The 288,358-nt window shown below is 32.4% G+C and overlaps 8 protein-coding genes across 10 annotated transcripts; 6 read left to right on the top strand and 2 right to left on the bottom strand.

Annotated features, from left to right (window-relative positions):
- The first annotated feature begins 2,495 nt into the window (after positions 1-2,495).
- LOC137931642 (uncharacterized) lies at positions 2,496-18,705 on the top strand. The gene is made up of 2 exons (XM_068775110.1): positions 2,496-2,650; positions 17,012-18,705. The coding sequence occupies exon 2, from the start codon at positions 17,012-17,014 to the stop codon at positions 17,903-17,905; it is 894 nt and encodes a 297-aa protein (XP_068631211.1). The 5' UTR covers positions 2,496-2,650; the 3' UTR covers positions 17,906-18,705.
- Positions 18,706-23,589: 4,884 nt separating this feature from the next.
- Positions 23,590-27,196, top strand: LOC137931711 (uncharacterized). The gene is made up of 3 exons (XM_068775203.1): positions 23,590-23,778; positions 24,965-25,771; positions 26,790-27,196. The coding sequence occupies exons 1-3, from the start codon at positions 23,698-23,700 to the stop codon at positions 27,003-27,005; spliced, it is 1,104 nt and encodes a 367-aa protein (XP_068631304.1). The 5' UTR covers positions 23,590-23,697; the 3' UTR covers positions 27,006-27,196.
- Positions 27,197-40,469: 13,273 nt separating this feature from the next.
- LOC137931731 (uncharacterized) lies at positions 40,470-43,750 on the top strand. Its single transcript, XM_068775225.1, has 3 exons — positions 40,470-40,665; positions 41,565-42,128; positions 43,040-43,750. The coding sequence occupies exon 2, from the start codon at positions 41,565-41,567 to the stop codon at positions 42,120-42,122; it is 558 nt and encodes a 185-aa protein (XP_068631326.1). The 5' UTR covers positions 40,470-40,665; the 3' UTR covers positions 42,123-42,128; positions 43,040-43,750.
- Positions 43,751-128,805: 85,055 nt separating this feature from the next.
- foxo (forkhead box, sub-group O) lies at positions 128,806-244,019 on the top strand. Of its 2 annotated transcripts, none has more exons than XM_068774859.1 (9): positions 128,806-129,715; positions 134,779-134,990; positions 217,183-217,365; positions 217,454-217,554; positions 218,843-219,118; positions 220,007-220,209; positions 220,941-221,125; positions 221,923-222,490; positions 241,154-244,019. In XM_068774859.1, the coding sequence occupies exons 1-8, from the start codon at positions 129,484-129,486 to the stop codon at positions 222,103-222,105; spliced, it is 1,575 nt and encodes a 524-aa protein (XP_068630960.1). In that variant the 5' UTR covers positions 128,806-129,483; the 3' UTR covers positions 222,106-222,490; positions 241,154-244,019. The 2 variants fall into 2 exon arrangements, with proteins under 2 accessions (XP_068630960.1, XP_068630959.1); XM_068774858.1 differs by having other exon boundaries at positions 218,840-219,118.
- A 5,924-nt stretch (positions 244,020-249,943) lies between these two features.
- On the top strand, positions 249,944-251,695 carry LOC137931865 (uncharacterized). The gene is made up of 3 exons (XM_068775375.1): positions 249,944-250,019; positions 251,156-251,270; positions 251,578-251,695. The coding sequence occupies exons 1-3, from the start codon at positions 249,944-249,946 to the stop codon at positions 251,693-251,695; spliced, it is 309 nt and encodes a 102-aa protein (XP_068631476.1).
- Positions 251,696-252,696: 1,001 nt separating this feature from the next.
- LOC137931543 (dnaJ homolog subfamily C member 8) lies at positions 252,697-259,988 on the bottom strand. The gene is made up of 6 exons (XM_068774968.1): positions 259,810-259,988; positions 258,962-259,153; positions 257,462-257,590; positions 256,717-256,824; positions 255,594-255,728; positions 252,697-253,717 (listed from the first exon to the last, which is right to left on the bottom strand). Exons 1-6 carry the CDS (start codon positions 259,864-259,866, stop codon positions 253,598-253,600), a joined length of 741 nt encoding a protein of 246 aa, XP_068631069.1. The 5' UTR covers positions 259,867-259,988; the 3' UTR covers positions 252,697-253,597.
- Positions 259,989-260,574: 586 nt separating this feature from the next.
- On the top strand, positions 260,575-262,476 carry LOC137931542 (3-oxoacyl-[acyl-carrier-protein] reductase FabG-like). Of its 2 annotated transcripts, none has more exons than XM_068774967.1 (2): positions 260,575-260,653; positions 261,598-262,476. In XM_068774967.1, exon 2 carries the CDS (start codon positions 261,603-261,605, stop codon positions 262,374-262,376), a length of 774 nt encoding a protein of 257 aa, XP_068631068.1. In that variant the 5' UTR covers positions 260,575-260,653; positions 261,598-261,602; the 3' UTR covers positions 262,377-262,476. The 2 variants fall into 2 exon arrangements, with proteins under 2 accessions (XP_068631068.1, XP_068631067.1); XM_068774966.1 differs by having other exon boundaries at positions 260,575-260,661.
- Positions 262,477-262,542: 66 nt separating this feature from the next.
- Positions 262,543-269,731, bottom strand: LOC137931818 (uncharacterized). Its single transcript, XM_068775330.1, has 8 exons — positions 269,652-269,731; positions 268,685-268,773; positions 267,667-267,886; positions 267,015-267,290; positions 266,252-266,389; positions 263,084-263,404; positions 262,752-263,009; positions 262,543-262,677 (listed from the first exon to the last, which is right to left on the bottom strand). Exons 1-8 carry the CDS (start codon positions 269,688-269,690, stop codon positions 262,543-262,545), a joined length of 1,476 nt encoding a protein of 491 aa, XP_068631431.1. The 5' UTR covers positions 269,691-269,731.
- Between the last annotated feature and the right edge of the window lie 18,627 nt (positions 269,732-288,358).

The following is a 288,358-nucleotide window of genomic DNA, read 5'->3' as shown; positions in this document are numbered from 1 at the left end:
TGGATTACACCTTAACAAAAGGTTGACCAAAACAACTTGGTCTTCAGCTTAGAAAGCTTCGTTGGTTAATTCTGTAGGTGTAGGTTGTTATATTGTTCGCTAATATTTAGTTGGGTTATTACGTTAGTCGAGTAACATTTTAATAAGGAAAAAAAAATAAATTGTTTTAAAGCTAATCCAGTGGACAACCCTGATTTAAACATTTGTTATTCATTACTTTTATACTTAATTGACCTTCAGGTGTAACAGCTATTATGACGCAGACTATGTTAAACGTGATATTAGTATGCTATTAATGTTGTATCCCGTGCGGTGTGACGTTTACTTAGGGATAATAAAATGCGTAAGCAAGTTCCGTTGGAAAACGCGCATCGTTTGTGATAAGCTCACTTCAAAATACCCATTCACGAATCTAGAAACTTTCTTATGAAAGTTCAAGGAAATATTAATGACACGTGAGTGAGAGTTCGTTGTTTTTATTTTGAGACTAATTATCTCCGATGAATTCGATTTTGTTATTGACCAGTCGCAGTTAAATAAAAAAAACTAGACAAGTAAAAAGTTTTTCTTAGTGAGCACTTTATTTATTGAATGTCTTAATAATACACGACGAGAATTTCCAAAAAATATTTTTCGTCGTACTTTTTATTTGTTTACACCCTAATAAGGGGTTAGGTAAACATCCGAACACATATTTTTCTGGTTTTGATTGCTATCAAATTTTTAAAAGTAGGAGATAGGTGATTTTAATATACTTTATGGTTTGTATGGGATAATGAATATATTCTTCTTATACTTTATTTAGTTGATTATGGAAATCTTACGGCTAGTACTTATTTACACATTAATAATAGTAACAGATATCCAATATATAGGTTTTTAAACATTTTTTTTATATTTATTCTACATATGTACCTTCTTTGGTTTAATTTTTCCGAATACATTAACAGAAAATTATCGATAATGCCGAACCGTTACTGAGTTTTCTACTTAATAACACATATTAAAACTAATTTTTAGTAATCTAAGTAAATAAAATACCGCTAAATTTATATATTTTTAAAGGAATAAACGTTGACCCATTATCATCAAAACACTGATACATTATTGATAAAATACTATACAAAAAAACAAACTCAAATTATTGTTCATTTGTACGCGATCACGTAATGTCGTAGTTGTGCATTTATGTAGTAATAGCTTATTAAGTGCGAAAAAATGTAGAGAACAGATAATCAGTATACACCGCTAGCTCTATTTAATTGGACTGAAGAAAACTTGATAAATAAGTGAATTTAATTATTCCTTCATTTACTTGCTTCGACATACATAACGTTCTAACTTCTCACATCCGCTAAGCATAGAACAAAATACCGTCACTGACATAAATGGTTTAGCGTAAAATGTTTAACACCGTTTCGACGCTCTGCTTAATGTTCAAAACAAATAATTTATACACAAGGCTATTGCTGGCTTTAAAAAGATTTTTTTTATTATTTTTAACTATTTAATTATCAGTCACGGATATTTTTTTATAAACACACAGTTTGAAATGAGTAACATTGCGGTTATCGAATCTCGTGGAATTTTTAATCAAGCGATAAAATGTACTTGGTTCCGTTCCCTGCCTCTGTTAACTTCCACGAGTGTTTCTAAGAAGTGCCAATAATCAACAACCCGCCTTTAACGTCATTTATTAAATAATCAGTTCTTGTGATAGAGACTTCAAAATTATAACAACAAACTAGAACTTTTACAACGTACAGTTATAATAATAAAAGCCAAAACGTGTATAGTTTTAATTTACGCTAGATGACCTATAACAGAAGTATAATATTAAATATAAAGCTGATAAACAGGAAGACAGAAGTGCACAAATTACTTTTTTTTCGCAATGTATTAAATATTGAAATATAACATTTATCATTTAATAACATTTGTGTAGAAATAATTTTATTAATTCCGTGCAGTGTGTTTAAATGAAATTTATTTAAATATTTATATAGGTTTCAACAGGCCGAAAATTTATATAAAAGGTTTCTTAAAAAATAACCATTTATTTAACAAAATTGCTCAGTTTGTTCTTTGCTAGAAATTTACATTTTCTTCATTATTATCACGTCAGCCGGTAAATATCCAATGCAAGAAAAAGGTTTTATAAGCCGTTTACACTTTATTTATCTATATTTATAAATACTATAAGCTATTTCATTCACGGAATCCAAAATTTATAGAATTTATTACTTTTAGGACCGCCTAACTAACGTCTCATTAGTACGTTTAACCTTCCTTTTCGCTTACATTGACAATACAGTGACGCACCGACCTTTACGCCATGAACTTCAAAAGAAACATAAGGGTACAACCGGTACTACTACAACGGCTACTTACACCAACTTATCTATGTATGTTTGTGGAGTCAAACATATGCATTAATGGAACACGCCTTCGCCACCGTATAAGCGACTGGATCGCTGTGCCAACGTCAGTACGAATTCTAATCTCACTTGGAACGATTGGCTCTTTGAAACATCACTGATATTGTCCATCGGATGTTTAACAAAGCTTCAAAAATCTTTATCAAATGATTAAAAGTGTTTATTGTTTTAGTGGTTGCGTGATTCAATAATTCGGAAGGTCAAAATAAAAGGTAAGACGAGGATGTACATATCTTCTCTTAAATTATATTCACGTATACGACGCCGTATTTTTGATGAGGAAACGGCATCCACAATTTATAATTGGAGAATTTATAAATACAACTTTATTTATAACTTTTGTATTTTCATTGTATAAAGTGGGTACAAGCGATCTAAGACGATTTTATAACGTATAGTTTTAAAGAAATATTTAATTATTATTGCAGCAATCAATTATTACGATTTCGTTATAAAATTTGAAAAAGAAAAATAGAACAGAAAAAAAACTATTCAGAAATTATCCCGAGTTATTGTTATAAAAATTAAAATAAATTCAATACAGTTATAAAATAATATTTAATGAAATAAAATAACTATATAAAAAAAGAAAAAAGAGACAGTATAATGATGTCCTTCTTAATCATGATATTTTTGTTTTCCTTGGTTTAAATATTATTAAATCTATCAAAAAATATTTCACTGTAGATATATATTAATTTAAATACCTTTATACTTAGAACAATTCCATTTTAAGCAGACCTGTTATTATAATATCATACTTATAACGTTCTTAATTAAATGTTATTATTTAAAAATAGGAACGCTAGTAAATAGCGGTAAATCACTCTTGTACCTGTCAAGTTAGTCGCCATATTGGTTTTTGCTTTCAAAGAGTAGCTCCGGTATAGTTGGTTTTGTAATTCTGATTCCAGGAAGAAAGTCTAGAGTAAGATGAACACCTTTCTTGTCTACTACATTTCTATGTAGACTAGTTTTAAAGACGACGTCAATAAATTGTTTATAAAATAACTAAGTCAGTAAATAACTTCTCATGGCGATGAGCCCAAGTATTCATGTTTAGACATTCGGTAATACGACTCTAGTAATAATAGTGGAATCATCTGAGTAGTCAAAAAATTAAAAACATTTTTAAGTCAACATAAAAATAAAGAAGCTCGCGTTATTGTCAGGCGATAAACAGACACTGTTTGTATTCCAAAAAGTATATTGGCGGTTGTTCGAGTTGTCTCATGTTTGTCCTTTACAATAAATTAAATTTGTTAGCGAATGAGATCACAAACATTTAAGTTTAAAAATAAACAAAACTTATGTAACATTATGCGTTTTATCTCAATCCTTTCATTGTCATTTAAAAATGAGAAATATATAACATAAATTATATTCACATCAATAAATAATAATAAAAATACATTCGAATTTAATATTCTATATTGTAGGCATAAGTGATAAAGACTTCAGAATATTAACGCAATAAATAGAAATGTATTTATTCTCTTATTTATCCTTTTTAATACCGGACGTATTACTTTATAGGTATTTTCTATCGATCAAATCACAACAAAAAAGAAATATGTTTATTGTAAGGTACTTTGCATGTATTCTAGTATTTCTTATGATTTTTTTAATTACACTTCATGGCATTCATCTAAAGATATGATATATATTCTGATCGTTTCTATAAAGCTTACCATTTTAATCTATATATACATAATAATTCTGATAGGTCCAAACTTTTCGGTAACTTGTTTACTTCATCAGTAATTAAAAGTCTACATTTACTTGATAATATTTTTTTTTTTACTTATGACATTTAATAATAAATGAGGCAGATAATGTTTACAGCAAAACAATTTAATTAATTTGATTTAAGCGTATTTTTGTAAAATTATATTTACAAAAATATCGAACAAATGTGTAATAATTTATAGCCGACGAAAATTTGCCATTTTGCGATTGTTTTAAGTTTTTTTTTTACTATTGCAAGTTTAGAACTTTGGTGTAGTTGGATAGACGTAAAAGCCTGCACCCTGCATTAAGACTTATGTCTTTCTGCTAGTTCTATTAGAAATATATTAGAGCGGCCTGTATCCAGCAGTTGATGTCCTATGTATGAAACGATGATTATGATCGTATTATAGTAATCATCATCAAATAAGCGGCATATAGCAAGCCAGTTAAATTAAGATGATAGAAATTACTTACTAAATACATCTTCGTTCTCCTTGAATGGTTCATTATAACAATGATCGATCGAGATTCGTAGAAAGAAAGTAACCGATTTGCAAGTTGTAGTGGCAGCGCACAGGACAAATAAGATGACCTCTGGAGCCTTAAGATTTAGGAGTATAAACTTGGACGGGCACGCGAAGCTTAGGACGTTCACCCACAAAGTAGACAGACGCCCTTGTTAAGGTTAATTTAAACCGGTCCTATTGGAAGTATTTGGGGAAAGCCTATATGCAGTATTCGTTAGTTATGTTATATTCGACGATGAAGCTATAATAGCGGGATCTGATCTTGTATCACTCATTATTACACCTGTAAAGGTCAAATAAAATAGCAATCGTAAAATCTTATAACTCTTTTAATGCACAAACAACTAACAAATCCTTGAATGTTTTAGAAAGGTACAAAAAATATTCCAAGCGGCCGAAATTATCTATTGTTACAGCCAAAAAGATGAGAAGTGTTTAAAAACAATATCGTTGTTTAGTATTACACTGCGCCGACTAATGCCACAAACCTGCTCATATCTACAAAGTAGCTTTAAAGAGTAGTCCGTGACGAATAAGGCCGCACGAATATTTAACGGCTTTTAAAATATTAACATAAGAATAAATAGAATATTGACCTTTTTAGAAATATCTCGGATGTTCGTTACGCCATAAAACACTGCACCGAATTCGATTGCGGAAATATTATTTCAAATAAAGAATAAACAAAAATAAAGATTTCATATTTTAATAAAATTTATTTACGTTGTATTATAACTATGATATCTGAATTATTAGTAATTCGTTATATGTAGTCACACCTTTTTCTAACATCTATCGCTTGAAGATAGACCGCTCTATTTTTCCTTAATAACCAAGTCCATCCAATGATTATCTGGAAGTTATCGTCGTTGCGATATGACGGCTCTTTGTGCTTCATTTTTTGCCTGTTTCATATTTCTTTTTACTTAGAACATGTAGTAAAAAAAATATAAATATTTGTAGATGTAGTTTTTAAATTTAATTTTTTACGTCATTATGGTTGACATGAAAAATTAATTTAATAAAACTAGGAAGCGTAGCCAGCGCTGCTTTTTACAAATGTAATTTTTCACTCGTGGTAATTTTAATACGCCGAAAATATTTTGGACAAGTTTTATATCTATAAGGGCTAGTTTTTTTTTTAAACTCCCCAATTTATGAAAATTCCTTTTTAATTAACTTCTACTCGGCGAATAAAATATTCCTACCTAAATTTCAAACATTATGACAACATACATAGTTTAGACATAGTCAAAGTTGCGGGAAATTGCTGTGGACAGTGCAAGTTTGTGGAGATCTTTGAGGGTTGCCTATGTTTGCCTCCACGATATCGTCTATCGGCTGACATGATAATTAGGGCTTATGATCTATAAGAAAAAACGTAACATAGGTGAAAACTTGTACATGGATAAACCTGTAACCATCAAACTTAAGATATATTAAAAATCTATTCCTATTGTAAAAATTAAATAAGCAGGTAATAAAACACTTTTATTAATATTTAGCTACAGGATCTATAGATTTATTACTAATTTCCTTAAGAAGGTAATAACACATTTTATATAGCAACTAATGTCATTGGCAAATGTTATTTGCCGTTGGAGTTTGGCATTTGGATTTTGATATAGCACTGATGTCGCTTAGCATAGACCTTATTAAATTAAATAATCTACTTCAGAAAATTTGAGAATACATTACCTAAATCACAAATAAAACACTAATAAAGAAATGTATCGAAAGAATTTGATTATCAAAACTTTGATATTGAATAATAAAAATTGTCAGTTTGTACTTCGATCGGATGACATTTCGTTCTATGTTAATTAGATACGAATAAAACCAGGTTTTTGGTATGAGGAAAATAGAACGGTGGTTTCTTTTATGAATTTCCATCTTACGACCGCTGTTGAAACTTTATCGTGATTTATTAGATCTTTGCATCTTTTACATATTCTATAGAACCTGTTATAAGCAGCCTCGTGTGGCGCAGTACAATGATAATGTGATCAGTATGCACGAGTTTTATTTTAAATTCAATATCTTGATTCCATACTAATCAGTGAAGTTTTATTTTGTCTGACCGTTCGCTCTGGACTCTTCAATATTCATTGTACTCTGCTGGTTTTGCACAAAAATAATTTTTCAATTACTTATTTTATGTCCAATTAATTATAAACTAAACGATTTTTTTATTTAAATAATAAAATTTAATATTATTTTATCATAAAGTACGTAATATTATTTTAAAAAGTTCATTTATTAAAATGATTATCGCAGATTTTAATTATTGTAAATAACTTAAAAATTTTCTAATTGTTAGTAACAATTAATAAACGATTTTAATAGAATCCCATACTGGCATACGTTATCCAATCACCAAGTTAGCACAATAATGAAATACGATTGTTTTTAACAGAGAAGTATTTTTTGTTAACGTTTATCAATATACAGGCTAATAAATTATAGTTGTAAAAGCTTTAAAGGGTTGAATATAAAGCTTAAAAACTTTTACACCTATTTTCTATAACGCTGTAAAATTCTTACTCTGAAATAAGATACATTAATTTATTTTTTCTTTTGTAATGGGACAAGTCAATAACTTCTGGCAGTAGAAAGTCTACAGGGACAGACAGTAAACAATAATTAATTTCAATATGTAGTAATCATAATTTTAAAAACGCTTTATCTTACTATATTATTATTTTGTTATTTAATAAATCATTGATTTTTGAATCGGTTCTATACTTTTGGGTGACTATATTTTAATTGCCAGAAAATTAACTATATATTTACTCTTTAAGATCTTTTACATCTGTAATTAATAACTCTGTATTTTATATATGCTATATCATATATATTTATGTAATATATATATCATGTTTAACTAAAATCAAGCCTTTTTATCTTCGATATTGATTACCATACTTTGATATTATATTTAATGGTTGGTTTTTATGTGCAACCATATGTTAATACTATATAAATAAGTAAAATGTTACCATGTGTGGCTCATCTATTTCGGGATGGTGATGCCGATAAGATTGAATAAATATTATCAAGTGGAGTACACGTTGGCAACGGCTACGAGAATTAACATGCCAATTAAAATCATGGCGCCTGACGATCACGCCCGGAAATATTTCAAGGTTTACTCAATAAATCCATCCGAACGATTTCGTCACGCGAGTGCCAATAGTCTAAGGAAATATTTGATAATAAAATACTGGCACGTTCGTTCTTTTTTTTTCCGGTTTCTGTGGTTTTTCATTGAACATTGATGTAAATACACATTAAAGAAATCTTCATGTTTATGTTTTATTACTCTAATATTATTATTTAAATTTAATTTCTCAATAAATTTTATCGCATAATAAAACTTTCACTTACAACTATAACATAATTAACAATTAAATTGAAAGAGTTTTATTAACGGTACATGAATATATTGACGTAACTGTAATAGGCAGTAGAAAGTTTTATGTAAATCTTCACAAAAGGTTCATTCAACCTGTTTTGAAACATTTTTTGTATAACAAAACAGCGGAGTAAGTTGCCCACTAGGTGAACTTACGACAAAGTTAAGGTCGCTGAAATTCTCTAGACACGAGCAGCCCAAGACCGGCCATCATCGCGATCTTTAAGACATAAATGGAAGTCCATCAGCTAATGCGATGATGGTAATTATAACAAAACAGATTTTTTTTTAAATTGTATATAAAAACGCACACTCTTTTTAAGAGATTTCGATACATACGTATAGTATATGTAAATAGTTAATACACAATCATTCCTAAATGTAAAAACCTAATCAAGGATGTCAAATATTTTTTTAACGTTTGACGGCAACGTAGCTAAGAATGGCTTTTAAAGTATGTCTCGGAGCGGATTGATCATAGCGTTCAAATAAACCGGTCACACGGGTTTGTATTCGCGTTGTCTTCTTTGTCAAGATTCCACGCGAATCTTTACATTTTGTAAAAAATCCATTCTGATAACACTTTCATTTGTGTTCACAATTATTTTAAGTTAATTACTCAACCTTAAAAATTAGTACGTATTACATTCCTAAAATTCCGACTTTAACAATCTCTTTATTTTTATCACAAAGAACAATACAAATAGATCTCCCTAATTGAAGCACCTTTGCTAATGTGCTTACCATTGACCAATTTAAATACAACGTAGTAAATGGAACGTTGAACTAAAAGATATTTTATCAGTAGAAGATTTATGTGATGTCTACTTACTAACACTTTATGGCCGTAGACTACTACAATTATATTGTTTTAGTCTTTAGTAACGATTATGAAAGCACTACTATTCTCCATCTTAGGGTCATAGCATTGTCTTTAAGAAATTATTAAAACCTGTCGGAAACCTGCCATTTCCTATCATGAAACGTAGGAGTATAGACCACACTACATAGAAACCTGTAGAAAAGGTAACGACTTTTCAGGATAACACCCAGGTGTCAATTTCGGCTTTTGTTATGGTGATTTGGTACGAGATGCAGTAAACTTTCAGCTGTGAGCTTTAGTTCTGATGTTTAGTAGACCTCAACCTGTTTCTTTCTTCAAAGCTTTTTGCGTAAAATACTCCACGTCACATGACTAACGTTTTCGATGATATAATTGACACTACTGTAGTCTCGGATGAAGTTATTGCTGTTAACCTTGGAGGCTTTTACAGCTTCATCGGAATAGAGTTCACGGAACCGAATAGTCCGTGAACTATTCAAAATTTAAAACAGGCCGTCGTATTTCAGTATAACGTCGATCGTACGAAAGAAGCTCACCTACACGAGTTTATGTGTAATATAATGAATGAGAATGTTCGGTTTGAAGGACAGCAAAGACCATTCGGCAATCTAAGATAGGATACTGATCCTCCCTTGATTGAATTTGAACTAACACTAACCATAAGAGACAAGTAAAAAAACAATTAAAGTCTTTACTGTAATTTGTTCTTGCCGCAGCAACCATAACGTCACACACATATATTTATTAATAGCATCTATAACAGTAAAAACACAGTAAGCTACAGTTTTTGATACCCTGAAGCCTCCGCGTACTCCATATCCTTGACGGAAACTGTCATCTCGAAATCGGAGTTCATTTATTTATATTATTAATTTTCATAATTTACATTGATCGCTTGTTTGCGTCATTAAAAGAATGTCAGAAAAACCCCAATTGATACAATCAAATGTTGTTTCCTTATCAAATTATCCCTAAACTCAAAGCTTTAAATAAACCCTGATCAAAGAAGTGAACAAACAAACTCAAACGGGACTATCATTATTGCATACCTACCGAATCATCTTTCTTAACGCAAAACTGTCAAAGTTTTACGCCGGATGAACTTGAATCAAAGAATATTTGCTCAATAAGACTTTGTCAATAACATTGTAAGCTTTTTGCCTTTTACTAACTTACATCACTGAGCAATTGTTCAAAGTACACTACGAAATTCAAGTCGTGAGAAAGTTCTTAGTATCAACGATAATAGACTATTGCAGTTTTAGCATCAGAAAGAAAAATATTTAAAGCTAATTGTGCTCTTTAGATTCAATCTTTATTACACACTACTTAATGAACCAAAATAAAGCTTTATATTCTATAGGATATTTAACGACATCCGTGCTGTATATTAATTTGATTATAACATTTTACGTAGTTTCAAAATATTTAATAAAAAATATTTTGTTACGCATGAGATATATCATACGTGAAAAGATGTAAAACCATTTTTAAGTAATTTTTTTTTATAAGAATATCAGTTTTCGAATAACCTCCATATATATTTGTCGGAACTATGTGTATATTTAACGGAATCATCATTTATGAAGACATTTACTTTGTCAGACGCAAGTGATGAAACAAGCAGAATGCTATGCAATATCGCGATTGAACTTGTCACCTTTTAACACGAAATAATACAGCCCGTTAATTAAATTGTAATTTGTCTATTTCACTAGTAGACAATCTTATATAAGATAACCCAAAGACCATAAATCAACAAATTTATGGTTTTATTAATCTGGTTTCGAATTATCGCTAGAAAAAATGACCATTTATTCAATTATATTTAATCATGGATATTGCTATAATACTAAATCAAACTTTACATCAGTATACCTAACATTTAAATTTTAATCGATGGTTGACATCTATCGACAAAATTCTGTTAAATTATTAAACGATAATAAAGCAACAGAATTGTGAATTCATCGTCATAAATATCTATTAGTTTTCATCACAATGTTGAATATTCGATTCGCTAACTTTATAATATTTTTATTGCCTAAATATTTATGAAATTTCCTAAAAAGGGTGCAGCGTGTGGAAATTTTTACTACGTATTTATGTTTTGTCGCGTAACCTTACCCGTTACTTGTTTATTGGTCTGTTCTTCAAGTTTTAAGTATACTTTTACAATAATTTTTATATAAATTGGTTTCTCTCGGTTGCTACTCAATAAATAATAATTAATATATTGTTTAAGCGTCAAAATGTAAATATCTATATTTAAAATAGTGATGAACGTGTGATAAATACAACCAATAAAAACTTGTAACGACTAAATTACGTTGTCATAAAGTTAACAAATGGTCATGGGTCTGAGTATACACATATAATGAAGTTTCACAAGATATCCTATACCTAACTTTTCTTGATTTTTAATGTAAATGTATATTGTTTAAGTAGTTTTATTATCGTATTAATGAGTCTTAAATAGGTCGAATTATATGGAGTTATTATAGTAAATAAAACTATATACAACTTGATTACAAAGAGGAACTGTTCTTTATCAAATAGGTCTTCTAAACCGATGTGCATTCCAAGCCAATGATAGCTTACTATTCATAATGTAAAAAAAAAATTGACGATTCAAAAGTACATATACATGCATACTTCAATAAAGATGCTTTAAATTTCAATTTGTATTATAACATGATTTGAGTTTTGTAACATAACTTGTGTCACTACTTTTTATTTTTTACCCAACCTTTTTATGGATTCTCTATCCCAATCATAGCTTTGTGGAAATATAATCTGCGTGGTAACAATTGTCTCATTTTACGTAGTCATCTATATATATCAATTAAACTTTTAGATACATGTGCGAGACTCGGCTTTGTACAAAAATAGCATTTCATTACAACTTTGTCACTACTATACCGGGTAATCGGTTCATTGTTTCGGTTCAGCGAGGGGCCATTGTAAATTCAAGGTCCGAAAGGCGAGCCTAAATGTACGGTCTAACGATTGTCGTAAATTATTTTTAAACACACGCTTAATTGCAATAGTACTTAATTCTAAATATAGGATTCATATTTTATGAGAAACCAATAAATTTCATTCTTTTCACTAGTTGGCTGGCTGCCTGTCTTTTTGTTTTACGGACGCTGACCGTACCATTCCAAACTTATAGTCAAATAAATCAAAATGCATTATGTATTTCATATTTATAATACAGATTAATATAGGTAGTTATTATCTGTGTAATGATCCCATTCCGAGCACCTCCCGGAAGAAGTCGTGTTCCAGCAATAGTTCCTAGCTCTAGAATATTCCAGATATCTCGTAATGTTTATACGTCGTGAATATTTTAAACAATACATAACAATACAAAATCTGCGTATCAAACCCGTGTCGTGCCATTATAATTAACAACACTTAATCATTGGGCTAGCTGCAAATATTTTAAATTGATTTGATAAATTATTAGTCATAGGTTATTTATAATTTTCTCGGTACCAATAATAGAAGTTTAATTTTAACTTGCGTAAAAAGGTTAAAATAATTTTTGAGCTGTGTTAATTGAAATTTTTATTCATAAATATTTTATTACACGTTCCTTTAAATTAATAAGCACAGTGATAATAATTTGGTGCATACATTTTGCCAAATAAAGGGCTTTTAGTTTTTCAAAAAAAAATTAAATGTCGTTAATATCTATTTCTCTTTTAAACTCGTCTCATAAATTATGCATACTGGTCTGTTAATTGACCATTTTACAAGTAACAGTCTTTAAGCTAATAAAGTATTTTTTGTTTCCAATAAACTAGAAAATATTTTCCTCTTAATTAGTTTCTTCCCAATAATTTTATATGTGTATTCAATATAACCTCTGTATACTCAAAATAGTGGTTACTTCACGCTACGTACAAAGGCCTTGCTTATTCAAGAGAATGTGGTTATTTAACCTATAAACCATAACCTATTATTATACTCACGAACATCACATATTTCGTAATTCAAGTTATTTGAATAGTAAGCTTAAATTACATTGATGCCAAGTAACAAATAACTTTTATTGCGTGTATTTTAGAATACGAAAGATTTATCCAAGGTTTTTGATGTATTTAACACATACTTCTATGACATTTAGCAGTAGATTTCGATAAGGTGAATCATTCACAGATGTCCAGCGTTTAGTTTTAAACAAATATATACACATATGAATCTCAAAATGGCACTTCTAAATATTTGTTTTTCTTATGAATTCTTGCATGACAAGACTGAGCATAAGTCTAAGGTATCTAAAAACGAAAATCATGTTAAAAAGAGCGGCCAATGCTTATTATGATACATAACATTGAAAAGTTTTAATCCCAAAAACTAAACTAGCAATTTATGGCATATTTTTGATTCACTATTTTTTAAAATAGTCTTCCCAAAAATTCAAGATTCGTCATATCTTATAAAACCACTGTGAGTACCAATGGATCCAATCTCCTTTTGGAGTCTTTTCAACTGCGTATTCGAGAGCAGCTTCTTCGACATCATGCAACGGTAGTGATTAAAAAATTCCACAACAGCCACAGTCACGTATTTGATTAGCCAAGTGCTACTGATGAAGACGGGCTTTGTTACGTTATCGCTATTCTAGATATTTTTCCGAAACAATAGGCGAAAGAATGCTGGTGTACCGCTTTGTTGTAACTGTTTTCTTATGTTCGAGAACAGTTACATCAAAGTGTGTCAGGTCGAAGAATAACAAAATCATATTTTTTCATACGCTTCTTCGTCTCTTAATTTTAATAGGCAATTCTTTTTAAGTACACACCCCTAGTGAAGGTTGTATCTTTCAGGATCTTAACAATAAATACAAGTTTTATGGCATTTAACGCGATAATATTTTTGAGCTTCGGTCATGAAGTCTCCCTCTGTTACAACGCTTCATAACACGTAAATGATGAAGCAAATATTTTTAATTTGCCTTGTACCAATGCCCAGATTTGTTCCTATTTGCTAGTAAAAAAGTTTCTTGAACAGACTTTATCAGTTGCTGCTAAATTACAATGTTAGTTTTAGTAGTCTTTATTAACGGTCATCTGTCACGCGAATCTTTACTAAGATTAGTATATTCATGGTTGCACTCGTTAAATGTCATTTATAAATAGAAGAAGCAGATGAAACTACCAAAAGCTATTCAGTTCAACTCATTTGTTTATTTGTGAAAACAGTAAAGTTATATTGTCATAAATATTACATTGTCTTATTATTTATAACGCTTTTTCTGCTTTTTGCCTAGAGGCGAACAAAATGTTATGATTGTATAAAATGAATTTTAAAATTTATAAAGCTTCTTAAAAGCTAATCAATTTTATCGGTCAATTCGTTTAACTTAATTCGTCTACTGAATAATAACATTAAAATTTAAGCAATTTTTTAAAGTTCTTTTTGTAATCCGACATAGAGTCAGTACATTTCGTACCTATCGGAATTTCGTTAAATATTTAAGCTCTTATTGCTAACAGGAGCATATGGTGACTTTATTAATATTTATTAAAAAAATATATAATAAAACATAACTTTTAAATTGCCACAAATATTATAGGTTAATGTAAATGTTGTGCCTTATACTCATACCTTAACAACATTATCTTCTTGTCTCATTTACGATAATCACATTTACGAGACTAATACCTTTTCATACCTCCTCACGTTTTTGCAATAATGAAATTTTAAGAACGGTTCTAAATTAAACTTTTTCCAAGCATAATAATTTGTATCGCCTTTAAAGCTTGTTAATTTAAATATGTATACTAATTTATGCCACTGTGTCGAAACTGGCCATGAAGACAATTTTATGACAAGAGACAGACGATTGCGTAGACATGTTTATTAATAAATTACATATTTTTAAAATTTAAAAACGTCAAAAATGCTTTACTTCGAAAACCAAAACCTATCTCATGTTAGCTACTATAGTCATCATTTCACACTGCATAGATTTCAAATATGAGCAGCTGAAATCAGCTCACATCAAGCTACTTTCGACGACCTTAACAAAGTAATAGTCCACCTCATGGGTGCAAATCTGACACTGCGCCTACTGTTCCAATGTCTACTCCGGAACGCACCCAAAGACATCAGCAACCATCTGTTCTAACGCTAAGAGGCCGCATGCTATTTTAATTTTCCATTCCACTGGGCTATAACGGACACTTTTGTTTGTCAACAAACAGAACTGAATTAAATTCGAAGCTTTCCGGAAATCCCGAGCGTTGTTCTTTCTTCCTGTTTCCATTGAACGATTGTGAGCTTGTCAAAGACGCCCGAAATGAGAAACCACGTCTCGGTTCCATAAGTCATATCAGATGTAACCATTTATTATTATAACTAAAATTAAGTTATTGAACAAAAATAGTCTTTTAAGCTATTGCAACTTTAAATTTTGCATCGCGCTAGTGTGATAAATTTGTTTTCAAAATTTTCCTGATTTATCATGTTCATTCATTTTCCTTGGTTTAACCTTTTTAACAAATTTTAAATATATTGGAAAGAATTTATTGGAAAGTTAACATTTAACTATATGATTACTTAATTAGTAATTATTTTCAGGCAAGTGGCATATTTTTATGGGCTGTTTTAATGTTATTGATGTCTTTTCAATTTTTGTGTTACAGAAGAGAGCTGATTGTGCAATTAATATTATGAAACCTATGGAATCTATAAGAAAAAATTTTCCTGAAAAAAAAATATGACATACATGGTTCATTATTTATTCGTTGAATATGTTTTCAAAGTGTATTTAATAATTTGTCTTTTTCATAAGAATAGAAATAAATAGAAGAGAAATAGCGATGTACATCATTCTATCTCTTTGTTTGCGCTCCATTAAATTAGTGTAATAATAATTTGCCGTGTAATATTTCAAAATTAATAATCATGTAATAAATTTTTAGTGTATATTCATAATATGCATAAACTCTCATAACAGAGTTATAATCTTGAGAATAAATTTCTCTAACTTACTGATTTACTGCTATTTCTAAAACGTGGGTTGGCTAGTGGAATATATAAAGCATTAATTTTGCCATAATACTTTAGAAAGTGACCACTAAGAGAACCCGTATGAGTTTAAAGTTAGCTCTCAAAGAACATAGCCCGTTTGGAACCCTTTTTTGTATTGAAGGATACTAGTATAGTAGATCTCAATTTAATTCTAGTCTATAACAAATAATGCTCTTCTGACATTTATGTTGGTGAGCGAAACCAGATTTTTTTTTCTTTTAAGTGTTATTTATCAAAGAGCACATTTAATATCATTATAGAATCATTATGAATTTTAAAAAATGCAAATGCTTGTAAGGGTTTCGGATTGAATTACACATGAAAACAATTAAAAAGTATGTATTAGAACAGAACCATTAATTCATTGCCAGCATAAACATATCATACAATTTTAAGCAGCCAATCTAAATATGTCTAAGTCAATAATTTAGCAATAACGTATATCTAACTCGTCAATCACGAACTGCGAACTTGAGAAACAGATTTAACAATGCCTGATGAACTTAACATTTCACCTTGTGCTACATACATTTCGTACACTATTAGGAAAAGAGTTATTGATTATATTTCTTTTTACATTTATACTGAATATTAATTATTAATTATTAATTAACATTCAAAGCAAAATCCTTGAAGGTTTATTAATACGAATTAAAATTTTGACCTATTCAGATAATATAGATATACTGAAAGATTCAGTCGACCTTCTACATTTCACAAAAATAGTCCGTGTTGTGTAAAAAATTTTGATTGAAAGAATTCTAAACACGATTAGAATGACGCACACTTTGCTCGGAATACTTTTGATTTTATTTTTAACCCAATTCGTAAAGTTTCAAGAATACTTCACCACCATTATAATTCTCTACGTTACTTTATGTTACGATGAAATAGCGTACAAAACTGAAAACCTTAACAAACGTATATAAGACAATTTTATTAATATCAATTTTTAAAATAATTTTGTTTTGTAATATTTTATTGATTGAAACACAAATTAAAATTTCAGATGGCGCGACTGGCTAAAGTTATTTTAGGAGCACTTGCACTACAAATAGTTTATTGCGCTCCAAGCAATCACAAAGAAGAATCATCAATATTGGACCAATCTGAACCAACATTGAATGATAAACTGTACTCGGTACTCGGAAGCGACGAGATAACTGACAGCAATAAAGAAACGCAAAGGCAAAAAAGATGGTATGACAACGCACCTTATTATCCGCCGCCATTCATCAGACGCTACGATACGAGATCCGAGATTGAAAACAGCCTATCGTACATTCAATTACGTTTACAAGAAATCTTGAACATAGCAAAGACGCCGCCACCGCCACCGCCGCCCAGCGTGTATCCGATATATATACCGATTTATATTCCCCAAGTGCAGTGCGGTTGCAATCCTACCAACAACGTAGAACCGTCCACAGAAGCTCCTAAACCGACGACGACCACGAAACCTGTGAATGATACCGTTCCGAAGTTAAACGAAAGATTTCCAGAAATGGAAGATGAACGACAAAATTGGGGACTAGTTGTTAATAACACGTTAACTGAGTACGACGATGATGACGACGGTGCTAGACCAATTTCACTAACTCCAATAATAGCGGGTAGCGAAAATGAAAGACCTGCACCACCTGTTGATCACGGAAGCAGTCAGGCAGATGTTAATAATATAAATACACAAAGTTTGAGTACTGAAAATCCTTTCAAAACTGAAAAGAGTGCTTCACAGCCGAGCGTGTGCGATCGAGCAATCATGGGCTGCTGCTTTGGGACAGACCCTTCATTCCGATGCATTCAATCGAGAGGGTGCCGAGACAGAGCTCTAAGCATCAACCCTTGCAATCAACAGTACCTCCTTGGTGTTATAAACAGGCTCCAAAATTTTTACGGATGATTAACTTTATTATTTAAATTACAAAAAAGTCAATAACTGTTATTTTTCGCAAACATCATTTACTTTCTAAATTATTTTAATGTAGTGATTAATTTAAAGGTTAACATAAATTACATGGATATAAGTACAAGAGTAACTGACAATGCGATTGGGTTTCGATAGCATTTTAATTATTTTGAAAGAGTTGCAAATGCATTTCAGTAAAATACGCAACAATGTGCCTTATCTTTGTTGAGTGCAGTGATGTCACTTGTACAGGTATCCTAATAAAATGTATAATTAAGTTTAGTTTAATGTATTTTTAATTTAAAAAATTGTAATTCTCTACTGCCATAATGACTAGCTTTTGCAGTGACGAAATAAATGTATTAATACTCATAATCTAACTAATTCTATAATTGTAAAATAAAATACAAGTTGCTAACAACTTTCTTGATGTTCTTTATTATTTACAAAATACAATAATTATATAGTTGCTATTATGAATTAAGTTAAATGAGTATTTCACACCGATTAACTTCGATGAAGTTTATAATTTGTTAATTTTAATTTTCTAATGTATGCATATATAAAAACAACGTAGAGAAAATAAATAAATTGACATTATAATATAATTCACAAGACGATTAAATAAAAATTTTATCCGCACATACATGTTCACGAACCCAATATATTATAGACATCGCCCAATTCATAAAAGAGAGTTTGTTAACGCTAATTTGCTTTCGTATTGTATGTGCGATTCTGCTTGAAATAATACAACATAATTTTAAGACAATGGTTTTTTTCTTTTTATTTAACCTGCAATACATAGACACAGGCCTCCCTCATAGATTTCCAATATGACCGGTCGAAAGTAACATAAATCCAGAGTTTTTCTACGACCTAGATCAGGTCATACGTACTATGTACTACGTACTTTGGGGCTTGCACACTGTCACTTTAATTCAAGCTTATAGTCTGTTGTATAAATTAGCTTTGCATTAATTTAACTTATATGTTTTTTTTTTTTTTTAATAAAACTCAAAAAGTGTTTTATAAAGCTAAGCACTTTTTATCAAAATTAAATGAAATAAACCTGGACATAGATTTCTTATTGAGTGATTATTACAAAAGTCAGTACATCTCAAAAAGTTTGATGTACAAAAAATTAAACTAAAACGTTTTTAAACATTTAAAAACTTTTTGCTTTATTTAGAGTCTTTTATTAAGTAACAAAAGAGGTCCCCATTATAACCCCTTATATACCCTTCTAATATACAGCTGTCCCATTTGTAGCACTTGTTGGTTGAAAGTGTGATCACCTGCTAATATAAAACGAAATAAGACTTGAAAAAAATTGTAAAACCAAATAAAAAATAAATAAATTGTAAAACTAAGGAGTTAGGTGACGGAAGAAAGGAATTGGAAAGAGGGAAATGGAATGAAAGGATAAGACAGACGAAATGTGGAAAGTAAGAAAAAGAATAAAATAATTTAAGATGAATGGATGTAGAGTGCGAAAATAAAACAAGGTGTGAAAAAAAATTATTAAACAAAAAGAAATGACCCTGTCCTACCACAAGATAGGGGAACGAGATGACTCTAATAATGGAGGCCATATATAAAATTCACCTGCCATTTCAAATTGTGCAATTATTTAAACTTACAACTTTGAAAAACTTAACTATATTGAAAACAAAGGCAAACAAAGCCAATACACTTCCAAAACTTGCGAATAGGATCTAATAAGCACCCGTCATTTATAAACACCAAGAATATTAATTTAATCAATTGTGTTAAATATGTTATTAAAATAAAATGTATTCTTTACAAATCTGTAACAATTAAATCTTTGGTATTGAATACGATCGAAACGCTCGTATAATGAAGCTGTTTTGTCCGTATGCACTTTTAATACAAGGAACATATATTACTGGATTGACTGGTCCAAAATGCATATAAGTCATTAAGTCCGCCACAACGTAATGTATAAAAATAACAAATAAATAAATATAACATATAGCAATGTAATGATGATGACAATGGCTTTAATCTTAGGTGATTACGATCTTTTAAGGTGATGAAACAACACCGATACGGAAAATATTCATGAAATATATTTTTTCAGATATAAACAGAAGTTTTGCTGTTCAAATGAAGACACCAATATATCAATGTGACTGAACAGTTAAGTTAAGTGAATACAATATTAGAGCTAATATTTACAACATATAAAAATATTTACTTCTTTAATTTGAAGCACAAAAAGCATAGTAAAGTTGATGAAAGAGACATGTTAGTGTTACCATAAAATGCCTAAATATATATATATATATATTAATCCATCACGAAAACACTAAGAAATTAGACCAAAAATTAAAAAAAAACTACCTGGCAACATTGTTCAGTAGACGTTTAGAGCAAATTTTTATACAATAAATACAGAAAATTTTGCATTTATTTTTTAAATCCTTTAAAAACTTGCTATATTTAATTTAAATCAGTAATGAAAAAAGATATCTATGCAATGTCAATATAATGTTGAACATTAAGCCAATAGTGTCAGTCAATTACAGATGTCGATAATGTCTTTGTGAAATATATTTATTAAATAAAACATACACTATAAATATATGGATCCCATCCATCTAAGAAAGATATTAATTATAACATATTGACAATATTTACGTCGAAATAAGTTTATATTAAAACAACAGACTAATAAATTAACCGCCAGTGTCATTTTATTGTTTATCGTATCTTATTAATATTAACACCACAGTTTATAAAATACTAATATCTCATCTATATTGGCATCGAACTCTTAACATCTTTATTTTTATCTCCTTTGGTGTATTACAAAATTTATAACAAAATGTTGATGTACTAAAACGAATAATGAAAAACATATTTGATTATTAAATATTATTTATTACAGGACTGTAAAAAAATTAATTTAATGTCTAATATTTTATTCGAATGATAACGTTAATTTTAACATTTTTTGTTATAATTCTTACTTTTCACAAATGTATGGAAAGCAATGCCATCTATGAAGTATTTGAAAATATTGAACACCAAAAAAAGGGAGATATTCATAATACAAAATTTAGAGTGAAAAGACAAGAAAACAATCCGAATGGTGATTTCAAAATACTAACAAACAATTGTTTTAAACATATACAATCACGATTACGTGAGATATTAATGTTAACGAAATTATCACACAAATTAGTATCTGCAAACCAGTATCCAATATCAATACTTATTCACGTACCAGAAATAATTTTCGATTGCAACACTGAAGAAAGTACGTATTGTATATATTTGTAGTAGGTATAATTTAACTCTTGTTTATAATATACAAAATAATTGGTTATTACCAAAAATTAATTTCAATATGTAGTTATCCGAATTTTTTAAAACGCTTATTCTTAGTAGATCATCATTACAACATTTATTATTTTTGTAACCATTGATTTTTGGATAGAATGTACCATACATTAACGGACAGCAAATGAGCTATATAATAGCCCTTTTAATGCTTTCACACCAATAACAAGTAACCTTGTATGTAAGTAAAGAAGATAGCGCGATCTCATTTGACTAATTTAAATACCTCTACTTTAAGAAAAAAATAGTAAATATATATTATAAAAGAGAAAACAATTTGGGATTGTATGCGCTCTAGGATTTATATATCTCTATCTATATCTAGAATTTACATTTATTTGGTCTATTACAAGTAAAAGTCTTAAAGTCTCTTAACGTTTGGTTTTTGCTTCTATTTTATTAAAATTAAAACGTTGAAGCTAATGCGAAAAAACCTATTGATTTAACACATTTATATAAAAAACAGTAAATGACTTTAAGAGAGCTATTTAATACATAATTAGACATTTAATTTCAATTCAATAAACAAAATACCAGAATACGAAGACGTTCGAAATAAATCGGGTTTTTTTATTAACGTATCTTAAGCTGCTTGTAAGGAAAAAGAGAATGGAATCAAACCTGCGCTATCTACATCGCATTCCTTTATTGAGAGCACGCCGAAAACATCAGAACTGTGTTTTAAAGAGACACTCGATAAGAAAGAATATTCCAATGGTTGCGACGCAGTCATATTAAGTTGCTGTCATGAAAGAGAAATAAAATTGAAATGTTTCGAATGAGCCGGTTGCGATATTTCAATTTCAATACAAACGCCTGCAGTCAAGAAAACATTCTCAACGCTATTAATCGATACCAATTGTAATTCAAAGAAAAAAACTGAGAAAGTCGAATTAAATTAAATTCTTCTTAAAAACAGATATCCAAATCCTTCAATTTTAAATTTAATTATTCCGAACGTCCTGCTCTTCGAAATAAAAGCTACACATTTTTTACATAATATTTATGTATAACTTAAAATAATCATTGTTTGACAAATAGTTTGGCAATTTTATTTTAACTAATCAATCTTTCAAATATAACTTAATATTTAATGTTGTTCTTTTTTAAAATGCAGCATCGGCATTTTTATAATAAAATTTGCTCATTAGTGTATAAGCTATCAATTATCTATTACTGGAGTAAAAAAAAATTCAATCCTCGAAAAGGGTAATACTGGAAGCTATGTTGACACGCCTCGATTTTTTATTTATATTATAAGTAATTATGTCTCACGCTTTAGTCATTGTATTTTTCTTATATGATCTTTATTCGAAACTTTTTATTTAATTCTCTAATAAGGATGTCGTAGTTGTGTGTAAGAATGCCTCAAAATGTAATCAACGTTATCAAAATAAGAAGGCAACGTAATACCGTTTTTACAGTTATTTTATAAGAACATGAAACATGGATGTTTTACTTATTCAATCGAGATTTAAATGACTTATTCTAAAAAAAGATTCAAGTTTGTAATAAGAAAACTAAATTCGAATTTATAATTTATTTTTTTAAATATCTTATATCTCCTCCCTCGAAACACTCGTATCGAATTTGTTTGAAGGCAAATAATCAATGATTCACATACAGGGTTATTGATTATAGGTGTAAAAACTTTTAAAGAGTAAATGGAAAGCTTATTTGCTCTCAATTAATGTATGGCGAACCCTATCTAAAAATCATTGGTTTCAGAAATAATAAATACCGTAATGATAATATATTAAGAAATACTGTTTTCAAAATTTGGATAATTACATTTGAAAATTAATTGTTATTTACTGTCTGTCCCTGCAGACTCTGTATTGCAAGAAGTTACATTAATATAACATTTTTGTGAGTGATCACTTTATACAGGTGATTGTTAAATACAGATATGCTATACATTCATCACTTTAAAGCTTTTACATCCATAGCTAATCAATCTACATATGTATATGAACATCTCCACGACCTACTAGTAGAAAAGTTATTTAAACATAATATTTGATTTTTCATTATTATTTTTTCATATTATATTAGCCGGACTAAGATTGTGTAGAGTTTTTTAAGCTCTAGTGTACGGTTTTATTTATTAAACTTCAATTATTATGACCGAACATTCGTTGTCATTTGATTCGTTCTGTTTTATTTTATTGAAAAATGTATGTGTGTAACTTATCGTAGAAGTCGAAATGATTGTATTTTAAAAAAGAAGTAAAAAAATTAGCTCTATTCTTGTTGACCTTCAGGGATAACCCGATGACGCTTCTGATTTAATAACGCGTTCGAGCACAGCAACACCAGATGTGTTTATGAACGCGGCTGCCTCTGTTCGTGTTAGTAGTCAAACGTCGGGCGTATTATAAATATGAAAACAGAATTTTGTATATAACTATCGAAGTATGTTAACATTAAAAGTTATTTGTGAATCAAAACCTGTTCATACCGCACTACACTTCCATAAAAGCCGTCAAAGAATTAAGGTAAAATTTATTTTAGTATATTTTTGTATTTAAGTTTGTTCTATTATTTATTATCCATATAATGATAGTTCAAAATTATTACTGGAATTACAAGGAATATAATAATTTCGATGTAAATTTTACAGAAATATTTTTTTAATTTATTAAAAAATACTGCTTGATATATCAGAGCTCTGATAGAGTTTATCTTTGCGAGGGGTCTAAGTAAATAGGCTGAAAATTTTCTTTATTTGGCTTGGCTGTACCGTCATAATGTATGTCATCGAATTTAAAGGCCGTCAAGCTCTTCCGAATTCGTGCGCCTTTACTAGTTAGTTTAATATTATCAGACCATAAATAATATAAGTTTAATAAATGATAGTTTAATTATCGTCGTCGGTAGATCCTGGTTGCAGACCGCTTACAATAGGTCCTATCATGGGGCCTTTGATAAGCAGTGGACGTTCCACGGCTTAATTGATGACGATAAAGCACGGTGTTTAAGTTTTAGAACATTTTTTTATATATAACATTTACAAAATATTCTAAACATTATTTCTCCGATACCTTAGCTCTTACTTAAATAAAACTGTGATTTGTTCTATTAAAGTAAAAACAGGATAATCTAAAAATATTACTTTTTGTTTGTGGAAACAGTTTTCCAAAATTTATTTAATAATGCAACAGACAATGTTCAGAGTTATACTTATTTTACAATCCATTGTCGCTTCTATTTTTTGTTAGACATCTATCTAAGAATCTTTACGGTGATCTTCAATTCGCATTTAAATTCCAAAATCCTTATTCAACATAGAATTGGTTACGTCTCTTATTGAAATTCGAATTGAATCTACTGCCGGTTCAAAAATAAATGTCTCCCGCTTGAAAAAACCCGGTGTAACTATTATGAAAAATATTATGAAACAGCCAAAAGGTAAACACATTTTCAACCCTTGCACAAACACTTGCACTTGCAGTTGGAGCTTTTTCAATATTTTCAGGGATCCTAATGTAAAATTTTTCCTGTTCCTTAATCGATGTAAATTGAATCTCACATATAAATTGTTTTTGCTTCTGGTATTTGCAATGTGATATACTTGCACCTATAACTAGATATCCGACTTGAATGCTAAAAAAGGATTAGTTATAAAAATAATACAAGATAGTTGCTCAAATTCGCTGAAATTATTCATACCTTTAATTACAGATGATCACCTATAATGTCTTTGCAAGGACAATTGCAATGTGTATTTGCATTCTTGCCGCTGATGGATTGGATCGATTTCCAAAAGAAGATGTAAATGAAGAACGCATCGATAGATTATCGATTCATTTAGACAATTTGAAAAACTTGATCAACGAGCCCGCGGATCATTACAATAATTTACAACAAAAACTCTTTTGGCAAAGTAGTTTTAACAGAGAATCAGAGAAAAACAGATTTTTAAACCAGTACTACATAGAACCAATACTAAATTCATTAAACGAATTGGTAGAACAATTTAAATTGAATAATAATAATAACCGATCGCCGAATTTACATCGCTGGCCTGAGTATGGTTTTTTACCACAGCAACTTCCTTCTTCGTTTAGTTCACAAGGCGGCGTCAGTGGCTGGGGTTCATCTATTCCTCCAAACACCGATACTTATAGTGGAGATTCAGGAGGCCAATTAAGTTTCAACTCTCCCAGCGGTGGCTACAGCCCTTTTATTAATCGTAACCTACAATCAGACGGGGTCGAAGATAGTAAGAGAGTTTACACACCCGTATCAGGTCAATCTCATGGTTATGATATCAATTACAACTCAGGTATTGCTCAAAATTATAACCCAACCTCAATTAGTGAAGATTCGCAATCAAACGTTGCAAATAGATATCCAGATGATTATGACCAGAACCAGAATTGGGGACTCGTTGTCGAAAAAAAGGACGAAGAAGACAATGCTCAACGCATTTCATCACAACCAACAATTAACAAGCAATCTGATTGTAACTGTGAAGAACAAATCAAAGTGAGTATTTTGCATTTTAATTATTATATTAAGGATAATTATTTAAATAAATGTACTTTTCCTCGTTGATACCAACAATGAAGTTTTATTGTAGTCCGATCAGTAATTTTTCATAAAAAAGGCCTGTTTGCTACTTTTTTTTAAACATTGAAAAGTGACAAAAGTACCGAAAAATTCATTTTTCGAAACTATTGTTGTGCATCGTCATCATTTCAGCCGTAGTACCTTCGCTGTTGGACGATGTCTTCCCTCGTATATTTCCAATAGAAAAGGTTGGTAGCTGCATCCAGCGCCTTCCTTCTTACTATCTTGAAAAAGTGATCTGTACAGCTTGCAGGTGTCCTACGATGCGCTTTCCGTGGTCTCCGCACCAGAACCACAAGGCTCCAGAGACCATCTACATATTAAAAATTAAGTTTTAAAGTAAAAATACGTTTGACCTCTCTTTTGTGAAATATAAAAGATATCGCCCAGAGAAGTTTAGTGAAACATTCGAATTCCAGGCAGTACATAAACAGTTGGCCTGTTTCAAAATAAAATACAAAATCGTGTGATTTTATCACAAACTAACCGAAAACATATATTCATCAATATCATTAAATTCACACTGAATTCAAATTCAAACAAAAATACTGTATACGTAATAACAGCGGAACTAATCAAAGCTGTTTTCAAATTTATAGATTTTATTATACAACCCTCAAGTTAATATTAAATTAGCATAGTTTTTGTGCTATTTACTATTTAAAAATTGTAAATCTTTTATACAACTTTCAATAAGTGAAAAAGATACCTTTTTGCTGACATATGTAACAGTATCGTTTCAATTAAAAATATACAAATTAAAAAGAAGCCCCTCTTGAGTACCTAATTCATAAAACAATATGCTTGCTTTCGTCTCTAAATTAGAATATTTTGATTATTGAATGCATACATTAATTAAAATTATTATATCTATATTACCTAAAAAGTAAATAAAAGAGTATCGCGAAAATATAATTAACTTTTTCTTTTCTAGAAAAATACAACCTTGGCAACAATGCAAAGGAGTTCCGTAGTAACTGCTATTACGTGTAAGGCGGTAGTGCTTACATGCTGTACACCGGGAATAACGGAGATCCAACGAAAAGATTGCTTCACTTCGCAAGGGTGTCTACGCAGCTATGAGACGGGGCTTGCGTGTCTACCTGTTGTTATCAGAGCTATCTTCAAGGAATTGTACCAAAATCTTTAAGCAAATAAATTTAAAAAAATCTTTTCTTATTATAATCGCATGTAATGTTTTTTTTTTATAATCAATATGTAATTAATATATATTTATTTTTTTTCTTTAGCGCTTTTGTTTCATAGATGTTAATAAATATTTTCATTCGAACAAACTTTAAGTAAACTTTTGCTTAACACTGCTTTATTTGTATTAAAAAAATCTTAACTGTTTTAAAATATATAACTAAGAACTCTATAATTTAGTTTTATTTTTATAACTTAAATTTCCTAATGATCTCAAATATAATATAAGCAAATAAATCGCGTAATGATACACAGTATACATATAGTTATTTATATGACAAGGTTTATGACAATAACTGGGTGGATCTAGTGTTAATTACAACTTACTACAATCTACATTGAGCCACAAGAATAAAAAATCAAGTGGAAATATAGCAACTTTTTCCGGAGACTATAAGGTAGTTCATTTGGAAAGTACAATATAAAATTATTTACTTAATAATCGCCATTAGACACCATATATACTATATAACTGCTATCCAGTTCCAATTCCATTAAATAACTTCGCAAAATTACAGGTTGTCAAATATCTCCCTTCCGCTTTTTTGCTCTTTATTCAATGCTTTATAAAAAGTGTTACAGTGATCGGATTTAGTTCAAATATGCGCCGTTTTGTTCGATAATCTGTTTCCATCTAGACGGCAATTTCATAATACCTCCCTCGTAGAAGCCCCCCTCCTTATTTGCGAAGAACTCGGACAGCCACTTTTCACAAACCTTTTTTGAGTTCAACTTTACACCACCAAGGGCGTTCGCCGTGGACAGGAACAGGTGGTAATCACTTGGCGGTATGTCCGGGCTATATGGTGGATGTGATAAAACCTCCCATCCGAGCTCCCGTAGCTTCTGACGAGTCATCAACGAAGTGTGTGGTCTGGCGTTGTCCTGGTGGAACACTACACCCTTCCTGTTGGCCAATTCTGGACGCTTCTGGTCGATCGCCTGCTTCAAGCGGTCCAGTTGTTCGCAGTAGATGATAGAATTAAGCGTCTGGCCATATGGGAGCAGCTCATAGTGGATGATTCCCTTCCAATCCCACCAAACACACAGCAAAACCTTCCTGGCCGTCAATCCCGGCTTGGCCACTGTTTGGGACGATTCACCGGCCTTAGACCACGACCGTTTTCGCTTGATATTGTCGTATGTGATCCATTTTTCGTCGCCAGTCACCATCCGCTTCAAGAATGGGTCGAGTTCGTTCCGTTTCAGCAGCATATCGCAGGCGTTGATTCGGTCCGAAGGTTTTTTTGCGTCAAATCATGCGGCACCCAAACATCAAGCTTTTTTTTGTATCCAGCCTTCTGCAGATGGTTTAAAATGGTTTGGTGACTAACTCCCATCTCCTGGGCGATGTCACGAGATGCCACATGCCGGTCTAACTCGATGTAGTCCATGATTTGAACGGTATTTGTCGTCACAGGTCTACCGCCGGCTGGCTTATCCATGGTGTCGTTTTCGCCGGCTCTGAATCGTCGAAACCATTCCTCCGCGGTTCGAAGTGATAGAGTACCATCCCCCAAAACACCATTAATCTCACGGAACGTTTCTCTAGCGGATTTGCCTTTAACGAAGGAAAACTTTAAAATAGCGCGAATTTCGGCGTTAGTGAACTCCATGTTTACACGTCTATAACTGTTGAAAGCAATATCCAAACTAATCATGCATAGCGTCGTTTTGTAGGTTATGTCAAGACCTTTCAAATTATGTATAGTATTGCCAGATACGAGCTGTGTAGCGCTTTGTACATAGCCGCGAAATTCAAAAGACAAAAAGGCGGAAGGGAGATATTTGACAACCTTATAGTAGATGTCTACCATATCGTGAAGGAATGAAGAAATATGCCCCGACAGAGTATTTATAAAAAAAACTATCTTTATATAAATGACATTGGTGCTTGTTATTGTAAACACACTTACCCATGTACGAAAGCAGCAATAGATTTTCGAGTAGAGATAGATATTTTTTATTCAAGATGGTACTTATATGAGCAGTAGTAGGCCAGCGGTAAGAGCTGAGACTAGCGATCGTAGGTCGCGGATTTGATTCCCGGGATACTATCTAAATTAATTCACACTTTGCATTATATATATAGAAAAGCTACGGCTCACAAACAAGTTACCAGAATATGGACAGCAGCGTATCATAATACGAAACTACAATCACCAACCTGCTTTTTAAGTGTAATGATTATGATATATCCCCTGTAGGTATCTTTGAGGGAGGTTTATTCCTATGGGCGTCTATGGGCTGAAACACCGACGACGATTATTTAATTAGAAGTGCATTTTGGGAGTGACATACAACGGAAAACAACACCAACAAATTACTAAACTATTAAAGATTATAAAGAGGGATAAAAAATAATAATAATTTTAAAAATAAAAGTATATTATTTTCACTTTGTTTTAAACAAAGTTGTCATTATATATTTTTTAAATGCATCGTGTCAGTATCACATGAAGAAATAACGAGTAAAATCTATGCTCACTCTTACAAAATCACAAGAAGGATGATCATTATCGTAGTAGTGCTTGCTTTAACAATCGAAACAGTCTAATCAGTATATAAGCGATCTCCAGATGAAAAAATGGTAAGGTGCACAAGTACATGATAATTTAATCAGTGATTTATTAACCGTGAGTACTAAATATGTACTAATCGACTTACGTTCAGATCTAAAGACGTGAAAAAATTAACCATGACATTTAGAGATCCACCACATTAATTTCAGTTTAATTTTACAGCGAGTAGCTTTTCAGAAAATTGAGTAGCTTAATGATATTAAGTCGCAAATAAGTTCATAAACTAGATGAATATCATTTAAAAGTTATCTTTTTACGCGATTTAATTTCTTTACGCGATTATACGTAGAACGGTATTTATAATCGTAATTTTCCTGTTGCAGAAAATAGATAAACATCGATCAAATTTGTATAACAAATTTGCTTTAACCTTCCCATGTCGACGTGGTTATAAAGAAATAATAATATAACCAAAAACTTGTTTTCTTACAATCTGCTTTTGATTTTTACACTTATCATGTTTTTTGATGATGCAAATTGAAACCATTCTGTTAATTCTTGTATTTAAGATTTAAAATCTTAGAAATTTAATATTTTTATATAATTTATATATATATATATATATATATATTAACTAATTAATTTATGATCATTGTTCATGATTACAGACTAAGAAATTGGATACAGACTCCATAGATTTCCAGGAAAACCGGTCGGAAATATCCTGCATCCGTCGTCTTCCGACTGAAAGAAGCACGTCTTTATGCCTTATAGGCGGATGTCCTACCCTGCATTTTCCGATCCGTGGTATCCCATCTCCAAAACCTTAAAGGCCGCAGCGCAGTTATGAGTTCTGTTTCTTTCGCCTACGAATCTTCTCATGTTTGATTCAATTTCATAAAGTAATCCCGACTATCACCCTCTCTTTGGGTCGCTAAGCGACTGTGAACTTACCAAGGTGGCCCAAAGCAAGAGATCACGTTACAGTGGAGTAAAAATCACTTATGACACGTTTTGGTCGTAGATTGGTCTAAGTTGTCTATAGCAAAGTACAATTTTGGCAAAGTACTAATAAATTTTATGTATTACTGTTTCTAGCGAACTGTTGTTTTTGCCCGGATTATGAAATAGGAATATTATACTATAGTTATAGTAAATAAAGTTTTCACGAAAATATTACGCTTCGTGTCTACTATTACGCTGATAGTGCCACTGAGGATCCGAGGTAGAAGATAAAAATGTAATTTAGTTGCGTGTCTAAAAACTTGCTCATAAATTTATTGTACTAACCACTGTTAAATCTACTTTATTATAGACCGTTTAAGCAGATAACACTGCGGCATCTTAAATCAATCTACATAAGAGATAATAGCAGGACATTAACATGAAAGCACTGGTCTAAATGAATATGTATGAAACGTGTGTGACATGTGTTGTATGACTTTCATTTTGTTACTGGTATAAGAGAAAACTTACATAATATTTAGTATGAAATACTTATAGTATCTATCTGAGCACTATAAAATGTATATTAAAGTAAAATACGTTTATAAAAAATCGCTAAAGCCATCTTTATAGTTTACTTTTTACATACAAAAGATTTAAAAGTTCATAACAATTTTTTAAGTGCTACTTCAGTTGGAACACGTCTCTGCAGAAAATTCAAGCTGTATCCAATAAGCTGTATAGATCGTGGGATGATCTTTGCTTTATCGTCTATAAAATAATACCACCAAGATCAACAAGACTTCATTCTGGAGGGATAAGATAGATAAGGTAGACCTTAGACTTCTCTATTTATAATCAGAAAACACAGAGCCAGATTCCGTGAAAATACAACCGTCGCACACATAAAATTATACAACACATTAATAAACAACAGTTCTTGTACTTTCTCCAAATACCTGAGAAATTAAATTAATTTGAAGGTTTTATTTTCGTTGTTGTTGGTAGGTAATGTCTTTCCCTTCGATTATTCGATTTTTTGTGGGGCAGATTTCGTGAAAAGGGGCTCGGGGCTCTAAAATGTGTTACCGAAAACTGGGGCAGTGAGAGGTGGCAGCGTGATGGTGCCAACCCATATTGCGTGAAGTTAGAATCACGACGAACTGTCCGACAACATCTTAGATATATAGTCATGCTTAGAATATATTCGACTAATCAAGTGACAAATAAATTGGCCCTTGTATTCATTTTAGTTTTATAGCAGGATGATGTTAAATATTACGCATCATATGTGATTACTGTAAGAGTCGGTGTTCTTTTAGATTATTATTTAAGTTTAATTTAAACTAAATTTAATACAATCGGGGTTGCAATAAAATGTAGCGATCGTAAACAATACGTCATGTATAGTGTGTGCTAATTTATAATTAAAATTCACTATAAATGTCATAATTATAGTTTCTTTTACCGGATTCTTTTATGCATATGATTATTTTTAAAGAAAAATAAATGATGAGTATTACAAATATTAAAACAGAGTTGAAACAGAACAACTTTTAGTACAGCGGCCGTTTATAACCTGTTTCTTTTGAGTAAAATAATATGCAGAACTCACGTCTTGCCTATTCGGTCACAAGATCTTTGTTTTTAGTAGTAAGTGAAACATTCAAGTGAACAGACGCAAAGAGGCATTAGTGTAAAAAGTTTAATTAGGGAGGTATTTGGAAGCAGAAGAAACACCAAAACCACATTATACTTATTATTAAAAGTTATCAATCAATTCAGAAACACCAAAGGTATGTAAAATGGTTTGAGGAAAAAAATCATAATTAATTCACAGCGGACTGGCTTAACAAAAACATTGTCGATGATGCCTTGAATCTTTTATACCTACCACTTTATTTAATAATATTTTAGAAACAATGTATTTTATTAATTAATTATTTACTTTTTAATTTAACTATTCTTAATTTAACTTTTATTGTTCGTGCCAATTGTAATAATTTTGCCAAAGATTAATGTTATTATTAATATATTTACGATCTTTACATATTTATTCGATATAATGATTATTAATAAAGTAGATTTTTTAATTAACAAATATAATTTATTAAAATATATTAATTACAGATGAAGAATAGCTTTGTATGTCTGGCTTTGATAATAAATATATTAATGATATGTGAAGCTAACCTCCTGCTTGAAAATAAAAGAGCGAGAAATGTACATTTAAACTTACAAAGAAATCGAAACGTCCAATGGAGATCAAGACGACAAGCACCTGAAGAGCAATATATGCCTGAATTGTTAAATTTGCCTCAAAAGATAAAATTAAATTTACCAGCGCAAAGACATGAGTCAGTTTCGACTTCAATAGATCCAGATAGCAGACCATCTATTTCAGTAACTAGTCGAGCATCAGCTGCGACCAACACTACAGACAAAGTCAATGACGTTGAAAGTTCAACTGTGAGTATGGTATCTTAAGAAAATGTAATAGTAATAACAGCGAATTTCTCAATACATTTTGAATTATACTAATTAAGAGTTAAATAATCTGTGAACTTTTTACACTACCAATTAGATTTTAATTCTAAAAATTATCATTCAAAACAATTGGTATATTTTCGTTAAAAGACAATATGGCCTTTACACACTTTTATGAAGAATGATGATTTGTGGAAACAGTAATTATTCAACTAGTTTAAGCGACTCTTTTTTTCTAACGGCTTCGAATAAATGCATTAGATCAAAAACTAGTTTGTAAAATACATGTTTGAAAATAAACAGGAAAATCTTCACATTTTTCAAATTCGCAAAAATCACTGATTAATCTAACATTGCTTAAATAAGTTGAGGTAACAAAATAAATGCATATATATAGTTTGTAGAATGAAAATATCATCACTAGGACAAAACTGCTTCGTATGTTGGTTTTCAAACTAATTTTATGGTAATTGTAACCTAAACGTTTATCCTACATAACGTCTACTGGAATCTGAAATAAACATAGTTTTTTTCTATGCTATGCATATATTTCTATGTTTGTACATAATAATACAGACAAATTATTATGTAGCAAACAAATACACGACTGAATTGTAATATATATATATATATATATGTGTGTGTGTGTGTGTGTGTGTGTGTATGTGTGTGTATGTGTCTGTGTGTGTGTACGTGTGTGTGTATTTTAATTTGAGCAGATTTTTTATCGATATTAAAATAATTATAGAATATATATATATATATATATATATATATATATATATATATATATATATATATAAATACTCAATACTTAATTAAAAACAAGCAAAAAAGAAATTTTATTGATTGTTTTTAACTGTCGATGTTTTACTTTACAGACACTACCAACTACCATCGATGCAATCGAAACAAAAGAACCTTTAAAATGCGAAGCTGCTATTTTAAACTGCTGCAGATTTACAGAAGACAAATATAGATCGCTGTGCTTCTCTTTATATAACTGCTCTAAAACTTATGCGACGAATTTAGCTTGTAAAAAAAACATTATACAAAATGTTATACAAAAATTCAAAGACTCTATTAAGGCTAAATAGTTATAAAATTAACTGTTATTTTGGATTTGTATCAATTAGAAAAGAGAGGACCCGTTGAAGAAATAGTACGATGTATGAAAGGGCAGTACTTTTAATAGAAGCCTTGCAAATAAAACTCTGGGTTAGTGTTACTCATCGGCTAAATTCACATAGTAGTAGGAATCTTATTTTTTTTTTGTATAAAAATAGAAGAATACCTTAAAAATAAATGCATGATTTTTTTCGATAAAAGATGGGAGGAAATTCGAAGCGAATGTTAAAATGTAAATACCAACACGTCTGTAATGTACGTAGGAGCAAGACGCAATTGGGAATTCCCAAACAATCCCAACCGCCAACTCTTCAGCGGGAAAAAAACACATTGAACGCTGCGTGTTTAACATTATCGTATTTATTAATTATTTGACATACATAACAAATATGTTATAAAACGTGTTTGCTTATAGGTTTTAAAGCTTCAAAAGGGTTGGTATATAGCTCTTTTGTCTGCAAATAACTTACATGCAAACACCTATTTTCAATTATCCTTTATAAAGTGATTACTTTTAAATGTGTTTCAATAATATCATATAATTTATTTGCCATTTTTTTTTAAATTTGTAACAATTTGAATTTTGAAAACGTTTTTTCTTACTAGATTATCATTACATTGTTTATTATGTTAGAAACTAATAATTTTTACATAGGATGTATTATACAAAAATTGACTGCAAATTAGCGATATATTCACCTAGTTTGGTTTTTAATCTATTTCCAATCACCCTGTATAACAAAAAAAATATATAAAATGTTTAAATTGTTGTAAATGCAGTTACTGCGTTTCTATAATTGTTAATGAAATGCTACAAGATGTTTTTAAACAATCTTTGGAATTAAATAGCTAACATATTTAATTGTATCGATATTTTTTATGTAATATTGGAATTAAAAATTAGGGTTACTAAGTAAATATTTAAGACTGTATCCTCACGTATCTTCACATATTCAAATCAGCTCACGGAATACAACAACGGATGTTTTACTTACATTTATTCATTGTTTCTTTATTTTATTTTAAACATTATTCGGTATAATGAGTGCACATCGCCAAAATCTTTTTAACGACTAATTATGTATGAATGAAACTAAGTAGAACTATAAATTATAATATATAGCATTTCTATTGGAATAACAGGAGTGAATTTAGCATTTATCGTAATTGTATTACAAAGTAATACATTTAAATTCAGTGTATTCTACGTAAAAAGCAAAGTTGTTCATGCCAAAAAAATGCCTGTGATCAGGCGGATTGTGGAGGAAAGTGACACGCAGGAAATTTTAACTTATTTTATTTCAAGTTCTCCATTTTTATTCGATAAATATTCAATTCATAAATTCAAATTGGACTAAAAAACCTAATTAGATAAGACAGTTATTGCTTAACATCAAGCGACACATAGGTCAAATTATTTGCTTACAATCAATAAAAAAATGATAGATACACACATGGTCTCGTTATTTTAGAAATTTTATACATATACAACATCAAGATATATTTTATACGTAAGAAAAAAGAAATCGCAACATATATTTGAGAGAGAGGAAATTGGTTTAATACACGGACTTAAACAGTTAACCCTTTTCGTTATATTACGCAAAACTTTTTTTCTTCATTACTTTCGTTTCTTAAGCTTATACTTTCTTATATCGTTTCTTTAATTTCTTTCTTATTTGTGCTTCTCCTTGTTTATTGATATCATCATTTCAGCCACATGTTTACTTTTGGGCATAGGTTTCATCTATAGATTTACAAATTAACCGATGGGAAGCAACATCCAGCTTCTTCTTGCGGACTTAAAAAAAAGGACAAAGTAATCTGTCCGCCTTGTGTGTCGTCAGATTTTTCTACCAACGTTAACGAAGTCTGTCCACTATGTGGGTAACATATGCTGCACTTTACAGTCCATGGTGCCCGCTCCGGAAAGTTAAGGTCACAGCCCCTTCAATGTACTGATCGACTGAGTTATATCGTTAACTCTCATTCCCCTACGGATCACTCCATTTCATCCTATTATTCTTATAAATTTTGTATGTTTCAAGAAACAATTCAAATGCGCAAATGCATTGAAAACCGTAGTAATATTGACAGAAGGTTATTCTATCCATGACTAACATATATACCTTCAAAAGTGGCTAATTCACGGCAGTAATTTGTAAAAAAATATTCAATACTTTAATGTTTTATAAACGAAGGACGTAACAAAGTTTAAAGTAACTACGAACAAGGCATTGGCATTGATTGTCATAACACTTAAGTAACCGATTTTGATTTTGTTTGTTAATTAGTATCTCTAAAGTGTTTTGCTTACAAAGTATTATTTTCTCCTGCGTTTGCCGTGTTTGGCAAAACCGGATTGCCGCTTTTTTAAACGGATCTTATGGGTATTCTTATATGTAAAGGAATTTTAATATATCACTATTACCAAAATTCTGTACAAATGTTTTTTATATTTTCCGCAAGTTGTTGCCCAAGCGCTTCGATCCGTTAAACCAAAATATTCTGCAGTGGTTTCTTTCTTGAGGAACCTGCTAACGTGGTAAATATTTTGGATTCGAGTCGGGATTAGTGTATTATTCGGTGTTGGAAGATATGTGATAGTTTCACTGCTTTCTTAAAGTAAGTAAGTTTCATTAAGCAAAAATTAGACTAATAAAATGCCTGGGTCTATAGATAACCTATGAATTTGATTAGCTACTGTTCCATTCAAGATCGTTTCAATGATATTTAGGCACCTTTGTTTAACGGTAAATTTACGTAGTGGCAACATAAACGGGCTTTTTATCTACCACCAACAAAATTTAAAATTAATTACATTTTTTGTTCTAGAATTAATCAGGGCTACCATTAGCCCAGCGGTAGAGGATTGAGGTTTATCATAGGTCCCGGGTTCGATTCCCGGGGTACAATCTGATAAAATTCACACTTTGTGATTACCACTGCTCACAAATAGGTTTCCAGAGAATGGGCTACAGCGTCCGCCGCGTTCCATAATATCACACTGCGATCGACAACCCGCGACCCAAGCGTAGCAATTATGGTATATCCCCCATAGATATCTTTAAGTAAGGCCTATACCTTGTTGTGGGCTGGTATGTGCTAACACGACGACAAAAATCAGAAAACAGAATATACAGAATTGTGAGATCGTTTACCACCAACCAAATAAGCCACAAGTATATCTTTTTTCCCATTGAATGTAATTAATGATAATCTTGATTCAATATACTCTTAACTTCTAAAGCCACTCCAAACGGCAACGGTAAATCTGATAGAACAAATATAAGTCCGGATGATTTTTTGTGTTATCTACGACTGTGATAAAATTGTAGGACTTATTAATAAAAAAATCGATTTGCAGCACCGGAAAATTATTTTATTAAAGCGTGCGTATCTTTTGCTTGTTTTGTTAATTGAATTAATACATGTACATATTACTGTCAATAAAACTGGGCCAAACAGATTCTTTTTCTTTAGAAAGTATGACAGAGTTGGACTTTCACCTGTACCTTATGTGACGGTGCAACATTAAAAAGGATTTTAAATAATCCTTTAATATTTATTGAACATTACATGTATTTCGTGATAAGTTTGACAGAAATCAATTATTAACGTTTTGCTAGTAGCGATTAGAAAAGTTATTTTTTATAAGAGGAGCGTCATGTGAAACATATAACTATATTTCACGTTAGACTTCTCAATCTCTTACTAGCTTCTCATTATTGAAATACTTTTATTTATTTTTTCCGCATATTTATTAAAAAGAAAGTAGTAGAAGTAGTGACTATTAAAAGTAGAAACAACATTCAGAATATTCTTAAATTAAAATAGAATAAAATATTTGTGATTCACAATAGCAATCAGAATAAAGTAGATAATGCAATATTTAATACAAGATTAATATACAAGATTAAAATTATATCTCTGCTCAACTTTATCGAGCAAATGAGTCAACGCTTCTTTTCGGAACTTCCAAATATTGTACGAATGATGTCAATCCGGGTGACTCTGTGCATTCTACAGGTTACACATTCTAACTTTAGGGAAATTAAAACCTGTTTTAATACAGACAAATTTTACAAGAAAAGTCTTTATGTCTCTGAACAATGCCTCAGGAACTTTCAGATCGATAAGATTTTGGGTATCAATGTATTTGACAACTCCATATAAATTTATTAAGGAACATCAAATTACAAATCATTCGTTTATCACCTGAAGCTGTAAAAATTTATACGCACCTTATAGCTACTAGGACGTGTTATGGCAATGAAATGATAATTATCTTGAGAATCGTTGAACATGAAACTGAAATTCGTAATGAACTTGAAATTCGTTGAACATTTTCTTTACTGTATGTGTACACTGTAGAAAAGGTTCTATATTGTAATAACGTATTCTAGACTACGCACAATTGCAGCATATGTGATAATATTACTTTTAAAGTACTTGAAATATTTTGAGTTGCATTTTATAGATCAAGCAATCGTGCAGACAAGTGATTTAAAAAAAATTACTATTGGTTTAAAAAGAAAAAATGCAGACGCTGATTATAATGACACGAATATTCATTTATACGAATATTTATTTATTATTTTTTGTCTCCGCACGATTCGTCCGTCTAAAATATATGGATACTACTTAAGTATCGTGTATTTATAATTATCCTTTCTGCCTGTACTAATTGACTACAGCCTTCGGATATAAATGTAGTATAATTTTAATGTTCATAGATACAGACCACTTTAGGATAAAGAAAAAATAAAATATTTAAAGTTTTTTTTGTACAAATCTGATTTCTACTATGAAGTACCCCTGATTTAAGAAAGAGAACAATCATTGAATGCAACTCGGCTAGCGAACGTTCGCGAAACTAAGGAACATACTTTCGTCTGTTATCAATCAATTTCTTAAGAAGAGGGCCCACTACCAATCTGTATTATCAGTAATGACTTACGGTACAGTCGCGCATCGAAGCATGGAGAGGATTCTGCGCGGGATTTCTCCACGAGATCAAATCGGGAACGGGTAGATCCACAGACAAACGAGACTAAACGATATAGCCTAAAGAATTGGCAACAGGCATTCAAAACAGCGCTCAGAACAGTTAACGCTTGAAAGTTCTGGAATGGAGACCACATTGCAGCAAGCGCAGCGAACGTCTTTCCGCTAAAAAGATAGACAAACGAACTTTTAGAGGTCGTCTGAAGATTCTGGATGCAGTCCTCTACCTCCTCCTCCTCTACCGAAATGTATGGCGCAGGCCTAAATTCAGCAATGGACATCTTACGTCGTTTAAAGTAACAAGGTGACAAAAGAAAACCCAGTAATTTTTGTTGTCTGATAATTGGCATTTATAGCCTAAGAAAGGTTAGAAGTGGCAGGCAGAGTTTAAAGGTAAACAGACTCTTTACTTGTAATAACTACACTGATGCAACCCCTTTGGAATCTCGAGTCGGGCTGTAGCATTATTAAGTTTACCGAATCAATCGCTCACACGATTACTCATTATTAAGTAGCTTAGGCGGACGATCTTCAGAAGGACTGAGCACAAGGAACCTTGAGAGCAGACTACAACTTGAGCTGACTCAAGTAGCAAACTATTAAATATGGGCCATGCAGCATTTTGTATATCAAAACCAATTACGAGTAATAACACTATACTTGTCCTGTCTCTTTGCGATCAAAAATCTCTTCTGTCATACAAAAATAACTATCTTGCATAAACTAATCGACTATAGTTCTGCAAAAATAACTGCACCGTGCTTTAGTGAAAGGTTGGGGCTAAGAAATAAACAGCATAAGCGCCGGCGCTGCGAACATTGACAGCGGACCAAACAAAGCAGCCGATACTTGCCACTGTCTTGTCGCGCGCATACCTAAGACACGGTAAAGCGTTTTCGGTAGCACTATAGCTAATCTGAATTACTATTCGATATAATGAAAAACATTCTCTCCCTACGAGTCATCACTCAATGATTATTTTGTTATAAGGTTTGAATAATATTACCATTAGGATATGATTAGACGGTGTAATTAGGTTCATATATCGATATTAGTAATTGTATAGGTAGTTTGGAATGCATGTATATATCAGATGTTTGATCTCAGCTTCTGTATTTATTTTCCAAAAATTCTCGTTATGGTTGCGGGGATTTACAGTTCCTACATTTTATAACGCCGTCATTAAGCTTTATTGATATTGGCATTAGGAACGTGATTTTCTATTATTCTTACAAAGTTAAAACTAATAAAACTGGTTTGACGAAGTTGAAGAGAAATCTGTCTGCCAAGGTACGTAATGCTCAGTAGTGTGTCACATACTGCGGACGCAACACGCGTGCAAAGTGTGTTGATCAAAAACAAAATTATTACAGTTTACAATATAATTGTTTACGTAGTTAGTGATAATAGATATTTTGTGATTCTATTCACAGTTTAGCTAATTTCTTCTGTTGTCTTATCATTGAAATAAATATACATTGATTTCAAAAAATATTTCGATTGAAAAACAGAAAGGTAAGAACTTTTATGAACTTATAAATATACAGTTAATTCATAATTGTAAATTAAAATTTATGTATAAGACTAATTATGTAAAATAATAACATGCAAAAAATAATCAGATTTAAAAATTATATTTTTCTTTTGTGTTAACTTTTACATCTTGAGTGCTATAAATTAAAAAAAATTACATTTTTAATTAACGATTTCGTAATAGATTTTTAAAATATTGGAAAGTTTATTGGTATTATCTTTCAAGTGATTTATAGGTATTTAACTTATGTACACTACAGTGGTCGGTTTTTTTATTACAAAAAAAAATAACAAAATAATAGCAATATCTTTAAATTATGTTCACAGTTTTGTGCTTCTTATAATTAATTAATGAAGTCGTTATTACAATAATATATGCTTTAATACTCAAATCGCTTAATTTAATGAATAGAATAATCAATAGTCCATTATTTGACTAGTATCATTCAATTAAGAATTAATAGTTAGAACATTCATTATCCGTGGAACATCCACTGCAGGACATAACCAAACATTTTTATAAAATAAATTTTACAAATATTCCCTATTACATTGTATCAAACTACGGATGTGACAAATTTACTGGCTACTACACTTACGGTTTGTATACAAGATAACGAGTCATCGGTAAAGAACGCAATTGATGTGCCTCTAAGAATTTCATATTTAAGAATATAGACCCATATCATTTACTTTCAACGCTTATTACTGTTAATTTTTATCTGATTTATATGTATTTACTTTTTTTTTATTCTTCTTTAAAAATACATTAAGTTATAATTCATAATATAATAAAATAACTTGCGTATTTATTATTGAGATATTCGTAGTATATTTATTATAACTATTGAGATAATAAAATGATTTTACCTAAATTACAGATGGCGACGATTGTCAAGTTATTCTACTTGACTATGTGTTTTGTAATAGTTATTTGCAAACCAAAAATGAATATTAACAAATCCGTTTCACACGTAGAATTAAAAGTACGCCCATTAGAACTAAAAGAAACCAACACAATACCCCAAGGGTCTGAAAACAGTAGTATTGCTAAAAAACCTTGTTCAATCAAGTGCCAAGAAGGTGATAAAAGTCTAGGATTATTGGGAGCCATGCTTACCTTGTTACAAAATATCGGAAATAGTTTTCCATCATTGACATCAAACTCCCAAATGTACGCAGTATTGAGAATTTTAATATACCCGAAGAACATAAACCAAACAAATTTTAGTACGACAAAACAACCGCCAGAACTACAGTCTAGTACAGAAAAAATATCTACTACAACTCAGTATTATGATCCGGATTGCGATGACGATTCAACGAGACCGATAACATTGCTAGATACGAAATCCGAAAAATTTAACATCGAGAAGAATAACAAAATATTGAGGAAGTTTCCAGAAGTAGAACATGGCAGTGTCCAATCTTCTGCGTAATTATATGTAAGTTTATTTAATTACACCCAAAATAGTGTTAATTATAATTCTATTTACCTACTAGCTAACTTTTGTTTTATTGAACGCACCCTTAAGCCATTTCGCAGGTAGAATTTCGTTAAAACCGTCCTTAGCTGCCCTTTACTCTGCAAAATTAATATTTTCACTTTATTTTAAGTCTACAAGCCTTGTATTTCCATAGATATCGTGATGATTCTATACATAAATGGTAATTTCTATTTATAGGAATTACTTATTAGTATACACTATCCTACGCACAATGGCCGAGAAAACTATAACAGTTTGCCTACAGGATAAAAACGAGCCCTTAATACACCGTGTGCTTTTTAAATAATCTGACCACCTCGCCTTCGTTTGACCGATTAATATGATCCTATAACTTATTTAGTAGGTCTCGTCTACGGATCTTAAGGTTTCTATCACTTTGATAATAACCCCTGGGCACATTAAATTCGCACATACTTACGGACGTGGTGCCGCATTTAAGCAGAACAAGAGTTTTATACTTCTGGCAACTATGTTTGTTTTAAAGCACTAAATATTTATTAATATTTTAAAGTTTTTTTTTTAGTTTTAACGTTAAACATTAATTTTAAAAACCTTTTTTCAGACATTAAAATTTTTGTTAATAACTTTTTTCGTTATATGCTACAAACATGACAAATTAACTGTGCTTATAGGAGGTTCCTTCTAATGACTCATGTACAACTTAGAATTTATATGTCAAAATATAGGTCCGTACCAATCAACACTCATTAGTTTTCATTTCTAGGGTTTATATGTAATTTATTCGAAAACTATTGAAATTTATTAAAAATAGCAAATTACTGCGAATTGTAATTATGTAATTAATTTGATTATATATGCATTAAATATTGAAATAACTTATGTTGCAGATTTTAACGCCGTATAACAAATTAGCGCCATACGACAAATCTCAAGCCGGCTGTCATGTTGTGTTTTATGTAAAAGATTATACATATAAAAGACATAAGTTTATTACAGGTTTGTAAAATAAAAACACACGCACAACCAAAGATCTGAGTTCGGAATTTCTCTTTGTTTTTATTTCTTTCATTATATTTGTAAGTTACTACTTTTTTCTACAATTATTTGTTTTATGGTAAGAAAAATATTAATACCTATTTGGTAGCCAGATAACGTAATCAAAGTTGTGAGATGTTGCTGTATGCTGGCAACGGAAGATCGGTCATCGTGGCGATCTTTGAGGCAATATGCCTTGCAGTGAGCGTCTATCGCCTGACAATGTAATGATGATGATAATTGGTCTTGACTACTCCGACATTTATAACCGTCAAATGTAATATTTAATAATGATCGATTGTGTGACATAAATCAAAAATGGTTTTGTTACTTTAACGTAAATATAAAATAAATTACTAAGATCAAAAAGTATTGTGGAAAATGTTTAACAAAGTTTTTAGAAAAATTATTAGACTTCGGATTATTCGCAATAATAAAATGACGAACTGAATAAATTTATCAATTGGTTGTGGTTCGGGAAGGATGAATAAGGAAAAGCATTAGAAAACACACATTCATAAAATACAGTCACAATGAAAATCGTAGAGGCAATTACTGAGAAGAAATGAAACATTCCATCTAAGTCTTGAGGAAATATCGACGTCCGGTTCGTAAGCGGATATTGATCTGGAGATATAGGATACAGGGAAATAAAGTTCTAAATAAGCTTGAAACGTAGAAATTATTAATCTTTTTTTTTCTTTTTGACAAAAAAAAATTATCTATATGACGCAATCATAAAGTGATACTTATTCTATGCATCATAGTGTATAGTTCACTTGTAAAAGTTCCAAAAATAATAAATAACTTAATGAATAAAAATAGCGAGATATAGAATTTTCTTAATTCCAGTCAGTGCATGTTAAAATGAATAATTGTTTACTAACTGTACCTGTATACTTTCTGCTGCTTAAAGTTATTGGGAATTACTCTGAAATTGGCCATCTATTTCAGAGTCATCACTTTATATAGGGTGATTAGTAAATAGGGTAAAAAAGTTATTTGTGTTAATTATATTTTATCCCATATGCCTTAACAATATACACATTATATCTCTAAGCCGGCCATCATGTCGCGTCAGTGCATGATCATTGGTGTTAGATATAATCATCTTCAGCCATAGGTAGCCCATAGCTGGACATTGGCTCCAACCTTGATTTCAATAAAACTGGTTAACAAGATCGTCTATATCCAACTTGAGGGTGGATGTTCTTCGCTGCGTTCTTTCCCGGACCATAGCCGCCACTCCAAAACCATCTATTCTGCGCGATATGTGACCGTGGTAGATATCAAATTTTTCTTAATATATTTTTAGCACTAATATACCTTCTTCTTTTTCTTTTGAACCACTGGACGCCCACTGCAAGGCATAGGTCTCCACCAAATATCGCAGTCCTGCGCTACCCGTATCAGCAACTTCCCGCGACCTTAACAATGCCGTCGGTCTACCTAGTGGGCGGCGTACCCACGCCACGTCTACCAGCTAGTGGTCGCCTTTCGATAATCTTTCAGCCCTAACTTATACAATACACAAAGTCGTTATTGTAATTTATATAATACGTTACATTGTGTTCCAAAACAAAAGTGTAGCATCTAGGTGTGGGCTTACGACCACGGCATTGCTCTTAAACAGGCCTCGCTAGGCTCTCACGCTTTACCATAGATGACACATATGAAATCTATCTACTAAACCTAACGATGTGCGACTGCAAGGTCCTCGCCTATATTAGGTCACACTACGCTTCTATAATACAAAGCGTTACGTCACGCTACGCTTTTAGCTAACTGTGAATTTTTATAATCAACATCTATAATATAACATGAGTTATTTAAAACCTTGTAGTTACATGACAAAATGATTACCGCTCAACATCGCTATCTTTAAAATTTTTATCCTACTCTCTCTTCTAACATAACGGGTAGTTAAATATAAGAAGTATTACGAAAAGTTGCGATAAATGTTTAGAATGATTAGTTATAGATATAAAGTTTTAAAAGTGTGAATATATAGCTCATTTGTAGTTAATTTATTTATAACATATTTTATCCAAAAATCAATGTTTTCAGTGATTTTAATTAACGCAATGATAATAAAGTAAAAAAGCGTTTTCAAATTCGGACTGCTACTTATTAAATTTGATAATTTCCTGTCCTGTCCCTGCCTGTCGCATTCCAATAGAAAGAAAATAATAACAATATCGTAAAATTAAATAAATATCGAGTGATCGCTTTTTACGAGTTAATCGTAAGTATGTGTAAAAGGTTCAAAAATATTGCTGACAAATGAGGTATACAGTCAACCACTTAAAGGTGTTACATCTATAACTATACAACCTGTATGAAGACGCTTTTATTTCTTTTTATCAATTGTCGCGCATGGGTGTAAAACGCACGTAACTAATATGAACAAAATTTAATAAATCGAGTCTACGTCACGTACTCGCGGCGACAAAAACTTAACCGGTTTTACCAAAAATAATACCTACTGGACGAAGGATGACAAAACTTTTTCATGTGGTGAATAAATAGTTGCTCAACAAAAATATAGATAAGCGCCATCTATGTTTACATTTTTGACCTACGTTACTAAATAAATGATGTATTTAATAAACTTCAGATAATTATTTGATTACTGGTATTACATTATTATAAATAATAACACTACAATTCTGTCGCACTTCGTTAAAAATCATTACATACCATACTAATTTAACAGGACAGTTCATATAAAATCAACCACGCTTTTGACGCCAAAGGGATTAAAAGAAAACCATAGAAACGTAATGTTCCATATGTTATATTTAAAAAAAGCGCTAGTAACAATTTTTTTTAAATCGCTTTTAAAATTTCCGCATAAGGAGTTGAATATTTTTTTTATTTTTAAATTTACACCAGTGTAAAGCTTTCTTACGTTTTTATACTAAGCAATACTCCTAACAATGCAATAAGTTGTATATTTTCTAACATTGCCTCTATCTGGCTCATACGGTATATAACAGATTCCACAACTTATTTGTTATCGGGTAAACTGAGCTCAAAGGATGGATTCATTTCAGATATGGTATTGACACCGAATGTTGAGAATTAACAGACAGCGCGCTGCACTAATTAGTCTATACTCAAAGAGCTATAAATAAAGACTCGACTGTCGATTATTTGCTTGCAAAGAGTCCACAAGTACTTCGACCACATTGCACAGAGGAGATCAGAGAACTAGAAAGGATTATCGATGTCAGCAATGTAGAAATTAGAAGGGAAGAGGACTTGAATTAATGACGCAGTTATAAAATCGTGCAACAACACCATGTAGGACTAACTTTCAAAAATCAGAGAAGCCTGAACAAAAAGGGCAGCGGAGACTGACATTTTTGGCAAGCGTGTGAACTGCAGATTAAATAAATTCAAATGATGGTGGTAATTTAAATATAATTTCACAAAACTAGGTAGAGGTAAATTAAAGCATAACAATAGACTGCCATAACAAAAGACATGTAGGACGCCTAGCGACACAAACTGTCAAATATAAAAAGTATAAAAAACATATACAAATATATAGGTGTTTTAGGCGGCCCAGTCATTCGCTAACAGACATGATTGACCCTCAGTCATGAGGAAAAACTACACACTAAAAAGAAGAAAACTACGAGGTCGTTTATCCCCATTTCTACGTTAAACAGTTTTGAAAATGCTACTCGTAATAATGTAGGAGCACAACATTAAATGAAATGCAAAAGTTAATGATGACCTCTTTGTTTGTAGGGCTGTCAACGGTTAAATGTCCACGGAATATCGAAACTCGTCAATGAATTCGATAAAATCTCTAAATAAAATAATCGGAGACCATTAAATCAATCAATGTAGTTTAAAATTATTTTACTATGGGGCAGTGCCGCTGATATTAATTCTATATTTATTTTACAACAAAGGGTTATTTATTAGTTAATAGAAAGAAATTTCCCGAAATTAGTACTAACTATTGCTTCGCAATACTTTTTTAATTACATATTATTTATGCGCAATAGTTTAAAGTGTTATATGAAAAATAGTCACAAACATGATAAATGCAAGAAAAAAAAAATTAACTTGTAATGCCTTGTACTTGTACTTCTTTAAATTAACAAATCCTTTATGATTCTGAGTGTACGCATACATAAAAAAAGTTCCTTAACACAGCACATACATATTATTTAATAAATCTTATTATACCGTTCCAGAGTTTTTTCTTGATCGAAATTTGTGAAACTTGGTGTGTTGACTTATTTACATCGTGGTATTAAGAATTCATAAATTTGGTGTAAAAAACAAACTATTGAGTTTTTGGTCGGCTCTTCTCAACAGATCAGTGTTCCGAGTAGGTGGTAGCTTACTACTTATAATGTTAAAGTAATTGAAGATTTAAAAGCGCACATTGCCTGCTTTAATAAATATATATAGATTTTTTTTAATTTTAGAAACGTATATGATAAATTTAGCTCGATATAGACTATTGAAATATTTTTCAATTTCTTTTATTGGTGTAATATCTCTGTAACCAACTTTTATTTAATATTAAAAACGTTGCATTTTAAACTAACATAGAACTTTCTTTCAGAGTTGTCAAAATAAAAAAATACTAAGAGATGGAACACAATTACATTCTTTGTTTTTTTAAAGTGTTATGAAACAAGTAAGAAACTTTGTTGACATAAAAAATACTGTTTACATATTGAAGTTCTATAAGATATATCTTAACCTCTATCTTTCGTACAAGAGGTGTAAAGTAAGAAAAAAGAATGGTTCATAATTTGTTAGAAGATATGCATTAGTCTTTTTTTGTGACGCCATAACATGAGAACGACTTGACCGACCTTCTTTAATCTTGTTTTTTTTTCATTTCTTATCGAAATATACTTATAAAATTGAACAGAAAATTAAATTTTTTTGAAAATAAAATGACTATTGAATATTTGCGCACAAATATTTGACAGCTCGCTATAAACTTCGCGCGTTTAACGGTTCGTGTTGCAAATTTATATTGACATTTAATACCTGCTTCGTTCAATATTTATCGAACACAATTAACTTATTTATTTCACATTTATTCAGTGAATTAGGTGATCACTCTCGAACACGTACGTTAATTTGTTTTTCTTAAATGAATTCATCAGGCCAATAACTTCTGGGAATACAAAGTATATCAGGACAACACTTATGATATTAAAATCATTAACCTCATACATTATGATAAATCAGCGTGTTTTTATTTTAAGCAAAAATCATAACAACACTATGACATTATTACATTTTTCTTGCCTGTGTCACTAACCTTATCTTTAATACATTTATTGTCTGGTTGCCATATATCATCTAACACTTGTTTAATGACATAATACTGCGCATTAGGGATTTCCCACTGCCAACCTTTGCCCTACCCTATCGCCTGTTATCACGTTCACCGCGAGCGAGCAGTAGCCAGAGAAAAACATTAACTTTATAGTTCACTTCAGTTTATCACACTTACGTTAAAATATAAAGACTTTAAAAGAAACAGCATTTTATTATTTATCACATTTAGATTTATATATAACACAAAATGAATTACAATCGATAACACTAATTATGACGATAACAAAAAGTCTTATATACTCATTGTCTTCTTTTTTTCTCGTCGTTTCTTTTTTATATAAATCTTGTCCCTAACTCCTTGATAGAATCGATTAGGAACTCTTTACATATCATCCAATCCTATTCTACCTTCAAAACAGGGGTAATGGAGTGTTCAATTATTTATTTAACATTACGAGACAAGCAGGTAGGTAATAAAAACACATGGTTTTTCCCATCTCCACTCCCTGCAATCGTGTTAATCGAAGTTAAATGGTTGTCTGTGGATGATGTTGCGAAAATATATTAGAACATATTGTTAACATATTGTGGACAGCCTGGTCTCAATCTTGAACTAGTCGTGAATGTACGTATTGGTGCTTATTGTATGATTTACTCCGATTCCAATTATTTATATATTATGATAATGTCGACTTATTTACAATATATTAAAAAAGTATTTAATAAGAACAAAAATTGATCATAAAAATAGTCCATGTGAACGTTTTAGGTATAGATATATTATCATTCAATTGTAATATTTAAAATTCTAAATATGTATTAACCTCGACATTAGACATAAATATAAAACTGCCTGAAAAGTTTAATATCTACTTTAAAAGCTCATCGGAATACAATTTCGTTTAAAATATAACTTTCTAAAGTTGAGCAATTATTCTTATACCTTAATAAAGTTTAAATAAAATTTATGTTGCCGATAACAGAGATTAGGTATATAAAACTGCATAATAATTTAGTACAATTGCATATATTGATGCAAAATTTACTTTTTAATCAGTTTCTGCCTACTTTTGTACAAATTCAAAATATCTTTATCAAGCAGACAAATACACGCGCTTTAAAATCTACGATTATTTTAACATTATAAGCAATAAGCTATTACCAGCTCGGAACGCTCATCTGTTGAGAAGAGCCGTCCAGAAACTCAACAATCGCTCTTTCATATTGAACTATTTTTCATTTGCACATTTAATATCAATTATAAAAAATAAATGACTCAACGAACCAACTTACACACATTTTGATCCACTCTATAAGGTTATAATAAGTTTAGTTAACTAAACAACTGATAATTTTTTTTTTAAAAAATCACAAAAGTGAAAAGATAACATTGCTGATGGCCAGTTATAAAGAACCATGTCTAGTGAAATACAAGCAAATTGGTGATAGGTGTAAAAGCTTTAAAGGGTTAAATTTATAGCTTTTTCAGCAAAAAGCTTGAAAAACTTTACACCAATTTTCAATCAACGTGCGTGAAATGGTTACTAAAAATATGTTTTTAATTGGAATACGTGAACAGTAATTATTATTTTTAAAACGCCTCTTCGCACTTAATTATCACCTTATTAAATACTTCTGAAACTATTGATTAAATATTTAAACATTGGATAGGGTGCACCGTTTATTTTTTTATAATAAATATGTTAATTATTTATTCATTGATCTCTTTACAGCTTTTACATCTATAACCAAATTCTGTATAAACCACAACTAACACAAATGTCTTGTTGCGCGGAATTTTAGATTTTAAAAGTAATGGTCGCACCACATTCTTCACTTAATCTTAATTTTTTTTTAAGTAATACTTACTATCTAGCTATATATAGCTCCTCCTACTGGACTCATAAATTAAAATTGGAACATTGACTGATATAAACAAAGTGAGAGTATAGATAAAATATATTTTTATTGAGACGAATGGTCATTGTTGCCCTTTTGGCATTTACAAGGGGTTAGAGAAAGTAAGGCATACGTTGCAAGTAGCTTAATCCACGTTTTAGCAATTAGCAGCCAATTTTTTTGGTCTTTTTCTTGCTTGTTTACTTGTATTAGAACTAAGTTACTTAAGTCTCATCTTAAACTATTCCTTAATTTAAAAATCTTTAACCTCGATTTTGGATGCAATTATCGTGGGCTACAATTATTAATTAATTATTGGATACTATCATTACAAGCAGACTTTGTTATTGGCTAATCGAACAGAAAGAAAAAATTAATGTTACAAATTTCAAAGAGATTACTTTATATAAGGTGATAAGAAATAGGTGCAAAAGCTTTCAAACTTTTTGCTGACAAGTGAGCTATGCCTTAACCCCTTTAAAACTTTCACACCTAATTCTTTATAATAGTTAATTACCGGATTGGAACATGTTTGGAATAGGAAAATGTTTTTGCATTTACTAGGAGCATTTAAAGGTAATTTTAATAACACAAAATTAAAAAAAAAATTAAAATGACGAGAATAACAATTTGTACTTTTGGTCACGGTTAACTTAATTGGTACATGATATTCACATAAACGGAGAGTTAAACCTTAATACAATGCAGCCAATAATACCGAGTTTAGTTTTTTTTACAATCTAAAACGTGCACGTTGTTGTGGATTTGGTGTAACAGGTTTTAAACAATAAGGAAAAAAAGACGAGCTATTATTAACAAAAAAATACAATTATCCAGTGTTGTTAGTTTACAAGAATCTTAGTATTGTACGAAACGTTAGTGGAGACGCACGTGTGAAACTAGAATAAAACTTAGTGTCAATAAATCTAAATAAAGTACGCAATAATATTGATGCCGTATTGCAAGAGGACATTAATAAATCGAATGACATTGATGATAAATTGATTATTCGACTACTTCTAAAATCAATATCGCATTAAGAAAAAAATTACTCGAGGTATGTTTACATGTACTAGTTGTTTTAATAGTTTACGTTATTATATTTAAATGACAACAAGTTTATCATAAAATCGAACTAAGTATTAGATATAAGCGACCATGCGTGCGTACTGTATAATTTTCCCTGTAAAAAGAGCATATTTTGGTAAATAAAACAGTTTTACACATAACAAAACGCTTTTATTAATAAATGCTACCACAAAAAGATATTTAATTATTATTATCGTCGTTATTTTAGTAATAGTATGTCCACGGCTGAACAAAGGCGTCTTAAAGGTTTCCAAGAGGAATGGTTGAAAGCGGCCTGCATCCAACGTCTTCTAACACAGGGTTGTTAAAAGGCCCTGTCATTGGGGACCTCATTTTCCCCTATCTGATTTTAGGACAGGGCATTTACGTTTTTTTTTAAATAGTTTTTTTCACATACTTTTAATTTTTTACTTTTCTTATATTCGTCATATGATCTATCTTTCCTCTTCTTTCATTCTATATTTCTTTAGCATTCCTCTACATACTAATTTCCATTCATGCATCGCCTCTCTTCCTTTACCTCGTTCCTCAAATATCACATGTTTAGGTAATTATCACATTTTCCCCCCTTATCAAGACGTAATCAACGTCATCTGTCCACCTTGAAGACATCCTAACTTGCTCTTGCCGGTCCGTGGTCTCCGTTCCAGAAGCCTAAGGTCTAAGCGGCCAACTATTCTGGGCTATGTGACCTGCCCACTGCTTCTTCAATTTGCCAATCCTTTGGGCTATTTCTCACATATTTAATATTCTACTAAAATTAAATTGTTTGAAATATTTACGTAAAATTAATATTTCCAACTATATTTCTGCTTTTTCAATGTATCCACGTCGCGCATAAAAAAAATGCTATCTAAACTCGATAATAAATCCTACAAGGAGATTAATACTCCGGTCACCCGTGATATTGAATTTGATCCGGACTTTCATATCGGGTAACCTTTCACCTTGCACAAAGTGTAAAATTGATATGTTAAAAATGTACTATTTTCATGTGATTCTTTTTATGAAAATTTTCACTATTTTATTACAATTGATATAAAAGTCATTAAGATTTTAAGAAGTGAATGTGTAGCTCATTTTTAGTCAATTAATGTATGTTACACGTATCGAAAAATCAATGGTTTTAGAAATAATAAATCATGTAATAATAACATAGTATGAAAAATTGATTGAATATCTAATTTACAGTCGTCGTTATTTCAGTCCATAGACGCCTACCGCGGGTCATGCGACTGTCCCAAAGATAACTATGGGCAGATACACCATAATCACGTCGCTTAGCAAAAGGCGCTGCTGCCTATCTTCTGGAATCTTATTTGTGAGCAGTAATAATCTCATATAATCGATGCACAAATTGTAAATTATATAAGATTCTATACCGGGAATCGAACCCGCGAGCTACAATTGCAAGTCTCAGTTCTCTACCACTAGGCTACCACTGCTCGGACCTGTCTAATTCAGATTACTAGATTTTATAAGTAATAATGGTTAATACTATTCATCCCAGCAAACTTTATACTGCTAGTCGTATATCCAATAGAAAAAAAAAACGTTCTAAGTGATCACTTCATAAATTATAATTAGAAATATGTCTAAATGCTTTAAAGCTTTTTACTAACAACTGAATTATATATTCACTTTTTTAAAGCTTTTACACCTATAATTAAACATCCTATATAATATACACTATGATCTTACTTACCTCTGGTTACTGGTTTTCAGATGGCGAAATTAGTGGATTTAATGCTTCTTATTGTTTTGATAGTATCGGTTAATTGCGGTCCCAAAACTAGAGTGACAACGCGATTGGGACAAAATAAAGACATTGTTACAATAACGATATCTCAAGCAGGATATTCAAGATTTGGGCCCACACAACAACATCATAACTTTATGAAAGATGATTTTGAAGAATGGTTTTATAGGTCTTTCAATGAAATGTTTAGACAACTACAGTATAACTTACTTTCAAGGAGTCTTCAAAATATATTTACACCATACGATTATTATCCTTCATCTCCTGCTTTTAAATTTCCAACATTTCCATATTCAAATCCTAATTTTAATAATAATCCCTCTCAAAAATATCCTACGCAATTCTTTACTACAACAAAACGACCGACCGTTTTAACCACTAAAAGACCTTATTTTCTTACGACCAAGTCTCCCGAAACTACCACACAATTGCTACCACAAACTTCGAAATCTCCATCACGAGATCCAAGTACTACACCATCGCAAGACACAACTACATATCCAACGAGAGAACCTAACACTCAGCAATCGCAAGAAACTACCACGGAAGTAAATTCGGAAGACGACGATGAATTCACGAGACCTGTTATTTTACGTGACACGAAAAACAAATTGAACAATGAAATTCCAAAAAAAGGGCCTATAATTTTGCCAGAAGTTGAACATGGTAGTATTCAAGCTGGACTGTGTAAGTAGTTTTTTAAGTATTTTTATCATCATTATTATATCAGCTGTACGACATCGACTGTTGGACAAAGCTCTTCCATACAGATTTCCTATAAGATTATCAAGCTCTTTTCTTCCAGCGTTTTTCGACTAACTTAACAAGTTTTTCTGTACTTCGGTAAAAAACATTTCTTCATCATTTCAGCGTATAGACGCCCACTGCAAGGACCTCTCGCAAAGATATCTATATACGATAATTGCTCGCTAGGTAGGCGGGTTGGCGATCACAGCTTGGTATACTTATTTTAACGCTTTCAGCAGAAAAAGCTTCTACCCATCCTTTGGAAACTTGTGTTTGAGCCGAGGCAATCCTATATAATTAATGCACAAAGAGAGAATTATACCTTAGGCTGTATCTCAGGAATCAAACCCGATAATCGCACGCTAGATAGGCGGGTGGTAGGGGGATTGCAGTGTGGTATTATGGTACGTAGGTAACGCTGCTACTCATCTTTTATAAACTTGTTTGTGAGCAGTGGCAATTCTTTATAATAAGTACACAAAGTATGAATTATATAAGATTGTATCCCGGGAATCGAATCCTCGATCTAGGATCTCAAGTCTCAGTCGTCTACCGCTTAGCTACCACTGCTCACCAAAATGTTTCATAGTACCTAATACAAAGTATGAATAGACAACTGAATAATACACAAAAATTAACACGGGAACCATACACATTTTCTTGGCTTTTTTCTCCAAAATACTAAATATATGAACATATATTTATATTGTGTATGAGACAAATCTTTTCTAATTAAGAAGATTTTTGTATTTAAGTCCTAATATAAAAAGGCCTTACAAATTTTATTATAGATACTTGTGCCTTTGTGAAATAATAGTTCCTTGTGAAAGGCGTTCGAATATCTGAAACTTTATATTTAAGTTTACTTTACATGAGTTATGGGTTTTTAGTGAGAGGATGTAAGTTTGGCGAACTCGAGAAACCAAGCATTCATTGCAAAATTCATTAGTACGCTTCCGATAATGCTTGCGTAACATGATTTGCCAAACTAAGTGGTGAGCTCTTACAGGCACAAAGTTGTTAATTGTGGTGTAATTGCTACAACCCATGTTGTGGTACAATGTGGTTTAATTGCTACAACCCATGTTGTGGTACAATAAAATATGGATTTGGAGATTGACAGAGAGCATAATACATAACAAACATTGATAATCTTTCTGATACGGCCTATGTGTAAGGCCAAAGTACAACGATGTGTTGTTTAAAAATAAGTTTTTTGTCAACAAGTACGCCCATATACATTATACATATTAAATGTAGCATGCGATAAGTTCTGTGGCTGAGAGCTGAGAGAATTTACATAAAAATGTATATCATTGTATATATTTTAATTTAATTTTTTTTATGAAAAAGAAACAACAATAATAAAAGTAATGTGTACACGAAAAAGACTACACGTTCATCTGTTATAAAACAACAAGTGTTACTTATAACAATGTATTATGTAGTTTTGGATTTACAATATTACCTTGAAGCATAACGGTCGAGGTTCCGCTAACCCAATAATTTTCCCACGTACCTAACGTTGCCTGGTGGGGGAACCTAATGATGGTACTAAGTAGTGACATAATACAAATCCCTGTGCATCGACAAACTTAGAGATGTAACAAAATAATCTTTATCACTTTTATATAGGTTTGTGTTAGTAAAAGTGAATTAATAAAAAAAATTAGGATTATCGAGTACATTCCAACTATTTTATATATCTTTTGTGCAGCTCTATTTTTGTGCAAATTTGGAAAGATACATAGAAAAAAACATTTATAGGTTATAACTTAAAGGTTCCTCGAGCGACGATCATGAGTTATGACGGCAAAGTAAAAGTGAAGGGAAGTCGCTGGATAAGAGCAGTGTAAGACCGCCCATCTAAGCGATCTTTAGTAATGATGATGATCATGAAATACGAGTATAAATAAAAGTACGAAAAATGCCTTATTACATTAACACGTTTGAGTTTGCTAACACATCAAACTGTTCATAAGACATGATGACTTAAATGCATCATTCAAATTGGTACACATACTTAAGTACAATAGTTTGACTGCAGTCACTATCATCGTCATGTTAACCGTAACACAGCTATTTTACCGCAGCAATAAACATATTGTGGTACCCGCTCAGAAAGCAGTATTACAAAAAACTATTGTTTTGATTACTTATGTTATAGTAAATGAATGTCTTCTGTTACCTATATGTATTTTGTATATTGTCACTTTTGAAGTATTTTGTTACATAAACGTTAATTCTGTATGTATTTTTTTTCAGAACATTTTAGCTAAAGAACCTTGCAACAAGCTAGCGGAAAATATTCAAGGAGTAGTAAAATTCGAAATTTGTGAAAGGAACAACTCCTTTACTCTCTACCGAACAATTTTTGTGAACAATTGTCGTTGTTTTCGTTCCTTACATTGGAATAAATATTTGTACTTTGGCTTCCATTTCAAATAAAAATTATTAAAAATTTATAAAAATTTATTTTTTTATTGTAAATAACAAGACGAACTAGGTGTTCACTGCAATACAAGTTATATTAATAGGAGCTGCATATGATGCTGTTTAGGATTTTGAAACAGAACTCCTTATGCAACATCACACCTTTATTTGTCACAGTGCACACGGTACGTACTATTACGCCAGTGATAATATCTGTTTAAGTGTTATTGTAAGTACTATTCATTTTATATATAACATATGTGTGTTAGTTATATTCCATAAGGCATATCTTATTATAACTTCACGTTCTAAAGGGGTAGTGACAATCACAGTAAACTAAATGTAGAACGTAATCGAAATCGATAACTGCCATTTTTTTAAACAAAATCATTTCAATTTTATCAAATTTGAAAAATAACATATTTTATACGAAATCTATCCTAAAACAGCTATAATATACACTCTAATGCAAACCTTGTGGTGATTAGAGTATTTATTACATGGCCACTATAATCACCGGTTTCGAGGTGGTTATATTCAGAAATTATTGAATTTCATGCACAATTTAACATTTTACGTACTTCAGAATTCGTACTTCAGAAATTTATCAGGTTTGTCTGATATCTTCAATGTGCAAAATATAACTTAGAGACATTAAAATTATTAAGAAATTCACTCATATTTTTCGCAGAGCATTTCTTTGAGAATCAATAGTTAAATGTTTAGAATGTCATAAAGTCTTGTTAAATGAAATTTTGTTGACTAAACTTGACAAAACATCGGAATCAATAAATGAGCACTTTTCATTGTACTCTAAGGAGTTTCAATCGTATCGCGAGTTTTACAAGATTTGTCAAATCAACAATGTCGTCCAGATTCTTATAGAAATTTAATAATCAAAAATTTTGAAAATAAAATTGTTTTCGATTAAGTATATGTTTAATAACAATGTTGTACAAATTTTTTACTTCTTTATGCTCCGTAAAATTATGTTTAAATACTAAATAAAAATTAAAAATCAGTGTATTATATATATTTTTGTAAAAAAGCAAACTTTAATATTGACCCAATGAATAAATAATATTCTTGAATGTATATTTATATGTAATCTGACAAACATGTTAATGTCGACTACTAACATATCTTGCTTTTTATTTTTGGACTAATTTTAAAATTTGTCCTCAATTTTCTGTCTTTTATGACTGTAGTTGTATTAATATTTATGCTACAATTAAACGTACACACCGAAACCGGAAAAAACAACTTTTTGATTATTTTAACCATATTCAAATTAAATCATCGATGTTATTTGGTTTTTCCAAAGTAACTTTCAGTATTTTATGTTCCAAGTATTATTATACAATCTGAAATTTAGGACAGATTGATTAATTAAATAGTACAAGGTATTTTCATCATTGGTTGATTATTATTTGCCTGAGACATTCGGTAGTATACTAATTGTATTTGCTTTTTTTTACGCTCGGAAAGGCAAACTCGCCTAATTAATACGTTATTAAACAGAGCATGTGTAGCAGAATGTTACAATACAATACCCTTCAAAAATCCACAAAACAATTTGCTTACTAATTACTGTTCGGTGGAGAAACAAAGCACTTTTAAAAATGTTTTTCTACTATGCTATAGGCATGTAATATTTTATTATTAAAAAAGTATCCACTTGTATTGAAAAATCAATATATCATAAAACGTAAAAAAGTATATAGTATATACTTTTAGAGTTTCTTCCGCCAGTAGATCTCAGGTTTTGATGCAAATGGAATAAAGAATTTTTTAATATAAATATGAAAACATTCCAAAAGTTTGACTATATAGAAGACGTCAAAAACTAAAACCATCATATTGTGAGCATCAATGGAGTTTAAAAATCGACCATTATTTATTAACATAAGCTCTTATCAGGAATTTAAAATATGTTATATAAGTTGTGTTTCGAGTACTTATTTGTATTATTAAAAAAATCAAATCGATGGGCGCAACAACAAGATGAGTAATTAATTATTTTTAATGATAAAATCGTCTCAAGTTAACTTAATCAACCGTAATGTTTTAAAATTGTTAAGTATTTACAATCGATACGAAAAAACAAGAAATAGGTTTTATAATGTAATTTGGCTTCGGCAGTGACAGTCGAGCGGTAGAGGACTGAGACTTACGATCTAAGGTCGCGGGTTCGATTCCACACAATCTTATGTAATATACTATGCGCATGATTTATATGAGATTTAAACTATTCACAAATAAATTTCCTGGCGAAGGATAGCAGTTTCCTCTGCATACCATGTTATCACACTACGATCACCGAAGCGCCTGCCAAGCGTGGCAGTTATGGTATATCTCTCTGTTGATGTCTTTGGGGAAAGCCTATGCCTTGCTGTGGGCGTCTATGGGCTGAAACGACGATTTATAAATAAAAATAGAGATTATTTTTAATAACATAAGGAATAGGTATTAAATTATACGTATATAGAAAAATGTACAGGATTTTAAAATAAAGAAGCTTTTAAATAAAAGTCCTCGACTTTTTAATATATAACAAATGGAACAAAAGTGGGTTTTAAATTTCTTAGTGTACAAATTAAAAAGAAAACAGACGAAAGCGTTGCCTCCTGATCAGAAAAAAGATAATTAATATTCATGGATTCCAAAATGTAGTCTTATTATAACATTATGCATATATCTGCTGCGTATACTATAGATATACGCTGCGAATATAACTTCCTCAATCCTTTTTCCATTCACGTCTTGGCGTCTATCATTCCACCAACAAGTATACATGCCTAAATAAAACGATTTACAGAAAAATTTTGATTTTTTTATGTTCTTGTATAGCACATGATAATTTTAATAAAGAATTCCTTATTTTAATTTTATTTTATCATAACCATAACCCTAAAAAAAAAATTTTTTTATTACCTTGTTTAATAGAATTTGCTTTGCATGAAAATACTTTTGCAACTTCCTATATTTATAATGTTTTCCTTATAACGCTATACTGTATGCATCCCTTTGCATGACATCATTGTGAAGATACTAACGTATTAGGAAATCCCAGTCTAAGTTTTATAAGTGCAATACTTAGAATACTTCGTAAAAGTTCAAAATAAATGACCGCATCCTGATCATTAATGCGTTGCTAGAAAATGATGTAATGAACCTCGTCAATGTATAAAATACCTCATTACCTGTATATAGATTATTATATTCTGATATATCATTATGGTAATTAGGTATTTCTATTATAAAATATAGTAAGGTCAGAGATGCATGTAATGAAACTGATGAACAACTGTCGATAATTAAAACTGTCAAAAAACAATGCCCCGAGTTTTTAATATTTAATATAATATCATAATATGTAAATGGACTTCTCTATAATGCTAATTAATACATTTCTTTTTATCGAGACAACTTCGTGCCAAAGAGACTATATACCGTTTCTATACCACAAAAAATATTGAATTTTTTAGGTGTTTGACCCCGCCAGAGCTTCGATTATTAGTTCTCTAGCGCATCTATTGCAGTTTATATAACCGTTTATTAAAACTACACAAAACCGTGTGCTTCGGATATAAATAATGATATTTATAAAAAATTATCACGTCTAGAGTCTGTGATATATAGGATGATTGGTTATAAGTGTACAAACTTTAAAAGGGTGAGTGCATAGCTAATTTGTCAGAAAAACTTTAAAGCTTTCATACCTATTTTCAATCTGTCTATACAATGGGATCACTATGAAATAAATTACACCAAAAACTTCTAAAAAGTACAAAATCAGAATGGACAGATAGTAAACGGTATTTTTTATTTTAATATCTAGTAACTCGAATTAAAAAAAAAAAACAATTTTTCTTTCCATATTATCATAACATTATTTATTATTATTAAAACCATTAATTGGAACCATTAATTTGGATAAGCCATGCCATACATTCGTCGTCGTTTCAGCCCATGGACGACCACCGTGGCATCCCTCACCAGGCTGATTACAGGACTCCCTCAAAGATATCTCTGGGGAACATACCATAATCTCTAATCTCTCATAAGAGCAGCGGCAATCCTCAATAATTTATTCACATAGTGTAAATTATATGTTTGAAACTGTACCCCTGGAATCGAACCCGTGACCTACGGTCGCAGATCCCAACCTACTACGGGGCTACCAGTGTAATAATTATTAGCAAATAAGCAATAATCATCACATGAAAATATACCCACCCCTTTAAAGCTTTTACACTAATGTTTTACTAATCGTTCTATATACTCTAACAAAAAACACCGGTAGCAACTAAATATACGTAAACAACAAGCAAACTTAAAAGCTTTTGTCTGTAAAGTATAAAAAGTTATTTGAGTTTTCTCTGTACAACAAACCGACTGCTCCTCGAAGTGTTTGATGTGCAAATTTATTAAATTTATTCCCTGCCAACGCTTTACTAGCTTTCTGTTTGGTTTATGTATTAACGATATTCGAATTTATTTTGTGTTTATATATGTTCCAACGTACAAAATATCAATAATTAATTTTATTAAATTTTAGATTTACTTAATGTACCATACTTTTACAATAAATGTTACAGCTTTATCAATACTCGATAATAGTTTACAAGTTTAAATACTTATACAACAAATCCTGAGAGAAACACGATGTTGTATATATCGTATTGAAATAAAAATTAATCCGTAACGCCTAAATTTTGTCTTCTAAAAGTTAACAAATCTTTAATGGTGCGTATACGCAAATATAATAAAGTTCCACAATACATTCTAGACCTTCCTTCTCAATTATAAATCTAAAATTAAAAGTGTGCTATGAACCAAATCTAGTTTTGAGTTAATCTAAATGTGTGTATAGTAATGTTAAATATAGTTAAGTTACATAAATGCGTGTAGAGGCCTTCTTAAAGAAACATTAATTAAAAAAGTAATTATGAATTATATTATTTAACACTCTGGTCAGAAAAACAGAGGAAATATGATTTTTTTTAAATATTAGCAAAATGTCATACATAGACTTGCTAAGACTAACATGCAAAAATATTTTTTCAATAACCGGAACATCTGATCAATTTTTTAATACATATAAAAAATGGGAGAAAAAAAATTATATGTTTAATAAATCCGATAGGACTATTCGAATAAATACATATACATACGGATACACCAATCGTAGGTTATAATAGTATATCTAACATACATAATAAACAAACATTAATCTGATCTTCTTAATACCAAGTATTGATGGAATTTCCAAGTTTTTTTTAATAACGATTCTTAAAGAAACTTTTATCGTGAATGATCGTAAAATCACATGATCGTGATTTATTAAAATTAACACATTTTTTGTATTGCTCTGTCTCAAATCAGTGTATAACAGCAATATGGTATTTTTATCGTATTTTTCAGTACACTTAATGCTGACAAAGATGTAAAATAAATTTTATGAATAGGTTTTTTACTTAAAACCTAAAACGTTCTGAGATCTGGCATATTTCTAATGTAAATTTAAAGTAACCTTTTTTTTATAAATATGAACTTATAGTAACCAAAACTCATTAGTATAAATAGGTAAAATAATAACTAATTAAATAATTATATAGTAATTTACAAAGTTTCACATCAAAGGTTTATTGTCAGAAGTTTCCTTAACGGGTTGACGTCTGCAAGCCGTGAAACAACTTAACGTGAGAAACTATGACTCAAAATACAAGAACACGCAGATCAGACGTAAAAAAAACAGAGTATATTTGTAAGGTGTATTCAGTTGACTAAGTAAATCACTACTGGACGGACGTTTGTAAAACAGTTTGTGCTTCACAACTCGATAATTAAGTGAGTCGAAATGCTAACTGAATTACATTTATCTTTAATTGTGCGTTTTGTCCTATTTTTGTAATGTTAAAATTGCAATTTTCTGTTCGTATGGGTTCTAATAGTTTAGTTAGTGATTTATAATGGTGTTGTGGTTTAGATGACTATAGCACAGATATCACAATTGAAGTCTTATGTTATTGTTTGTATGTAAGCAGAATTTAGTCTTATCCCGATTTATTCATTAATGATTCGAAGTTTACATATAACAGCCAATTGTACATATTCTATTGGAAATTCTTGAAGAAAAACTATGTCTAGCTATGGAAGTCCTTTGCCTAAATTGATAACAATGATGATAAATCGCTACATACTATGATACGATCATTAATGATAATTTATGTTTAAAATGTTTTATTTATTGTATTAGTGTTTAATTATGCCCTTCTGACGCCGATAGTTACTTCCTTAACTAAAAATTCTTTCATTGTTTAAATTAAAACTTAAGAGTTTTTGCCCTATTACCATTGGTAAAGTTTGTCCACAAATTTAGTTTATAATTTACGTTTGTTTTATGTCTGCCTCGAACTAAAATTGAAAATGTCAAATCGATTATGGACCGGCTCGACCACTGTCTACAAATCAAAACCGAAAAATATATATTTTTTTGTATTTAAATGTTATTTGAAAATTATGCTAAATTTCTTAGTTAATAAACTAATACACTTTTGAGTGTTATACCTAAAACAATTTATCAAGTTTGTAGTTAATAGACAATCGTCACACGTGATTTATTAGAATCTAAGATTCTAGGTTTGTAGATCCGAGTTTTGTGGCAGTTTTGCAGGATTCTAGTAGCGCTAAAAGTGATCATCGTTTGACGAATATCGTATAACTTTGATAATTCTCGTTTCAGATGGCGGCCCACCTTGTAAAGCATGTTCTAATAGTTGCGATATTGATTCAGATATGTTACTGTCGGGAAATTATTAATAGCAAACAATCTACTAATTTAAAACCACCAGTAAAACTAACCGTTGAAGAATTATCTTATATACTTCAAACACGTAGAGGTGAAGACATAGCTGCACCGAAAAGTATTTCTCCTTGCGCCAGAGCAATTCTTTCGTGTTGCAACGGAAAAGTTATAAATTCGAATTGTTCAGAGACGTTGAAATGTGGCGCATTTTTCTTCGACAGCAATCCATGTGATGATCAATTTATTTTGGACGCTATCAAAGCTGCACGGATATTTTACGAACAGTTAAACAAAGTTAACAAGAGATGATACATGATACATATATTATTTTAAGAGCAATTTTAGTATAAATAAATAATATTTTTATAAAATGAGATTTAAATTTTAAATCTTACTCTCTCACCTATTTAGGTATTTATATATAATACTTATGTATTCTTTATATATCTATATTTATCTATGTCTATAAGGACGAAGGGCGTGACCTACAGCAATGAAGATAAATGACATATATTTTATAATGTTCACCTTGTTGTTTACTTGACACGGACAAAAATAATTGCGGAAAATCAATGAAATATTTCCGTTTTTATCCTTAACAGGGAGAACGTCATCAATACCATATTTTTTTCTACTATAAAAGTATAATGTAAAAAATACAATGCCTGTGTTACCACGTGTAATGTCAAATATCAAAATTATGTAGTATTTGGCCTCGTCACCTTGAAACCTATTTAACTAACATAGATAAAATTTGGAAATAGGATAGATATATATTTGCTTTAGTAAATTTATCCAATTAAGTGATTGTGTCAGCGCTGTAACATGCCTTAATAGAAATTAGTGCACACGCCAGAATTCGATTAGCTACGAAAGGACAGGTCGATCGCTGACCCAAGGTAATACGGTTCAAAGACACATTTCGATACAAGATCATGGCAAATTGAGAATACGAGTAAATTTGTGTTTGAAAATAAATTTTCTTAATCTTCAATATTTAGAGTAATATATAATATATAAATATGTGTGTGTGTATATAAAAAGAGTAATTATTAACTATTAAACGCATTAGCAAAATATTTTAATATTACACATAAATGAACACTATATCCTCCCCTTAGTACATTCTTGTGTTCGTATTGGAATCTTCATTGGGTGGATCGACGACATGCTCACGGTCACGATAAGGCGCTTGATATGGCCAGCGCAATCATTGTGAAGATCTAAAGGGAGAAGCCTATACCTTACAGTAGGAGTCTACCGGCTAACATGGTGATAATGATGATAATTTCTGATATATGATATTAAGGTCTAATATTGATTTGTTTGGTACTTCAGCATGCAAGAAATTAAGAAATGGAATATAAAACCAACTTTTCTATTCATGATTAAATAAAGAGTTTCTACAGTTATGCAATTCATTAGTAGTAAAAGTTAATCTATCGAAAATCAATTTAAATATTGTTATTTTTAATGACAATTACTACAAAAAATTTTATTTTTTATATAATAAATTTGTTTGCAATAATGAACATAAGATACGTGAAAAAATATCTCGTGTTTAAAATTTCTACCTAGCGATTAAAACACATCAAATGGCATCATTACATGCACAGAACAAATCGATAATGAGAAACAATTATAGGTGTAAATTGCCGTTCTGCGACGGCAGTTTGAAACTGTATTGGCTACTTGAATTGCAAATTCGACAAAATAACTTAAAATACTACAATAGCCGTATATATTATTATGGAAAATTAAATTAGAATTTATTATACATTCACATGAACCAACATGCTTAAAAACGCAACTTCTTTTAAAGTGATGGTTTTTAATTTTTATATTTACTTATAAACGTTTTAACATTTTATGACTTATTCTTCAAATATCTATATATATCTAGTTAATTTGTCGTATGCGTACAGAAAAGAATAAAAAAAATATTTATGATTAAATAAATGTTGTTATAGTTAGAGTAGAAAATCGGTGTAAATAGCTACATTTATATAACATATACACACAATATATATACACAATAAGTTATAATTCAACAATATTATAAGATATAATCAAAACACTAGAGGGAAAATAAAATAATAACAACTTAATTGACTGTTGACAAGTTTTAAAATGTAATTGGAAGGAAATGTGAAACCCAACAACGACATAGAAATGGTGAATTTCAATGGGTAAGTCTCACAATAAAATCACTTATATATAGCACCTACTTGAAAAGCTATATAGTCTACTGCTATGATGCTCCACGTTCTGGATTACTCGTATAATTTATGTATGTGTTATTGTATGCTAAATACATATACACTAATAATACTATTTTGTACGTTAAAACTCTGGAAATCAAGTCTACATGTTAATAATTTTATTTTAGTTTTATTAAGGATTGGCAACAAAATTACATTGTGACATATAAATAATTAAAAAGATCAGTGCTAAAGGGCAGTGATAGCCCAGATGAGGAGGACTGAGGCTTGCGATTGCAGATCGCGGGATCGGTTCCCGAGATACAATCTTATATAATTCACACTTTATGCATTAATAATAATGGATAGTTACAGCTCACAAACAAGTTTCCAGAGGATGTACAGCAGCGTCATCTGTGTACTATAATACCACACTGCGATCATCGACCCTCTTGCCAAGCATGGCGATATGTTTAGTGGGAGACCTATGTCTTACAGTGCGCGTCTAGGGGCTGAAAAGTACAATAATAATTGCAATTTGAATAACGGGCAATCACATGCGCTTGGTTAACCAAAAAACAAATTTTTTTGGTAGTAACCATCAGATAAATTTTAAATTAATTTACCTATAAACCTTTAAAACATTAAATAGGGAGTAGACAATTTTTTTCTTTAACTAACTACTTGTTTATTATTCTCAGAGTATTAAGAATCATCAACAGGTTTGAAACATTTCATTCGAATTACATTTACTTTCATAGGCCAGTCCGTCTGCTAATATATGAAAATTCTCATTTAATGTCTCGTCATTTTATATTTAAAAATCTTGTTTAGTAATACTAAACTTGTATTGGTGTACTATTAAAGAAATATATGTCTGGAATAAATTAACATAAGTATAATGCGTGACATCAAAAGAAACTAGTTATCCAGTCATTGAACCAAGGTAAAGGACATTGACGAAAAAAAAAAATTAAGAAGTCCATTCACCTTTGGCTTGTTCGTTCAACATGCGGAATTATATGTGACAGTTTTAAAAAGACACATACATAGTTGTTATTTATTCATTTGCGCGTAAATAATTTGATAGATAATCCATAGTAAATAGGTTCCATTACAGGTATTCATTGCATAATTTTCTGGATAATATGCAACCGAAATCGACACAAATCCGACATGATACGTTAAAATACTCATACTAGTCATAAAATATATTAACGTGTCTATTGACAATGTTTGGCGAAAGCTTAAACGTGGTAGACTTTATAGTATCTATAAAACAATTCTTTTGAACCTCTTTACTAGATAAACTAAACTCGCGGGTTTTTTCTCGCCGCTTAGCCGCCACGTTTTTTTAGATGGATGCATCATAGAGTAGGAGGAATTGGTCCGAGGGAAAGACGTCGGGTTAAGCTGTAACTCGATACATGTTTAGCTTTTCTATTCGTGACTTCCCGAATCACAGCTCGATTGGTTGATATTTTCTCATTATATCAAAAAATTATAAAAGTGTGAAAACTACATTGTTAAAAGCAAAGCTTAAAAATAAATGATCTTTGATTAATTAAATTACAAAAAGAATTACAATTTTAAGTTTTATACGCTTAAAATCCGTACTACGGACTATTAATGCAATAAAACTATTAAGTATAATAAATACCTTCCATATTAAATTAGCAAACATTCTACTTTTCACGAAAGCGATGAATCGTATGTGTGCAATTTAGCAGGGTGACTGTTTGGCTACCATTATTAAATAGATACTTTTTATTAGTAAAATACTATAAAGTACGACTAGATAGAATTCATTGTACTAACCAATGTAGCACACTTATACGTACATGCGCGCACACAGAGGCAAACTATTAATAATAACTATTTTATTATTATATCATAACAATTTAAGTATAATATAATTTCGCATCTCTATTAAGAACGAACGATGTCCCTAAATACAAGGAAAAATATTATGCCTAGAAACGGTTTCTAACCACAATGTACCGAAACTTTACATAAATATTTCTCTTCTTGGTTTTTCATTCAACGAATAGTACAGTAGTTATTTAACCATGATTTAAGTATTCAAAACAGAAACTATAATTGTTAATTAATAAGCAGCAGCATATAAACCATTATACATACGTTATTAATTTATGTTTAACCCAAAATAAATTTCTTTTTATACATAGAACCATTTACCAGTTAATTACAGGGCAAAAATATATACTGACGTAAACGATTTAAACGGACGTGTAAGGCGTGGAAAACGAGGCATATTTACATTCCGTCGTGATCGAAGCTTGAGCCAATTATCCGGCAATGGTTTATAAAATTTATTTTCATTCAAAGGCAATTTCTGTACAAAGTTACACGTTAACGAATAATTCTGTAAAAAGCAATGCATGAAACCTATTTTTATACCGGCTGTTGGTTTTCATAATACATCAAATCTATTTTTGTATTGGCTTTTAACCAACAGCTAAAACAAAACTAGCTCAAACTAAATACTATAGATGTTAATAAATTTCAGATAACCTAAACTGTAATCTAATTATATTTAAATCTATTAACACATTCCTTGCAACGAGGGGTTTATACGACCCCCGCTGAGCTTTCCGTTCAGGCCATTTGCAGTTCTCATTGGAAAACAAAAAAATGTTAAAAAAATGAAATGTAGGGAGGAATATAAATAAATTCACATGCACGTACGTAATGCATATTAAATTAATACCTTGAAAAAGAAAAAGTGTAAAGCATACGTCTTAAACGACTTTTTTTAATTTTTAAAGTGTGGGTCGTATACACCCCACGCGGCCTTAAAGGGAAATCTTTAAAAATTGCTGTGACACGGAAAAAGGCTGTTTGGTTTTAGGTGTGGTGGAATGAATATATAGCTCATTTGTCAGCAAAAATATTCAGAGCTAGGCCTATTTCCATTCATCCTGTACGAAATTTTCATTTTGAAATACGTTATAATAAATATTTTTTTCTATTGGAAGGCCAATTACTTCTAACATTGTGAAATCTGCGCGGACATATAGTAAACAATAATTAATTTTGTAATCCGAATTTCTAAAATGCATTTAATTACTATGTTATCATTACGTCCTTTATTGTTTTTGAAAGGATTTTTGGATAGGTTGTATCATACATTAATTAACAGCAAATGAAATTTAAATTCATCCCTTTGAAGCTTTAACACTTATTATCAATCATGCTGTATATTATATCTCATTAACTGACATAAACAGGAACGATCACCTTTTCTTACAATTCGACGCATGGTATTCCGTGATGGCATCTTCAGGATAATTATTTCCCTACTACTATGGATTATGTTAAAAAGTGTTCTTTTTTGGGATTTCTACGAGACTTTGACTATGAATTAGCATAGTTTTTCCCTTTGACATGCAAATTACTCACTTAGTAACTACAAACACCTACGACCATACATTGATAGTTTTTCAAACAACCATCCCGAACAAGTACCTCCTCTGAAACAAATATAATATAAAATATGTCGATAGCTTTAACGCCAAGTAATAAACTTAGACAATACGGTACACCTGGGATCGTTTTATTGCAACTGTAAAATAAAATACGTACTGTTTATCAACCTTCCCTTTATTTTAATGGCCTCAATAAAAGTGGACTTGATGGAAGCTGTGGGTATATTCCTGAAACGGCCAACAAAATACTTACAGTACTTATTTTCTCCTTATTATATTATAGATCGTTGTTTTAAAATTAACTCCGCCATTTTAATATCTTTATAGCAAATTCTGAATTTAAATAATTGGAATAGAATTAAGCTTTACATTCGAACGCCATAGTTTATTATTAAAAAAAGGATACGAAAGATTTTGCTGTTCAGTTTTTCAATAAGTTTATCCTCTTCATTATTAACTTAACATCTCTAAAAAGACGTTGTGTTAATATAAATTAATTACAATTCGTCTTAAATAATAAATAACATAATTTAATTAATATCCTATGCTATCGTAGGATAACATGTAACATAGATATAACATAAACCGATGATAGTGCACGGCGTTGATGACGCGTAGCCTCAAATTTTAAGGTAGCGAAGCTCGAGGGCTTTCTGTGAAGCCTCCGCTCGAACTACAAATACGAAAATTTGACCGGATTAGAAACAAGTCTCCTTTTACAGAAAGAGAGAGTATGGGACGTAATCTATCACGAGGCCAATGAATACTTTTTCCCTCACGATTGTTTTCCTTTGTCCTTAGTGATTTGTTCATATAATCATCCAATAAGGATCGTTTACAGTGACCATTTGTGTTAGGCATGAGAATAACACAAAATCTCAATTTGATAAAAACTAGATACAGGGTGAGCTTTCCTTAATTGGATGCTTCAATTTAACTCTATGTGGTAGCCAAACGCGCACTGATCTGAGAACTCAAAACTGAGGTTTTTTGCGATCAATGTAACCGGATATGGTGTTTTGTTATTATTACGATCGATATTCCATAGACGTTGTGCCTTTGTTTTACATTCACGTTTATTATTTTCGATTTTTTCGCTCACAATTTTGCATTTTACTGAGTGTTTAAGTAAAAAAGTAAGCCTTAATGTATTTATACTACTTCCTTATGTTCACTCTATATCTTTAGGTTGAACGCCAGTATTTGTGCGGCGCTTGACACAGATACAGATATACAACCTAAGGTTGTATTCGCCGCATCGATGAATCTTGCGATGGCATCTTGGGTCTCGTCCGTGTAATACACGCACGAGTTGGTGAGACGTGATATCGCTAATACCGAATGATGGACACTGTTATATAGAGGGAGCGTGTCTGTTGTTCGAAAAACAACGATCAATATCCAATACAGTAGAGCGATTCTTTTAAAAGTTTTATTATCATTCAAAAAAACCTTCATAATGTAGTAGAAATAGGAAATTTTTGTTTGATATACCTCTTAAATTTATTACAGTATAATTCAGAGGTATTATACAGCAGTCTATTTTAATACCATTCACAATTGCCTTCAAGAGAGTTACAAATTTAGTAAAACCTAAAGAAAAGTTTAACTCACTTTATTTTATTTCTAGTTCTAGTGTTATTCTCGGTTCAAATCAGCGATAGCATAGTTAACCACTATGCTATCGCTGATTTGAACCGAGTATATGTAATCAGATCAACTGCAGTTCTCGTGCTAGCATTGTGTAAGTAAAATACGTACCGTGTATAACCTTAAGTCCATTTAAAAATAGCAATTAATAACATACAGGTTTCATTTTTACGAACGTTAAAGGCTCTGCCCAAATCTAGTTCTTAATTATGATAATACATGCGGATAACGTGTAGAAGCTTATTAAGATTTCAAATAGATTGTGACACAAAATGTAACGACTGTATCTGACTTAATTCAGTTAGAGTTTGGAGTGTTCCGAAAGATCAAACGATTGAAACTGACAAACTTACATAAGCCGGTGATAAGAAACTTTAAGCGTATCACGATACGAAAACTAAACAAGATGTGCTGTGCTGAACATGTTGTATTTTCTAAAATTCCAATGAAATGTACCGTGCTGTATTTGAAATTAAAGTTCTTGAAAAATAATCATAATAAGAACAACAGTTACCATTTTGTCAGTTAAATATAATTAACATCTTTTTAGCGGTAAGAAATTCATTGTTGGTCGATTTCCAATAGGATCAGTTGAAAGCAGCCTGCACCAAGCATCTACCGACGATCTTAACCAGGTCATCTGCTTGCAGCTCTATGGAATCTGCTCCAGAAGCTAAAGCTATCTGGTCTATGCGGCTTGTCTACTGCTACTTCAACTGCAATCTGCCGGGCAATTTTAGCTACTTACGTTCATATACGAATCTCCTCGTTCCTGATTCAATCTCGTAAAGAAATTCCGAACATAGCCCTCTCCGTGACTCGTCGTTAGGCTATAGCATCGTAAATCTAAGCCCAAATATATGTCAAAAGATTCGGCTTTACGATAGCTATTTAAGGTCTAACAGCCTGTTTCAACCAACGCTATAAATTTTTGAATGGCTCCTTTTTTGGGATAATAGATAAAAAGTACTTAAATAGTTTATAATGTGATCTTTTTTTATTTAATATAAAGGAGATATGAAGCTTCTTCAAACTCTTTTTTAATCTAGAAACTACATTGTTAAAGAGAATCTTAAATGAACATACATTTTATCAGCACATCCTTAAAAAGAACTGATAAATTAAAATCTCATATTGTAGAGAAAAGAGATAATAATACGTAAAATAATCAGCAAAAATGTAATTCATAATAAAAAAGGTTAAAATTACTTCAGCGTGGTTTTTATGGTTAATGTTTTAACAAGATATTTTTATAGAACACAGAATAAGCATAGTTAACAGAAAAATCACAATGACTGCGTGAGGCGAATAATATCGTAACTATAGTTATACGATACTACATATGTGTATATGCGCGATTAGCGGCGGAGGTGAGTTACCACCTGACACGGTATGTATCTGTTCCTTCTTGATAGCGACGTCACCAATACACGCAATTAGCTGGTGGAGGTAAGTACGGTATTAATGGCGTAGAAAATGAAAGTCGAGACTAATCGATGTTGTGTATTTACATGTGTACAAAGAATATTTACAATTTTGACCCAAACACAATGGCATAACATCCGAATTCAAAACTGAATTAAATTCATCTGAATTTAAATTGGAACGCGCAAAAATTATTCAATAATAAAAAGTGTTGTCGCCGTAGTGGCCAACAATATGGAACGTGAACGCTACTCACATACATATATAGTGTTGATGTACTTTTTTACTAAAGTACTAAGTACTACTTATTACTAAAGTGCTCTGTTCATTTATTAATTATTTAATATTACGATATGTAATTATAACATATCGTTGGCGGCTGTACTACATATTAACTTTGTTACAGCCTTTAGCGTCCTTCTCTTTAAACATCGAAATAGTTAAATATTACATCCAAATGTACTAAAAACAAAAATATTAATTAATAAAACTGTATTACCCCAATTTCAACACAAACGATAGTAGATGGTTGCCCTCGTGAGTAAATAGTAATTTCGAATCGTTTTTTAGTTAAAAATACATAAAAAGCGATAATTATTATCATCTTGAAAAACAAGCAGGTTATTTTTGGTATAAAAGGATTTTGTATAAATTCTGGAGTTGAATTACTTAATCTTCATTACATATTCTTGTCCTTTAAGACCATCTCCGTTACATAGGTCGTAACGTCTAAAATAAAAAAGTAAAATTATGAATAAAAAATTGACGCAAATAACTCGGTACATTCTATAAGTGTTCCATCAAGGGAACGTTGAGTAAATTAGAAATAAACGTCTTGGTAATATTCCTATTGAATTTTCCTTGCAATTTATTCTAGTTGACTTGAAATGAAAAGGCCAAAACGGTTATAAATCTTTAGCTTATATAACAAGTCACATTACCATATACTTCATTAATATAAAGTATAACTAATATATAATTATGTTTCTGTGTTATGATTATAAATTACACACATGCAGACAAACTCACATCACACATACCCTCTCATTTAGATATACTTTATCCACTTCATTAATTGTTTTCTGCGACGGTTAGCTCCTTGGGTGTTATATTTTTAACTAACTTTTAATATATCTTATTGAACAATGTTAACACATTGATAAATACTCAGGATGAGAGTTATAAACATAGATAGGATGTTACGATAAGATTTTGTGTTACGAAATTTTTCATAGAACCATATTATTACGTATCACTTTCGCTACCCTAAACTCCCTGATCGTATCAGTTCTATATACAATATGCCCATATTCACACATTCAAAAAAAAAGGTTCAAAATACGGTTAAAGTAATATGTGATGTATTTATGACCTGCGTTTATGTTTATTTTTGTATTGTTGTTTTTGTAGAAGCTGTTTCACTTCTTCTTTTTTGATATTTAATATTAGTTTAAAATTTTACACATAAATGTGAAATATTTGATATATAATAATAATTGTGGAATTGACAGCAAATATGGTATACATTTACCTTTTTAAACCTTTCACACCTGTAACCAATAACTGTAAAACGACTTAAATCGTATTTAGTGCCATTTTAACTAACGATTTATTCATGTGATGTCATTTTTGGTATTACCGTTCGAACACCATGTCGAACTTACCTCGTTAACCTATTTTCGTATAATTGCGGTGTCACCTTTGTACACCATCCGCTGTAAACATGACTCGGCGAATTATTGTCATGCAAAAATACTTTGTTCTTATATTCGCGTATCGACAATGATATGAAAAATGGGTGATGGACCATTTTTTAATATAATATCGTTAAAAAAGCAAGAGATAAAATTCGCCAATTTTTGCTCATTTATTATTTACATAGGATCATTTTTGAGCATCTTTTGTACGTAATTCGAAGAATGTCAGAGGTCATGGTATAGATCAGAAAATCAATCCAAAATTGATAAAATCTAGAATTAGTTTGATCTCCCCTACAAGGTTTCTTTAATCTTACAGCTACGAGGGTTCCAAGTATGCCATGATCTGAAAAGAACCCACAACAAACTCAGAATGATTTTCTTTTGGGGTCTACTTTACAATATTCTTAATACTGTAGTTAGAGCAATTAATTCCTAAGCTCTATGATTGGTAATATATTTTCCACTTTAATAAGATTTTTCACATGATTTGTGGTATGAATATTTTAAACCTAAACCCTGAAAAACTGACTGTACCAAAGTTTCAACTACAGAAAGTTTCTAATTAATTTATATTAAACGGTATAAGATTTTTTAATAAAATGCCACAAAACATTTTTGGACTACCGTTAACAACATTCAAAACACATATTAAAATTAAATTGACGGAAAAGGCTTACTATTCAATAAACGAATATTTTAATGATAAGAATCCATGGTATTGATGTCGCCTGATTATTTTATTTCATTTAGGCTATATCTAATAAAGTGTATATATAAATCTGTGTTAAACTATTAAAAGATGTCTTGTTGTAGAGTTTCTTCCTGTTTCTTCTCCACAACTATAATAACTTACGAAGCAGAATATAGTCAATAATAAAATAGATTGGAAAAATAAATAGATAATAAGTTAAAGTTCAATAAGAGTTAAAAGTTTCAATGTTAAGTAAACGAATTTTACCTTTACTTTTATCTTTGAATGTATTAATAAAATTAGAGACATTACGTCAGAGTGTATTTTAATACTGTATAGTCGCCCACAAAAGTGTTTCCAATTTTATGAAGCCTAGAGAAAATATAATAAGCTAGCTTTTCTTTATTTCTAGTGTTAATTCTGTATACAATACTATTTTTATTTTTTTAATATTATTATATACACAGACTCGATTGTTATATATATATATATATATATATATATATATATATATATATATATATACATATATATATATATATATATATATATTGATTATATTATGACACAAATTTGCTTCACTATACTTTTCTCTAAAAGAGTCTAGATTTATATGAAACAAAAACCATATACAACTTTGGTCATGGTCTCGAAGACCATCCCGGGGATCAGGCGCACTTATATTATTCTGTTATCATGACAGGAACAAATTACCGAGCTTGTTTGAACCGAGCTGTAAAATTCAATTTCGCTTTAGGAAATGTCGATAAGTTTCTGTTGCGTATTCTTGTTTGCAAGCCGTTTAATTAAGCTGAAACAATTCGATGGACTTTGAACTACACTTAAGCGTATTCTCATTTTTGATTGGTTAATCATTATCATCACTTGTACATACTTTCATTATATTTTTTATTAATTTAACATAAAAATGACACGATTTTTAAATGCAATTATTTGAATACATATTGTTAAATTGTTTAACAAGAAACTTATCGTGAACAAAGTTTTTATATACGTCGAGATTGTCATCCATCACATTCTTTTTTTTCAGAATGCGTTTAATAATAATACAGATTGTTATTAAAATATTAAACTTTCACCCATAAATGACATAAATTTAAAAGACTAATAAGAGATTATTAAATATGAACGACATTCTATATTGTTGTTTAGGAAAGGTATTTAAATTAACATTTTTAGTATATAAATACGATTTTAGTGAAAAGTTGTAATGAGTAGCATCACTTTCACTTCAGCCGTAGGACTTTTATTTATAAATATATAAATCTAAATTTATATGAGATTTCATGCTACGCTTGACAATATTTTTGGAAAAATAAGGCTGAAAGAGTCAAGTTTTGTAAAAATATTCCTCTCACCGAATAGAGACCACCTAACAACGGAGTTCATGAAGTGATATAAAAAAATGTGGCTATAGGGGACAATACTTAAAATATATACGTATGTACTAATATGTGTATATAAATAAACATATTATGCACACAAATATGTATACATAAATATACATATAATACACATTAATACATCTTTGGGAATTGCTAATTCCATAGGTAAAGATTAATCTATTTCAAATTTCATAATACTCTCAAGCAAATTGAAACTCTTTACTGAAGTCTGAACATATACTTTGGAGACACAAGTAAGTATACTCTTAGATTCCTAGTTGAATTTTGCGTTCCGTATTAAATATCCGTCGAAATGTTTTGTTTTTCAGTAATTGAAATTAGTAGAGTAAATCAAATTTCTAAATTTTAAAAGTACTTTTAAATGCAATTCTTTGTAATTATATTCATTACAAGTTAATAAACCAAAAATTGTACGTCGCATGAAATAAATATCTGTTAGAATATATCATACATGAATCAGATTTAGCATATTACAGTACGTTTGTGTGAGAAAATCTCACGTTAAGCATCTAGTAGCAACGAGAAAATGTAAATTTCGAACAGTCAGTAATTTATCAACGTCTAAGGAAGACATAAGCAAAATCGTTTCGTTGTGTCATATACAAAATACTGGAAGGTGTGATACCAACAGTTATATTTATTTCTATGTAAAGTGTTAGCTCATTTTATTTAACAGAATATTATTAAATCCCGCCAGAGTTTTGGACCCTCTTTCGTTTAATATTTTTCAGGATTCAGGACTGAAAAGTAGTGCTGTTGTTGGTTTTACTTACTATTTCTTTACGGACCAAATTAAGAATTAGCTATTTGGGACACCCTTGTGTCGGAATGATAAAGGGTTATCATCGACAAGTGACAGCAAACGCCAAGGGGCTCATGAGCGTAGCACGAAGCGACCATCGAAGCGATCTATCGACTTGTTTTGATTTTTTTTATTTGATGTTGTGCTGCTAGCCTGTCCAGGCTTTATACAGCAGGATCGTACCTCAGTTACGATGAAGACGTCTACACGCGAAGAACTATAACCGTATAGTGTAATGAGAGGGGTGTTGAGTACGTAGCATGAAGCGAGAACTACTCAGCGGTCGGGAGAGACACGGGCCTCTCCGGACTGCGCTCCACCGGCTTGTGCCCGAATCTACCAAAACTATTTGGGCAGCAGTGAAAGTCCGGTACCATTTACATATATTTACCGATGGTTATTTTCAACTAAAGACCCGTTAGGTAAATCGGCGACCGGGCGTAATTTGCAGAAAGGAGATTAACTATAATATAACTGCGATTATAAGACTATCAGCGGGCTGACAAGCGGTGCACTTTATTGCACGACTATGACTGCATGTGAGGAAGTGCTAAATATTGGTCCTTTTCTTACTTAGGATGGATTTCCGCAAAATAACGCCTGACTCGATTAAATATCAAATTTTATCTTAACTCTTTACTATACGAGCAAAAATTTATAAAGAGAACAAAGTTTTCCCACATTAATTCGACCAAAAACCTTTTCTGTCTTAACCGGCTACCAGATCGAAGAACCTTTATTTGAACTGTTTTAACTGTGAGAGAAATTCACGAGAGTCCACTAAACCTTTAACCATTTCGTTCAAGTACTTTATATCGGCCCAAATAAGTCAATAAAAAACCTTTTTTATAACCTTTCTATTTTTTAGGAACGCGCCGCGTAGTTTGAGGACCATACACATCTATTGTATTCTAGTACACTGCTTACTACGTAATTCCACACGGGTGTCAAAACTTCCGAATCTCTGACAGATTTGATTAATCTTGAAACAAAGTCGCAAAGCTGAATGTGAATTCTGAAACTTAGGCTTCTGTGGAACATGTCGCCCAAATCTAGAACATTTGTCACATCTTTTAAATTGCACCTTTAAAGAAGTACTACTGACTGAATAATATCATCTGGGTAACATCAATCAACTGTGTATAGAAATATTCTTCGACGTCAAAATTTACAGCTAGTCTATGTTCAGGTATACGAACATAATATACAGTTTGACTATTTTTGGTTGTTAATTAAAATTTAACTTGAATAGTCTGTCAGCATTTATTTATGGTACCTATGTTTTATTCCTCTAATCATTCTTTGTCAACTTCCAAAAAAATCCCCTCACGCCTTTATAGGCTGTATTTTAAAATATTATCAAAAATTTCACATCTTCTCCATTGAACCGTAAATGTTTTGCCAAAAGCATACGTTGTTTGATTAGTTTTCAATTACTATAGTTTTGGGCTTATACAAGGAAACTACAAATAACTTACATTGCTTTAATTTAGGAATACGTAGTATAATCGCAACAAAATTATAAAATAATATTAAAGTATGTAATGGACCGTACATTTGAGGTTTTCTAATTTACATAGCACGTAAATATTTCTGTATCAACTCGATACATGAGCATAAATTTTCATACTGTGACGAGAGAACTGCAGTCTCATTAATGCAACGGCATTCACGTCACTTGTGTACGTGACAAGCTTTCATAACTATGTAAATAATAACAAATACATTCCAAAAATATCTTTTTAAAAACCAAATATTTTAATAATATCACTAAAAGAAACGTATTTGTAGATCGATATTTTCTATTGATCTACAGTATGTTCCTGTTCAGGTATAAAAGTGGATTGGTTACAGGTGTAAGAGCTTTAATTATATTACTCATTTGCTGTCAATTAATGTATGGTACACTCTATCCAAAAATTAATGGTTTCAGAATTCATTAATAAGGTTATCATATATCACTATATTAATAGGAAAAAACGTTTTCAAAATTCCGATTTAAAAAGTAATTTTAAAATGTAGTAACTTATTGTTTAATAACTGTTGCGTGTGAAAAGTGATCTACTTTGCATTGGAAGTAATTGAAAAACTTGATAACCTTTTGCTAACAAATGAGCTATACATTCACCTCAATGAAAGCTTTTTGACCTATAAGCAATCAAACTGTAAATATAACTAAATCGTATTATTTAAAGGCTTGTTTTAGGGTATTATCACGTATGTACAGAATTTAATAAATTCAGCAATTTTAATTTAAAACAGCAAAAAGTATTTACAGAATAGTTCTATTTATAAATAAAATATTAAGTCAATTTTAAACCTTCAATAATATATGTTTCACTGCTAGTATGTAATAAAAGCCGTATAACACGATTGATAAAAAGAAGTCTTGAAGAATCAAGATGAATTATAATGATAGAAATATCTAAACTAAACAGAATCATAGAGAGTTATTATAATCACAAATTAACATTCTATAAAATATTATTGTTCGTATGTAATATTGAGTGTGCTTTTCACATGGTTGTTCTCAAATTGTTGAATAAAGTGCCATGTAATACATATTTAACACGTTTTCAATTAATGTGTCATTCTACTATTCAAATTACGAATTAAATCTGGTAATAATTTTGCAAATGCAATTCTCTTTTAAGTTCTTTGGTAGATGTTACAAATAATAAGTGATTCATCTCGATTTTTCCCTCTACAGCTGGTGTAGAATTGTAATGTTATATCAAACGAACTTTTTTTTTTATTTGTACACGAACTAGAAAATAAGAACTACATAACAAACGTAACTAGGTGTACGACCAGAAGTAAACATTAAATGCAATAAAAAGTAAAATGGCAGTTTTATTACTCTATGATTCATACAAAATTAATTATTATGAATATAATTAATTTCGTACTTCTTCCTTCTTAATTGAGGTGTTTTATATTATTAATATATTCATTAAAATCTTGCAATAGAAGTCTTTAACCGCCACTAAGCAGCAAGCACACAGCTCCAATATAGGTGATTAAAGTGCACCACAATTTCAATTAAAATTTAATGCAAACTTTCTAATATAACCGACGTTCAAAAAGTATTATGTATATTTAGATAGCCGAAACAAACTTTGCTTATATCACAAATTTTATTTATATGAGATTTGGGACCCGTGAACCTATATTAGAAAGCTATCTTATTTCGTTTGCCCAAATTTACTTGTCCCAAGGCGATATAACGATTGCGTCCTTAATTATTTCGCCTAAGAAACCGTTTCATTGATTATCTATAGCCTTTGTTAAAATCAAAAGGGCGGTATTTTATTGAAATACATAGACATAATCCTCCTCTATTTTTCCATTATCACCAGTTGCCGGCCTTCATCCAATATCTTCCTCCGAATTAACAAGATCGTCTGTTCATTTTATAGGTAGAGTTACACCTACCGGTCCATAAGCTAAGAGTCCAAAGGCTGAGACGTCAACTTATCAATCTGCTCGGCTATGTTACTTTCGATTTTCTATGAAACTCCTCATTTCTGAATCGAATTTGTAGAGAAATCCCAAGTTTTCTCTCCGTGGCCCGTTGAGCGACTGTGAGCACGCTAATGAGGTCCAGAGAACTCACATTAACGAGAGAACAATTTGTTTAATCGTAATGGGTTACAATATTGGGCCTTTGGTTTGATATTCGATACGGTACACAAACTGTAAAAGGTGTCTTTAATCTCCGATATTGTATTGCAAAAGATGGGATATGCAATCCGGCACAATCCGACGTTCGATATCCGAGTGATGAATGAGATTCCCTAACACTTGTAGGAGCAACATTACATCATCGTCAGCGGCGCATCGAAAAGGTGAATTCAACAGAAATAAAATTGTTCATTTACGATACAAATACGGATGTAGCTCGAATCAATATACACACTTCTATTTCGGACTTCGTGTTGTTACTACATCAAGACCTACCGGCCCTAGGAAGAATCCCACATTGGACCTGTACACTAAGAACATTTTGGAAGAAATTGAAGAATATCTTTGCTACTCCAAAAAAAAAGAATCTCACACTCCTCGTACAATAGCCTTGTTTTTTAAAAGAAAAACCTTTCATGACAATACAATAATTGCTTGATTACTCATATAACTTCTATACGGTTGAATATCCTACGGTTGATACTGCTGATTGCGAATCCTTCATTCATGTTTTCACTATTCACGGATTAAAAGAATGTGATCCAATTTTCATTTTTGTTGCTAAAACTTTCTTTATTTTAGTAAATGCATACATAATAATAAAACGATTGCAATAGGTATCCAACCCAACATCTTTAGTAAATGCCGTAAAATAGAATAATAAAAAAGTTGTGTTAAAATGTTAAATTCACAAGTCATTAAAGAAGAGGCTTCAACAAACACTGGAAACGTGACATTTAATTTGAAAAATCTTAGTGAAGATTTACGAATGGAAAATGGGCTTTGATATTTCTTTATGAACATCGATCCGTGTATGGAAAGAAGTCTTATTTTTAGGAGGCAAATTGCTTATGCGACTGGTGCGTATCATTCTGAATCAAAGGAGCTTTTAAAAACTGCCAAGCAAGAGAAAATCACAAAATTCTTCAAACTACATTTAAGCCATAATATAATTAATGAAAAAATTCAAGGACTTCGAAAAATTTAATTTTCTTTTTGTTTATTTTGTCACCTAGTAAAGTATTCCCTATGATCCCATACAAATTACCATCTTCGATGATTCGACTTCTGTATTCGCGGCTCATTTGTGGAACGAATACGCTGCGAGTAAAGAGCTTTTACCGCATCCTTAAATGAGAATATGATTTTTTGTCGGCAGTGTTTATCAATATGTCGTAACGCTGTTTGACGCGATGTTATTTTGGAAGACGCCGAAATATTGTATAACCGATTGCCCTGCGCTATAGTTTGGTCGCTTGCCGGTATCGAATTCACCAGCCGTAAGTCTGACGTAGTTGTAAAAACCAAAAAGGCTAACGCAGTCTTACAATAATCAATAGTGAAATATAGTGATGGATATATGTATTCAATAAGAATCAATAAAGATTCAAATATATGTAACGATACGTTTACAAAAAATAAAAAGATTATTAAACACAATACAACATAATTAGTAAGCTTAGAAAGCAAATGCATTCCATACAATAACATTTTCATAGCTTATGTTATTTATTTTAGAAATATAAAAATGGGCAAACTATTTTGTATCGAGATAAATGTCGCTGACATAAAAATGATATGGGTAATTTAATTTTTTCCGCCATCTATGTTAACAATATAGAAACTGTGTGTCGCGTAATCTGTTTTGTTCTATCTTGTTTGTTCAGTGGCAATCTATTTCACTAAACCGCTAAGGGATTCTGGAAATAGAATCGAAGTTTGTACGTTTAATCTTAAAACACGAGCCATATATTATTTATTTTTTTTATTTCAGAGTTTAATGCGCTCAATTTACATTACAACATATCCTAGATGTTTTCCCACTTTAAATAAATAAGAGGTTCCCCTTTTAAATACAAAAAGTATATTCTCTAAGAATAAGTAGAGAGACGCAATACTACAAATTAAAGCGTACAGTACATTGAACAATATTAGCTGAAAGTATGTACATACATTACGATATTTATACCAAAGAATCGGCTTTAAAATTTGGAAAACTTATGAGGTACATAACATATTCTTTAGAGATAATGGTTTATTATATAAAACTAGTGCCAGTAGTATTAATTACTAATGCTTTTACACAAGAGTTTAGAAATATGTCGATGACCATTGTCATTAGTTTAGGCCGCGTTTGCCAAAAAAAAGACAGCGACGGATTGTGAGAAGAGCCGTGCAACTACCTTCACGATGAGGATTGGTCAGTCAACAGCATCATTTTCATCATTTCAACCATAGGACGTCTATATTTAATGAAATAGGCGTTACCTTGCGGAAGTCCATCCTAAGTAAGAAAAGGACCAATATTTAGCCACTTCCGCACATGCAGTGGTAGTCGTGCAACAAAGTGCACCGCCCGCCAGCCCGCTGAAAAATGCGTATTATAATCGGTGTAACATAACTCCTGAAGATGCTCTGTGGACCCCTCCATGAAACACGTTTTGAGTAATTTGGCGGTGGCGGTTGTGTGGTTCGCATTGTTTGCCGCATACGTATTTATCAGCGGACTGGCGGGCAGTGCACTTTGTTGCACGATTACCACTGCATGTGCGGAAATGGCTAAATATTGGTCCTTTTCTTACATAGGACGTCTATGGCTTGTCCCATAAATTTCTAATGGGACAGGTTGGAAACTGCCGGCATCCAGCGACTTCTGAAGACCTTAACGAATTCGTTTGTCCACCTTGTGGTTAAACGTTCTACCTTGCCTTGCCGGTTCGTGGTTTTCATTCCAGAACGTCAAAACTCCAAGGGATATCTGTCATATGTCGACTTTGTGGCAAGCCCATAACCACTTTGACTTACTACGAATGTCATCAGGAACGTGTCCCTCGTGAGTAAAATGTGCTCAAACATATGTCGATAGTGATAAATTAATGGAAATGTTTGAACACTGTGTGGTTAAATAAGCGAGCGTTCTTTACGATTATCTTAAGAATGCCGTCTGTCCATCTTACCAAAATCATACAGCTAAAAAAAAAAGGTTAACGATCCTGGAATCTCTTGGTACTGTTATTGTATAAGTACTTACATTTTTGAGAGTCAGTCTTGTGCGGCGACTTCTTGTCGCGAGCGATATTGGCGGGCATGGTAGCGGGTCGGTGTGAGTGCGGAGGTAGAGGCCGGCGCAAGCGCGGCGCACTGCGTTCCTATCCCCCGCGACCTGCGCCACGCAATGTGTTCTCGTGGTTGTACCAAATTCCTGCAATAACATAATTCGTTAATATTTTCAACTTACTTCTTTTTACATTGTTTTGTAGAAAGACTTCTAGGATTTTATCACAACAGGCAAACATTAGTAAGCTGGCTGTCAATACCATCACGTCGGTAGATAGATAACCACTGCAACATACATAGGCCATCCAAAGATAGCCACAATGACCTTTCCTGTATCCAACGACTTCCAACAACCTTGACTATATCGTCCACCTGATTAGGATCCTACCAATGCCGTGTCTACCTACACGTGACATAAATGTATTCCAATTTGAAACACCTGGATTTATACTTACCATTTGTCAAAAAAATGGAGAACCTGTATGTGGTTTAATTATCCAAAACACATAGGTATTTAAAAAAAAAATCTGCAAACTACTAATATCAGTCGTTTCTTTATTTCGTAAATTGATTCCGTTTTCAAATGCCTTGATGAAATTGAAGACAATCTCATTCCATATCATCTAAACTCTTCTTTTCTCAAGACAGTAGTAGTTCTCAGAGTAACACTTAGGATTTTGAAAATTTGATTACCCCAATATCATCGTTTAGTGTTTTTGTGTTAACCTTTGTAGGAGTTTATACGGAGATAAATAATGAATTAGGATTAAGGTGCCTTTTTTACAATATTGCGTTCGAGTTTGCAGGGCCGAAGTAAACTGTCATATTACCGGACAACAGGAGGCAACATTGAAACATGGTGTCACGAAAGATTCTGTCTATTATATATTGAATGTATTTTCTGCCGTCAGATAAAATGCCTGCTTACATTATAATATATATTACATATCATTATAGTTTTAAACTTTGATTTTATATCTGGTATATAACAGCAAACATGAACAGATCTGCTACAATAAAAACTATGTAAAGGTTACACATTTTTATAATTAATAGAATAAGAATAATATGATGCATTTTTAGTTTAATTAATTATATGTGATGATTGGTTATTTATGGAAAATAAAGAGCTCATTAGCTCTTAATTGATGTAGTCAATTACAGTACCTTCCATCAAAAAATCAATGGTTTAAGAATTAAAAGATAACGTAATGATAATATAGTAAAGAATAGCGTTTTTTAACGAATGATTAGAAAGAGGTGTAAAAGTTTAGAGCTGTTTGCTAACAAATGAGCTAAATATTTAACCCCTCTGAGTTTTTAAACCTATAACCAATCTCCTTATAAGTTAATAGAAATTTTTCGTTGACTAAAGTATAAACAGGAATGAAAAATACTTATGCAATAAATTTAATTGATAATGCTTATCAAGACCCGAACGATAAAGGGATAAAGGTAAACCATATTCGCTCCATCACTGAACCATTAGGATTATTGGAGCGAGAAAATTCATTAACCTTCCGGAAAAACGATCAAAGCAATTTAGAACCTATTACGGCGTTGTAGCTACAGTGCAGGGCTGCGGCAGACAGGATCTAGCGACGGGGAACGGGGTCATATAGACCAAACGTAAATTTACATATCCACTTCATACTGTACACCGTACACCGTACGTGTTATTACTATCAATAAATAAAATAATTATAATCGACTATATTTGCAGGTATTGTATTAGTCTACATTCAGCTTCTTCTAAAAAAACAAAATTCGAAGTTTTTCGTAATATAGGAATCGTTTCTATAATTTCGTAATAAAGGAAATGACCATAAAATTAATATGGTCGTTAGAAGATGCCAGATCTCCAGCAATGGCTGAAACAATGGTGATGATGAACTGGGATATGAGGAACTCTTAGAAATAACGCAATAACTTTTTCCAACCATAATTTTGACCACTAAAAGAAATATTTTTAACAATTATTGTCATTTGATTTAAGGTAAATGAGCCAGTTTCTCGATAAAAAGATAAATCGTATAAAATTTTTTTCGTTCGCATCAAGGCTTGCGATTCTTGTAAAAATTATAAAAAATATTATACATTTGACACTAGAAATAAAATTAGCGTTCAAAGAAAATTTTATGATAACAAATTTCACCTGCAAAGCATTATATACACGTATAAAAAAAACTTTCAAAATGAATTTTAAAATATAATTGAATCAAACGGTCGCTATCGTATCGGTTAATCGTAGGCGACGTTTGATAAACGAGCGGATTATCGTTACGAATGTACATTAAAGCGAAAATAAAATTTTAAATTAAAATTTTAAAAAACTATACTGAAATTGATAGATCATGTGATAGTTCATAAAGTGATTTTATACGATCAAAAACATTGTGTAACATACTGAAAGTTACGTAATAGTACTCATAAGTTTTTGATAGTTTCTTTGGAAGTTTTTTCTCATTAAATCCATCTAAAGTTTCATTTGAACCCTTGTAAGTAAAGAAAATTGAACTTTTTCCAAAATAAAGTTTTGGAGAGCCTTAAGCTTTCGCAGACTGTTTTGATACGAAATTACTTATATGGCATGTAATATAAGAGTTTGGTCTGCCATCGCGCCCTGTTTGATATATAAAACATTGTTCAGAATTTACAAACTTCTGATCAGGTATAGAGTTACCGGTTTGGTACATTATGACCAAAACTCGAATAAAGGCTAAATGAAAATGTCCTTTCTAAATCCTTTGCTCGCATGCCAATTTTAAAGCCCCTTCACCCTTCAGACACTTTTATATTGGTCTTATTGCGCCAGAGACTGTCACGCTCTAAAGTACCCTTCAACTTCACAAGAATGCGTCTACATTTCCGCGGAGAAAGATGACTCTGCTTTTGGCAACGTTGTATTTTGTCGATACTAAAGTCCGTGATCCCCAGCCGCTAAGACACTAAGTCCACCTGTACCCCAGTCCTAACATGTACCAATCACCACAAGTATACGACAACATGCAATGAAAATTATCTATAGAGGTAAACGGTACAAAAATTAGTATCATAGTGAACAAGAACACGATGCATTTATATTTCTGATTGCCATATTAACACCTACTCTAAAATTTATAGTCTTTATAAAATTTTGTTTGATAGGCAAAGAATTAATTAATGATATTACTTAATTTTTCATAAGTGGTAAATTACAGACAAAAAACAAGGGTATAATTAATCATTCGTGATACAATCAAAGCAATTAAAGCCTGACGACAGTGACGTCCACGAATAGGCAAAGAGGTGCTATGGGGAAATTAATTGATGTTGTGACACAGACTAAGCAAGTAAAAGACGTGCTTTTTACCATTTCATATTTGAAATATTGGTATTAAGAATTTTTTACACTATTGTAAATTATAAGCTAAATTTATATTTATATCTTTATCCCCGTCCCGGCCGTTATAAAACAAATAGTTTGACGTATTTCAAAATGATAAATCTTTGTTCCATTTTTATTATTCCATCCTTCTATATTTGTTAAAAGTCGAATTAATAAATTAGTTTTGTGATTTATAAATTCTAATTGATGACGCAGCGATAGAACATAGTCATCATCATTTCAGCCGTAAGCCTTTCACCACTGGACATAAGCCTCTCCCGTAGATTTTCAGTAAGATCATTTTTCAATTTTCTGCGTAACTTTCTATTTTCTTGTTTCCATATCATAAAATATTAGAAAAATTATAAAATATATCAATAAAATCAATAAAGTAGTTCACAAATTATGTATAACACTTTCAATGCTTATTTTATTTATATCTTCCATCACATTCCGATCCTCAAGGAACACATAATCTTCATATGACTTAAAGATGATCTCCTTTTGTTATGTGGTTACACCATAACTACACAGTTATGGTTCAGGAGGAAGAGGAACTACACAGTTCAAGTGATGTCTATGTGATCAGAGCTGAGATGACTTACAACACTACACAGTTATTATTGGTAATAAGTATTTTAATTAAGAATAATTATTATTAGTTGATAGCACGAAATAAGATGATTAAAAATTATTTAACATATGAGTACATTTATTCAACCCTAACCAAAGGTATTACAGTGAAACAATTAAGATGTAGGGCAAGACTAAGTGACATAGACGAATACACTATATTCTTAACAGGAATTCATTCATTTCATTTGCATGTGACTAAAATAGCAGTGATAGCCTATTGGCTGTGAACCGTGGTTTAAATTGTAAAGAATCTCGCACTGGCGAATATTTTTTAAAACAATTTATTGCGATCTTCCTGCGAATATCAACGAATGAAAGAAATTTATTTTATTGTATTTTTTTGCACTGAATGAACGGAAACGTATCAAAAAAAATTACCATGCTTGTTTTAAAACTATTAAAAAATACGTTCAATAATACGCACAAGGCTCAAGTTAAGGCCTTATTATGAGATAAAGCTAATTCTTTCTTTACTTAGCTGTCTTCTTATAAAATCCTATCTACACTTTCAATACTTATTAAATACAAATTATAACAACTAACAATTATATAAAATGTCCATATATCAGACGACGGACGCTTGAACGGATCAAGTGGTTTATCTTCCCACGATATTATAAAACGTTCATATTTCATTTTACCGAGAAACAACACCTTTCATAGTTGAACTTTGTTTTAATAAATAACAACGAATGCATTACAGATAAAACGTTCCGTTGTGATAGGAAAGCAACGTATCGATATCAAAGTTATAAAGTAGGTTTATACCCGAGGTACCGTTAAGGCATTTTATGCCAACATTTGCATTTATTAAAAACTATTGCTACAAACTGCAGTGAATATTTATTCATGTTTAATTTTCCGTAAATGAAATTGTACAAATTATGTTATATGTAAATTAAAGTGAATATAAGCGTTCATCGTTTAAGACGAAGGACGTGGGATATAAGTTGCTTCCATAGTTTTCCAATAGGATTCATAAGAAGTGACCTGCACCTAAGTCTTCCAATGACCTATCACAAGATCGTGTGACCACCTCATGCACTCCAGGACATTTATGCCTCAGCGGCTATTTGGCATACTATGTAGTCACATAGTATAATGATTTGCCAATCCGCTTGGCTATGACGACCGCTTTTGTTAGTCTTCGGATCTCTTTATTCTTCACAATTCATTCTTGAAGAAAAATTGCGTCCAAAGCCCTTTCCATCGCTCGTTGAACGACTTTGAACTTTCCTATGAGACCCAAAGTGAGAGACTATATTTCAGTGCCGTAAGCCACCAATGGTAATACTTTGGTCGTCGAGTTTAGTCTTAAAATATAGTGAGATAAAGGACCAGATGATGATTTCGTATTTTCCCTAGAAAGACTGCCCAGTACGATACAATCTTACCAAGTAATTCAAATTTGTCATAATAAATCATCTGGAAATCTTAAAAAACGGTTTCTTAACTGTTCCTGACAGAGTTTTCGTTGTGTGTAAAATAACATATATTATGAGTTCCTTCATATTAATATTAAAGTCGATACAATAACTGTATAACACAATATTCCCAACGGAATGCATAGGAAAATACATACCACATATCAATCGCTACGTAGAAGGAGGGCTATTCAATTTCAATATTCTATACATGTTTGTGAGTTTATATGACGAATATACACAAACATTGAATTGAATATCAAGGATTGTTTCACAAGGGTTTTAGAATAATATGGTACATGTATATGACTACATTTTTTTGTATTGGCCGTCACTTGTTGTTTATAGAATTTTTCTCCATGAAGTAAGAGACAATGGTTGACTAGTAGAAAATGCCGAGCGTGTCCAAAGTCTAATGGTCGATGTCAGAAATCTTCCAAATTTTTAATTAACGACTTGTAATTTCATGGATTTATAACGAGTACACCCAACGTAACTTTTTTTACACGAGAGATTCATAGAAACGCTTGCTTAAAATCAGATAAAAATACATGTGGCGACATGTCGCACAACTTTTAAAAATCATGTAAAATGAAAAAACTATTATTATTTTCCAAAAAAAAACCTGTAGAGAAGTATTAATGAAGTCGTATATATATATATACATTTATAAAAGTAAAACAAATCGTTTTTATAATAAAAGGAAATGAAATTTAATCGGTAAGTACAAAAGATGTAATAAACCAAGTAACTAATTAATCTTGTGGTTATTACCGATTGGAACAAATACGGGAATTACGGAGAGGGAATATTCCCAATTATATTTTGGGGCTGTATATTTAAAAAATATCCAGATAAGTGTCTCTAAGCACTGTCAAAATGGAAAAGAATTTTAAAAATATTATAGATTCGTGCTGAAACAAAAAAATCGTGTAAGGTGTTTTGTTGTTATAAGTGTCCTTCATTATTTCAAAAACGTGTAAAAAGAAACTGAAAAAAAATTGTTACATATACTTCATCGTCATCGAGTATCGGTAATGTTATAATTGTGATTGATAGATAATTGACTACAATCAAACAAGCTATTTTACTGAAGAAAAGACATACCCCATACCGCTTTAAGTGAATGAGCTTAATGAAGAGGAAATATTAAAACGTACAATAAGGGTTCATCGTGATAAAGATGAAGGTAATAAGACAACTCGTGTCACGGGAGAGATGTAGCGAAATGTCGTTATTTTAAGTAAATAGCTAAATTTAATTGTATGAGAAACATAATTATTGTTATAGCATACTTACCTTATTCAAATTACATGCAAATGTAGAGAAACAAGAAGCTAACGTTATCATCATAATTATGCCTTTCTCTTTTGAAGCTGTTCATTAATACAGGGTGATTGGTTATGGTTGTTAACGGTTTAAATGGGTCATCTAGCTCATTTTTCTGTAAATAACATTAAATCTTTTAAACCTTTTCTAAACACCTTGCACAAAATGGTCACTAAAATATGTAACATTAATTTTTTGTATTGGAATGCGACAGAGTAATGACTTGTAGTAGTACAAAGTCTTCTGGGACCAATAGTAAATGATAATTATGTTTTTATAATTTGAACTACTACATAAGTAATCCGAATTCTGGAAAAGCTTATTCTCATTTTCTATTTATTAATATAATCAGTATTAATATTGGATGGGGTGCACCATACATTAATTGACAGCAATTTAACAAAACATTGAACAGTGGTAGCCCAGGGGTAAAGACTTGATCGTAAGTCGCGGGTTCTATTACCGAGATACAATCTTACACAATTTATGGTACACATACTTTATGATATAATTATATTGGATTGCCAAAGCTCAGATACAATTTTCCAGATGAGCAGCAGCGTTCTTAGCGTACGCTAGTATCAAACTGTGGTGATTATGGTATCCATAGATATAAGCAATCACTTTTTATAATGAACCTGTCAAAAATATTCACAAATATTTACGAGGTTTAATCGCACAAAATTTATTTGTACTTAAATAAGAAAGCAAGAGACATGATATAGAGTCTAGATCATTTCCTGCGGGAGCGATATTGTGAGACCGCACAAAGGTTTATAGTTTCACTTTTCAATAAGTTGTGTTCTAATCTTCTTTTACATAATGCGATAAGCTGAAAAAAGGTTCACTTGATAGTTAATGTCATCTTGAACGAGTCGTACTAAAGAAATGCATTGTCAACTTTACAGTATGGTTTTCATTTTACACACATATTGTGTTATAAACAGCGGTATAAACAACGGAGAGGCCTGTGACCAATCGAAACAACGTCCTGTGGCTAAAATGTTGATGATGATGACAAATAATTAAAAGATAATAGTTTCGAAATTAGATGTCGCATATAACAGGCCCGGAGCGCTTTATTTAGGCGTAAATCTGTGGAAAAAAAGTTGAACATCGAGCAACGAATAGAACTAGCACGCTCTTCTCAGTTCTCCTGTATGGCATTAAAGCGTGTATCCTTACAGAATCGATCAGCAAGAAAATCGAAGCCTTCTAAATGTCGGTAAACAGGAGAATTCCAAATATATCCTGCAGAGGTAAAGTTGATAATGGAAGAGTGTTGAGGAGCATGAAGAAAAAATCAAAAAAGCTATATATAATAAAAAACAAGAAAGCTACAATATTTGGGCCGCATGATCGTACAGAATAGGATTCACGGAAAGCGAAAAATGAATATCATGGCTGAAAAACTTACGCCAGAGACCTTTGTAAGAATATCGCATTTTAAGAAGAAGAAACGTCTCTCGTCGTTATTATTAGACAATAGATAGCAAAAAGTTCATGACATTTAAAAAAAATCAGGATCACTTATGTGTTAAATTACTTCGAGAACAACTGAAAACGTTATATTTAAGAATATATTCAGAGAAACGAACAAACATTTTATTAAATTCCCCGCATATGTTTTAAATTTGAATCTAATAAAAGTTAATTTTCGCATCCACGTGAAAATATACAATTTATAATAAAACATATATCTGAGAGCATCTGGCATGGAATCGAAACTGTGAACAAGTACCTTTAGGCTACCGCTAAATTAGGAAATAAAAAATTTAATAAAACCAACCATGACTTTGAAATTAAAAGAGCTTTTTTGTGTCAATGAGTAAGTAAGATCACAGAATCTTAAAAGGATAAGGGTTTTCTTGTGTTTTATTTTACATAAAAACTCTTGTGTGTTTTACGTTTTAATTTGCCTATTACTCCAAAATTTATACTTCGTTATAATTTATAATTTGCTGCTTGTAAATAATTAAGGTGCGGGATTAATTTTTGATATTGCCTTCTTAGCTATGACGTCGATCCACCGTGTGTAGTGGGGTGTCTACCCAAACCGCGTCTACCGGCTATTGGTCGTCACTCGAGAACCTTTCGGCCTCAACAGCCATCGATTGCACGAGTGATGTGCCCCACTCACTGCCATTTCCGACGAGCGATTCTTCGAGCTACGTTTTGATCTTGGTTCTTTTGCGGATCTCCTCATTTCTGATTAACCTCACAGCGAAACTCCAAGCTTAGCCCTCCCTATTGCCTATTAAAAGCTTTGTGAGCATTACCCTTGGAGAAACAATATAAACTTCTTTCTGTGTACAATTTGTATTTATTACTTTTTTATATTTTACAGTTGTATATGTTCAACATTGTTGTATGACCATCATGTCATTTCTTTTCTTTCGGTTGTCACTACTCGTTCCTGACTTAACTAAATGTTGCCACCATAAGTATTAAACAATATTTACTTGAATATGTGGCTATTCGCCACAGCTTGTTCAATTTGCTTACTAAAAAATATTGTTGCCTTGCCATCACTAAAATTAAGAGAATTAAATATGCGTATTTCAACAATCTAATGAGGTTATCTGTACATCGCCTGAATCGAAGTTCAACGCAGCGCTAGTCGGTCCTTGTCTTAAAAGCACTAATGAATATTGGGCGAGAATAGGTTACGTTTACAGATTTACTTTATATCGTTTAATATTCTTCCTTTGTTCTGGACGAATATCGTTTAAAGAATAAAAAATTTAAAAATATTTCTTAAATAACAGCTCGTGACAAGTGGTGCCGATAGGGTGGAAAGAGGAGCTCGAACCGATTTAATTTACGACGTCGCTCGATACCAGGCGTAACTCGATTATTCGTTTAGCTCTAACCAAGTTACGTAAATGTTAGAAAAATAAATTAAGTTATACTCACTACTTTTCATTATTCCTTATATCTAGACGGGAAGTTTTTATTATATTTAAATTTAAAAACCAAATCAGTATGTATTTAATGGAGTCCACAAACTGACAAGCGACAACCCTGTTGGTCGGAAGATGCTGGATGTAGACTGTTTTTAATCAGTCTAAATTGAAATCTATGGAGATCGCCCATGACCAGCTGTGGACATTCTAGAGTTAAAATGATGAAGCATTTAAATTCGAATTATCAATATTTTTGTGATTATGACAATTACGTTAAATTTATTTTTCACAGTTGTAATTTGTTTACCTAAGAAGTGCCCCACGTATATTATTTAAGCGCTCGTTTCTTTAGATGCTAAGATAGCATCTATTGGTAATCGAAGAATATCAACCTAGAGTGCGTTTCCGAACGATAGGCTCTTTCGATCTTAAATGAGTTTTGCTACAGCACTTAGCTGGAAAGCTCTTCGCGTAATAGACCTACGACTAGCAATACAAAACAAAAACTACTTGCTTATTTTAAAATCTATTTTGTGGCAGTCATTGTTCAAGTGACATGTGATTGAATAACAACGTTTCATCTTTTTCAACAACGCAAAACGAAAAAAGTCTTCCTGTTGTTATAAATAAAAAAAATGAATTACACACGAAGAGAGAAAGTAATTAAGGAAGTTGAGTCTGCAAATAGTACTAGTCTAAGTAAAGCTGATGCAAAATTCATAAGCCAGTCTATTCCACCGCAAACTAATTAGAAACTAAATCATGAGTCTCGACACAGTAGCTGACGAAATGTACGAACGAATTAAGTATATCAAACAATTTACATACCTTCTTTCATAATTGTGTTCAAAATTTTTATAAATTAATTACTTATTTAAAAAAAAAAGTGCATGCTTAAATAACAAATGAAGAGTGCCTCAAAGTTGCTAAGAACTAAAATGTTTTGTGTTTGGGGCTTCGTTTTATTTTTTAAACACAGCATGCGCGTTATTTTTATTTATACTCGTATGTAATGTCGTCTCCCATCCTTATAATCCGATCAAAGTGACTAGGTTACAGTTTGGTTAGTCTCATTTAATTTTCATTTATACATGCGTCGTACAAGCGAAATATAAACATCTCATTAAATTTTAATACTTTCATTGTTTATTTTTATAAATTTAATTTGTTTTAATAAAGTTATTTCGAATGTTGTCCTTGATTTTAAATAAGGGTATTCAGCCCTGGAGATATCAATCATCAAACACTCTCGCCTGTAATAGCCATGTTTTTAAGCAGAATCTCAGATTCTGAAACGGTTTACCGCAGGATAGGTTAACGCAGGGTAAGTTTAACGTAGGAAATATTGCTATATTTTATTTGTCATAAAACTAATCTTAACGGATTTTAGGCTTAGAAGACTTTGGATACTGCTCGTCGATTCCGTAAATAGTATACGAGTACAATCTATGTTTGAAATATTGTTATATAGTGGATAATACAATATTTATCTTAATGAAATTTTGATAAACCAGTAATTATGTAATTATTTTCACAAATTTTACAGTGAAATATTTTAACTTAACAGATTTCAAGAGCCTTTTTCAAAGAAAAAACTCTTTAGGTAGACTTTAATTTAACATTAAAAGCCAATAGCAATAGGCCAGTTATCTTCGACATATATCTGGTACGCGTACCTAGGGATTCTTTCGACTTCATTTTCAATCACTACCCCTTCCCCCTCCCAGGTGAACTAATGATATAGTAAAGTTCGCAGGCAGTCGCGACGTTCTTTGGGAAAAGCCGTATGCTAAAATGCTCTAATATATAAGTCAGCGTTTACCAGCCAATACGATGATGATTCCAGTCAAAAAATATAAATATTGGCATGCAATAATGGAAATAAAGAGTAAAGATGAGAGAGTGGTGGCATGAAACGTAACTTTAAAACTGGACATTGTTAGGGCATCGTTAAAATAGATCAAGAGACTTAGTTAACACTCACATACAGAAACATGACCAAAATTTTTTTTTCGAAAATATTTAATGGAAAAAGAAAGACATCGATGCTAAGGTATATAGAATATAAATTCAAAAAAATATAAAAAAAAGTTATTAATATTTAAGGTTCATTGCGAACTTTCATTAATCAAAAAACGTATTAAGTTAAATTTCCCGTGTAAACAAAGTATTACAATTTTATTGTTCATTTTGGTATTAAAAAGCCTTATTGTCACGATAGCGCTGAAATAAACGAGCGCAGTTAACGGGCGGGCTTTTGTGATATTGAAATGAGTAAGTTGCCCATTTACGTAATTTTTGCGAATTTCACTGCAGATGTTGAACAAAGTTTGTCGTTCGCTTTAAGTGAATAAATAGCCACACTTCGTAAAAAGGTTCTTTATTCAGAAGCGAGAATATGACTTTAATACAGAAACTGTTTAATAACATACATTTTTTTCGTATACGCCTGTGACAAAATAAGTTTATTTTAAGGATCAGTAAAAGACCATAGATGCAGAAAAATCTATCATAAATAAGTTTCATTGCGTAATATAATAGTGTGTCTACAAAACATTTGAAATTTTATTTTTAACTGTTAAATATCAAAAGCGAACATATTATTGGGAATGTATAATATATTTTTGTTAAGTTATTGTTACAAATTTAAAGTCAATGTAGGAGCGCATGTTTAACGCATTTAAACTCCACGTTGTTGTAGCAAAAAGTGAGTAGACGTGCGCTGCCCGCCCAATTATAGGCCTGGATAGAATAAATTGTTAAATACTTCTAGATAATCATAATTTTCCAACGTACAATGTAATAACAACGTACGTTGTTGTAATGTAACAACAACAACGTACGTTGCTTAAAGATGGGAAACGTTCTTATGTATAAAAAATATAAAAACTGCGGGGAGAAAATTGCGAATTTTTATATATAAATACGTAATATAGAAAAATAAAATACCTCTCCCTGGTTTGAAGTTTGACAGTATGACAAAGTATGCCAATCAAAATTAAAAAATCGGCGTGTTAGAATGGTTGCAAACGAAATATATCGTTTATTACATTACAATAACGATATAATTACATTATCATTGTAGTCTTTCGGTGTACAATATAGAAAACTTATTTTTATATTTGTTTAAATAATTTAAATAATTGTTTAATCTTCTTCTTTTCAGCCTTTGGACGCCTACTGCAATGTTTAGCCCGCATCCAGCGACTTCTCGCGACCATAACTCCACTATAAGATCGACCATAAGATCCACCGTGCGTAGTGTGGTGCCTACCCACGCCGCGTCTACCGACTATTGGTCGTCACTCGAGAACCTTTCGGCCTCAACAGCCATCGATTGCACGAGTGATATGCCCAACTCACTGCTATTTCCGACGAGCGATTCTTCGAGCTACGTCAGTGACCTTGGTTCTTCTGCAGATCTCCTTATTTCTGATTAATTTTTTTCTTTTATTAATAAATAAAGTGATTGCTATGTTATGAATAAAACTTATTTTTTTCCTTTTTTTCTACTAGACTGCGATAGGCCAATAACTTCTGACAGTTAGATATCTCTTTGGACAGCTAGTACATACATGAACAAAGAATCATCAGCGCCAGCATAATACGATTTGTCTTTACCCCTAGACAATTGCCTATTTTAATGTTTAAGGGGTGTACACAAAGATTGCCAAATTTATTCGAGTGCTCCATAACCTTCATAGCCTTAACCGGTTATAGAATAATCCAATCCAAAAAAAAATATTGGTTTATTTTTTTGTATACATTCCTACTAGTTACAATTAATTAAACATAACGAAGCAATAAATTTTGTGCATAAAACCAATCGCTAAATCGGTACGTTCTATATCATACACACATACACAAGAAAATATTTCCTTATGGTATAAACCGAACTACTATTACAACTCGAAAGCTCATTGAAGCCGTTATTCTAAACATTCGGATAACATGCGAATACTTTTAACACCCCTTACACTATATTGTCAAAAATTTAAAAAAAAATGACTAATTTTGGTGTAATTAGACAGACTTAAGTTTTAATGCAAAAGATAATGTCTTAAACAATCTGAGCAAATTACAAAAGATCATCGACTCGTGTTCCAATTAACGTTGATGGACTTTAAAGAAAACATTCGCAAATTTTACAAGCGTCTCTCGAATTAAAGTAAATGGCATCTTCTGTAGATTACTAATTATAAGAATGATTAGTTATTCATTAAAACAAATCCCATTTTCTTTGGTCACGCTACACTTAACTGATTTCATTCAACCTTTTTTATAACCTTTCTGATACTTTGCACAAGGTTTTTATGTTAAAAATACCCAAAAAAATCAAACATTGTGCCTTCGATAATTAAATCCACTCCAAAAATCAATTGTCTCGGCGGATCACAATTAACGTTATTATATACATACATACATACATAACATAGTAAGAAGAATTATTTTAAAAATTCGGATTACTGAAAATTATAATTAATTATTGTGCACTATCTGTCCATGCAGAGTTTGTACTGACACAAGACAGATGTAAAAGCTTTTTGCTTACTAATTCGCTATAAATTCATCCCTTCAAAGCCTTACCACCTATAATGAATAATTTTTTTCCTTGTATATGAGGATAATAATAAAGATTACTGAACTGAATCTCATCTTAACGTCAGGACACTCACTACATCGAGCCACCATTGGGGGTGGCATAATACAATAACCACGACACTGTCGGCCTCGTCCACCAAGCCGCGTTCAAGCGAGGACGGTCATGAGACGATCGGTTTGTTCCCAACCGCCGAGTAGTCCACGCTTTACACAACTTATACTACACTACAGTCTCAAAACTATACACTTACACGGGTATAATCCCTCTTCGTGAGTACGTCTCCGATGTAACTGGGATGCGATCATTCAGCACAGTTTTCTCTCCGCGGGTTCAATATCCATGAAGCTGCACAAAGCCTAAACCGGCTGGCAGCATAGAGTTCAACACATCTAATGCCACGGAATCTCATGTAAGCGTTTTTTAATATTTTAGGAGGCGTGGTGTTTAAAAAATTTAATTAATGTGGGACTCTATCGTTTAAGAACAGAAGTGGATGTCGTAAGGGGCGTAAAGAAAACGGCTCTGTAAATGGCTGTACTCAATTGCTACACCGACTTGCCCCTCGTTCCGTAAGCATTACCAAAAATTAACTTTCACGGTGTCGTTTGTGAATATTGATAAATACGAATCACTTTTTACACAGAATACCTTAGATTATCGTTTGGTTAGATTTATTCGTATTTTAGGGTAACCGTTTAGGAGCATTACAAAGTTTATGTTTAAGAATATTTTGAATGAAATATTCTTAAAGAATTTAAAATGAGCTTACGAAATATATACAGTTGGGAAAACAGAATATTTGTTGTGTTCGCTCATCGGTGCGGAGGAAAGCTGGCTGTCATGTCGAACTAGACGTGGACAAAAATATTGCAACTCGTCCTTCACTGTTTCCTCTTCCGCTATTTTCAAACAGTCTGGACGAAAATCGCAATGAAAGAGGATTTTCAGGATTTTGTTTTAAAAGCTGCCACATTCTTTTTTTTAAATCCCGTATAAAAATATACATGTTGATGAAATACTATCGGCGACTTTGGGCTGAAACTACGACTCTCTATAAAAGATGAACAAAAGATGGCGATACATTTTGAAGGTGTAAAAGAATTGTTCTTCTACAAGAAAATTACTTAAAACAATACCATCTTATATCTGAGGTAGGAAACTTTATTTACATAGGCGGGTAAAATCCAGGGAACAAATAATGCTCGAATATAAAACAAATATTTGCAGACAAATATTTATTAGGGGAAAACAATATTAGTAAATACAAACTGATAAAATGTTTAAATAGCACAAATAATTTGTGAAAAATATTTTGTTTAACTATCAGCAGCAATAAAACATATAGACTAGAAATGATTTATCTATATTACCAAATTCTTATAAACAATAAATTGTCGATGCATTAAGAGAGAAATAAAGGAATCAAGACGAATCGAATGTTCGGTGCTGCAGTCGTGTCTGTGTAAGACCTTAGTGGTCCAAAAACAATCTGCTAGATTGGATCAACAAAGGATAGACCCTGTTTCCTAACTAGTTGGACCGGCAGCATAATTGAGGTCGCAGGAAGTTGCTGGATGTGGGTGACTCAAAAGCCGGGGAAGACCTATGCCTTGTAGTGGGTATCTATCGACTGAAAAGAAGAAGGTCCTTTTCGAAGACCAAGCCATTAGTGTAGAGAGACGCGTCTCCTTGTGATAGCCCTCCTGGGTATGGACTTGCATAATGTTTAGGTTAAAAGTGTTCAGCTTCCATTAGCTTTAGCGACTCTGAAGCAGATAACAGACCAATCGAGGTCTCACCAACTGTCGAGACAGCAAAGGAATGAGTTTTAGAAAACGCATATCCCTGGATGATGCCATCTATTATCTATTTCGGATAGCACAATACTAGTGGGGCCACGAATATATTTAATAGAATGCCTGTAATCTGGTCCAGCGCAGAGGAACTGCTGATCCTCTTCGGTAGGAGGTTTCTTATTAATGAAATGGTTCAAATAGAATTTTACTAAAATTTCTCACCTAAAAGTTTGAAAGATTTAGAATAACAGAATATGTGAGAATACGATTATTTATCTCAAAAACGGAATACACATCACGACATATCCTCTTTATTAATTTTATTACCGTCAATTTGTAGGATAATCGCCGTATATGATATAACAGTCTATAATAAAAGCTTTTTCTTTGTGTACATTTTACCTGGTGTAGTTACATATAAAATATCGTAATGAACAGTCATCTGACATTCCTTCCGATTATTTAGATCTGTAATTTAGATAGATAATGGAACAAAGCCTTTGTAATAACAGATTAAAAGGGTATTTCGAAATTATACCAATTTAAAAGCTATAGCTATAGAAATATTAAAAAAATGTGTTGATAATTTCGAAGAATGTTTGACCTCGATCAATTTTTAAAAAGTGTTTAGATATTTGGAATGTTCTGTTTAAAAATATGTTTTAACGGGATCTAGCTGTTCTGGACAGTTCTAGGCGTTTATTTTATAAATCCATTTTGTGTTTAAAAATCGAAAAAATGAATATTCCAATATATAGTTGAATTATAAACCTCCGAACCCGAATTCCAAGAGATTCTTCAATCATCCCTGAAAATGAAAATGAAAAAATGAAAAGATTTATTGACAAAAATTATTTACAGTTTAGATTTGGCGATATAGATTAACAGAGTTTACTTATTTCTAAAATTTCTATTTCCTATAACCCTCACACTAGGCTAAGCCTGTGTCGTGAGGATTACGTACAGATGAGTTATCACTTTTTTTTTTTTTTAGTTTAGCCGATTTAAATCCAGGTTATTCTCGAGTTCGCCATAGGACAACGAGGCAAGCCAGTTTGACACGATATTTTTTACCTCGTAGATTTTCTTGTTTTTAATGTTACAATGCATCGCCACTCTGTTATATGTAAACGCCTTGGCAAAGACACCGTGGCGTTGCGCGAAGGCAGTATTCACCATTGGCATATTCACTCTGTAGACCCTTTTATCTCGTAGATATTTGTACTCATCAGGGGCAGATAATATTTTGTATATATTTTAAACATATATTTTGTATATGAGAGCAACAATACCCACATTAGATTTTTACTTTTAAAAATCGTCTACTTCCTGAGTTGGAACATAATAAAAAAAGTCTCTTTAGGAAAGGTTCTTACACACATTAAAACATTTTTATTAATAATTACAAAAATCTTAAGGTCCCTTAAAAATATTTAAAGACGCGGTACATAATTTGTGGCAGCCCCCAAAGGTATTGAGGCAAGATTAAGCTGGTAAGATACGCTGAGAAATTGAATTCTCCTTGAGCTCTACGGGATTTAAAAAAGGAGGTTACATTTTTAAGCAGAAGTTGCAAAAATAAATATTACCTATGTTACATTGACATTTTTTCATTACAAGCAACAAGGTTTTATTACAAAAGTAATCTAACAAACTTGAAAAAATAATTTTATTTTAGCTATATAAATCAATTAGAAAAATAATAGATGCTAGAAATAGATAAAAGTCTTCCGACGCACGAATACTAGGTAATAATAATATAGTTAAAACATCGTAATATAGGATGATTGTATATAGATGCATAAACTCTAAAGAGTTGGACATATTGTTCATTTGCTGTCAACTAATAGTAATATATTATAATAATATATAAAATATGGTATATTAGTTTACAGCAAATGAGCAATATGTTCACACAAACCTATCCAAACATATTGGTTTCAGTAATAAGAAATGACGTTATGGTTATATACAAAGAAAACCGTTTTCTAAGTTCGTATTACTTCGTATAAAATGTTTACTGTTTACTATTTGTCCCTCTAGACTGAATTGCCAGAAAAAATTGACCTGAGGCGTTCTAATAGAGTTTTTGATTAATCATTTTATACAGGTGATCACAAATAGCTGTAGAGGCTTAAAGATTTTTGGTGAAAATTGAGCTCTATTTTGTCCCTTTAAAGATTGTATACTTATAACCAAACGTTCTGTATAAACAATAAAATACATAAAAATAACTAATTACGTCTTACTTAGGTAGAATTAAAGAGTGATATTTTATATTTATTTATGAATTCTGTTATTGTGCTTTTTATTATATTTATTTTCGCTTTGATAAGTCGGAGGGATGTTTGTATTAATTTCGTTGAGTTATATTATCAAAAGGTTACCAAACCGCACTGTTCACATGAGTAAAACTGCGTGTGTACAACATTAATGAATGCAGCTGTAGCAGTCTAAGCACTATAAATAAAGGAGGTCGTTGAAGGTCACTAGTTAATGGACCTCAGGTTAATGAAAGCGACGATGATTCATAAATTTGAATAAGTCTTTAAAGTGTTGATGTATGGATTTTGAATAAATGTGTAAATCAATACAAAAATAAATTTACACACATTCATTTTTAACAATAGTTTTATTAATTATAAATAATGTGTTTATTTATACTTTTTGTTTCTGTTTTATATTTTAATGCTATAAATCAAGAAAATCAAGTATGCAAGAGTGCCTTACATGGTTAACAGAAGTCCTTATCCTAACTAAACCATGCAAAATAGCGGCTGTTTTCATGTTCCGAAACATCCTAACAACGGTAATTATTTCTAAAAAATTTTGCATCAAGAATTATTTCTTTAAAGTTGGTGCATATATCGTCAAATTTGAAACGTAACATCATCACATCTTTCATATAAAAAACGTTGTTTCAATCATATTATCTTTTACTGTTTTTTATTTTAACCTATTCGCAGAAAATGTGACACTTGTTGGGAATCAGAGCCAGGACCTAAAATCGTAATGTACAGTGATTAATTCTCAATTATTATACGTATAATACCCTTCATAGATACATTGTTTCTAAATGTGATAACTAATAAAATATTAATTCGTAGCTTCCTTTTATATTAACAAAATAAAAACGCACGATAAAAGACCCTCGACATCTTCAGAAAAGCTAACGTTGATAAATGTATTTAAACAAGAAATGTGTCACTCAGAGATGGATTTAGCCTCCCACGAACAATGCAGTAAGTCTTAGGCGTTATAATTTAATCACAAAATAAAATGTTTTCCCTAAATACCTTTAATATCTAAGCCAATGAATCATAGCGCAGGGGTAGCACAGTGTCAAGAATGACTTGCAATCGTAGGTCGCGGGTTCGATTCCTAGGATACAATCGTGTATATTTCACCATTTTTACATTAACTAAATAAATTTGCCACTTTACATAAACAAGTTACCAAAGGATGGGCAGCAGTGTTCTATGCGTACCATAGTAACACAGAAGTATGTCGATTATGGTATATATTTAGGTGTTTTTAGGTAGGCCAACGCCTCGCAGTCTCTGGGCTGAAACTACGACGACGATAGTACACTAAAAAGCTGTTCCTACTAATATTACATCTTTACTCCTCTTACTTTTATGATGAAAAAAGCTAAGGATATTAACAGAACTTTGCGTTATCATCTTATTGTGAAATGTCCCTATTCTAAATCAATTATAATATTTAACTCATACATGTATTTCATAATTTTTGTACGCGTTAAAAGCCCGGTAAAAGTAAAATAAGTAACGTTTGTTGTTGCGTGTTTAATAATGTGACATTTTGTTTTACAAAAACAAAGACTTATTAAAAATACAAAAGTCTAATATGGAAAATACCAAAAGAAGCCTTAACCAAACATTGCAATTTAAAGCTAATCAGGTAATTTGTAGTTTGCAGTAGAATCTATAGCGTGCACATCGGACCTGATTATAGGCGTTTAATAGGAAGTTAGCGCTGCTACGAGGGTGGACTACTGTAATTAACTCTCCCTCTGCCCTGTCTGCGGCAGTCACAGCAAACACTGGACTCAATTGCTTTTCACAGTCGTGTTTATGCTAATTACATTGCATAGGATTTCTATTAAGTTTACGCGATAAGTGACTTACCTCATAATAGATATGTCGTATCTGTAATTAGTTTGCACTACAATTTACTTAATATATTTATACATTGGCTAATCATTATTATCATTTCAGTCCCAGGACATTCACAGCGGAATATAAGCCTCTCCCATAGTCCAATAGGATTGGAAGCGACCTGCATCTATCGTCTTATGGCGAACTTAACAAGGTCGTCTGCCCTCCTTGTGAATGAATATCCTACACAGCGCTTACGGGTACGTGATCTTCTCCGGAACCCTAAAGCCCCTGCGATGATCAGTACTGCGCGCAATATGGTTTGACTGCCACTTCAAGTTAAAGCCAATCCGCTAAGCTATGTTATTTTCGTCTTTAGATATTCTCCTATCTGATTCGATCTCGTAGAGCAATCTCGAGAAAAGCTTCTTCTACAGTACATTTAGCTTGCCAAGTAACATTACACATTGAATATTATTGATTATATATATTTATACATAATATTTCTGGAATTGAAAAGAAATATTTTTGAAATTCTTCTGGACTTCTATTTAAGTATTGGTTCCTAGCCGAAATATCCGCCTTGAAAAAGATAGTCTTTTTCTACATCATTGTTAAAATCGGCATTGACACATTTTCGACTATTCACTTAATTGCAAAAAAAAACTATTATTTACCATAATCGCCACGCTTGGCAGGCGGGTTTGCAGGTATAGCATGAAGACGCTGCTGCCCATGTTATATGAACTCGTTTGTAGGCAGTGACTACCTCTAATTCATGCACAAAGAGTAAATTTAACAAACTTTGTTTATAGTAACTACGATCTAAGACATTAAAGTATTCGCATAATATAAACTTTTTTTTTTGAAACAATACATGTTAAAGAAAATGTAAATCGTACTACCTAATAACAATAAATTAAAAAATCTTCGTAATGAAAAACAATTAAGCACAGAACCCGACAATTCCCTCGTTAAGCGATCAATTGTAATTAGCATATTTTATAGCATTTTCACAGGCCAGTAGACGCCGCTATGATGCTTCATGTTTAATTAATATTCAGGGTTTAATTACAGTTGTTAGGCGATAGTTAGCTGCGTTAGTAATATAATAATTCTCTGAAGATTTTTACATGAAGTCAAGATGAAACACAGAATAAATACCAACATGTTTTACTATATTTCTATTATATTGTGACAATCCGTCTTTATTAATCCATCGTTTATAACTACTAAATGCTATAGGTGAGTTGCAATGGATTAAATTTTGAATAATTTGATAAATATTGCATTAGAAAAAATAAATTTAATTACGCATCGTAATCAAGTTTTCATTACGTTTGGCACATTGTAAAGGTCCTTAAAACATCTAAGACCCTTGTTTATCTGAACCGCATTGTCCTTTAGTGATAAATAACTCGCGGTCAAATTCCACTACGCGACATTAATTACTGGCTCCATTTGTACCTTCCCTTCGCGGTTTATACATTTTCCTACTAAAACAATGTAATATAAAAACTTTAGTTTCTATTGTAAATATTAGTTTACAAATATTGGAGTTGTTTTATAGAAACGAATAAACCCTATCATACTGTAGCCATTTACAATTCTTTCATCATTTATTCTGTCATAATTAAGTCTATTAATGTAATAAAAATAGTTACAAAAGCAAGTACCATCATCATCGTATTATGAGCCGTAGCACTTCCATAACTAGCCATAGGTTTTCCTTATAAATTTCCAAAAAGCGATCGATTGACTACAGCATTTTTCAACGAACTTAACATGATCATCTGTTAAGATCTTTGGACAATACTAAATATTTATCTTGTAAATGGACGTCCATCGCTACGTTCGGCGGTGAGTTTTAAATTTACTATAAATTAATACGAATTATATGAACAAGCTAATTAGACATATTTGAAATTATGATTTAAATATAATATTTAAGTTTCTTCTTTTATAATTACACACTAACAAATTTTGTTGAACTTGGGATCTGCAACACGCGACTAGTTTTATGTTATATATATGCTTATGCTGCCCTCCAAGTTTTTCTAAAATTGAATTTATTTTATCGACCTTCTGTCATCAATATATTGTTGAAAATGGCAGTGCATACCGAAGTAATTAATCATAAATAGCCATCGATTAAAACTGAGTGATGCAGAATAAGAAAGCTGCGTACACGTAGCTACCTCATCAATTCCGGCTTATATTAATCATCTTGTTTCAAAAAACAGTGGCAAACTTCTCATTAAGCATTTCCAATTTTTTTGCCTGTTCTTTTCTTGTTTGTTTTTACATTTTGCTATAAAATTTGTACATGAAATCTCCACTACTTAAACTATTTTTTTTTATTCTAATATTATTATAAATAAAGTTTTGTAAATTATTAACAAATGCTACTTTGTATGCATTTCTGGTTTAAACCAAAGTAAGAACTTCCTATATATAATCATAAATCATGTATTAATCACATCAGTTTATTGTGTTATAATTGGGTAGCCCTGTTACTATCTGGATTGATGACCTAATCAAGGTCACAGGAAGTCGTTAAATGCGGGCAGCGCACGATCGGTCATCATGGTGTTCTTGGCGAGGCTTGTGCCTTGCGGTGAGCTTCTATCAGTTGACTTGAATGAATGAATTTTTACAACTTTTATATTTTCTTAATGCCGTATAAATATTTTATTTTATTTCACAAATATATTAAACAAAAACTATATGAACATACAAAACTGTCAAACTGGAAATATTGGTGAAAATGGACGTTCTTATAAACTACTATCATTTAAAACAAGGATACACTACGCTGGGACATGCAGATACATAGTATATGTTCATTTATAGGAGATTACTCGCATTATATTTCCCATTTATCATAACTCATTTGAATAATAATCGTTTAATTATTAAAATAACAGCCTCTTGGGCTGTATAATGCTGAAGTATAAATCAGCAAAGCATTTTAATCTTAGCACAATAGACGACGAACAACTCCCCCGGGCCGTATTTATTGAAGTCGCAGATGTCACCAACGCTGCAAGTCCTACTAAATTACAATTTCAAACTACTTAGTGAAATCATAAATTTATGAATTAGTTGAAAGTTTCCATTTCTATCGAATGTTTAAGTTTAATAATTATACACGTACATTTTTATAAAATATGCAATAAGTTAATAAACACATTTTATTCGTTTACTTACTTTATATTTGTACTAACAAATTAATTGCATTTTTTTAAAGTTCCTCTGAAGTCTAAGATGAAGAAATGGTTAGAATTCTCGATAGTTATTTTAACGATCTTCTATCTTCACCTACACTAAAATGTTTGTGGGATACCGTTTTCAAAGATTAGACGTAAAATATCATTTACGAGCCTAAGCCCTTGTAAACATATTTATAACTCCTCTGGCCTAACTCCTACTGCCACAAGTGCGATATGGTATTTAAGACAAAATACGATCGTCTCGATGTGAGGGCTCATATTAGAAATGATCTTTAATTTATAGGGTCGTCGCCTAGATATGCTGAGAAATATAATAACAATAAGCTTTATTTCATTCCATACAATTTATAGATATAATGACAAGTAAACAATATTAATTGTTTACAATTATAATTTAATGATTTGAATTCTAACTTTAGTCATTATTCAATAAAATTTTTAGTTATTTTGAGTTCTATTCTTAATGATTCATTTAGTGTGTGTGGTTTTGAATTCCGTTCGGGTAAAAGCCTTCCCAGGGCGTTTTTCTGTCCTTTGGTGGTCCTCTAGCTCTGGTACCTTGGTATCTAGGCTCTTATCGTTTTAATAAGCTTAGGGTCCATTTGTCATCCTTATAATAGAACCTGTAAGTGACCTACCACTTCTATTTAGTCATTGAAAAGATTAAGGCTATGCAGATTTTCTTTTCAGATATCAACGTTATTTGCCTTATCTTTTTAATGTTACACCTAGACAACTTCTTTCCATTCTTCTCTGTGTAGTTTGAATTTTGTTCCTGACTTTGTGATCACAGTTGGAAGTTTAGTAATCATATGTAAGGCAAGACAGTATTATTAGATCCATGATTATTTTCTTGGTTGGCAACGGAAATTTAGAAGTGTAGGATGTTAGAATTTTCTTATAGTTCCAGAACTTGTTCCGGGTAATCGCCATTCTTCAGTTTAGTTATTCAATACTTTTGTTTTTACTAAAGAGATTTGTCTGTGTGTATTTTTATACAAAATGTACGTATTTATATATATCTATATTTGTATATATATATATATATCTATTTATATATATATATATATATACATATATATATATCTATATATATATAAATATAGATATATATATATTTAAAAATAAAATACAAGCCGCTCTCAACCGGTTGTGATTAAAATAAATTGAGGAGGCCTATCCGTAGCAATAGACCTCCTACGCTAAAGTTATAATAAAACAAGTAAATAATGCTTTAGATCGTTTTGTTTTTGTTTCCGTTTAATTTATTCAAACATTACAAAAAAATATCTTCTCTGTCCTACACAGTCTGTGGAATATAATTTAGAATGGTAAGCAGCGGGGCTGTATGTTATTTACCACAAGCAGGTCAACCCTTGCGGGGCTAATTTATGAATGTACTAGCCGTCGCATACTCTCTGGCTCTCTATTTTTAACACGTTTACATTGTTTTAATAAAGGTATTATTTAAGAAAATTACATTATTCGATAAAGATAAAGATAGAATTCGTTTATTCAACTTTGCAAATTTTAACAGTACTCTTATTGACTGTATAATTATTGTTTATTTATTTTTAATTAATTTTAATTTTGACTCTACTCTGCTTCACAAGGTGTTGAGAAGTTTTATATAAATAAAGAGAAATATTTGTGAAGATAAAGCAGGAAGAAACTTTACAACAGCACTTATTTTAATAGTCTCGTACAAATTTCTACATGACTTTATCAGATATAGCATAAATAAAATCAAAATAATCAGGCGACATCAATACCAAAGGTTCTTATCTTTTTACTTACTTTTAATATGCGTTTTGAAATTTGTAAATAGTAGACCAATAATATTTTGGGACATTTTATTAAAAAATCTAATTCCGTTCATTACAAACGAATTCGAAAATTTTGCAGTCGAAAATTTGGTAAAGCCAGTTTTTCACAGTGCCTTGTAAATTCACAATAGACATTCCTTATTTTCTAGCATTTATTGTAATTATTGTGAACGCACAAAATATTATCATAAATATATTGTGATGCCACTGTAAGAATATTAACTTCTTTAAACAGATTTCTCTAGGAGATTCGCGGCTCTAAGTCGTAAATAGCTCGGATGGCTTTATTTTGCATAACAAATATGTTTTCAATAGCGGCATCTCTACCCTAAAGTATAAGTCGATAAATACTTTTTATTTTTTCAAACTATATCATAATTTATCGGTGATTTCCATAAAAAATATTTAATTATATTTATATTTCAAAAACAGGTACCGATATTTAATGGAATCAGGCGTTACCTCGCGAAAGTCCATCCTAAGTAAGAAAAGGACCAATATTTAGCCACTTCCGCACATGCAGTGGTAGTCGTGCAACAAAATACCCGCTGATAAATGGACAAAAGCTTTTCCCAAAGATTTTGTCCGACATTGGACATCCTTAGTGTAAAATGATAAAAATGATCAAGAACAGCCACCAATAAAAACAAAAACAGACAGAACAAAATAATACTACAATAAAAACAAAAACTTACAGAATATAAAAGTGTTTCAAATAATGTTATTGATAAAGCAATATAATAATGCACTTAATAATAAAATATAAAAATTAATTTCTGTTTACTGTCTGTCAATGCCCACTTTGTACTGCCAAAAGTTATTGGCCTATAGCACTCCAGAAAAAATGTATTATGAGTAATGTAACATCTGAAAATGGCAGCTTCTGCCTTTTCCGCGAAATGTCTAAAAATAAAAAAAAAATCATCATTTCAATCATAGGACATCTACTGCCAAACATAGCCCCATAGAAGTTTAATCTATTAAAAGTTATTCATGTGGTATATGTTTTCCACGTGCTTTTCAGCGGTCCTAACGGAAAAAAAATAAGTAACAGGACAAAAATCTTTTGAAAATATCGTTTGGCGTTAACATAAAATATAAAACTGCTCTTTGTTATTCATAAAGCTAATTATAAAGTTATGTGAATTTTATAAATAGGTTTATGTCATAGCGGTAAAATTATAACAAAAGACAACAGCCAAGGGAAATTAATAATATTTTTCATTAATGTTAAATTGAGCTTAACATGACAAATAGATATATTTAGTGCTGCGTGAATGAAACAACACTGGATCCGATAATCTTGTCAGTGATTGATACCTACATCGCCTATCGTGACAGAACGCTCACGAATATAAATCCTGCACTTAGTCTGACTGAAACATTTACTGCGACAAAACTACACTGTTAAAGCATAACTCTACAAGGAATAGTTCGTGTGTGATTAAATATAATGCAATTTATTTCAAAACATTACATTTTTATACATTCTAGTGTAAAGCCAGTCATTTTAAAGAGAAAAAAAAACGTTCGGAGTTAAAAGATCGAATAATATTAAAGAATATAAAAAGCATAAGAACAAACAAATAAGATGGACAGGTCACATGAAGAGGGAAGAAGATTTAACGCACAAGAATATTAACAGATTAGTATCCACGACTGCGAAAGAAGTAGAAGTAGACATAATATGGGATGGGATAATAACATTAGGAATAGCAGGTGCAACATCTATGCGCATAGCAAATGAAAAAACGGAAAAGAAAGTAGATAAGCTAAAACGGTTTAACAACCATTTGCCGATATTTTTATTATCTTATTAATAATAAGGCTATTTTTATCAATAGAGATTATTATATCTAATTTTTATTTTCGTTTTATTATAGAGACTGTTCGTCTTATTACTAAAGCTTGTGAATTTCAAATGAACCGTGAATTGTGTCTGCACTAAATCCGATTAAAAGAAGTATATATCTATCTATCTAGTATATTATCATTTGCTACAAAATGTATGCGTATCGTTATATGTAGCAGCCATTCTCTGTCTTCATTGAACACACGAGAGAATATATAAAAATGAGTGTTTTTTATTCAAAACAATACTCAAATGACATTGTCGTGGTCTTCTGATTCCGACATTTCATTTCATCTGACATCACATTTAAACTGACGTAATAAAATATCAACTTATCTTAAGGCTTTTACTAATGAAGGTTAGATCGTCAATTTAGATCAGCATGTCTTACCTTTAGATACTAGGACCGCAAAATAATAAACTATGGCATTACTATCTTTTAATAAATCGAGGATTAAGTTACACGATAATGTAACTTTAAAAATAGGTAATCATAAAGCGCCACAATTTTCATTATGATTTAATATTAATTGTAATCTGTAGTATCAGAGTAAGTCAAGTTTAATGACAATTTCAAGATCACTGAACAACCTAATCCCCTAGGCTAAATGTCCCGCAGCCTTAGACCTAGATTACCTACCCGACTTACCGAGAATCAGTTTGTATTTAAACTTCGCTGTGTTTCTATATTTATTTAAGATCTGATAGCAGCGTACTAAAAGCCAATTGTTTTGTATTAAACTTTTATAGTAGACAATGAGGTAATATAAGTAAATCAGCAGAAAATATAAACTGTCTATATAATTTAAACGTTCTCTAAATATTGACTAAATCATCACTATGTCTAAAGCATGAAGACTTAAAATTTGGTAGAAATATTCCTACCGCTGATTAGAAGTCAGCTCAGAATGGATTATATGAAATTCTACCTAGAAAGCTCTATTAACCAATGGGGTTTGCATTTAAAATGTGTATTTTTAGACTAGATCTCTTATGGGTCTAAAATTTGAAAAAATTTTTTTGTCATATTATAAATTACCAAAAATGGATTATACGAAATAACACCCACCGAAGGCAGCGCGGACCACGTGAAACTGGCGAAAAGCAGCTATTTAATTAAATAGGATTAAGCAAAAAGCGTAGAACTTTTCTTGTCAGACAGCTTTAGTGAGCCATATCAGAGTTTATACACGTCTTATCCAGAATATTTGTTTTTGTCATGTTTAAAATTACGAAGAATAGATTTCACAAAATTACTCCAAGCAATGCGTGGTAAGGCGAAGCGGACAAGGGACAGCTAAAAAGAAATATATATTCACAATAGAGCACTACAGTATTACTATAACGTCTGTAGACAGATGATATTATTAGGGGAGTTTCGTATCACACTATCCAGGCATGAATGGATCACAAAATTAGATTACGAACGAATCTATCGCAATATTCGCAGCAAAAATCTCCTACGGATTGGCGTCGTAAATATTTTATATATTGCATGCGACGGAGCATCTCCTTTTATGTTTTGTTGTTGATCTCGTTTCATCTTAATTCTCTTTATCGTTACATTTTGAAAATGAATGAATGCATTGCTCATTTTTGTAATATCATATTTTTTTCGTTTAAAGACGAAATATATTTAAAAAGTTTTTTTTTTAATTTTTATATTGCTGTACAGATACTCGTACATTGCTGCATACACAAACTATCAGTAAAGTATGAAGTATATATGACACATTGTTATTATGTATGTGGTTATATGATGATGATTATACTTTGACTCGTATCTTCCTGTAAAGTCCGCACTGTCTTTATAAGTATACTTAATTAAGAAAAAGATACTTTTTATCATAAAGATAATTGTTCAGATAGCCTGCCATATTCCGGAAGCACCTAAGTTGACACTGTGTCTAACTCCTCATTCTGGAATAAGCAGAAATCGCATCCGAGAAGAACACTTTAAAAGTCGTAACCATATGAATGGTAAAGGGATGTCAGATGAATTTTTGCTTTAGAAATAATATCAGACATTAATTTTAAGACTACTTTATTAGATAACTTGATCGCTCTCTCATCCATTTGTTCCCTGCGCGGACATGTATACAAATATATTAAAGATATATTTTTTGCCTCTGCTGCTGCGAGATGGAAGTCATGGTGAAAATGTAACTCTATAAATATATTGCTAAAGAAATTTAACTCTGTTTAATCTGCGTACAAATGTAGACTGGAATTAACTTTATTTACACAGTTAGTTGAATAAATACAATAAATTCAGGCAGCTAGTAAACGAACCAAGCGTCCCGTCGGAACCTTTTCCCCTTTTGTAAACGGTCTATAAAACCGCTCAAAAGTAAAAGTGGAAATTGCAATGCACAGTACATTTTTAATTCTCGTTCGCCTGCGGTTGACGTGTTTTTTTCTTCGTTAAACTGCGCGAATTTTCCTTTAAAAATTTTAATTCCGTACCTTACGCTTATATTCCGTCTGTTATTCTGTGACGTAAATCACGTACGAGCTGATGTAATTAAAAACAAATAAATATTGAACTTGTTATTAAAATATTTTTTGTTAATATTTCTAAATTATATACCGAAGATGCAAAAGCATATTGTTCATGGGCAACAAACATAACAGTGTGACACAACCCACTGTTTTAAAAATCAAACTTCAATTCCACTTTTCTAGTTCGAAAGAGCGCAGCCCAATGTGGTCAAAAGTTTACCTAAGTTTAACATTTTACCAATTTATTTCATAGATTTTTAATAGGATATTTGTGGGGCTTCCTATTGATCCTATATTAAATCTATGGAAAGGCTCTGTGTCTTGCAGTGAACGTTCTACGGCTGAAATGATAATGATGATCTTCGGACTACGACAAGCCAATAACACTAGACAATATAAAGTCTGTTGGGGTTAGTTGAAGATAAATTTGAACTTATAAAATACAAACTTCAATAAAAACTATACAATAGCGAAATTGATGATAAAAACAATAAACACCCAGTTTTATTTAAAAACAGATTAATGTGTATTTAATAAATATCATTCTGATCAGAGAAAATAAGGCTTGAATATCGATTGAACCACGATTTTTAATTAAACGACTCCAAAATGTTCCAATGAACTGTTCATACTGGTTTGTCTGCATTCCGACGTAGCTCGCAGACACGCTTCACGTGACTCTACTGTAATATCGACCACACACTGAATTAATTTTATTGTTAATTTTGTTTCAGCTGGTAAAACTAATTTTACTGGAGTTGTATATATTTTATCATGCAGAATACATTATTTTGTAATTAGTTGCACAAATAACGTCAATATATTCGGCGTAGAAAAAAAAAACAAGATAAAAAATTCTTCTTTCACAACTTAAATAGCCATTTATAAACACCATAAATAATAAACCGAACCTATCAAATAAACTTATTAAATAATATTTTGACTACCTGTGTTTCAAACGTATTCATATTTTAAATTACAAAATTATATTCTTGGTATCACGTCACGTATAGGCTACTGCAGTTTTCTATGGGATAGATAGGCAAAAGCCAAGAGGCTGATTGGTAATAGTGCTTTCGTGACCGCTAAGTTTCAGAGCTTGCAGCAACGGCGAAAATTGACAGTTTATCGATGTATTATAGACTACATTTTGGAGAGTTTACGTCCAAAGATGACACACCTTAACTATTATAATACATGTAAGTATATGTATAAAAATCATTCAAGATAAAGTACGGACATAAATATTTTCTACAATTTAGAGAAAGGAATATCAAAACTGAAATATACTTTATTGTGGAGAAGCATAAAAAGGTTTTATAGAACTCAATAACAAAACGTCCGTTGGCTGGAATGTTTTCATGTAACAGTAAAATATTTTCAAAGACGTCTCAAACACGATTTACTCGATAGATCCAATAATCGCATATCAAATACCAAATACGCTTTTAGCTACACGCTTCATTGAACTATAATAAAATGTAATAGCTATTTATACATATGTTAGATATAAAATTGATATTTAGCGGTTTTAATAAGTGTATGAACAACAATTGAAAATTTTGTTTTTTATGCAACGCATTTTCCTTATTCGTACGTACTTATAGCATTTGAATTAAATAAAGGCGTTCCATTTTAGCCTTAATTTATTTTATAACAAACATTAATATTTTAACAATGTTACTAGTTTCTGAGTAAAAGCGTATACGAATACTTGTCCTTGATCATTGATTTTAAATAGCTTACCCACAATTTCTTTTATGCGTTCAAATGACAATCGCATGGAAATAAATCAATGCTTTAAAGTGAATGGTGTTATTCCCAGTTTTCGATGATCAGATAATATCATCTTTTTTCAATAATTATTCAGCTCGATTCAAAAGAATGCAGTTGTAGGTTGCGTATAATAGTCCGCTAAAATTTGCCAAGGTTTCTTACCTTTATCTACTCTACTCTACTATACTCTTGAACACATTGATTCAAGGATATAGCGTTTCGACAGTGGTGATATTTCTACAAAAAATACAACCAATTTTTCTTCAAACATTTAGATTTTTTTTACATGATTTGATCATTTTGTAAAAAAATACGACAAAAGTTCCATACTGTTCTGACGACAGCTCCTGATCGGACACTTGGTATGAACACGATTGAGAAACAATACAGAATCCAAGAGGATAAGGCGATGACGGCTTTTAGACCAAAATTTTTAAAGTTTAAAAAATATTTATAGCACTGACAAAATTTACTGTTCTTCGAAAAACACACCTAAAGACAACAAAACTAAGGTAAACGAGTACAAGGTCTTCTTAGTTTGCTACGCCAGTAACAAACCCCACCCCTTTTGCTACAAAGCAATGTACTCGGCATCCGCTCGGTGAATGCGTGGACTACTGAGAAGTTATGTTTTTTTACAGCTTTTATCAAATTCTTTAGAAGATCCAAACAGAGCAATACATCGATTCCCATAGATAAGGTCACCTTCGATGTTTTTGTCGTACTATGTAGTTCAAGGTCATCTCTGTACCCAGAGAGATGTATTGGATTTTACAACAACAACGATGGTACTATTTACCATTAAATAGCAGCCTTCCGAAACTATGTGCTAATTGCTAAGAAAGACTAGCGTATTTGTACTAGCGCATTTGAAGAACCTGCTCTTCTATGACTGTATTGAATCGATATTCAATACAGTCATAGAAGAGAGTAATTTGTGCTTCGATAAGCACAAATTACAAAGGTCATTGATGTTGATTAAAAAAACTGTAAGATCGTAAAGCTTCACCGAGTGGCACCAAAAAAATACTTCTGCTTCGCTATTCATGTATTGGCCCAGTTTGACTCTTTGTATTCTTTTCTGAAAATAATCAGTGAACGAGCAGGGAGGTGTTCCCATGTTCCAATTTTTTCTAATTGATTTTCTACTTCAGAACCGTCTCGGTTCCAATCCTTCTTAATAAACTAAGTAAATTCTAAATGTACTTAAAAAAAATGATGAAATGAAAATGAAAATGATCACTTAATATCTTCATCAATTCCTCAGCTTCAATTGTTATGATTACTTTCATTTAATTATACTTGAAATATTAAAACATATTTAAACGTAACAGAAGGAAAAATACTATATGAAAATACAGCGAATAAAATACATCCATGTAACGAGTATATATTTAACACGACGAGATAAACGGTTGTCGAAAGTGTGTGAACTTTTTACAACTTCATGAATAGTAAACCAGCTTATTAGCCACGTTTTCGTATAGGACAAATAGGACTACGCTACCTCACACTGTGATAGCTACCATTGTGATTTTATTCAATATCGTTAACTTTTACTTATTGCATGCAGTAGCAGCAGTAGCAATTCAATATAGTTTAATAACGTTGGTAATATTTTTCTGAATATAATAGTAAATTTTAAATTATTGAATTATAATTTTACTAATGGGTGATATATAAAAATATTTTATACGAAAAATGTTTAGTATTTGTACCAAATAAAATACCATTCTAAGCTTCTTGAGGTTTATGTAGATAATTTGACAAAAACCTATTATAAACTGATAGCTTTAGCAGTTGTACAACTATATAAACAATATAAATACAAAAAAACTCTACAAATCTAGATGCTATTTTCAATGTTTTTTTAAATACAAAGTATTTTTCCTAATTTTAACAGTTGTTACAAAGATCAGATTTTCTTAGAAAGATTCATATTAATAATCTATATGCGATAGAGTTTTTAACAAAAAGAAATAATGCGAGGTAAACCCAATAAAATAAAAAAATTTAACTAAAAAATCTTAAATAATCTAGCATTTTTTTAAAACCAGATAACAGATTTACTTTTACCTTAATGCTAAAAAACATGATAAATGTTTACTTTCGCCTTTGTAACCATATTTATCAGCATAGATTTATAGCGAAACATAATGTAAATATGTATATATTATATTAAAAAAGATAAATATTACTAATTAATAAGTTTACTTACCAATCATTTTATCCCGAAAACGACTTCAGGAATCAACACTAACTTTAAAGAGCCAAAGTTTATCTATGACGTACTGTCGACAAAACTATATAAGTTTTACGACAGAAATTTTAAAAATTGAATTATTTTTAAAAGAGTAATTAAACAGATATTACTAAAAATACCGTGGTAAATATAAAATAAGGACCAAGATAAAAAGGATAAGATTAAGTACTTTCCACATTGAAGGTCCCGAAGCGACTGAAACGTTTCCGAGATAGCTTTTCCAGATTTCCCGCAACGTACAAGAGAATTTTACATGGATAGACCTCGAGCTTACGCTATTTTAGCTACATCTATGAACAAATAAAACAACACAAAACGTTATTTCAATATGTATTCTGCGACATCTATCGGTAATCATACATACTACATAAGCATCTTCAACATACTTTCTAGGTGTCAATTTGAGTTTCATAATTAGATTGATAGATGGCGCATCTACTATACGATCGTGATGGAGGTTTTGACGTACAAATAAAATTTTCCAAGATGCATTGATAATAAATATTAATAGTGCATATTTATTCAACTTCAATAATTTCCACTAGCTTCTCACAACGAGTCGAATTGCGACATCTATGGAATATCGTATGAACTATCCAGAAATAAACGCTTTAAAATCTTTCAAAACTTATTGTCATTATTTAAATAGAAAAACTAAAATATAAATGCACATTTTACTAACACATTTATTTTTTCACCTTGGGTAAATTCAGGTTTTAACCCGTTAAAACGTGCACAATCAACAAGTGCCGTATAAATATTCTCAATTTTGCCTCATGCCTTTCAATACTAAATATTCACTGTACACATAATGATATTTTTGAACACGATTATCTTAGTTAGTTTGAAAATTACGTAACATTAAATTTGAACAACTGATTGAAAACTTATTTTTTCGAAAAAAAAAATTTCTTTAACCAGGCAATACAGTTTACCGTTTTTCAGTCTTTAAAAATTAGTTATAGATTCCAAACTTGTTACATTACTAACCTGTCCGTTAGACATAGTGATGACTAAAAAAATAATAAACAGGTCTTCATTCAGAAATGATGTGTCTTGTGAAGTTCAGAAAAAAATCAATTAGTTCTTCCAATTTTACTAAAGACATTTAAAAATTCGTTAATGAATAACATACAATGATTATCAAATAAGAAAAGGACCAATATTTAGCCACTTGCGTACATGCAGTCGTAGTCGTGCAACAAAGTGCACCGCCCGCCAGCCCGCTGAAAATTGCGCCCGATTCAGTTAAATATAAATGATTATCAAACTATGATGTTATTTAAAAATAATATGGATATTTTTTTAATAGATATTAAGGAAAAACCATTTTGGAGTTAGATCTCATAACCCTTAAATTTTCCACTAATTAAATTTAAATTCAAATTAAAAATATCTTTATTAAAGTAAGCATTTACATTCGCTTTTGAATCGTCGATTATTTTAACATCATAAGCAGTAAGCTACCACCGGCTCGGAACGTAGATCTGTTGAGAAGAGCCGACCAGAAATTCAAAAGCAGCTTTTTTAGACTAAATTTAACAATTATCGATGTGTACATTATAATATCAACTATCTAAATCAGAGTTCCCCAAACTTTTTTGTGTCGTAGACCCCTTGCCATGTTTTCCGTGTTGGATAGACCCCCTACTTACCTGATATTGATTTCCTGTAAATTTCTAACTGTAGTGAAGTTTGTGTTAAAAACTTAAAGTAAAAACACATGTTAATTTATACATTTATTAATTGATTTAAATTAAAACTACTCAAAATAAAATTTTGTATCAGTTATGTAAAATATACGTAATATTAAATAAACATAAAATAAACTATAAATAAAATAGCATAAGCAGTAAGTAATCAATATTTTTAGTGAGAAGGATGAACCTGATGGTTTAATAATAAATTATCAACATTTGGCGTCAATTTTGTAAGGGTTAATCTTAAATCTCCTCGGCTTATGATGTCCAGTCTGTTTCTTTTTTTCGTTAGGAGATTGGTAACAGCGCTGAACCCCCTTTCCACTAGGTATGGCAATGGAAAGGAAATTAAAAATTCCCTCGCATTATTCCATAATACATATACATATAATATATATAATATTTTTTTTACTTCATAGGTACTTTTATAAATAATGTAAATGTTTTGATATTATAAGATAGTATGATGTAAGTAAATAGGTACTATCAGTGTATGTGTTAAGATCCACTATCGTGGATCCCCATTTTCATTTCATAGACTCCCAAATTTTTTTCGCTTACGTAGACCCCTAGGGGTCTATGACAACCTGCGGGATATAGACCACTTTGAGAATCACTGATCTAAATGAATTAACAAGCTAATTTCCACTATAACTAAAAACTCTTGAATGCTGCGATGAGACATATTTTATAATTTACCTTTAGCTTTAGATTTTAATGTCATGTTATTTTAATAAAATATGTAAATCGAGACCCATTTGAACAAAAACACTAAAAAAGACATAGACATAGATATTTCCTTCCCTCATTTTTTTTGTCAATATATACAGTAAAAAACCAAAAACATTACAGAAGATAAGAATTGTTGGTGCGAATTATTGATAAAACTAAATAATAATTGTCCGATTTATTTGTTCCACTCCACTATATGTATATTTTTTTAAACATCATACAATCGAATTGACGTCATGATTCGAACATAATTATTAAAATATACCATTACGTTTATCAATATAAATGAAAGGTTTTATATAATTCGCATAATATTTCAAAGTAATAGCATAGACGTGTAGAGTGTAATCATTACATAATTGGTTTATTTTTATAGTCTCTTTATCGAAATTTGCGAAAGTCATTGTGATAACATGTCAATTTCGTTTTATCACAATCGATTTTTTTTTAGATTTTTGTGAAATTGAATATAACATACGATGATCCTAATGACTCGTTACTGAGAGGGACTATTGCGTTTAGTCTTTGCATTCAAACAATTAAAAAGATCTGTAATTATGTCATTATAACATCAAAAGGACTAATTGAGTTACTACTTCGATTTTCCATTAACAAAAACGTGGCTAGATTACAGTTGCAAGATAGATAAAAAATGTTCGACATGCATAAATTAAACGTTTTTACATAGGATTACGAAATATTTCATAATGATAAATAATAAAAATCTAATGTTAAATAATAAAAAAACGAAAGACAAACTTTTCTTCAAATATAAACCCGGGTAGTTTCTCATACAGTCTTTTATCAAAAATTGTAACTCTTATTTATAATGAAAAACAAAAAGGAAAATATTACGCATTTTATATTTCAATGTTCCTGACGCTTCACCTAAACTTTTCAATTTTTAAACATTTTGACGCACGCGTTAGAGTTGGCTTTTAGAATATCTGTGTAATACATTTTTATTAAGACACAAACAGTAATGGTGTAGCTATATATTGAGGCGTAATCATAATGTAATAATTAACCTTACTTGCCGTGTTCATCGACTATTATTGGGCAGGATTTTTAAAGTTTTCAACAATACACTAAAGTAGTCTATGCATGCTTTATCACAACCGAAGCCATCCTAGGCAAAAATAACAGATGTCAAAATGCCGAAATACTTAATTTTCTCGCCTACATGTCATTTTTAATATGTAAAACATAGATCGTGGATTTGATTTCTGAAAGCCTCGAATTCTAACACAAGAACTGCTCATCGAACTTTAAAATACCGGTATATTTAAGCTAGATCTTGTGCTGTGAGTGAGCTATCTTCTCGCACAACATATACAAACTCCAGATTAGACAGAATAGATTCCTTACTATGATAGCCTAGTATATAAAACTAGCAATCAGACACTACTTTGCCGTAATTGTCCGGGCCGTAACCTACAATACAATTATATCATACAATATTTATTGTATATGCTAGAAAATATATACATAATTGCACAATATAATTAAAATTTTCTTTTAAAGTCAGATCACCGTAGTAAACAAACTGCGAAAACTCATCAATACATCTTTCCATCTCACACAACTACTAAGCGGGCACGGGTATTGCAAGCAGTAACTACACCGTTTTAAAATAATCGATAATGAGACTTGCCCATGTGACGACTCCACAGTACAGACTTTTGATCACTTACTCAGACACTGCTCCCGATTCGCATCCAAAAGACGTAACCACGTGACCTTCTGTGAAATCCTTAATATACCTCCGTTCAGCTTACCGGACCTTCTCAAGAAAAAATCTAGAGCAGAATCTTTTGATGAGTTGGCCGGACATTGTCCTAAATCTCAAGGCATTTAACGGTCTGTAGCGCTTGGGCAGTGACTTGAAATAAAATAATGTAGCATCTAATATATTATTCCAAATTGTATTGTTAATATGTATAAATTTTAGCTGTATTTACCCATAAGAGAAAATTGTGTAAGAAAAATTGTAAAAAATTATAAAACGCTGTCGTGCCTCGCGGCTGGGAGAAGATCCGTATCAAATAGCGGCAACCCTCTCCCAACTGTCTGCGTTTACTAGCGATACAAATTAGAATTAATAAAAAAAAACCTACAATACAAACCCTACGGGAACTTCCCAACATCATGTCGTTCTGACACTGAGACTACGATGGCAATAAAACAAGCTCAATATAATGAAGAGATGGACAATTGAGAACTAGCCGCTTTCGCATATGAATTCGGCTCATAAACTAAGTGAGATAACCTAAAATTATTATAGATTAAAGCGCAGTTTTTCTGCCACTTCTTCACCCTTTAGAAATTGGAAATAATGTTAGCCATACAATAGGAACTGACAAAGCAGAAGTTCGGCTTTCCCAGGCGCCCTTGGGTCAGAACATTAAAGGCATTGTAAATAAGAATTCAAGCTACAGACTCAGGGGCCCTTCTAGCAAGTCACTACGCAAAGCATTCGCCAAAGTGATCGAAGAGCTTGGCTCTTAATACTTACGAGTAAATTACAGTTGCATGTAGCGGACCGAGCCGAGCCTCCTGAGAGATCCTTCAAGCTTTGCTACAAGAAAGAGGTTCAGACTAATCTGCGTTCTATCTCATCTAGCCCACGCAAGATGTGAATGCCAATAGGGAAACAGCGAGCATTCGTCATAAGATACCGGCATTACATATGATAAAATTATACACGTCATCCACTTACATCGTCTGAGGAGATTGGTGTCTCTGAAGTGGATAATTACAAAGAATTACAGCACTTTAAACTTGATTTACCAGATTTACTTAAGCCTTTTCTGCCTTGATATATATTTAAATATAACGTTGGAACTCCAAGTAAAAGCATGGTGAAAGTGCGTCAAGAGAGTTTTAAGTTACGTATGTTCAGATGAGCGCGATTGATAAACATTCTTTTTTTAAGTTTAGACTTATTCACTTTTATTTTTTTTTTCTTAAGAATTGCACATTTCTTATATTTATTGTTCAGAACCACAAATAATCATTCAGATTGATCACTTGTGAACGTCATGAGAAGAATGTAAGAAGAGCCCAGTCTGATACAAACTAGAATCAGATTGAACTCTCCTACATTGGCATCATTTAACTTAAATATACCAGAGTTCCAAACGCGTCCTGATCTGGGGAGTGTCACAAGAATCAGAAAGTCAGGCGGGTTTTTGGTAGTCACTTTTACAAAATCCTCAATAAAAAAGTACAGTAATTCATGTTCAAGCTTTAGTATTATTTAAAAATCCTTCATAGTGTGAAGTAAGATTTTTTACAAGTTTCTGTTTAATAAACTGCTTAAATTATTACATGATAATTCAGATACATTACATAGGAATGTTTTGTAATACAGTATACAGCCTACCTTCCATTTTAACTCGGTGCTATAATTATTAATTTTTATTTAGATGTTCGATCGCTTGAATTCGAAAGCTACATTATTATTAAAAAAAAAACGGACGAATACGATGACGACACGTAAATTTGTTTTGATACGAACTACACAATGCAAATAAAAGCTTATACTAAACTTTAATAACGTAAAATGGCTACAATAATAAAAAAGGTTTTTAATAGCAAATAATGTTTTTTATTCAATTTCACCATCATAAATTTTATGGTGCATTCTAAGTAGATATTAAAAATAGCGTCGTAAACATCACCCGTCAAAACATTGCATAAAGGGTCTGTGGGTTAAGAGAGTCACGTGGTCTGTTGATGTCTGCAATAGTACTACGCAGAATGTTTGTAAACAAGCATCTTGAACAACACTGGATCTAAACACATGCGATGCAAGGTTTATATCATAATATATTCTCATCTGATCTGTACCCGCGGTTCATTCATTATTTATAACAAACTTACAAAACAGTAAGTAAAGCGTGTTGGAAAATGTATACTTTTACAATAAAACTTTTGACAATGATGCATCGATTTTGGCAGCCTTTTTTTGGTATACAATAAAGTAACAATTAGTATTACTAATTTTGTTCATACACGACAATAATTAATTTTTCCATGTTTATATATCTAGCCAGTTACACATGCATGGTCCCCTGCATTTGATTTGGCATGTTCGAAACAAGACGAAATTATTTTTGTTTTTATTTACAAACTTTCGAACAAATCACAGTGCGATGCAAAAGCTCTACAAATCAGGACACAGCAGATCTCTAGCGTAAGTCCACTCTACCAATTTGCCAAATTTAATCTTGGGTACTAAATATACATTTGTAAATGACTATGTACCATAAAAATTTAAATCAACAAAATATAATATGGTGTTCAAGAAAGTTTTTGATTAAATGAAACTTTTTTAATTTGCTCATTATGCTCATATGTTCATAATAGCTTTACTACTGAGGTGAAGGATAAAAGCTTATAAAGAGGAGGCAACTAAAAATGCATGAGTATTTAAGATCATGTGAATTATGTTAGAAGACCGAATGAATGATATTAAGAAGATTGAAAGAGGAGTAAAGAAATAAAAAGATGTATGTGAAATAAATAATTAAAAATTGTAAGTTCCCTGTCCCTAAATGAGATAGGAGAGAACGATAGGTCCCCAATAACGGGGCCATAAAAGATAGCTTTACTACAGATGTTGACGGACGGCTACTGCAAGGCATGGGCCTCCCTCAGAAATTGCCACAATGAGCGGTCTTGTGCTACTTGCGCCTGATTATATCGTTGGTCCATCTAGTGTGGAGGTTGCCTACGTCGCGTCTACTGGCTCATGTTCACCACTCTGGTACCTTTTGGACCCTGAAGATTTTACGATAGGTACAGTAATTTAATAAGCTATATGCACGTACTACCCACGTTATAATGCCTAATCATTAATAATACATAATATTTGCTCAGATTAACACTTTAGAAAAAGTCTAAATCTCTTTCGCTTATATAAATAGTTTAGGTTGTAAATTTTACAGGTGATTGATTGAGATTTTTATCGCAATTTTTTTTTAGACTAGACTTTATCAAAATCTGAATCCCTTGTCGCCTTGTATCTTACAGACTGGACAAGTGTTTTTTTATCTCAAATGACGCAGGTGCCCAAACGCATAATGAAGCTCTGAAACCGTAAACAAACGTAAAGAAAACATTGTACAGAAAAAGAAGAAAAAAGTGTTCTTAGCGTCATTTAAATTTAAAATGAATGAATCCCTACGGTCTTTATAACGTCTTTGTGAAAAACACACTTTTTTTTATCAAATACAAAGTAAAGTCCTGTTAATATTATACAATTGATTGTCAGTCAGACACGTTGTGCATCTGACTAAACAAAGGACTTCCCAGTTATTTATTAGTAACACAATAAAACGTTATTTCCTACTGGTATACTTTATAGAGGAAAACGCAGAACAAATTATTGATAACACCGCTCCATATATTTCAGTCCGATTACTTATTACTTTCTTTAAGAAAACAGATATTTGCCTTCAATCAGATCATTTATCACATAGGTGAACAATATCTATATGTGTAGAAATGATATATCATCATATTTCTCTAGCTGATGCTATACCTCGAGAACGATCTTACTGATTTCATTCAACTTTTTTATAACAACTGCTTTTCAAATCAAAATAAAAATAACAAAATTACGTAATACTTGAACATCTTTAGGAAGTAATGTAATAATTATTGAAACTGCGCATTCGACAGTACGTTTTAAATTTGCGCGTAAGATAATTGAAGTGCTACAAGTTTACAGTGTCGTTTAGCAGCTGCGTCGGTCATTATGTATCGATCACAAATTTCATATTTAACTATTAAATAAGGTTATTACGATACAGTGATTTATTTTTACTATCGGAATGCTATAGGCTTCGTAGCTTAAGTATTCAAGTAGTCTTTCGTTCGCTAGTAACGTAATGAAAATACTAGATGTTTTTTCGTAGTTGATTTATATTTAATTTTAATGTGCCTGTGCCATTTGTTTGACGATGACATGACGTCTGGTGTGATAACACTCGAGATATTGATGGACTTCTGATAAAAAACTTCAACACATACTTTCAAAGCAATCTGTAGAATTCAAAAGAGATCAGAACAAACGAAAATCGAAGGTAAAAAAGCTCTTCCTATCGCTTAAGAGTGCTTAAGTTTGTAAGATCGTTACCTTAATGGAAAATTACATCGTTCTTGTTCATCAATTTCAGCTTATATATTTATCTATTGTTCTACTGTAACAGCTGATATGAGCTGTTGACAGTGAAGGGAGATTCGAATTGAAGTACTGTCTGTGGGAATCATAAATGGGTATGGCCGGTGTATGACCTCCTTACGCTTAGAGTTTTTTTTCCCGTTTTTATCAAGAATGGTCAAAATTTTCAAAACAGAACTGCAGATGAGTATACAAATAATTAAGCTTTCTTTAATGACTCCGTATGGCAACATTTATTGGCAACATTTGTTGACCATTTTTAACATGATAAGGCATTTTCAGATGAGTTAAAACTAAATTGTGGTTAACCACCATATCAAAATTACCAGACATAGCACGCTTGAACATTTTTTACCTAATCTAACTGACTACATGGCACATATAAGCCACAAAAAGTTTTTGCGACTTGTCCTGAAATGTTCCACTTATTGTCAGGATATGAAATTTTGTAATAAATGATACGTTGGTAATGAAATTTTATTTGAATTTACTGAACATAGTTCGCAAAGCGATGACAGAAATGGCGAGAAATCATTTTAATTTTTTTATCTGTGTTGTGAATGTCACTCATTTACATATTTAGTGATATCAAAAGCAATCCATTCAAAGTGATTTGAATATATTTTTAATATACAATACAAAAAACATTTTTCCTTAACTCCATAAATTTTAAAAACTATAAAAGTATTACTAAGTTGAGTTAAGCGTCTTCAATCAGGGAATTTTGACGTCTAAAATGCACATCGCTGGTAGCACAGTTACGGGATCATGGACACCATATTTGAAATGGAAATTAAGATTGGCATATCATTAATAATGATGTTACTGAAAATTGATCGCAAAAAAAGTTTTAACCCATTGCGCATTGAACATGCGAAAAGGTCGTGATCAAAGATCGGCCAGGCTTCACAGACTGTGGCTGAACCCGGGGAACTTGAATAATAAATAAAAAATATAGTGACGCTGTGTGTATGGTAAGAATTTAATGATGTTGTTTATTATGAGCTTTAACTGCTATGTAAAATCGTCTATTCAGATCTCTGCTTCACATACCTGTTGAGATTAAAGCAAGAAATTGGAAGAAAACGACAGGAATTTTTCAATAAAAAGGGCTTACACCACACATATTTTGCAACTCAGCAAAAAATAAAAGAGTTTGGCTGGTAGGGTATAAAGCGTCTACCATAAATCCCTGACCTTGCATCTTCAGATTGCCTGTTTGATTGTTGATCATCTGTTTCGGTATATATTAACACTCAGAGCGGACTGTTAAATTTACCAGTCATATTTTTTGATCAGAAGTTCCAAAATTTTTACAGTAACGGTATCACGGCACTGCATGCAAAATGACAAAAAGATCGATGTATATTACACTTATGTAATATTAGTTTATTGTAAATATAGCATGAGAAATAAGTCACGTAATTTTAAAAAATGCGAGTAAAGTTTTTCTCCTACTCCTTATTTTTAGTTGTAAAAATTAAAAAATAATGCCGGGATCCGCAAATCTTAGCAATGGATAGTTTGGGGAAGATTAGATCTTCATAGATTAAAAAAGAGCAATTTCGCAAATTACATCATTATTGTACACCGGCGATTTTGTGAGAATCTATCGAAATCTTAACATAAGGTTTAAGCAAAAATACGTTCTTACTAAAAACGGACCCTAATTTCAATTATAAAATTGTATAATAAATAAAAATATTAAAATTGTTATTTTAAATAATTTTAATACAAATTTAGATAATTTCTTCTTACTTTTGTTATGTTCTATGTTTATGAGTGAAATTTTCAAAATTTTAAATGAAAGCATAATTAATTTATTACCTTTTTGCAAACTCATTGCTATTTTGCGGCAATTAAAGACTCTATAGCACTGTTTTCTAACCTTTTTTGTGCCATGCCCCACTTAACCATTTTTAAAATTCTTACGCCCCCTTGTGTAACATATATAATTTTTATATTAAAGCGGAAGGATTAAAATCCATTTTCGAATTACCGCATTTAACAATCAAATTGTCCCCCTGTGGGGCATGGGCCCCACGTAGGGAAACAATGCTCTATAGCCAACAAACAAGACGTCTTTATAATCACTATAAAGCAGGTGTCAAGAAGGGACTTGTTTCGTCGATTTAATTGTTAAATTATCAAATAATTAAAAAATTGTTTTAATAAAATTTATCCTGAAACCCCTGTGTGTTTTAAATTTACGAGTTCTAATATTTATTTTTTACTAAACATTATACTTATCGATAATATAGATATTATAAATATGCATATTGTTAAGTAACTTTTGACTGTTTTGTAGTTTGATCAAAATACAAAAAAAGGTCTAAGACCTTCAAACTACGCACATGTTTGTGTGTTGCCAGTGATTATATACGGATCAGACACGTGAACGCTGACGACGGGCCTCGGAAGAAAGCTCAAGGTCACCCAGAGAGCTCGGAGTTGCGCTGCGAGATTGAAATGAGGAGATCCGAGAGTAACTCGAAGAATTGCTCGTCTGAAGTGGCTGTGAGCGAAGCACATTGCTACACCAATGGCCGCTGGGGACTAAAGGTTCTCAGGTAGCGACCACGAGCCGGTCAACGCGGCGTGAGTAGGCTCCCTAGTTGGTGAACCGACGACATACTTAAGATCGCGGGAAGCCGCCGGATGAGGGCAACGCAATTTCGGTCGTCGTGGTGATGTGGGGGGGGGGGATACCATTAAGTAGGCGTCTATCGGCTGAAACGAAGAAGAATAAATAAAAACGACATATGTAACTTGCTTACTCGAGTAAAAATTTGTTTTTGGAATTATTTTACAGCTCCTAAAATATGTTGCATAAAATCTAAAATATTGTTTTTCCATAAAGCATAAAAGCTTCTATTGTTGTTCATTTTACACAAAATTTATCATTTTACTTAGAGTTTGGTATAATTGTGTTCACAGTGCACCGATATCTGATACGCATGTGGATGCAGTCCACATTCAAGGTCACGCAATAGGGGCTTAATATTACGTACCGATAAACCGTGAAAAGAATTCCGTACTAAAACGAGCGGCAACGAGTGCGGCCGAGATGGCTACCGAGAGCGGTCATACGACGCCACTTCTCACTTCTCTATCAGCACCCCCCTCCCCTGCTGCCCGCGACCGCCTCCCGCCGGCCAGCGCGGCGCCCGCGGAATTCGCACGCCCGCGGTACCGCGCTTCAGTGTTCGTGTGACTGCTAACGGTTGAGGACGCTGTGCCGTGTCACGCGCACTTCACTTATTACGCAGTTACGAACTACGACGACCGCGTGGACTGTAACGTTTTTAACCGCGTTGTTTCTTTACTTTTATATTCATTACACGTGAACTATACCAGGACCCAGTGATAGCCGGTACTAGTACCGAAAAAGTTAAGTGCAACCCGAACCGGAATTTACGCAGTGATCTCCGGGACTACGTTGGCCATCGTAGGACAGCGATACGCTGTATCGCGAGCCACGTTACAAGGTTATCGCGCTTCTAGCCCGCCAGTGATGAATTGGAAAATCGGCGCGTAGACGCTCACGTGGTGTGTGCCCCGCCCCCGCCTCATTCCGCACTTATATTTAGCGAAAATCGCCTCTCGGGAACGGCCCGACGGCAGATTCGTTCTGCGCACATCTCTGTTTATGAACGTTAGTGAGACGCCACATGTTATTGGCTTCATATAACAGAGGCGATAACGAGGAATTAGATAACCTCCGGACCGCGGCCTGGCTCCGACGACGTTCTGGAAATAGAAAGAAGTCTGACGACAAACTGTCGCGTGAGTGCTGTGATGGTAACGAGTTGTAGTGTACACAAGCGCCGGTGAGCGCGTTCTCCGACACACCTACAAAAAGTTTCCACTACTTTACGATTTAAGATCGAAGACATGTCTATACAAGGTAGCGGTAGCTATCAGAGCCCATGGTCGTCGCAGACAGTACTGTCAGAAATTGAAGGCACCATGGGGGATTTGGAACCCCTTGGAGAGCTCGCTGAGGTCGGTTTTGAGCCTCAAACACGCGCACGTTCCAACACGTGGCCGTTACCCAGGCCAGAAAACTATGTGGACCCGACTGAAGATTCCAGTTCGAAGAAAAACTCTAATCAGAATATATCTGGTAAATATTTTTTTCGTCTTAATAATAACAATGTCATAGGTGCGCGTCGGGTTATTTGGGTCGGCCCACGTAGTCTGAACACATCATTGACTATGTTTAAAAAAAAGAAAACATTGGTATAGTTTTCGTCCAAAGTAATGATTGCAAGCAACAATACGCCATTGGTTGTTGTTTACTTTTTTGATAAGGAGCGAAACCAAAGTGATAATACTCGACCTGTACGTATTTTTAGTAACAGTATAATTGTCCTACATTTTACTCTAAAAATATTATAACATTAAAAATAATATTATTAACTTTATTACATAAAGTTTTACCAAAGTTCAAGACGTAAATAAAACACGTGTAATAGTTTTTCGAATTATGCTATATCTTATTACGTATTTTGTACGTAATTTGAAGTACGTATTTTGAATATACATAAGACATTATAATGGCGAAACATCGGCATAATGCATTTCACTGATGCTATTTGTTTTCCCGCCATTTCTTTTACCATAGGTAAACAATTAAACTTGACATGTTTTTCATTTCGTGTAATTGACTATGTTGATATTCGAGTATCTAATGGTGGCATAAGCATTTATGTCCTTTTTTATTAAATGCCGGGTAAATTGAAAAAAACAAATTATATGGGCAGTAGTAGTCGCATCTACATCCTTATACGTTTATTTTAGACTGGGAAAAATAAACAATTAAATATATATTTTAACAAATTTATATTTTTAACTTTGTTTTAAATTTTATGCGGGTATTAAGCAAAGACATAATTAATATGAAACATATTAAACGTTACTAATGGTAAATTCAAGGATTTTAGTTATAATTTTTTAACAAAATTCCACAAGCGGGGACGTAAGCACAGCACGCCTTTAGTTCTTGTTTTTGTGGCTTACTTTAGGCTTAAAAGGAATCGACGTTTATTACTTTCACTAGCGTACTATACCTCGCAACTGATATACATTTCAGAAAAAATAAACTGGTTAATGAGATCCCGTTTACGGCAAACGTAGGGTATATCAAGTGATAATTTGAAACTTTCTACATGTCGTATGTATGTGTCTTATATTGTTACTTATTTTATTTAGATACAAAGTATATATACAGTACATTCCGTAAGGTTTTTTCGGATGATACCGATAATTTATACTCATATTCGTGTATTTTGTATGTTCTATGGTACAAAACAAATTAAATATCAGTGTTATTTTCCTTTCAATATGCAAAGGAATTGCAGTTATCTACCACGAGAACAAAGTTCGGAATCGTAAAAACATTTATTATTGATCAGTAATCCTGGAATATCACAAATTCCCGTGTGTGTATGTTTTTCTGTATGCAAGCATTAGCATTGTTATATTCGTATGAACCGCTCTTGACAACCCGGCTACTGCTTGAACATTTAAAATAAGAATTTGAAGATAGTGTTTTAATTTAAATTTTGAATAATTGCTATAATAAAAATTTAAATTGTTGACTGGTTTTATTTTAATCTACTCGAAAATAATGATTCATTTTTTAGTCTATTCCACGAATGTTAATACAAATACCGTTTAGAAGAGTGAAGATTGTTCTAAAGGAAACCGATATTTTATATATTATATGTCAGAAATAAATTATCTAAGAACACATTATAATGATTGAAACTCGAACAAGCTCTTCGATTGCCACGATTTCTTTAAAATCAAAGTCCAATTATGAAGCTTATTTTTGTCCGTTAAATGACTTAATTTGTAAGATCCATCATGCGGCGTTATTGTCAATAAAACTTAATTAAAATCAACGAATTAGTTTTAAAATGTGTAGAATCATATTTCATTCATTATTCGGAAAGGTACTTATAGCATCGTCGAGAATAAATCTTAGATTTCACTTTCGCTACTAGGATTATCTCACACTAAAATATCCAAGACGAACTCTTAATTGAGATGTTATGATAAAGTTATAAATGTTGTTTTATTCAGATATTTTTTTAATTTCAGGGAACTAATATTTCTTAGATTTTCCTTATCCCTTTATTGAAAGTAAAAATAAAAAAGCTAAGCATTGGAATTAAAAAAAATAATTTTCGTTTTAAACTTGCAGTGAGTTATAAAATTATGTGCTGCTTTTCGTGTATAAATATAAAAAGTTCGCAGAATCAAAACTATGCTACAAGAATTATGTTACAAATGATAGGTTAAAAATAACATGCAAAAGGATCAGACTATATTTTCCTTTACGCCTGATAAAGATATTTATTACAGTAAGTTAGGTGTATGTATAAATGTGATTGCGGTTACGGTGAACTGAGGACATTGCACTCAAATTATAATGAACTTAAACGTAATATTTTTTTTATAAATTTACATAATAAAATCCAACGGTGTTTAAGTTTTATACGTAATTTTGAAAATATACACGGCTATATAGGAAGTATGTTACATTCGAAATTCAAAAATATATCGATCTTCCGGTACAATAAGTGTATGTGAAGCAATCTTGAAAGATACTTGCGATTTATATTACAAATGGATGCATACCCTATATTAGCATGTCAGTTGTTTTGCAGGAGACATAAAAAAAGTTTTAAATGAGATTAAAATGAGAGTCGAATATTATTTCCATATATTCCAATCCAAGGGCAGAATGTTTATTAAGTCTTGTAGCGTCGTTATTTTGAAGCTTTAGATAGAATGGTTTAAATTTTAAATTGTTTTGTTTTTTATATAATTTTTTTATTTTTAAGTTATAACCTAAGTTGGCAGTTCAAAATGGCCAATATCAAGTTGGAACCCGAGATATCCGTTAAGATTATTTCTCGTATAACTTATATATTTCAACGATAGTGACAAATAGATATTATGAGTTATTTAGAAAAGTCGAAAAAAGGGCATTAATAGTATATAATAAAGCGAATAATGGTTTTAGAGGTTTAATTTAAAAAAATGTAATAAGGTCTTTGGAAAGCAATGGATGCAGTCCGCCCTAATCCATTGGAAATCTTTAGGGAATGCCTATGTCCACTAGTGGACGTTCTTCGACTGAAATGATAATGATAATCAACTTTATTTATAAAAATATAGTGAATATTTCTATCAACATGAAATACTATTTATATATTACAAAAGTGAAAAAAAAAACAAACAAGAATTGTGGCATATAATAAATGGTGTAATACTCCGGTGTCGTTAATTTTTTAAATACCAGGATCAAGATGGTTAAGTCATTGTCACATAAAGTATATTATGTTCTAGTAAAAAAAGTATAAGGTTATAGTATTACTTCTACTTCAATCTTGTCTTAATCGTTTTAATGTTTTTAAATATCACACAGATATTTTAATATTGCTAGGAAAGGTGTGTCAGCCCTAGATTTGTTGTTTTAATGCATCAGTAATATCACTACTAAATTATCAAGGATAAGCGCTGGTGTCAAGAAATTACTTGTTGTTAGTTTAAATTAAAAAAAATGTCTACAAGTATATATGTGTATTATTCTTCATTAATCTTGAACTATACTCCTGTGAAACCCCATATAATCAGCCAGTGTTTTTAAAATTAAGACCTAAAGAATATAAATGTTGACTAAGTATTGAAAAGCTTTAATTTTTAAGATTCATATTTTTAATGCTATTTACTTCTGAGTAAGAGAATTGTAAAAGGGTCTTAAAGTCATCATTATTACGCTATACTAATTTTTTTCAAATTAGATTTTTTTTTGGTATGGTTTTTGGTTGTATTTTTATCGTCTTTTCAAATAAATTTATTTCGTCTAGTTGTAAATATTGCATAAAGAATTACGGTATAAATCGCTATTTCATGTATTTCGTAAGAAAAATAATGACATCGACTTATTTGTACGTTATTTATGTTTGTTGGTTTTAACTTTTGTCTTTAGTCACTGATGGATGGATATAAGATGATATCGGTGATGATTTACTTAACTGAAACGTAGTTTCTCGCTCTGGACGGCAAGATCTCAGCCTCTTAAATAGCAATGGAGAGGGCTATGCACGGGGTTTATTCCGAATTAGGAATCAGGAGACTTGTCGAGCGAAAGTTACCGATAGAGACCTACTGATTGGCAAGTTAAAATGATAATATGCAGGCCATAAAGGTCCTTTGGACGTTCGACGCGCGGAGGACGTCCGTCCACAAAACCAAATTGATAAGGTAGTCGGAAGACGCTGGATGCAATCTGCTTTAAAAGCCGTTGACATTATACATAGAGTAATATAGTTCATTATATTTATAGATGCATGTTTTATTTTGACTTTTTCAAAAGGTATAAAGTCAATTGGCTGAAATTATCATGTCTTTCATGCGTCAATTATCATACAAACATAACTGTTGCCCTTTGTTGTTGATTATTCAATTTTATTCACGATTTTCTTCAACTAATATACATGACTCAGCGAAAGCATGCCGCGTATTTATAATAAACATAAATTGATATCATCAGGTATTCAGTATCAGACTGCGTAAATCGTCTATTCTCTACAGCTGCTTCCATAGTTTCCTCGGACACTACACACGAGAGAACGTTGCCTCCATTACTTCAAATGTATCTCGATATATCTCATATCACATATCACAATGGAGGCGTAGAGAGCAATGAACCTATACAAATAAGACGTATGCTACATTGACATAATTCTCGCATTTTTTAGGGTTCTACTGCTACATTTTTGTTGTATGTCTGTTATATTCATGGTAAAATTAACCATGTATTAATATTAAATTATTTATTAAACATCAGTAATCCTATAATGATATCCTTCAGGTTAAAACCATAAGTGTCCTAAGCGAGCTATGATCTGAGCCCACAACCTCCTCAGACATTTTTTTAACACAATATTCTAATTACAAAACTCGTTGATAGAAATAAACTTTTTTATAAGTTTTTGTTTAGTGAACTTCTTAAATAAATTACAACATATTTTAGAGAATTTACATAGGTGGGTATTGTAATACAGTTGCCCACATGATTATATCTTTAAATTTATTAGATACGTAATTAAAAAAAAAAATCATTCATAAATATTTGTAATATATTTCTAAGTATTGATGTGTCGTTATCAGGTGCGCCACCTTTGCCGTCGGCGGTCAGTACCAAGAAGAACTCGTCTCGTCGCAACGCTTGGGGTAACCTCTCTTACGCTGATCTCATTACACAAGCCATAACGTCCGCTCAAGACAACAGGCTAACGCTATCGCAGATCTACGAGTGGATGGTACAGAACGTGCCATATTTTAAGGATAAGGGAGATAGCAACTCATCAGCTGGTTGGAAGGTAGGTACCACTAGTAGCCACTACTACTATACCGCATACCTAACGAATTTGCCGAGGCAATGAAAGGTGAATTTGAAAATTTAATTCAAGTAGATGAAACGGAATTGTTATTCAAAATACCACCTCACCGTTCGCTAATTCTGAGGAGTCGCATTAACCATTTGTTTATTTATTTTATAATTAGACGTTATCGTGATTTGGAGACGATTAACGACTGACCGTAATTTATTGATATGTTTCTGCCAACTGCGCTTACTATCTTCAATATCTCGAGTGCAAAGATAAATATTTATAGCGAATTTACCTCTTTTAAATTTGGCTAGGATATTACTAAATGTTATTTTCGGGGAATATCTTAAATATTACTTTAACGATTACCGTTGCTATCTGTTATACACTTACATATATTCAATGCTTCGAAGAGTCTTCAATAGTAATGATCGAGTTTCGACGACATATATATATTTATATGTTTTAAAGAAAGCTAACTGATTATTTTGTAACAGGCGTAATATATAATCAAAACGGGTTTAGAGTTTGGTTTTTTTTATTTTAGAACTGAATTCTAAAATGGTACACGTTATAATAATTTTTGGACACTAAACAGTGGCACCATGCCACGTGAATTGGTTAGTTCAATGTATGTTTATAAATAATACTCGGAAATAAATTTGCAACCGTATCGTAATTGAAATGTCATGCTGCTAATTAAAGTATACAGGAAATGATTTTTCATTACATATACTTTTTCAGTTTTGTCATTTCGCAGACTGGGATATGTATGTAATAAGAAAGGCTTATTATGATCAAAGATAAAACCACGACATCTAAGACATTAAAAATATTACATATTTTATTAAAAATGTCATTTTATTTTGTGGTCAAAAGAACAGAAAGAATAAAACATTTTTATTTCTTTTAAAAAACTGGCTATAGGCAGAACGACGCCAGAACTTCATCGTCAAATAAATGTCAGCTTTTAAAAGCAAATTATTAGTAAAGTTACTCGAAGAGTGACATTCCGATATAGTATTATGGTAGGACGATGTACTCTCGCATCGTTTTTTGCATTGCCGTGATTCCCAGAGCATGGAGTAATCCTTCTCTTCATATCTTTGACAGGAAGAAGTTTCATGTCCTACAGATTTGGTTTGACTATCTGATGGATTACGACCTTTTGGTATACCATCAGTAGTTTAAAGTTATTCTAGTTCGTACAGGCTTTGTGGCCCAAAACTCCAAATCTGGGTGCAAACATATAGTAAAAAACCTAATTTTTATTTTGAGATCACGGAGAATGAACTCGTGGGAGTAGTGTGAGGTATTTTCTGTCTATCACCACCACATATCTTAACTGTCCACGCTTCTAACAATATCCTGAATATAGAAAGAATTTAAAAAATGACTTGTGAAGCAATATGAATACTTTAAAATAGTTAGCCTTGTTTTAAAAATTAAGGCTGCCGAGACTACAAATAAAAAAGAGGCATATTACCCTACTGACAGCTTACCACTCTTGATAGTACAGTTTTCTTTATATCTTAATAAATCACAATAAATAAATTGTATTTAAAAAAACATTTTACATTTTCTATAATAAATGAATAACTATAATACAATTAAGATTTGTTTACTAAGGTTATTGTACGTAATTTGAATATCGTTATATGAATTAAATACAGTCCCCAAATACATATATTTCAATTTAATATAATAATAATCTTTCACTGCGATCGCACGACAGTATAATATACTATAAACTTTTTAATAGACATTTTCAATAAATTTAAACAGCATTGTAGAGATTTAAAAAGCAAAAAAATTTATTGCTGATATGCTCACGTCAAATCCAAACTCTAAAGTGATAATACCTTCATGATCCTCTTATCTATCTATATTAAAATAAATTCCTATTTCCTTTGGTCACGCCATAATTTGAAAACGATTTCATTAAATTTTTTATAAGAATCTTGACAATTTTGATTATTGGTACAGAATGCCTATAAGTGATTAAATTCGCCATAGTACAAGCTGTAAAAACGCTAAATAAATAGTTTATTATAGCAGGTAAAAAAAAGGTAAACTTTCGCACAAACTTATTATTTTTAGAATAATAATGAGAATTGAAACAAATTTATATGTTCATTATGCATTAGTATTTTACCCCAATAAAATTTATGCGTTTGTATTACATTTACTTAATAAAAAAGTGGCACAGACTAATAATAATTTCTCGCAGTAAGTCTGTCGGACAGTTCGTAGTATAATATATAATTTAGAAATGCGCGGCTAACATGAGCGGTGTACATAACTGGCTGTTAAAATAATGAACTCCATGTGGACTTTAAAAGTGCTTTTACTCTACGTTGTTTCGTCGATGACAACATTAATAAATTTCAATACGGAAGTGACATACAAGAACCTGTAGAATGAAAATTACAACCGTTACTCGTTATTGCCATTTAAAATTCTGATATAAAACAGGTCCTTTAAGTAAGAGTACGAATTGTAATCCAATAAAGCGACGGGACTGTGTGAATTGATAGATATCACACCGTTCATGTCTAAACATATGATTAGTTGGTTTTCCTTTCATAACTTTTGTCACAATTTAAGATTGTTGGTAATGTTATATTTACAATAAGCAATTGTATTTAAACTTATTACAACCAAATATTTTATGCTACTAAAATTTGTCAATAGGTATTACTTAAAGGCGTATATAATAGTTTACCTGATTCAGCGTTCATACCTACCCCTATTACACTGCGTTTTTACTAATAATCTATTATAATAATTACATCAATAAATTTGTACCAGTTTGTGATTTACGATTCAAGATTTTAATTGTATTTTAATTATAATTTTAATAATTTGTCCATACGTGAATGTTTTTTTTTTAAAGTTGTAAAAGTAACAATCAGAATTATTTTAATATAATTCAAAAATTCGTTACTTCACGATTTATTTCTATTTAATTTCTAGATTTATTGTATTATTAAGAGAATAAAAAAATTGAATCATTGTCTTCTTGCCTTTTACAACATGCATTTTATAATTATTCCACTCGACATGTTAAATGTATAAAACGCCTATTCAGTAATTGCTTAACTTCATTTAATTAAAAGAATTTTACATTTTTTGGTGAAATTGACTGACATTTTGCATTTATCCAAACGCATCTTTAGGTCGTTATACTAACCGATGAGAATAGTTATGCATTTTCTGGTAAAACAGTGTAGTTGCTTACCGTACCAACCACGGTATCTTAGATTTTTTTACTCTATGTATATTTAAATGCACAAAAGTATTGCGGAGAAATATTTTATAAATAATCACACCACTCCTGATGATTAGATAAATGTGTGATACATTTAAATAAAATCAAAGATATCAACAAATACGCAAGTAATAACAAATGATGATTTCCTAAAAAAACTTTACAACTTGAAAAGTTACCTCTTTCCGATTTAACTTTAACGTCTATACACTAAGTGGTTAACGGCATCTGTATAGGCAGTAGCGTAAATTATTAACAGCTTTGTTTATATTCCACAACTATTTTTCAATTGGCGTGTCATTCAACCCAATGGTAATGTGTTTAGTTTCTATTTCTGTGTCGTTCAATGGTAAGTAATGACGTCATAGGAATACCAGCTCCCTTAACAATTTCATCAGGAGTTCCGGGCTTCGTGCTGCCAAGTATTTTATTTAAGATGCATTATAAGATCATATATTGTGTTGATTGAATGGAGTATACACAGAATGATGAGGTGAAGGTATTCCTCACTTGAGCGAAATGCTTTACACCTATTTCAAATTACCGTAGTATAAAGTGGTTTCTCCAAAATATGGTATAATAACTTATTTTTCTATTCTAATTCGAGAGGCTAATAACTTATGGCAATACAAATTCCGCAGGGACAGATAGTAAACAATAACTATTATAATGTTTATTAATGTAAATTTTAAAATCGTTTTTTATTATTATATTATCAATACCATACATTACTTAATTGACATCAAATAAGCTGTATATTTACTAGTTTAAACCTTTACTACGTATTTCCAATCATTCTGTATATTGTATATAGATTTAAATCACTTCATGCTATTTGTTGAAGTGTATTAATTAGTCTTTTATACTATCGGCGGCGACTGCAAAAAATTTATCAAGTGTACGTTAACTGCGGCGTAGTGCTTTGCCATTGGTTCTTTGCGTAGTTAAGTATTTTAGGTGTACTGCGCAGTGTATCTATGTTATCTAATTTCGAGCTCGCGGCACCGATATGATAATAAAAACACTGATCAGGGTGACTAGAATTGATGTTATTTCTTGTACTACATACCAAAAAACTTACCAATTGTATATTATTTTGTAGATAAGCTATTCAGAATAAGTCGCTTGCTGCTGGACATAGGCCTCTCTCAAAGATTTCCAATAGGACCTGTTTGAAAGCGGGCTGCATCTTACTTAACAGTCATTAGGGTTGAATATTGATTTCATAACGTCTAACGTTCTTGGCGTGCACTGATATTATGTAACATTTCTAAAACTTGAGTTTTAAATAAAAATCCTGAAAATGCGAATATTTTTGATACATAAATTCTGTCTTTTCATTTATGCTTGGAAGGTAAAAATATTAGCGTAATCAAAAAAAAAGTGTCGTGTGTAAAAGCCAGTTGCTTTATATAATGTCAAAGCACCTACACACACTCATATTGTGCATACGATGCGTACACGTGTAACTTTGTGAAGTATGTGCGCATAACCGGATGGCGTGTACACAGGTTAATTTCAAGGCCGATTAGTTTTATGTTACATCAGTGCCATATGGTGTTATTTGGTACCTTAAATTAGCTCTTGTAACATCTCCCACATTCGAGACAAGTGACCAAAGACAAATTTGCTTATAAATAAAATCATTTCTAGATAACCTAACGCGCTTAAGTCTTGTGACGTTTGAGAACGCCTCACTGGCATCGACTAAATATTTACGCTTACAATACCCGTTGAGGCGCCATCTTATATTAATAGATTTCATAGTTTATTAATGTGGCATAAAGTCTAATTTTGCACGATCCAATTTTCGCAGTAATGTTAGCATAGTCAATTAACATGTAGTCGTTCGTCACACTTACTCTAGTACGTGTATAAGAAAATGAAAGAGACGGATAGCCACATAACTATTTAATGAATGAATTTTTAAATAACTCGCATGTGTCACACTGATTTGGGTAATTTGGTTTCAGTCACTCGGATTGAGATCTTATACTATAAGCCAAAAACGTGTGATTTGTCAAAGTTTTTGTGTCTTAATTCTTAACAAACAAAAGTTATTCTGAGGTTATCCCAGTAAGAAAATTTTAATACTAAACTGTAACGAACGAAAAAACGAAACGATAAATTTTAAAAATACATGGCTACATTTTTCTTGTACAAAACCTTGCGAGTTTACTGATCTCTTTACGATGGAACTAAATATCTATTATACAGGTTAATTGGTAAAAGGTGTAAAGGCTTTAAAGGGGTGAACGTATAGCTCGTTCGCTGTCACTTAAGATATGATAAAACCTATACAAAAAAATTATGTGTTCACAAATTCTAAATAACGCAATGATGATATAGTATATTTAGAAAGATTTTAACCAAAAATCGGGTTACTACTATAAAAATAATTATTAATTACAATCTGTCCCTGTAGATTATACTGCCATAATTTATTGACCTGTCGTCCTTGAAAAAATATTTTTTCTGAGGGATCACTTTATATCAGTTGATTGGAAATAGATGCAAAAGGTTTAAAGTATTTTACTGACAAATGTTATACATTCACTCATTTAAAGCTTTTACACCACTAACCAATTAATATGTAAATCACTACAATCGATTCGATCGATTTTCACTAGCTATAATTTGTTTTTAACTAGCAATATGAATTTATGTATATTAATTTTTCGTGGTTGAATAACGATATGGTACTCTTAGATAGACATGACGTCTTTAAATTACAACCGTCTTACAATTATTGAAGTATTCAGTACTTTTAATATCTTAAAATTTAGAATAAAAAAACTTAATGTCTATGTCCATACGACATACTGGCCGGATATGGAAATGTAACGTTTTAAACAAAAATTCGTATTCTGCTTATTGACGTTGCGGTTAGTCCAGCTGAATAGCAAATGAACTCAACCGTTACTAAGAACCGTTATAACGCCTACGCGAAATCTCAACGAGAATCCTTACTAAAGGATTAAGGCTTGAGTTCCTTCACAGTGCTTTTTTATATCTTTGATTGCATTGCTTTATTACTTAAGGAGATCTGGTAATCAAAGCTTCGGAGTCGAGTTTCGAAAAGTTTTAAAATTGATTGAATTATTTACTCAGGAAAATAGCGGGAGAAGATCGTCTTAGAAAACTGTAATTTGATAAGCATTGCTATTTTTCCCTCAGTGGTTGATAATTATTTTATAAGCGGTGATTATACCATTGCACACGTGTGTACTCACCATGACAAAAATTCATAAACTGGGCTACGTACTGCTACCCCATTCAGTTTATTTTCCACATTTAGCAACTGCTACTATTTTATTAGATTTTTTTTATGCAAATAGTCAAGGAGTTAACAAATAGTAATCGTACTTAATAAGTGGTACTTATTATACACGATATTTCTATAAAGAAAAAAGTTCGAACTTTGCCAATTCCGAAAATAAAAACTAAATAAGAGATACAACAGGCGATTACATACTGTATCACTATTACTGAATCTGCACTGTTGCCTTATTGGCATATACAGACTCCGCAGGCAGTTCCGAGGAGAACTTGAGATGGTGCGGAAGGTGCTTAGCTTAAACCTCGTTTACTAATTTATTTTTAGAGATTACCTCGGAAACCTCAGATGGGTCCGTTACGTTAGGTATTTATCTCTCTCAAACAGCATCCACCTAAAGTTTCGTAAAAACTAAGAAAATAAAAAAAATAGAATTTACTCACAGATTTTTTTAAAGCTATCTGGTCAGATTATTTAAAAATAGAGATATGTACATGTGAAATATAAAAAAGAACTTTATTCCTTCCATTCAGTGAAGAGGTAACCAAGGCATATATTATATGGTAAGTGATACGGTCGCCCCGTGATTATAGTACAGGGCTTCGAAATACAAAGTTCTGAGTAGCAAAGCATTTGTACTTCCGACTTTTTATGGTACATTTAATTATTTATTTTCATTTGTTAACGCACACATGACGATCTTCATACATACTATTCATTAACTGCATATTTTATTTCATAATTTAACCCCATGGATCACGGTCATCTACTTGCTTAGCTACCTAGCTACCCAAAAAGGTATATCAAAGGTCACAAGAACTTGTTTTGCCCAATGCTGGAGTGGTTTTCTTTTTCTATTTCTTTTTTCCGCCCAGAAATATCTCTCCCAAATTATGAAGACGTTTTCGCATTACGTGCCTCATCATCGTCATTTCAGCCAATGTATGTGAACTGTTGAAGAGAACGGTCTACCCTACCGATTTCCAATAAGTATAGAAGAATCATCAAATCATTTGTCTATCTTGTGGATTGATGTGCTTAAAGTAATCTTGTTAGGTCAGTAAACTAACTAACTATCACCATCATTATGTCAGCCAATAGTCGTCGACTACAAGGCCTCCCCCAATGACCGCCGCGGTAACCGGTCTACCTTGCTGCATCTAGGGATCTCCCACTACCTTGAGTGTGCCGTCGGTCTAACTAGTGGTGGGCCTATCTATGCCGCATCTACCGGCTCGTGGTCGCTCCCTCAAAACCTTTCTGCAATACTGGTTGTCGATGGCGCAATATGCCTCGTCCACTGCCGCTACAAACGAACAATTTTTGAAGCTAGCTGTAATGATAATATATTACATAGCTGTAAATACACACAAGTGCACTAACGATTGTCCATCTGAACACAAAGATGAACTAAATAACCATCCAGAATTAGATGAGGAAGTAAATGAATAATTTTAATTAAAATATAGATCATGATCGCTAAGTAGGGCAAGTAGTCGTGCGATAATACATAATGCACTTGATCCAGTAATCTTTGACACTTGGTAAGCCGAAGTGTTATGCTCTGACATACATACATTAGTGAACTGTGCATTGAATCGTGTAACTTCCATTGAACCTTTAATTAATTAACATACTTTTATAATTTTTTTATTTTGGCAATAATAAAAAAGCTTTTATTACATTCAGTAAGCGACAGAACAAAAAACGACCATATAACTTACATTTACTTCATCGATGCGATGTGATTTATATACTAACACTTCTTATACTTGTAAACTTAATGTAGGAAGGCATTCGCTGATAACCTTTGCAGAGCTAATGTAATCATGGTAAGTGAAACAAATAACAGATATTGAAAGGAAAAAAAATGTAAGTTGTCCTTAAAATAATCTTTGTCTCACAATCACCCTACAATATTATAATTTTAGACGATTTGTTATATTATATGTACAGATAATACATCGAAAAGTCTTATAATTAAAGCTGATAAAGTTGAATTAGTGAAATAAAATCGTAAGTTGGTTTAATTCTTGTCATATGAAACGGTTAATTTAAAAAAATTAATGGAATCGAAAAAAAACATGCAAAGAGTACGGCTCAAACCGGCTTGCAGTTATTATGTATAAAACTTAAGACAAAGAACTTTACCTTGATTAAAGCAAATTGTCCTATTACACACCAATCAAAACACTATTTCGCTCTCTGGCAAATAGTTTCCACCTTGTTTTCTATTCACTGGAAATTTCCAACAGAGACCTTTCTTAATAACTAATTGAGGTTACATTGATTTACATTGTCGCCATCTTGCGGTGATAACGTTGTATTCTGTATTTAAACAAGCTTATGTACCTGATAAGGCATTCGTATTGACTTCCATTCATACGCTTTATCCTTCTTAACTTAGAGAAATGCTATAAAATTACTTATTTCTTTATCTACAATTTTATTTTACGTATTAAATAGATAGGCGGTATTTTTTTTGCATACAGAAACCGTATTCAATTACACATACGATAATTGTGTTAGATTGGAATTTTATTTATATTATTATCAACGGTGATTACAAAAAAACCCTGTTTCTGGTCTACATTTTAATGAGCAGATGTCACACTTTATTGATTTTTATAATATTGTTGTGTATTAAGAAATAAGATATTTTTAAAATTGTAAATCTGATGGAAGAAAAACCAGCGAAGTATCACATAGAATTGCTTGACAGAAGTGACAATGGTCGGGGCTCAACGCTGCAACCGACGGCAAGGCCGAAAAGTCCTTGAGTGGTTCCACAAGCCGGTAGATGCGGCGTGGTTGTTACCACCCACTAGGTGGATCGAACACATAGTCAAGGTTGTGGGAAGTCAAGTCAAGCGACAGCGCAAGGCCGTTCATGCTGGCGATCTATGGAGGCCTGTGCTGAGCAGTGGGTACCTATCGGTTAACAGTATCATGATGAAACGTGATAGAACTCGTCTGATCAATCTTATTTTTCCAAAATTAAAATTGCGAAGAATAGACCGAATATATATAGACCGTTTTGGTAAATATTTTTACCGTTTATATTAAATTGCTAATCTTTGGCACTTCGATGCTGCCGTACGGCGGTATAGATGATTATTTAACGTTGCTCTGTCGTATTGTAAAAACCTCAGATCTAGATTCTGCGAGGACAAGTGTTCAGCTCTTTTGAAAGTCTAAACAATTCGTATTTAAATATTTCAGACAGTTCACGTTTTACATTATATTGTGTTGATGCCTCAAATGCAAAAGATACATTGTTAATTTATACATGACAGGATTACTAAATATTAATGTTTGGATTGCGACAAACTATGTTATACATATATTATCAATTAGGTTATTTATTATTTTTGAAACCATTTAATGATTAGGCGTACCATATATTCATTACCAGTGACCTGTATAAGTAAACGAAGATCTCTGTAATGATAAGCCATAATACACAGAAACACAAACAGTGATTAGCGTGGACATTTATTCTTAAAATTTCGTGGAAAAACTATTACAGTATAATATATATATTTAGTATTCGGAAATAAAAACCAATTCGATTATTTATATTAAGTTAACGTTACTTTGCTAGATTACAAGACAATAATTTGAATACGGAAATTTAATAGCAACTTAAGCGTTAAATTCGAAATAAAACTAAATACATAACGACTGTAATAAATTACACTGTGGTTTAAACTGATGTAAATACTTTTTTCAGACCATGTAACCTAAATAATCAATAGGGCACAAAAATGGTGGTGCATTCAAATTCATTTGCGAAAACTGCGTATGCATGTCGCTTTGATGTGTATCAGATCATTGGACCACCGTACTTGTTTTTCTTTTTATTTTAGCTTATAGACGTCTACTGGAAGACAGGAAATTTCCAAACATAGCCACGATGACTGGTATTCCACTTCTTACAACCAGCGATTTCCCGCGACCTTTACAACAAGCCGCGTTCATCACCAACCTTTCGGCCCCAATAGACATCGATTGCAAGAACGCAGTGCCCCGCCCACCGTCTCTTGAGACGAGCAATTCTTAGAAAAACGTTGGTGACTTTGTATTTTCTGTGAATTTTCTCATTTTTAATTCAGTCTCGTAATAAATCTCTAAACAATCTTTGGGTGACCTCGAGCTTTTGTATGCCATTACTGGCGACCAGTGACTGGTAATAGCTCTTCTTACACGCTTAGGAGAACATAGTTAATATTTAAAATAAGTTTCAAAAATGATAATTAAACTGAAAGTGATTGATTTTGTAGTAGTCATAGAGACCTGTGAAGTCAACTCGTCGAATTCTCGGCCAAGGATTTCTAGGAAGGGCACGACCTGATGAGCGTGCAACGGTTATGATTCGTTGAATGGTTATTATTGATAGTAGTATTAACAATTGTTCCCGTTGACCCACGCCCTATTTGTGCGTATGGTAATGAACAGAGCTAAGAAAAGTAAATTGGACCGAAGAGCGCACACAAATGCGTAAATTATAGATTTTTTAATAATTCAGAGATAGTTATAGTACTCATTCATTATATATAGAGAATCTCTATTAAGAACGATCGTTTCTAATTTTAACGAGACGAATCAAAATGTATGTATATCCTAACTACTTTGTATGTCGCTATTATGTACCTATATTAAAATAAAGCTGTTAGGGGTCGATGCGATAATGAAGACATTGACACAATTTCATGTCATTTATTGTGCGTGTGGTCATTGCGGAAAATAACTTAATATAAAAAATACTGTTTCATGTTTTATTTCCTTAAATTGTAAACTAAGATCATTTGTATGTTTAAACGTAGCATACATAAAAAGTTCTAAATTTTTTTTGTGTACAAATTAATTATTAGTAGTTCTTTTACTTTAATATATTTAACTAGAATATTTTAAATATAGTTATTAAAATTTTTTGTAAAACTGTAAATAAAAAACATCGCTTGCGGATTGCGTACGTTAAAATCTTATAAATCCAGTAACTAACTCTGTGAAACAAAATGGTTAAACGTGAAGGATATTTTTTTAGAGTTTGGCTCTAAAATTATTTAAATATTTATCATAAAAATAAATTATGTATGCAAATTTTTATCGCGGAATTAAGCACGTTCTTTATTTAATTAAAAGAGCATTAAAATGTGTAGTAAGTGGGAGGTATTGCAATTAGAACCAACATTGAAAGTAACCTTTTAATATTAACAAGACAAATTAAATCCAAGTGTTGTCTAGCATTCTATACAGGATGATGGATTATAAGTGGAAAAGTTTTTAAGGGGTGAATGTATCATTATACGTGTTTATTTGTCAGCAAAAAGTTTTGAAGTTTTTACACCTATTTTCAATCAATCTGTGTAAAGTAATAGCTCTGAAATATGTTACATTAATTTGTTTTATTGGAATGCGATTGGCCAATAATTTCTGGCAGTACAATCTGCAGGGACAGATAGTAAACAATAATTAATTTTTATATATAGTTATCCAAATTTTAAAAGTACTTTATCCTTACGTTATTGAATATTTCTGAAACCATTTATTTTTGAATATGGTGTACCATATATTTATTGACAGCAAATGAGCTATACCTTATTTCGTTTAAAACTCTTTACCTATAACCATTCATCCTATATAAATGGAATAGTAATTTAAACGAAGAGAATTATTCACCATAATTTTTGATCGATAGTACAAAGTTTTAATACGAAGATGATAAAGTATCTCCCTACTAAGCCCATTACTTTCTTTTTGGCTCCGATAAGTCTTTATCTATAAAATACTACGTCGGCTGTTACAACTTGTCGTTTTAGGTTCATTGGCTTAAGTAGTTAATGTTGCGGGATGTATTCAGTTTGTGCCTGTAAATTTAGTGTAATTACAAAACTTTATAAAAGAAATAACCAGTGACTCAATACAAATTATGCCGTTAATCAATCAGACTGAAATGGTATATAGTAAGGCGTTAAGGATTTAACCAGTTAATCATAAAACAGGAACTCATTCTTAACGAAACGCTTTGGAGAAATCGGTAACAATCTCTTTCCATACTATTCTATCACCTGCTTTTTACAGGGCAAAAGAAATAAAGAGTCCAGTTATTGACTTGACTTGATTAGACCAGAGGGTAGGTTATAGCCCGGTCTTTTATCGTTTACTTTCTTGTTTGTCAAAGTTATATGGTAGCGTAGAATAACTTAAGACACTTTGGCAGCAAATTGTGTAGGGCCCGGTCAAGGATGCACTTGTAGGTGTGAATTCATTTCTATCTACGTTTTCTTAGTAAACGAACTCAACCTATAAATGACTGATAAGGCCAATTGTGTACGTGACTTCGTCACCTATTCAATCAAAACGATTGTCTCTAATTATATGTTACGTAATTAAAGAAGATGCCTTTAAAATTATGGAAGTCGGTATAATCTTATCAATCTTAGCAACTGCTGACGACGTTACTGACACTTAAATAAAGTCCACTTCGCTTTGTTTTATATCTATTACTCTGTAAATATATACGTATATACATAGTAATCCCAGATAAGGGAACATCGAAAGCAATGTATAACCCGTTAGACTAAATTGAGCGTTTGTTGTATTGTATGAACGATGATAACGGTAGGTGTGACCAAGTTGCCGGGAAACTGGCCTTGATGGTTTATATCGATATTTTTAATGTTTTGACTCTCTCAAGGACTACATTTTATATCTGCATATACAACAACCTTATCATAAAATGTGTCAATGATATAATTTATCTAAAAAGGCTAAAAGATAGCAATCACGGAGTTACGAATAGTTGACAAAATTGAGATAAGACTAAAACACTGCTTCTTTAATACATAATAAGCTGTACTCGTATCTATTTCACTGTTAGGCACAAGCATTCGATTAAATAAACATCACTTACGTATTCTAGATTTACACAGACAGATCATTGAACATGGATAATTAGTGTTGTGATGCTTCCCATACAGTGAGTATGTATGATCATAGGACTAAAACTTAAATTGTATCAGAGGGTTTTAAAAACATATTTTTATTGGTAATACAAAGATTAGGTATTTTATAAATATCATTAATTTGCCTTTAAATAGAATATTTGTCAATCATAATTCGTATAATCAATGCAACTACAAATATGAATTTAGTAGTGGTAGCCCAGCGGCAGAGGACTGAGACTTGCGATCGTAGGTCACGGGTTTGATTCCCGGGATGCATTCTTATATAATTCATAAGTTGCGACTTAATTATAAAGGATTGTCACTGCTAACAAAAAAGTTACCAGAGGATGGGCAGCAGCGTCCTCTGTGTACCACCATAACACACTGCGATAGCTAACTCGCTTGTCAATCGTGACGATTATGATATATCTTTCCATAGATATATTTTAGAGGTCTGCTCTGATCGGCATTGCTGTGGGCGTGGATTGAAACGATGACGACGACAATTACTATGTAATATCGTCTTTCTTCAAATCATTATCACTGTTATTTCACAGAAGGGCGTCTACTGCTCGAGATAAAAACAATAGATTTTTAACACGATCATTACCAAATGATATGTAGGAAAAAAACAAAAAAAGGTTATGGGTATTATTACAAACGTTAAATACTCTCCAACATATCCGTTTTTACATTTTTTTATAATTTTTCTTATCTAAAGTATTTTATGTACTGGCTTAAAATATTATCTATCATGACCATAATCATAATGCATAGTTTTATAACGTTACACACAAAAATATTTTATTCAATAAATAAATAAAAAAACGAAGAAGTTATCTTTCTTTGTTCTATTTCATATTCAGATTTAACAAAGGAGCAAATATAATTCTAATAATCTAATAGTTGAAAATAAACTGAGCCTGTCAAACAATGCGAGGTATTTGCTTAGTAGGAAGCGTCAAATTGCAAGTGTGGTCCGTACAAATATGCGTGAATACAAACCGATCCGATGTCAAGCGAGCCTAATCGTCCGTTACTTGTTTTTCGCTTCTGTCCCGCGCGATAACCTGACGCCTGTGTCGTAAGCATTCACGGGTCTCGAAGATAATCGCTCTCTTTCGTACGACTATTATGTAACTTATGTCTTTTACCAGGTACTTTAAGTAATCAAATATTTCGTTTTAAAATTTCTTTGTTTGACAACGGACACAATACTAAATTAAACATTTAAAATAAATACCGTAAAATTTGTATTTGGAAATAATTTTATGCTAAGATTTATGGTTGCAAAACGGGGCGTTGATCTAATAATATATAATATATTCCGTTGGTCACAGTGTGGCGATGTTCTGGCTTATGGAGTATAAAATCTTGCGATTTTGCGCGCCTTTTACCTTGATATAACAAATCGAAGGCGTTTTAGGCTATACCGAAAAAAACTAATCCGACTGTTTTGAGGACTGGAAAAGAGCAAAAGTGCTTTTTATCGCACGGGGGTTACTTTGAAGGGGATGAAATTGATTTGGAAATATAAATAGAGAATTTACATTTTATAAACAAATTCACCTTATTTTTTGATCACAGTATTATATGAACATCACAGACGTTTCAACAGAACTATTCCACGCGTTACACTACCACCGATTCCATGAATTTATCACGAACTTCATTAAATTCAGCTGTTGAATATTTTGAGGGCAATGTTAAAAACAAAGTCTATATGAGGCTAACCGAATCGATTACAGCTTTAAAAATATCCGTGACTATCAAAATAGACCAGCCATTTTTGAAAAATTAGATTCAAAACATCGACATCTATATACGAGGTCGAGGTTGACATCTGTCCTATAACATATTCTATTTTTCCCATTTTAATAATCTCGTTCTTCCTCCAATGCACTAAAAAGTAAAATAATATTCATATATCTTTTTGGATTTGTACTACGAAACCTTTGTTGAAAAACCCTTTAATTTACTACAAAATAATGCGGTTTTCTTAGGCGATCTTTCAGAAGATACTTACATATTACTTTAAAAAAAAGAGGTAAAAGGTAATGTAAAAATATAAATGATTTATTTGCCACTTATATTGTATTTTTTAAGGATTACTGTAATTATGTTGTCGTGACCAGATGTAAAATTGAGAAATAGTTGAAAAAAATTATTGTAGGAATTTTGTAGATACGGTTTGTACCGATAAAAAGTTATTTTTAGAAGTGGACATAAAATACCCTAATGCACAAATATTATTACCAACAACATGAAGGGAAAGATGAGCTTGCTGATTTCTAAAGTCGTTTCTATAGACATTACATAGCGGAAATAGCTATAAATTAGTCCTTTTCTTACTTAGGATGGACTTCGGCAAAGTAAAGCCTGAATCTATCTAAATTGCTAACATCACACTTAATTATTACTGAGCGTATTTATTTATGAAAATGCAATATTGAACTCATATCATTTATATCGAATACGAAGTTATATCGTAATTTTAATGTAGGTTAGATACGTGTACTGTCTCAAACATATTTCAATGACATTCGACGTGTCTTTCCCCACTGTTTCCTATACGGCAAGAAGCCAAGAAAACGTCCCTGTAATATCTCAACATTTAAGTCCATTACCGAAGTTTACAGCAAAAAGATTTCTGAATAGAATTGAGAAGCGTCTACCGGACGATCATTTGGAAATTGCTTTTACATTACTACTTGATAAGACTTAAGTTTAAATTTAAATTTTAGTATAAAACTAAGCTTTGTCACCTTTGATCGTATCTCAATATCAATAAATATCAATGAACCATTTTTTTTACGAAAAAAAAAAAACATTTTACTATAATTTGTCGATAGTTTTTAAAATATAATAGAAAAATATGTATGCTGAGAACGACATAAAAATATAAATCAAACTTGCAAATAAAATACTTTTCCACCTGAAACTCGTAACGAGTTTAGTTTTTTAACCTTGCCAATAAATTTGCCAATACAAATTTGTTCCACTTTTGATATACGCTGGAAATGTTTGAAGGGGCGATGCAATAGAGGCTGCAAGGCAACGCCACCTTGCCGTGATTGATTTATACGTCTTGTTTGTCACAGGGCGGATTTATTTGAAATCCGGGCAGGCGCGGCCCGTGGATTAATATTGAGCAGACCTCTTCGGCATATACCGACTTTCGGCTATAATTCAATATTTCATCCGTCGGGCGGGGGCCACTGCGAATTAACATACAAACGTCAATCGTTTCATGAATAAAAAATCTATTGGATTTAGCTGAATGAGTCGCGGCCGACGTTTGGCGCGATCCGAATCGAGCGTCGGAAATATGAGTGTTGTGTATTACTGGTTTAGAATATTCGCGTTCATTTCGGGCCATTTTCACGGCTCGTAAAATCGTTGTTACTTAGGCGCCAGCGCTACTTTTTTATTTGGCGCTTGCGTTTCGAATTTGGAGAATCAGTCGTCTAGTGGCAGGATCGGTAGTCGATATAAACGCCCAAATGTGGGAAACTTAAGACATCATAAAATCTTATTTTTATTAGTATCTTTTCCTACAGTTTATTTACTTATATTTTACTAGAGTCTTCTATATAATTTTACGAGGGATTAAACATTAAAGAATGATTTGGACCGTGTGTATTGATATTTTGATTTTATGATTCTGGTAGTTCTGATATTCTGCTATTTTTGACTGTATTGTCGGAAAAATGTCGCAATAATAATATACGCACAAAACTATATACATACATATATAGCTATAGACCGTCGTTTCCTTACAGTAATATATATGTTAAATAAACAGGTAATGAAGTCATTTTTATATTAAAATTAAATCCTTGACTTAAAAGTATTTTTATGATATTATACGGGTACAAGATCTGCGAGAATATTTACATTTGAAAATAATTCTACTTTACTTACCAGCTACAAGTACTTATTAGTTGTAGCTCCTAAAAAGATTAACAAAAGGTATTTATATTAAGTTTATTTATTCATTCATATCAGCCGATACACGCCTGCTGCAAGTCATAGGCCTAATAAATACTTCATTGCATTAAATGTTAAAAAAAATTTTACATCTTTGATATATTTTGGTATACCCACCGAAGATTTTTTAAATAATATCTAAAAGTCGATACAATTTTGTTAGAGTTACATTCATCGCATTATATCAGCCGTAGGAGATCCATTGTTAGACATAGACCTATCCCCCACAGATTGACAATAGGAACTAGATGGAGTGGTCTGCATCCAACTTCTCCTGACTACTTTAGATATGTCGTCTGTCCACCTTAAGGGGGACTTCTTTGCCACGCTTTTCGGTATGTGGTTGAACCTCATGACCCCAATCGCCATCTGTTCCGCGCGCTATGGTCTGCCCACTAACACTTAAACTTTCCAATCCGCTGGGCTCTGTCGATGGTTACTTTCATTCGTTTGCGAATCTCCTCATTCCTGGTTCGACTTTATAGAATTCCCGAGCATAGCTTTCCCCGATACATTCAATACCGGTAATAGATAAGAGATAAAAAATTAATCCACCAGTGTATGTTCCTTACATTTGCTAAGCCGAATACTCATCGCATTCATTTAACATTTGCAATTTTATATTACACTGTATATTGCATTTCCGTACGCACAATAATTAAAACATGTCTTCGGATCTTAGCCGGCCAAGCGAAAAATTCCATTACAAGTCATCGCGTCTAGTAGAACCGGTTTTGAAATTTTTAAACGAACTACGGACGCCACTTCTACATCACATTCAAGGCTGTTCGCTTTGTACTCAAGGGTCTTCTCTTAGACTTTTGACTGTCAATCGACTTTTTGTAATTTTCTGTGTACCTAGACCATATAATTATCTTATTTTACTGTGTTAAGAATAAATGATAATAGCAATTTAAAACCAAAAAAAAATGTAAGTATCAACTAATATTACACATCATCATATAAGCCGATAGAAGCCTACTGCAAGGAATAGCCCTCCCTTAAGCATCACCACCATGACCTGGTTTGCGCTACCCGCATCCAGAAACTTCCCGCATGCAGCCATATTCCTCAACCTTAATTATCGGTACATACGCGCGTTAATTACCAGATCGTGATCGCCACTTGAGAATCTCCTGGCCCCAATGGCCAACGGTTGCACGAGCGATGTGCCTCGCCCTCTTCAGACCAGCAATTTTTCGAGTCGATGACTTTGGTTCTTCTGCCTATCTTATTTCTCATTCGATCTTGCAGCGAAAATCCGAGTACACTCACGTATATATATAAAAAGAAGTTTTTTTCTTTTATGTATTATAGTTCATCAGTTAATATGTATTACTAATGTGTGGTTGCTAAGGTGATTAATGAGTAATAAATAAAATATTTCTTTATCTCCATAATAAAACTCTAGTTATGTCTAAGAGCTGTAAAAAAATATAATCGTTTCAAATTTACATAAATTGTAGCGCAGTGCGGAGGGTGGTTAGAAGATTTATTGCAAAGTTAGGTCACTTTTGCTAGCAAATGCCTAGAATGCTGTACATGATAAACGATCACATTAAATATATGATAGAGTCGAGTTTAGGCTTCTTGGGTATCAACGAATCAAAATGTCAAGGATGTCTGGAGTGCCCTATTTCGTGTCAAAGTTCGGACCCCCTAGTTAAGCCTGCCCGTCTCGCGTCCGTGGACTATCCTCAGATTTTGACGATTTTCGAGTTCAGTAAAATTATTCATGTGACGACCAGAAATTCAGGTCTCCTTGAATCGAGTTTCTGATTATTGAAGAGTTCTTAGTTAAACGGCTTTAGTCTTAGCGTAGGTTGTTTAAAAAAAACTCTGTCAAACATTATTATAGCCGGCCACCGAATGATAGGCGAATGCCTTATTCGTTTGGCGATTTACGGAAATAACAATTCAAGCCCACATATTTCATTATTTTATTACATATGAACATTTTTCATCTTTGTTTTTTTTTTTTCAAAATTTTTATCAATGGTGTTGTAGTTTAAAACTTTCGTGCCATGATGACATATGCAGGTATTTAAAAAAAAAAATATTACGGGTATTGAGTTGTTCATTCAGCTACATCTTTTTACACACAACGAAACACAAAAAAGACGAAGCCAAGTCAGCTGATATCCCTAGTGATTTATTATTTTTTTCATATTATGATCCACATTCGATAATTTACAGTGACGAATCGTATGTGAAAAATGCCAAATAACCCAAATTTGTAGAAACCAGAATCAGATTGAACTCTCCTGAACCGGAAACCACGGTTTGACAAATACATAGCACGTCTACACACAAGGTGGATGGAGGTCTTTGTCAATATTAGGCGTTGGATGCAGGTCGCTTCCTACGGTCATATTTGAAATACGTAGGAGAGGCCTACAGCTGTGGACGTCTTACATGGAAATGTTGATGATGTTATCCTACAGCTTATAGCTACGTGGATTCCAAACCCGATGTGATGTATATTACGTAAATCACATAACAAACTGACGCGGGTTTATTTTTGTGTATTAGCTTTTAATTTTTAGCGAAATGAAATCACATATTCCATAAAAACTTGTTTAACACTTTTTGTGATGTTATATAAAATTTTACAAAACTCATATAAATAAATATAAAAAAACGAATTAGAAAAAAGAAAGATATTAAGCACGTTTCACAGCATCGTAAATAATCTGAACGGTTCCATATGCCATATCATATCTAGAGCCGCGACCTCAATTAGACGGGATCTGTTATAATTGCATTAATCACGGAGCTACGAATATGAAGATCGTCAATTTCCGAGATCGCAATCCTCAGTCTGCCCACTTGGTGACCTTTATGCGCTAAATGTACTGTCGATGTCTTCTTATCAAGAATTACATCTTGAATTACGAAAATTTAATATGAAATTACAATTAATATAGTAACACACATATGCTGATATTTTTTTACACAACAATATTTATGTATGTACTTTTTTCTTCTTGTACTTCTTTTCAGCCAATAGATGAATATTGCAAGGCTTAAGCCTCCTCCAAAAATCGCCACAATGTCCGGTCCTGCGTTACTCACGTCCAGCGACTTTGCGACCTTAACAATGTCGACGGTCTACCTACCCTCGCTGCGTCCTCCGGCTTTAAGATCTCCTTCATAATGTATGCGTGATTTTTTTTTAAAATGTTCTTGCTTTCTTCCTTGGATTTTCGTATTCTCTGGCGTAATATTTAAACGTGATTGAAAATTTATTAACGTAAGGGTAGCATTTATGTAACACCTTTGAAAGTGACTGTATTCTACGATTTGATTAGAATAATTACCATAACCGGCTGCATGAAGCGGCGATTATGCTAATTGCAACTTGCGATTTAAAGAGCACATTATAAGTAAAATGTCTAATTTATTTGTATTGCCTAAGGTCGTATTGTATTGACATTTCTAATAAAATTATCATTATTAATGCACATGGTATGTACAGACACAAACACTTTCTTATCGCACATAATTATATTACTGTAATAATCTATTGACTGGCACGAACGATGAAGATTTTAATTGCCAAAAAAATAACTAATACGTGTTAGGAATAGGAAAATTATGGTTTTAATAGTTACTATGCATGTTTAAAATTATATGTTACTAGTTTAAAAATGCGAAAGTAATGTTATAGTTTCGAAAATTCTAGTAAAATTATCCAACATAAATTCTTATTACGTCTAAATCTACAAATTTTGTTGGTGAGTATCATTTTAATTTCATTGATATAATTATACTTTATGTAACAGTTATCAAACAATCAAAATTAAGCTTTAGTTATTATAAACTACAATGACTATAATAGTAATGTACTGTAAACTCAAACCATGAGAGAAATTTACGATTCTCAAATAATATTCTCTAGTTTATATTTCTTACAAATCTCACTTCGTTGATTCTTCTTCTCCTGTCCTACGTGTTCTGTTTTGGAATATTCATCAGTCAGCAAATCGTTGTACTTTTAAAAAGACAGTTCGAAAACCTATTGTTGGAAGAATCATCGTGATTCTTTCTTCTTTTTTTGCGTCTTATTTTGCGAATTATTTATCTTGTTATTCTTTTTATCTGATCTTTATTATCATTTATTATTTTTTATCATTTATTATACATTATTTTTATTTATACATATTATTTATACATACATAACTTTTTATCATTTATTATATTTATTATTTGATCTTTTTTCGCGAATTATTTATTGTATGTCTGTGTTACGTGCATATTGTATCAATGTATGTTTCTATTAGCAATTAAATAATAATTTTAGTATTAATCATCTATATATCATATGGTTACATATAATTAAATATTTTTTCTATAATATTTACCCATTTCACTGGTTGTTATCTCAACGTGACTCTGGGTTGACTAGTAAAGAATGCCGATAAGGTTTAAGTCGGCCATTAAACAATGTGTAAAAAAGTAAAAAGTATTAATGGATTAACTCTAATTATCTCTATTCTATCAAATCTAGACTAGTAATTCCAACAAGAGGCCCACACCCCCCACAGAAAACAATTTTATTTGTTAAGAGAGGCAATACATAAGTTGAATTTGACGCGTATTTAATCAATTCGCTTTAAAATAAATATAAGGTATGTAACATGGTATAAAAAGGTTGACAACCACTGATCTAGACCCTTTAAAAATTACCACTTGTGCATTAACATAAAAGTAGGCAGCAGAGAAATATTATAGTGATTTCAGCACACTTTCGTAATTCTACGTATTTATTATATTAATAGATATGTATATATATATTAATATTATGTATATTAATAGATAACGTCATGTGATGCTATCGCGGCCGAACGAACACCTGTTATAATTTAGATGAGGCACCGTATAAGTGCTGTATTTTTAATTTAATGGGGGCTTGACACTTCAAGAAAGATCGTATATCTATAAAAGAATTTAAAACGTGTTTCAATATAATTGTCGTGTTGAATAAAGGTGTATGTATAAATGTATAATTATTATTTATATGGTTCCTACAAAAATTCCTAATGTGCAATTACTTCTCTATCGCCTTCATTACGAAGATCAGTCATCATCATCATATAACCAATAGATGCCCACTGCAAGGCATAGGCTTCGCCCTAAGATGACCGATCTTGCTCAGCCCGCATTCAGCGAATTCCCGCGACCTCAACTATATCGTCGATTCATCCATTAGGAGACCTATCTGTGCCGCGTCTACCGGACCGAGGTCGTCACTCGAGAATCTTTCGTCCTCAACGGCTATCAGTCGCACAAGCCATATACCCCGTCAACTGCCACTTTAGACTAATAATCTTTCAAACCACGTAACCATGATTTCCACAGCGAAACACAAAGCATAGTTCTGTGTAATGTTCTCTGGGCTTGGTTGTTGCTCTCCAGTTTTTTTAGATCACATTTATTTATAATCAGTAAATACTGTCTGCTTTAAACGGTTATGTACTTACGCTTCATTTTTCTTATTTTTAATTTATATTTCATGTAATATTATATGAATGAGTGTAGACAAAATAAATAAAATATAACTAAACTCATTTCTAATACGTTTAATTGTTACTTAAAGGTAAAAACACGGTTAATTTCCAGAAAGCCATTAGTTGCTGAATACGTTATTTATTATTATATGATAAGTGATATACAACGTCAGTACAAGATAATTGTAGACACGACATAGATATTGCGTCGCAAAATATCATTGGCGCCTTTTATTTATAATAAATACATTTGTTGACGTTTATATACAGTTTTGGTCGTTATACAGTGTTGATACGTGTAAACGTTTTAATAGGATGAATTTTTTTTTTTACACTCTATTTCACATCAACCTCTACAAAATGTTCATACTGTAATATGTTACATAAATTATTTTTTTTTATTGTAATGCGACGTAAAAATAACTTCTGGCATTACAAACTCTGCAGAGACAAATGTAGACATTAATTAATTTTAATATATAGTAATTAGGATTTTGTAAACGCTTTTTGCGCATTACGTATTTTATTACTTCCAAAATTTTTGATTTTTGATTAGGGTGTACCGTACATTAATTGACTGCAAATGGGCTATACATTCACCCCTTTAAAACCTTTACACATTTAACCAATTGATTTCTTTTACAAACACGTCAAAAATTCCATTAGTTCTTATTAAATATATATATATATATTAAAATTATTAAATTAAATTTTTAATTAGATAGATTTATTGTCATTTAAGGTATATATAGATTGTAGAGATAAATGCCGCCTACAAATTGCACGGCGCTATTAAAATTTACAGTTTCAAACGTTTACTGCAAAACAATTATATACTATCGTGAATTTCCAACGACTTGTTGACATCTAATGTCGCCCGATCGCCTGAAATAGAACTCTTGGCGTTTCACAGACCACATGCCGTTGTATATACATGCATACTTATATATTTACTCGCGACATATCAACGATAATGTTTTCCTTTTTTCAAATGTGTTCGTGGCTTTTTATAATGATCCAGTGACTGTTGTTGTATTCAATAGTTTTATCGATTGTTTTTGTAAAACCTGTATGAATTTTTTGAGTATTGCACTAAAAATCCTTTTTTTATTTCATATCTTAAAATCAGCATGTAAAAATGGAATATAAATTTTGGAATACATTATCATGATCAGAATGTTAACCGATACACGCCTATTTGAAGGCATAGGCCTCCTTTAAGAATCGCCGCGATGATCGTTTTGTAAATTTAAAATGTCCTTATTCAAATAAGCATTTGTACGCGCTTTTGAATTATCGACTTTTCCAACATTATATGTAGTAAGCTATTACCGCTCGGAATGCTGATCTGCTGCGAAGAGCTGGCCAGAAACTCAACAGTCGCTCTTTTCAAATAGAATCCTAGGTTTTACACTACCCGCATTCCACGCAACTATGTTGGTTCAGCTAGTTGGAGACCTACCGTATGTTATAAAAGGAAGAAAATACGGAGTTATAAATGTTTAATATGAGATTAGTCCGGCGTTAGTCTCGTGCAGGCCGGGAAGGCCCGTGCGGGCGTGGGTTAAGGGTATTCAACGGTTAAATCACCATTGACATCAAAACAACGCAACTGTTTACGTTGCGGCGGGCACGGTGTGTTTACAAATAGTATTTGCTACGCGGGCGTCACGACGCGTCACGCAGCGTGCTCCGCCGCGCCCTAGCGCCGTCCAATCCTGTTCTATTGCGTCTTAATATGCAACACATTTGTACGATTGTTTATATCGTAACATGAGTGATGCGAATTAGAATGTCAACAATGCGCTTAGGAAATTGCGCACTTTATAACTTTGCTTAATCAAATGTTTTAACTTAATCCAAAAAAACTGCGAGACAGCATTTACTTCTACACGTACAATTCCATTAATACATATGATCTTGTATTTGGCAAAAGATAGTGAGCAATTTTAAAGTATATTATGCACACTTTGACTATTATTTCTATTTCTATTACACTGCAAATTAATTGAATTTATGGTCGACAATGAACTTTGTAACGTTCGTTTTCTAAATCTTTTGCATTCTCCAAAGAACACTGTGTCACTTTTTTCATTTAAAAAATTGCAAGACTTCATTTAATTCTCGGTATAGTTTCTTTAAGGCTGTAAATTTGTTTTGAATCATAAAAAATAATGGCGTACGAGATGTTCGTTTTCCACTTCCTATGCATGCGTCAAAGAATATAGTTGTCTCTCTATCGTTGTTTTTCTCTCGTTTGAAAATCCTTCTTAGTGTATCCTTTCAGAAAAAGATATAAAAATATTATAAAAAGATTATGCCGGACGCCCATGGGTTTTATTGTCTTTGCTGTGGTGGCAGATGCAGACGTTACCATCTCTGTTCTACAACCTCTTCGTCGAGATCATCACGGCCTAGTCCTGCAACTTGTACATGCTGTGTAGATTACTCTTAGGTGCCCCGTTTGTGACTAGTCCACGGATACTAAGTTCCCAGCTACGAAAATACAGAAATCAGTTCAAAGTATCCGTAGTGATCATGGACTAGTCTAATCAAAGGCTAAAATTGGGACTATAGTTGGGTGTTCATTATCAATAAACTTATCTATTACTTACCGTCCTTAATTGAATTGAATCAAAAAATTAAACCTCTCGTACTAAAAAGAGGACTGGTTATATAATATAGCAAAAACTGAAATAAACTGGTAAACGAAAAAACAAAGGTACTGGACCGGTTGGAAGCTGCTAACATGTCGCACTATGATTTTAATTTGATATTGATCGTTAAAAAACGCTGCACCCTTGAAGCGAATATTATAAAAAACTTATGCTGTTCCACAGAGAGCTCGCGAGGAGCTCGGATCAAGTTCACAACTACGTTCTAAAGTCATTTGTACCGATGACTTAAATACACAATATCTGAATTACATTTGATAAATATTTTACACATTTTGACGAAAATTTCATATAATTGTTATGTATAATTATGACACAAAATCAGTATTTAAATTGCCTATTCTTTTGTGAATAATAGTTTCTATCTTTTCTTAATCGGTTTTCCTACAATCTTTACTTTTCATCGAACAAATATTTTGTATAAAACATACGTACATAAGTGATTGTTTAAAGGTGTAAAATCTTTACAGCTTTCTATTAAGTTTATGCGTTTAGATACTGTAACTCGACATCCGACAGCACAGAGTTTGTAGGGCAGCATAATTTGGAATAATTTTATTACTACATTATTTACTTTTATTTAATACCCTTTATTGTACACGTTAGAAAATATATACAAAGTTACATAATAATAAAAAAAAGTACGCTGGCCGATCTTATCACACGAGGCAATCTCTTCCAGACAACCACATTATGGAGACAAGTATAAATAACGGGTAGTTTTTATTAATTCTGAAAATTTTATATTTTGTACAGTGTGTGATATTATACATTAAAAGACAGCATAAGAGTTATACAGTCACTAAAACAATTACATTTGTGTAATATCATTTTCTAAAAGTAATAGAATAATTAAAAACTTTATACTGAGTGCACTGTATATTGATAAAAAAAAAACTAATAAAACGTCTGTTATGAGTTATGTGGCTAATAATATTAGTGTTTTTATTAACTAACGTAATACCAATTGTAGTATAGATATCGTCACTTATTTCATATTATTAATGACGCCCAAGCGTCATTTGCTGACCGCTTATTGACAAGGTGACCTATGATGTTATGCACCAACTGTTGGCTCGCGTAATTCGCCTACATTAGCCACTCTAAGCATTCAAACCTAAGATTTATTTTCGTATGAATAATTTGAAACTTATGTACGTTGATTGAATTACGCATAATTTTGTTAGACCTGCGTTTTGTTACCATATTTACATTGATGAATATATATTTTATTATGTCATTTGTCTAGTACACTAAAATAGCTACTATACATGAAACGTTATTAAATATTATTTATAATGCAAGTGTTAAATTTCTGGTGGGATCTTCTCAGCAGATCGGTATTCCGAGCTGGTGGTATCTTATTCAAGGCCTGACTACACTGACCTTTATTTGATGTTAAAAATAATTGACGATAAGTGCGTGTAAATGCCTACTTGAATATAGATATGAATTTGAAAATAACTACAATTTTTTTAAAGTCGTGGACACAAATGTGTTTCAATTATCGTAAATTTTACTCTTAGAGTTATTGACATTAATTCAAACTTTGTACTGTAATATGTGCCGATTATTTAGTTTTTTAAGAGTGAACAGTAACACAGCGAGGAATTCCAAGTCTTTTTATTAGAGTTTTATGTTATTTCTTTTTCATGTTAATCACCTCTGTATTACTTTAAATTGTATAATAGTCTGCAATTGATGATACGCTTCCGAAGTACCCACATTTTGTATTTATTTTGTGTGACATATGAAATATAAGTTATGTGCGCATTAATGATAATTCATCTTTATATCAGCCGATAGACGCCCACTGCATGGCATAGATTTTCTCCTAAGGTCGCCATTATAACCGATCTTGCGCTTCCCGTATCCAGCGACCTCTATTATATCGTCGATCCACCAGGCAGGCCTACCCACGTCGCGTCTACCGTATCGCAGTCGCCTCTCGAAAACCTTGTGGCCCCAAGTTCAATTTTACTAAAAATTAAATATAGCAAGTATCTAGTCATATTATCTAAGCGCGTGCATGCATTGATCTTACGTGAAAATCTTTCCTTTTGCAAAAGAGTTTCCGGCTAAAATTAGTATTTACACCCAGAGTAGTTTCACGTTTAAAAGTAATTCAAATATTGTCCCAAAATTTATTAAACTTTCGTATAAAGCTGTCATGATTTTAATTGTATCGTTAGGTCAAAAATCTTTATGGACTCATATGGTCAGTTTATACGATAACTCGCAATGCTATAGTTGTGCAAAAGGTATTAACGACAAAAAGACAAAATATCTGCAATAAAGATTTATTACTTAAGCGAATTATTAAAAATGTTATTACTCATTTCAATTAACGCACTGATTTGTTCCTTATGGACATATATCACTTATAAATAACCAGTTAGTTCTTTAGTTTACTTGAAGGAGGAAAACGGTGACATCGCATTCCGACCTTACAACTATGTTATGTAGGCATGTACTTACTTGCTTATGTGTATAATTTGTTATATTATGTTAATTTAGTCACAAGTCGAAAGGCAGCCGGCCTTGGCTGTCGCTACGTATCCCCGTTGGACTATATATTACTTATTAACCGATTTATGCTTACAAAAATTATTAATATTAAAAATTATGTATTACTATATACTAGATGATTAGTTTTAAGTGTAAAAGCTTCAAACGGGTGAATGCATAGCACATTTGCTCTCAACTACTATACGGTATTTTCAAAATAATCAATAGTTTCTGAAATAATAAATAAGGTGATAATAATATTAAAAAATTTAAAAAAAATCTTTTTCAAAATAAAGCTTACTAAATATTCAAACTAAGCAGTGGGAGCTCCGCGGTTGAGTTTTTAAACTTGTGATGGTGGGTCGCTGGTTTCAGTGCAGTACAATACAGTTATATGTAATTCACCTTTGGGTGTTTATTACTTGGGATAGCCATTGCTCACAACAAGTTTCCAGTGAGACGGCAGCAGCGTCCTCTACGTACCATAATACCACGATCGCTAAACCGTCTGCCGAGCGTGGCGATTATGATAAATCCCTCCATAGATATATTTAGGGGAGATCTGTCTTGTAGTGGGCGTCTATGGGCTGAAACGATGAAGTACTAAAATGAATTATTATAGATTGCTCTGCAGATTTTGTACTTACAGAAGTAATTATCCTAACGCATTCTAATACAAAAATAAATTAATTTAACTAGTACCACCATATATTCAAATTAGTTAATTTTTACTATCTGTCCCGGCAAACTTTGAAAATGTTATTGGCTAATCGCATTTCATTGTAAAATATTAATATTTTCACATAGTGAGCACTATAAACAGGATGATTATCTAGTGATCCTACATATATCTTATTTTTGTATACACATTATGCTATATATTCGTATCTACGTATACCAAATACTCTTTTATAATAATATAGCAGAACTTTGCATTTATGATCAATATGCTATTACCCGAACTTAAACTGATAAACTTAAAACACTATTTTAATAATTATCAAGTTCTTGGCATTAATTACATTGATACAAACTCAAGTTCATATATTTGTGTTCGTACAACTCTCCACAAAAACACTCAATATTTAAATACAATATTGATTAACGTTTTAATAGCAATTTGTATTTGGTACAGAAGGGACGATATGTATCTATAGCACCGGAGCTCACCACGCACTCATAAGGCAATTATGAACAGGTTGACTGACTATCTATCAATAACCCAACATCCGTCTTCAAAGTAATTGACTGATAACGTACTCATGACGTAGATTAACTAACTGTGCACGATGAAATAGACGCTAATGTGATATTATGCAGTGCTTATATTCCATTGAACAGTCTTTAAGAATCAGCTCGTTAGAAACAATGTGGTTTGTCTCGATGCCTATAACTTGCTGCGTTAATAGTCCTGTGTCTGTATCTCATCGTCTTCCCTATAAATTCCCAATAGGTTGAGTTTCCGCATCTGGCACCTTTCGACGTCCTTCGCTGTGCTTCCCGGTACATGGTCTCCTTTACAGAATTTTAAGGCCCCTATGACCACCATCTTTTCTGTGCACTATATGACCTGCCCACTGTAATTTCATTTGCCAATCCGTTGGCCAAATATCGGTTACTATCGTTCGCTTCCATATCTCTTTTTTTTTTGATCTCGTTGAGAAATCCCGAGCTAGCTTTCTCTGTAGCCCGTTGAGTTTATCAAAGAGGCTCAGAATGAGAGACCACGTTTCTTTGCGTGCAATACACGTTGGTCGAAGGCTCGTCTTGGAAGAGATGTTAAATAGTTATTTAGTTGGCTAAATTTCAGTCTTGTTTAATGTATAGGTGAAAAATATAGGGTCGTTTAAATCACTTATGACATATACAAAATATAATTCCTGTTCTTACCTGTATATTTGTAACATTGTAATAAATTGTTTATGTACAGAACACATACAAGAACAACTCAATTTAATCTATTAATCATATACGCAGAAAATTTATAGGTAAAAGATAAAAATATAACGTGTACATAGTTCATCGGACGTATAGTCGGTTACTAAAAAGAAGACTTATGCGCATTCATTACATTAGTTGGATACGGACTTTGCACCTGGCTTTTGTAATGAATGTAATAGAACATCTTTTAATAACAAGTTTTTTGGGATGATAAATTTATCTATATTTGAAAATAACTTCGACTCGTCAATGATGTACTTCACTGTACTTCACACACTTGAAAATACGTACACAGTATTAACGTCCTTGTAAAATAGTATCAAAAGATTTCCACCTATGTATTGACACATCATTACATTTCAGGAACCATAATGCTTATAGAATTAAAATTTAGTAGAGATATTAGTTTCGCCGAGTGGAGGTCAATTAAGAACGGATTTTTCTAAATTCCACTTACAGGGCGGTTTGGATAGCATTCATTAAAAATACGTATTTTCAAATTATAGCTGCTATTGACTTGAACAGAATAATTTTAACATGTTAAAAATTATTAAGAAAATCCTTTATGAAATAACACCTATAAAATGCAGTGCAAGTCACTTGTAACGTGCGGAGTACAGCTAGTTCTTAATGAAATTCTGTGTCAAATTATTATATAGTATATATTAAAATGTATCTATGTATGATATAACTTTCTCTAATAGACGGTTCACTAAAGTAATTATTATGATTTTTTTTTCTCGGAATTGTTCTACAGAATGACGCAATTAGTTAACGTTCAATTGTTACACGTGGAGTTAATTATCTGTCATCAAATATGTAATACGTCGCGTAGCAGTTAACGATGTTCGTTGGACAGGAAAACCACCGCGTTAGACATAAATGAACTAATTTGGAGGAAAATCCTTTTGACTACGTTCGGATATATGTTTACCGAAGTTGATGCGACTATTAAATATACATCTCGTGCTTTACTTATTATTTTAGTATGTATATTGAAAGTTTTTCAACCCGAATCGTTATATTCGTGTATTAAATTGTCGATTCGTAAAAATACTTTTTAGCAGGCTTTTATTTCCGCATTCCCCATAAATTGATAGTGAGGAGAACTGTAGATGAACTAATGTAACCGATATAGCTCAACGGATTGGATAGTTGAAATGGCAGTGGTACACATAGCGCGTAGCCAAGATGGCTTTAAGGTTCTGGTGTGAAGACGTAAGACCTGCAAGCTCAGCTTAGGACGTTCACCCACAAAGTTAGAACACGCTGGATGTAGGCCGCTACCAACCGGTACTTTATTTAAAAAAAAAACTTAATTTTGCTTGTAAATCTTTGCCAAAATATAAACATGTTTAACTTGCCAATTACGCATAGTAGAACGAGACATCTCTTAAGTTTTGTGCAAAATTTTCCAGTCTTTTTGTGCCATACTACACCTTAGCCTTCGTAAAATTCTTTCGCCACTTCCTATGTAACATATAAAATTTTTAAATTAAAGCGAAAGGGTCAAACTCTTCAAGTCAAATTTCTAATTGCCCCCTTAACAGTCAAACTGCCCCTTTGAGTGGCGTGGGCCCTACGTTGGGAAACACTGATGTAGAGCGCAAATTTTTATTTGGACCGGACCTTGCATGCTAGCAATTCAAGTCACCTTTTCGCAAAGTATTAAATACAAATAGGTTTACTATTTATTTACGTAATGTTTATACTCTGCTAGTGACTTGTAAAAATTATTATTACTCTGGTCTAGGTAACAAAATTTTATTTCTAAAAACATACTGCTTTTTTGCAACGTGTTAAAGTTCACATGCAACAAGGAAGCGATAATACGCCTCTCGTTAATAGCATGATATAATTCTCTTTACGTAATATTGCTCTCCGGCCCTCGAATCTTGAGTTGAGAAATATCTTTTAATGATACAGCTTTTTAGCATTTAATAAAATAGGATCATACAACAGTTTAATTTAGTAGTTGACCTTGGGAGCAAAATGTTAAAGTTTTACATTGGTCAAGAACTTTTCGTTTACTTTCGCCTACGAAATTACTGGCGGAAAACGCCTTCCTGATCGATTTACGTTTACTTGGACGAAGCAGGAATTTGGTATGCCCGGTCCAATAAATTGTTAGTTTCAATTTATTTGTAATTCGTCAGCAAATTAAGATTGAGGAAGTTGTTACAGCTGGTTAATTGAAAATCTTCATTTAATACACTTTATAATCAAAACGCGCAATGTGTCAATCGTTACATTATTTCTTTATTACCAATATCTTCATGAAATTATTCAGGGAAAGTCGATTGAAAACATTTTACAAGGTCAGTTAGTTTTCGAATTATTTTAATTTTTTGTCGTCTCAATAATAATCATAAACAATTTTTTTATAAATCCATAAATATTTACAAAATTCTATTGATGTAACAGTAAACTAATTTATGAAAATGGCTAAAGAAAATCGTATCTATACTTGTTTAAATTTAGTTTAAATCAATTTATATTAATTTTATCAAATAAAATTCCGATTCATGTTGCATGTAGAAAAAAAAACTTCTTTATACAAAACGTTCCAGCAAACCAACACAAATGTTCGCCCGTGAACTTTGCGCAAGAGCACTCAAACGTAAACTATGACATTTTACTGATATTGCTACTCTATCGTGCGTCTCGAATTCTTGTTCTACCTTCTACAGAATACGTTAACAGCCAACTGCTCAATAAATTTCTTTTTCACATTTTTCAAATTGTGTAAATTACAACTTATGTAGACACTTCGATGAACATGGGTTGAGAAATTAATAGAATAGTTAAATATTTTTGAATAAGAAATTTGTTTTTTGCGGCATAGAAGAATCATTGTTACTGTTTAAGCTCGTGATCGAATCAGGGATGGGGAGATTCGTAGACAAGCGAAAGTAACCGACAACACTCAGCGGAAGTGAAGTTGAGCAGTGCAGCGGTGAAGTTGAAAGCTACGGTCTTAAGATGCTGGAATGGAAACGACGAACCGGCAAGGACACTATAGGACGTTGACCCACAAGAACTGCGGACCTTGTAAAGATCATCAAAAGACCTTGGATGTAGGTCGCTTGCAAATATCCTTTTCAAAAATTTATAGCGGAGGCTATTGTCCATTAGTGACTGTCCTACGGCTAAAGTGATGATGATAATGGTGAAGCTAATCATCAAGCACAGCTCAAAATGAATAATCATTTAAAAGAATCGATAACTTGAGTTATACTTAAAATATCTTTACCATTGTTAACAATCTTTATGTAATAACTCCTAACCGATTTTAAAATATCTAATTTTATATCTAATTTATCTAAAATACGTCTTATAAATACACATGTTGCAAAAATTCTTAACATGTGAAGATTGATCGACTTAACCTCCACTTAACCCTGCCTTGTCACGTTACCCTTGCGATGTAACACTTATGACCGGTTTACGATCTATTTAAACTTGGTTCGTTCACCGTTACTCACTTAGGTGGGGCGCAGATGCGGTAATCGCGAGTTTTATTTTCTCACTTTAAAAAAGCTACTAGTGTTTGTATAGCCTGTGTTATTGGTTTGAAATTTAATGTTATAATATTTTGTATATATTTAAGAGATTTACACCTATGTACTAATTATCACGGTACCTCTTGAACCTTAAGTCTCTAAGACTTGAAATTTAGTACGAGTATCCCTTTCGCCGAGTAAAAGTCAGCCAAGAACGGGTTTTTTTAAATTACCTCCAATTTTAAACTTTAACTTTTATATGTATAAAAATTGACAAGACTGTTTTTTTTTGGCTTGTTAAAAATTATAAAGAAAGGATTTCATAAAATTACATCCACAAAAAGCAGCGCGGATAAGCTTAACACAGTAATTTTGTTATTAAATTTTTATTAAACTTATATAGAAAGCAATGCCCTGATTCGATTAATTTTAAATCGAACATAATGAAAACACTATAAACTTCAGATGTAAAACATTAAAACAAACGATAGCCGTAATCGTAGTAAGGGGTCATTGAACTGTACATACAAATACAGAGAGAAAAGTGTTGTGGGTGACGGAGACGATTGCAATGTCCAGCTGTCGAGTCAGATCAATTCTTAAGTTTTCTTTATGTATACCATTTACAGACTAAAATACTAATAATATATTAATCTTTAAAAATTCATAAACTAATAAAATTGATCGTAATATTTCATAGAACTATAGTAATTTCTCGAGTGAAATTGATGAAAGACAAATTTCACCTAATTCCATCGAATTGGCCCACCGCTCCGGTGAAACTGTATCATGTAACGGCCCGAGGCGAGGTTCCCCAGGGAGCCCCCATGCGTTGCTACTTTTACAAAGGTTTTAGGCTATGAGCTCGCTGTGGCATGCTCCCTCGAACCTGCGGAATCTGCAAATGCCACTTCGGGAATGAGTGCCCGAAATCAGCCTTCCTTGAAGTTTTAAAATAATGTTTTAATGCAAAAACAACTCGTATAAATCCTCTTCAATGATATAACTTTTATAAAGCATTAAGTTGTTTGAAATTTGTTATGAAAAATATTTCGATACAAAATTCTTATTTGAGATTAGTCGCTCATTATGGAAAAGCGTCATCAACTCAATATTATTAAATCATATTTAATTGTTAATTAAGTAAAAGTTGTTGTAATCGTATCACGTACTATTAAATTGTCTTTAAAGTGAGTCACGTGAATGTCCTACGGCTGTTCCCACACCCGGCCGGGCTCGGCAGACACGTGGACAGCAACAAGTGTGCGTTGTACGCATGCGCCGCAGCGTGGCCCTCCCTCGCCATGCGACAGGAAACCGACTCGCGGAACTTTCCACTACGAATCGACGATTCTAGGTCACCGTCTCGAAAGCTATCTCTTTATATTTCGTAGTTTTTTCGATATTCGTCTCGCATAACATTGGTCTCGCAGTTATATTAACATTTTAAATGATGCTATGGCGGCTTATTGCGATATCGTCTTATGTGTGTCTTAATGATAAAGGTTTTTGTTAAAATATTAATTAATAAAAACCTGTTTTAGCAGCTTTTTTAATGTTGGTGCGTTACCCGTGATGATGAGGCAATAAATTCCCAAGTAACCTTGTGAATCTTTTATGTTCTATAATCGTTTTGTTGTCGTTAGCTTTTATTAATTTCTTACTACCCTGTTACACATGTATTGTACACCCTATCCAAGTATCAAGGTTTTCAGAAATACTACAAATTAAAATTAATTATTGTTTACTATTTGTCCTAGCAGGTTTTGTACTACCAGAAGTTTTTGTCTCAGTGTCGCATTCCAATAGATCTATTTCATATTTAGATTTTGAATGATGTTAAATGATCACTTTGTACATTTTGATTGGAAATATCTTGCTGACAAATGAACTATCTATAACTTATCGTCCATGTTATTGTAGCTTTAAGCCTAAGGACTAACTTTAAACATCGAGATACATTAACCAGTACATTTTGTACTATAATATTTTTGTTATGCTTGTTTATTGCTGGCATATTGTATTATACTCAAACCAATTTAAGGGTAATATCTGTTAGTTCAAGCCATATTGGATCTTGTGATTATAATTGGATTCCAAAGACTGGATGTTAAGTATAACAAGTCTGCACCCTTTTCACAACGATATTTTAATTTCTTTATTCATATTATCGTGCATTTTAGCATAATTCAGATTGTGAATTTATTGTTGGTAAACATACGTTTTGATTACCATTTCTGTTCTTATAACTGACAATATAAGTAGGGCATTCATTAGATGGCGACTACTGCCTCTATCCAATATCGTATTTCGTTAATTCCCTTGAGACAAGAAAAGATTTCGAATTCGACAAATTCTCATTAGTTCAGTTATTTTCTTTCTGACGGCGCTCTCGTGCAAATCTCGTGCGTTTGTATGTACATATTCGGCATTTTGGGGAGGATATCTATAAAAAATTGATTAACTCATTTATATTAATAGGTCGATGTAGTTTTTGTGGTATATAGTGATTATCATTTTTACGGGCGAAATTGTTACACTTACTTTGTTGGTATTTTTACAACATACGATCTTGTGCAGCTTACGTCTTTTAATATCAATTGCCTAGTGAAAGGTTTATCAACGCTGCAGTTTTTAATATCGAATCACCATTCTCTCTTTGAAACCGTTAGTTTGTAAAGATATCGCCGTACCACCTGTTCTACGGACATTATTTCTCATTTTCATTACACTACATTGACAACGCACTGTTCAATGATCACAGTTAGATGACTAGACTGCGAAGTTTTCTGAATGATACTTAACCATATTTTATTTAGCATTTGATCATATTTCAAAATTGGACCCACCTTGAAAGTAGTATTGGTCAACAATTTCGAGTGCCGATCAATCTTCACAAACACTGGGTGGAGCGTAACATGATATTTTTTATACTATAAGTAGACACTTTTCTAGACTTTTTGCGACAAAGACTGTGTCATCAACATACCGTAGGCGGGTTATGTACTCTCTGTTTACGGTAATACCAGGTCGGTTTTGATCCTAAAGCTTTATGCTGGTTTCACTTATATTGCTGCTCATATAAAACATAATAGCTTTTGCTTTGGAAATATTTCACTGCCTTATTGAATCAAAGATTCTAGGTAAACTGTTTATTACACATAATAACTTAACTGGTATATCCGTTAAAAGATTTCAATTTATATTTTTTAGTATTATTCGAAAGTTCAATAAATATATCAGAGAATTCGGTAGCTGGACCTATATTAAAAATGGTCACCTGTCAAAACAAAAATTATTTATCAAACAATTAAATAATAAACAGCATCAAATTGACCTTGGACAGCATTATGTAACAATTGCGTTGGTTACATCAGGTAACGACCTACATTTTTAAGGAATTGCACGCAATGTCATTTTGAATTGTTGATTTTTTGCAGCATTGACGTGAATGTAGTGAGCGTAGAACAAGTCCCATGAACGTCACAAGGTCAAAACACTTACATCGAAGAAAAATGTAAATTATTTTTAATTAAATTTTTAAAATGTACTTGCTGTGCGAAATACGTTTGGCGTATTCCTTTTTAGTTATATAATAAAAAATGTAGTTAACTAAACTATACATTAAATCACCAATGCACTATGTACTTACTACAAACGAAATTAATTTTCGTTTACAAAGTAATCAAACTGAACAGTAAATAAGCACATAATGCACATACAACACACTTTATTATTAAATCTGTGGCGATCGTTTTTTTTAAGCGAATTTTTGCAAAAAAATGTTAACAAAAAAATTTAATTCGCTTCTACTTTTAAATGTCTGTCGCAGGTCTAAACTATTTACTATATATTTATACAAGTATTATTTTGGTATGATTTCTTATTTTTTGTTTGTAACGCTTGTCTTTAGTAAATGGTTTAAAGACTATTTTTCATACTTTCAATTGTTGAAGTGTTTACACGGCCTAAAACTTCTTTGAATCATTTTTATTATTTATTTATTCATGACGATAGATGTCCTAGAATTCGTATTGCTATATGAATATTATAGGCTTAAATTGGTAACTGGTATTATACCATAATTTCAGCAGCAGTACGTCGACTGTTAGACATTTGTTCTACGCGTTATAAAACCTGCTCACTGCTACGTAAATTTCGCTTAGTTATGTCGGTAGCTAGTAACCAAAAGTTATAATTTTATTAGCTGGAAATTATAAAATAACATATAAAGGGTGGGTCATTTTAAAAATATTTAGTCTAAATTAAAATAAAATTACTAAGAGTATACAATCGACCTATCGTTTCTTCGTAAATAGCTTTAGTGCCGCTATTTAAATGGTTTTCATGTTTTGCCTCTTTTGTATCGTAGGGCGGTTGGTAGGTCGCCCACCCCGTCGCCATGACAACGGCAACGCTCTCATTATACTTTCGTTCATTTTGTTTGTAAGAACTGTAGTTTTTTTTCATGCATTGTGTATTTTTGAACTATTACTGTATTCTGTGAAAATATTATATGTTGGTTTCATTATTAAAGAATAAAAAAAAGCCTTTTTGCACTCACAGTTATGTAGAAGGCTTTATTTGAGATTTCTCTGCGAGAACAAATCAGGTATGAGGAGTTAGAACTGAAACGACTTACCCAGTCTTAACAAGTTTAAGTAGCAGGCCTTGTGCCTTTAGGTTTTAAAGTAGAGACAACAGATTAGCAAGCGCAGCGTTGAGCATCCACCCACGTGGTGTACAGTCGACATTATCAAGGTCGTCGGAAAAATCTGGATACAGGCCACATCCAGAAAGTCTTATAGAAAATTTATGATGGGAATTCTATATATAGCAGTGGACGTTCCACGGTTGAAATGCTTTATATTGCATAATTAATATCAACAGTAACAATTTTTAAATAAAATATGTTCGAGGCTTAATACTATTAAGTTCATTATAAATCTTTACGTATTTGAATTGTTTTACCTCTAAATTTTTGATTTGAATATAAAGAAGTATAAAACGTATACAAGCACTTAAATATCAGTAAACTATTTATTTCACAGATCAAATAATATTAAAATATTAAGAGTTTCTCATGATTATTTTACAATGAATGTTTAAGTGTTATCACAGATTATAGTATATAAATTAGTAGAGTATACGAGACAACATTTATTATTACCATTTCATAATGAAACACCATTTACTTTAGAATGCTTATTACAGATAGGGGTGATTCGAGACCCTCCCACTAGACAACCTTCAATTGCGAATAGTTGTTATTAAGGCTTAGCTACGTGGAGTGATGTTGATATCGCGTGTCTGTAGACGATCAACGCCAAATTGTGGCCACATGTCGCACCTCGCTGTCCACTTGGATAACCCTGATTGTTTAGTACTACGTATGCTAGTATCAACTCGATGGCGTAGGGGTTAAAGTGCCGAGCTCTACGTAAAATAATAATATATTAAATGTACAATTGGCACAGAAGAAAAAGGGAAGGGTGGAGCTAAGAAAACCTCAAATCGTTGACTTATTGATTATTGAATTATTTTTAATTTTAATTTTAGTTATTTTACGATTAATTTACATATCGTCATTTTCAAATGATCAAAACTTATGTATTATAGTCTATCCATTATAATGCCCTATAATACTAAATAATATGTGATAATATATGATAATCAATTATATTGTGTGTGTATATATGTATATATATATATTACGTAGACACAAAAGTTTTCGTATAGTTATTTTTGCTAACATTATATTTATGTCTCTATAAGTTGCCTTAAAATTATTAAATAAATACGTTAGTTTCCAAAATAAGGATACGCTGTAAACATATAACAATTATTATCAATGATATGTCGTGTGCGCGAAGTTGTGGATTCGAACGCGATAAAATATGAAATACCATATTTTTATAATTCATATATAAAAACAATTGTAACAACGTTGGGATGGTTATGATACAGATGAATGTTTTACACCTATTTCCATTCACTCTATATAAAGTGATCGATCTGAAATAGGTTACATTATTTTATTTTTATAATGTGGATAGTGCGACATATCAACCTTTGGCAGTACAAAGTCCGCAGTAATCAATATTTGAATATGTAATATTTCTTATGGCGTTAATTTTTGAATATGGTGTCCCATATATTAATTGAATGCAAATGAGTTATACATTCACCTCTTAAAAACTTTTACACTATGTATATATAAGTTTTTTTGAATGATTGAATTGAACACACATAGTTCACCTTGGAATAATATTTGTAGAATCGTTTATATATTGGTCTTACGTCAGAAGACGTCATTGAGACTGGTAAGTAATAAAATTAACAAACATTACTTGTGTTATTTCTGTATCATTGTTATAAGTGACTATATATGTAAAATTTATACTAAATTTTTAAACAGTTAACGTTGTTGTGACCGTGTCGTAGTCATTATGCGATGAAACGGTCAAGGCGTAAAGGTCAATGATAAGGCCCGACTATTACAATTCGGTACGAGACAGAGTTTTGTTACAGAATATCACGTGCAACTCGACATCTCTCATCATTAAGGCGTGCAATGTTTGCTATCATTAGCCTAGTAATTGACAAATTACATACATATTTAATAACATAATATTTATACGCCAAAAATTAAATACTTATGCGTTTAGCGGGTGGAGGCAAATTCCGCCCGAGTACTTCGCTGCATTTTCTTAAGAACGTGATGACGATTAGAGGGCGGAAATAAACTACCCCTCATGGATGTACATGTTCCTCAAAATCAAACCAAATACAAAACTAGCGGTCACATCAGTGAATTCAAATCGGTGTTCGAATTTGAATTCGAACGTGCAACAACGATCTTAAAAGCAAAACAAAAAGTATAGTGGCCGTAGTGAACAGCAATACGAAGCATTCTTGCGTGAACGATACACCTATTTGAAAAATGTGACAGACACATGAGAAACACAAGAAATAAAAACATTCTCCTAACTCCTAAATTTCATGGGTCTGAGGACACACATATATAATAAAGTATCACAAGATATCTCAGAGTTTGCTTTTCCCAGTTTAAATTTTAAATTTATAACTTTATTACTAAATAAATCTTATTATAGTATTTAAGAATTTTTAGTTAATCGAAATGTATTGAACTTGGTTTGTTGACCCATTTGCAGGGATATTATAATATATACATCAAACATTGTTAAATTTTATTTGAAAAGAGCAACTTTTGGGTTTTTTTCCCAGCTCTTCTTAGCTGATCAGCGTTCCGAGCCGGTGGTAGGTTACTACTTATTTTACTTATTAAAATTGAGGATTCAAACGTGTGAATGCCTACCTGAGTAAAGATATTTAGTTTTGAAAATTGTTTTTGTGTTACATGGGGATAATTGCATCGAACATTCCACCTCCTTTGGGATTGTTGTCGTAATAATAGAAAACAAACAATATTTCTCTATCAACAGTATATGGCAGGTCTGCGGAGTTGCCATTACAGAATAGTCTTAAGTTCTTGGGAGAGATGCAGTACGATTCTGCTTATTCATTAAAGGTAATTTTCATTGGGATATGGATGATGATGAACTTTGCGGTAGCCGGAAAACATTGGATGCAGACCGCTTCCAGCCGATCTTATTGTAAACCTAATGTGAAACTCGAAATGTTGATAATGACGGCTACTGATCTCCTACCTAGATATTCTTCAGAAAAAAATTGCTACCGGTAACTGGTAGACTGTAACCATAGCTTAAGTTTACAATTTACGTGATTGTACAAGTCTAATCTGCAAATAAATTGCGAATCGTTCTTTTTTATTATAACTTAAGTCCCAACGTCATTCTGTTTATCAACAAATTAGCCGATATACTAGATGCATATCGTTTATTAATGGTAGTTCGCTTTCTAATTATCTCTAGATAACAGAAGTACAGAAAGCGTCTCTCAATAAAAATTATAATTGTCGTACAGACCAACTTTCAGCCTTTGTTATGTAGCGTTGAAAGTACAGTAATAGCACCCGCAACTATTTAACGAGGAAAATACATACTTTTTATATTAATTACCACTAATCAGAAAAACTAATTACACTAGAAGATAAGTAGAATGACATGACAAGCGCACATTATGTGCAAATTATAAACGGCTTATGAAAATATTGTGTACAAATCAGCGTGTCCTTGGACCGAAAATTCCAAAACGCAGTAAATTAAGCCGTGCGAGTGTGTATAATTACTCTAACAGAATCCTTGTATTCCAACTAGGGTCTTTATTGTCTGTTACCACGGACAAAAGTCATTTAAAAGTACGACGAGTAAAAGGCCAAGCCATCTCTTTGTGGGGGCCCTTGTGCCTATTCACTCCAAAGAGCGATGACTGAACTGATCTGAGTTCGGCGACCTCCTAATCGGGTGTAATAGTAGGTTGCAGCCCGACAAGACTACATTGGGAGCCTTCAAGTTTTGCTACCTTAAAAGAGGTCTTACGCCCGAGACGCCCTTTGTGCCTTATCGTGTCGATGTCGAAGATCTTGCAGAATCTGTGAATGCCACTTAGGAAACGTTTAAAGTCCGGTCCAAAAATACTAAATCCTATTCTGTACGTTGCGGTGGTATACATCTATTTTAACAGGAGTGAAGAAGGCTTTTATATTTCTTATTGTTAATATTAATTTCTTGGGTCGTAGTTCTAGGAATTACAAAGAGTTCAAATGAGCCGCGAAATTATTTCATTTTAGTGAAACACGCAGCATAGACGACGTGAGCGTAAGAACGGCAACAGCGCTATTACGCCGTGCTTTGGCGTGGCGCGAAGTGGGTGGGGGGGAGGAGCGGCTGGCAACAGGCGCCTCGTCCACGTGCTCCGCGGCCTTGCCACTACTGTCGTGAATGCTTCGCGCCTTTTTATTTAGATAATAACCTCTAATCACCCAACTCACGTTATGTAACTAGTTATTTTATATTATTTCTGAATTCTTACATTAAATCGACTTCTATGTTCCTATTAACTATATTAAAGAAATGTTCTAAAGGTTATAATTGAACAGAATTATTAATTTGTTAGATCCATTTCATTATGACCATGATGACTTCATCATTATGATTTCAGTCGTAAGACGCCTTCTATTAGACAAAAGCTTGCTGTAGAGACTTTCTTGACCGGTAACAATAATGTGCATCATCATGCATCATCATTAAATTGATGTTAAATAAGTGAGTATAAATGAGCCTTGCCTTAAATAAAACAATATCGGAACTAGAAGACTGTGGATATTATCATTTGAGTTGCGAAAAAAAAAGTCCCGTTGGGAGCGGCTTACACCTGTCGTCTTTAGACCGTCTTTCCACCTTGTGGGTGGACATCCTATGCTGCACTTACTAAGCCGTGGTCTCCGCTCCATAACAACGATTTAAAAACTACGTATTCAGATAGTTTATTGTTAGGTTTATCTTGTATGTTTATAACTTTGGCCTTCCATATCCAAGCATCCGCTTCCATAACCTAGCCACGGGTCTTTTCGTGTGCAGACTTACGTAAGTACCCACTTCACCAGATAAGATAGTGACAAATGCGCTGATACTTTTGCATAGCAGACAGTGCGTTAGTTCCACAGATCATTCATTAACAACAAATGCTTTGATAAAATAATTGCGATCGGCTGCTCCTGCAATAAAACGTCATTATGATAAAATTAGCTAAATTCGTTTGCGAAGAAATCATTAAAGATAATAATTTACATCGTTGATAAACTGGTTGAGATATAATGCATAAAAGAATTAGTGTACAGTAAGTCCGCAATGAACTGGATCAATAATTTAAAAAAATATGAAATCGTACGTACACATGTATATGCTCGGTTTTATCTATAATACGACTTCCAGGATGATACCTGTGCTATCAACCATTATTAAAATTTTTTTTTCACCTTGTTTATTCCAAATTTAAAATGTCCTAGATATTTCAAAATTTTAAATTTCCTAGATCAGTTGCGTGAGGTAGTCTTGAAATAGGTACGGTCAGTGTTTTATTGGGTGCGCATCGTCACGTCATCGGGGAAATAGGGCGTTAGTAATACAAACCCAGTCCCGGGCGAGCGAAGGCCACAAATCGTTAATGACTTCCGCGTTGAATCCCATCAACATATATTATACACAGTAATTAGTTTGCTAAGCGGACGTTCAAATAGAAGCTTCAAGTTTATCTCAAACCTGACGTAGAAAAATTTTAAAAACTCTTTTGGAATTATTCAATCACCTGTACCTATGCAAATTATCTTGCTGATTATAATCAAACGAAATCATGTACTTTGCTTTTTAATTTTTATGCTCTTTGCACCTTTTAAAATTTAAATAAAAATCTTCGCCGCTTACAAATTTTAGATACGGAAGTTATTGTATATTGTTATGTTGTCTTCTTTAAGGAATCAGTATAATTCCATTAATATTATTTTGCCTACAAATCACATGTTTTTTGGAAACAGTGTATGTTTCCAAAAAATATGTGATTTGTAGATCTTTTTATATGATAAATATGCTGTATTTTTGTATTCCTACATTAAAAAACACTTTAATATCGACTTGAAAATACAGTAACAAAAAGATATATAACTTGCCTTCATCCCCCGGTTTTGCATTGCCCGCATTGTCTTTTGTGAGTGTAAATATGAAATAGATTCGTGATAATTCTAAACATGTCAAAAAAACTCTCTTAAGGTCGCGGAAAGTCGTCGGACGCGGGCATCGCAAGACTGGTCATAATGGGGTACTTTAAGTCAGGGCCTATCGGCTAAAGAAAATTCGTACTAAATATCAAGTCTCTAAGCCGTATGATTCGATAGACATCGTGATTAGTTAGTACATTGATTGAAACCTCTTTTATATAGATAGATAAATAATTTATACCAATACTATTTCAAGTCACAAATGAAAAAATAATCATAAAATTTACACTCCCCACGATGCTGACTCTTTGAAGAGATAATATTTATCGTACGATTATTTTGAATTTGGAATGTGATAAGCGTTGATAAATTTTCACGTCGTGCGACTGTACGGTCTTAAATTTACCAATGACCGATAAAGACGAAATTAAATTATTTGAAAAACCAACTATAAGCATAACACAACACGACCAGATACCGTTGTGAATATAAATATAAACAATAAATTACAAAAAAGTTAATGTAAAAGTTTCTTCCCTCATCTTTTCGTCAAATGGGTTTTAAAACTTTATGCGAAATTGCATACTTGGCATTTTTCCAGCGGCGATTACCGGACCAAACCAGACTGCAGGAAATCTTTGAAAATCGACGATCTTTAATGGAACTATCCACAGATTTATCACATCTTTTTAAAGACTACATTTAATATACGTTACTAAACAATTACACTAACGAGCGTTTCATATTAACGTTATAATTCTCGTTGTGATCAAAATTATTAACGTTATGTTTTAGTTATTCCGGTGGTTGAGAAATGAAAATACGACATCTATTGTGTATTAGTTTTAATACTTTCACAATTCTATAATAAAAATACATTTAAAAATAACGTAAATTCTCATTAAATTTTATTTAAATTACTTGTGCTGATAATTTAATATTTCTTAACCTTATAACTTACATTCTGTAAATTTCTCCAATACGTAAAATATAACTATTATTACATTTTCAAGGAACTTATTGTAGGTGGTTGACTTAATACAATTTTCTACTATCCAAAAGAGTAATATTATTTTGCTTTCCTAAGCACCATGTATGTTTAGTTTTATTGAAGCCTGCAAAAAAGATAGCTATTTACGTATCTTAATTTGTTTATTATTTTAGCAGATCCTACACATTGTAACTGTTGTTGTCTCGATAATACAGGTAATACCAAGTCCAAGGCCAAACGTTGACACAATATTTGCTTCACAACAAATTCTACAGGTTGTTGAACCATTTCCTATGTGATTGTGTGTGACTGATTATAGGTGTAAAAACTTTAAATGGGATAAATGTACTAGCTTATCTGTTGGAAAAAAAGTATTAAAGTTATTTTAATTATTTCCAATCAATGTACGACAATCAAAATACGACAGGCCGATATCTTCTGGTAGGACTAAATCCACAAGGACAGATAGTTGACAATAATATTTTTAATATTTAGTTAATCTAATTTTCAAAACGTTTTTTCTTACTTTACTATTATTACGTTACGTATAAATTCTGAAGCCATTGATTTTTGAACATCCTGTATCCTAAACTAATTAAATGGATGCCATTTCAGTATACCTAAGCTAATTAACTCACTATCGAGTTAATTATTCATTTCTAATTTAAAGATCGTAAAAGCATTTGCTACAATTAATTTATTCTAAATCGATAGCTAACTTTCGCCCTATATCAACTTTTTTAAAGTTGTATTATACTACTTAAGTTCTTCTAACTTTGATAACCTTTATTAATGATGTACTAATCATGCTTACTCTTTATTTCAGGTACGTCCAAGTTCTGTATTATTTCAAAGTGTCCTTTGGTAAGTAACTTAATATTGTTACTTAACCGTTGAAAACTAAAATTTATTCTTTCACTCTTTTTTCAATCTTTAATATTAATCAATAACCAAGTTGTAGTTGATAAAAATCTTATAGTCCACATAACATAAATCTTATTTTTTTTGGAGAAAGATCACTATTGTCTTTACAGATTCGCAGATGTAAAGGCGCTGATATGAGGCGCATAGCCTTAAATTACGTTTTTAGTTACTTAACTCAAGTTATCAGAAACCTCGGCTTAGAATTTTAAACAATCTTATGAAATATTGAATTCAATTGGTAGTTTCTATTTCAAAATAGTATTTTGAGTGATGTTGCAAAATGTATAACTTAGTTCGAAGGTTCTCTAAGTATATTGGGTATATTTTGGTTTGTTTATTGTCATCGTCAAGTCCTGAACACGTGACCCGTTCTCAAGACGGCGTTCGACACCTACAATTGACGGATTTGGAACAGATACACGTTCGTAAATTGAAAATTTTATTTGCTTCTGAAAAAATAACCGAGTCTAAATAATTGTAATATATTCATAACATTGTAATGTAGATCTGACACAAATTAGTTCAAAATGGATTATTAATTTTTTAAGAAAAGATCATGAGATAGACCGGCAAAAAGATGGAGTGATGATATTACGAAATTCGCGTGACATACCTGGTCAAGGTCAGCCAGAGAGAACTCTGGAATAAGACGGAAGAGGCTTATGTCGATTTATGCGACGTTTATATTAATAACAAAACATCAAAGTAAATTTAAATAAATTTAAACTGATCCTACTAAAAACATTAAAATACCAAATTATTGTATTCGTCGTGAAATTGCTTAACTAATAAATTTAGATCGATAAGTACTTTAGCTATTGTTTGAACTAATGTTTTCTATGCACACTAGCTCTGGTATTTATTATTATTTAAAAAAGTACATTATATTGATGATCATGAGATTATGAAGAATATAATTAAAAGTTGTTTAGAATCATGTCAATATTTTCCCGCGTCGTAACTAACTTATGATAATTTAGTAATCTGTTAATTATCTGATAAATAAATTATCTCTATATAATATTTTCAATTATGGTAATCGGGGGATCGATGACTCGATCATTAGTTCTCTTGATGACACATGAATTAAAATCTAAAAGAAAAGAAATTTTTCATATTAATTACTTAAGTATAATTGCTTTATTGTCAGCGAGAAGACTTAATTCACAGCTTTTAATTATATATAATATCTTTATTGTGGCAGTGTGCCGAAGCAGCTAAACCTAAAACTCTTTACAGTAACTAAACTCGAAAACACCTTTCGAAAGCTCGGGTGTGGAGCGTTACATTAGACATCCCATGGAATTAAAAGACCTCAGTGCTTCGGACTTCCACCCATAAAGTGGAATGATGGCGACTCGTCGGAAGATAATAGATGCAGTCAGCTTCCGACATTTGAAATTTATTTTAACTCGAAATAATGATGATGAAAGATTTCATGTTCGGAGGCCTGCATAGAGTAATGACTGATTTTGGATTGGACTGCCATTCAATATGCGTTTGGTATTTTGGTTAGAGAGTCCCCGAGAAGGCCAAACCTCGATCCGAACAGTTGCTATTATCGGAAGATTTCTACAGATAATACTTACGCTATGAGTAGTGTCGGCGTTAGGATAAATGGTGAAAGAAACCAGCGAAACTTCTAACATTAAAGAGTTAAAGCCTGCTTGTTGCGTGGCGGTATTGCGATTATATAGTAGGTCATGGGAGGACGGCAAGTGGCCTAGCTAGAGAAAAAATATTATCATTTTTCTTTTACCTTTTTCTCGTAAACTGACAAAAATTAGTAAAACAATGAGTATTCGACATATCAAACTGGTTGTGCACAATTAATAAATATTCCAGCACGTATGTGTGAATCTTTAACAGTCATGTTTATACATTCATATATAGATGATTAGTAATAGATGTGAAACCTGAATAAGGATAAATGCATCTGCTATCTATTATTGTATAGTGTACACTTGCAAGAAATCTATTGCTTTAAAAAAATAATAAGTCTGATAACGATAATATAGTAAGAAAAAGCATTTGCTAAATTCAAATTAATAAATATTACCTTTTTTTGTTGCTATATGTTCCTGCAGATTTTGTACCACCAAAAGAATTATCCCTTTCAAATTCTAATAGGAAAAAAAATGTAACAAATTCGAAATTGAACACAGGAGAAAATCTTTAAAGCTTTTCGCTGGCGAATGATCTATATGTTTTAAGCTCTTACACTTAACCAAACACCAATATGAAACTTTGTACCTAAAACAAAACAGAAATTTATTACAATCTATTGACAAATAAATACATTCTGAAGGTTCTGAGAAGTATGCATTCGTGGGATCTAACAGGTGTTTAAAACTATTTGTAGTGATGTCTATCTATCTGATATGACGATATTACTAAACCTGATATTAACATTGTTCGGCGCTTTATTATCGCCGCACATAACACCACGTGGAGTTCCACGTGTAAATAGATAAAAATCCTATGGAAGGTTTCAAGCTTAAAATATGATCCTACGTGACTGTGAATACATCTGTTTTAAATCTCATAAAATATTTTATTTCAGACATATCAATTAGGATGTCGTCTATTATATTTTTTAAGTGTAATAAGAATAATATAAGTTGTATCTGCTAGAAATAGTTATTGATATTTATTGAGCCTATTAAATACACGGAGATGGCTATGCACGGGATTTCCCTTCAAGATATTAACAACTTGAAAATTTGTAGAAGAAGAATTTGTAGAACGAAAGTAACCTGAAGTGGCAGCGAGTTGCCCACATACCGCGCTAGACAACAGTGCTTCGTCGGACATTCACTCACATGGTAGACAGATGTATTTGTCGGAAGATACTGAATGCAAGTCACTACTAACTGGTCCTATTAAAAATCTGTGGGGGAGGCCTACGCCCAGCTGTTGACGTATTACATTCCAAATTCTTATGATAATATTGCAAACCGTTCTGCAGGAGACTTTTGCCTCTGAAGTAACTATTAGTATTAAATTCAGTTATTATTTCATTTGAAGAAGATTAAAGCTAAAATTAGCAAAAAGCTATCGCTACGCGGTAATTAAATTATTCATGATGATAACCGCTTCCTCGCCTTGTTTCGTACTTGTTATACGAAAACATATCGTAACAATTAATTAAAATGGTTAGTCATTGCATTAATTTTTTTAATTATCAATTCAATCAGCAGTATGGTCATCGTATTCGAAGTTCATTCACCGCACTATTATGAGCGGGTCGTATCACTTACCATTTGGTAAATACCCTAATCATCTCGACACTTTCTAGCTAAAAAAAACTACACGATACGACAGTTTTGTGGTAGGTATGGTACTGAAAAAATTAAATAATTTAAAAAATAAAGTTATTTCAATTATCGTAAGTCAATTACATGTGCTCATGCAAACGATAGCCCCGGCTATCATTTGCACGGTTGCCAAAGGTTCTCGCGACCACGAGCCGGTAAACGCGGCATACAACCCCCACTAGATAGACAGACGACATAATTAATGTAGCTAGAAGTGGCTGGGTACAGGCATCGCAAGAGCGGTCACTGTGGAGACCTTTGGGGGAGCCCTTCGCCTAGCAGGAGGCGTCTCTCATGCCATGATGTAGACATATATAAATTAAGAGAACATTTTGAAACAAATTGAATTCCAAAAATTTGATAAAGGTTACACAAGTAAAGTCCGTAGTAATTATATTAAAAAATAAAAAATAATAATAAAGGGAAGATGTTTCTAGTAGCGTAAGTGCTCTATAAATTAAGAGTTCGGCGATCTTGGACGCAAATTGCGGGAAAGTGCGGCGCAACGTGCATCGCACTAAACGCATTACCCGAATTAGTCCGCTGAAGCATGGCAAAAAATTCAATTTGCCTTCTACGTTGCGCTCCCGTACAAAAACGAGGATGCTCCGATAAAAATTATAACCGTCTCTCCAGAATAGCCGGCCCCGGATAACGACCGACTGGACGGCTCCCGAAATCCGATTAATTTACAAGCTCCATTGAAAATTATTGAAATCACGTTCGCGATTTTCTTATATGTTAATGAGTTTATAATGCTCTTAACATATATGTACGCATGTTAAATATATTTGTTAATCAATTTTTCTAATGTTGCATTTACATTCGGTAAGAATTTTCTGTTTGGAAAAATGATAAACCAATTTGTCTAAGAAGTAATGTTAATCCGGATCGTTTTTTTTACACCTCATTAATTAATTTTTCTTGATATTTATATCTTACCCTTATCTGATTTTTATTAAAAAAAAATCTTTTTTTTTCTTGTTAATCTAGCGCATGTTGTGACTGACATTGATATTGCAATTAGTCCTCTATTTATTAATTTCTCTGTATTTATACGTAATTTTGTTATATTTGTTAGCAATCCTTAATAAATTAAAATAAAACTCAATTAACAAATAAATTATCGTCGTTTCAAATCATAGACGCCCACTGCAAGGCATATAGGTCTCCCCCAAAGATATGTATCGCACAGTGGTATTTTAGTACGCAGGGACTGCTGGTAGCTATCCTTTGGAAACTTATTTGTAAGCAGTGGCAATCTTATATAATTAAGTGTAATTTTTTATACTATAAAACAGAAGACTTGTTTTTCCAATTAAAGTTACTATTTTCGGTTTGATTTCCCTTATAATTAAGCCCTAATCCGAAAAGCATCGGCGAGATTGTATACTTCAAAATTATCTTCAAAATTGGTCTGTTTATTTAATTTTATATCTGTAAATGATATGACCAATGCGTTCACTTAATTGTAAGTAATACACACCGTCTATGACAATGTGATGCTTTATATTTTCTAAAACAGAATTCTTATAGCATCACCGTCATGGCCATTGTATTCTCTTCTCTGGATTTTATCATTAACTTACCAAATTCCGCGTACGCGGAAATACCTTCAACCTTTTTGAAAAAATCATACAAAATAAGCGGAAGCATTCAGTAACAGACAAAAAGCAACGAAGGTCGCCTACTATCAGCTAGCAAAGGCCCTTGGAACCGGTTGCGCCGGGATAAAATATATCGCTAAAGTTATCTAATGAATGCAAAATAAACGGATTAGAATGAGGAAGACATGTTTTTATGTATTAGCCGTGATTTTATTATTAAAGCTATTGAATTCAAGTTTAAGACAATTATTACTTATCCAGGAATACGAAGTTAAAAATTATTAAATATTTATAGCGATTTATGCAATGCTGTGAATGATTTATACAAATTTTTTAAATAAAAATATAACGTCGTAATCTATATGTACATACGTACATACAATCAACGGGGTGGCATACCAGATTTTTCCAATATGAAACACTCCAAATACTACTTTTTAGAAATAACGATGCTTCGAGTATTCATTGAATTAAATAACGGCTATTTGTGTAAAAGTAAAGACATTGAGAACAGTGCTACAATGATTTTATTTTACGGAGCAACATGTCGAGCAACGAGTCAACAAGCAAGGCAATACACGTATGACTATGATTGTTATTTAACTTATAAATTTTAATAATTTTGACACTTCGCAAAATAAGAATAAAGAATATTTTTCCGTATATATAAAGTTATTTAATAGGTGAATTTTTGTTTTCAAATATGAAACCGCCATTACCCGCGTGCATTATACAATGATAGCTATAAAATCTATCCCGCGGCATTCTGAGGATTTCGTCGATCGCTCTCCGATGCAGAGCGCGCCACTAACCGACTGTTTATCACTTCACCGCGTTTACGTCGCGTTACATCATGACGTTAAATTTATGACGATTTTTCTCCGCCGCTGTATATCTGGAAAATGACGCGTCTGACAATTTCAAATTTCCACTTATCTAATATTTAAACCATATCAAAATATTCTAATATCTTCAAAATTACATAGATATACAAAATTTATACGATGTATGACAGTCGCAAATTTATGAATGTTTACATTCATAACAGTTTTTCCACTTCGATGATTTAATACGGGTAGTAAAATTTATTATTAATTTATTACGACTATGAAAGGAATTTTATTTTAACGCCTTTCGAGCATCAGCTACTATATATTTCAAGACTGTTTTTGCATTAGAATTTTCGTGTCACATATTTGTCAATATGGGATTTTTTTGGTGATTATTAGTTTTCCTTCTGATATAATTGACTAAACATAATTTGTCGAAAATTTTTTATACATAAACAAGAAACAAGCAAAATTCTATCATTTAATCGATAAAAGAATATGAGTTAAATCGGATATGTATTAAAAAAAGTTTTAAGTGATAAAACACGCGTCCAGCTCGCAAGTTAATTTAAATCTAACTTCGTACTTCGAGTTGAAACTTTGAAATCCAACCGTTTAACTCACGATTTAAACTGCGTTTACTTTAAACTTCTTTTACACGACTCGTGTCTTCACGGCTGAAGGTTGCCAATTAGCACAAAAAAGTGATGTATCTTGCTCAAGTTGGTTGCTCTCCAATTCCTAATTTAAACTTTTGACTCAATTTCCACATGTTATATTTATTGTTGAATTAGAAATTGTTATTTATTACCAAAACGAAAACTAGTAACAAATTTGTACAAATATTGGAGATTTATAAAAGATTTAGTCAAATGACACTGGCAATATTATATAAAATTTAATCGCCTTAAAATTATAAGAAAAATGTAATATTTCAATTGACTTTTAGATGTTAACAATCGCGTTTAATATGTTCTATAGACAAGAACTTAAATAAACCTTGAAAGAGTTCATTTATACTCCAAGCTATCTTTACTAAATCATTAATAATATGCACTGTGTATGTAATCCCAAACGCGTAGCACCATCTATATTCACACTATGTCATTAAAATTTGTGCTTGTGTGTAACCAAATATACACTTCGAACGTGTAAGTTTTATCTGTACATGTGTGTGCAATGTATAAACGCCTGCGCAATTGCGTGGTACAATGTCACCCAAGCAACCTTGAAGGCGGCAAATATTGAGGTTGTTGACCACATCTATGAGCAACTGCTCGCATAAATGAACTGACGTTCTTACGAGATTTTAATTGATATCGATTTCGCACATTATTGAAACTGCAATACGGGACACGAATTTATTGTAATAGCTTTGTAAAAATTTTAATGATATTCAATTTTGTTAAATAGAAAAAGAAATAATGTTTTAGTGCGTAATAGTTTTTTTTTATAACGCTATCGGAATGCTATGTTTGCTGCGAAGTCAAGGCCGTTCATTCTAAATCTTATTCAGATAGGGTAACCAACTATAAAGGCAAAAATAAACAGGAAGAAAGTGGCGACAATGAAATTGATAATTTTAAATTAAAAATAATTTCTTTCAATGTTTTAATTCAAGTTAGTCTAAAACGATATTCATTTAGAAATTTAAATAAAAGCTATGCGGTTATAAATTAAATAAGTACTGATTCGGAGAGACATTACTCATATTTTATTCGTGGTTAATACTACGAGTATAACAATAGTCTCGCCTTCTTTAATAATAACTTATATGTATTTCATACAGTAAGGACATCATTTTAGACTTCACCTGCAAACCTTTACATATATGTATATCCTTTGACTCTGGTACCGATTTTCTTATGGTGGTATTTGATCGTCTGAAAGTATCACCGTCGTAAGGACTTCTCCCAGCTCCCCTATGACATACCAGTGATCAAAAATCTAATTTTGTTTAATTTAATAAGTTTTTTATATTACAAACTAATGGGATAAATAAAGAGTTGCTTTGACTGTATAACAGACTTTGTCTGTTCCTTATAATTCGGTGCAACTAAGTTTTGAAATGTAAAATTCCTTCCGGTATTTTACTAAAATAACCTTTAAATTCGTCATATCAATACATTATACGGTGCGAGCTACTTTATCTTCAAACCAGAACACATACTGCTTGGCGGCAGAAAATTATACCACTGTTGTAGTACCTACTAAAAATCTCTTGAAATTGTTCTACTGCCAGAAACTATGTCCTTATCGGTAATCGTTATAATAAATTATTCACCTATTCATCATATTATTCACCTATTTGACGCTAAAAGGCACAATAGACCGACCTATCCAGGAATTTTTGGCACCTACTCGATTAGTACATGTATATATTCACACGAGATTTTCTTACGTAAAAAATTGTCATTTTTTACTTCTCTAATTAAATACATAATAGTTTTGTATTAACCGAATAAGAGTTTAAAATTCGAAATGAAAATATCTGAAATCATTTTTAATAACATCAAACGAAATCGAAGCATCTATAAGTGATAAATATTTTATAAATTAACTGTTAAGGTCGTCAGAAAACGCTGGACGCAGGCCGCTTTCTTATGGTCTTATTGGAAACCTATGGGAGAAGCCTTGTCCATGGACATCATACGGCTAAAATGATGATGATGAAACTCATAGGAATCGTTACGAAAAAATCTGAAGAAGCAATCAATAGATGCTCAATTGTTTCTCACTATTCGCAGACCATTCGTTGTTAATAACGTTTTTAATTTTCTTTACAATTTTTAACGATGCTTCTATTCACGGAGCTAAAGCGTTACGGTAAATATCCCAACACTATTATGCTGAAGGAATTTCCAAAGATTCATTCGTCAGGGGAAGCTACGTGACCGTAATGAGTATTTGATTCACTTTTTAACATAAATTTTCCTAACCATTAAAGGCATTAACCATTGTAATTTAATGGTAAATTTTATATGGACCGCTCAATTGCGTAATCCATTTTTTTTATATAGAAATATAGTTTATTTAAATTTGTTTTCCTCGAAATCTTTAAAGTGTTGAATTGCTTTAACGGTGATTTATCTTTGTACTTAAAGTTATATTACCTTTTTTTAGTAATCAACGACGGCTATTGTTATGCTTCTTTGCATAACATTATGTACTTTTAGTATAAAAATAAAATACCATTTGGAAGGCTGTAGGAAAATGAGTACATTACTATCAAAGCCGGGCACATCTTATAGTTTCGTAATTATGGATCACATTTTATAAAATTACATCGCACTACACTTACTAAAGCCTTAAACTTTTATAATATTTAGATTCTTGTATCCTAACATCGATAATAGAGTGGTGATTAACGGGTGTAAAATTTTAAAGGGTAAATATATAGCTTATTTATCAACAAAGAGATTTAAAGCTTTTGCAATCAACACGATAAAAGTGATCACATTGAAATATTTTACATGAATTTATTTTTTCTATAAGGATACGACGGGCTAACAACTTCTGACAGTATTAAGTCAGCACAGTCAGGTAGTAAACTATAATTAATTTTAATATATTGTAATATTTCGGAAATGCATTTTGTTACCATATTCTGATTACGTTATTTATTATTTCTGAAACCATTGATTTTTTTAATTGGCGGCAAACGAAGTATATATTTTAACACCTCTTTTTCCACCTTTGACCACAAACTCGCCTGATCAAAAGCGATTTTGTGGTCGAGGATAAAGCACACAGACTTAATAGGTACCTATTCTCTCTGATTCTGAAGACACCTGGGTTATAATTCTCGAGGACTAAGGAATTCGTCTAATCGTTCCGTACTAGCTCGGTATACCTCCTTGTTACATTCGGTCACACAAATATATTCGTTCCTTTGAAGCTTTTTCATCTGCAACCAATCACTCTCGTAAGTTAAACGTTTCTTTTGGTATGTTGAACAATAGGAAAAAGTTATTCGTAATCTACATACTTACTTATTTTTAATTAAAATTGTTAAGCGTTACCTTTACCCTAGTTCGTAGTAATTCTCTTGCACGTTTTAAACTGCTGTATCAATAATTCAACGCATGCAAGGCGGAAAGCTCTTTTGTAAATGCGGGTAATTTTCACAATTAACATGAAGACGTGGTTACGAATGCCGCGCTCATGCAACATGCAGGACGCTAGACGAGCTGCCATTTGCATTGTACCTAGATGTTTGTATCCAATCCAAGAATTTGATATGGCATTTTTTAAATCATTTTATACGATCCTTCAAATTTAAATTACGTTCTTTATATCTTAGAATTAAAAAGATTAGAGTATTAGAATTAAAAAGTTTAGCGAATTAGTTATACATTAACCGCAATAAACCTCATTAGGTTTTTATATATACCTATGATCAATCATCCTGTATATTAAATCATTAGTAAACCATATTTTATTAGATCATAATTTTATACCATATCTTTATAAATGGAGTCTTTTAAAAAATAACAAATTTATAGTGTTTAATATATTTAATATAATTTGTTTAATATAATTATTGATTTGTTTAATATAATTATTGATATATATAACAGTGTGAATATAATATTAAAGCTTAAAACAATTTATTTTAAATAATGTTATTTAAATGAGACATCACATCCGCAGATAAGATTTATATTTTTAACTTCACGCAAGAAACCGTCCAAAGGCGATCAATCGTAATGTATGCAAATATCACTACATACTGTATTACGTTACAGACAAGCCGTAATTGAAAAGGATGTAGATAGGTTTCTAAAACTTTTATGTATATTTTATTATACATGGCTTTTTATCGTCTGTTGAGATCAATGTTGAGATAATTATGAAAATTCTCATCCTCTCGATAGTAACAGGATACTGCATTTTATGCCTACAATTATTCAAGTCGCCGAGTAATTGATTTTTATTGGCCTATATAAGAGATCCGGCTTGTTTATATTACTTAATTTTTTTATTAATTTATAAAAAATAACATTTCGGACGTATCACTTCCAAACCATTCTTGTGCAAAATGTATCATCATCATTATGTCGGCCGATAGATGACCGCTGAAAGACAGGCTTCTTTAAAGATCGCCTCGACGACCGATATTGCGCTGCTCGCATTCAGCGACTTGTATATAAAATATTAATATAAACTAGAAATATTTATTCACATAAAACATTTTACACTAATGAGTAAAAATGTTTCTTTGAACCTTTCTTTGCTGTTAAGAGGTTTTTTTTCATCGCCTACAAAGTAATCAATTTCGATAACATTAAATAGTATAAAAACCTTTTCATTCTATTTTCTTAATGAACAGTGCCTTCTATTTTAGTAAAAGCGATACCTAGCAAATTGAGAGTATTGAACTTTATTTCGGTAACTTCGTATTTAAATATCGACGGCTTGTTATTACGACTCGATGGAATTTAATTCAAATTGTAAATTTAAAAAAATGCTATTTAAAGGAACAAGCAACAATCTTTATGTTCAACTCGATACTAACACTCCATGAAGTCGTAATAGATCAGACGATGAAGATTGATCTTCCTCGACACAAGTTTCTTAAAAATATTACGAGCTTGAAAACTTACAAGCGTTACACGAGGTAACTATGCAGATAGCATCAACTCGTTCCATTCTCAACTGTAAACGTAGCAGCGATATCTCGCAAAGTCCAAACTTGTTATGATTCGCAGGTACAAGACGTTTCCCAAACTGGTGCACTCTAACGAATTTAAAAACTTTTCAGTTGCGTATCAAAAAATCCTGTGCAAACTTCTATTCATTAGCGATACTTAAATTTTATTGTTGATGTATAAAGCTTTATAAAATGTTCAATATTTAGATAACTTATAATGCACACTGTGTGCAGGGTGACTGGTTGTCAGTGTAAAAGTTTTAAAAATGTGAAAGTATTATATATCTCATTCGCTGACAGTCAACGTATTGTACACTCTATCAATAATCAGAACAGACCTTTTAATATTTGCTATAACATAATAAATAATATGCACTATTAGTATTATTGTAATGCATGGTGACAACTAGAGAATTTTCGATAATTTTGTTATTAAATAGTATTAAGTACATTAAAAATCATGAAATTCAAAGCGTCAGTATGTTTTGGTCCGTCACCTTCTGATATCCTTTGAAATCCTTGTATCTTTTGTTAAAAGTTGTAGTAAAGTTAAAGTAAAATTGTATAGATTTTACTAAGTGAAATGTGCAATACATGGAAACGGTGGCAACCCAGCGGTAAAGGACTGAGACCCGTATCGTGGGTCGCGGGTGCGAATTCCGGGATGCAATCTTATATAATTTACATTTGCGCATTAATTATATAGGATAGGATTGCTACTACTCACAAACGAGTTTCCAGACGATGAGAAGCAACGTAACATAATACCACACTGCGTTCGCCAACCCGCCTGCCAAACGTGGCGATTATGGATAATATCCCTCCACAGATATCTTTAGAGGAGGCCTAAGCCTTGCAGTGGACGTTTATGGGCTTAAACGACGTATACATCGAAGATGATACCCGTTTCATTGAAAGTTTCGAGTTCTTCCAAGTCCAAATTAAGTGTCCTGTTTCGTGTATAAGGTAAGGTTAAGGTTATAAGTTTAAGAACTAGTTACTGATATTATATTTTAGTTTCTAGTATTGAAAACGCCGAAGAAAAAAATATGTATGTTTTCATCAAAATTTAAATTTCGTCGTCGTCGTTTCAGCCCATAGACGTCCACTGGAAGGCATAGGTCTCCTCTCAAGATATCTATGGGGGATATAACATAATCGCATTGTGGTATTATAATACGCTCAATTGGTATATTATATTAATATGGTACAATTATTGAATCTAAATTTTTCAACATGTTTATCCGCGTCCGCTAACGCTTCCGGTTTTCTTTCTCACCATGCCCTACAAGTCCATAAGTACGAATCGCATTTAATGCTCTCTTTTTAAACTTTACTCAGTTTCTTTTTGTAGTTGAAAAGTTTTGCTTCTGTTACATTTTACCGGCTAACGTTTTCCACGGGCGATCACATCGAGCTAATAAGTTCACGTTCCGATAGCTTCTGCATTTCAAACTTTTTGGATATGAGATAACAAAGTAAGAAATGAGAGGTCGATTTAGCTAAGACCGTTTTAGCATCTCATTTACTTCGTGCTCTGATTTTAAAGAAGTGTTAAATCTTTATGGTTTTATTAAATTTTAAATTCATTTTTTTAATCACTTTTATCTAATTCTTGAATCAATAATATCAAATGGAATTTGTAAAGAAAAAGACATTTTAATGACGTACCGATATAAAAATAATTGTTTTAACACCGAATTGGTACCAGCGTTGTTATCCTTATTTGCAAAGTTTATAACAGAATGAAAAAAATGGGTGTGATCTAATGTATTTAATTTCAATAATCACATACAACAAAAGTTTTTTAAGTTATTGCCTGTAAATTATATCTGACAAGCCGATTATAGACCTTAATTCCTGTCTTAAAAGATACTGATTTTTTTTAAATTCTAAGTAACCTATAAATAATAATAATTAATATTACAAATCTTAAATACATAAAATATTTGTTGAATAAAATTACTTGTGTTATTTTACACAGGGTAAACATTGCAACATAGTATTTTCATATTGAGAGTAGAATTTTACTACGTTATTTCGTTAATCAACCTTTTTTTTTATTGAAAACAAATATTATTTTACGTCGCTCCATAACCTAATTTATTAGTGGTCTTTTAATTTTCATTCCGATTTACAGCGGATGCTTTTTATGTCGCCAATCTTGTTCGAATATACTGTTAATTCATATACAAAACTCTCACACATCTTTTAACACGCATTTATATAAACGCGGAAAAGGTTACGAATACACATAAATTTATTAACGTAAAATTTATTTCGAACTGAGAACTGAGACACAATTTATAAAACTCTGCTCTTTATAATGCTGCAGTAGTTTATTGAGGGTTATAATGATATTTTGTAAATATTTAGAATGTTATTCCGAGGATGTCATATCTGTATCAGTTCTGAAACGATAAGTCCTCAATTTCTCTAACCTAAATATCTCATTAGTGAATTTGTCTGCATAAAAAGAAACAAAAACCATCTATATCCTCAATCAAAGCGTATAGAACCGAAGTAATTAGCAAAAGGCTTAAACGAATGATACGAAAAAAGCGAGAGGAAATTCTTTGTGATTTGTGTAAAAGTTTCCCCGCAAATTGGCTGTCTAACGAACTTAGTATCTCAGGGCCGGCGCCCCCTTCCGTTCCGTTCCTTCATAATTTTTCGGCGCAGCACCTAAATTACCCTCAGACCTAATAGTTTTCACCTATTACCGTAAACGGCACGAATTTATCGCTTTCCACTGTTGATTTATCTGCGAACGGAGCGGATTAAGTACCGCTAACTTGGCGATAGTTAAGACTACTATCTGATGTTTCAGAGAGCTCTTTCCTTTTATCTAAATTGGTGCGCTACCAATAAAGATTCGCCGGCGTCTGTCGTAAAACATTCGCCCCATACGCTTCATTATGGGGCAAAGTTTTAGATATGATAGAACGATTTTATTGTCCACCGATGTTGCGATCGCTATTTGTAATGGAATTCAGTCCATGCTGGCGTCCGGCACTGGTGTCTGAGACATTTATAATTTTGCAAAACTTCGAAACTACTAAGAATTCGCTATATCGGTGAGCATAAATGGTTATCGATTCAATCGTTTAATCTTTTCAAAAATGTTACAAGCTAAGATGTAAATGTAAACTTTTTTCAAATACAAACTTTGTTGTTTGTCTTTCCTGCTTATGACAACATTAACAATGTGATTACTACAATAACTTTGATGAAAGAATCACTTTTGTTTTATAAATTGTTGTTTTGTAAAGTGAAAGCCAGGAGTTACTGGACTTGATTTTCATCAAAAATTTTATTTTAATATGTCATCGTACGGTAGACTTTACCATTTCTATTTTTAGATGTATCCTCCCACCATTGGAACGTAAATCTCGCACTAATTAAATTTATTATAAAAACTGAAAGTTTCCTCGCTCCGAATGCTCCGCGACTACTTTTAATCCATTCTCCTTCGAAGGGAATTTCTAATTTATTGTAAGTGCTAAGTTCGTAGCGACTATTTCTAGATATATAGAACTTTACCCTTGTTTCACCTACGCTGATGTAATCGTTTTATCTGAAATGAAATCGATTGCTTTCTAGGGGAGTAGTAACTTTTAGTTTATAACTTACATATATTTTATTAGATGAGTTAGTTTCTACGATGCCAATTATATCAGTCGTAGATCTTCCGATTTATTTCATTCCGTTTAATTTTTTTGACCTTAAATGGAATTGTAATAAAATTTAGTGTCTTTCGACTATTGTAACAGACATTAGTGTCCTTCTTTTATTAATTCACTTTAGCAATTTTGTACCAAAAATTTTAAATTGTATTGAAAATTTTCTCAAAATGTCTTCCTTTCGTAGTTATCTTCAATTATAAGGTGGCCTCTCACTTGCTTCCACTTTGTTTTCATTTCCAAGCCAATTGTTATTGTTGTTGCCCTAGTTTACATTCTTGATCCATAGCAAAGACCCATAGAAAATGCACTGATGAAATGTTTGAAGGTTGTTGTAGTTTTCTTGTAGTTGATATATTGTTTCGGGTTGAATAATTAAAATTTAACACGCCTTTCTAGAAGTTAGTAAAATCTCTTAGTTTATTATGAAGTTTTGCTATTTCAAATTTCGGACAATTATTACTTCACTGTAAAGCAGATGGTAGAATAAAAATCTATTTTTCGATCGCTTGTTGAAGAGTTCAATCCTCCATATCCGGAGAAAAAGAAATTTCAAGATATACCGCTTTCTCGCTTAAATTAGATAAGAAACTCAATTCCACGTTCAGTTCAATGATTTCCGCAATTGCCGTTATAAAACGGTGAACAAAAAAGAATTAAAAAGGTCTTGTAAAACTAATTACAGGCCCAACCGTACTGCCCGTGGCTAATCGTTCACCCATTAATCGTTGGAGAAAGGTTCGAGAGAGTTCGGTGTCCATCGGGCCGTAACAAAGACTTGATGCCCTAAGCGAAGGTACGGACAGCGACCGTGTACGTATGCTTGTTAGAACTTTTTTCACAATACTCGTATTTGATATTATTCATTATTGACTGGCTTAAAACATTTTAAATGCCATCCCCTCATTTATAAATTTTTAACGTTAGCTTCTACACCACTTACAAGGTATTGGTATTAGGGATTAAAGCTTTACGGAGGTGAATGTATAGCACACTTGCTGTCAATCAATGTACGGCGCATCATATTCAAAAATCAATGGTTTCAGATATAATAAATAACGTGATGTTAATATAGTAAGAAAAAACAATTTTAAAAATTCGGATTACAACATATTGGAAATAATTATTGTTAACAATCTGTCCCTACAGACTTTGTACTGCTAGAACTTATTGGCCTATCGCATTCCAATCGATAAATTAAATAATGAAACAGAGTAACCACTTAATATATATAATCGTCTTGTCAACAAATGAGCTATGCAATATCTTCTTTCAAACTGTTACAACTATTTCCAATTTCCTTGCATTGAATAAATTATCATCAAAATTGTATACCGTCTGGAATATCTGCATTGTAATCGTTTTCACGCTTTTAAAGAGGCCCTGGATTCTCCCATGGGACGTAAAAATAGCTAACTCTTAACGTCTGTAAACCGCTTACATCTTTACTAAAGTCTTTGATTTTGTCAGCGCGGGATATTTTAGCTTTTTTTTTCGAGAGTCATATTTGTTTTATGCTACAAAAGCCGAGAAAAATTAAGATAAAAAATGTATAATCTCAATAATAAATAAAATTGTAACGTAAATTATAATCAAGCAACGGTCTCGCTCTTATATATTGAATAATAAAAGTTACGTCATTTATAGTTTTACGTAGTTCACCTCGATTACGAGTTATTACAGCGCCCGGACTCAATAAATCAGCTTACCTATATTCAGGGCCAACATTGTAACTTTACTGTAGTTTTATGCGAGAACTATGTCAATCTAACTTTTAAGATTATTGGTTCCGCGTCCGCCTACATACTCTGCTCGTGTTGTAGGGTTGCCACAAGGTATATTGAATACTTAAGAGAAATATCAAAATAAAATGTCGCACTGTTCATTTATTTTGATGTGATAAAATATAAAATAAACTAACTTGGGTTGTACAAACCTCTGTTTTGGTTGTTGCTGTGGGCCTTGTAATTTCTTTATTATTATTTTATGTATTATATAATTTATGAAATAAGGTGTACTCTCGTCATCGTGAGAGCAGTTTTTCGTAAGTCACTTATCTTGATACTTTTTGGTCTAAATAAATGTTTTTGTCGTTGACCTTATCGTAATAATACACTGAATGTGGGCAATTTCGCACTTTTTTGTGTTTTCGTCGATTGTTATTGGTATACACCGACACAACCGAGCGGTGCCTAAAACTACGGCAAATTACAGCGCGAGTTAATTGAAAAGTAATAAACGCCATCTATCGCCACTGTCTGAAGTGACAACGTTTTGACACATACACATGCATATCTATATACATATATATAAATATATATACATGTATATTTATATATATATATATATATAAGTACACATATTTGTAAATAAATTGATAATGCACCCTTTGATTAAAAGGCACTTCTGTTCGTTGCACTTGTATCTTAATTATAAAACATAAAAGGCAAAAGCAAGAATTCAATATCACGCTCCACTTATAAAGCTTATGTTGGATAATAGGATCAGAAGGCTGCAGGAATAGTTGCATAACATAATACAGCCGCGGTGTTAACGCAGTGGCGTCGCGAAGTCGCGGGTTTCCCCCGTCGTCGAAAAAAGTTGCAAGTCGATGGGCGGCGCCGTCGAACATTCAAATTTATCGATTGTCCCGCGCGCCTCATTACAACATCCCTCAGACACGACCTAGCCCTTCCAGAACATCACTATCGTCACATTACTTTTTATCCCCCAGCCGATGGAGGCCGTATCTCCTTTTTTCATCGCCTGTTATTATTGTCCGTTAAACTTTAAGTGTTCGGCGGCTAACTTTCGATGTCTTCGTGATTTACGATGAGCCGTTTCCAAGTGTTTTATCGAGCATAAATGTTACTTCGCTACTTGTTGAGATTGAAGGTCGTGTTACGAATTCGTATTATTTCAATAACTGCTCAACCTATTTTCGACTGGAAATTTTACTTAATCTTAGCTGAATCTTCATCTTCGTTGCAGCTTTTGGTCGTCCACTACTGGACATAGACCTCCCCATACATCTCCCACAGAACCGGTTGGAAACGGTCTGCATTCTTCGATTTTAATAAGGTCGTCGGTCACCTTGTGGGTGAAAGTCCGGTCTATGGTCTCTACCATAGAAACTAAAGCCTTAAGCGGCCATCTGTTCTGCGCGCTATGTAGCATTTCACTGCCACTTCAACTCGGTAATATCCATTGGGCTATATCGGGTACTTATAATATGGCAAATTGAGTAAAAATAAACTAATTCGGAAGTACTGTAAACCAAAATGTTAAAAAAATTACGAATCACTGGATATTCCTAATATGAATCACATTGTACTAAATAATCGAACGTAACAGATAGTAAAATAGTCTGGAGGTTATGTTAAATCTAAGTGTGGACAGAGTTGTAACGTAATTTTTCCCGCGTTTACTGTACATGTGTCGTAGTAGCGCGGGTAGGGGCCGCGGGGTCGGATGGGGAGGGGGCAATGATCCATTAATCTGTTAGAAGCCCATGTGGCGCCACAGACATACCTGCGACGCGTCACGAGGACGCCTACCTAACGACACAGATCCGATCGTACGTTTCCAACGTGTGCAAATATGTATAAAGTTATTAAGCACTTCTGAAATCTATACGGGGAGCAATGACGGTTCCTTTACGCACCATTACGTTCACGTGTCGTTTGCTTTACGTCGCATTGTACATCGAGATGCGCGGTGCGAGATAACAGAGAAAACTATCGCTTCGCGTCACTTTTTTTTAGACAATCCCTGTTTCAAGTCAATTAGTCCAGTTACCGGCTTAATTTGTTATTAATCAGTTTCGACCAAAATTTACGATTGTTATAAAATTTTTAGTAAGATGATTATGTTATAAATACATTTCTGTATATTTACTCTTATTGTACCATAAATAGATTAAGCGAGTACAACTCTATATTTTGTAAAACAAAATCTGAAAGGCCTTACATATAGTTTTAAAAATTCTTTATTATTTTTAGACATCCTCTACCGGACATAATTTTCCTCCATAGTTTTTGAATAGTACCAGTTAGAATCGGTTAGCATACAGCATCTTGATGAACTTTTCCTTACGGCAGTCATTTTAATTCAGTTATGGCGCCTTCAAAATGGAAGACGGTGATGTTTAAATACCATAATTAGGTTGCAATTATAGGCGTCATGTCGATATCTTCCCAGACATTTTACTAATTAAGTCATGGTAATTAAACACTAAGTCGAAGCGCCAGAATTATAAAATTTTGAATATTAAGGGCTCTACAATATCATTGATATTTTGTGTTTAAAATGAGCAAATATAAAATTGAAAAATTGAAAAGATTTTTAAGAATCTCGTTGAATTTATTATTTGAATTTTTTGAGAAAATTTTTGGTTAGTACCTGAGGTTAGTAATTATAAATTTTATATATATATATATATTTGCTGCTTTCATTTTTCTCTTTTGATGTTAATGTTATTATCCCTAAGGCTTTTACAGCTTCATTGGTACTGAGTTCACGGAGTAGAAGGGTCCGTGAACTAGAAATAAATTTGATACATGCTCTATATATAAAACCTGGAGGTAAATTTGCGAAAATTCGTAATTTAGTATAAAATCACATACAAAACTAAATGACATTTTTATTTCTACATAAGAAACTAATTCTTTTAAACCTTTTCAAGCGAGACTTGTGTTAGCAGAGTGTTTCAAACTTAATATAGATCTCTGTCTGCCTGGTGAGGGATTAAACTCAGTGACTGTTGGTAATAACACGGCCTCTTTATTCCCGGGGATTATGAAGTCAGGACGGAAGTTTACGCAAATATACAATAAATTACCGATCATTGTAATTATGCTAAAGTAGAACTAACCGCTTTGGCCGAGTTCTATAGTTTTCATTTTAATTATTATGTCATTTAGTCAGCGGAAGTCAAATTGATGTAAAATCCAAAGTACAACTTATTAATAGATATTGTCTATTAAAAAAGAAATAGATCATTTAGGAAAAGATCTTAGATTTCAAACTTTCACATTTTTTTTAATTTTTTAGTGTCGAAATAAACGACTAACACTTTATCATCATCATCATCCTTTCAGTTGTAGGATGTCCACTGCTACACAGGTCTCCCCTATAAGGTTGCGAACAAGACCCGCTAGAAGCGGCCTGCGTACAACGTTACCCGGCGACCTTAACAAGGTCATCTAACCCTTGTAAAAGATTCATCGTTAAAAAAACTCAATTAATAATTTTGTACTTTTGAGTTTGTTATTTAATGTTTTATAAACTTTAGCGCTCTTTAAATCGCTTCTTAGTAATCATAACCCACATAGAGTATGCGAAAACTCTTCCCTTAATATTATCTGTGGAAGTATATAAGCCAATAATACAAAAACTAGAAGACTATTTCGGTAGTAATATTAGGTAAGGTTTCCCGAATATTTATTGACAATATTTAATAAGTTTGTTTTGCTTAGAGACTCGGTTTGAGGAAAATGAAACGAAAGCCTTCGAATATAGTACGCAAATGGTTTGTTTAATTGTTTTAATAAAATATAAAAGGTTCAATATTTTTTATATCTCGAGGACAGATTCAAATTGCTTCAGAGATGATCGCTGATTATAATGTCAACCGTATTGTAATTCTGAATTTGAAACTAGTTGAATAATATTGAACTACTTAACAGAACATGAGTAAAAATTTCCATCGACACGATTATTACAATAATTGAATATTGTTTGCCTGCTTATTTACGCAGTACGTTATCTTAATTTATTTAAAACCTAAAACTATAAAATACCTAAAAAGGGACGAATGAAAGTAATTTAAAGGATTTATGGCCGTATCACAAGGTTGGCCCAATTAAATTTTAAAATGACGGAAGCAAATCGAATACATCGATATTTATTACAGTTAATTATAATAAAAAGTTTATAGTTTAACGCCTTACAAATTTATTAAGTTATTCAACGAAAACCATTGCTTTATATATGTAAGTTAATAATAATAATGTGATTAAAAATATGTTTTTTTGCTCGTATAAAATATTTGGACTCAAAATTTCCGATTTTGCGAAGAAATAAATTAAATATTTTTTGTGTCATACTTCTTTGTATAATAAACGGTGTAGATAGAGACAAACGTTTTTAAGAAAAATGATACATTTAAAAACATAGTGACATTGGTACTCTACGCTGTTAACAAAACCCCGAATTACCGTTCATGAATTGAAAAAGATTTTAAATTATCATAGGCAATATTTAAAATAATATATTCGTAATAAACCTCATTGTCTAAGGACGAATGTCTACAAAGAATGCGCGTTGCCAGTTAAAAAACTTGGTTCCTCGCCTGTAGCCTTATTGGCAAGCTCACACTTGCCTAACGAGCCATAGAGAGCTTCGCCCAGGATTTTCTCTACAGGATCCAATTAAGTATCAAGAGATCCGTAGACGAACAAAAATAACCAACAAAGCCCAACGGTGTGTCAATTTTATGTGGCAGTGAGCAAACCACATAGTACGCAGAACAGATGGCCGCTGGGGTCATTAGGTTCTGGAGTTTAGGCCACGGAGCGATAAGCGCAGTGTAGGATGTCCACCCACAAGGTAATCAGACGTCCTTGTTAAAGTCATCAGAAGCTGAACGCAAACCGCTTCCAGCTACGGTCTTTTTGTAAATGGGAAAGGCCTTAGTAAAGCAGTTGAAGAAGTATTTCTACATAATTAAATTGTATTTTAAAACATGTTGAACTTAAATGCGCGCCAAATGTAATATAATAAAATTATTTAAGTCATACAAAAATTGTAATGATATAATATTAAAATTAGAGAGTATAATAAAAAGAAGGTCGGTGGTAACTGTACAAAAGCAAGCCAATAATTAAAATCAACTTTTTATCATTTTATATATTAAATGGTAAATATACAAGGATAAATAAAGTGTTATTCTACGGTATCCAAAAATGTCAAGATTTTTATCAGCTTTTAGTGCCCCTTTAAGATATGCATTACATTTTTGTGAAACAGGCATTGATATGGATAACAGTTTAAAGTTGCATTACAATATGCAAGTTTTGAATAAGATAATGAAGTTATAATTAAGATCAATTGCTAAGGGCCCGTTTTAATCTATTTGGTTTAGCATTAACCGTTTATGATTTTTGTCATATGTGAAAAATGTAATTATTATTTTTTATACATTTGTATATATAACAGTTTTAAGTCGTGTTTGAAACACAATCCACAAAGGCAGCTGTCATTGCAGGTTGTCGGTTGATCTGATACGATTTGATATAGTCTGCCCACAATAGTTTCAAAAAGGATGTTATTTCATATTCAGCTACTATTATGTCCTAACTAGAATCACTAAGCTTAAAGACTTCCGTTTAGTTTCTTGATGGTCTGCTATATACCTGCCTACCAGAGTTTATAAGAAACATTAGAAATGAATATATAACTTTTTTTAATTATATTATTAAAATCATAACTTTAAACACGGTGAGAATGGAGACCCACGCTATTAATAAGAGCTTACAAAGACCGCCTACGCTCAATAAGAACAAGTCGACCTTGTTAAGGGTTGTAGTGTCTTGGGGTAAGTGTAGTCAGGCCAAATCGCCATTCTTACATACTCCAGACAAGGTCGTCGAAAGACGCTCGATTTATGCTTTCAATCTATCCTCTTGGAAATCTATGCGACCTTTGTCTAAGAGTGGACGTCTTACTGCTGAAATTCTGATGTTGAATAATTAATTTTAAAATTCAGCGACCGGTTTTTTATCAACATTGTGCGATACGAAAGACGCATTGACCGGTATTGGCCTTCCCCAAAGATTTAAGCGATAGCCGGTTTTTTGCTGCCCGGCATCCAAGTACTTCTCACAACCTTGACTTGAGCGTGTCCTAAGTCCCTAGTGACCTACGTTGTATCATTAATTACTTATGCTTGTTCATCGATATTTTTAAATTTAAAGACGTTTTATATGTAGAAAATCCAGGAAAAATTCCTAAGGTACGTCAACGGTATGGTAATTGCGTCAATTGACGTTGCACAATCCACTAAGTGGAATATTGTAATCCTCCCGGCGCCCCGCAAGGCACGGCCGCATTTGTACGCCGTGATACATCACTCGCATTCATCGTACGTACGTATCGCTTATCAACGTCGATAAATAATCATGATTAGTGATCAATGGAGACCGAAGCGGCCAGATCTTTAACCGAACGCGATGTTAATACAAATGTTTGAATATATTAAGTAAATCTTTTAAAACATCTTTATTCAAATCATTCGCACATATAACAAAGTAACAAGGATAGTGCTATGATGGAAAAGTGATGGTAAAAAGAATAATGCGAGTGTCATTAACTCACCACCGCGCTAATGTCTCTCCTAGACTTTAGCATCCAACAAGGCCTTTAGGCAATAGTACACTCTTAAAGTTTAAAGGTGTTGCAATTACCTTTGCCACTTTATATGAAATAAAGTCATCGCTATCGTAAGATTTGGGCAGAGTTGAAAGAAACCTATGGATAAATCAAGTGAGGGCCTTCACACAAAATCGATCCAAAATCCATGAATGCTACTTTGCCTATTCACCACTTATCCAGAAGAGAAGGCGGGTAATTAACGTAAAAGCCGTTCAATGATCACCAATGCTTCGCTGAGAGCACATGGCGAAAAAGATTGTTTCATATATTAAGCGGGCGATAGTAGCCAAATCGTTCGTGGTAGTGTGAGTGAGAAACTGTGAGAAAAAAGATTTCGAGTAAAATCCGTAAGATGTGTAATGCAGCTACAAATCCACACGGAACTTTCATGTTTCATTATGAAACTGTAGAATTTAAAAGCTTTCTATTTTATATATAGACATTAAAGAAAAAAAATGTTGTGGTATACTTACTACCATTTTAAATAATAAAGAGTGAATCGTGTCTATCCTATTGATAATTTAATAAACATTTTATACTTAAATAATTACAAAACTTTTGTCATATAATGTTCCCGTTAAAGGAATACTAGCCTTCTGTCAGAGAGAGTACGATCCTTAAACCGTTAAGCGGTCCTAATTCAAGCTTAGTATTCACAGTCTGCGCCTGCAAGGTCTATGCTCAAGAATTATTAATTATTATATATATTACATTAAATACAGTCAGTGATCAGCATCTCCATCCGCTACCAAATCAATGGACGCTGCATATTTGGCGTATCGAATACGAGCGATTGAATTTTGAATGCGTGTTCGCCATGCGTCATGTCACCGGGCGCGGGAACTGGCGCCAAAGCACCCCCTCCCACTACACGCAACTCCGACGCCATATTTCAATCGCCGAATTGACACATTGCTCTCGCGTAACCATAAACTTTCACACTAAAACTTTAACCTGACTTATTTACCTAGGATATTCGCCGCGAAACAGATAGCGAGAACGCTTTGACGAGTGAAAACTTACAGATAGGTTGCCCCCAAACGGTGTTGGAAGTTTTCACATAAATTGGCGGTCATTCGACGCGAATATGCTGACGGTGGCTGTAACAAATATGCCAAGTTGGGCGGTTATAACAGCGATATGTAAGTTTTGTGATACTTCGCCATTAAGTTTATGGAAACGATGGCTGAGATTACATCGCACTTTCTGAAAGCTTTATGTAATTCCGCCCTGAACTGTCGTCTCCGATGGATATCGAGGTTTTCCGACTGTCCGAGCGCTGATGTATTTCGACGATTAATCATAGCGAGTTTTATGGAGGCAGTGAAATTTGTTAAAACGTTGAAAGACGCCGCCGTGATAAATTTCAACGGGATCTGTCAAACGGGGCCCTAATTGTGATATAATTAGGGTGAAGCTCGCGTGGGTGGCGAAGCGACAATGAAGCGTTAAAATGATTAATTTTTCCGCTACCGAAGATGCCGTCCGCGGATGCGTCGGCCCAACGATTAATCTTCCCCCTTGCGATCACACTCGCGCCATTGTACCCGCGAGCTATTTTTTTCTGTTTTACAGCAAAACCATTAAGAGACTGCCGCGTCTACCGCTAGTTGCGCCCGCGGTCTTCCCACCATCACGACCTATTGAAGGATTGAAAAGGTGTTTTCGTTCTCCAAGAAAAACAGAGCACCCTCCGATTTATAAAAACCATTTTCTCCTACATCCCTTAGCCTTCGATAGTTATTAAGACGGACTGAAATGTTTTAATTCCGCTTCGTCATCTGATCACAATGGACTACTAAAGCAAGTTTTGAAACAGTCATCTTCTATTCATTCGTAACGAACGAAAGGGAAGTGTGAAGAATGCTACTGCATTTTATGCAGAATGAGCTATTTCAATTGAAAATAAATGAAAGCGTTCTAAAAATACACTGTGTAAAGATGCAGCTGAAATTGGCAGGCGAGTCTTGGATGATACACGCTTCGGTACAAAGAAGTAAAGAGAACTTCTTAATATTATCTCGTTTTCATCATAAAATGCTAGTATTGGCACATCATGAAACATCTTAGGCGGGGTCAAGAGCGGAGATCGTCGGATTTAGATCTGGGCAGACGCCAACAGTTGAACTGTTCCTGTTAGCCGCTGGCTTCGAGCACAGATAAAATATAACGTTTTATTTCTCGCGTAATTAGCGGGACTAACTTGATGCACCGGGATTAAACTTATTTCTGTAATCCTATTTTCTGTTTGCGCAATTTGGCTTGCTCTCATAGCGGTGAATCAATTGTAAATTTGCGGTTTTCTTTGTAACTGATTTCCCGTAATAAATAATCAATCAATGAAAGATTTTTTAACCATAAGCCTTATAAACTTCTCTGTTTTTTTTGTTTGAGGGTGCCATAGCTATTCTTATTTTAGGTTAATACTACATAGCTTCTCAATTTTTAGCAAATAAAAGGCGCCATAATTGTATGCAGAAATTTGCTGTTAAAAAATTTATAGAGCCGCATTTTCAAGATCAAATAACTTTTTTTTAACTAAAATACCCAATATACTAGCTTACAAGATTAGGGTAACTTTTTCAAGCAAAAAGTTGATTAAATAGATCGCTATTTTATGAGTATATGGTTTCCATTATCGAAATAAGATTACCTGCTCAGTCAATAGACTTAAATATGTAATCAGCTCTCGCTGTATAAGTATGAGGTCAATCTATGTTCATCCACTGTCCGACATGGGTTTTATAAATGATTTTTTGCTATATAGAGAGTTTTACTTGAATTCTGTGCCTCTCTAGTGTCATCTGTCTATTGCTTTCGATTTACGTGTCCCTCTACCACGACAACCTTGTTAATATCGTTGCAATGCTGTACGTTCGACTATTTAAACTGCTTTTTAAATTTTTTTTATGGATCTATAATAATAATTCTTAAATTGATTTTAAGATCGATTTAAAAATAAAATCTCATTTTTTAAACGCTTCGCAAAAATATTTCATCTCAGACTGAAACATCTAAAAATAATATAAGTTCTCATTAATGTACTTACTATGCTCACCGTGTATGCATATCAAGAAGATATGGAAATATTAGATAACCATACGTAAATCCATAATACGCTTTTAACTTAAATTATTTTTGATGTTTAAATTTTATTGCGTAGTGCTATTATTCTACTATAAAAATATTTTTTTCCTCGTATTTACAAAGGTTTTCTTATTACATTGCAAGAAAAAAAAAACTATTGTCCGACGTTTTTGTAGCAATCGAAAGCTTGGCAAAGAATTGATGTTTATTTCTATAACGAAAATAAAATAGCATCTATCCATGTAAACGTAATTTGAAAACAGTTATTACGTTATTTCAGATTGTAGCATTTTTATAGGTAGTTTTGCATGTTTAAATACGAATTATAGGTTATAAAAAACAATGACTACGACATTAACGTGGTTGTAACATACCTTGCAACGTAATATGTTAATCTCAATTTAACATAAAATAAAATACTTGTTACGCCTACTTACGTAGTGATACGGTAACAGTTGGCACAAATATTTGACAATTTAACTACATTTTTGTCCAAGCAATAACAATTATCTTGTTATAAATTCAAAAAGTTAATTAATCAAAAATTCCTAAAAAACTCTTGTTTTAATCTGAGGGATTCTTAAATTGATAATAGACGTTGGGAATTTATAGCTCTACTACCGTATTAAGAATATTGTAAAAGTGACCACAAAAAACCCGTCTGTGTTTTCTGTGGGCTCTTCTCAGATAAAGGCGCGTTTGGAACCCACGTAGCTTTAAGTTGTAGGATGTCATTATAGGTGATTTCAATACGATGTCCAACCTAGTTTCTATTAAATTGGTCTCAGTTTGCATTCTTCTTATAACGTACCGTATACAAGTGACTATAAATAATCCTTTGTGATAATAACTCATATAAAATAAAATATTACGTTCATGTAATTACTAATTTCATTTCGGAGTTTTTAAACAGTAACTTTTTCATATCGTTTCCAAATATTACATGAATATACAAATAAAATAGCCAATGCAGTACAATTTAATTTACACAATAAAACATTTCAAATTAAACGTCAATTTAAGTATTATCATAGAGGGCCTTAGGCGCCGATATTACTAAAGCGTTTGTACTTATAAAGTTCGAGTTTAAATCGATTATGCTACATTTTTAATGTTGTTTTATTTATGCTTTTGTGCATTTTCCGGCTTCACCTTATATACAATATGTATAAATGTAAATACATAAAAGTGTAGGAGATATGTTACTAAAAAACAGAATAAACTACGTTAAATTTAAGTGTTTCAAAGGTTACAACAGGTTAAACTTCATACTTACTGTTTAGTGTTATTGTAATTAATATAACCAGATCTATCATAACTACATCATAAGAGATTTCCAAGGCAATAACATGTTGTAGTTTGTTCGACCTCCATACATCTATTGCCTCCACGTATCATTCTGTAATTAACTTAGTATATTTCCAATTAAATTTTATTTATTAAGAGATTTTGCCGTGATCTCTGGACGTGTTATAATTGATAACCTGAACAGTAATCGTTTTGATAACAAACTATTAGCTTAATTACTTTAAACATTTTAAATAATATTATTGTACATGCCTCATACAGCTTTATAACTTTGTACGTAAAAAATAATTTCGGTGTAAAGATTATTTTGATTATTTCGAGATTATTCGTCGAGGCTACCTTTATGGTTTTTGGTGGAACTTATTAGTAATAATATAAGTACAAATATAATACATAAACATTTTGTTTCTGAAGAAATAAATATGAATTTACAATACCTAAAGTGATAGATGGTTATAAATTTACTTATGAAATAAAAATCGTGTTTTTTTATTTCTACTATTTTCACTAAGATATTAGTCAGTCTTATTGATGTTATATCTATATATAATATATTACTTTAGTAAAATGTATTTTACATAAAGCGACATAAACCTTTCACGAGTTTTTTTTGACAAATCAGTCTTGAAAATCAGTCATTAAAATGTCACCGATCAGTATGCGTCGTAGAAGTTATGAATTTGAGTCCTAACACTGCACACATTTGTACAACTGATATGTTTACGCTATTGTGCGCAGTAAGTAAACATGGTTAGTAAAATTACTACTAATGAAAAATTGTGAAGATCGAGTTCGAATCAGATCAAGATCGAATTCTACAAACCAAGGTAGCAATATACATTATGTAATCGTAGTTTTATACTATTTTTTTATTAACTAAATTATAGTAACAGGTTAACTGGTCAAAGCACGAATAAAACTAGGCACATAAAACAGAAATAATGTTTTAAAAATAAAAAACAAAGAACATTTACGACAAAATATTTAACGTAAAAATGTATCAGATTCATTATTTTCTATGTTACCTATTGCGAGACGAGTAAGATATCTTAAATATTACATAAGACAATAGTTTATTTAATTTAAAACATTAATACATAAATCATAATAATCTTAAGTAACGTGTGAGTACAAGTGTGTGATAAAATGTTGAAGAGAATATTGTAATGTAACATTCTCTCTGGCATACGATTTCAAGCGGGTGACTATTTTGCCTACATCTTACACCTCAGCAGAGACATTAGTCGGAACATTACGGTGATTTATACGATACCCAGATATAAATCCACAAGAATCTGCAAAGGAATACGCCCGCCGAATTTTTTTCGTTCTTTTACGTATGTAATGAATGAACTCTTTTAGTCTATTCATTTTGGTTATAGCAGGGAGATACTATGTAATAATATACTATATAACGAAAAGTTTTACTTTCTTCTGAATTATTATGTATATGAAACGTATCTTTCTTATATATGATGGTAGCGGTAGAAGTTCTCTACATAAGGAGGCATAATATGAATCTAATACTCGTAGATATTTTGTAAAGACAAATTTAAATCGTTAATGTACTTGTACGTAATTAAGTAAAAGCTCGCTAGCGATGTGAACTCTGATCAAATCCGTAATAAATCGCTAATGAACCTCTTTATAATACATTATACATAAAATATATTAAAATCCATATTAAGTTATAAATTACCGTGTACAGATCATCATCATTTCAGCATTATTATGTCCACAACTGGACATAGCGTCATCGTAGATTTCCAATAAGATAGGTTGGCAGCGGCCGGCGCCCAACGTCTTCCGCCGACGACCATCACTAAAGCCATCTGTCGCCACTGCGAAGATACTAAGCCCCTAGCGTACATCTTTTCTGCGCACTATGTGCCTGCACTGCCACTTCATGTTATCAATCCACTGGGCTATGTGGTCTATTTTCGTTCGTTTTCGCATCTTCTCATTTCTGATTCGATCCCGTAGACATCCTGAGTATAGCGCTCTCTAGCGCTCTATAACTTAATACTCAGAACTGATCGTATTCAACACCATATTAATTATTAAATTAAAAGATTTTTCTTGCAACTTTGAGTAAAAACAATTCAGACTTGTAAAGTAAAAAAAATGTGCCTATACATCTGCTCCTTTGACTACCAAGCTTGTGAAATGAGTTTCCACCTGTGAATTTTTCAGTGAGAAATTGTATGTATTGGTTTTAAGGTAATGCCATACTACAGATACAGCTTACACCGCGCACAGATATAAAAAGTAATTGTTTTGTACCAACGGTCCTGTCCACGCTAGTCCACCCCTACAGACACTTGTTGCCTATTCTACCCAGCTTGATGTAGTAAAATATCCTATTATTTATATGTATTTTAAGTTTTGAAATTAATAAAGTTTTTATTTATTTCTCCAAGATAAATATTGCAATTTAGGGAACTTTCTTATAATATTCAAATCGTTAAATATTTTCGGTAGAAAAATTATCAGTGAGAAACTTTAAAGACAAGTACTATGTAATTACTGAGTTTCGTTCAAAGTACTAGATTACGAAACAAACGTACTGTCAGTTTGACTCGTTGGATGTAAATCTATTATATATATAATATTGAAAAACTAAATATGTATAAATATATACACACACACACACACATGTATATATATATATATATATATATATATATATATATATATATATATTTATAATATTTGGCACCAATTCAAATTTTTTTTGTTAAAATTGATAAGAAGTTTATACAGGTGAGCACAAGGGAACATCTAATGGTGTATTCAAATCATTCCGTCGCTGGACTCCGACCTCAACGCAATCAAATTACGGAAATTTCAATGTTATATTAAGTTAAACTTTACTGTGGCGCCTAAGTGAATTTATTTGTACTTAGTTATCGGTTCTTTCAAGTAATTTCTGTAACGTTTCGGTGAGTTGAATAATTAAATTTGTCAGGCGGTTGACACGACGTCGGATTTTCTTACAAAATTTTCAGTGCCATCACGTTTAGCGCTCTCCTCCATTGCTCCCCTATTGTAACCGTGATTCACCAATTTGAATTATTTATTGTTTGATTTTACACCTCCAAATTATCTGAATTGTTTAGCTTTTCATTCAGAAACGTGTTTTGGTGTTAATATATAATTTTCCTACAATTTTCATAAGGCATATTCTAAAAACTTGAGGTACCTTGCTTTGATCATGTTTATTGTATTATCTCTTTTAAATTTAAAAACTTGAAAGTTTACTATTAATCTACGAAAGTTATTATTTTATAAGAATGTAACCTGTTTGCGTCGCTTGACGTATAAATAGATGAGATAGAGAACACCTATGCAAGTAAGTCGATAGTATCCCACCAGCAGCCAACAACATTAAAATGCACTTCGTACGTCCGTCATGCGTGCACTCCGCATGTCACTGAATTATTCATCTCCAATTCGCTTAGTCCATTGCTTCGGCCCCACATCCACGCTTATTACGTAAAAGAATAGAAAATTTCGTTGTTGAAGGTTAGTAATTGAATATGTAACTGGCGGTCGGAGACTGTCTCGCCTTTATTCCACAGCTGTACGTTTTGTTCTTAGTCTTCTTTTGATAACGAAAATTGTTTACTCTACAATGTTTTCTATTTAATCGCTTAGTGGCACATTTCTACATACTTTACTATTCTTTCTTTAAATTTACTAAAATTTTACTTTACCCATTTATAAAGTCGAGGTCGTTATCATTGGCTTCACCTTTGACGCTAGTGAAGCTAAGTACAACAGGAACTAACTACTTTATGCAATATTAACTGATAGTCATAAAATACAGAATTCATAATTAGCATACAAATACCGGGTGGTAGGTAAGTGTAAAAAGTTTTAAAAAAGTGAATCTATATCTGGTCTGGTAAGTAAAAAACGTAAGAAAAATCGTTAACAAATTTTTTATAATGTATTACAATAGATGAAATTCATTATTGTGTACTATTTGTCTCTGCAGACTTTGTGCTGCTACGAGTTATTGGCCTGTAGTGTTCATATTTCAGTGAGATGACTTTATATTATATGAGGTTGTTGCTAAAAGCATTTGCTGACAAATTAGCTATACATTCACAACTTTAAATCTTTTACATTCATAATCAATACTCTGTATAAAACAAGGGTAATATTAAGTATTCGATAGATCTAGCAATTTGTCAGTTCTCATCGCTATTCTGAAATAAACTGACGACCATAAAGAGCGGAAATCATAAGACATTCAGATTGCGTAACGCACCCGTGGAATTTCGACAAAATTTAAGTCGGTGGAGCATTAAAGGGGACGACGGTATAGACGGTTAATTCACCCCATAAGGGTCGCACTGGCGCCGGGAATCCTGCCGTAGACAAATTTCTAAGTACGACGTCTTGCCGTCGCGTTTGTCGCCAGCCCGTGCCATCCGCGAGCAACTTTTCTAAAATGTTACTTGGTTTGCGCAACGTTAAGGAATGCATGTAACTTTTCTAACTCTACCTTTGAATGTCGTGGTTATTTTTCATAGTTCAACACAAAGTACATCGATGAAATGTACACGACATAAATAGTTATCGAAATATTAAAATTGAAAATACAATATGATTTTATTTTGTATCGTTTTGCGCACATTTTAATCGTCGATTATTTTAATGTTATAAGTAATTACCTACCACTGGCTCAAAATGTATATCTGTTGAGAAGAGCCAAGCGTAAATTAAACAATAGCTCTTTTTAAATGATTTTAAGATAGCAATGCCCGAGGGTTTCTATACTCATAAATATTTTGTGTTCATTTAAAAATCTTATTTATTATTGAAAAAAAAATTGTAATTTTATACGGACTTCTTAACGTTACCTGATATGAAGCGATAAGTTTGTCGTAAAACTTGCCAGTAAAATTTCTGTTGCCGAAAAATATAGATTGCCAAAAAAAAGAACAGGTAAATACGCAATGTAATCGTACGTGGCGCCACCGCTAGAAGTTTTGATTAAGTTTTATGCTAGTCGGCAACTTATTTTTTTATGTATTCGTACCGCAAATTATAAGCTCTTTATTTATCGTTTTAAAAAAAGACTTTTAGGAAATAAAATCAAAGAAAATTGACTCGAACGACCCCATATATATGCGGTTTCTCGTGAAGGCACATAATTTAGCCGTTTGGATAATGTATTTTTTAATTTGGAAGACATGTACAAAATGTTTAGTTATCGGTGTAAAAGCTTTAAATGAGTGAGTCTAAAGCTCACTTGCCAAGAAGAATCTTCCTTCACATATTTCCAATTACGCTTTAGAAAGGAATCACTATGATAACTTTTACTTAATTACTTTTTATTTAATGGAATCAGGCGTTACCTTGCAGAAGTCCATCCTAAGTAAGAAAATGAACAATATTTAGCCACTTCCGCACATGCAGTGGTAGTCGTGCAACAAAGTGCACCAAATTTGACTCTGTGTTTGGCACTAATCGGTGTAACATAACTCCTGAAGATGCCCCGTGGAGGGGTGAAACAAGTGTTGAGTGATTTGACGGTGGCAGTTGTGTAGTTCGCATTGTTTGCCGCATGCGCATTTGTCAGCGGGCTGTGCACTTTGTTGCACGACTACCACTGCATGTGCGGAAGAGGCTAAACATTGGTCCTTTTCATACTTAATTATTTTTTTATTAGACTACGAGAGTCCAAAACTTCTGGCAGTACAAAATCTGCACGTACAAATAGTAAACAATAAATGTAATAATTGAATTTTGAAAACTTTTTTTCTTACTATCATTACGTTATTTATTAATTTTATGAAAGACAACGTGTGATGAACAGTCATAAAAAAACTATTATTGTATAAAATTTAATTTAATACTCGCTAGAACATATATACACAGCTTCATGATAGTAAAGAAAAAAGTATAATGCGCGGTCTTATCACATGAAGCAATTCCTTCCAGACAACCATAGTATGAAAACAGAATAACAATTTGAAATTATTTCAAACTGTATTGTAATGTATATAGTAGGCCAGTATGTCTTTAGTTAATTCTTTTGTTGGCATCATACAATTCATTAATGTAAATCTAAGCAATTCGATTCCTTCCCGCTGTTAATTGCATTCTTGGCAATAATGTGATCTCGGCGCTTGTGTAATGAAGAAAGCTAGCCACAGTAAAGGCTGCTGGCGACAAATCCATCAGAGTGTCGACAGGCCATTCGTTGCGAGTGTTTTCACGCTAGATAAATCGTACAACTTGTCCGAATTTATTGTCATACACGGTGCGTATATTTCTGAAGTATAATTAAATGATCTATATCAGTAGATTTCTTTTCTAAACATTTTGAGAAGAAACTAATACAAAATATTTTAGTATTAGAGGTACTATAAAAAGATCTAAACCAGAGATGGTCATACGTTTTGATAGTCGGAGGCGCGATTCAAAACGCTTTTAAAAAGTTTGCAAAAATTAATTAAATACTTAAATTATAATTATTGATAACAGCCAAATAAAAGTACAAAATATGTATATTAATTTAAAATGTTACAAAAATGTTTACCATTTATTAACTTTTGTTTACACTTCTTCCTTCCCCTTCCGTCCCTGGTTAGTTAATACTGATCGGTGTTTGAATTTCAGGATAACTTACAACTTAGTGTATATTTATTGACTGCCACAAATAATGCGACCCGCAGGTTAGCCACTTCTGGTCTACTAAACTATGAAATTCATAGAATACTTTAAAAGTCGTGTCGGTCAACGAATCTTAACATTACCATTGAAACGGAGGATATTGAATAAATAATCTGACAATGATAAGTCGCATAAGGCCGCTACGGCATCGAATTTTTCACGGCAGGCGTAAAATTTTCATTAATTTCATGACTGAATTCTTTTCATGGTTCGTGTAAATTGTAAAAATGTACAATTTATGCATCACCGGGTCTTAAAAACTAACAGGATTTTTTTTTAAATTTGCATACAATTTTTTTTAATAAAATAGTCAGTTCACGTCCAGATTTTTTTTTATTTTCATATCCACATGAAGGATACGATGCCCGAAATAAGTGGCAGTTCTCACAGGGTACGGTGAAATTATTTATGGAGTCTTTTATTGCTTAACTTCATTCGTAGCTGTGGTTGCTTTTATTCCTTCGACGGGAAAAAGTTGCCAGGTTTTATTGCCGGTGTGAGATAGGACACGTTATTGCACTAACTTTTAACGGTGGCTGGAATTAAAATAGATTTTTTGCGGTCAGTAATGGCCACGTCTAGTTATGACTGCGACTGTTCTTACTGTTTATTGCCTACTATATTTAGCCGCTTCATTCTGAAACTACGAGTCGAACTTACTTTAATACAATTGCGCAGCGATAAAATACTTTATAACTACACCCATCGCAATGGGTCTTTTTATTAAAATCTGGAACTGTAATTCCCGCAGGACAAAGGATAATGAATCGAGAACTGTTGCAGGACGGACTTCACTCTGAAAAAATGACGTGAAATATAATGTAACGATTAGGAGAGAAAAAATTAAACGAAATTAGAAAAACATTTTACTAAAAGATTACAAAACTTATAAAGTAATAGTCAAAAATCATCATCATCATTTCAACCCTATAACGTTCACTGTTGGACACAGGTATCCGGTCGAAACTGGTTGAAAGCGGTCTGCATTCGGTCTTCTGACTACTTTAACCAGTCCGTCTGCACTTGCCAGTCCGTGATCTCAACTCCAGAAACATAAATACCCTAACCATCCGCTTTTTGTATTGTGGCTTGCCAACTTCAACCAAAACTTAGCGATTAGAAAATAACACATCTAAACGTTTTACTACTTCGTCAAATGTTTGTAAACACAATTACACAAGAAATATGATGGTCGAAGTGTCAAAAATGGATTCTGGTCCAATACTTCAACGCTATCGTTACGGGGGCGTTGATTTCTTTTTTTTTAACGAAACCGTTTACATTAGTTCCAAAAATATTAATGAAATGTTATACTATTGCCATGCATATTACGCAGTTAATGAACAATAAAAATGTGACATTTATTTTTCTGTTACAGAATTCAATCCGACATAATTTGTCACTGCATAACCGGTTCATGAGGGTTCAGAATGAAGGTACCGGCAAATCATCATGGTGGATGATCAATCCAGACGCAAAGCCTGGCAAGTCTGTCAGACGGAGGGCGGCATCTATGGAAACGTCAAAATTCGAAAAGAGAAGAGGTCGAGTCAAAAAGAAGGTAAATATACCTCATCCTTATCTTTAAATTCTTTAAATTATTTTAGGATAGATTTTATCCATTTATGATTGTTTTGTGGTATTAACAGACCGAAGCTATAAGGAATGGCGTAACAGCAGACACAACCCCCAGCCCCAGTAGTTCCTTGTCGGAGAGTCTTGATATGTTCCCAGATTCACCTCTACCCAGGTTATTATTTATTTCGTATTCCTTCGCTTAAAAAGTATCTATAGAGTTTAAGGCTACTAGACAATTTAGATAATTAGATTTTAGCTAGAAAATCTAGGTTATAAAGGCTTTTTAAAGAATCACTATTAAACAAACGTGGCTTGAATTCAGTTATGTTTCTATACCAAATGCCGCGATTTGTGATGCTAATTTAACTTCAAAAACTCACGAAACATTTGTTAGTCTCGCTAATATTTAAAAAAAATCATAGCATTAATTTTTATTAAGTCTATTATATCAGGTCAATAATTTTAGACACGTAACTTACTGGAAGCTACTCGTTTTATCATAAAAAAAAACTATTGAAATGAAACTACGTTGACCACGCAATAAAATTGAATTACGACAACCGTGTTACTTTACGATAAAAGGTTTTAAATCATTCACAACCATTAGATGATGAGTTATGCGAATGCTGAATCTCGTCATTTGGGCTATATTTAACATTTTTATTGCCGAATATCTGTCGAGTTTGCGAGCTTAATCGACATTTATTTTGGATAGTTTTTATCTGGTATGGGGACAACCCCTGTAGAATTTTTCTTCTCATATTATTTTTGTCACAGTTAGCGACAATAAAAATATTTCTACGCTGACCATTTAACCCGTTATGATCATCGCTACATTTGGTATTCCGAGTTTATATTATGTGTTAGCGAGCCTGAATAGAGGCAATAGATTTGCTGCATGCTTCCTGTTACATCGCGATCGTAGCGGTGCTACTTGATCTAGGCAAGCTTTATTTTAGCTAAACATTTTGATTATTTGCCGATAAACGCCAATGAGTTTAAGTATCAAGTGTAAAATAAATATAATTTTAATTATATTGTAATGCGAAAATATTGGTTTTGGTAGTCTTAAAAATTTTGACCTAAAATTTAAAATATTAGGGAAGAATAACTTACAATTTTTAAAAAGTCTAATTTTTGTCGTCAAGCGTAGGTAGTAAATTTACAGATCTAGTGGGACATAACATCTTATACCACAAAGAGTATGAACGTTAACATCGTTGTGCATCGTGTATATGAAACTGACTACTGTGTAGTAAAAAAGTTACTTTAAATTTTTTTAAATCTTTTACCAATTCATACCTGTGTGATGTCGTGTTTACATTACTAAACTGCTATTCTCATAATGAAGTAAAAAATTTTGTTCATTGATTTTAACTAGACCCATGTATCGATGTTTTCGTATATATTAATAGGTATTCACTTTCTTTATTTGACGCTTGTTCGCTTTGGCGTAGCAGTGGTTTTCAGTTATCTCCGGAGTACCGTCAGAGAGCCTCTTCCAACGCGTCGTCCTGTGGTCGCCAGTCGCCAAGACCATCTTTGCTTCCTTCAGAATCAGACTGGGTCACAGACCCGTACAATCCGGCTGGAGATTTTGGCTCTAGCGACTTCACCGCTGGAGATTTCGGCACAGCTAGTGATTTCACACAAGTAGACTTCGCCCAAGAGGAGCAGTTGGCCGGGTCACTCGCGGATTCAATGAAGCTGCAAGGAGCCGACCCATTCCTTAATACGTAAGAGTCGAGTTCAGTACGCTTGAACTTTAGAATAGATTATTGTATTAACGCTATCATTAATTTTAATTGTTAATGCGAAAATCTGTTCTGTTGCGAATACATTATACATTTGCAATATCGCGCTTCTGTTAATTAGAATGTATTTACAAGTATGCCACGCATTAGAAAGCTTTGCTTATTCTTATTAAATTAAAAAAGGTATATCTCCTTGAAATAACTTTTCTCTGTTGAAGTAATGAAGTCTCGATGATCTTTGCAAATGCAATAATCATAGACCTCATGATATGGTGTCATATAACCCTAAAATATGATTAATTCATCTTTTAACGTTTCCTCTGATTAGTCACAGACCTCATCTTTCATAGTATGAGCCATAAGGATGACTGGATACATCTTTTAAAATATTAAAATAAATATCCCTGGGTAGATACTGTTTGTTGATAACACATTTGTAACTATTACGTCAAAGATGGTCAATTCGCCGGTATTCAACACTTATGTACATGTTTTTAAATTTCTAAGTGATGTGGGCAGTACGAGACCGGCCATCGCGGATATGATGATTATGAGTATATTTACGACAAGATATGTGGCGGCCGCGTTAAAAAATGCTCAATTCGCCGATATACAATAGCATAAATGTTTATAATATCAAGCGATATAGGCAGTACATGGCCGATCAAGGAACCTCGTGGTCTTAATGATAAGTATATTTATGTTTAGACACGTGCCGACCACGTCACTAATTTTCAATTTGCCCACACTAAACATGTTTGTTAATTTCTTAGTGATGCGTAAACATCGGTCATCGTGAATATCTCTGGGAGAGGCCTAAGCATTGTAGAAGGCGTCAGTCGGCTGACAAGATGATGTGTTTCCAACTAGATACGTGCCAACCACGTCGTCGTCGGGAAGTGGATACCGGTACTCATTCGGCGCGTGTCCACGGCACCCTCACGGCGCGTGCAACTGCGGTCTGTACGCGCATCCAGCGCACCCGGCGCATCCCACGCACCCGCATCAGCACGCGCTCGACCACTTCGTGCGCCCGCCACCGCCCGCTGACCCCGCCGACATCATGCACACAGGTAAATTCAAATCAACCAGTCTTGACCATAGAGCGCTCGCCAAAGCGATCTAACAACTCGGCAGTGTCCCAATCCTAATGAAAACCTTCATGTAGACTTGGAACTTTCAACGATCGCGCTCTTAAAACATCAGGCACAGGCATCGATTCATTACTTGCCAGTTTGCCGCTCAACACAAAAATACAGTTGTAAGTGCCACATGACATATACCTAAGTCTCAGGGCGGCGCGACGTTCCACAGACAAGCAACGGACAAAACATTTCACAGACAGTATCGAGGTCGGCTCGTGTACAACAGGGTTCGTCAACCTGCGAACATTGTAGATTTTTTATCTACGATCGTTGCTAACCAATATGAGTTACGGATTTCTCGGGCGCCCTTGAGTGTGTCATGTGAGTATTACCGCAGAGTGACAGCCCAAGCTGAGGTCCCTTCTAAGAGGGCCGACCATTAAGCCTAGACAGACCGCCTAAGTAGCATTTACCTAAACGATCTTAAAGATCGGCTGTCTTGCATCGATTTAAACTGTAGTAAATAGCCATATAACCTTGAAAGCGGTTTAAGACTAAGCGCCCTAAGCGTCTTTTTACCTCGAATTCTTTAAATCTGAAAATGCCACATGTTTGTGTAAGTCAGGTCAAACCGCACGACCGTACACCGCTTCAAACTATTACTCTTACTATTGGTATTAAGAATCGTAGCATAGACTAATATATGTATGTTATAACAGAGAATAGTCAAACTCGCATGGTGACGACGGACGCAGCTCTAATGAACGGCGGCATGATGGTGCAAACCGGCGCTTTGGGACCAACCACCGTCATGGGACAAATCATGGGTGCACTCAACACCGGCCTCGCCGAGGATTTAAACATCGAAACATTGGAACATGGCTTTGACTGCAATGTTGATGAGGTAAATAAAATTAAATATAACGATGATTTACCGTTCACGCCAATTAATTTACGTATTTTTTACACATAGAAGTTTCAACAAATATCTAATATAAGATTTATCTTGGTGTTTGTTTTGTTTACCAATACTTTTATGTTGTTAAAGAACAATACTGTGAATTAGCACAGCTTCAATTACTTTCAGCTTCATCGTATATTCAGATATTTTTTTAATTGCCGTGTGACATTACTTTGACAGTAATAAGTTTTGACAGGTAGTGCATTTGTGGCATTAATTCATTCTCGTTGATTACGAACAATACAATAAACTTGATTTTGTAGGTGTGATTATATAGTTATCAAATTTCGCTTACAATTTGTCAAAAATTGCTGGATGCAGGCAGCTTCCGGTCCTTTTGGAAATCTATGGGATAAGCCAATATTTAGCACATCCTATGGCTGAAATTATGATATTGATGTCACATACATATTAAATTATTGCCATTCACATTGATTTATGGTAAACCCTACATAATGAATATAGATAAATTGATAGTATGATAACATATTGCATTCCAGTTTGCGGGTCCTAACAAACAAAAAGTTCTGCAAGTTGCAAGTATGCTAATATTAATATAGCAACAATATGCTGTGGGCGTCCTGTAGTGATTATTAAATTATATTTATTGTAATAATCATAGATATTAAATTATATCACTTTATAAAAACGAACTGCAACAAAAGTACAACTTCCTTTAGTAATATTCACGTTTCAATAATTTATTTGGGATGTAACATTAAGTTATGCATTGTCTGCAGGTCATTAAACACGAACTAAGCATGGAGGGTACGTTAGACTTCAACTTTCCGCAACAGCACAGCGCGATGGCCGCCGAAGCTGAGAGCCAGTTCCAAGGTCCAGCACCACCTGTCCCCTCCACACTGTCTGGAGGAGGGGCTCCAAGAACCCCCTACTCAGTTGCCCCCTCCTGGGTCCATTGAAACTTTACAAACCTACTTAAGGCATCAACACACTACCGAATCGCGCCGAGTTCGACTCCTTTACCGGTAGACCTCGATTCGGTTGTAGATTTCATCCTATTGTAAATAAGACGCGGACAGATCCTGTTTAAGTTTCCTTTTGTTACGTTAGGCGTATTTAGTCGAGATTTTTTTTCTTGTTACGTTAACTAATGTTAGAATTTTATTTAGTGTTATTGCTAAGTGATGTTACCGATCGTTGTTGAAGTGTCAATTGTGTTAGTGTAAGGCTTTAGTGTAAGCTAGGTGGAAGCTTGTGATATAGTTAGGCTTGTTGCTTGGGAGGGAGAGAGTAGGGGGATTCTGGAGTTTCATCCAACGTTGTGCACTCCTATCGGAAAGAAAGGTAATGATTTTATTTTATTCATAAATTTATTTTAAAAAAATATGTTTCCCAGTGTAGCCGACTTATATTACAGTTATCCTATGTTTCGTCAATTATCGTAATATAGTAAAATTACTATATTCATGATGTTTTAAGACAAACAATACAAAGTGTAATGTATTTATAATTTTCAATGTTATTCAAAAATTCATTACTATCTCAGTAAATTTTGTTTCTTATATAATTGAGTTCCATTATTATTGATTGTTTGCATATTATCTTTAGCATTTCTTTTTGACTTTACAAACTCCACTGCTTATTTCAATCACGGTTTAAAAAATCAGTACAGTAGTAAAATATTAAGTATTAGGGTAAACAAGAACGCTTATGCTTCATACTTCTTACAGAAGAGATTTCCTGCAATCTTTTATTATTTAGATATAAATTCGTTATCTTATAAAATTTCCAATCGATTGTTTGAATAGAAAATCTCAACATTGACATCATCATCTTTAAATAATTCATAAATCAGATCATATTACAAAGGAATTAATTACATATCAAAGCATGCTTAGATTAAATGAATTTAAAGCACTTGCGTTTCTTATTCTTGTGCGGAATACTGTATTTTTTTTCCTAAGAAAAATTTAACTTATTTTCAATAGTTTAACAAATATCGATCGTCGACCACAGTATAATGAGCAGTATTATTTAATGAATGTCATAATTTCGTACATAATTGAAATTATGCCAACTATATTATGAAGAAAAAGAAAAAACCTCAATCCACAAAAAATAAATTGACTTCAAAAATTTCTCCGCTAATCCTTTTACTGATCTCGAAACGCAACAAACCGCAGACACTATCTCACTGCACACAAAAATAAACGAAACGAAGTTAACTCGAAAGCAGCGAACAAATTTTCCAGACGGCGAACTATTAGCGAACATTTAACAATACAATAGCAATAAATCCGGCGTGTATCAGCGATAGCCCACCGTACGCTTCCGAGTCTAGTGTCCAATAACATGGCCGCCCGGTATCACTCGCGAAACTATAACTATTGTCCCGTGAAAACATTCGTAAACGTCGTAAAAATATGACCTCATTTTGTAGTTAATATACAAGAGCGTTATTTGTCTTTAAAATAAAAAAGGTTATTTTTTTATCAACATCTTTTCTTGACGAGATTCGTAAGAATAACGAACCAGACTTAAAAACTTTATAACCAGTAAATATTTGCAGAGTAATCTGCATACGAATTTTTCATAATCGACTGGTTTTGGTATACTTCTATCAAAACCGATGTACCGGATCTTAAGTATACGCGCTACGAACGGCAAAACCCTGACCTTGCCACGTTATCTAAAGACACGGTACAGCAGTTTTGGTAGCACTATAGGTAGTCTTTGTCATCGTGTTTGATGCACGAGCCATCACATTTCCCCACTACAACCTCTTATAGTCATTTCGAACCTACAGATTCAGGAAGTACTCTGTTATAATTATCTGAATTTACTAGGCCATTTACTTTACTCTGTTAAAAAAAACCTTTCTATAGCGTCGTATATAGTGTAAGCTTTGAAAACGTGTCCCATGTCCCAAGTGTGAAAGTTGTAGGTAGTGAATGAGCTATATTGCGACTAGGTATACAAATCGTGTCAAACTGTCCGAATTCCGAGATGTTGTTGTTTAAAAAAAGTGGACCGAATCTTTGTACAGTTATGTTTTGCATTAAGATGCATTAAAATTGTATAATCGTCGAAAAATGGAATGAAGTTATTATGGTTAGAGAGTACCGTTTAGATAAATGCCCAGCGCGTCGTTTCATTTACGACATAAGAAAAACGTACAGTTACAGTAAACTAAAGGAAATGTAAATAAGATGATGTTGCATGACGCGGACAACTCTGACAGACGATGTAAGATGCCTTTTGATCATGCGCGCCTATAATCATTTCCTGTCCGAACCGTACCGTAGGTAAATGTGTCAACTCTTGAAGCTAGGGAGCGATCAGAACAAGAGAAGGAATGTCACCGTCTCGGAAATCAAATCGTCCCATACGTAGAGGTATCTCGTATTGCATCCGACTCCGTTGGCAAGAACGGCATAGTCTTGTTAGGCTGCAATTTATGTTGGTTTCATTTTGAGTTATCGCCCATTCTTTGTCTACAAAGTCAAGCATTTCAGACACCTTCACAGGACAACGTTTGTAGTTCCCAAGGAGATTGCTTTTTTAGTGGCCGGGCCTAATATTTAGTGCGAATTTGTTACGATAGCAAACACAACTCGTTGCGCATGATTTTCTATTTTGAATCCTTGCCTCTTTTGGCGATGTAAACAAAAAAGTATAACACGTGACTAAATTAATCCTTATTAATAATTTTATCGATTCGCATTTGTTTATGTATGTAACATACATGTTTCAATTCATTATCTTGTTAAGCTTTTTACATACGATTTCAGATTATTGGTATTAACTCCAGCTTACAGTTCAAATGAATTGGCTGTGCTGTTATGTAAGGATTGGTTATGTGACGTTAATTTCTATTGACCCATATAGATAGCTGGTGGAATACCGCCAATACATAAATTAATATTAAAAGGTAAACTATAAATCATTTGATGGTTTGTAGTGAAGGTCTCTTTAGGACTATCAATTTTTAAAAAAAAAATGTAAAATATCAGTCTTTTGCATTATATGAGACTTAGGCATCCTGAATTCACTCGCGTACAGAATTATGAAAAAGAAGACAGCACGCATGAATTTCATTTTAGTGCTTCTTTAGATCACTCTGTTGCTCTGTATTTTCTACAACCTTTATCTTAATATAACATTGGAAAAATAAAAAGCTGACATATAATATTACAAAAAAAATCAAGCCGTATCTAGCTTATTAGCAAAAGAATGCCACGTAAGACTGCGATTCAAGGAAAATCTTTTCTCGGCCCAAAGCATACGCATTAAGTTTTACGATGGTGCGTATTACAAGGAGTAAGCCGTCACTCGCGTTTACGTTCATTGTGCGCGGATTATGACACGTGACGCCGACTTTATTTATCAAAGAACGCTCGGAGAAAAAGTAGCGAGATCGTCGCTGAAACACGCCCTTATACGGAGTTATGAGGCGGTCAATGTCGGCGCAATCTAGACAAGCCCGAATATAAAATGTGCTTTATATCCACCGAGCCTCTTGGCGATATTCAGATATTGTTACCTCAAATTCGTTACTTAACTCTGACGACGGTACATTTTCCTTTTCATACTCTTCTTGTGGATTCAGTTATACATTTGATAGTTTTTGTTTTTGTCGACAGATATGGGTGACATCTTTTCATTAATTTTACTATTCCTTTTAAAAAAATATAGATTGAATCATATTTAATTCTTCTTATTAGTTCACAGTTTTAATTTTTTACATCGATTATAAATTTTACAAAGTAAAGTTGTACTGTAGTAATTGAATTTCGCGTTACTTAACGAGCCGTGAAGGTTGTTGAAGGTTGAAGCCATGAGGTTTATGCTTTGGATTTTTGTAGGCGATCTAATCAAGAATAGGACCCGTAGACGAATATTAGCCCACAGAATTCGCTGGTTACAGTGGCAGTGAGTAGGTACATATAAAGAGTGTAGAAAAAATGGCTGCTTGTTCCTCAAGATTCTGATGTGATGGCCACGGACCGACAGGCTCTGGAAGTCCTTCTATGAAGTGGACAAAGACTGTTAGGATCGTTGAAAGGCGTTAGACAGGCCTGTGTGTGGTTAAAATGATGATGATAAATCTATATTTTTTCTCATAATCTGCTCATCATCAGTTATGATTAAATATTTGATAACAATATCATTCAAAATGAAGATTCATAATAAATTTGTAATTTTTTTAAACAAACGTGCCGATGCACTAACAACACATGTTACAAATACTAATATATCTAATATATAATTTAGTATGATCGAGCGTAACACCGACACACTCCAGTCTGTCGTAACCTCTACGAACCGAACATTTGTTTGCAAATTATATTGGCATATGAATAAAATATATATAGCCAACAATGTATTCTAGAATTTTTACGATGCATCCATTATAACAGAACCCCGTAAGAGTTACGTATTCGGCATGAGATGATATTTATATATTAATTCATTCTTACTCGTATTTTGCTACACGACGATAAGTCGTGATGAACCGTTGATAAACCTTAAAAATAGATTCGCGAGACTTGGTTATTAAAAAGTTTCTTTCTTAATATTTTGTTAATAATACTTTGTAAGCAATACCATCAAGAAAATACAGGTTGATTGGTTACAGGTGTAAAACCTTCAAGAGATATATACAGCTTATTTATCAGCAAATAACTTTAAAGCACCTATTTCTGATCACTCTGAAATATTTTGCATTATTTTATATTTTATTATTGCAATGGGACAGGCATATCATAACTTCTGGCAGTATAAAGTTTCCACAGATAGATAGTAAGCTATATTTAAATTTAATATGTAAGTGATCCGAATTTGGAAAACACTTTTTCTTACTTTATTATCATTAATTTTTTTTAATTTAAGACGTACAGAGTTAATACACAACAAACGATATATACATTCACCACTATAAAACTTTTTAATACCCATAGCGAATCATCCTGTATAATTGATAATACCATAGATACTGAACTAAAGTAGCTCAAAAAATTCCCTACTGTCCTAGAAAATACTTTGTGTATTAAAAAAATATCTCTGTAGTGAAAAAACGAACTGACATACTTTTTTTGCTTTATATTTATATTTTACATGATACACGCATTTTTAGTATTGAAGATACCTCGTACTTCTAGCGTCTGTAAATCGATAGACTCAAGTAAAGAGAAACTTCTTAGAATAAGGTAAAATAACGGTTTATGTTTTTATTGTTGCTATATTTAGCTTAGTATAAAAACTTTAGACGATTTTTTTTGTAAGGTCGCGTAGAACGACCTGTATTATTTATATATTTTGTTATTTTATACTGTTTATTTATATTATGCAAGATTTACTATCATCGTTAATGACAGTAATTTAATAAAAATGCGACGTCATTAATATCATGTCAGATATAAGTCTATTGCTAATTAGGCCTCCCCCATAGAAGTGTAACGCGCCCTGTTCAAAACGAGCTGCAACGTCCCCCGTCGACCAGAAGGACGTTTGTCCACTTCTTGTTTGAAAGTCCTACGCTGCGCTTGCCTCTCCATGGTTGCCACTTTAAAGCTGCAAGCCTGGGACTTCCCCAGTTCAACTATATGTAACAGGTTTTATTAATTAATTTTCTGTGTCTGTCAACAGATTTCGGTCCAACGTTGATTTATAGAAATCTTTCATACATTTATACACATATTTTTTCCGTTTTGTTACCCGTTTACAGTATAAAAAGAGAATACGGGATTTGATAAATATTTTTTTTATTTGAAATAAATAGAATGTTTTTCCTGTATGTTTTTGCCACCTTAAAAAATTATTAAACGAACTCAACTAACCCTGGTAATGTTATAAATACGAATCATTTATGTAAGTCCAAACAGTGTCATACATATATCAGCATTGAAATATAGCATTTATCAAAATGCAAAAGGAACTGAAATCAAATTAATATTTTTAATAACCCAGACTATTAGCATTAAATAGCATCAGAGTAAATACAGCTTATTTTGAAATAGCTTATCTCAAATCGCTTCTCTCGAACGCGACGGAAATCTGACTTTTGGTTTTAAAATGTATAAATAATGTTAAAGGGGTCAATTATAAATTAAAAATTATCGTTCTATACAAAACTCTTCAGATAAATACATTAAATCAATCATGTTTAACTAGTTGTTTTTTGGCAGTAGATTCCATAAAATTGTTATAAGAAATTAGTCGCATATAACTATTCAAAACATATCCTAATCCATCCAATTAAAACATACAACGAATGAATTCATTATCCCGTATAATAAAATGGCTTGTGGCGTTGTATAGAAAACGTGCGTCATTCGGTCGGTTGTGAATAATAAATTTATAATTAGATTCCGATTGAACCGCGCCACTCGTGATTCTATTACACCGATGAATGCCTCTATTTGTTCGCTAATGAGGGAGACCGCAGCCGGTAATTAATCATATCATTTTAGCGTAAACGATGCCCGTCGCACCGTCTAGCGATATTTAAATAATGGAATATCACGAAAAAATCCGCGGGAATACGCTAGATTAAACACCGCTTCGGTAATGACTTGTTTTTAAGGGTTAAAAGAATGAATACGTCTTCAGCAGACGGTGTGACGACGGACTTTTCGTTATACTTCCTTTTTTTATTAATTCTTGCACATCGCGCGGCCAGAAGTTAATGGGGGGAAAGATTCGCTTTTTAAAAATCGAAGCACGACTTCGCCGTTCATTTAGCGAGCAATTACGTAACGCTTTTTTTTGAAAAAGAACGCAGCCGGTAGATGCGATTATCGATAATCTAAAAAGTAACGGGCATACCTAGTTAGTCCGATCGCTGAAATAAATAAAAAAATAATATGCACCGACTCTTCTTGCAATGAAATTATTTCTATGCTGCAATTGTCAAATGATGTATTAGATTGAATGTTATTTTAATACAATAACGGGTATAGAACTTACATATAAAGGTGAGTCTTAAACCTTTTCAACACGAGTAATTCTCCCTTTGCATGTAATTAATTATTAATTTCACTTACAATTATTAAGCAACATAAGTGTGAAAAACTATTAATGATAACTTTTTGGTCTTTGTGGTCTTATGTCGGTGTGAACAAACATTTCTAAGGTTTTTTAACATACATATAACTAATTAGACGATAACAGGTTCTTTATATTTAAAGGCAGAGTTGTATTATGATGGCGTTTAAGAAATATTATCAATCGTAGGTCGCACATTAACAAAGTTACTGCTCACGAGCGATGGAAAAAAATATCGTGAGATAACTGGACAAAACAACCAGAAATGCGAAAGATGCAAATCAGCACCGGGTCCGCGTAATGGAAAAGGCCCATATACATTTTCTAAACGCGGTTTGTGTCCCTGCTGCGAACACGTAACATGTATGAAAATCATTACGGCTAATTTTTAAAGAGGCAAAAGAAATATTTGGGCAAAATTTTAAACATGTTGGGCACTAGTTAGAAAATATGCATTCATTAATGAACGTCCCCAAACCCCTAACGGAGAGAGTCTCGGCAGAATTCGTTGTTAGCTGACCTCTAATCGGTGTAAGGAATATTCCTACCAAATTACAAGTATCTAAGCTTCCAGAGTTATCAATATAGTTTTTCTTATTGTTAGTTAAGAATTACTTTGTATTTTAATATCAATTTCTATTACCTTTTTATTACTTGATGATCTCCGATATTTCCTTGGATACCGAGTATGAACTCGATAATTGAATGGCCAATTCCTTGAAAAAATCGCCAGCCATCTTGTGGCTATTACGTATATTTAATTTCTTTCTTCTGTTCATGATACAATAAATAGTAAAGAAATAAATATAACATAAATCTCCTCTTTCACAAATTCCGTTCTGTATGTCTTATAATGTTGCATGCTCGTTGTTTTCGTAGTATAAAAATTTTGTCTAATTTATTACTGTTTTAGCTAATTGATACTGGAGTATTCCGATAAAAATATATTTAGGTATCGTTAGAGCTTTCGAATTTCGGTTATTAGTCTACATAAGGTAGCAATAGTGAGGAAGTCTGTAGTAGTCTATCTTAATAAGCTCTCTCAGTTTTGGTCGTAGGGACTAGAGAACTCATCGCGTATTCGGGTCGGGCACCCTTATAATTAGGTGCGCGGGCAATCTTTACACACGATTTCTTAGCACTTGTTAAAAGTTTTCAATTGCGTTACGAGGGAGTCTCACGCGGAATTTATTCATTATATTCTACCCCTCCTCCCGCTGTTAGACTTAATAAAAAGCGCCTTTGCTCATTTTTTTATCCCACCCCGACTGTCCCCTTGAAAGTATTTTAAATATTTGCCGCATGGCCTCTCAAATGAATGATGAATTATACATAATTTTGAATTATTTTTCGACGTTATCAGGTTTTCTTTTCAAGTTAATTTTTTTTTCGAATCTCATTTATTATACTCGTTGAGATCAAACAACCCTAAGGCACCGCTAGATCACTGCGATTATTTTATATGTATTTGATTTTTTTATTACAATCATTAAAAAAAATTGTCGATGTTTTTTTAAAGACGATAACATACTTTCAAAACAATTTGAAACAATCTTATTTTCGACTAGCAAGATAACAATGTCTTGAGACAACCCGCAAATAAAAACCTTCAAGGTCTGCCTTCAGTGCATCGTTATTTACACTAATCAACGAATAAGTTAAAAATTTATGATACAACAATTAGGTGTTACTATATTACTACTAGACAAGAAGGCTCAAGGTCACCCAGAGAACAATAGCTATGTTCGGAGTTTCGGTGTAAGATCGAATTAGAAATGATGATGTAGATCGAAGAATTGTTCGTTCGAAGTGGCAATGAGTGGGGCACATAGCTCGTGCAGCCGTCGGCAATTGGAGTCGAAAGGTTCTCGAGTGGCGACCACGAGCTGGTAGACGCGGGTGGGTAGGCCTCCAAATACAGTTCAGGTCGCGGGACGCGTTGGATACGGGCAGCAAAGGATCGGTCATCCTGGTAATTTTTGAGTAAGGGCCTACCTTACAATAGATGTCTATTGGCTGAAAAGAAGAAGAATAGTAAATTTACTATTTTTACTTAAGCAAATAGTTCCTACAGTTATTTTTCCACAATAACAATCAAAATTAATTTTGCTTTAAACAAAATATAAATAAATTGTTCCGCATTTATTATCCAACGTTTCTTGTATGAAAATTGTCATGTGACGTTATCAACTTTCAAAGTCGGAATGCTTTTTATTCCGCGCAGGCGGGCTGGATGGAGGCGGCATGTTCAACAACGTCGCCCCATTATTATTTGACAGCGCACTGGCGACTTTGATCGGCGCAAATTAGTACCAACAGGGTTATGTCTGTCAATTTTTCTTCGCATTTTTAGCTAAAACGTTATGCAAATTGCATGTTATACGAATATCAATTCTTTATATTTATCGTAGGCAATGATAATTCAGTTGTTAATTTCCGAAAGGTACATCGAAACCAAATTATTGTTGTATACATTCATTGATTGGAACATATAAACAATAGGAACATGATACTCGTAAAATAATATAAAATTAATAAATAATTGTTTAGCCATCACTGTGTTTTTATAATTATTATATTACTTGTTCGATTAAGCGGCAGTAAAGAAACTGGCCTTTAAGTTTTAAATGTCAAATTACTGAAAACCTGCACCAAGTATGACGTCTGTTAATTTACATATAATGTGGATCAGTGTCAACCTTTTACAACGAGAGGTCTTTTCCGATGTTCCAATGGTTAACAAAAGAATAATAACAAGTAATCAAAGGCATCCTGTAGATAATCAGAGCAAGCCGTTTTGAATAATGTTTTTGGTTTTCTTCAAGTTTATTTCATCGTCTACATCACCATCATTTCAACTGTAAGACGTAACACTGCCAGGCAGAAGCCTCCCCCACAGATTTTCAATAAGACCTAGTTAGCTCTTCCGTTTTCTTCACTCCAGAATAACCATTTGTCATTATTATTTACTTTTGACCAAAGCATGAAATCGGTTTTTTCTATTATTAAAAAAAAACTCGTTAGGCTAATATCAAAGACTATAGGATCTTTGAAATTAGCCCTCCAGTGACATGATATAGCTTAACATATGAATAAACATGAGCTAATTTCGAAATCATGGCAAGGGCCTTTACATTTGTACAATTTTAAAAATATCCATTAGTTCCGTAAATGTGAATGGGAACATAAAGCTTTGGTTATTGGAATTTAGTTATAGCGAGTTAAGTCATGCTCCGAGGTCGGGCGGCGACAAATTGGATTAAGTATGACGTGACACATTGCGGTTCAAACCGAGCCCCGAATGCACTGCCATTATGTTTTACAAGCATAAAACTCCGCTTCATTCACGGAAATAATTTTATAATACGTCATCATCATCATTAATACTACTAGTATGTGCACTGCTAGGATGTATAGACTTCGCCCAAAGATGTCCTATGGGTCCGGTTGTTAACTAGATCGTCTATCTACCTTATGTAATGTAGATGCCCTACGCTGCTCTTCCGGACAGCGGTCATCTGTTCTGCGCGATATACGGTTTGCTTTCTTCCACTTCAACTTAAGAATCCGCTGTGCTAAGTCAGTATACTTTCATCTATGGACCTTTTCATTCCTTATTTGATCTCGTAAAGAGTCCAAAAAAATTAGGCCATTCCATGGCTCGTTCATCAACTGTGAGCTTGACAATGAAGCCCAAATGAGAAACCGTGTTTCAGTACCATCACTGATTACACTGTTCGTATAATTTTATTTTAACGCACTGAAGGATATTATATTGTTCAGTACGTGAATAAATATAATTATAGGGACCTGCACACTATTACAAGCCGATCACCTCTTACAAATTTGCTTTCAAATAATTTAACACACAAATTACACAGGCTCGTAAATTACTTATGTTTATGAAGATGGGTAACCAGATTCCATTTTGTACAAATAAACGAAGATAAGTCTCAAATAAGTCTTTGGTTATGAATTGTAATGTCAACAATTTCCACGTAAATCGAAAGTGTGTACCTTGTTATTCCAAGAGCGTTTTAATAACCTACTATTTACCTATGTGATATATTTATTAGAACGTACAATAAACTTGTCGCTCAAACTTGTTTCCTTGTAAGAAAGTTTTTCACCTAAACATGCCAGAAAGATTTTGTTTGTCACCTGAAAATATGTTTGGGGGAGAAAGTATATTCCTTTGATTTATTAGAACGTTCCATCCCCGCGCATTAACTTCACATTTGATTTCGTAGGAATGAAATAGTAAAGGACGTCTTAGGGCGAATGAAACCTTTCAACGTCTCTTATTAACTTTCTTTTTTAGATTTTTTTTTGTGATTTAAATTTAAAATAAAACTCTATTACGGTCGTTGGAAGACGCTAGATGGAAGCCGCTTATAATCTGTTCTATTGTAAATCTACGAGTGAAGCAGCAGTAGACGCCCAACAGCTGAAATATTGATGATGACTACGTATTATAAAATAAGTGCGTAAATAAAGAGTTATATTTAAAATTAAACCGCTTCTATATATATTCAAATTATGTTCGCGACTCGAACGGAAGAAACGATGATAAAATTTTACATTTTATCAGAAGTTTCTATCTAATAGTAAATAATAATATTTTTTAAGGTACATCTAATTCAATGAAACCGAACTAACAGATGTTCGAAACGCCACCACAAACATAAATAAATTCTGATCGAGTATACGTATATATACGAGAATATAGAGTTCAATCCGGTAATCTAGATAATTTTAATATTTGTATATTTTCCAGGGTTGATTCGAAGTTCGCTCGAAGCGGTATGTTGTATATTATAAACCGTTTAAACGGATTCATTAAACAAATTTATCGCCCCGGCTCGAGCTGGACCTGTAATATAGTCAGATTACTCTTAACTGGTAAGCTCGATGAACCCTTGAACCTTAGATACTGTGAAGAGGTTCAATCTCCGTCGGCACTAAGTCATCGCAAATCAGATTAAATTCTATATACCAATAGGCAAACTATACCCATTTGTCAAAAAAAAAATTGTAGGTTTAAAGAACTAAAAACAATGAAGCAAAAGGACTTCAGTCTATTCATTTCATTCCATTTTTGTCTTTCTTACTTGTTATGAACATTTACATGACCGGTATAGATATGGAATTATCTAGAACTTTCCGACAATCTTAATACGTTGTAGATTTTAATAAACAAACAGTAGATTCTTTACTTAAAAGAAATAATGAAGAATATTACTTATAACTATTAAATTAATTGTTGACTATTAAATCCATTGCAGTGTTATTTACTTGTTGTGAGTTTATATAAATGGTTATGGATTTTTTACGAGAGCAACAGTGCAGTGGAAAGGCTCGGAGAAGCAATGCACGCTGGGCGTTGGGCGTACCCGCCCCGCCCACATGCAACAGGTACCCTGTTCCGCCCGCCTTCCGACTTACGGACTTACGGCATCGTAACACGGCCATTACATACTACGTTACATAATGCCTTGTTACGTTCATAATAAATAAGCTGCGAATTGTAAACGTTATCGCATGGATCTGCCTTTTTACAACTAGACTAAATATCTCGAAGGACTTTGCACTGTGAGTATTGACAATTTGCAGTGCAAAAGAAAAATCATTCGTATTTCAAAGTAATCACTTTATGTAATGATTTTATGTATTAATAACAAACAACCGTCTTCTATTTCTTTATAAAGGTTATCTGTAAGAGATTGCCTTTAGTGATGAGACTATGATATAGATATATGTCTAGATATATGTATCTCTTTTCTAACGTGTACAATAAAAAGTGACCGGTTACCTACCAAAATATGATTTCTATTCTTTCAAATAATGAAAGACCTCTATAACATTATGATTATATTTTCATTTCTCTTTTATGGTACACGACACTTAGTTTGATTACACGTACACCATGTTTTAGTTTTGATTGACGTGAAATATTTGACCGCTAAGGAAATTTATGGTTGAAAATTTATGTTTATAGGATACCCCGTATGCTTTTCAAACTTATTCATCATATTTAAACCTTTGGGATGTATAATAAAATATAATCCAAATAAAAACTTAGGTACAGATATGTTTAAAATAATATATTTTTATAAGAACAACCATGTATCAGATTCGCTAAAGGAACCATGGAAAGGGTTATGCTTGTGATTGCTCTACGAAATCCAATAAGTAATGAGAAGTTTTGTATACGGGCGAAAGTAACCGACTTAGCCGGGCGAAATGACAAATTGAAAATGCCGCTCGGGATTTAAGGTTACGGTTTGTTAAGAGTGGAGGCCATAGACCAGCACGCGTAGCTTAGGACGTACACCTACAAGGTGGACAAATGACCCTGTTAAGGTCATCAGTAGACGCTGGATGCAGGCCGCCTCTAACCGGTCCTGGTAGAAGTCTCTGGGGAAGATCAATATCCAACTGTGGATATTTTACGGCTGAAATGATCATAAGGAATCACCTTTCAAGTCACAAAGTTGTCATATATTATTTACATTAATGATTTCTATAACTAATAAAAACATGTAATTTCATTTATTAAAATATTGTACAATTTGATATAGTGTGTATACAGAATACCATATATAACTTATAAATTATATGACATACAAATTACATGAGAAAATATTTTTTTCTATTAGTTACATTCATAGTATGTGTCATCTAAACAGAACATTGCGTTGGAATTAGGTCATACCATTTTATACTTATTGATTATTAATTTACCGAAATGTTCACACATTCATAAATTTGTTACAAAGTGTATTTTTTAACAAATAACATCGTTGACAAAAAAAAAACTAAGTCTTTTTAATAGTTCGAAACCAGGAATTAGCACACGTTATAAATTATGAAATGACTATATTATATGAATGGTGCACACGTCATTTACGCCGTAGGATCTTAAATTTTGGAAGCAGACCTCCCCCAAAGATTTTCAATATTACTTATAAATGGTGAAGTAAATAATCCTGGTAATAATTAAATAACAACGAGTCAACTTTATAAAATAGTCAGGGACGCGCGGTACAGTTCAAAAGGATTACATTAATTTTAGCATTGGAAATTTTTTTCTACGAACGTATATGTTTTATTTATTGAATGTATATTTGTTTAATGTGGGCGAAAAATAATTTTCATGTTTAAAGGCGCTAAGAAGCGACTGAAGCGAATAAAACTTACTACATCTACAAAAAGACATATTTTATTGATCGTTTTATCCAATAGGCGTATTAGCAAAGTTATTATTTTCTAACTTACAAGTTGTAGTTAGAAATAACCTCTGGGGCTTTAATGTTCTGGTGTGGAAACCACGACCTGGTAAGCATAGCGTAAGACAACCACCCACAAGGTGTAGACGACATTGTCAAGGCTGCCGAAAAAAGCTAGCAAGCTGCCGCAGATCGCTTCCATCCGGTCCTATTATTAATGGTTGGGCGAGTCATAAGTCCTGCAGTGGTCGTTCTTCTTTTGAAATGTAATAATAATGTTGGTTTTGGAAGACGCCCATCTTTTAAAATCACTTAATAAATATTATCCCTATAAAATAGATTAAAACACTTAAAAACTTTGCGGCTGATTGCACAAATGAACGTGACATTAAAATTTTGAGAAATCAATAAGTACATGATTAGAAATAACGTCAAAATGACATTTCCTATGAGAAATTTGTTCATGTAAAACAATATATAGAAAGTTTCATATCAGAACTTTAGTTAATTAGTGGTTGATTTTTAGACCTCGTGGACCGGTAAACGAAAACCGAATTTAATTATTTTTTCTTATTTCAGTTCTTACATATCTAATCAGTGCTACAAAAGCATTATTGCGGGGAAGCAGAGTTAATTTTTGTAGTGATCGTTGATAAATACAATTCATCAGACCAACTTAACTGCAAGTCCTGTCCTATATAGTTTGCTATTACTCTAGATTTAGTAATGTACTGAATAAGGATAATATAAATATAATAATTGTCTATAATCATCATTGTTACCTTGGGCAATAATATTTCCTATGCTATAATACTAACTACGGCACCTTTTATGTCAGAACAAATATACGTATAACCAGCAACAATACAGTTCTCATATTTGACTAATTTATCAAAAAAAATTATTAAGCAGGGGGACCGAGATGCAGTTTTATATATAATTGTCCATTAATTATATAGGATTGTCACTGTTCACAAACAAGTTTCCGGACGTTGGGCAACAGCGTCCGTTACGTACCATGTCATACTACGATCGCCAACCCGACAGGCGTAGCGATTATAGTATATTCCGCCATACGTATCTTTGAGCGCCTATGGGCCGAAAGACGACTTCACTTATTCCCAGAGATTAACTAACGAGCAGTAGTTTAAAAATAGTAAAATTTATAGGAGTAACATTTAATAAAAATATAAATAAAAACTTTTGTTACGCTAATTATACGCGAAATGTTTTTATTTTTAATTCATCGAAACGTTAAACACGGTGCAATAGAGATGAGTTATTGAAATTTAATCTCATCATCATCAACCTGTCAACTGTATGACATTTCTGTTAAGCATAGGCTTTCCCCAGAGATTTCTAATGGGACTGGTAGAAAGCGATTTGTATCTTCCTACTACCTAAACATGCTTGTCTGCCCATCTTGTGGATATACAACATTTGTTATTTATGTTATAGTTTGTTATCTGCCGTAGGTCTAAATGTTTCTTTGTGGGAGAGAGTATGAGAGAAAAAAGTTTAATCAATGAAATTTTTCACATTGGTAGAAATTGCATTAAAAAAAGTAACAAAGTGTTGATTAAAAACTAATCCGCACCACACACATTCGCGTGCGGCCTTAACCAATATAAATACGAGACCATTCCCCTAAAACCGTGACAATTCGCTTCGCACGACCGCAAATCCTGCAGCGATCGAGGCGCTACTAAGGAAACTCGCTCTAAATATCGCGCGAGCTAAGAGGTCGACGTTCCCCCGGAGTATGAATAAATTTACACCCCGCCGGAATCACTCGATAACCGACGACGCCTATGCTTTATAACCCGTAACATCCGAAACTCGATTTATTGTCACGCCGCCTCGTGGGGCGAGAAAAACGTGATAGTTTCAGTGTCGTGTGCGGCCACAAGGATTTGTTTGGCGAACGTTTCTGTCTGCATTCGCACAGTTTTACTTTTTGTTTTTTTTTTTTATACCAGAAAGTGACTAGGTGAGGAAGGCGTTTACTTTTCATGAATGAAAGGGATTTGATTTAAATCCTTTTTGTATATTTTACACGTGTTCGTTATTTTAATTTTGTAAATACGATTAACAAATCGCTCTAAAATATGTTACATTAGTTTATTTTAGTTGTTGGAATGCATCAGGCCAATAACTTCTAACAGTACATTCTGCGGGGCCAGATAGTGAATATAAATTAATTTTAATATGTAATCTGAAAAACGTCTGCATACTACATTATCATTACGTTATATATTTTGACAGCGTGTACCATACAATTGACAGCAAATGAGCTATACTTTCATCCCTTTAAAGCTTTTTCACCTATTTCCAATCATACTATAAACTTATAATTAATATCTACACGTTATTACAGTAGTTACAATTTTTTTATTATATGTAATACTTAAGACATTTTTACAAATTCAGAACCAAAATCACAGAACTCTTATACAAGAAATATGTTTGTCTAACATATATTTTCGGTCAGTATTACTCCCACGAATGTATAATAAATGTCATTCTTATTTAATTGTGTTTTATGTGGAAGTTATTTCGGGAAAGGATGCCAATTATCTACATTACATATTAAGAACGGCGCACTTTATTCTGAGCAATGAGTCGCGCAGAGAAAGTCCGTTACATTGCTGAATATGCGACAGATTTATCGTGGTTTTGTAGTGATGCGATTCGCATGCAATAATGTATCGATAATTATTATTAAATCCTGCATCTGGTCATCGAAAAATGTTTTTAGGTTTTAAATTACATATAATTTAAGTTGGTTTAATAATAATTAGAAATAAAAAACATGTAACTAGATTTATTAGAGAAAAGACTTAATACTTATCCTTCGTATTAATTGATCAAATATCTTAAAAATGTATCAACAGTGAAATTTTGAAATGTATTCCACATTGTGGGTCGGAAAGGCGTGCGAACTTCGAACTATAATCGTTACAAAGGAATGTAATGTAAGTTTTCTTTCTATAAAGACCTGGTTCCAAAAAGTTGGTGCGACGTCCCATATATTCAACGAGTTTTTAGCGCTTGTAAACGCAACCAGGACACCCCGCAGCCCAGGTCTCACGCCTCTGAATTTTTTTCCCTGAGTCTCAAGAACCGCGTTGACGCCAATAAACCGACGTCGTTTGCCCAGCTCAAAAATTAAATTCGTGAAAAAATGTCCGCTATCCCACGCGCGACGTGCCAGCAAGTGTTTACGTATTTGCGGTCTAAATACGACGAGGGAAAGTTCAAATGGCACACACACCACTTAAGTTTTAAAAAAAATCCTGTGTGTTAAACATATTCTAAATAAAACGTTTCTTTCTTAATATTCTCTTAAATGTTTTTTTTTTTAAATTCGATCAACTTGATAGCCTATTCATGCGCATTCAGAATTCTCCTTATATTTATAATCTTACTTTATGGTATTAGTAATAAGAAATAGTACTAGATCGATATAATGAAGTGGCAGCACTATGGGGGGTCGTCACCTGGGAGGCGCGGGGCAAGGAGTGCGGGGGCCGCAGACTTGGCGTCGCTCTGTCGGGCAGGTTACGATTTACACTCCACCGACTCAGCAGAAAGTCTGCCCGAACGAGAAACGCTGATAATCCACATCCACAGTAGCTGCGTGAGAATTACATCGAGATTACTGCGATACTACCGCTCGACTACTTTATTGCCTCTTCTGATTTAATTAGAATCTAAATTTGGCTTCACTCCTCGACGCCGTTACGTCTAATTAACTTAAAACGGATACATCGTCAATTTATTTGAGCGTTGCTATAAAAGTCGTGATAAACCAGCCCAATCGCAGCCGCGACAAAGGCATATGCACAAGTTACTATCATAATATAATGTATCAGAACTATTTTATTACATTTAAAAAAAAAACAAATAAAACGTCGTCTATAGTTTTCAATTATGAAATTCGTTATAACTTGACATTTATCTAAATAATTTTATGATATTCACGTTAATCCAACAGGAAAAACTTTGTGTCTATCATCACTATCATTAATTATCCGAGTAGAACATCCACCGCTGGAGGGACTGAGACCGCTGGAAAACCCAAGGGCCACATATTAACCATGTCGCTACAGTATTTGATTTATTTGTAAATTCCAAAGGAAGTTTTTTTTCAATAATGAATAGTCGTTTCAGCCCATACACTCCCATTGCAAGGCACAGACCTCTAAATATATCTATGGGGGTTATAGCTTAACCGCCACTCTTGGCAGGCGGGTTGGCGATCGCAGTGTTGTATAATGGTACGCAGAGAACACTGCTGTCCATCCTCTGAAAACTTATTTGTGAACAATGACAATCCTATAAAATTAATGCACAAAAAATAAAATATAAGCTGTATAAATTGTTGTAATATAAATATATAACTGCGGAGTAATAATGTAGTGTATAATACTTAATAAAAAACTAAAACTTAATTCATTTAATTTGTGTTATATCCAGAATCGTCATCATATCAACCAAAGAACCTTCATTGTTGGATCTAGGCCTTCCCTTATAGATTTTATATATATCCAGCGTTTCCATAGTTTCTATTTTATTTATATCTGTTCTAGTTTCTATCTATCACCATATCTAAAGCATTAAAGAACGTTTTATCATATGCTGATACATAGATGGTGCGTTGTTATGAAAGTTCTGCCAATTTTTTTTGAACATTTTTAAAATATTAACCAGTTTGTTACTTCTGTTTCAGGTGAACGTCTATACGTAATGCGGTGACAGTTATCTCGCTGCCTTCGCTCCAAAACGGTTGTGAAAACAAACTGAAAGTGTAAATACCGTTCATTCAACACAACTGTGAATCAAATTTTAAATCAGTTTTATGCATTAAACGAGATGCCCAGAGTCCTTCCACTGGCGGGTGAAATGTAAATTTACGTAAACGACGCTTGAAACTATGAAATTACTCTTTTGACCATACGTGTTTTATTTGTTCGGGTTTTAGATTCAAACTCAGGGTGCTTGTTGGCGGAATGTCCATATTCTTTAACATTTTACAATTGTTCTCATTTTCTCATGAATTTTTGTTATTCATACACGTAATATTTTATAAGCCATTTTTTCAATATATACAGTTCTTTTCCTTTTGTACGAGGTAATACTGACTGATTTTGCATCAATTGTTACAAATAAGGAACTTCAGTCAAGATCGTATTGTCATTATGAAGTCACATTCGATTTTTAAATAATATCTAAACGGGATAAGTTTAATTTAGTTTTAATTACTTTTGCACGTTTGACCATTCTTGCTTATTTAAGATTCTTAACAGATTGTTTTTTTTTAACCTTATTTATCATAAATCAAAATTTAGTTAACGAAGTTAACTATAAATACATGTAAAGGACAATAAAACGTCAATTTTTATTAAAAAAAAATAATTTAATTTTTTATTGTTTACTGCCGCAATGTACTTTAATATTATAAACCAGATGTAACAATATTTTAGATGGATTTTAAATGAATTGATCGAATAATTAACAGACTGAACAATCATCTAAATGTTCACTTGCAATAGCACTAATGTATTCAAAATGTTATATTTGTGTCTGGTGAGTTACAAATTACTAAAAAAACTGTAAGTACTTGTTTTCTTTTATCACTAGCTGGCTATAAAAGCCAAGCGTTCTTTTTTAAAAAAAGTTGACGCACAAACAAAAATCCATTTTAGTCAGATCTCTAGTCCAAAATGTTAATTTCTTGGGTAAGCTACTTCCTCAACCAAGCTCAGAATATATTCAGTGTCGTGGGCTAGCATGTAAAAATATAGCGAAAAAAATACGTTCTGTGAATTACCTCAGTGGACTGTATGTGATAGATGTAGCCAATAAGTGTTCAATTTAGTACGTGTATCGTAAGTCAATTGTCGTAATATTTGGCGTCCATAAAATGTAATGTTTTAAGAACATCAATATCTGGCCCCTTCGTTTTGTACCATGTTTATTGAGTGCATTCACCGCTTGTTGGTCTTTTTTTCTTTTAGCATTATTGCAGCTGATGTTGGTGCTATAGATACCTGTTAATAGCTCACTTTAAATCTTAATTTTCAAACATTTTGTTAAACGCAAGCGATTCGAGAAATAAAAATTGAATTGGTATATGCGGAATTAATCACACACATTATTTTCATACAAACATTTGTAGATAGATAATTAGTTTGTATAGTCATTAGTAGACTAAAAGTCGAGTTACTATCATTTGAATGTGGATGTTGGACATCGATACTATAAGGACCTGTTCATGTGTGCGTTAGTGGGAATTGAAATCGGTCACGCGAAATTTCGTTAGTCGTCGCGTGTACAGAACAGTTAACGCTCGTGTGAACACGCCCTGAAGAATAATTGTAGTGACGTTTGCCAAATATTTGTATGCATGTAGCGCGCGAACTGTGTCGTAGACGCCGGACGGCGTATCTCAGGATCTTAGTTAAGTATAATTATTGTATCTCCTGGTTGTTAAAACATATTTAGTTTAGTGTTAATATAAAAGGTGTGCGAGTAATTTCGCGGTCAATTACATACAGACTTTATTGTCTCCGTTATGGGCTATGGTAAACATGGAACGTTTGGCTCACTGTGCTTTACCTTCTTTTTTATTTAAGCAATATTTGTTCACGACCACTAGTCGGTTGCAGGCAGGTCCCCGACAAGGTGACCCTACGACATAGCCAAGGTCGCGTGAAGTCACTCAATGCGAGCAACGCAAGACTGGTCATCGTGGCGATCTTTTAGGGGAGACCTATTACCTGTAAGCCTTGCAGTAAGCGTTTATTGGCTGACATGGCAATAAAGGATTTTTGTTTTAAAAAACAATTCATTTCCTTTCCAATACTACTCGTTAAACTGAATATAACATACTATAAATGAACTTTAAAATCTTTTTTATTTAGTTTTTAATAAAACAGTTGGTCGACATTTGCATGAAAGGAGCACAAGGCGTTCTATTAAGGGAACAAAATGGTGCATAGGCCTGTTTGGCCCGGGCAGTTTACAATTGTTGCAAATTTTTACTCTACACGCTCTCGTTTATTGTACGCGTGTTGTAGCCATTTATTAGAGCAAATATAGAATAAAACGTAGTTTAATGGGATATCCTCGTATGAAATAAAGTTTCGTGTTAGTTGCCCTTCATACGGATGGAAATTTGCTCCGTGCCTAGGAGTCGGTGGAACTGCGCTTTCAATTTCAGTTTGTTAGGAATACGTAACAAAACCTTAAGCTGTGTAATAATTAACAAATGTAAGGGCATTTCATCATATTGAATAATTGTTGAAGCTTGGGATTGTGTTTAGATAATAAATGTTACTTTTTGTATAAGACGTGGCGGACGCCCCGTGACCGCGGGCCCTCGCTATAGTGCGATGTAATTAAATTATTTCGATCATTTGTCTTTCTTCAGTTTTTTTTTTATCATTTAATCACCTGACATTAATTAACATAATCGTTGAATTATTTCTCGATCGCTTATTATTATCAATTAGTGAATTTTTTTCGACAAATTGTGAAATACTACAGTAAGTTAGGACAAATATGTGTTTAATGTAAATATATAGAGGAAAACATGTTTGTAGAAGTACATAAATATTATTTATGTATTAAATTTGATATTGTTTTCAAAATTTCAACTCTGGCTGTTTTATTTCTTTCCTTTTTCCATTTTAGATAAATAATTAGGATTCAACCAATCGTCTGATATTTATTTCTATTAAAAATATACTTATTCAAGCGCACCGCCGCCCAACGAGCCATGACGACAGCTATAGTCGGGATTTTACGATACCGAATCATGAATGAGTAGTTTTGTAAACGATCTAAAGTTACCGACATAGATCAGCGGATTGGCAAATTAAAATGACTGTGGGTCAAGTTCGCTAAGGCTTGAAGGTTCAAAAGTGGACACCAGAAACCGGCAAACACAGCTAACATATCACAAACGAGGTGGATAGACGACATTGTTTAGGAAGTTGAAAAGCAATTGATGTGAACAATTCTCTGATCTTATTGGAAGTGTATGAAAGAAACCTATAACCAGCGATGGAAGTCCTTCAGCTGAAAAGATGTTGGTGAAATACACAACACTGATGTTTACTTACATTTTAAGTCAGTAGCGGCTTAACTTATAGTGCAGGGTGTGCAATGCACACGGGCGCCGCGGCAACAGAGATGTGCTACAGGCATAAAAACTATGGGTGTTATTCTGCCGACTTAAGAAGAAAGGCCGTAACTAATACCATACTATAAGCTATACCTACTTATAAAATAGCTTGTTGGAATATGAAAAAACTTTCTTGTTACGACGGCATAGTTATAGCCGCGGGGAAGGGGGGTCAGACCTAGGGACGCCAGGGTTTCATTGCACACGGGCGCTGCACGAGCTCGAGCCGCCCCTATTCCAAACAACAACAGCTTTGTACCGTGTAGTCCCTTATTTCTTTCATTAAGCCTCGTAGTCACATTGAACGAACATCTCACTAATTTCACTGCTGTTAAAATCAGAAAACCGATTGGTATTATGTCTGTAGTTTGAGAAAACTCTGCTTTTACAAAGAACTTTATACTAAAGCAAAACGTCTGCGATACTGTATGCTTATTCGCTTACAAAACAGTTACAGTCCGTCAACTTTATATCGAAGTCACACTTATAACATACCCTTCCTATCGAGTTTTGGTCGATGGAGGGTCGGAGGTCGTTGAGACCTTTAAAAAAGATTTAAAAAGTAAAGCAACTTCGGTCGGTCTTATGTCATAACATACAATAATATACAATCCTGTAAAACAATTCCGTCCGTAACACCAGTCTGCACCATCTGCGCGTCCAAGACTAAACAGATTGTTTCTCAAGCTTTAATATCCCGCATATTAAATCATGAAAGTAGTAAGTGACTTACATAATTTACAAAATTCTTCATTATTTTGTATATTTACTATTTTTTAGTCTAATAAAATACCTTTTTGTGATATTTACTATACAACACGTGACTAGTGCTGCCATCTGTAGCTCTGACATTCTTCTTCTGACAAGTTCTGTTTTACAATGTAACTCATTCGGTCATCGTACCGAATGTGGTGTCATTTTAAAAATAAAATTACACATTATTTGCTCACGAGTCCACTGTCACCGCTAAAGTATATTAGCATTACTTTATTCCGGCTTGAAAGCCTCCTGTAATTCATAGTTACTAAAAGTACTTGGATAATAAGTCATACTATCTTATATTGTTGTGTGGCGAACATAAAGGCAATGTACCGGTTTTTTTTTTCTATTGTTACGAAAACCAAACTTGCGATCGGTTAGGCGAGGCAAACTGATATAATTTTTTCATCAAAATAAATACACTAAAACAATGCTAAAAATCAAGTATAATTAATATAGTATATATATAGTTCATTACACTATCCGAATAATATGATGGTACGTAACACAACTCATACAGTACTTTGAAATTTTAAAATAAGATATTGTCGACCGAGTGTCGCAATGAATGAAAAGCATGTCATTTACCTTCCTAACCTTTAATGGTATAAAAAGACATGGCCGCTTATAACATCCTCATAATCATTTTAGCTGTAGCGTCACGCCACGTTCACAGCTGGACATGTCGTTCTCCTATGGATTTCCAATAAGACCAATATAAAAAGGAATGAAAAAATATGTGAGGAATAAAATAAGCGAAAATAATCGATATTAAGATAGGGATGTAAATAATAGAATTCTGTGAAGAAATTATCATTGTTATAATATCCTCACCTACCCAAGACAGGGAAAGTCTAAGAGTCTCCCACAAACGACGGTCATTTAAAAACTATAAAATCGATTAGAACCGTTAAAACTAACTTAACAAAATGGATTTCTTAATTTAACTTAATACGTTTTGTTTTACATGTACCGCCAGGAGAAGATTGTGTGTCTGTCTATAACTCTACTCAAAAAATTAAAAATTTAAAGAACATTAAATGTATTATTATTATAGTAATATATTCCCGAGAGAATTTAATCGTGAAAATGGAAGTATCAACTTCAATACATTACCTCATCGACAAACTGTAAATTAGTTCACTCTTTTTAAAGGAGAACGGAGAAGTAAATAAGAAAGAGTTTGATTAATAACAGCAATGGCTACATAATGATATACAGTATATACAAAATGATAGGGTTTAACCGTAAAAGCTTTAAAGGGTTAAATGTATAGCCCTCGAATTAGGTATGATTTCATAAATAACTTAATGATGATATAATAAGCAAAAGTTTTATCAAAATTCGGCTTGCTGTGTATTAAATTTATTATAGTTTACTACTTGTTACTACAAACTGTACTGCCAGAAGTAATAAGGCCTGTTGCATTCCAACAGAAAATTTTAATTAAAGTAACACTTGTCAGAGTTATTAGTTTATACCGGGTGATTATGTAAAAGCTTATTTCCGACAAATGCATTACATCTACGTTTTTAAGAATATACACCTCTAACCATATGATATATTTAAATTAGCAAGAAAATAATGAATGAAAAATGATATATTGTTATGTTAAGTCATGAAATATAAACACAATATTAAATAATTCTGTCAAAGATAATTTGCAACATCAAACTATCTCTAACAGACATCGGTCGCAAGTTTCCGTAAGCGTCGTTTGCACTTGACAATAAGCTGAATGGATTGTAGCAAAATTATAATATTCAATCCTAACCTAATACAGAATACGTCCGTATTATAAATATTTGATTTTTATTTAAATCAGAGCTTGCCAAACTTTCTTTAAAACTTTTTTTCTCATCAAATCTATTTGACCGCTTCCGGTGGATTCCTTGCAGCTATTGAATATAGAAATTTCAAGATTTTACAAGTAACAATTGCTCTACTTCTTAAAATATGTGAAGTCATGCCAATATAATAAGTTCTTCCATATTGAAAGCAGTTAAGTATTCGTAGACCTCCTTACGAATTGACAACCCCTATTTTTCTGTCACGCTCTCGTAGACCCCATCGAGAGTCCCGTAGACCCCGTCGAGAGTCTCGTAGAACGCGTAGAGAATCCCGTAGACCCCGTCGAGAGTCCCGTAAACTAGATTCTCAAGAAAGTTAACTTTTAATAATAAGTAACCAGTTTAACATATTGATACGCTCGTAAACAATCAATATATGGCGATTATGCCAAATGTATGCCTAAATTATTTCTTTTCCGTTATTAAATCTATGTCAACTCTAAAAGCGGTTATAATCTTTGAATGGAAACCAAAGCGTTTAGCATCGGAAGCCTTTGTTGATCACTCAGTTCAACATAACTGCTTACAATCATCGGACGTTAATCTTGACTCGTATATTTTAGTTATATTCGAAGTATTTTGTATTGTGGTATTTTATTATAGGATAGTCCCGACGCGAATAAATCTATATTTATTTAAAAGTAAGACCTGTGCGGGCTATTTATAACTGAAAAGCTTGAGATTTCCTGAAAGATATCTATAGAGGTTTGTACTCTATATAATTAAAAAATATTCTTAAGTTGCCCAAAAATTAATACCTAATATAAAAAATAGTGACAGACACATGATAAATACAAGAAATAAAAATAAACTCGTAACGCCAAAATTTGATCTTCAATAATTTTAAAAATTCTTCATGGGTCTCAGTTTACACAAATATAATAAAGATTCACGAGATATCTAAGACTTCCCTTTTCTCAGTTTTAAACCATAAAATTTAAAAAAAATCTCTTTTATAAGGGTTTATAATCTTGTTTAAGGGTTTTTTTTTAGATTTGTGAAACTTGATTTGATGACTTATTTACATGGCTGTTATTATAATCTACACATAAAAAAATCATTTTTAAAAAAGCAACCGTTGAGTTTTTAGTCGGCACTTCTCAGTAGATAAACATTCCGAGCCGGTGATATATTATTACTTATAATGTAAAAATGGTCGATGATATAAAAGTATCTGTTAATACCTATTTGAAAAAGCAGATTTTGAATTTGAAAATTTTATAATCCTCTTTGACCCTCTCAGTGGCTTAATATGAAAGTCTACGATCAATGTGTGCCAGTGATGACGTGATCTACGTTTCATTGGTGTAAGTCATCACTCTATTGGTTAACTCTCAGACGCTCAACGAGTCACAGAGAGGACTATGCCCGAGATGGCTTCAAGATGTCTAATTAGAAATGAGAAGAAAGAAAGTAATCGATATAGTCCAAAGGATTGGCAAGTGGAAGTAGGTACGCAATACAGTGCACAGAACGGACAGCCGGCGCATGGAGCTTGCAAGTGCAACTGGTCCTATTGAAAATCTATGGAGAAAACCTATGTCGGCAATACACATCCTACATCTGAAATAATAATGATATTTAAACAATTTAGAATAATTCACACAAATTATTAAAACATCATTCTTTTCCTTTTACTTCTGGCAGGATATAATACAATTTTTTTAATATAATGTAACCTTTTTTTTACCAACGAGTTCAATATTATTTTATAGTTAAACTTAGTTAAGAATGACTTAATACTGCGATAAAACTTTTTATGAGTCTATTATTTGAAGTTTTTATAGTCCCCACGAACTATTTTTGATGACTTTATGTCTTGTCCACGGATGTAATGAACATTCGTTATAAGATACTAATATTGGATAACTTATTTATTATATCATTATGAATCTAACCATACCGGTGTATTAGTTAATTAAAGCAAATTTTATTTATCAGAATCTAATTTAATCGCCAACTTTTACAAATAAATTTATTATTAAAATTAAACATAAGTCTCCGTATTAAAATGACTGTAATCGGTGTTTATATATAGTAAGATTTAAGCGGTTAAAACAAAAAAAAATTATAAGAATGTTATTAATACAACACATTATAAATTTATAAATAAATAGAAAATTGTAAACATTATCCTTAAACATTTTTCTTATATGAAAATACTGCTTATTTTAAATAAATTATTTTTTTTTCTATTATCACATACTCATCGGATACAGAAGCAAAATGAAACAAGAGCTTCGTAAATGAATGTTGCTAAACCCCTAATACGCAGGTACGACCGAATTTTTAATTTTAATTATGCTTTATTGAACTATTTTAATGCATCTTTTTAAGTTAATAAATAAATATAACGGTGCTCATGTGTATAAATGTAGTCCTTATGAAATGTGTCAAACAAACTCTGACATCTTCCGCCATCTAGCGTTCACTTTTTAATATAACTGCAGAAACTTGATGAAACATAATAGAAATGTTTTGTTTATGTGCCGTTAGGTGGCGCTATTAAATACAAAAGTATTACATATTTACTTCTTTTCTTAAAAAACAACTGTTCGACTTTTCCTTGAGAATATTACAATGAACTTTTATAAAAAGAGTTTAAGTATTTACTGTTTATCATTAAGGCTTAGTAACCATGAAAATTATTAAAATTTAAACTAGGTTTCCTAGCAACCGACTGTCTTCCAGATAAAGTAACGTTTATTGTACGCTTACCACGATGCGATCGATGATATCATCACTACAACGACAATTTTTTGGATTTTTCAAAACCCGAAAATACTCTAATAAACCAGGCGAGTAAAATTAAACTTATTTACTTACAAAGGCAATAGAAAAGAGCGTAGTTAGCTTGGGGATAAGTGCCTGGAACATAGCTCATTTAAACCATGTCCGTAATGTAGCTTGCAAATTCGTTTCACTCACTTTCGTCTAAATTTTACGACTTTTTAATTATAAAATAACAACAAAAAAGTTTTGGCTTTATTTATTCCGACTTACATGGCTCACTACGTTAATAGTGTATAAACTTGATTTTGTTACCATTGCTTTAATACACTGTTATCGCGCGAAGTATTTATTATTCAGTTTAAGTACCTTTTCTATGTTCGTTTGTATGTTTTAGCCCATAGATGCCTACTGTAAGGCATATTGATCCTTTTTTCAACCAACGTTTCACGGTGGAGAAGGTGTTTAATCTATAACTTTTTAGCAACGTTTGTAAATTGTCAATAGGAATGTTTATAACTTAAAATATACTATAAGTGAAGACTTCCAATTTCTTTATGTAATTGTCGACAGCTGTTAGTCCCTCGTTAAAATAAATAAATTAAATACCTGTCCCAAATCTAAATCCCAAATTTGTCAAAGTAAAAAACAATGCATTCTTTTTGTTATCATTATCTTTGTGTTAACTAAATTCAAATAAAACACTAAGAGATACTTTGTGCATTAAGCGTAGACTTTAATTTTGTGGAATAAATAAGTAATATCCTTTAAAGTATTTTTTCAGTTAATAGACGCTCACTGCAAGACATAGGCCTCACCTAAATATCTCCACGATGACAGGTTTGGCGCTGCCGTACCTTAACCATGACGTCGGTTCACCTAGTGGGGAGGGTCTATCCATGCCGTGTCCACCAGCTCGTGCTCGCTATTCGTGCACATTTTAGTCCCATTGGCAATCGCTTGCACGAACTATATGCCCCGCCCATTGCTAGTTCAGACGGGCAATTCTTCGAGCTACGTCGGTAATCTTCGTTCTTCTGCGGATCTCTTCATAACTCTTTCCATTGCTCTCCGGGTAACCTTTGTCTTATTTATAAGGCTCACCGTCAGCAAAAAACCTAATGGTTTTAGATGTTTTATTGAAATTACTAACTTATCTGTATTTACTCTTTGTAAAATGGGTAATAACATATAATATTTTCAGAACTGCGATGTGACGCCCACATGAACGAGTTACCCGTGCCCTGCTTGCCGTGGGAGCCGTGGTATGCACAGAAGCAATCTTGGTATACTAAGCTTTTAGCGATGGCAATTGCTTGGTGAGTGGAACTTTTGACTTTTTAATAATTCATCTTAAACGTTTTAAAGCGTTTACATTTTATAACGTTTTTATGCAAAGGTAAAGGTATTCAATTTAAATGTTGAAAATATCAGAAATTATACAACGAATATTTCAAAGTTAACGCGTCATGATTTTTTTTGACGTTTACATAACCTATAAAGTTCGGTGTAATTTTATTTTTTTCCTTTTAATAACGAATTTAAATTGAATATTAGTAATTAATTAAAAATTTACTAGTATTTTAAACACAGGATTAAAAAATTAAACATTATTTCTTTCTATAGGTGGCTATTTTCTTTCGGCATGGCAATATATACGGAAAGTCTGTATCTGAATTGGGGACCGCCAAAGCAGCCAGGGCCGCCCAGCGATATGGTGGACGAGTGTGTTGAAGCTGATTAGTGGTTTTAATAAACTGTTAACAAGTGTTTTGTTTTTGTTTCATTATCATGTCAGCCTATAAATGCCTTCTGCAACGTATTGGCCTCGGCTGAATATCGCCATAATAATCGGTCTTGCGCCGCCCGCATCCGTATATATACCACAATATCGTTTCCACCCAGTGGGCGCCCTGCCCAACTCGCGTCTACCGGTTCGTGGTCGTATCGTGAGAACCTTTCGACCCCAACAGACGTTGATTTCACGAGCGTTGTGCGTCGCCCATTGTCACTCGAGTGATTCTTCAACCATCGATGACCTTGCTTCTTCTTCGGATCTCGCAGCGAAGCTCCGAGTAGAGCCTATCATTACTCTGTGTGACTTTGAACCTTATAAGCATCGTAAACGACCACATCCCAGATCCATAAATCATCACCTGCAACACATACTGGTCAAAGACCTTCGATTTCATAGATTTGTTTACTATTTAAAAAGGATATAATGGAAGAGGTATCTTAAACCTTAGAACGCGGTGTTTAATGCGTAGACTTTTAAGTAATAGTAAGAAAAAAATTACTATCACGTACAGTACTCGGCGATAAATATTGCACAACGACCTTTGGAAAGAGACAATCGGCTAATTTCGGCTTAGTAGAGCATTATCTCTGTCCCACACTACCTATGTGACGTTTTGTCAGTCGTGCGGCAATGTGGCAATATTTATCACCGAGTACCGTATGCAAGCGAGCTATTGGTCTAAACAAGTTTAGTGAAGCCAGTTTAACGCCAAACATTAAACAATACTTAGGTCTCGCTTCACAAATAATCTAGTGATGAACTTACATTCTTTGCTATTTAACTTAATTTTAAACTGTTTTATTTTTTATTCAATATCAACAATGATTGCATTATTGTAAACTTAATTTACTTGTTAATCCAAAAAATTAATAAAAAAATTCATTTCTCTATTTAAATACACTTCCAGTCACTAGTGTGATTTGAAAATAAAACAAATGTGATAGTTTGAGATGTATTTATGCAATATAGATAAAATTTACAAGTGTGTAAATGGTTCAATGATGACATATTTGTTGTGGAGTATCACAATACACGCATTCATTTTAAAAGATAATGTCAAAGTTCTGGGAAATGGAAACAACCGCTTACATGCTAAACATGCAACTGCAATCTATTGAGACTGCAAATATCACTAGGCTTGTTAAAACTAAATTAAACTACACTTGTGGCCATACCACGAAAAACTAATTAGATACGGAATTTATCTCAAACCTATACAAATTACAAATGAGTTTTAATAATAAATATAAATCATTTTTTTGGAGATAGGGAAAAAGCAAATATTATTTATACACTATATTTTAGTTATTGGTGCATTTTGTATTATTATTCTACATAATCAATTTTAATTGTCAATTAAATTCTATGATTTCCACAATGGGCTGTTCATAAAATACCTCCGCTCTGTAGAGAGGGACCACTTCAAGAGATAAAAGGTGACACTTATTACTCTAATATTTTCTCTATTATTATAAAAACTCATTAAATTTCCCGACTTATTTAAATTGCATTTTTATTTTATTTTTTTTGTATAACTATTACACATGATTCAAAGATTTCGTTAAAAAAATACCATAGACCCTCTACTTTTTTATTTATAATTAAAAATTTATTAATAGCTAAATCGTATTAAAAAGGTGGATGACAGAAATTGTAATATGATGTGAAAAGTGGATTCAAAAGAATAAAATTTCAGGTGAAGCATTTTATGAACAGTCCCCAAGAATTCATTGATAACACTGTCATAATATAAGAAAGGCAAACTGTAGATTTAAATTTTACTATATATCAATTTGTATAGACTTGAAAATTCAAATGTTATAAAGTAGATATCCTAGTTAAAACTTGTTATCTGCTCTCCGGTTTGGGTTTCGGTGGTTTGAAGCCCATTATCTTCTTCTTCTTCTTTTCTTTGCTACTGCCAGACTGGAAGGTCTTCCAGCTGTCTACTCTGTTTTGTCTTGATTCCTGAAAGATTAAAATAATTGGTTTTAAACTGAGTCTATGTCATCCAATCTTCCGATATTCAATCACTAAAATTTTCATACAATAGATTAAAATGTTTTATATTACATTACAAAAACATTATTATGATAATTTAATTCAGTTTTTTATGATGAAGCATCTTATTAATATTCAATTTTTAATTACTCGTTTTTTAAAGTAAGCATTGTAAAATAATGAAGGACTGGATGGAACCGTCAAAATATGACTGTGCAAAGAGCTTTTGAATAATAATGAATATCAAAGAAAGTTTTGTTTGTTTTGAATGGTATAAAAAGTTACAACTTTATAAAAAGGTACTATCCTAATTTAAAGTAGAACATAATTTTAATTTTTAAAGTTACTTCAAATTTAATTTACTTCAAATTCAATTCATACTTCAACATTTATAAATAATGAAATGTGATAACGTGTGAGTGAATAACGTTTCTTGAAATTTTGTTTGATAATTTAAGTTTCCGTTAAAACATTTATAGGAGACATGGTTTCATTTTTGTTCAGCTGATAGACGCCTACTGCAAGGATCAGGCTTCGTCCCAAAGTTATTTAGTATCATAATTGCCACGTTTGACAGACGCTGCTACCCATCTTTTGGAAACTTGTTTGGGAGCAGTGCCAACCATCATATAAAAAATACACAAAGTATTAAGTAGAACAATATATGAATGAGAAAGTATCATTATTATTAAAATTAACAATATTGTTACTAGTAATTGGTACAATTACCTTTATTGTTATTTTGGTGCACAATAAAGTATAAATAAAAAAAAATATTACTTTCATGGATTTTAAACTTTTTACAGACATAAAATTGATGTTTTTTTTGTCAAATAATAATCCTCTATTATTGAATAAAATAATGTCAAAATTTTGATTTTGAAATTATTTGAATAAATTATAAAGAGTTTGTTTTATTAAAATTCTCCTACTCTCCTACACTCTTGAAATGTAACAAAAACTTGAATATAAGTGGTTTTTGCACAATCAACTTAGTAAATTAAATATGGAAATGATATATCATATGTCTACAACATGGTTGCACAGACTTATTAAGAGTAGGGGCCACTCGGGCAAATCATGAACTGATGGCCGACCGGCCGCCAGAGGTACAGGTAATTAATTTTTTTGTGGTTATATTCTGGAATAGAATTCAATATTTTTCGAATTTACGAGAGCATTATTTTCACTGTCGGCGGGCCACTAGTATTCGACCGGCGGGCCGCGGTCTGTGCATCCATGGTCTACAAGGAGTGATCATGCCATTTAAATTTTTAAGGGTGGGCAGTTGTGATAGCAAAGGTAAATGGGGGTGTTGTTTTTGTTTAAGTTTACATTTTAATTGGCGCATATAAATTTTGAAAGAATATTTATCCACATATATACACATAAAGATGCTAGCCATGATTTGATAAGTCTATGTATAAATCATCCTAATCACAATCTATGTATAAATAATGAGGAAAAATCTGACACATTTAATTTTGGCTGAAACTAACATTTTTGCCTGATGCGCCTAATCAAATGGGTACTACAAGGATTTTTTTTAATTTACATGAATTTATCTATTAGGGAGGCCGAAATTTAACAATAATCGTTTATGTCGACATATTTTACAGAAAAATCGATTGATTTTTACCGCTCCTGCATTGAAAATTTATATACTAGATGGCAAAAGGTTGTTGATAACAAAGGTATATAAATAAAACTGGTTAAAAAAGTAGCTATGTGAATTTAACGAGAAAGCAACATTACTTTCTGGTCCGCCTAATACCTGCCTAAAATGTTTAAATGTTTTATGTAATCAAGTTGTAAGTACACTTTACAAATCTATTTAATTTACCTCAAAGTTTTTCGCCCACTCCTTCTCAAGCGACATCTGCTCTTCCTGGTCTATTTCAGCTTCGCGCTTCCTTTTTCTCTCTTCCATATCTCTAGTTTCCAAATGTTGCCGTTTGCGTTCCATGTCCGCGAAAAGCTGTAAATTAAACATTAAGTACATATTCATCTGGAGTTATCATAATCTTAACACAGATTCATTCCTGGCACCGCTAGCAATTTTTTACAAATTTCTTAAACTTTTCCGTTCCTTTATACTTTGTGTTTATCATTGCGATAATACTACGGAGAACCGAATTAATTAGCAAGAGTTCACTGCATCAGTAAAAAAAGATTTCGACTATAATTGTGAAGTATAACAGATCAAGAAAAATTGACAATTTCTGCTACAATTAGAATCATTATCATTATTTCAGATGTAGGATGTGACCTGCTGGACTTAGGCCTTCCCCATAGAATTCCGGGGGATGTCCTACAATGCGTTTGCCCATCTGTCCTTACTCCAGAACCTTAAGGCTTTAGTGACTGGCTGTTCTGTGAGTTATATGGCCTTAGCACTGCTACTTCAACATGCCAATTCTAGGTACAATGTTGAACGTCCATGGTGATCCTGGTCCCTGACTTGATCTTGTAAAAAAATCCAGAGAAGTATATGTGCCAGTCTCCGTATGCAATATAATATAATATAAAAGCGACTTTTAATGCATAAATAAAGAGAGAGAGAATGAAAATCCGATTTATAATTAACGAAAAACAGCTACTACTATTGTGTAGACAATATAGTTTAAGGATTTTTTGATGGAAAATTGAGTGAGATACAGCCTAAAAACGCGAGTGTCGTAAACTTAAAAAAAGCGAAATTTTTAAAAAAAATTGTAGTCTATTTTTTTAGTTTATAATTATTATTATAAAAATAATAAAAAGTAAGGAATTGGAACATTGGTGTTCATAAACTAAGTGCTATATTGTATATACAATATATGTTTGATTGCATTGCATATTCAAAAACTTAGCACACATTTAATTAGCCTCATAAATAGAAACACATGTAGACTTTTGAAGCAATAAAAATTATATCTGCAGCAATAGTAACAAATTTCGTAAATGTATAGGTTATATTAAAATACCTTCATTGTCATAACATAGACTGCATGCTTATATTTTGCAGGGTCATCTTCTGGTATTCCTTCAGCTAGTCTTCCTTCTTTTTTGAATTTCTTGCGCTTCTGTTCTATCTGAAATCAATAATATTTAAAAAAAATATTACATGAAAAGACATTTAATAATTATTTGAGCCTGCACAATAAACTTAGGGTCTCCTAATCAGGTCACCTAGGTGTCACAATTATCTGCTATGGAGACTAAAATGTAATTGCCATGTTATATTCAGGATAGTATAAACATTGTGAGTTTCTAAGTCTAACATTTATTAATAAATTGCCTTAATAGACTTGAAAAAAGACTAAATATATTTTAATTTGATTAATATATTCATAAATTGTTTATCTTAACAAGCTATGTTTACTTACAAAATAAAATTTACTACTTTGCAAGATTTAATTGTTAACATGCCTTTTTCATCTTGGGACAGAACTTTAAATTTAGTCTGTAGTTTGAATGGAAAAAAGATTGTCGCCATTTTCACTGTATTCCCTTAAAACTCTTAAAATTAAAAAAAAAAAACAATTACTACATTCAGGTATTATTTAAAAAAATTAATGAAAAAAAATCCAATTTGTTAATCTTTCATTATTTCACACTTGCAATACATTCGGCAATAACTTTTTATTTATCTATAATCATTGTCACTTCTGCTTTAACACGCCCACAATAAGACCAATATATATATATATATAGACAAATGATTGTTACCATATGGTCAGTTCTTTCTTTTGCTTCCTGATATACATCTAAGCATTTCTTCCTGGTATCTTCATTTTCCAATATCTTCCAAGATCTATTAACAATTTCGAAAGCTTGCTGAGCCCTTTCGGGATCATCCTGTAAATAAAAATAAATATTGACAGTTACCATCTTACTTACATGTTTCTTAAAAACCATTTCTGTTAAGATTAGAATTATAAACTTTGTCAAAAATAAATAATTCTCATTAGCTAATGTTAACTAATATGATACACATCAATGTTTATCTTATTTAATTAATATTAATCAAGATAAACTTTGTTGACAATAATTTTTAATGTTTTTTAAATAAAATCTCACCGAATAGATCACCCTATTGCTTTAGATTTATTTCATAAATATTTCCATATTGCACAAAACATGATTTATATTTTTGGTCAGGTTTTCAAAATTTAATACAGAGTTCCAAATATTCATTATTTTTCATAAAAAAAAAACCAGGGACATGATTAGAAGCTTTTGACAACTTTTTTTGTGTTTTGCTACTTAGTTAAACTGTTATAATAGAAAAAGCTTACAGGACAATCAATAATAATCAAGTTATATTGATTTTACCCTTTTTTACAAAGGCTATGTTGATTACAAAGTCATTCTCTATCTATATGGATTAACATAATTTTTATTTCTAAAATAATTATTGTATTTGTAAGTATTTTGAGAAAATATATTAGAATCCTACAGAAATTCATCGACATTGTGACCAATGATAAGCTGTATTTAAGGCAATCCCAAAGGCTAGTAGTATTGTTCTTCTGCAACGCTTTGGATAACGTTGAAAAAATTAAAGAATTATTATTAGTTATATAACAATTTTGAACAAGAGTGTAATATTGACAGTAGTGCATAATTGTTCCCCGCCTGTTAACCTTATACACAAAAAGCATCCATGTTTATTATGATCTATTACAATACTAAATAAAAAATCCCATTATAGTTATTTATTTGCTATAAATATCACCCTTGTTACTAAATATAGTTTCCATAGTTTGGTCATCTCCTTTCATCCATGCATTTGTTCTTTATCATACCTTACCTATAGCATGGCGCCAACGGGACCTCTGTGATACGCTTTCGTTGCCATCTGTGGATAAAAATGAAATATTGACGGGGATCACCGTCTCGACTACATGACTAGGTACGACAAGATATTCTTTTTAATTTGGTTTAATGGAAATAAAGAAAATAATCATCCACATGATTTAGTAAGTACATAGTAAAGAGAGATTATGGCACAGTTATTTGTAAATATGCCTATTTTATATGTTTAAATGACCTTCATGCAAGTTTAAATATATACATCAGAAAATGATGTTGAAGAGGTTAAATTCTACTTGATATCTATTTAATATATATAAATAACCTTTAGTTTGGCCAATATATTTTCCAAAAAAAAATTGAAGGCATTAAATAATAAAGATATTAAAGTAACAAATAATTCATTTAACTTACAATATTCTTATCAGGATGAACAAGAATGGATAGTCTCCGATACTTCTTTTTGATTTCTTCAAGAGTTGCATCACATTCAACTTGTAGTACTTCAAATGGATTAAGATTGAAATAGGTTGACCCGGGACGCAAGAGCCTATCTAGTTGTTGCTTTGGTGTGAGAACAGAATCCCTTTTCTCTATCTCTTTTACCTAATAATAACAATCATTTATAAAGTTTTCTCATGTATTATACATATATTTACAATTTAACTTTCTTTGTTTTATACATAGGCTAATTGGATAAAGTTGTAAAACCTATAAAGAAGTGTGAGTTAAGCTTGTATGCTATCAATTAATGTATGGCACACTGTAACTAAAAATGGTTTATTGTGTAATGGAATAAAAAAAAAATAATTTAATGTTTACTGTGTCCCAGATCACTGTACTATCAAGACATTTCTTTATTAAAAACTTTAAAGATTTTACACCGTTTTCCAATTACCTTCTATAACTCATCATTACTATTATCATGTAAAGTAAAATTAAAAAAGTAGCTGAAAATTTTTAAGGAACACAGCAATGACACTTTTTGGATTCTAGTGTTCCAAATGCAATGATAAAACAAATGAGCTGTGTAAAAGCTACACGCCTGATCTTTGAAACACTTATACAGACGTTTTTTTTCATACTATGGTTCCAATGGTTACCAATTTTTAACTTTAAATCGTTAATGTTTAAATGTCCTCAATGTTGGTTGTAACAAAAGTAACGGTCTTAAAGTGGAGACAACATCAACGTTTTCCAATTAAGCAATAACTATTAATTACTTAACATAGAAATAAAAAGAAGGAAATAGGTTATTATACCTCCGTATAAAACTCATCGAACGATTTATCCTTTGCTGTAGATGGTATGGATGTCATTTTAAGATGTTTTAAAAAATCCTGTTAAATATTTTATTGCAGTCACAAACACAGCATTTGTTAATATCACTAAAACGCTCGTTAATAAACAAAATGCTTCGATGTATTTTTTGACAATTATGCTTTTTTAGAAGTAGGCCTTAACTAATAGACTTCCAAACAAGGAAAATACAGACTACAAATATACATAACCACAGAGTAGAGAGATTTAAAATTATTTTATATCAAAAATTATTAAGCTATTGTTGAATAAAGCTGATATTGATAACGATTGATAAATTTACTTATTTATCTTTCATAAAACTAATAATTATTTTTATCGCTTTATTAAAGAATAAATAAAAGTGTTAACAATTAGTTAACATTTTTATCACCATTTTTGCATTAAAAATAACTTAAAAATTTGTAAATTTAGTAGTTTAAAATAGTACATTGTGTAATATGTAGTTGTTAAATATGTCCTATTTTACTCACTAGACTAAAATAGAAAAAAATACTTTTTGGCACTATATTTTAAATAATTTTTGGAAAATAATAATTTAAAAAATGATTAACAATTTAACAGTGGATAGTATAAGCGAATATTATTATCTGTGGTGCAATGTCAAAATCAATGTAAACATTGATTAGATGCGTTTTGATATTTCTTCTTTGCTATCGTCATCAAATAGTTAACATACAAGGTCATATCGCGCTTGTCTTTTACTCTACTCTGTCTGCAATTTGTGTTATCTATTTTTTATAATATATTCCTGCTATTAAATAAACAAAACTAATAAAACTTAAGGTGCGTTGGTAAGTTAAAATGTTACATAAAAATGTACCGCTACATATATCTTTGTATAAAAATACACAAAAAGTCTTTGGACTACTCAATCAATCTTTCTTCAAAGACATAAGATTTTGTCTTAGTTATTTACAAATTTTTTGTCCCCTCTTTTATTGTATACAAGAAAAAATATAATTTCTGAAAATATTATTTACAAATTTGTATGCGGGAATGGTAAATTAAATCTTCATGCTTTCTTTTCTTATTTGATAACCTATTAAATCGTCGCTATACATAATATAACGGATATTGCAGCATACTAAAAATATATGCACTTAAATATTATAAAGTAAACTAAGAATTTTTGCATGGATTTTTGGTTATTTTTAATTTTTCCAAATTCTACGCGTATATCAACTTGATTTTATTGAGTACTTCCATAGTCCGAGCTGAGGTTCGCCTTTCCCAGACATCGTCGAATCAGAATGTCAAACGTATGTACGAGTAACAGGCCAAGTAAAGGTCACTCTTGGGGGCCCCTAATTTCTAGTTTTGAGACTTCTTTTTCTAAAAAAGAAATTGGCTAAGTTCACAGAGCTCATTAATATTCCTTTAGTAACAGGTGCAAAACCAGTTAATCACGTGAGCGTAATAGATGTTTACACATATTGTTTTTACATTATAGAGCGACGAAAACCGCTGCGCGGCGAGATGTACGCCTAAAAAAAAGATCACGTGCGGTAGCGGTGGTTGGAGCGGCCGATAATCTAGCAGGCTTATGTCCAGCAACTACTGAAATGATGATGATATTTAATATTTTTGTAAATAAGGACTGTCCTCTTCAGAGTTTTGTTGATAGTTTTTGATTGTATCATAATTTATCACTTATTTAGCGATAAAGATCTCTTTATATTTTCCATTGCGGACAATAAATGTTTTTTAACGCTGTCGTTTGTCATTAGGTAAAATGTTTACGGATAAAGTAGTACTAATTACCGGTGCCAGTTCGGGAATCGGTGCAGAAACTGCTATAGAATTTGCCAAACTTAATGCTAATTTAGTAATTACTGGAAGGAACAAAGAAAATCTTGAAAAAGTTGGCAAACAATGTGAAGATGGTTCTAAAGGTAAACAGAAACCGTTGATCGTCATTGCTGACATGAATGTAGAGGCTGATATAGAAAAAATTATACAAAAAACAATAGAGAAGTTTAGTAAACTCGATGTTCTTGTCAATAACGCTGGAATACTAGAAAGTGGTACAATTGAAACGACCAATTTGGCGCAATACGATAGAGTCATGTCCACTAATGTAAGAGGTCCATATTATTTGACAATGTTAGCAGTTCCTCACCTTATCAAAACTAAAGGATCTATCGTAAATGTATCGAGCGTTGCTGGAATGAGATCTTTCCCTAATGTTCTTTCTTATTGTATATCCAAGTCTGCTTTGGACCAGTTAACGAGATGCACGGCATTGGAGTTAGCATTGAAAGGTGTGAGAGTAAATGCAGTGAATCCTGGCGTGATAACGACAGGAATACATATGAAATCTAGTATGAATGAGAAGCAGTATGAAGAGTTTCTCAAAACGTGTAGTGCGACCCATGCGCTGGGGCGACCAGGTGATAGTAAAGAAGTAGCGTCAGTTATAATATTTTTAGCAAGTGATGCAGCAAGTAATATCACTGGTGCCACTCTGCCCGTGGATGGAGGCCGTCATGCTATGTGTCCTCGCTAAGCAGCTGTTTATAAGTTTTTATCTAAATTTGTATTGTATACTTGAAATAAAATACTCTTATTTTTACGTGTTTATTTTTTAATTAATCAATAAAGGAATTACGAAAGTATTAAATGTGATATTTGTTAATTAAAACCACTTTAATCTCATTAAAAAATGTTTAAAATTAACCTTGCGAAACACATTTGATAATCTGAATTGTAGTGTTTGTGATTGCGGCAGAGGCTTCTATTAAACCTTTACTTACACATGAAGCTATCGTCTCTATAATATCGTCAGTTAAATCTCTTTTTGCATCTCTCTGTAAAGTTAATGAATATGTTAATAGTTACATACAAATCTTAAATACAAGCTGAATAGAAATAGATTACTCACATATTTCAGTATGTCTTCCTCCTCACGTTCTAAAACTTCATAGATATTATTTCTTACGTTGTTAAAACATTGATCAATATCATCTTTATTGAGGCACAAATATAATTTATTTTCAACATTGGCCATGAACTCTGTTTTATCAATTAAGATTGTGCTTGACTCTTCCATGACTGATAAATATTGTAGACTCTCTGATATACAAACACTTACACTTTTTAATATTCCTTTCAAAATTTCTTCAATTTCCTCCTGTTTTTTCTAGAAAATATAAAATGTGATTTAATATCTCTTACGTTCTAATATATATAAAAATATATTAAGAAAATTATTACTTGAATGCATTCTTTCGTAAGTTCCCCAGTGACCTTTAAACTCGCTATAAGTGCTTTAATTTCCTCTTTCAAGTACTGTAGTCGTTTCTTAAATAACTCATTAAAGTCCTTTGCTTTTGTTTTGACGTTGTAAATCCAATTAGTGACCTTTTCACCAGTATGTTGTGCAACATTCTTTACAGACTCCCAAGCATTAACAGCACTATGCTTTACGCTATTCCACAAATTTGTTAAAAATTTAACTTGCTTCAATTTATGTTGAGAATTTATCAAAGAAGCGTCTATTTTAGGATCCGTAAATGTTAAGCTGCCGTGAATGTCCTAAAATGTCACAGTTCAATTAATAAATTTCAATTTTTGGTATATACTGTTTTTTTGCAGTTGGGAACTTTGAAGTACAAAAATGTACGACCGAGAGTAACGACGACGTTAAAATTCGTCGCATTGCTTTAATAGAATGCAACATACCAGTTATTGTACAATGTATAATTTACCAACAATTTTTTAAAAAATGAGAGTTATGTCTGTCTTTATTTTCGTAATTTTGCCTGTAACTATTCAACAATAATAAATAAATGTCTGTCGAAGATCGAATTCCCCCAGACAATATTTCCTAGTTTTTTTAACTTAATAATGATTGCGACTAAATATATATAACTAAAAGTTAACGTAAATAAAAAGTAAAACTACCTGAGTCCATAAAAATAGAAGCCATAGAAGTAATAAAAAACGCATTGTTACTAAGCCGTAACTGCGGTATTCACAACAATTGAACAAAGACTATGATGCTTTTAATCGTTAACCTTTTATAGGCAACAATAATTGGTACACAAACACTAGATACAAGGTATATACTGTATTGACTTAATATTAATCTTTTCTTTTGAGTGTTATATTGACACGATGTTAACATTTATCGTGACGAAATGATTATATCGCCCTGTGCATATGTATGTATATATTGGCCATCTGCCAAATTCGTTAAGAATGCATTAAAAATGTTTCATAAACTTTATTTTTGAATGTTGATTCGACTTTAACACAAAAGTAAAGGTGTGCAATCGACATCTTGTCTTTGGTGCTTCAAAATTATACTGTTTTACATGATTTTTAATATGTATTGGATATTATATCTATCTATTTATGCATATTAATGTCTACTTTAGATTATTTATAATGATCACCTTTGTAAGCAATGAGTAGGACATCTGAAGAGCACTGTTCGATAGAAACTAGCATCTAATTGACCTTCCTTGTAATGTTAACATCTTTCAACTTATTGTAAAATACATTAGAGTTCCAAATGTGCACCGCCGAGTAGTCCTCGCTTCGCATAACTTACACTACACCTCATTCACTACACTATACACCTACACAGGTAATTTCGCTCTTCGATACTCCCCCCGCGCCTCAGTAAAAACCAAGAGACGTTCTAAAGACGTTCTCCTCACGCCCATCAGAGAACCACAGAACACTCGCTTCACCACACTCCCTGCAGACACTAACAACACTGCAAGCGCAAACCACTCAGCAACATCAGCAATCACTGCACCTGCAACACTTTACACATATCGTCGCGTCCTATACAACAGAACAAAACATCACTCATCACGCTACAACACCCGTTTTTAGTGAGCGGCCGCCCGCTCCCTAACCGCGAACAGCGTGGGCGGACCGTGGTTGGATCCGGATCCCGCTTCGGCTCGCCTGTGGTCCACGCTGCCGTCCTAACTCGCAAGCACACTCCATCAAAGCTTTACCGCGAAGAGCCTTAGCAACGTGCGAGCGTCCCCGTGCAACAGGTAGGCGCCCTACCAGCTTTAGTTTTTAGTTCTTAAATCTAGTTCACGGACCCTGCCGCTCCGTGAACTCGGTACCGACGATGTTGTAAAAGCCTTAGGGCTAAAGCATTAACATCATCAGAAACAATTCAATACATGTCGCTCTTCGTGCGTGCGTCTTCGTTGTAACCGTGGTACGATTACCCAGCGTAAATTTATAATTCGCGAACCTCCGGTTTCATCGGTCTCAATTTCGATGAAGCTGTAAAAGTCTAAATAGGCTAGCAGCATAACTTCAAATCCTTTAAAGGGCAATACAAACGCCCTTCTACCTGAGAGGAGGCCACGACTCACACGGGTTAATTTATTATGATCACTTTTACAATTTTTCTTTGATGCAGTAGTAGTAAAAGTAATTCAATCAATGCAATAATAATAAAAAATACATTCTAACTGGATAATTTTAGTTTTAGTGTAATAAACATTTAAAATTAATTCTTCTTTTCAGCCGATAAAAGCCTACTGTAAAGCATATGTCTCCCCCAAATATCGCCACGATGACCGCTCTTGCGCTGCCCGCGTTTAGCGCCTTCTCGCAACTTAACTGTATCGTCCAACTAGGAAGTGTCCTACCCGCGCCGTGTCTACCGGCTCGTGATCGCGACTCGAGAACCTTTCGGCCCCCCAAAAAAAAGCCCATATAAAAATGTTACTTATTAGAATCTCAGAGAAAGTTATAACAAGCATGTCTTTATTTCTACTGCTAACCTTTTGTACGCTGCTATCTTTCTTATATTATATCATGTATGCATTAATTATTTGTTGGCATATTTTTGCTTCACGAATCTTTTCTCCAAAATAGTGTTTAGTTCTTGTATTACAAATCGCTGGAAAAGTTTTTTTCAGTAGTAGTAATTTTATCGATGTCAGCAGCACCATCACTCACAATATCCCGTGGGACTAATGCTTTGAAAGTAACTAAAATACACTAATTATACTGTATTGACATATAGTCAAGTTACGGATTTATTTTATAACAAAAATTGCGGAACTAAGCGTTTTTAGTTAAGAGGATCACAAATCTCCTTTTTTTCGAAATTTTTTTGCGGTAGGAACGCAGTTACTTCCGTATTTTCCATAGATTTAATCTTTACATTTTTGGTCGGGTTTTTGGAATATGGAAAAAATGTAGTTGCAGGGCTCCGCCGGCACCTCTGATTTAAACTAAGAATTTTCTCCTCGAGTAATAAAATTATATCCTTCTCGACATATGCAACATAGGACATGTAAAGGCAAACAAAGACCAGAATGTTATGGAATATGACCCAGATTTATTGTTAGAAAACATAAGTAAATTACATTATCTGTCTTATGAAGTAAATGAAGAGAAAATAGTTGTTGACGAGCAGCTTCCGATGTCCATGATTATTTTAGCTGTGCCCATACTTGCTTCCAGAATATTAGAACTGGCACAGATTTCAAAAGCTGCGGGTAAGGAGCTTAGAGCCAGGTTAATACGTGCTGTCTGTAAAATTATAATCAACTGTTGCCGTTAAAAAGTAAAATGTTAAATACACACTGAAGCCAATAAGATAAATTTAGTTTTTTACAAACTGTAAAAATCACGGCTTGACTTATCGTGAGAAAAGAAAGAGTAATATCGTGAGAAAATACACATTGCTTTTTGTGGTCTATGACAAGTTATATGACATAATTGTTGTCCAAGTCTAAAATCTAAAACAAAATTATCTACCAAGTTGTATTGAGTATTTTGAATACCTATTAAATTGATAAATAAACGACAAGTTTCTTGAAAGTTATTGTATTTTTTTCTTTATAAAATAAAGTTATATAAAGACTATATGGTGAAGAAGTAAGGTTTTCTTCACTAAGTTTTAATTCTTTGACTTTTAGCTTACCGTGCAAAATTCAATGAACTTTAATCTGACTTCTTGCTACGATTTCGTCAAAGTCCGTTTAGATGGATACAACTTCATCAGCTATGTAGCAAATTAACGAATTTAGGGTTGAGATTTGTATAAGAGATTAGAGTTAAGAATAGAGCGTGAGTGTTGTTAAGGATGTTGTATTGCAAAAATGCGTTATACTGAATTTAACATTTGTTAATTCAAATCATCATAATTCCTTACCAATATCCCACTGTTTGCTATGTAGATCATTCCCGTTCTTTGAGCTTGTAGGGCAACAGAACCTAAACATAATCCGACGTTTAAAACATATCCATTATCTTCAATAGAACAATTTTCAATACTTTCGAGTACTATTTTTGCATAATGCAGTGCGTTGACTGATTCTTCATTAAGATTGTTTATCATATTTTGCAGTTCTGTAACTCGATCATCTGCGCAAGATTTGGTTTTTGCATATGTCTGACTAATGAGTGCAATGGCATTCCCTCGATTAGACTGAAATAATACAAATACAATGATATTCTAATATAACAAGAACGTTTGTGTTACCTTAAGGAATAAAGTCAAACAAGTTTTTCCCTATGTGCAAGCAAATTGCATCATGGGATTTTTTACGGGAAGGCGTTTAATGTAGTTTTATTATTACTATGGCATTATATATTAGTTATACACATTAATAACGCGCTTTATAATTTAATTTTGTGTGACTGTACGACCTTTTTAAAGTAGGTGGAATACGCTGGAAACATGCTGTACCCAACCCATCTTTTAGGGGACATGGACGGAGGCTTATGCCCATTAGTAGACGTTCTAGGGCTGATATGATAATAATGACTGTGTGTATAAATTGTTTTATATATATATCTTTTACCTCGATACATTTTATTACCCCGCCACTTGCATCGATAAATCTGTCGCTCAATTTGCTTATACTATCAGAAATTCGACCTTCGAATGTTTGTATGTCTTGGTTAACTTTTTCCGAGTATAGCTTAATTTCTTCTTGAATGCCTCTTGAAAAGTTACCGACGGCTGTTATAGCTTGTTGCGCCGATTCTCTTAACCTCTCTGCGAGCTCTTTTATTAGTTGCCTAAAAATATTCCAAATTTAAATATTAGATTAATAGATAATACGGCTTGGTCTAAAAGTACATAAGAATGTATCGGTCGCGCTTAACTTGTGTAGTTATGATTATTATGAATACGATGCTGATTTGCAAAGGATCTCTACCAGGTTATCAGAGTGACAAACACATATGAAATATTTAAATTCAGTTCTTAATAATATCGTATAGTACTGTTATATAGGGTTCTTGTCTTGTCTTGTCTCAGCAGATGCATTTTCTCAACCATGCGGTAATGAGCTCATTTTGGATGGCTTTATTCCAGCAGACCCTAGGGTACCCACCGAATAAAACCCGCTGAACGTAGCGCGCTTCCAACCCGTTAATTATTTATTATTTATGTTATTTTATATTCTTTAAAAATGTCTAGTTCAGCTGACTCTCTTCAGCCTGCTCTTCTCAAATTTTAGGCATTGGAAAAGGCACTAGATTCTACTTAGCGTCAAAAAGAGATTTAATGAAATGTAGATAATAAAACTATGTATCATCGAAAGTCATAGCATCCAAAACGCAGAAGTAATTGCTGCTGGGACCCAAAGGTTACGGAGTGGAGACCGCGGACGGGTAAGCACAGCGTAGGATGTTTATCTAAGACGTGAACTGACGGCTTGTTAAGGTCATTAGAAGACCCTGGATGCAAGCCTCTTCCTATTAGTCCCATTAGAAATCTATAGGTGAGGTCTAGTATGGACGTTCTATTGCAGTTTTCTTTGATAGCTATTATAAATCATAAGTGTTAAAATTTTTTTAAAGTTAGTATAATACCTCGTATCTCCAAAAATATCCAAATTACTTTGCGGTCGCAAGATCAATGGGTTATCAGTTACGAGTGGATTTCCACGAGTTGTGTACACCTGAAAAAAAGAGCATTTTGGTATTTAATACAAATCTTAAAGGCATATCGCTCGTGTAACCGGCGCCCATTGGGGCCAAAATGTTTTCGAGTGGCGACCACGAGCTGGTAGAAACAGCGTAAGTATGCCTTCCACCAGGTGGACCGACGACATAATCAAGGTTGCATTAATTCGCAGGATATAGGCAGCGCATGATCGGGCCTTTGTTGTGGCAGTATTTGGGAGAGGTCTTTGTCTTACTGCGGGTGTCTATCGGCTCACAAGGCTCACATGATGATAATGATGATTATGTTGATAAACAACATTTTACATTAATTATTGCAACAGCAATTAAAAATACTTTTGCAACAGGCATTATAAGTGAAGGCATAAGAAGTAAAAATATTAGTCTGCAATAATAATTATAGTCCCGTTTAAGAGAGACTTAAGTAATGCAAGTACTGGTCATGTCAGACGTTACGGCAAAATTGAGCTAAGAGAGTGCAAACGCGGAGGTAGTCCGAAGAGTTTACAGCAGAAGTCTGGATACCTTATTAAACTATACTCTTAGATTTGTGGTAAAATATTTATTTTTTATGAGAAGTCCCAAATTCTCATCTGGTTACGATCAAAAAGATGGAGCCTATTGTAAAATTTATGTATAAATTTTGAAAATAATATGGCTCGAATTTTTATGTAAAATGCGGAGTAATTTTCCGCCAAGCTATTATAAACCTTATCTTATATAATAATATATAAATAATACACATGCGAACTTTGTCATCGTCTTTGTCACTCTGTTTGTCTTCTGATCCAGTACTGTTGCGACAATATGAACAAAAAAGCGCGTATGAATAGTTAATCCAATAGTAAAAAAAGATAACCATATGAACACTTACCAAAATTCCAAAACAAATTAAAAATCCGAAAAACTTCATTTTACTAATTATTTATGTTTCTAAATCTGAATCGAGTATTTTATGTTAATACATCTATAAACGTCGCACGAGATTTATATAGAACCCGCATCTAATGTTACTATCATAAAATGTTAGTTGAACGCAAATACGTTTCGTAGATAAGATCTTTCAAAAAAAAGCGAGTATGTAAATATCTGTCTGTTGTAAAATGGTAAACAATACAGACATCGCGAAAATTAACCTCAAGTTAAGAAATAATAAAAAAAACAGTTTTATGATAAAGGATTCCGTTCGCTGACCATGTTTATTTTACGACATATGTTATTCATTTACTGTATGGTATATTAAAGTTTAGGGTCGATATTAATATAATTTAACCAAATCTTAGTACGCCTATAAAAGAAAATTACATTATTGGTTATAAAAATAATAAATAATAGAATGATAACATTACAAGAAAAACGTGTAAAATATTCAAATTATTATCAAAATGAATTATTATTATTTGTCATCTTTCCTACGGACTTTGTACATCTGGAATTTATAAGCCTGTCATTTTGGTGGTGCATTTTGATGGGATAAATAAATTAATTCAGCATTTTTCAGAGTGATGGCTTTATACAAGGAGACATAGGTGTAATAGTTTTAAAGTTTTTTGTTGAATAATGTGCTATATATTCACACTTTAAAGCTTTTTATATAGCACGGTTAGGAGAATTATATATGTCCTTATGTCGTCCTCGTTTCAGCCCATTTACACTCTCTGCTAAGCATAGGCTTGCAAAGGATGTACTAAATCGCCATACCATCCTACTAGGTGGGTTGGCGATCGCAATGTTATGGTATGCATAGTACACTTATGACCATTCTTCGAAAACTTGTTTGTGAGTAGTGGCAATCCTATATAAGTGATGCACAAATTGTGAAATATTCAAGATTGTATCCAAGAATTAAACCCGCGAGCTACCACCGCAAGTCTAAGTTCCCTACCGCTGAGTTGCCACTGATCGATATATGTCTTTATGTATCCTTACTTAAAAAGGCTTGGCTTATGGGAAGGAACGATGAAATTATTTATTGCATTTCTCCGTGCTCATTTGTTATTTGTTCGTGGAAAAAGAGACACCGCACCGGAGACAGAAATACTAGTTACCACGCATTCTTTTTCCATAACAAGCAAACAACGCGCCACCATCATGATTCTTTAACAAAGATGGGTACAGATGTCTATACAAAAAGATCGCTTACCATCGGATAACTGTGAACATGTTCGTGTTAAAAAGCGTGTATATATATTGGCTCGTTTAACTGTATTTAGTATTTGACTATTAAGTAGCGAAGCACAAATTTTTAACTTTTAAACAAAAATAATATTTCATTCAGTCCCGAGTTGGAGCTCAATATCGGGAATAATGTAGAGTTTAAATGTTATTTAAATGTTCTTTTGGTGCTAACTATTTATCTTAAACCCATAACATATATAACCATCATCATTTCAGTCGTAAGACGTCCACTGCTAGACAAAGGCTTCTCCCTCAGATTTACAATAGTGCCGGCTGCAAGTGGCCTGCATCCAGCGTCTTCCGAATATCTTAACCTGTGCCTGTCCATCTAGTGAACGTCCCATTAAGTTACGCTTGTCGGTACGTTGTCTTCACTACAAAACCTTTAGGCTCCAGCTTTCGCCTGTTTTGCGTGCTATGTGATCTGCCCACAACTGCTTTAACGTGCTAACTTATGATATCACTTTTAAGCTCTGAAAAAATTTTGCATACACGGCTTATATATATATACACATATATATATACATATATATGTGTATATATATATATATATTTATAAGTGTACGTGTATACATATTTATATATATACACACCCATATATATATATAGATACATACGTGTAAATGTGTATATATTTATGTAACATTAACATTTACACTAGACTAAAATATATAACAAATAAAAAGCACTATAGTGATTTTTAAAACGATACTTAATGTAAGAAAATACTAACCGAACTGTACATTGTTGTTTGCTAAATGAATCGCTTCATGGCTTGACGCAATCTCTTGTACGAATTCATAATTACTTTTTATAGCTCAAGGTTAAACTATTGTGCCCCTTAATAAAATTATATATTTTGTCTAACAATTGCGACAGCGTTATTGCTGTTGAAGGTACATTTGATTACCATTGGGTCGACACGATGCTGAACGATTGTTCGTAGGATGGTATTTCCATTCAAAACTATGGGTTCAGTTAACCAAAGACCTGTCGAAATAACTTTAAGCTTTGTCACTGTAAAAATGCTCACATCAAATCGAGTGACGCTTGATTGTATTTAGGATTATATATGTTATCAAGTTTATCATATTATATAGTATTGTTATCAATATAATCAAGTTATGAAAGTAATAAGTTAAATTAAAAAAATAATAAGCGATCTAAGTTACAAAGATTATTGTAGATAAAAAAGCATCAATCTTTGTCAGACTATCAAAAACGAGATTGATAATTGTAGAAAAAATGTAAAATGTAAAAGTAGTTAAGAAAGTTAAAAATAGCACAAACGTGTGAGAGATTGTCAATACTAAATGAAAAACAGAGATAGGATAGGACGGGCCATAATATGTGATAACGACTGAAGTAATTTATCTATTTATTAAAAAAACATACTAGATATAAACAATCAAAATCATTTAGATCGGAAGAGATCATAGACCTAAGAATAGAGAAAACCGACTCGAGAAGGAATATACTAATTTATAAAATAAAACTAATTTAATGTTAATTTGGAGATGTTTTTGTTTAGCAAAGCAAAAATTTATAAGCAGCTTTACAAATGCGATGTCATTATGAAAAATCTACCAAATTGACATAATGTGCAGAATGTTTTGAAGGTCTCTTTTGTGTGTGTGAGTATTGCTGTTGACGACTTTAACAAGATCGTTTCTTCACCTTATGGATGGATTTCCTACGCTATTCTTGCTTGTCCGTAGTCTACTCCAGAACCTTATCTTCATTGTCACTTTAACCATAGGCGTCCACTGTTGGACATATACCTTTCCCATAGATTTCTACAAAGTATGGTTGGAAGCGGGTCATATCAAGCGTCCTACAACGATCTTAACAAGGCTTATTCACTCTATGGACGTCTGTGTTTGCCGCTTCATTAGTCCAGACTCTGTTTATTTAAAAAGAAAAAAATGTTCTCTATTGCGACTATATATAACAAATTGTCAATATTTACACATAAACCTATAAATTACAATACGTACAAAAAACTGATGACTCATATATTTTGGTGTATACAGGTGTTGTTAAAAATTAAAAATGCTCTGTGCATATGAATTATTAATTGTAATATAATTATTTTGACGAATTTTTAGACCCGAAAATAAAAAAGTCTCGTCCATATAGGAACGCGCCAAGCTTTTGTGATACAAAATCCTGAAAAATGTTCATTTTTCTCATATCACAAAATATGTGTATAAAAAATTAATAGCTGGGGAATGTAAGCGCTTACGGCATTTTAAAAAAGGAATGCTGTTTAAGATGTGAATTTGAAGCGCTAAGAGTGTAGGTATGATCCACTTCCCTGGTAGTTTGTTTACCGATATTTATTGTTACAGTACTCGGTATACAGGATAATTATTTTTAAGTTTAACATACTCGAAGGGGTAAATGTGAATATACACGATTAGCAGTCCCAGGTGAGTTACCGCCCGAGCACATTGGCGAGGAAGATGATAACCAAGTGTGATCGAAGAAGGTGTATTCATATGTGTACAAAGAGTATTTACAATTTAGTCGACTCTACACAACAGCAGCAATCACATAACCTATAGCGTTCAAATTTGAATTCGAATTCTTAATACAAGTAAAATTAAATAAGACTCTGGTCGTAGTGGTCCGCAATACGAAGCATAAACGCTACATGTTGTTCTTTCGCTGTAAATTGATATATTCTTACGGAAATAATAGATAACGTAATGATATTATAGTAACAAAAAGCATTTTCCGAATTCGGTTTACTATAATTAAATTAAATATTGTTTACTTTTCGACCCTGCAGGCTTTGTACTACCAGAAGTTATTTGCCGGTGGCATTCCACTAGGAATAATAAATCAATGTAACTAATTTCAGAGTGGTGATCTGTACAGGTGATTAAAAATAAGTATATAATCTACAAGGTGCACACAAATTGTACATATAATTAACCCTTAATTAGGCGCATGGGGTCAGGGCCACTTGAAATTCAAAAAATTATGGCTTACAGTCTTCAGAGCGTACTAACGCTCTTTCTAGCTTCCTCATTCCCTTCGGGGTACGCAAATTAGTCGCATCCAGAACATTAACTCTTGCACACACATCGCTGTCCTTTAGAGAGCTGACCCCATGCGCCTAGTTACGTTCCATTTTTTGGCAAAGGTAAGCTTTTACTTTTGTGATTTTTTTTATGTTTATATTAGTACATTGTTTACTGTTTATCTTTTTATGTGTGTATTTTAATACGGTATGATTTCTTTATGTATTTTTGAGTTTTTTCTATGCTTTTTCTTTTTTTTTTTGAATAGAAATGCCTAACGACAAACAAGTATTGCAATGGCTGGATGAGATAAAAAATAATTATCTTCCGTTAATGGATCAACGGAAGATAATTATTTTTTATCTCGACATGCTCAGAGAAATGGCCCGAAAGTGAAATGGTGTAAAGTACCATCATCGAACACAGTAAGGACCCGAGCACAAAATATTATTTTACATTTCCTTGGAGTATAAATATATCTGGCATCAACCCATTTGTCATACACAAAGCGAATACTGAGAAGACTTTGACATATACAAGACGGATTTTCTTGAAGAAAATAGCTGCGGCACTTGTGGAAGATCACCAAAAACGTTGCATACAACTACGTCCTGTACCAGCGACAACAAAAAAACGGCTCCATGAAGTTTATAATGTGAACAAGGCGGTTTATCAATCGACAGCTAAGCGCGGGCGCTGTTCATCATGTTCTAGAAAGGACGACAAAAAAGTGTCAACAATATGTTTCAAGTGTCGTAAATTTATTTGTCAGCAACACTCAAGGATTTACTGCGTCGGATGCAGAACAGAAGATTCCGCTGATGAGGCTGAATAAACTTTATTTCTTAAGTTGATCTCGGCTATGCCCAAAAAATTAGTTTAAAGAGAGGTTTACGGTTTTGGTTTTTTTTAACTATTTTTAATGTCATAGTAAGTATTTGTTTCTTAAAGTTAAGTATATTAAAGAACTTTATTAATTACTATAGAAATCCATTAAGTTTTATTCCTTTTTGATACTCCTTTCCCAATGTTTTTTTGGGGTCATTTAAGACCCCATGCGCCTAATTGAGTAATTTTCTTAATGCGCCTAATTAAGGGTTAATAGTTAACAATTATGTAGCTTATTAAACGTTCTGTTGACAAGTGACATTGTAAATAGAATAGTTCCTCCTGACAGCTGTCATTTTCTTGACATTCTATGTGCGGTCTGATGTTGCCATACAGTGAAAAGAGAGAAAATAATTTATAGTAAAAGTATTTTAAAACATAAACACTTCATAATTCTTCTTTTTAATATAATCTGTTTCATGGATTCGATGTCTAAGTTAAGTGATTATGTTTTTACTTGGTTGAACTTGACCAACAGACATGTAAGTGTTGTTACCAATGTGATAATAAATGATGTATCACTGTACCACACCTACGACTAATCGATCATTCATATATTCATGACGTTATAATTTGCTTGACCATGTTACAGTATTAACTAGTTCAATACATTTATGTACTCACTTAAGGTTAAGTCTTTGTTGCCGCCAAGTGTTGAAGTGTCAAGGTTATGTCTTCGAAGTTAATAAGTAGTCCGTAGTGTAATACAAAATGCCCTTGTCGTTTGAAAATTTACGCGGTCTTTTTAATGGTACATGTCGAATACGGCGATAAATTTTGGGCGCCTATATAAAATGTAACAGCAAATATATAGATAAAAGAACAATTATTTAAAAATTTTCTTATGAAAGGCATTTGAATTTAAAAATCTTTTAAAGAAAATATTTTTTGAAATTGTTTATTTATGATTGACAATTTTGTTACGTTTGTATATTTTTATACACTTATAACAGATGTACAAGGATGTCACTAAATCGTACCCAATATGTTTTTCATAAGATTTTAGATACGAAATCCCACGTCATATTTATATTCGTTTAATGTATTTAAATTCGTCATAAAAATGATGAAGATAATGCTCGGAATTTCTCTCCGAAATCGAATTAGGAATAAGACAGAACAGAAGACAAATGAATGTAACCGATATAGCTCAGAGAATTGGCAAGTTAGTGTTAGTGGACAGAGCAGGTACATGGCCGCTGGATTCTTTGGGTTTTGGAGTAGTGAACATGGATCGGTAAGAGAAGCGTAGGACTTTCACAGACAAGTCTTCTAAGGTCTTTGGAAGAATCCTTCATGGGTATGGGTGTACGCATATATATTAAAGTTCCACAAGATTGTGGAACTTTATTACAAATGCGTCCACCTGTTCTGCATAAAAAGATATCTATCTTTAATCTTCCTTTTAAATAGTTTTCAATGTTAAATTAAAAGTGTGTTATAAAATATTTTTAAAGCATTCCAGAATTTTTAGTTGATCCAAATGTGTCGAATTCTCTTTTATTTTTATCTTTTATTCATTCATTTATATAATTAATATTATAACGTGCGAAGGAAAAATTGTTAAATTGCATTTATCAACAGATCAGCGTTCCGAGTTAACTATTTTAATATATAAAATTATAATTGACACAAAAAACGAATACATTTTAATTAAATTTAAATTTTGAAGACGTAGGATGTGAGCCGTTACTTACCAGTCCTATAGGACACTTAAGTGCCCATGGACGGCAGTTGACGTTACAATGCTGAGATGATGATAGTGATGAGACGTTTTAATTGAGACTTTCTTTGCTCAGTAATTGCACTAGTGAAGGCACACTTGACATTGTAACGTGGTACTGTATTTGTCCCTCAAAGGAAATACCAAAAAAAAAATGCAAAATACCAGTCAACTCTTACGGCTCTACAGTCTTATGTAAATTTCTTGAAAGGGTATATTAACTCATCCGCGAATAAACAGTAATCTTTATTTTCATCTTATTTGCGAAGATAGTCGTAGTGAAGATATTTGGTAAAATTATTATTGAAGTGAAGACATTACACTCGAATAATTTTTGTCTGTTTTTATTCCCGCGTAATCTAACGTGAAAGTATAAAAATTATATAATTCAAAAAACTAATGTAAGTTTTCTTTGTTAACAATACTATACATTTTACATACCGAATGACATTTGTATTTTATGATGTAATTAAAAGATGTTACGTTCGCGGAAGCTATTGGCCAATTACACTAATTGTAAAGGTGCATGTGCACTGTGTAATTACTATGTGCCTATTAAAATGTTTTAATTACATATATTGACGGCATTGTTATTCTAGAAAAATAGCATAAAAATAAAAATTATGTTTTTGTATTTATGTAAATAATACCCGGTATTAATAACGTTTCCCTGCAACAACAAACTAATGACATGAAAAGCCTAGTGCAAACTTCCGAACGGTCGTAGCTATATTAGTAGGTCGGACTAAATCCGCTCTACCTTCGATACAAAAATCCATTCAGCGATGCCAAAAATTAGAAAAGGTCGCATCGTAACGAAGACGAAGTAATCCCGTGTCCAATCGATCACGGTCCTCAGCTAAAGATATGACAATGCGAGGAGGAAATTTCAGTGAGGAAAGAAAAATGCCTTTTAATATTGAATTTATTCCATGTATGATAAATTAAAAAAATATAGCGAGCTTTTAAGGATATTGGACTTTTAAATAGCTTTTTATTACTTTACCGTACTGATTTACAAGTTGTGTCCATGTAGTTTTACCTGATGCGTATAATTATCATCATCATCTTGTCAGCAGATAGACGCCCACTCGGCATAGGTTCCCCCCAAAGATCGACACGATGACTGGTTTGCGTTGTCCGTATCCAGCTCCAACGATTTCCGACGACGAAGAGCCCGTAGATGCGTCATGGGCAGACCGCCCACTAAGTAGATCGACGATGTAGTCAGTCTTCAAATTTTTGTAAATTCTATAAAACTTTTATTTACTTAAAATGTATTATAATCAGTTTTAATAATTAGCCTTTTTGTCTAAACAGTTATAAGGGTGTATTATTTATTAATTATTTACAATTTTTAATATAAATAAAAATGGTCAGAAATTTATTTCAAATAAGTATAATTAGAAGAATTTAATTATAAGTACTGCGTTCATCAGTTTTGTTTACAATAATTTCACACAACACATAATATCTAATGAAAGTGTAATAAGATTTAATTTATATAGGCTATTACAGTAACGTACCCTTGTTCCTATTTATTTTATTTGAATTTTAGTATACAGGTAAAAAAAAATAAAACTCTTCGACAAGTATACAAGCACCATAACGGATGGAACGGCAACTGATTGTCGATACTGATGTCATATTCGTTTTCCTTACCACGTAACTCAGTACTACGGTGGACAGTTTAACGTAACGTAACATAATATTGAAACACAACTGACGGAAGCATAATTTGAATCACGACCGCTGTAAGCAGCGATATATGGAACGTTACGCTTATTAGAATTTTACATAAGAATTACTTTACTACACTCCTAAAGTCATAGAGTTAAAAGTGATTATGACGTCATACAGCACGTGTTTTAATTACAGTCACCATAACAAATATAGTCTAAAAACGTTTGTCTCTTGCATTGTTTGTATATACATAAAGACTAATGTTTATATATTTCCTATGTAATTGTAAGTCTGCATTTAAGTAATATATCATTTAATTATATTTCGTTACTTAAGTGAAGGACATTGATGCTTGTAAATAAATACATAAATAAAAGACAATATATAAAAATATATGGAAAAAAATAATACAGTAGTAGTTGTGAAAATAATAACACTCAATTGTATGTTCTTTATATAGGGCTAATTACTAATTAATTTTGAGCTTGAACTTTGAACCCTTAAATTTTGACGGCTGTATCTCACATTTTAAATGCCTAGTGGCCAATCGCAAAAACAGATTCTGATTAACAACACAACTGAATGCAGACTGCTTTCTACAGGTCCTATTCGTAATTCCAAGAGAAGCCTAGGAATCTAGCGGCGGAAGGTCTCTGACTGATGAACTATAACTATTAAGAGGTCCACTATTTTTTGTCACTATTATTTCTACCTTTTTTATTTTAAACATAAGCTTGTTTATCAGTTCAGTAAGTATTTTTTATCTTTATTCCTAAAAATAACGAAATACCGATCATATGAAGCCTTCTATTTTAAATAACAATCTTGGTTTAACAAAGACTTTTAAGTACTCTTTAAATAAATGAATAACATATTGGTTTAAATGTTATTCAAATTGTAATGTTTTACCAAGAAAGTTCAGAACACGGTGATTTAATTCCTTAAGGCGTACCATGTTAACACATCGTGGCTTATTTACTTCTGAGGTTAATTCACCGACAGGCGCTCTCGTAACCATTCTCTGGTGCACATCAACATTTCACCATGACAGGACTAGGAATAGACGCAAACCCCTCATTTGAATATATCTACTTTAAATTCAAACGAACACGCTGTAAACGTTACGCGATGGAATCTACACCATGCTCAGAATTGTATAAAGACGATTTGGATACTAAATATTAATTTATTTATAGAATACTCGTTATTGAATATGTTAGATAGTTGACAAGCAAAATAACTAAAATAAGTACAGTGGGAGGTCTGATTACTCAAGGCAATTTATTACAGATAACCATACCGTAGAAATAGAAAAAAGACAAGTAGCCGGTACGCGACGTTACAAACATGTATATTTACTTATATACATACATTTTTATATACTAGTAGTAAGTACATATTTATAAATACAACAATAAAAAATAAACTTGGATAAGTATGCTTGATTGAGAGAGAAAAAAGGAAACGGAAAATTTTTATTCAATTAAGGTTGTGAGAAGTCGCAGGATGTAGGCACTGCAAGACAGGTAATCGTAGCGATTTTTGGAGGCCTTCTAATGGTTGTCTATCAACATAAAAAGGAACAAAAATTAGATAATACGTAATTTATTTTATAAACATGACTTATGCCTAAACGACCATAAAGATTGTAATTTAATTTTATTTTATTATTTATATTATTAACTATTTTTTCTCTAGTTAATAATCCGATGGATATGTGTCACACCATTTATAAAGCTAAAACTATTCACTTGTTAATTTTTATCGACGATAACGTGTTCCAGTTTTTTTTTAATTCTTGCACAACGTTAGTGTGTGGTGTCAGATCTAGATTTACGACTCATGTCTAGGCTAGCAACTCGCCTTTCCAATTCTAGTCTAGAACAATCTATGAAATTTTATTAAAGTCCAAATTTTAATATAAAGAGATTTTTACGTATGAACTGACTAAAAATTAGGAGCCATATTTCTTTTACCAACGGTTACCTAAGAATGCATTTCACGAAATTACAACAGGCTAAATAAAAAAAGACTGTTTTAAAACTATAGCTCTTGGAGATGTAAGTTCGAGTATGGGAAATTAATCGGAAACAAAAGGAAAGTATTACGTCTAAGCATATCTTTATAATAAGAAATGTGGAAATAGTATGATTTAAATTATTACATACGATGGGTTGATTTTACTCTCTGCACATACATCTCAATTACTATTTACTTTACATGTTATCGTAGCACATAGTTATATTTTTCATGTATTTATTATATACCCGATTTCCGGGATACAATCTATAATTCACACTTAGTGCATTAATTATATAGAAATACCACTGCTCACAAACAACTTTCCAGAGGATGGGCATAAGCGTCCACTGTGTACCATAGCACCATACTGCGATCACCAACTCGCCTGCCAAGCGTGGCGATAATGGTATATCTCCCCAGAGATATCATTGGGTAAAGCTTTGCAGTGAGCGTCTATGGGCTGAAATAGCGGCAACAATTATATAAGTATTTTGTTTATTAGTAATATTTATTTACATTCAATTTCACCTATCGCTTGTTGACCGCTTGCACTTGGTTGTGAACGGAGTAGATTGATTTCAATTCAATGGTTTCTGTAAGAAATTGCATTTTGCGATAAGACCACCCATTGAACTTAATTTTTTTGGCCTTTTACATGTGATTTATTTTTTACTTGATTGATTTACAATGTTTGCAATTAGTAAACAGTCATAATTTTGAGCTTTTAATATAAAAAGATAGCAATGATAGCAAAGATTGGTGAATAAAAATGGTAAATATAGGTCATTGCCACGATTTTAATGTAGTATGAGAGTGCACCTCACCGGCGAACCGATTCTAGTCCAAAACGACGGAATACATCTATTAGGTTTCATAACACGTAATAGTTACAACAGTATGAACACTCAAGGTGCCTCGAAGGAGAATATAAAGGTCAATGTTCGCAGCTTCCTTCGCCTGCGCGTTGGCTCATTTTGGTTAATGTACGTCTTTATTTCACTGACAGGTTGGTCGCTTTCCTGACGAGGATCAATTTTTACAGAACTTTAATAAATTGTAAAGTTAAAGTGAACATTTATATTTTGTGCAGTATATAAGATTAATTTGAAAAATGGGCTATAATAAAATAATTTCACGTTTACACTACTAGCATAGAAGTACTTAGTTAAAATTTGGATATAGGCAAATTTTGGGCATTTTATATTATGATTTCATAATCATAGTTTTAGCTGAAGAACGTCCACAGCTGAATATAGGCCTCTTCAGTGTATGTTTATCAGGACCGATCGAAAGCGGTTTCCATCTAGCATCTTCTATTACTAACTGTTCCGACTAGAGCTCCGATAGAATCTATACTGCCAGAAGTTATTAGCCGCTTGCATTCGTATAGAAAAAATTAAGTAGAATATTTCAGAGTGATCAATTTATTTACAGATAACATATGAAATGAACTTATTTTCAGATAAACACTAAGTGACGTAGTAGTTAAACGCAAATAAAGAAACGCGGGAAACTCGAAGCTAACTATCCAACGCGCGAATTTCATAATGAATTATCAAACTCACACACTTTCAGTAGTTATTATATCTTATGATATATTAAAGTTTCTGCATTTTTTTCCGTAAGAATCTTCTACTAAATAGAAGGAGTCTTATAAAAAAGATGATGAAATCATAACGCCATTCTTCAAGTGACCAAGAGCCCGTTTTCAAATATACATATAAAAGATATCATGTTATTAAGACTAAATTCAATACAGTGATGTTATAAAAAACGCTTTAATTTATGCGATCTACGGAGAGATTTCACTACGTTTATCCACTATGATTGCAATACCTTGTACTGACATTCCAGATGACAGTGAACTTTAAATTTATTCTATCCCGTTAACCCGCTTTCTAGTGTAAGCTCTTATATGGCAAATCGGATAAAACTTGATTTTAAAAATCCTTTTGATACTGTAGCTACGCAAGCCACTTCAAAATATGAGTACAAAAAATAATCAAAAGAGTTTTATTTGTATACGTGTCTAGTAAACAACGATGCCACAAAAATAATATTTAATCTTTATGCAGCGACTAGCGCTGGTTAAGGTAATCCTAGTTTGTATTTAAAACCAAATCTTTATTTATGCGTTAATCGTTCTATGTTTCAAATGATAAAGCTTTTGACCTTGTAATATATTTAAAGAATAAGTATCTTGTATTACTTCGAGAACAAATAGAAAGATTAAATATTAGATATCATACTAATGTAGTAATACAAAAGATTCATGGAAATATTCTTAAATACATGATAATTTTATACACGTCGCCTACTAGCAACAAATCATCATCATTTAATTCGTAAGACGTGTAGTGCTGAATAGACCTCTCCATAGATTTCCTATAAAATCTTATAGAAGCGGCCTGCATTCAGTGTCTATGGACGGCTTTATCAAGGTACCTATTCGCTTTATACCATCTTAACTCCAGCAGCCATCAGTTCTTATGTGGCCTGTCTACCGTCACTTCAACTTACAAATGCGCTGGGCTATGTCGGTTACATTCGTTTTTCAACGGATTTCTTTATTTTTGTTTCGAACGCACTATTTAAAGTAATTACTTACAAGGAAAATCTCCTTTTTCTTATAGAATGGTGTATTAGCGTAATTATATTCACTTCTCAGATAGTGTTTTATAAAGTGTGCACATTCTTACCAACGCTGATATTGATCTATTACTGTTTTGTGTATTAATAGTTGATTGTTTCTCGTTTAAGTTAGTTCGCATAGCTATAAAAAACATGAGAGTCTGTGCTGGATAATAGTAGGAAAGACGCAGAGGTATAGTGATGTTATTAAAAATTAAAAAAGTGTACATTAAGACAAAATATATTAATTTTTAATTCTTTTTGATTTGTTTTTTTAATGGACAATTTTTTAAATTTAAGTTTACATAATAATTTTGTATGCGACGACGTACAAATTATTTACCATTCAAAAGGATACCGACTGTATCTACATTACATGATTTTGTAATTAGATTCATAAATCATGAAGGCCAGTATCTAAATAACCAGGTATAATTTAACATTTGATCAAACAACATTAATTTCTTAAGTATGATATTAAACATAATTTTACAAAATAAGTTTTAGATCGTGAGTTTTTTAAGTTCGTGTGTTAACATCAATGAAAGGTATAATATCAACATAAGGGAAGACGATAAACATTTATGATCATAAAAAAGTTATATTTTAATTAATATATATATGTTATATATATATATATATATATATATAAACAAATTGACTATTTATAGGAATATTAGCTTTAAACAGTTAAATGTTCAGTTGATTTTCTTAACAAGTTATTTATGGTACACCCTCTAAATTCAATACATTCTAAAATAAAAAATAAAGTAATAAAAATGTGGAAATAGGTGTAAAGTCAAAATAACAAAACCAATTATCTCATGATTTATGATTATCAGGTAATATTACTTATTATCAGGTAAACGCCTCGCTCATTTCGACACTTTTCAGACAAAAAATTATGAAGTTAAAATAAAAATGTGTTAAAATACGAAGATAAAAGAATAAAGATGTAACTAAGTGGTCCCAAGAATTTGTCCGTTAAAGACTTCTTTGTTTCGTTTAAAATATTCAAGATAACAAATATTTAAGAAAATTCAAATTCTTTTATTCTTTGAACGAGGAAACGGCAGGCATGGAATTGTAAAATTAGCTAAAAGAAATAATGTTTTAGGCATTCCGAAGGCGAATAAACGAGACACTTAAGTGGTTGTTTCTCTTTTATATTTATAAGCGTTTTGTTTTTGTTGTATCGATTTTGTAAATTCCTTAAGTCTTCGTTTATTTTAACAATCAACACACTAAATTACATATTTTGTTTGTAAATTAAAGTCTGTTTGGTAGAAGTCTGATTGACAATCTCCTACACTAATATTTTCATTATATTATACGTAGCAAATAATACAAAAAAAATTCAAGGAATTCGCAAAGAAACTTAAATTTAAAAAGTATTTCATATATTTTAAGTAATGTAATCGTATATATACGATAAAGAATGTAACAAAAATTGTTGATAGAAAATACAGTCTTTAATTTTATTATTATTAATTATTATTATTAATATATTCCCGTGCTCTCTGGTATCTTTTGAAAGACAATTTCGACAATTTAAACCTCATTAGAACGTGACGGATTGCTGTGACTAGTAATTATTGCAGTGTGATCTGCAGAATGCGCTGGATTTTTGATCCCTGTTTAGTAATGTTTTTCTTTGTTTTGTCATTGTTTGTCGTTAAATCATTAAATGTTCTTAGTGAGATAGTTAAAAGGTAAGAATTGTAACTAATTTTATATTTTTAAGTTTTTACTTTCTTACTGCCTTTTGTTACTGTTTATCTCCAATAAAGTAAATAAATATTGTTTGGACCTTTTCACCAGCTTCTATGCAAAGGCTGCCATCATACAGTTTCTACTTCTTTTTCTTTTCTCCCTAGATGTTCACTCCAAAGCACAGGTCTTCTAGAAAGATCCGGTCTTGCGCTGCCCGCATCCTTCGACTTTCCGAGACCTTAAATATATGGTCGGTCTATCCAGTGGAAGGCTTATCTACCCCACGTATACTGGTTTGTGGTTGCTACTCAAGATCCTTTCAGCCCCAACGAGCCTCGGCTGCAAGAGTAGCGTGCACCACTGCCACTTCAGACAAGTAATTTTTCGAGCTACGTTGGTAACTGGTTCTTCTGCTTATTACTGATTCGATCACGCAGCAAACTCCAAGCAAAGCCATATTGCTATCTGGGTGACCTGGAACCTTGTTATGAGGCCCATCGTAAGCGAACAAGTCTCGGATACGTATGTCACTGTTTCTTAATTAATATTAATCGTAACTGTGATAAAACTATCATATAGTGTGCTTTGTATGATACTTCCTAATAATTTGTGATAACACTTTTAAAAGCAAATTATTTTAATTTTAATATGTTTTAATATAGATAACGTATTTGTAAAGCCACTATAAGTGAAGATTTGTTATTGGCTATAGCTTTTTTTCATACCAATGTATAAATTAAAAACTAATTACTTATACACTCAGACAATGTACTCACAACAATGATGACATCAGATGTACAAAATGGAATCTGCGTATCCCATTGACGCTTGGGCACATTTTACAACTGAACGTCAATTGAGAAAGATTTGTTTCGTAAAAGAATTACATTTTTAAGTGCGATTGCTTGTTGTTGCTACATCAAAAGCTTACACAAGTTAGCTAACAACTGCGTATTGTCGTACACAAACCAATTAACGTTGGATATCTTACAGCCATATTCTACTATAGCTGATCTTTAAGTTTTTTTGAAATTGTATAAAAATTTATACGATAGTCAAAAATTTAAATTTGGTTCTTCCAAATGAGATCACTGCGATATATTACTAATTAGACCATAGTGACTTGTCAAAAACACAACACTTTATTTAGTGTACAATAATAATGAGTAAGCAAATGTTAATTAGGGAAGTCCGACATTACATTAGCGTCATTGGTCGTTATTATACACAGATAGAACAACACGGAGTAGTAGATACATATATACTTCTTCTTAACATATCTACTCATATATAAACGGTTTTCTTTATTTTATTTTGGTCATGTACATAATTTTACGATTTACTAGTACTAAAACGTGGTTTTTTTTTACCTTTATTGGCAGGCTTAAAGTCGCTTAACGAGCCACAGATAGTCTCCTACGCAGGGGATAGCTTTGCGAGATCGAATCAGGAACGCCCGAAGACAAATAAAAGTAATCAATACAGCTAAGTTGACGTGGATGAATCGTTGAACGGTTAGAACTAGTACGAGAAATTTTACAATGCTTAAAGCGACGACATCTGATAGAATCCAGGAATGGGCGGGCCACCTAGCACACAAAACTGATGGCTGTTGCGGTTACAGTGCTGGAGTGGATTTATACAAGGATCACTGAAAAAATCAGAGGCTTAGTTTGGTTTAATTTGAAATAATAAAATAATAATTTTAATTAAAATGAAAATTTAAACCTAATATCAGTAAAAAATATTTTACATTTATTATAAAGTTATGAATTTGATGAATAAAATACTAATATATCGTTTTAATTATTTTTTGTACTATGCATAAAAGTAGTTCGTAAATCAGTACAAAGACAAGATTTGACTATTAAAGCTTATGATTAACAAGATATGGCAGCCATTTATCTAGAGTTTAAAGTAGTTTTTTCCAACGTGGAGCCCACGCCATGCCCAGCCCATGGGGGCAATTTGAATATTCGAGGGGCAATTTAAAAGTGGATTCGAATCGGATTTAACCCTTTTTGCTTTTAAATAATATATATAATACAATAATATATATACATCTACATATAGATGTTACAGTTACATAAGGGCGTAAGAATATTAGAAAGGCTAAGGTGGGGCACGGCTCAAAAATACTGGTATAAAGTCTAATCGAAAGGCTAGTCTACAGATCTTAATGATTAAACACAAAATACAATTTGCTCAAGAAATGTATCACAATAAATGGATTTTTTTATCATTATTTCAGCCATAGGATGGACATAAGACTCTCATTGATTTCCAGTAAAACCTATTGAAAAAAGTCTGCATCTGTTGTTCTACGACGACGGTCGAACCAAATACTAAGATCGTCTGTTCCCCTTACTTGTGAACATTCTACACTGCTTTAACTTGTCCATTGTCTATATTTCAGAGCCTTAATTAATGGCCGTTGGGGCCGAAAGGTTCTCGAGTGACGACCACTAGCCGGTAAACGCGGTGTGGGTAGACCCCCCACTAGCTGGACCGACGATATAGTTAGGGTCGCGGGAAGTCGCTGTATGCACTGTAAGGACCGGTAATCGAGGCGATCTTTGAGGGAGGCCTATGTTGTGTAGTGGGCGTGCATCGGCTGAAAAGAAAAAGAATATACGACAGCGGCTATCTGTTTTGCGTGATATTTGATCTATTCCCTGCTACTTAAACTAGCCAAAACGGTGGGTAATGTTGGTTAATTCCGTTCATTTACAGCTATAGCCCTTCCCATGGCTCGTTGGCCATCAATAAGCATGCCAATGCGGTTCCAAGTGCCATATATGTTCGCATATTGTATCGCTTGAAATATAAACAACAACTATACCTCCGGTTTATTAAATTATAACCAGTTGAATTGTATTACGTGAGCGATACTCGCTAAATGAACCGATAAGTGCTTGCAATTTGCGAACAACGTCAATTTTGTAACGTGGCAGCCGTCACGGCCGCTACAGTCCACAGGCATCGCTCGTTACATAATGTTTAGTAAATAAAGCAAACAACGAACACTGTCCCCCGGTCATGTGAGTGTTCGTCATGTGACTAGATAATGCGCAGTTTGCACTCGATTGACCTCCCAACCCCTTTATCGTTGAACTGTCAATGGATGCGCGAAATGAACGGTCATCCTTATTGTTAAATGATCGGCTCAATGTGCCATTAACGGCGATGGTCGAGCGTGAGTTGATCCGCAATAAATCGATTATTTCTGACGCTTTACGTGGTAACTTATCATATGCATCTATATAAGAGGTGGCGTTTGTTGTTGAAACTAAATATTCAGGTAATGAAAACACTACTTAACATTATAAGGTCACACAGACAAGCATGAAACTGTTTACTGTTACATAGATTGGACGCAGTAATAATTTATTACTTTGCTTCTCTTTGGCTATAACTTCATTTGTTCGTAGCAAAAGTTCGTAGGGAGAGGCATAATGTTACATATTGCATAAAATTTTCATTAAATAATGCTTGAATATAATTTTAAATTTTTCAAGTGTCTTATAATTATACAATGAAATAAAAAAATCGGTGATAAGGGCCTTTTTGTTTGGACTTTTTGTGATGGAAATTGGTAAATAAACCATCAGAACAGGAAGGCGTTTATCGCCGTCATTATTTTAGCAGTAAGACGTTCACTGCTGAACAAAGACCTCCCTAGCGGCTAGTACGGCGTTAACTTTGTGATTAAAT

This window comes from Battus philenor, unplaced genomic scaffold (assembly GCF_028537555.1).
Source record: "Battus philenor isolate CCGP_79_NKW_IND1 unplaced genomic scaffold, ilBatPhil1.0.hap1 SCAF_8, whole genome shotgun sequence".
Taxonomy (NCBI): Eukaryota; Metazoa; Arthropoda; class Insecta; order Lepidoptera; family Papilionidae; genus Battus; species Battus philenor.
The sequence above is the reverse complement of the archived record's forward strand: the minus strand, read 5'-3'. Positions and strand labels throughout refer to the sequence as shown.

Coding starts and splice junctions, on each gene's coding strand:
- foxo (XM_068774858.1), top strand. CDS start 129,484: ATGTCTATACAAGGTAGCGGTAGCTATCAGAGCCCATGGTCGTCGCAG. Junction 129,716..134,778: donor CTCTAATCAGAATATATCTG/GTAAATATTTTT, acceptor TGTCGTTATCAG/GTGCGCCACCTTTGCCGTCG. Junction 134,991..217,182: donor ACTCATCAGCTGGTTGGAAG/GTAGGTACCACT, acceptor TTTCTGTTACAG/AATTCAATCCGACATAATTT.
- LOC137931818 (XM_068775330.1), bottom strand. CDS start 269,690: ATGAAGTTTTTCGGATTTTTAATTTGTTTTGGAATTTTG. Junction 267,291..267,666: donor GGGTAATAAAATGTATCGAG/GTAAAAGATATA, acceptor GTATTATTTCAG/TCTAATCGAGGGAATGCCAT. Junction 263,010..263,083: donor TTACGAAAGAATGCATTCAA/GTAATAATTTTC, acceptor TATATTTTCTAG/AAAAAACAGGAGGAAATTGA.
- LOC137931542 (XM_068774967.1), top strand. CDS start 261,603: ATGTTTACGGATAAAGTAGTACTAATTACCGGTGCCAGTTCGGGAATC.
- LOC137931543 (XM_068774968.1), bottom strand. CDS start 259,866: ATGACATCCATACCATCTACAGCAAAGGATAAATCGTTCGATGAGTTT. Junction 256,825..257,461: donor AAGAAAGAACTGACCATATG/GTAACAATCATT, acceptor TATTGATTTCAG/ATAGAACAGAAGCGCAAGAA. Junction 253,718..255,593: donor AGTGGGCGAAAAACTTTGAG/GTAAATTAAATA, acceptor TTAATCTTTCAG/GAATCAAGACAAAACAGAGT.
- LOC137931642 (XM_068775110.1), top strand. CDS start 17,012: ATGGCGCGACTGGCTAAAGTTATTTTAGGAGCACTTGCACTACAAATA.
- LOC137931731 (XM_068775225.1), top strand. CDS start 41,565: ATGGCGACGATTGTCAAGTTATTCTACTTGACTATGTGTTTTGTAATA.
- LOC137931711 (XM_068775203.1), top strand. CDS start 23,698: ATGTTAACATTAAAAGTTATTTGTGAATCAAAACCTGTTCATACCGCA. Junction 23,779..24,964: donor AAAGCCGTCAAAGAATTAAG/GTAAAATTTATT, acceptor CTTTAATTACAG/ATGATCACCTATAATGTCTT. Junction 25,772..26,789: donor ACTGTGAAGAACAAATCAAA/GTGAGTATTTTG, acceptor TTTCTTTTCTAG/AAAAATACAACCTTGGCAAC.
- LOC137931865 (XM_068775375.1), top strand. CDS start 249,944: ATGCGATCGATGATATCATCACTACAACGACAATTTTTTGGATTTTTC. Junction 250,020..251,155: donor AAAATACTCTAATAAACCAG/GCGAGTAAAATT, acceptor TAATATTTTCAG/AACTGCGATGTGACGCCCAC. Junction 251,271..251,577: donor TTAGCGATGGCAATTGCTTG/GTGAGTGGAACT, acceptor TTCTTTCTATAG/GTGGCTATTTTCTTTCGGCA.